The following is a 234517-nucleotide window of genomic DNA, read 5'->3' on the forward strand; positions in this document are numbered from 1 at the left end:
TCTCTCTTTTGCAAAGAGATAGGCATTGGAAAATTCAGGGCTATAACGTGTAGATGAAGCACTAACAGGAGGCTTTAAAATTTTCATTCTAGTGTCCTTCGTTTGGGAGAAAACTGCAAAGGTACAATACAGCTTTTCCTTGCCGATATCTCTCTTTTGCAAAGAGATAGGCATTGGTAAATTCAGGGCTATAACGTGTAGATGAAGCACTAATAGGAGGCTTTAAAATTTTCATTCTAGTGTCCTTCGTTTGGGAGAAAAATGCAAAGGTACAATACAGCTTTTCCTTGCCAATATCTCTCTTTTGCAAAGAGATAGGCATTGGAAAATTCAGGGCTATAACGTGTAGATGAAGCACTAACAGGAGGCTTTAAAATTTTCATTCTAGTGTATTTCGTTTGGGAGAAAAATGCAAAGGTACAATACCGCTTTTCCTTGCCGATATCTCTCTTTTGCAAAGAGCTAGGCATTGGAAAATTCAGGTCTATAACGTGTAGATGTAGCACTAATAGGAGGCTTTAAAATGTTCAATCTAGTGTCCTTCGTTTGGGAGAAAAATGCAAAGGTGCAAGACAGCTTTTCCTTGCCAATATCTCTCTTTTGCAAAGAGCTAGGCATTGGAAAATTCAGGGCTATAACGTGTAGATGAAGCACTAACAGGAGGCTTTAAAATTTTCATTCTAGTGTCTTTCGTTTGGGAGAAAAATGCAAAAGTACAATGCTGCTTTTCCTTGCCAATATCTCTCTTTTGCAAAGAGATAAGCATTGGAAAATTCAGGGCTATAACGTGTAGATGAAGCACTAACAGGAGGCTTTAAAATTTTCATTCTAGTGTCTTTCGTTTGGGAGAAAAATGCAAAGGTACAATACAGCATTTCCTTGCCGATATCTCTCTTTTGCAAAGAGATAGGCATTGGAAAATTCAGGGCTATAACGTGTAGATGAAGCACTAACAGGAGGCTTTAAAATTTTCATTCTAGTGTCTTTCGTTTGGGAGAAAAATGCAAAGGTACAATACAGCTTTTCCTTGCCGATATCTCTCTTTTGCAAAGAGATAGGCATTGGTAAATTCAGGGCTATAACGTGTAGATGAAGCACTAATAGGAGGCTTTAAAATTTTCATTCTAGTGTCTTTCGTTTGGGAGAAAAATGCAAAGGTACAATACAGCTTTTCCTTGCCGATATCTCTCTTTTGCAAAGAGATAGGCATTGGAAAATTCAGGGCTATAACGTGTAGATGAAGCACTAACAGGAGGCTTTAAAATTTTCATTCTAGTGTCCTTCGTTTGGGAGAAAACTGCAAAGGTACAATACAGCTTTTCCTTGCCGATATCTCTCTTTTGCAAAGAGATAGGCATTGGTAAATTCAGGGCTATAACGTGTAGATGAAGCACTAATAGGAGGCTTTAAAATTTTCATTCTAGTGTCCTTCGTTTGGGAGAAAAATGCAAAGGTACAATACAGCTTTTCCTTGCCGATATCTCTCTTTTGCAAAGAGATAGGCATTGGAAAATTCAGGGCTATAACGTGTAGATGAAGCACTAACAGGAGGCTTTAAAATTTTCATTCTAGTGTATTTCGTTTGGGAGAAAAATGCAAAGGTACAATACCGCTTTTCCTTGCCGATATCTCTCTTTTGCAAAGAGCTAGGCATTGGAAAATTCAGGGCTATAACGTGTAGATGAAGCACTAATAGGAGGCTTTAAAATGTTCAATCTAGTGTCCTTCGTTTGGGAGAAAAATGCAAAGGTACAATACAGCTTTTCCTTGCCAATATCTCTCTTTTGCAAAGAGCTAGGCATTGGAAAATTCAGGGCTATAACGTGTAGATGAAGCACTAACAGGAGGCTTTAAAATTTTCATTCTAGTGTCTTTCGTTTGGGAGAAAAATGCAAAAGTACAATGCTGCTTTTCCTTGCCAATATCTCTCTTTTGCAAAGAGATAAGCATTGGAAAATTCAGGGCTATAACGTGTAGATGAAGCACTAACAGGAGGCTTTAAAATTTTCATTCTAGTGTCTTTCGTTTGGGAGAAAAATGCAAAGGTACAATACAGCTTTTCCTTGCCAATATCTCTCTTTTGCAAAGAGCTAGGCATTGGAAAATGCAGGGCTATAACGTGTAGATGAAGCACTAACAGGAGGCTTTACAATTTTCATTCTAGTGTCTTTCGTTTGGGAGAAAAATGCAAAGGTACAATGCTGCTTTTCCTTGCCGATATCTCTCTTTTGCAAAGAGATTGGCATTGGAAAATGCAGGGCTATAACGTGTAGATGAAGCACTAACAGGAGGCTTTAAAATTTTCATTCTAGTGTCTTTCGTTTGGGAGAAAAATGCAAAGGTACAATACAGCTTTTCCTTGCCGATATCTCTCTTTTGCAAAGAGATAGGCATTGGAAAATTCAGGGCTATAACGTGTAGATGAAGCACTAACAGGAGGCTTTAAAATTTTCATTCTAGTGTCTTTCGTTTGGGAGAAAAATGCAAAGGTACAATACAGCTTTTCCTTGCCGATATCTCTCTTTTGCAAAGAGATAGGCATTGGAAAATTCAGGGCTATAACGTGTAGATGAAGCACTAACAGGGGGCTTTAAAATTTTCATTCTAGTGTCCTTCGTTTGGGAGAAAACTGCAAAGGTACAATACAGCTTTTCCTTGCCGATAGCTCTCTTTTGCAAAGAGATAGGCATTGAAAAATTCAGGGCTATAACGTGTAGATGAAGCACTAATAGGAGGCTTTAAAATTTTCATTCTAGTGTCCTTCGTTTGGGAGAAAAATGCAAAGGTACAATACAGCAGGGCCGGCTCGAGGCATGTTCGACTCGAGCGGCCGCGCAGGGCGCCACCCTTAATGGGCGCCGTGCGCTGGCGCCGCCATGTCGGAGCCTGGAGCCGGCCCTGATCTCCCCTGCTGTCCTCCGAGTCCCGGCTGGCACTGTGCGCTATGCGGCGCCGGCGTCTGATGTCAGACACCGGCGCTGCACAGACAGCGGGCGCGCACAGCAGCACTCACCCTCCCTCGGCAGCACAGCAGCACTCACCCTCCCTCGGCCTCGGCACAGCAGGTACTGGGGGCACATGTGGCACTGTGGGGGGCATTTATCTGGCACTGTGGGGGCACTGGGGGGCATTCATTTATCTGGCACTGTGGGGGGGGGGGGACATTTATCTGTGCACTGTGAGGGGGCATTACTGTATCTGGCACTGTGGGGGCATGTATGTATCTGGCACTGTGGGGGCATTTCTGTATCTGGCACTGGGGGGGTATATCTGCACTGTGGGGGCACTTATTTATCTGGCACTGGGGGCATTTATTTATCTGGCACTGGGGGCAATTATTTATCTGGCACTGTGGGGGCATTTATTTATCTGGCACTGGGGGGGCATATCGGCACTGTGGGGGTATTTATGTATCTGGCAGTGCCAGCTACACGCGACATGCTCCCCAGCAGTGCCAGCTACACGCGACATGCTCCCCAGCAGTGCCAGCTACACGCGACATGCTCCCCAGCAGTGCCAGCTACACGTGACATGCCCCCCCCAGCAGTGCCAGCTACACGTGACATGCCCCCCAGCAGTGCCAGCTACATAAATGGCCACACAGTGCCAGATATGCACCCACAGTGCCATATATAAAAATGCCCCCACAGTGCCAGATATGCCCCCAAAGGGCCAGATACATAAATGCCCCCAGTGCCAGATACATAAATGCCCACACATTGCCAGATGCATAAATGCCCCCAGTGCCAGATGCATAAGTGCCCACACAGTGCCAGATGCATTATTGCCCCTCACAGTGTCAGATACATTAATGCCCCCAGTGCCAGATATGCCCCCACAGTGCCAGATACATTAATGCCCCCAGTGCCAGATATGTCCCCACAGTACCAGATAAATAAATGCCCCCCACAGTGCCAGATAAATAAATGCCCCCACAGTGCCAGATAAATAAATGCCCCCAGTGCCAGATAAATAAGTGCCCCCACAGTGCAGATATACCCCCACAGTGCCAGATACATAAATACCCCCACAGTGCCGATATGCCCTCCCAGTGCCAGATACAGAAATGCCCCCACAGTGCCAGATACATACATGCCCCCACAGTGCAGATACATAAATGCCCCCACAGCGCAGATACATAAATGCCCCCACAGCGCAGATATGCCCCCACAGTGCCAGAAATGCCCCCACAGTGCCAGATATATGCCCCCACAGTGCCAGATAAATAAATGCCCCCAGTGCCAGATAAATAAGTGCCCCCACAGTGCCAGATAAATAAATGCCCCCAGTGCCAGATAAATGAATGCCCCCCAGTGCCAGATAAATAAGTGCCCCCACAGTGCAGCACTGAAGATAGAGCAGAATTGAGGACACGTCAACAATTTCTGCCGAAGGTGGTTCATCTTTCCACATGGTGCCTTTGGCCACTGACACCTTCGTTGAGTCAAAGTCTCTGGCTGTGGTCAGAACTTTGAAAATTTATGTCACCAGAACGGTTCAGATTAGGAAAACAGAGGCTCTGTTTGTCCTGTATGCTCCCAACAGGATTGGGTGTCCTGCTTCCATGTAGACCATTATGCGCTGGATCTGTGGTAAGATTCAGCATGCTCATTCCATGGCAGGATTGCCGTTACTGAATTAGGTGAAGACCCATTCTACTAGAAAGGTGGGTTCATCCTGGGCAGCTGGTCGGGGAGTCTCGGCATTGCAACTTTGCCGAGCAGCTATTAAGTAAACACTTTTGCTAAGTTTTACAAGTTTGATACCTTGGCTGATGATAACCTCAAGTTGGGTCATTCGACTGCAGAGTCGTACGCACTCTCCCACCCGTTCAAGAGCTTTGGTATAACCCCATGGTTCTTAATGTGACCCCAGCATCCTCTAGGTCGTATGAGAAAATAGGATTTTAATACCTACCGGTAAATCCTTTTCTCTTAGTCCGTAGAGGTCCATACTGTCCATACCGTCCCAGTCCATACTGTGTCTGCAGTTATTACTTGTGGTTATACACATGTTATTTTATGGTTCTGGTCAGCTTTTTGCTGCAATTGTTCATGCCGTTGGCTTGTGTTCTGTTGAATGCCACGTTCTGCGGCATGCTTAAGGTGTGAGCTGGTAAGATGCTCACCTTAGTTTAACAATAAATCCTTTCCTCGAAATGTCCGTCTCCCTGGGCACAGTTCCTATAACTGGAGTCTGGAGGAGGGGCATAGAGGGAGGAGCCAGTTCACACCCTTTGAAAGTCTTAAAGTGCCCATGTCTCTTGCGGATCCCGTCTATACCCCATGGTTCTTAATGTGACCCCAGCATCCTCTACGGACTAAGAGAAAAGGATGCCCTTGCGCACTATCCTGACTTCTCCTCCCGTCTGCTTACTTTGTGCCTTCCAACGCACAATGCGAACTACAGGTGGTGCTGCAGGGCCCACACCCTTTTACTTGCCTTACAGAACAGCTCTGGAGCTGTTACAGTGCCCAGCTGCTGCAAGAAATCAGCTTGAATGCTTCAGGGGATGGGGCATGGCCAACATGAGCCCCACACCAAAGGAGGGTGGGGGTGTTTAATGCGAACTAGGGGTCATCCAAGCACCGCAAAAGGCCGCCATGCCCTGCATGCCCCTTTTCTCTTTTCATATGCAGATGAGGGTTCCAGCCAACTTTGGCCCACATCTTGGATGACATCACCGTATGCAAATCCGTCTTCTGCAGACCTTCCCCCAGGAATGCTTGTACTAGTTGTTGCATATGGTTTGATATTTGATGGTGCTTCAATATTAGGCAGCCTTCCACCCTCCCATGTTCATCTGAACAGATGTGGTCTCCCTGCAGTTGTTGTCCCCAGACGAGAGTTCCCTTGTGCGTCCTCAGTTGAATCTCCTTAACTTGACGGGGGAGGGGCTGCCCGAGCAGCCACCCTCCCCAGCCCTATCCCAACTCATACTTATTTTGCATATGAGATCTCTTGATCATGAAGATTGTTCTCACAGGGTGAGGTTCATCCATTATATTTTAAAATAGGAAGGTACAAATTACATATTTGAATTGCATCTATGTGCTGGATTCAAATGTCCCCCCCCCCTTCCTTTCTCAATTGTGCCCGTCAGCAGCTATTCTAAGGTTGCTGCCAATGGGTGTGACACATTAATTTCTTCTGTGGGGTACACTGGACTCCACAAGGATTCACATTGGGGTGTAGAGTAGGATCTTGATCTGAGGCACCAACCGGCTCAAAGCTTTTGACTGTTCCCAAGATGCTCAGCGCATCCTCCTCTATAACCCCGCTTCCATGAACAGGGAGCTCAGTTTGTAGTTGGTGCCTTCAGTAGCAGGCCACTTAACAGGGGCCTGCCTCAGGCAGCCTATTCTTAGCTATTAATTTTGACAAGAAAAGAAGAACTTGTTTTATGAGAATCTACAAGGGCTGCAGCAGGCTAGGTCTAATAGACATCTTTACTGCAGCTTCATCACTCCCAGCGGCGCTGTATACTCCCGTGCCCTGGTTGCTGGGTCACTGCAGCGGAGGCTCCAGTTTCTTCCTAAGGTCAGTCACACACACACCGCCCTTCCGGATCACGAGGCCGCTGATGAAGGGGAGCGTGGCCGTAGGGGGTGGACCGTGTGCGCACTGGCGTGGACACTGATTACTGGGCAGCCGCTCCACTAGCCACCAGGTACAGTTAAGGAGCACAGGTCTGGGAGTTTTACTCCTATATTAACCCAATTTTGTACTGCCCGCAGCGCATTGTGATAGGTAATAGGGCCTGATTCAGGTTGGAATGCAATCACAATAAGCGATCCAACTGCAAAAATTGCTAACAGCATACGCATGTGCCTGCATTTTCTGCGGCACCCCGCAGAGAATGCGATCGCCTCTGCCTGTCAATCGGGGCGGGGGGGGGGGAGAGGGGGGTCAGCAACACTCCATTTCCAAGTCAGGGATGGAGCGGTGCGGGGGCAAGGCTTCAAAATGGGGTCTGCAACGGAGGAGACACAGGGGGCGTGGTCACAGCGGCTGTATGACATCACATTCAGCCGCTGTGATCACAAAAATGGTGGCGGCTTCCTGCGCGCACATACAGTTTGCACCAGCAGGAGGCTACACCATTTTTTATGATCACGCTGAACTGCAGTGCGACTGCAATTACAGCATGGTCAAGAATGGAGGCGTCATGCTGGGTGGCCATGCCCTGTCACTGTGCAGGAGCCAGCACCGCACACACACTAGTCCCCGGGTGCAGCCCCCAACCCCCGGGACACCCGGAGCAACAAAATGTAGATTCAGGCCACCAGGCCACGCCCCTACCTATGAAACCATGCCTCCTTTTTACCATTGCGCTGCTTATCTGCGCGCACTGCATTACAATCTCCTTCGCCACCTCTCTGGGTGTCACCAGTGATAGTGACACCTCTGCCATGCTTGTAGCAGCTGGTCCTAAGATCTACGCCTCAAGCCCTGAGTGTTTGCCCTTGTGACTTGTTGATCATCATAGCGAAGCAGATGCTTACAGAAAACTGCAGGGGCTTAGATTGAAAATAAAAAAATTGATGGGTATAAGGTAGAGAGGAGCGGGTTCGGTTCTCCGAGAACCGAATTCCCGACGAACTCCATGTGGTTTACACTGGTCCGAGGCAGGCTCGGTTGTTCCCGCCTGACTCGGAAAACCTGAACAAGGGAAAATGTCATCATCCCGCTGTCGGATTCTCTCGAGATTCGGATTCCATATAAAGAGCTGCGCGTTGCCGCCATTTTTACTCGTGCATTGAAGAAAGAGCGGAGAGGACGTGGCTATGTTCTCTCAGTGGAAATCTCAATATCAGTGCTCAGTATCAGTGGTTACTTATTGCTGCTCAGTAATACTAGTAGTGTGTCTCTCCTGCTCAGTGTCAGTTCTCAGTAGTATCCTCATCAGTGCTCAGTATCACTGCTCATTGTCTTGTGCTGCATTGTGGTGCTCAGCATACTACAGTACATTACTAATAGTCCAGTGCTGCATCTTGCTGCTCAGTGTCAGTTCTAGTATCCTCATCAGTGCTCACTATCACTGCTCATTACATTGTGGTGTTCTGTATACTACAGTAACATAGTAATATAGTAACATATAGTAACATAGTTTTTGAGGTTGAATAGAGGCAAATTGCCCATCGTGTTCAACCTGTTTTAAGTTGTGATGATTCTACATACTTGCTGAATAATGTTTTATGACTAGTTAGCTACTATAACTCATGTTACCCCCGGATTAACCATGTTGATATTTTAAGTATTATAACCTTGGATAGCTTTTTCATTCAGAAATGTATCCATTCCTTTTTTAAATCCAATTACAGAGTCCGCCATTACCACCTTCCCTGGCAGGGAATTCCACATCCTGATTGCCCTAACAGTGAACATCATAGTATCTCACCTGGCAGGTAAGTAGGAGTTGGGCTAGAGCTGTGGAGGATTGCTGCTCGGGCACCCCCTGTCAAGTGAAGGAGATCCAACTGAGGCAGCACAAGGGAACTCTCGAAAGAAGAACAAGGCTAGAGGAAGATCTGAGACAAAGAAATCTGACTTTTACCAGAGCTGACCAGAGGAAAGCACAAACGCAGTCCCCCACTACCACAAATAATGCAGTCGAGTTCCCCACATTTGGGGAAATCACAGGGGTCAGCATACCCAGAGTGCAATGAATGAACCTCACCCTGGGAGAACAATCTTCATGACCATGGTATCTCCTATGCAAAATAAGTATGATTTGGGATAGGGCTGGGGAGGGCAGCTGCTCAGGCACATCTCTGTCAAGTAAAGGAGATTCAACTGAGGCAACACAAGGGAACTCTCATCTGGGGACAACAACTGCAGGGAGAACACATATTTTCAGATGAACATGGGAGGGCAGAAGGCTGCCTAACACTGAAGCACCCCCAAACAACAAACCAAATGCAACTACTAGTGCAAGCATTCCTGGGGGAAGGCCTGCAGCAGATGGATTTGCATATGGTGATGTCATCCAAGCAGTGGGTCAAAGTTGGCTTCAACCCTCGTCTGCATATGAAAATAAAAAAGGGGTGTGCAGGGCATGGCGGCCTTTTGCGGCGCTTGGATGACCCCTAGTTTGCATTAAACACCTCCACCTTCCTTCGGTGTGGGGCTCATGTTGGCTATGCCCCAGCCCCTGAAGCATTCAAGCTGATTTCTTGCAGCAGCTGGGCACTGTAACAGCTCCAGAGCTGCTCTGTAAAGCAAGTAAAAGGGTGTGGGCCCTGCAGCACTACCTGTAGTTTGCATTGTGCGTTGGAAGGCACAAAGTAAGCAGACGGGAGAAGTCAGGATAGTGCACAAGGGCATAGAAGGGAGCGGCTCAAGAAAAGAGAAGTGGAAACAGACAGCAAACTAGGCTGGAGAGAGACCTGAGACAAAGAGATCTGAATTATACGAGAGCCGACCAGAGGAAACACAAATTATGTAATCAAGTGTCCCACATTTGGGGAAATCGTAGGAGCAGCACACCCAGAGTGCATTGGGTGAGCCTTGCCCTGGGAGAAGCACCTTCCTGATCATAGTATCTCACCTGGCAGGTAAGTAGGAGTTGGGCTAGAGCTGGGGAGGGTCGCTGTTCGGGCACCCCCCTGTCAAGTGAAGGAGATCCAACTGAGGCAGCACAAGGAAACTCTCGAAAAAAGAACAAGGCTAGAGGAAGATCTGAGACAAAGAAATCTGACTTTTACCAGAGCTGACCAGAGGAAAGCACAAACACAGTCCCCCACTACCACAAATAATGCAGTCGAGTTTCCCACATTTGGGGAAATGACAGGGGTCAGCATACCCAGAATGCAATGAATGAACCTCACCCTGGGAGAACAATCTTCATGACAATGGTATCTCCTATGCAAAATAAGTATGATTTGGGATAGGGCTGGGGAGGGCCGCTGCTCAGGCACATCTCTGTCAAGTAAAGGAGATTCAACTGAGGCAGCACAAGGGAACTCTCATCTGGGGACAACAACTGCAGGGAGAACACATATTTTCAGATGAACATGGGAGAGCAGAAGGCTGCCTAATACTGAAGCACCCCCAAACAACAAACCAAATGCAACAACTAGTACAAGCATTCCTGGGAAAAGGTCTGCAGAAGACGGATTTGCATACGGTGATGTCATCCAAGCAGTGGGCCAAAGTTGGCTGGAACCCTCATCTGCATATGAAAAGAGAAAAGGGGTATGCAGGGCATGGCGGCCTTTTGCGGCGCTTGGATGACCCTTAGTTCGCATTAAACACCTCCACCCTCCGTCGGTGTGGGGCTCATGTTGGCTATGCCCCAGCCCCTGAAGCATTCAAGCTGATTTCTTGCAGCAGCTGGGCACTGTAACAGCTCCAGAGCTGCTCTGTAAGGCAAGTAAAAGGGTGTTGGCCCTGCAGCACTACCTGTAATTTGCATTGTGCGTTGGAAGGCACAAAGTAAGCAGACAGGAGAAGTCAGGAGAGTGCACAAGGGCAAGGGCAGGGGCTCAAGAAAAGAGAAGTGGAAACAGACAGCAAACTAGGCTGGAGAGAGACCTGAGACAAAGAGATCTGAATTATACGAGTAGCCGACCAGAGGAAACACAAATTATGTAGTCAAGTGTCCCACATTTGGGGAAATCGTAGGAGCAGCACACCCAGAGTGCAATGGGTGAGCCTTGCCCTGGGAGAAGCACCTTCCTGATCATAGTATCTCACCTGGCAGGTAAGTAGGAGTTGGGCTAGAGCTGGGGAGGGTCGCTGCTCGGGCACCCCCCTGTCAAGTGAAGGAAATCCAACTGAGGCAGCACAAGGAAACTCTCAAAAAAAGAACAAGGCTAGAGGAAGATCTGAGACAAAGAAATCTGACTTTTACCAGAGCTGACCAGAGGAAAGCACAAACACAGTCCCCCACTACCACAAATAATGCAGTCGAGTTTCCCACATTTGGGGAAATCACAGGGGTCAGCATACCCAGAATGCAATGAATGAACCTCACCCTGGAAGAACAATCTTCATGACCATGGTATCTCCTATGCAAAATAAGTATGATTTGGGATAGGGCTGGGGAGGGCCGCTGCTCAGGCACATCTCTGTCAAGTAAAGGAGATTCAACTGAGGCAGCACAAGAGAACTCTCATCTGGGGACAACAACTGCAGGGAGAACACATATTTTCAGATGAACATGGGAGAGCAGAAGGCTGCCTAATACTGAAGCACCCCAAACAACAAACCAAATGCAACAACTAGTACAAGCATTCCTGGGGGAAGGTCTGCAGAAGACGTATTTGCATACGGTGATGTCATCCAAGCAGTGGGCCAAAGTTGGCTGGAACCCTCATCTGCATATGAAAAGAGAAAAGGGGTATGCAGGGCATGGCGGCCTTTTGCGGCGCTTGGATGACCCTTAGTTCGCATTAAACACCTCCACCCTCCGTCGGTGTGGGGCTCATGTTGGCTATGCCCCAGCCCCTGAAGCATTCAAGCTGATTTCTTGCAGCAGCTGGGCACTGTAACAGCTCCAGAGCTGCTCTGAAAGGCAAGTAAAAGGGTGTGGGCCCTGCAGCACTACCTGTAGTTTGCATTGTGCGTTGGAAGGCACAAAGTAAGCAGACAGGAGAAGTCAGGAGAGTGCACAAGGGCATAGAAGGCAGCGGCTCAAGAAAAGAGAAGTGGAAACAGACAGCAAACTAGGCTGGAGAGAGACCTGAGACAAAGAGATCTGAATTATACGAGAGCCGACCAGGGGAAACGCAAATTATGCAGTCAAGTTTCCCACATTTGGGGAAATCGCAGGAGCAGCACACCCAGAGTGCAATGGGTGAGCCTTGCCCTGGGAGAAGCACCTTCATGATCATAGTATCTCACCTGGCAGTTATGTAGGAGTTGGGCTAGAGCTGGGGAGGGTCGCTGCTCGGGTACCCCCCTGTCAAGTGAAGGAGATCAAACTGAGGCAGCACAATGGAACTCTCGAAAGAAGAACAAGGCTAGAGGAAGATCTGAGACAAAGAAATCTGACTTTTACCAGAGCTGACCAGAGGAAAACACAAACACAGTCCCCCACTACCACAAATAATGCAGTTGAGTTTCCCACATTTGGGGAAATCACAGGGGTCAGCATACACAGAATGCAATGAATGAACCTCACCCTGGGAGAACAATCTTTATGACCATGGTATCTCCTATGCAAAATAAGTATGATTTGGGATAGGGCTGGGGAGGGCCGCTGCTCAGGCACATCTCTGTCAAGTAAAGGAGATTCAAATGAGGCAGCACAAGGGAACTCTCATCTGGGGACAACAACTGCCGGGAGAACACATATTTTCAGATGAACATGGGAGGGCAGAAGGCTGCCTAATACTGAAGCACCCCCAAACAACAAACCAAATGCAACAACTAGTACAAGCATTCCTGGGGGAAGGTCTGCAGAAGACGGATTTGCATACAGTGATGTCATCCAAGCAGTGGGCCAAAGTTGGCTGGAACCCTCATCTGCATATGAAAAGAGAAAAGGGGTATGCAGGGCATGGCGGCCTTTTGCGGCGCTTGGATGACCCTTAGTTCGCATTAAACACCTCCACCCTCCGTCGGTGTGGGGCTCATGTTGGCTATGCCCCAGCCCCTGAAGCATTCAAGCTGATTTCTTGCAGCAGCTGGGCACTGTAACAGCTCCAGAGCTGCTCTGTAAGGCAAGTAAAAGGGTGTGGGCCCTGCAGCACTACCTGTAGTTTGCATTGTGCATCGGAAGGCACAAAGTAAGCAGACAGGAGGAGAAGTCAGGATAGTGCACAAGGGTATAGAAGGGAGGGGCTCAAGAAAAAAGAAGTGGAAACAGACAGCAAACTAGGCTGGAGAGAGACCTGAGACAAAGAGATCTGAATTATATGAGAGCCGACTAGGGGAAACACAAATTATGCAATCAAGTTTCCCATATTTGGGGAAATCGCAGGGGCAGCACACCCAGAGTGCAATGGGTGAGCCTTGCCCTGGGAGAAGCAACTTCATGATCATAGTATCTCACCTGGCAGGTAAGTAGGAGTTGGGCTAGAGCTGGGGAGGGTCGCTGCTCGGGCACCCCCCTGTCAAGTGAAGGAGATCCAACTGAGGCAGCACAAGGGAACTCTGGAAAGAAGAACAAGGCTAGAGGAAGATCTGAGACAAAGAAATCTGACTTTTACCAGAGCTGACCAGAGGAAAGCACAAACACAGTCCCCCACTACCACAAATAATGCAGTTGAGTTTCCCACATTTGGGGAAATCACAGAGGTCAGCATACCCAGAACGCAATGAATGAACCTAACCCTGGGAGAACAATCTTCATGACCATGGTATCTCCTATGCAAAATAAGTATGATTTGGGATAGGGCTGGGGAGGGCCGCTGCTCAGGCACATCTCTGTCAAGTAAAGGAGATTCAACTGAGGCAGCACAAGGGAACTCTCATCTGGGGACAACAACTGCAGGGAGAACACATATTTTCAGATGAACATGGGAGGGCAGAAGGCTGCCTAATACTGAAGCACCCCCAAACAACAAACCAAATGCAACAACTAGTACAAGCATTCCTGGGGGAAGGTCTGCAGAAGACGGATTTGCATACAGTGATGTCATCCAAGCAGTGGGCCAAAGTTGGCTGGAACCCTCATCTGCATATGAAAAGAGAAAAGGGGTATGCAGGGCATGGCGGCCTTTTGCGGCGCTTGGATGACCCTTAGTTCGCATTAAACACCTCCACCCTCCGTCGGTGTGGGGCTCATGTTGGCTATGCCCCAGCCCCTGAAGCATTCAAGCTGATTTCTTGCAGCAGCTGGGCACTGTAACAGCTCCAGAGCTGCTCTGTAAGGCAAGTAAAAGGGTGTGGGCCCTGCAGCACTACCTGTAGTTTGCATTGTGCATCGGAAGGCACAAAGTAAGCAGACAGGAGGAGAAGTCAGGATAGTGCACAAGGGTATAGAAGGGAGGGGCTCAAGAAAAAAGAAGTGGAAACAGACAGCAAACTAGGCTGGAGAGAGACCTGAGACAAAGAGATCTGAATTATATGAGAGCCGACTAGGGGAAACACAAATTATGCAATCAAGTTTCCCATATTTGGGGAAATCGCAGGGGCAGCACACCCAGAGTGCAATGGGTGAGCCTTGCCCTGGGAGAAGCAACTTCATGATCATAGTATCTCACCTGGCAGGTAAGTAGGAGTTGGGCTAGAGCTGGGGAGGGTCGCTGCTCGGGCACCCCCCTGTCAAGTGAAGGAGATCCAACTGAGGCAGCACAAGGGAACTCTTGAAAGAAGAACAAGGCTAGAGGAAGATCTGAGACAAAGAAATCTGACTTTTACCAGAGCTGACCAGAGGAAAGCACAAACACAGTCCCCCACTACCACAAATAATGCAGTTGAGTTTCCCACATTTGGGGAAATCACAGAGGTCAGCATACCCAGAACGCAATGAATGAACCTAACCCTGGGAGAACAATCTTCATGACCATGGTATCTCCTATGCAAAATAAGTATGATTTGGGATAGGGCTGGGGAGGGCCGCTGCTCAGGCACATCTCTGTCAAGTAAAGGAGATTCAACTGAGGCAGCACAAGGGAACTCTCATCTGGGGACAACAACTGCAGGGAGAACACATATTTTCAGATGAACATGGGAGGGCAGAAGGCTGCCTAATACTGAAGCACCCCCAAACAACAAACCAAATGCAACAACTAGTGCAAGCATTCCTGGGGGAAGGCCTGCCGCAGATGGATTTGCATATGGTGATGTCATCCAAGCAGTGGGTCAAAGTTGGCTTCAACCCTCGTCTGCATATGAAAAGAGAAAAGGGGCATGCAGGGCATGGCGGCCTTTTGCGGCGCTTGGCTGACCCCTAGTTTGCATTAAACACCTCCACCCTCCGTCGGTGTGGGGCTCATGTTGGCTATGCCCCAGCCCCTGAAGCATTCAAGCTGATTTCTTGCTGCAGCTGGGCACTGTAACAGCTCCAGAGCTGCTCTGTAAGGCAAGTAAAAGGGTGTGGGCCCTGCAGCACTACCTGTAGTTTGCATTGTGCGTTGGAAGGCACAAAGTAAGCAGACAGGAGAAGTCTGGAGAGTGCACAAGGGCATAGAAGGCAGCGGCTCAAGAAAAGAGAAGTGGAAACAGACAGCAAACTAGGCTGGAGAGAGACCTGAGACAAAGAGATCTGAATTATACGAGAGCCGACCAGGGGAAACACAAATTATGCAGTCAAGTTTCCCACAGGAGTATATAGGATACGACCCAGTGGTACCTGACGACATAGATACTAACAGCTATTTAATAACATTACGCTAGAAAGTGATTATTAGCAACATATATATCTATATAAACAACCCCGCCAGGGTTGTGCCTTCAAAAATAATCACACACGGACACGCTTTTTAAACCTTTTTTTCACATCTCTTTATTCTTCTTATGCACATGTATGTTAGTTCTGTGATTTTAACCTTTATGTTTCACTGCAGTTTGGGATAATAATATTAATATTTATCCAATTTTAATACATACTTAATAAAGGTTATATTTTATGATTCATTCATTCTGTCCAGTGCGTCAACAGTGCAGATTTCTTCTTGTTTTTTCTCCCAAATTCTATAACAATGACAGTAAATGTTGTTTCTTTTCAAACAGAACTTTCTTGACCATGCTTCTTGCTTGAAAGATCTGGGAGCACATGGAAAACAGTACAAACCATGCAGTATCACAAGAGCCTTTATTTGATATTTCATGAAGATAGAGCAGAATTGAGGACACGTCAACTATTTCTGCCGAAGGTGGTTCATCTTTCCACATGGTGCCTTTGGCCACTGACACCTTCGTTGAGTCAAAGTCTCTGGCTGTGGTCAGAACTTTGAAAATTTATGTCACCAGAACGGTTCAGATTAGGAAAACAGAGGCTCTCTTTGTCCTGTATGCTCCCAACAGGATTGGGTGTCCTGCTTCCATGTAGACAATTATGCGCTGGATCTGTGGTAAGATTCAGCATGCTCATTCCACGGCAGGATTGCCGTTACTGAATTAGGTGAAGACCCATTCTACTAGAAAGGTGGGTTCATCCTGGGCAGCTGGTCGGGGAGTCTCGGCATTGCAACTTTGCCGAGCAGCTATTTAGTAAACACTTTTGCTAAGTTTTACAAGTTTTAGAGTAAAGGAGATTCAACTGAGGCAGCACAAGGGAACTCTCATCTGGGGACAACAACTGCAGTGAGAACACATATTTTCAGATGAACATGGGAGGGCAGAAGGCTGCCTAATACTGAAGCACCCCCAAACAACAAACCAAATGCAACAACTAGTACAAGCATTCCTGGGGGAAGGTCTGCAGAAGACGGATATGCATATAGTGATGTCATCCAAGCAGTGGGCCAAAGTTGGCTGGAACCCTCATCTGCATATGAAAAGAGAAAAGGGGTATGCAGGGCATGGCGGCCTTTTGCGGCGCTTGGATGACCCTTAGTTCGCATTAAACACCCCCACCCTCCTTCGGTGTGGGGCTCATGTTGGCCATGCCCCAGCCCCTGAAGCATTCAAGCTGATTTCTTGCAGCAGCTTGTCACTGTAACAGCTCCAGAGCTGCTCTGTAAGGCAAGTAAAAGGGTGTGGGCCCTGCAGCACTACCTGTAGTTTGCATTGTGCATTGGAAGGCACAAAGTAAGCAGACAGGAGGAGAAGTCAGGATAGTCCACAAGGGTATAGAAGGGAGGGGCTCAAGAAAAAAGAAGTGGAAACAGACAGCAAACTAGGCTGGAGAGAGACCTGAGACAAAGAGATCTGAATTATATGAGAGCCGACCAGGGGAAACATAAATTATGCAGTCTAGTTTCCCACATTTGGGGAAATCGCAGGGGCAGCACACCCAGGTGAGATACTATAATCAGGAAGGTGCTTCTCCCAGGGCAAGGCTCACCCATTGCACACTGGGTGTGCTGCTCCTACGATTTCCCCAAATGTGGGACACTTGACTGCATAATTTGTGTTTCCTCTGGTCGGCTCTCGTATAATTCAGATCTCTTTGTCTCAGGTCTCTCTCCAGCCTAGTTTGCTCTCTGTTTCCACTTCTTTTTTCTTGAGCCCCTCCCTTCTATACCCTTGTGCACTATCCTGACTTCTCCTCCCGTCTGCTTACTTTGTGCCTTCCAATGCACAATGCAAACTACAGGTAGTGCTGCAGGGCCCACACCCTTTTACTTGCCTTACAGAGCAGCTCTGGAGCTGTTACAGTGCCCAGCTGCTGCAAGAAATCAGCTTGAATGCTTCATGGGATGGGGCATGGCCAACATGAGCCCCACACCAAAGGAGGGTGGGGGTGTTTAATGCGATCTAGGGGTCATCCAAGCACCGCAAAAGGCCGCCATGCCCTGCACGCCCCTTTTCTCTTTTCATATGCAGATGAGGGTTGAAGCCAACTTTGACCCACTGCTTGGATAACATCACCATATGCAAATCCATCTGCTGCAGGCCTTCCCCCAGGAATGCTTGCACTAGTTGTTGCATTTGGTTTGTTGTTTGGGGGTGCTTCAGTATTAGGCAGCCTTCTGCCCTCCCATGTTCATCTGAAAATATGTGTTCTCCCTGCAGTTGTTGTCCCCATATGAGAGTTCCCTTGTGCTGCCTCAGTTGAATCTCCTTTACTTGACAGAGATGTGCCTGAGCAGCGGCCCTCCCCAGCCCTATCCCAAATCATACTTATTTTGCATAGGAGACACCATGGTCATGAAAATTGTTCACCCAGGGTGAGGTTCATTCATTGCATTCTGGGTATGCTGACCCCTGTGATTTACCCAAATGTGGGAAACCCGCCTGCATTATTTGTGGTAGTTGGGGACTGTGTTTGTGTTTTCCGCTGGTCAGCTCTGGTAAAAGTCAGATTTCTTTGTCTCAGATCTTCCTCTAGCCTTGTTCTTCTTTCGAGAGTTCCATTGTGCTGCCTCAGTTGGATCTCCTTCACTTGACAGGGGGGTGCCCGAGCAGCGACCCTCCCCAGCTCTAGCCCAACTCCTACTTACCTGCCAGGTGAGATACTATGATCTTGAAGGTGCTTCTCCCAGGGCAAGGCTCAACCATTGCACTCTGGGTGTGCTGCCCCTGCGATTTCCCCAAATATGGGAAACTTGACTGCATAATTTGTGTTTCCCCTGGTCGGCTCTCGTATAATTCAGATCTCTTTGTCTCAGGTCTCTCTCCAGCCTAGTTTGCTGTCTGTTTCCACTTCTCTTTTCTTGAGCCGCTCCCTTCTATGCCCTTGCGCACTATCCTGACTTCTCCCGTCTGCTTACTTTGTGCCTTCCAACGCACAATGCGAACTACAGGTAGTGCTGCAGGGCCCACACCCTTTTATTTGCCTTACAGAGCAGCTCTGGAGCTGTTACAGTGCCCAGCTGCTGCAAGAAATCAGCTTGAATGCTTCAGGGGCTGGGGCATAGCCAACATGAGCCCCACACCGAAGGAGGGTGGAGGTGTTTAATGCGAACTAGGGGTCATCCAAGCGCCGCAAAAGGCTGCCATGCCCTGCATAACCCTTTTCTCTTTTCATATGCAGATGAGGGTTCCAGCCAACTTTGGCCCACTGCTTGGATGACATCACCGTATGCAAATTCGTCTCCTGCAGACCTTCCCCCAGGAATGCTTGTACTAGTTATTGCATATGGTTTGATATTTGATGGTGCTTCAGTATTAGGCAGCCTTCCGCCCTCCCATGTTCATCTGAAAAAATGTGGTCTCCCTGCAGTTGTTGTCCCCAGACGAGAGTTCCCTTGTGCTTCCTCAGTTGAATCTCCTTAACTTGACGGGGGAGGGGCTTGCCCGAGCAGCCACCCTCCCCAGCCCTATCCCAACTCATACTTATTTTGCATATGAGATCTCTATATCATGAAGATTGTTATCACAGGGTGAAGTTCATCCATTATATTTTAAAATAGGAAGGTTCAAATTACATATTTGAATTGCATCTATGTGCTGGATTCAAATGTCCCCCCCCCTTCCTTTCTCAATTGTGCCCGTCAGCAGCTATTCTAAGGTTGCTGCCAATGGGTGTGACACATTAATTTCTTCTGTGGGGTACACTGGACTCCACAAGGATTCACATTGGGGTGTAGAGTAGGATCTTGATCTGAGGCACCAACCGGCTCAAAGCTTTTGACTGTTCCCAAGATGCTCAGCGCATTCTCCTCTATAACCCCGCTTCCATGAACAGGGAGCTCAGTTTGTAGTTGGTGCCTTCAGTAGCAGGCCACTTAACAGGGGCCTGCCTCAGGCAGCCTATTCTTAGCTATTAATTTTGACAAGAAAATAAGAACTTTTTTTATGAGAATCTACAAGGGCTGCAGCAGGCTAGGTCTAATAGACATCTTTACTGCAGCTTCATCACTCCCAGCGGCGCTGTATACTCCCGTGCCCTGGTTGCTGGGTCACTGCAGCGGAGGCTCCGGTTTCTTCCTAAGGTCAGTCACACACGCACCGCCCTTCCGGATCACGAGGCCGCTGATGAAGGGGAGCGTGGCCGTAGGGGGTGGACCGTGTGCGCACTGGCGTGGACACTGATTACTGGGCAGCCGCTCCACGAGCCACCAGGTACAGTTAAGGAGCACAGGTCTGGGGTTTTTTCTCCCATATTAAACCAATTTTGTACTGCCCGCAGCGCATTGTGATAGGTAATAGGGCCTGATTCAGGTTGGATTGCAATCACAGTAAGCGATCCAACTGCAAAAATTGCTAAGAGCATACGCATGTGCCTGCATTTTCTGCGGCACCCCGCAGAGAATGCGATCGCCTCTGCCTGTCAATCGGGGCAGGGGGGGAGAGGGGGGTCAGCAACACTCCATTTCCAAGTCAGGGATGGAGCGGTGCGGGGGCAAGGCTTCAAAATGGGGTCTGCAACGGAGGAGACACAGGGGGCGTGGTCACAGCGGCTGTATGACATCACATTCAGCCGCTGTGATCACAAAAATGGTGGCGGCTTCCTGCGCGCACATACAGTCTGCACCAGCAGGAGGCTACACCATTTTTTATGATCACGCTGAACTGCAGTGCGACTGCAATTACAGATTGGTCAAGAAGGGAGGCGTCATGCTGGGTGGCCATGTCCTGTCACTGTGCAGGAGCCAGCACCGCTCACACACTAGTCCCCGGGTGCAGCCCCCAACCCCCGGGACACCCGGAGCAACAAAATGTAGATTCAGGCCACCAGGCCACGCCCCTACCTATGAAACCATGCCTCCTTTTTACCATTGCGCTGCTTATCTGCGCGCACTGCATTACAATCTCCTTCGCCACCTCTCTGGGTGTCACCAGTGATAGTGACACCTCTGCCATGCTTGTAGCAGCTGGTCCTAAGATCTACGCCTCAAGCCCTGAGTGTTTGCCCTTGTGACTTGTTGATCATCATAGCGAAGCAGATGCTTACAGAAAACTGCAGGGGCTTAGATTGAAAATAAAAAAATATATGGGTATAAGGTAGAGAGGAGCGGGTTCGGTTCTCCGAGAACCGAATTCCCCACGAACTCCACGTGGTTTACACTGGTCCGAGGCAGGCTCGGTTGTTCCCGCCTGACTCGGAAAACCTGAACAAGGGAAAATGTCATCATCCCGCTGTCGGATTCTCGCGAGATTCGGATTTCATATAAAGAGCTGCGCGTTGCCGCCATTTTTACTCGTGCATTGAAGAGGGAGCGGAGAGGACGTGGCTATGTTCTCTCAGTGGAAATCTCAATATCAGTGCTCAGTATCAGTGGTTACTTATTGCTGCTCAGTAATACTAGTAGTGTGTCTCTCCTGCTCAGTGTCAGTTCTCAGTAGTATCCTCATCAGTGCTCAGTATCACTGCTCATTGTCTTGTGCTGCATTGTGGTGCTCAGCATACTACAGTACATTACTAATAGTCCAGTGCTGCATCTTGCTGCTCAGTGTCAGTTCTAGTATCCTCATCAGTGCTCACTATCACTGCTCATTACATTGTGGTGTTCTGTATACTACAGTAACATAGTAATATAGTAACATATAGTAATATAGTTTTTGAGGTTGAAAAGAGGCAAATTGCCCATCGTGTTCAACCTGTTTTAAGTTGTGATGATTCTACATACTTGCTGAATAATGTTTTATGACTAGTTAACTACTACAACTCATGTTACCCCCGGATTAACCATGTTGATATTTTAAGTATTATAACCTTGGATAGCTTTTTCATTCAGAAATGTATCCATTCCTTTTTTAAATCCAATTACAGAGTCCGCCATTACCACCTTCCCCGGCAGGGAATTCCACATCCTGATTGCCCTAACAGTGAAGATCATAGTATCTCACCTGGCAGGTAAGTAGGAGTTGGGCTAGAGCTGTGGAGGATTGCTGCTTGGGCACCCCCTGTCAAGTGAAGGAGATCCAACTGAGGCAGCACAAGGGAACTCTCGAAAGAAGAACAAGGCTAGAGGAAGATCTGAGACAAAGAAATCTGACTTTTACCAGAGCTGACCAGAGGAAAGCACAAACACAGTCCCCCACTACCACAAATAATGCAGTCGAGTTTCCCACATTTGGGGAAATCACAGGGGTCAGCATACCCAGAATGCAATGAATGAACCTCACCCTGGGAGAACAATCTTCATGACCAAGGTATCTCCTATGCAAAATAAGTATGATTTGGGATAGGGCTGGGGAGGGCCGCTGCTCAGGCACATCTCTGTCAAGTAAAGGAGATTCAACTGAGGCAGCACAAGGGAACTCTCTTCTGGGGACAACAACTGCAGGGAGAACACATATTTTCAGATGAACATGGGAGGGCAGAAGGCTGCCTAAAACTGAAGCACCCCCAAACAACGAACCAAATGCAACTACTAGTGCAAGCATTCCTGGGGGAAGGCCTGCAGCAGATGGATTTGCATATGGTGATGTCATCCAAGCAGTGGGTCAAAGTTGGCTTCAACCCTCGTCTGCATATGAAAAGAAAAAAGGGGTGTGCAGGGCATGGCAGCCTTTTGCGGCGCTTGGATGACCCCTAGTTCGCATTAAACACCTCCACCCTCCTTCGGTGTGGGGCTCATGTTGGCTATGCCCCAGCCCCTGAAGCATTCAAGCTGATTTCTTGCAGCAGCTGGGCACTGTAACAGCTCCAGAGCTGCTCTGTAAAGCAAGTAAAAGGGTGTGGGCCCTGCAGCACTACCTGTAGTTTGCATTGTGCGTTGGAAGGCACAAAATAAGCAGATGGGAGAAGTCAGGATAGTGCACAAGGGTATAGAAGGGAGGGGCTCAAGAAAAAAGAAGTGGAAACAGACAGCAAACTAGGCTGGAGAGAGACCTGAGACAAAGAGATCTGAATTATATGAGAGCCGACCAGGGGAAACACAAATTATGCAGTCAAGTTTCCCACATTTGGGGAAATCGCAGGGGCAGCACAGCCAGAGTGCAATGGGTGAGCCTTGCCCTGGGAGAAGCATCTTCATGATCATAGTATCTCACCTGGCAGGTAAGTAGGAGTTGGGCTAGAGCTGGGGAGGGTCGCTGCTCGGGCACCCCCCTGTCAAGTGAAGGAGATCCAACTGAGGCAGCACAAGGGAACTCTCGAAAGAAGAACAAGGCTAGAGGAAGATCTGAGACAAAGAAATCTGACTTTTACCAGAGCTGACCAGAGGAAAGCACAAACACAGTCCCCCACTACCACAAATAATGCAGTTGAGTTTCCCACATTTGGGGAAATCACAGGGGTCAGCATACCCAGAATGCAATGAATGAACCTAACCCTGGGAGAACAATCTTCATGACCATGGTATCTCCTATGCAAAATAAGTATGATTTGGGATAGGGCTGGGGAGGGCCGCTGCTCAGGCACATCTCTGTCAAGTAAAGGAGATTCAACTGAGGCAGCACAAGGGAACTCTCATCTGGGGACAACAACTGCAGGGAGAACACATATTTTCAGATGAACATGGGAGGGCAGAAGGCTGCCTAATACTGAAGCACCCCCAAACAACAAACCAAATGCAACAACTAGTGCAAGCATTCCTGGGGGAAGGCCTGCAGCAGATGGATTTGAATATGGTGATGTCATCCAAGCAGTGGGTCAAAGTTGGCTTCAACCCTCGTCTGCATATGAAAAGAATAAAGGGGTGTGCAGGGCATGGCGGCCTTTTGCGGCGCTTGGATGACCCCTAGTTCGCATTAAACACCTCCACCCTCCTTCGGTGTGGGGCTCATGTTGGCTATGCCCCAGCCCCTGAAGCATTCAAGCTGATTTCTTGCAGCAGCTGGGCACTGTAACAGCTCCAGAGCTGCTCTGTAAAGCAAGTAAAAGGGTGTGGGCCCTGCAGCACTACCTGTAGTTTGTATTGTGCGTTGGAAGGCACAAAGTAAGCAGACGGGAGAAGTCAGGATAGTGCACAAGGGTATAGAAGGGAGGGGCTCAAGAAAAAAGAAGTGGAAACAGACAGCAAACTAGGCTGGAGAGAGACCTGAGACAAAGAGATCTGAATTATATGAGAGCCGACCAGGGGAAACACAAATTATGCAGTCAAGTTTCCCACATTTGGGGAAATCGCAGGGGCAGCACACCCAGAGTGCAATGGGTGAGCCTTGCCCTGGGAGAAGCATCTTCATGATCATAGTATCTCACCTGGCAGGTAAGTAGGAGTTGGGCTAGAGCTGGGGAGGGTCGCTGCTCGGGCACCCCCCTGTCAAGTGAAGGAGATCCAACTGAGGCAGCACAAGGGAACTCTCGAAAGAAGAACAAGGCTAGAGGAAGATCTGAGACAAAGAAATCTGACTTTTACCAGAGCTGACCAGAGGAAAGCACAAACACAGTCCCCCACTACCACAAATAATGCAGTTGAGTTTCCCACATTTGGGGAAATCACAGGGGTCAGCATACCCAGAATGCAATGAATTAACCTAACCCTGGGAGAACAATCTTCATGACCATGGTATCTCCTATGCAAAATAAGTATGATTTGGGATAGGGCTGGGGAGGGCCGCTGCTCAGGCACATCTCTGTCAAGTAAAGGAGATTCAACTGAGGCAGCACAAGGGAACTCTCATCTGGGGACAACAACTGCAGGGAGAACACATATTTTCAGATGAACATGGGAGGGCAGAAGGCTGCCTAATACTGAAGCACCCCCAAACAACAAACCAAATGCAACAACTAGTGCAAGCATTCCTGGGGGAAGGCCTGCCGCAGATGGATTTGCATATGGTGATGTCATCCAAGCAGTGGGTCAAAGTTGGTTCAAACACCTTTGCAAAGTTCTATAAGTTTGATACCCTGGCTGAGGAGGACCTCCTGTTTGCTCAATCGGTGCTGCAAAGTCATCCGCACTCTCCTGCCCGTTTGGGAGCTTTGGTATAATCCCCATGGTCCTTACGGAGTCCCCAGCATCCTCTAGGACGTAAGAGAAAATAAGATTTTAAACCTACCGGTAAATCTTTTTCTCGTAGTCCGTAGAGGATGCTGGGTGCCCGTCCCAAGTGCGGTCTACTTCTGCAAGACTTGTATATAGTTATTGCTTACATAAGGGTTATATGTTAGTTTTCATCGGTCTTGGACTGATGCTATGTTGTTTTCATACTGTTAACTGGGTAGTATATCACAAGTTATACGGTGTGATTGGTGTGGCTGGTATGAATCTTGACCTTGGATTAACAAAAATCCTTTCCTCGTACTGTCCGTCTCCTCTGGGCACAGTTTCTCTAACTGAGGTATGGAGGAGGGGCATAGAGGGAGGAGCCAGTGCACACCCAGATCTAAAGTCTTTCTTAAAGTGCCCATGTCTGCTGCGGAGCCCGTCTATCCCCCATGGTCCTTACGGAGTCCCCATCATCCTCTACGGACTACGAGAAAAAAAAATTACCGGTAGGTTTAAAATGTTATTTTTTTCTCTGCAACCCACTGCTAAATTGTGCTTCCTAGCTGTTTTTTATAAAATCACTTAATTAAATCTAACTCTGATTACGTCAGAGAAGGCCAGGTACCCTACACCATAAGAGGGGGTTTGAAATTTTGACTTGTCTACTTAAAGATCACCAAAATCTGATGACAAGGTCAATTACATCCCTGGGTGGGATTGAACCACCAACCTTTTGGTTAATAGCCCATGTAAGTGCAAGAAATCCTGAAGCACTCACTCATCATGGGAAAGTACCAATGTGTTTCTTACAAAAATTCTCCAGATTATTGACTTTTTAAAGTTTTTCTAGGAAACGTTCTAGATGAATGCTTATTAGCCTTTGTCAGTATTGACTTTCGCAAGGTGTCTCTGTGGCGCAATCGGTTAGCATGTTTGGCTATTAACCAAAAGGTTGGTGGTTCAATCCCACCCAGGGATGTAATTGACCTTGTAATCAGATTTTGGTGATCTTTAAGTAGACAAGTCAAAATTTCAAAAACCCCCCTTATGGTGTAGGGTACCTGGCCTTCTCTGATGTAATCAGAGTTAGATTTGATTAAGTGATTTTATAAAAAAACAGCTAGGAAGCACAATTTAGCAGTGAGTTGCAGAGAAAAAAAATTATGCTGGCAGAAAAGTCCAATTGAGTGATTAAACAGCTCTTCATTTTCTGATTTTATGTTTATGCTAACAAATTTGCTCTCTGAAAAGTGTCCACAAAGCCAAGTCTCTGATTAACACCTTTGTAGGAATGGTTTTTCACCTATTACTGAATTAAACTTGCTTCATTGGAAAGGCATCAAAGATGCATCCTCATTTCAATGTCTACTGAAATAATACAGGTTGACACCAGGAAACGTCACTGCATCCTTGCTGCTTCCTCATGGGGAAGTCTGTTTAATGTGAAAACAAGGTGATATCTAATCAGCACACAGGTAAGGAATTAAGAAAATCTTTCTTTATGGGTGAAGATGTTTCTCACAAATTGTTGTCCCAATGCATCATTGAAATTCAAGATGGAAGATGATTTTCATATATCACTTGTACATTTTGCATTGCTCTTCTGGTGACAATGTAGTTTGTTTTTGTCAATTACCATTTCAGTAATAGGGTAAAGAAAATTAAGTGGATTTTTTAAAGAAAACAATGCTGTCAATATACTATTAAAACAAATTAAAATGATAAAAGTTATTGTACTTTAAGTAAAAATAAAAGTGCCAAAATATCAATCCCAGTTTTTGATTACTTTAATTATAAAAAAAAAAATGCACATAGCAGAGGATAGTTTCGATCAATCGACCTCTGGGTTATGGGCCCAGCATGCTTCCATTGCACTACTCTGCTGCTCATGGAAGTGTCAGAGATCCTGAAGACTAAATTGATTAAAGGCCTTAAAGTACTGGACTATAAGGAAAGACTTACTAGGCTGAATATTTATACACTAGAAAAGAGGTGCCTAAGAGGAGATATTATTAATATCTTCAAATATGTAAAGATACATAACAAAGAGTTATCAGAGGAATTATTTATTAAAAGAACACGTGGTCACTCGCTGCGACTGGAGGAAAGTTCAGAACGCAATGGAGGAAAGGTTTCTTCACTGTTAGGGCAATCAGGATGTGGAATTCCCTGCCAGGGAAGGTGGTAATGGCGGACTCTGTAATTGGATTTAAAAAAGGAATGGATACATTTCTGAATGAAAAAGCTATCCAAGGTTATAATACTTAAAATATCAACATGGTTAATCCGGGGGTAACATGAGTTATAGTAGCTAACTAGTCATAAAACATTATTCAGCAAGTATGTAGAATCATCACAACTTAAAACAGGTTGAACACGATGGGCAATTTGCCTCTATTCAACCTCAAAAACTATGTTACTATATTACTATGTTATTGTAGTATACAGAACACCACAATGCAATGAGCAGTGATAGTGAGCACTGATGAGGATACTAGAACTGACACTGAGCAGCAAGATGCAGCACTGGACTATTAGTAATGTACTGTATTATGCTGAGCAACACAATGCAGCACAAGACAATGAACAGTGATACTGAGCACTGATGAGGATACTACTGAGAACTGACACTGAGCAGGAGAGACACACTACTAGTATTACTGAGCAGCAATAAGTAACCACTGATACTGAGCACTGATATTGAGATTTCCACTGAGAGAACATAGCCACGTCCTCTCCGCTCTCTCTTCAATGCACGAGTAAAAATGGCAGCAACGCGCAGCTCTTTATATGGAATCCGAATCTCGCGAGAATCCGACAGCGGGATGATGACATTTTCCCTTGTTCAGGTTTTCCGAGTCAGGCGGGAACAACCGAGCCTGCCTCGGACCAGTGTAAACCACGTGGAGTTCGTGGGGAATTCGGTTCTCGGAGAACCGAACCCGCTCCTCTCTACCTTATACCCTATCAATTTTTTTATTTTCAATCTAAGCCCCTGCAGTTTTCTGTAAGCATCTGCTTCGCTATGATGATCAACAAGTCACAAGGGCAAACACTCAGGGTTTGAGGCGTAGATCTTAGGACCAGCTGCTACAAGCATGGCAGAGGTGTCACTATCACTGGTGACACCCAGAGAGGTGGCGAGGGAGATTGTAATGCAGTGCGCGCAGATAAGCAGTGCAATGGTAAAAAGGAGGCATGGTTTCATAGGTAGGGGCGTGGCCTGGTGGCCTGAATCTACATTTTGTTGCTCCGGGTGTCCCGGGGGTTGGGGGCTGCACCCGGGGACTAGTGTGTGAGCGGTGCTGGCTCCTGCAAAGTGACAGGGCATGGCCACCCAGCATGACGCCTCCCTTCTTGACCATGCTGTAATTGCAGTCGCACTGCAGTTCAGCGTGATCATAAAAAATGGTGTAGGCTCCTGCTGGTGCAGACTGTATGTGCGCGCAGGAAGCCGCCACCATTTTTGTGATCACAGCGGCTGAATGTGATGTCATACAGTCGCTGTGACCACGCCCCCTGTGTCTCCTCCGTTGCAGACCCCATTTTGAAGCCTTGCCCCCGCACCGCTCCATCCCTGACTTGGAAATGGAGTGTTGCTGACCCACCTCTCCCCCCCTTCCCCGCCCCGATTGACAGGCAGAGGCGATCACATTCTCTGCGGGGTGCCGCAGAAAATGCAGGCACATGCGTATGCTCTTAGCAATTTTTGCAGTTGGATCGCTTATTGTGATTGCAATCCAACCTGAATCAGGCCCTATTACCTATCACAATGCGCTGCGGGCAGTACAAAATTGGGTTAATATAGGAGAAAAACCCCCAGACCTGTGCTCCTTAACTGTACCTGGTGGCTAGTGGAGCGGCTGCCCAGTAATCAGTGTCCACCGCAGTGCGCACACGGCCCACCCCCTACGGCCTCGCTCCCCTTCAGCAGCGGCCTCGTGATCCGGAAGGGTGGTGTGTGTGTGACTGACCTTAGGATGAAACCGGAGCCTCCGCTGCAGTGACCCAGCAACCAGGGCACGGGAGTATACAGCGCCGCTGGGAGTGATGAAGCTGCAGTAAAGATGTCTATTAGACCTAGCCTGCTGCAGCCCTTGTAGATTCTCATAAAACAAGTTCTTCTTTTCTTGTCAAAATTAATAGCTAAGAATAGGCTGCCTGAGGCAGGCCCCTGTTAATTGGCCTGCTACTGAAGGCACCAACTACAAACTGAGCTCCCTGTTCATGGAAGCGGGGTTATAGAGGAGAATGCACTGAGCTTCTTGGGAACAGTCAAAAGCTTTGAGCCGGTTGGTGCCTCAGATCAAGATCCTACTCTACACCCCAATGTGAATCCTTGTGGAGTCCAGTGTACCCCACAGAAGAAATTAATGTGTCACACCCATTGGCAGCAACCTTAGAATAGCTGCTGACGGGCACAATTGAGAAAGGAAGGGGGGGGGGGGGGACATTTGAATCCAGCACATAGATGCAATTCAAATATGTAATTCGTACCTTCCTATTTTAAAATATAATGGATGAACCTCACCCTGTGAGAACAATCTTCATGATCAAGAGATCTCATATGCAAAATAAATATGAGTTGGGATAGGGCTGGGGAGGGCTGCTCGGGCAGCACCTCCCCCGTCAAGTTAAGGAGATTCAACTGAGGAAGCACAAGGGAACTCTCGTCTGGGGACAACAACTGCAGGGAGACCACATCTTTTCAGATGAACATGGGAGGGCGGAAGGCTGCCTAATACTGAAGCACCATATGCAACAACTAGTACAAGCATTCCTGGGGGAAGGTCTGCAGCAGACGGATTTGCATACGGTGATGTTATCCAAGCAGTGGGCCAAAGTTGACTGGAACCCTCATCTGCATATGAAAAGAGAAAAGGGGCATGCAGGGCATGGCGGCCTTTTGCAGTGCTTGGATGACCCCTAGTTCACATTAAACACCCCCACCCTCCTTTGGTGTGGGGCTCATGTTGGCCATGCCCCATCCCCTGAAGCATTCAAGCTGATTTCTTGCAGCAGCTGGGCACTGTAACAGCTCCAGAGCTGTTCTGTAAGGCAAGTAAAAGGGTGTGGGCCCTGCAGCACCACCTGTAGTTCGCATTGTGCGTTGGAAGGCACAAAGTAAGCAGACGGGAGGAGAAGTCAGGATAGTGCGCAAGGGCATTCTTTTCTCTTAGTCCGTAGAGGATGCTGGGGTCACATTAAGAACCATGGGGTATAGACGGGATCCGCAAGAGACATGGGCACTTTAAGACTTTCAAAGGGTGTGAACTGGCTCCTCCCTCTATGCCCCTCCTCCAGACTCCAGTTATAGGAACTGTGCCCAGGGAGACGGACATTTCGAGGAAAGGATTTATTGTTAAACTAAGGTGAGCATCTTACCAGCTCACACCTTAAACATGCCGCAGAACGTGGCATTCAACAGAACACAAGCCAACGGCATGAACAATTGCAGCAAAAAGCTGACCAGAACCATAACACAACATGTGTATAACCACAAGTAATAACTGCAGACACAGTATGGACTGGGACGGGTGCCCAGCATCCTCTACAGACTAAGAGAAAAGGATTTACCGGTAGGTATTAAAATCCTATTTTCTCATACGACCTAGAGGATGCTGGGGTCACATTAAGAACCATGGGGTTATACCAAAGCTCTTGAACGGGTGGGAGAGTGCGTACGACTCTGCAGCACCGAATGACCCAACTTAAGGTTATCATCAGCCAAGGTATCAAACTTGTAAAACTTAGCAAAAGTGTTTACTAAATAGCTGCTCGGCAAAGTTGCAATGCCGAGACTCCCCGACCAGCTGCCAAGGATGAACCCACCTTTCTAGTAGAATGGGTCTTCACCTACTTCAGTAACGGCAATCCTGCCGTGGAACGAGCATGCTGAATCTTACCACAGATCCAGCGCATAATGGTCTGCATGGAAGCAGGACACCAAATCCTGTTGGGAGCATACAGGACAAACAGAGCCTCTGTTTTCCTAATCTGAACCGTTCTGGTGACATACATTTTCAAAGTTCTGACCACAGCCAGAGACTTTGACTCAACGAAGGTGTCAGTGGCCAAAGGCACCATGTGGAAAGATGAACCACCTTCGGCAGAAATTGTTGACGTGTCCTCAATTCTGCTCTATCTTCATGAAAGATCAAATAAAGGCTCTTGTGATACTGCATGGTTTGTACTGTTTTCCATGTGCTCCCAGACCTTTAAGCAAGTAGCATGGTCAAGAAAGTTCTGTTTGAAAAGAAACAACATTTACTGTCATTGTTATGCAAATAAACTTACATTAAAGCTAACAAGAAAGCACACTCGTTCTGTCTTTAAACTGATAAAAGAAACCCCAATAATATGGGGCATGCAAAAATTGAGATAAAACTCAGTTTTGCTCCTCTCCACGGAAATCTTTAATAAAAGGCGAAATATTTGTTAGTTCTGAAGAGAAACCAGAGCATGACCAAGATTCCACCTGTCGCCTGAGTGCCATGCCAGCAGTTCTCATTCAGCTGAAAGTGAGCACCCAATTTGAATGAAAGAAAGCAGATTTCTCACCAGGCTTCCCCTTGCTATAAACATGGTTTGTACTCTTTTCCATGTGCTCCCAGATCTTTCAAGCAATTAGTGTGGTCAAGAAAGTTCTGTTTGAAAAGAAACAAACATTTACTGTCATTTCTATGCAAATGAGCTTACATTAAAGCACACTCGTTCTATCTTTAAACCGATAAAATAAAACCCCAATAAGATGGGGCATGCAAAAATTGAGATAAAACTCAGTTTTGCTCCTCTCCACGGAAATCTTTAGTAAAAGGTGAAAGATTTGTTCGTTCTGAAGAGAAACCAGAACATGACCAAGATTCCACCTGTCGCCTGAGTGCCATGCCATCAGTCCTCATTCAGCTCAAAGTGAGCACCCAATTTGAAAGAAAGAAAGCAGATTTCTCACCAGGCTTCCCCTTGCTATAAACATGGTTTGTACTCTTTTCCATGTGCTCCCAGATCTTTCAAGCAATTAGTATAGTCAAGAAAGTTCTGTTTGAAAAGAAACAAACATTTACTGTCATTTCTATGCAAATGAGCTTACATTAAAGCACACTCGTTCTATCTTTAAACCGATAAAAGAAACCCCAATAAGACGGAGCATGCAAAAATTGAGATAAAACTCAGTTTTGCTCCTCTCCACGGAAATCTTTAGTAAAAGGCGAAAGATCTGTTCGTTTTGAAGAGAAACCAGAGTATGACTAAGATTCCACCTGTCGCCTGAGTGCCATGCCAGCAGTCCTCATTCAGCGCAAAGTGAGCACCCAATTTGAAAGAAAGAAAGCAGATTTCTCACCAGGCTTCCCCTTGCTATAAGCATGGTTTGTACTCTTTTCCATGTGCTCCCAGATCTTTCAAGCAATTAGAATGGTCAAGAAAGTTCTGCTTGAAAAGAAACAGACATTTATAGTCATTGTTATGCAAATAAACTTACATTAAAGCTAACAAGAAACTGATAAAAGAAACCCCAATAATATGGGGCATGCAAAAATTGAGATAAAACTCAGTTTTGCTCCTCTCCACAGAAATCTTTAATAAAAGGCGAAAGATTTGTTCGTTCTGAAGAGAAACCAGAGCATGACCAAGATTCCACCTGTCGCCTAAATGCTGTGCCAGCAGTCCTCATTCAGATCAAAGTGAGCGCCCAACTTGAAAGTAAGCAGATTTCTCACCTGGCTTCTCCTTGCTATAAGCATGGTTTGTACTGTATTCCATGTGCTCCCAGATCTTTCAAGCAAGTAGCATGGTCAAGAAAGTTCTGTTTGAAAAGAAACAAACATTTACTGTCATTTCTATGCAAATGAGCTTACATTAAAGCACACTCATTCTATCTTTAAACCGATAAAAGAAACCCCAAAAAGATGGGGCATGCAAAAATTGAGATAAAACTCGGTTTTGCTCCTCTCCACGGAAATCTTTAATAAAAGGCGAAAGATTTGTTCATTCTGAAGAGAAACCAGAGCATGACCAAGATTTTTATCTGAAAATATGTGTTCTCCCTGCAGTTGTTGTCCCCAGATGAGAGTTCCCTTGTGCTGCCTCAGTTGAATCTCCTTTACTTGACAGAGATGTGCCTGAGCAGCGGCCCTCCCCAGCCCTATCCCAAATCATACTTATTTTGCATAGGAGATACCATGGTCATGAAGATTGTTCTCCCAGGGTGAGGTTCATTCATTGCATTCTGGGTATGCTGACCCCTGTGATTTTCCCAAATGTGGGAAACTCGCTTTTATACCCTTGTGCACTATCCTGACTTCTCCTCCTGTCTGCTTACTTTGTGCCTTCCAATGCACAATGCAAACTACAGGTAGTGCTGCAGGGCCCACACCCTTTTACTTGCCTTACAGAGCAGCTCTGGAGCTGATACAGTGCCAAGCTGCTGCAAGAAATCAGCTTGAATGCTTCAGGGGATGGGGCATGGCCAACATGAGCCCCACACCGAAGGAGGGTGGGGGTGTTTAATGCGAACTAAGGGTCATCCAAGCGCCGCAAAAGGCCGCCATGCCCTGCATACCCCTTTTCTCTTTTCATATGCAGATGAGGGTTCCAGCCAACTTTGGCCCACTGCTTGGATGACATCACCGTATGCAAATCCGTCTTCTGCAGAACTTCCCCCAGGAATGCTTGCACTAGTTGTTGCATTTGGTTTGTTGTTTGGGGGTGCTTCAGTATTAGGCAGCCTTCTGCCCTCCCATGTTCATCTGAAAATATGTGTTCTCCCTGCAGTTGTTGTCCCCAGATGAGAGTTCCCTTGTGCTGCCTCAGTTGAATCTCCTTTACTTGACAGAGATGTGCATGAGCAGCGGCCCTCCCCAGCCCTATCCCAAATCATACTTATTTTGCATAGGAGATACCATGGTCATGAAGATTGTTCTCCCAGGGTGAGGTTCATTCATTGCATTTTGGGTATGCTGACCCCTGTGATTTACCCAAATGTGGGAAACTCGACTGCATTATTTGTGGTAGTGGGGGACTGTGTTTGTGCTTTCCTCTGGTCAGCTCTGTTAAAACTCAGATTTCTTTGTCTCAGATTTTCCTCTAGCCTTGTTCTTCTTTCGAGAGTTCCCTTGTGCTGCCTCAGGTGGATCTCCTTCACTTGACAGGGGGGTGCCCGAGCAGCGACCCTCCCCAGCTCTAGCCCAACTCCTACTTACCTGCCAGGTGAGATACTATGATCAGGAAGGTGCTTCTCCCAGGGCAAGGCTCACCCATTGCACTCTGGGTGTGCTGCTCCTACGATTTCCCCAAATGTGGGACACTTGACTGCATAATTTGTGTTTCCTCTGGTCGGCTCTCGTATAATTCAGATCTCTTTGTCTCAGGTCTTTCTCCAGCCTAGTTTGCTGTCTGTTTCCACTTCTTTTATCTTGAGCCCCTCCCTTCTATACCCTTGTGCACTATCCTGACTTCTCCTCCCGTCTGCTTACTTTGTGCCTTCCAATGCACAATGCAAACTACAGGTAGTGCTGCAGGGCCCACACAATCTTTTACTTGCCTTAAAGAGCAGCTCTGGAGCTGTTACAGTGCCCAGCTGCTGCAAGAAATCAGCTTGAATGCTTCAGGGGATGGGGCATGGCCAACATGAGCCCCACACCAAAGGTGGGTGGGGGTGTTTAATGCGAACTAGGGGTAATCCAAGCACCGCAAAAGGCCGCCATGCCCTGCACGCCCCTTTTCTCTTTTCATATGCAGATGAGGGTTGAAGCCAACTTTGACCCACTGCTTGGATGACATCACCATATGCAAATCCATCTGCTGCAGGCCTTGCCCCAGGAATGCTTGCACTAGTTGTTGCATTTGGTTTGTTGTTTGGGGGTGCTTCAGTATTAGGCAGCCTTCTGCCCTCCCATGTTCATCTGAAAATATGTGTTCTCCCTGCAGTTGTTGTCCCCAGATGAGAGTTCCCTTGTGCTGCCTCAGTTGAATCTCCTTTACTTGACAGAGATGTGCCTGAGCAGCGGCCCTCCCAGCCCTATCCCAAATCATACTTATTTTGCATAGGAGACACCATGGTCATGAAGATTGTTCACCCAGGGTGAGGTTCATTCATTGCATTCTGGGTATGCTGACCCCTGTGATTTCCCCAAATGTGGGAAACTCGCCTGCATTTTTTGTGGTAGTGGGGGACTGTGTTTGTGTTTTCCTCTGGTCAGCTCTGGTAAAAGTCAGATTTCTTTGTCTCATATATTCCTCTAGCCTTGTTCTTCTTTCGAGAGTTCCCTTGTGCTGCCTCAGTTGGATCTCCTTCACTTGACAGGGGGGTGCCCGAGCAGTGACCCTCCCCAGCTCTAGCCCAACTCCTACTTACCTGCCAGGTGAGATACTATGATCATGAAGGTGCTTCTCCCAGGGCAAGGCTCACCCATTGCACTCTGGGTGTGCTGCTCCTGTGATTTCCCCAAATGTGGGAAACTTGATTGCATAATTTGTGTTTCCCCTGGTCGGCTCTCGTATAATTCAGATCTCTTTGTCTCAGGTCTCTCTCCAGCCTAGTTTGCTGTCTGTTTCCACTTCTCTTTTCTGGAGCCACTCCCTTCTATGCCCTTGCGCACTATCCTGACTTCTCCCGTCTGCTTACTTTGTGCCTTCCAACGCACAATGCGAACTACAGGTAGTGCTGCAGGGCCCACACCCTTTTAGTTGCCTTACAGAGCAGCTCTGGAGCTGTTACAGTGCCCAGCTGCTGCAAGAAATCAGCTTGAATGCTTCAGGGGCTGGGGCATAGCCAACATGAGCCCCACACCAAAGGAGGGTGGGGGTGTTTAATGCGAACTAGGGGTCATCCAAGCACCGCAAAAGGCCGCCATGCCCTGCATGCCCCTTTTCTCTTTTCATATGCAGATGAGGGTTCCAGCCAACTTTGGCCCACTGCTTGGATGACATCACCGTATGCAAATCCGTCTGCTGCAGACCTTCCCCCAGGAATGCTTGTACTAGTTGTTGCATATGGTTTGATATTTGATGGTGCTTCAGTATTAGGCAGCCTTCCGCCCTCCCATGTTCATCTGAAAAGATGTGGTCTCCCTGCAGTTGTTGTCCCCAGACGAGAGTTCCCTTGTGCTTCCTCAGTTGAATCTCCTTAACTTGATGGGGGAGGGGCTGCCCGAGCAGCCACCCTCCCCAGCCCTATCCCAACTCATACTTATTTTGCATATGAGATCTCTTGATCATGAAGATTGTTCTCACAGGGTGAAGTTCATCCATTATATTTTAAAATAGGAAGGTACAAATTACATATTTGAATTGCATCTATGTGCTGGATTCAAATGTCCCCCCCCCCTTCCTTTCTCAATTGTGCCCATCAGCAGCTATTCTAAGGTTGCTGCCAATGGGTGTGACACATTAATTTCTTCTGTGGGGTACACAGGACTCCACAAGGATTCACATTGGGGTGTAGAGTAGGATCTTGATCTGAGGCACCAACCGACTCAAAGCTTTTGACTGTTCCCAAGATGCTCAGCGCATCCTCCTCTATAACCCCGCTTCCATGAACAGGGAGCTCAGTTTGTAGTTGGTGCCTTCAGTAGCAGGCCACTTAACAGGGGCCTGCCTCAGGAAGCCAATTCTTAGCTATTCATTTTGACAAGAAAAGAAGAACTTGTTTTATGAGAATCTACAAGGGCTGCAGCAGGCTAGGTCTAATAGACATCTTTACTGCAGCTTCATCACTCCCAGCGGCGCTGTATACTCCCGTGCCCTGGTTGCTGGGTCACTGCAGCGGAGGCTCCGGTTTCTTCCTAAGGTCAGTCACACACACACCGCCCTTCCGGATCACGAGGCCGCTGATGAAGGGGAGCGTGGCCGTAGGGGGTGGACCGTGTGCGCACTGGCGTGGACACTGATTACTGGGCAGCCGCTCCACTAGCCACCAGGTACAGTTAAGGAGCACAGGTCTGGGGGTTTTTCTCCTATATTAAACCAATTTTGTACTGCCCGCAGCGCATTGTGATAGGTAATAGGGCCTGATTCAGGTTGGATTGCAATCACAATAAGTGATCCAACTGCAAAAATTGCTAAGAGCATACGCATGTGCCTGCATTTTCTGCGGCACCCCGCAGAGAATGCGATCGCCTCTGCCTGTCAATCGGGGCAGGGGGGGAGAGGGGGGTCAGCAACACTCCATTTCCAAGTCAGGGATGGAGCGGTGCGGGGGCAAGGCTTCAAAATGGGGTCTGCAATGGAGGAGACACAGGGGGCGTGGTCACAGCAGCTGTATGACATCACATTCAGCCGCTGTGATCACAAAAATGGTGGCGGCTTCCTGCGCGCACATACAGTCTGCACCAGCAGGAGGCTACACCATTTTTTATGATCACGCTGAACTGCAGTGCGACTGCAATTACAGCATGGTCAAGAAGGGAGGCGTCATGCTGGGTGGCCATAAGAGATGAGCGGGTTCGGTTCCTCGGAATCCGAACCCGCCCGAACTTCACCCTTTTTTGCTCGGGTCCGAGCAGACTCGGATCCTCTCGCCTTGCTCGGTTAACCCGAGCGCGCCCGAACGTCATCATCCCGCTGTCGGATTCTCACGAGACTTGGATTCTATATAAGGAGCCGCGCGTCGCCGCCATTTTCACACGTGCATTGAGATTGATAGGGAGAGGACGTGGCTGGCGTCCTCTCCGTTTAGATTAGAAGATAGAGACGAGTGACATTTGATTTACTACTAATTTGGGGAGCAGTTGAACTTGTCAGGAGTACTCAGTAGTGCAGAGTTTTGCTGATAGTGACCACCAGTTATATTATTTATAATCCGTTCTCTGCCTGAAAAAAAACGATACACATACCATATCTGTGCTCAGCCTCAGTGTGCTGCATGATATATCATCTATGTATATCTGACTGTGCTGAGTGCTCACTGCTCACACAGCTTAATTGTGGGGGAGACTGGGGAGCAGTTATAGCAGGAGTACAGTGCACACTTTTGCTGCCAGTGTGACCACCAGTATATTGTCTGCCTGAAAAAGTTAAACACTCCTGTGGTGTTTTTTTTTTATTCTATAAATGCATTCTGCTGACAGTGTCCAGCAGGTCCGTCATACATATATTATATAAATATTTACCTGCAGTAGTGTTATATTTTTTTTTTCATCTTTATCATCTCTATATTAGCAGACGCAGTACGGTAGTCCACGGCTGTGGCTATCTCTGTGTCGTCAGTGCTCGTCCATAATTGTATACCTACCTACCTGTGGTGGGTTTTTTTTTTCTATCTTCTTCATACTAGTAGTTTAGGAGTCTACTGACAGTGTCCACCAGGTCCATCATTATATTATATACCTACAGTAGTAATATATTTATTATATTATCTATACTAGCAGACGCAGTACGGTAGTCCACGGCTGTGGCTATCTCTGTGTCGTCAGTGCTCGTCCATAATTGTATACCTACCTACCTGTGGTGGGGTTTTTTTTTTATCTTCTTCATACTAGTAGTTTAGCAGTCTGCTGACAGTGTCCACCAGGTCCGTCATTATATTATATACCTACAGTAGTAATATATTTATTATATTATCTATACTAGCAGATGCAGTACGGTAGTCCACGGCTGTACCTACCTCTGTGTCGTCAGTGCTCCTCCATAATTGTATACCTACCTGTGGTGGGGTTTTTTTTTCTATCTTCTTCATACTAGTAGTTTAGGAGTCTGCTGACAGTGTCCACCAGGTCCGTCATTATATTATATACCTACAGTAGTAATATATTTAGTATATTATCTATACTAGCAGACGCAGTACGGTAGTCCACGGCTGTACCTACCTCTGTGTCGTCACTCGTCCATAATTGTATACCTAACTGTGGTGGTTTTTTTTTTCTATCTTCTTCATACTAGTAGTTTAGCAGTCTGCTGACAGTGTCCACCAGGTCCGTCATTATATTATATATACCTACAGTAGTTATATCTATTTTTTTTTATATCATTAATTATCATCTCTATACTAGCAGACGCAGTACGGTAGGCCACGGCTGTGGCTATCTCTGTGTCGTCAGTGCTCGTCCATAATTGTATACCTACCTACCTGTGGTGGAAGTTTTTTTCTATCTTCTTCATACTAGTAGTTTAGCAGTCTGCTGACAGTGTCCACCAGGTCCGTCATTATATTATATATACCTACAGTAGTTATATATATATTTTTTTTTATATCATTAATTATCATCTCTATACTAGCAGACGCAGTACGGTAGTCCACGGCTGTAGCTACCTCTGTGTCGTCAGTCACTCGTCATCCATAAGTATACTAGTATCCATCCATCTCCATTGTTTACCTGAGGTGCCTTTTAGTTGTGCCTATTAAAATATGGAGAACAAAAATGTTGAGGTTCCAAAAATAGGGAAAGATCAAGATCCACTTCCACCTCGTGCTGAAGCTGCTGCCACTAGTCATGGCCGAGACGATGAAATTCCATCAACGTCGTCTGCCAAGGCCGATGCCCAATGTCATAGTACAGAGCATGTAAAATCCAAAACACAAAAGATCAGTAAAAAAATGACTCAAAAATCTAAATAAAAATCGTCGGAGGAGAAGCGTAAACTTGCCAATATGCCATTTACCACACGGAGTGGCAAGGAACGGCTGAGGCCCTGGCCTATCTTCATGGCTAGTGGTTCAGCTTCACATGAGGATGGAAGCACTCAGCCTCTCGCTAGAAAAATGAAAAGACTTAAGCTGGCAAAAGCACAGCAAAGAACTGTGCGTTCTTCAAAATCACAAATCCACAAGGAGAGTCCAATTGTGTCGGTTGCGATGCCTGACCTTCCCAACACTGGACGTGAAGAGCATGCACCTTCCACCATTTGCACGCCCCCTGCAAGTGCTGGAAGGAGCACCCGCAGTCCAGTTCCTGATAGTCAGATTGAAGATGTCAGTGTTGAAGTACACCAGGATGAGGAGAATATGGGTGTTGCTGGCGCTGGGGAGGAAATTGACAAGGAGGATTCTGATGGTGAGGTGGTTTGTTTAAGTCAGGCACCCGGCGAGACACCTGTTGTCCGTGGGAGGAATATGGCCATTGACATGCCTGGTGAAAATACCAAAAAAATCAGCTCTTCGGTGTGGAAGTATTTCAACAGAAATGCGGACAACAGGTGTCAAGCCGTGTGTTGCCTTTGTCAAGCTGTAATAAGTAGGGGTAAGGACGTTAACCACCTCGGAACATCCTCCCTTATACGTCACCTGCAGCGCATTCATCATAAGTCAGTGACAAGTTCAAAAACTTTGGGCGACAGCGGAAGCAGTCCACTGACCAGTAAATCCCTTCCTCTTGTAACCAAGCTCACGCAAACCACCCCACCAACTCCCTCAGTGTCAATTTCCTCCTTCCCCAGGAATGCCAATAGTCCTGCAGGCCATGTCACTGGCAATTCTGACGAGTTCTCTCCTGCCTGGGATTCCTCCGATGCATCCTTGAGTGTAACGCCTACTGCTGCTGGCGCTGCTGTTGTTGCTGCTGGGAGTCGATGGTCATCCCAGAGGGGAAGTCGTAAGACCACTTTTACTACTTCCACCAAGCAATTGACTGTCCAACAGTCCTTTGCGAGGAAGATGAAATATCACAGCAGTCATCCTGCTGCAAAGCGGATAACTGAGGCCTTGGCATCCTGGGCAGTGAGAAACGTGGTTCCGGTATCCATCATTACTTCAGAGCCAACTATAGACTTGATTGAGGTACTGTGTCCCCGGTACCAAATACTATCTAGGTTCCATTTCTCTAGGCAGGCGATACCGAAAATGTACACAGACCTCAGAAAAAGACTCACCAGTGTCCTAAAAAATGCAGTTGTACCCAATGTCCACTTAACCACGGACATGTGGACAAGTGGAGCAGGGCAGACTCAGGACTATATGACTGTGACAGCCCACTGGGTAGATGTATTGACTCCCGCCGCAAGAACAGCAGCGGCGGCACCAGTAGCAGCATCTCGCAAACGCCAACTCTTTCCTAGGCAGGCTACGCTTTGTATCACCGCTTTCCAGAATACGCACACAGATGAAAACCTCTTACGGCAACTGAGGAAGATCATCACAGAATGGCTTACCCCAATTGGACTCTCCTGTGGATTTGTGGCATCGGACAACGCCAGCAATATTGTGCGTGCATTATATCTGGGCAAATTCCAGCACGTCCCATGTTTTGCACATACCTTGAATTTGGTGGTGCAGAATTATTTAAAAAACGACAGGGGCGTGCAAGAGATGCTGTCGGTGGCCACAAGAATTGCGGGACACTTTCGGCGTACAGGCACCACGTACAGAAGACTGGAGCAACACCAAAAACGCCTGAACCTGCCCTGCCATCATCTGAAGCAAGAAGTGGAAACGAGGTGGAATTCAACCCTCTATATGCTTCAGAGGATGGAGGAGCAGCAAAAGGCCATTCAAGCCTATACATCTGACCACGATATAGGAGGTGGAATGCACCTGTCTCAAGCGCAGTGGAGAATGATTTCAACGTTGTGCAAGGTTCTGCAACCTTTTGAACTTGCCACACGTGAAGTCAGTTCAGACACTGCCAGCCTGAGTCAGGTCATTCCCGTCATCAGGCTTTTGCAGAAGAAGCTGGAGACATTGAAGGAGGAGCTAAGACAGAGCGATTCCGCTAGGCATGTGGGACTTGTGGATGGAGCCCTTCATTCGCTTAACCAGGATTCACGGGTGGTCAATCTGTTGAAATCAGAGCACTACATTTTGGCCACCGTGCTCGATCCTAGATTTAAAACCTACGTTGTATCTCTCTTTCCGGCAGACACAAGTCTGCAGGGGTTCAAAGACCTGCTGGTGAGAAAATTATCAAGTCAAGCGGAACTTGATCGGTCAACAGCTCCTCCTTCACAGTCTCCCGCAATTGGGGGTGCGAGGAAAAGGCTCAGAATTCCGAGCCCACCCGCTGGCGGTGATGCAGGGCAGTCTGGAGCGACTGCTGATGCTGACATCTGGTCCGGACTGAAGGACCTGCCAACGATTACGGACATGTCGTCTACTGTCACTGCATATGATTCTCTCACCATTGAAAGAATGGTGGAGGATTATATGAGTGACCGCATCCAAGTAGGCACGTCAGACAGTCCGTACGTATACTGGCAGGAAAAAGAGGCAATTTGGAGGCCCTTGCACAAACTGGCTTTATTCTACCTAAGTTGCCCTCCCACAAGTGTGTACTCCGAAAGAGTGTTTAGTGCCGCCGCTCACCTTGTCAGCAATCGGCGTACGAGGTTACTTCCAGAAAATGTGGAGAAGATGATGTTCATTAAAATGAATTATAATCAATTGCTCCGTGGAGACATTGACCAGCAGCAATTGCCTCCACAAAGTATACAGGGAGCTGAGATGGTGGATTCCAGTGGGGACGAATTGATAATCTGTGAGGAGGGGGATGTACACGGTGATGAATCGGAGGATGATGATGAGGTGGACATCTTGCCTCTATAGAGCCAGTTTGTGCAAGGAGAGATTTATTGCTTCTTTTTTGGTGGGGGTCCAAACCAACCCGTCATTTCAGTCACAGTCGTGTGGCAGACCCTGTCACTGAAATGATGGGTTGGTTAAAGTGTGCATGTCCTGTTTATACAACATAAGGGTGGGTGGGAGGGCCCAAGGCAATTCCACCTTGCACCTCTTTTTTCTTTTATTTTTCTTTGCGTCATGTGCTGTTTGGGGAGTGTTTTTTGGAAGGGCCATCCTGCGTGACACTGCAGTGCCACTCCTAGATGGGCCAGGTGTTTGTGTCGGCCACTTGGGTCGCTGAGCTTAGTCACACAGCTACCTCATTGCGCCTCTTTTTTTCTTTGCGTCATGTGCTGTTTGGGGAGTGTTTTTTGGAAGGGCCATCCTGCGTGACACTGCAGTGACACTCCTAGATGGGCCAGGTGTTTGTGTCGTCCACTTGGGTCGCTGAGCTTAGTCACACAGCTACCTCATTGCGCCACTTTTTTTCTTTGCGTCATGTGCTGTTTGGGGAGTGTTTTTTGGAAGGGCCATCCTGCGTGACACTGCAGTGCCACTCCTAGATGGGCCAGGTGTTTGTGTCGGCCACTTGGGTCGCTGAGCTTAGTCACACAGCTACCTCATTGCGCCTCTTTTTTTCTTTGCGTCATGTGCTGTTTGGGGAGTGTTTTTGGAAGGGCCATCCTGCGTGACACTGCAGTGCCACTCCTAGATGGGCCAGGTGTTTGTGTCGGCCACTTGGGTCGCTGAGCTTAGTCACACAGCTACCTCATTGCGCCTCTTTTTTTCTTTGCGTCATGTGCTGTTTGGGGAGTGTTTTTTGGAAGGGCCATCCTGCGTGACATTGCAGTGCCACTCCTAGATGGGCCAGGTGTTTGTGTCGGCCACTTGGGTCGCTGAGCTTAGTCACACAGCTACCTCATTGCGCCTCTTTTTTTCTTTGCGTCATGTGCTGTTTGGGGAGTGTTTTTTGGAAGGGCCATCATGCGTGACACTGCAGTGCCACTCCTAGATGGGCCAGGTGTTTGTGTCGGCCACTTGGGTCACTGAGCTTAGTCATCCAGCGACCTCGGTGCAAATTTTAGGACTAAAAATAATATTGTGAGGTGTGAGGTGTTAAGAATAGACTGAAAATTAGTGGAAATTATGGTTATTGAGGTTAATAATACTTTGGGATCAAAATGACTCCCAAATTCTATGATTTAAGCTGTTTTTTAGGGTTTTTTGAAAAAAACACCCGAATCCAAAAAACACCCGAATCCGACAAAAAAAATTCGGTGAGGTTTAGCCAAAACGCGTTCGAACCCAAAACACGGCCGCGGAACCGAACCCAAAACCAAAACACAAAACCCGAAAAATTTCCGGTGCACATCTCTAGTGGCCATGCCATGTCACTGTGCAGGAGCCAGCACCGCTCACACACTAGTCCCCGGTGCAGCCCCCAACCCCCGGGACACCCGGAGCAACAAAATGTAGATTCAGGCCACCAGGCCACGCCCCTACCTATGAAACCATGCCTCCTTTTTACCATTGCGCTGCTTATCTGCGCGCACTGCATTACAATCTCCCTCGCCACCTCTCTGGGTGTCACCAGTGATAGTGACACCTCTGCCATGCTTGTAGCAGCTGGTCCTAAGATCTACACCTCAAGCCCTGAGTGTTTGCCCTTGTGACTTGTTGATCATCATAGCAAAGCAGATGCTTACAGAAAACTGCAGGGGCTTAGATTGAAAATAAAAAAAATTGATGGGTATAAGGTAGAGAGGAGCGGGTTCGGTTCTCCGAGAACCGAATTCCCCACGAACCCCACGAACTCCTCCTCCGAGGCAGGCTCGGTTGTTCCCGCCTGACTCGGAAAACCTGAACAAGGGAAAATGTCATCATCCCGCTGTCGGATTCTCGCGAGATTCGGATTTCATATAAAGAGTGCAAGCATTCCTGGGGGAAGGCCTGCAGCAGATGGATTTGCATATGGTGATGTCATCCAAGCAGTGGGTCAAAGTTGGCTTCAGAAACAAACAGGAATGCTTGCACTAGTTGTTGCATTTGGTTTGTTGTTTGGGGGTGCTTCAGTATTAGGCAGCCTTCTGCCCTCCCATGTTCATCTGAAAATATGTGTTCTCCCTGCAGTTGTTGTCCCCAGATGAGAGTTCCCTTGTGCTGCCTCAGTTGAATCTCCTTTACTTGACAGAGATGTGCCTGAGCAGCGGCCCTCCCCAGCCCTATCCCAAATCATACTTATTTTGCATATGAGATACCATGGTCATGAAGATTATTCTCCCAGGGTGAGGTTCATTCATTGCATTCTGGGTATGCTGACCCCTGTGATTTCCCCAAATGTGGGTAACTCGACTGCATTATTTGTGGTAGTGGGGGACTGTGTTTGTGTTTTCCTCTGGTCAGCTCTGGTAAAAGTCAGATTTCTTTGTTTCAGATCTTCCTCTAGCCTTGTTCTTCTTTCGAGAGTTCCCTTGTGCTGCCTCAGTTGGATCTCCTTCACTTGACAGGGGGGTGCCCGAGCAGCGACCCTCCCCAGCTCAAGCCCAACTCCTACTTACCTGCCAGGTGAGATACTATGATCATGAAGGTGCTTCTTCCAGGGCAAGGCTCACCCATTGCACTCTGGGTGTGCTGCCCCTGCGATTTCCCCAAATGTGGGAAACTTGACTGCATAATTTGTGTTTCCCCTGGTCGGCTCTCGTATAATTCAGATCTCTTTGTCTCAGGTCTCTCTCCAGCCTAGTTTGCTGTCTGTTTCCACTTTTTTTTTCTTGAGCCCCTCCCTTTTATACCCTTGTGCACTATCCTGACTTCTCCTCCTGTCTGCTTACTTTGTGCCTTCCAATGCACAATGCAAACTACACACCCTTTTACTTGCCTTACAGAGCAGCTCTGGAGCTGTTACAGTGCCAAGCTGCTGTAAGAAATCAGCTTGAATGCTTCAGGGGCTGGGGCATTGTCAACATGAGCCCCACACCGAAGGAGGGTGGGGGTGTTTAATGCGAACTAAGGGTCATCCAAGCGCCGCAAAAGGCCGCCATGCCCTGCATACCCCTTTTCTCTTTTCATATGCAGATGAGGGATCCAGCCAACTTTGGCCCACTGCTTGGATGACATCACCGTATGCAAATCCGTCTTCTGCAGAACTTCCCCCAGGAATGCTTGTACTAGTTGTTGCATTTGGTTTGTTGTTTGGGGGTGCTTCAGTATTAGGCAGCCTTCTGCCCTCCCATGTTCATCTGAAAATATGTGTTCTCCCTGCAGTTGTTGTCCCCAGATGAGAGTTCCCTTGTGCTGCCTCAGTTGAATCTCCTTTACTTGACAGAGATGTGCCTGAGCAGCGGCCCTCCCCAGCCCTATCCCAAATCATACTTATTTTGCATAGGCGATACCATGGTCATGAAGATTGTTCTCCCAGGGTGAGGTTCATTCATTGCATTCTGGGTATGCTGACCCCTGTGATTTCCCCAAATGTGGGAAACTCGACTGCATTATTTGTGGTAGTGGGGGACTGTGTTTGTGCTTTCCTCTGGTCAGCTCTGGTAAAAGTCAGATTTCTTTGTCTCAGATCTTCCTCTAGCCTTGTTTTTCTTTCGAGAGTTCCCTTGTGCTGCCTCAGTTGGACTCCTTCATTTGACAGGGGGTGCCCGAGCAGCAATCCTCCACAGCTCTGGCCCAACTCCTACTTACCTGCCAGGTGAGATACTATGATCTTCACTGTTAGGGCAATCAGGATGTGGAATTCCCTGCCAGGGAAGGTGGTAATGGCGGACTCTGTAATTGGATTTAAAAAAGGAATGGATACATTTCTGAATGAAAAAGCTATCCAAGGTTATAATACTTAAAATATCAACATGGTTAATCCGGGGGTAACATGAGTTGTAGTAGCTAACTAGTCATAAAACATTATTCAGCAAGTATGTAGAATCATCACAACTTAAAACAGGTTGAACACGATGGGCAATTTGCCTCTATTCAACCTCAAAAACTATGTTACTATATGTTACTATATTACTATGTTACTGTAGTATACAGAACACCACAATGCAATGAGCAGTGATAGTGAGCACTGATGAGGATACTAGAACTGACACTGAGCAGCAAGATGCAGCACTGGACTATTAGTAATGTACTGTAGTATGCTGAGCACAACAATGCAGCACAAGACAATGAGCAGTGATACTGAGCACTGATGAGGATACTACTGAGAACTGACACTGAGCAGGAGAGACACACTACTAGTATTACTGAGCAGCAATAAGTATCCACTGATACTGAGCACTGATATTGAGATTTCCACTGAGAGAACATAACCACGTCCTCTCCGCTCTCTCTTCAATGCACGAGTAAAAATGGCGGCAACGCGCAGCTCTTTATATGGAATCCGAATCTCGCGAGAATCCGACAGCGGGATGATGACATTTTCCCTTGTTCAGGTTTTCCGAGTCAGGCGGGAACAACCGAGCCTGCCTCGGAGGAGGAGTTCGTGGGGTTCGTGGGGAATTCGGTTCTCGGAGAACCGAACCCGCTCCTCTCTACCTTATACCCATCAATTTTTTTTATTTTCAATCTAAGCCCCTGCAGTTTTCTGTAAGCATCTGCTTTGCTATGATGATCAACAAGTCACAAGGGCAAACACTCAGGGCTTGAGGTGTAGATCTTAGGACCAGCTGCTACAAGCATGGCAGAGGTGTCACTATCACTGGTGACACCCAGAGAGGTGGCGAGGGAGATTGTAATGCAGTGCGCGCAGATAAGCAGCGCAATGGTAAAAAGGAGGCATGGTTTCATAGGTAGGGGCGTGGCCTGGTGGCCTGAATCTACATTTTGTTGCTCCGGGTGTCCCGGGGGTTGGGGGCTGCACCGGGGACTAGTGTGTGAGCGGTGCTGGCTCCTGCACAGTGACATGGCATGGCCACTAGAGATGTGCACCGGAAATTTTTCGGGTTTTGTGTTTTGGTTTTGGGTTCGGTTCCGCGGCCGTGTTTTGGGTACGAACGCGTTTTGGCTAAACCTCACCGAATTTTTTTTGTCGGATTCGGGTGTGTTTTGGATTCGGGTGTTTTTTTCAAAAAACCCTAAAAAACAGCTTAAATCATAGAATTTGGGAGTCATTTTGATCCCAAAGTATTATTAACCTCAATAACCATAATTTCCACTAATTTTCAGTCTATTCTTAACACCTCACACCTCACAATATTATTTTTAGTCCTAAAATTTGCAACGAGGTCGCTGGATGACTAAGCTCAGTGACCCAAGTGGCCGACACAAACACCTGGCCCATCTAGGAGTGGCACTGCAGTGTCACGCATGATGGCCCTTCCAAAAAACACTCCCCAAACAGCACATGACGCAAAGAAAAAAAGAGGCGCAATGAGGTAGCTGTGTGACTAAGCTCAGCGACCCAAGTGGCCGACACAAACACCTGGCCCATCTAGGAGTGGCACTGCAGTGTCACGCAGGATGGCCCTTCCAAAAAACACTCCCCAAACAGCACATGACGCAAAGAAAAAAAGAGGCGCAATGAGGTAGCTGTGTGACTAAGCTCAGCGACCCAAGTGGCCGACACAAACACCTGGCCCATCTAGGAGTGGCACTGCAGTGTCACGCAGGATGGCCCTTCCAGAAACACTCCCCAAACAGCACATGACGCAAAGAAAAAAAGAGGCGCAATGAGGTAGCTGTGTGACTAAGCTCAGCGACCCAAGTGGCCGACACAAACACCTGGCCCATCTAGGAGTGGCACTGCAGTGTCACGCAGGATGGCCCTTCCAAAAAACACTCCCCAAACAGCACATGACGCAAAGAAAAAAAGTGGCGCAATGAGGTAGCTGTGTGACTAAGCTCAGCGACCCAAGTGGACGACACAAACACCTGGCCCATCTAGGAGTGTCACTGCAGTGTCACGCAGGATGGCCCTTCCAAAAAACACTCCCCAAACAGCACATGACGCAAAGAAAAAAAGAGGCGCAATGAGGTAGCTGTGTGACTAAGCTCAGCGACCCAAGTGGCCGACACAAACACCTGGCCCATCTAGGAGTGGCACTGCAGTGTCACGCAGGATGGCCCTTCCAAAAAACACTCCCCAAACAGCACATGACGCAAAGAAAAATAAAAGAAAAAAGAGGTGCAAGGTGGAATTGCCTTGGGCCCTCCCACCCACCCTTATGTTGTATAAACAGGACATGCACACTTTAACCAACCCATCATTTCAGTGACAGGGTCTGCCACACGACTGTGACTGAAATGACGGGTTGGTTTGGACCCCCACCAAAAAAGAAGCAATAAATCTCTCCTTGCACAAACTGGCTCTATAGAGGCAAGATGTCCACCTCATCATCATCCTCCGATTCATCACCGTGTACATCCCCCTCCTCACAGATTATCAATTCGTCCCCACTGGAATCCACCATCTCAGCTCCCTGTATACTTTGTGGAGGCAATTGCTGCTGGTCAATGTCTCCACGGAGCAATTGATTATAATTCATTTTAATGAACATCATCTTCTCCACATTTTCTGGAAGTAACCTCGTACGCCGATTGCTGACAAGGTGAGCGGCGGCACTAAACACTCTTTCGGAGTACACACTTGTGGGAGGGCAACTTAGGTAGAATAAAGCCAGTTTGTGCAAGGGCCTCCAAATTGCCTCTTTTTCCTGCCAGTATACGTACGGACTGTCTGACGTGCCTACTTGGATGCGGTCACTCATATAATCCTCCACCATTCTTTCAATGGTGAGAGAATCATATGCAGTGACAGTAGACGACATGTCCGTAATCGTTGGCAGGTCCTTCAGTCCGGACCAGATGTCAGCATCAGCAGTCGCTCCAGACTGCCCTGCATCACCGCCAGCGGGTGGGCTCGGAATTCTGAGCCTTTTCCTCGCACCCCCAATTGCGGGAGACTGTGAAGGAGGAGCTGTTGACCGATCAAGTTCCGCTTGACTTGATAATTTTCTCACCAGCAGGTCTTTGAACCCCTGCAGACTTGTGTCTGCCGGAAAGAGAGATACAACGTAGGTTTTAAATCTAGGATCGAGCACGGTGGCCAAAATGTAGTGCTCTGATTTCAACAGATTGACCACCCGTGAATCCTGGTTAAGCGAATGAAGGGCTCCATCCACAAGTCCCACATGCCTAGCGGAATCGCTCTGTCTTAGCTCCTCCTTCAATGTCTCCAGCTTCTTCTGCAAAAGCCTGATGACGGGAATGACCTGACTCAGGCTGGCAGTGTCTGAACTGACTTCACGTGTGGCAAGTTCAAAAGGTTGCAGAACCTTGCACAACGTTGAAATCATTCTCCACTGCGCTTGAGACAGGTGCATTCCACCTCCTATATCGTGGTCAGATGTATAGGCTTGAATGGCCTTTTGCTGCTCCTCCATCCTCTGAAGCATATAGAGGGTTGAATTCCACCTCGTTTCCACTTCTTGCTTCAGATGATGGCAGGGCAGGTTCAGGCGTTTTTGGTGTTGCTCCAGTCTTCTGTACGTGGTGCCTGTACGCCGAAAGTGTCCCGCAATTCTTGTGGCCACCGACAGCATCTCTTGCACGCCCCTGTCGTTTTTTAAATAATTCTGCACCACCAAATTCAAGGTATGTGCAAAACATGGGACGTGCTGGAATTTGCCCAGATATAATGCACGCACAATATTGCTGGCGTTGTCCGATGCCACAAATCCACAGGAGAGTCCAATTGGGGTAAGCCATTCTGTGATGATCTTCCTCAGTTGCCGTAAGAGGTTTTCATCTGTGTGCGTATTCTGGAAAGCGGTGATACAAAGCGTAGCCTGCCTAGGAAAGAGTTGGCGTTTGCGAGATGCTGCTACTGGTGCCGCCGCTGCTGTTCTTGCGGCGGGAGTCAATACATCTACCCAGTGGGCTGTCACAGTCATATAGTCCTGAGTCTGCCCTGCTCCACTTGTCCACATGTCCGTGGTTAAGTGGACATTGGGTACAACTGCATTTTTTAGGACACTGGTGAGTCTTTTTCTGAGGTCTGTGTACATTTTCGGTATCGCCTGCCTAGAGAAATGGAACCTAGATAGTATTTGGTACCGGGGACACAGTACCTCAATCAAGTCTATAGTTGGCTCTGAAGTAATGATGGATACCGGAACCACGTTTCTCACTGCCCAGGATGCCAAGGCCTCAGTTATCCGCTTTGCAGCAGGATGACTGCTGTGATATTTCATCTTCCTCGCAAAGGACTGTTGGACAGTCAATTGCTTGGTGGAAGTAGTAAAAGTGGTCTTACGACTTCCCCTCTGGGATGACCATCGACTCCCAGCAGCAACAACAGCAGCGCCAGCAGCAGTAGGCGTTACACTCAAGGATGCATCGGAGGAATCCCAGGCAGGAGAGAACTCGTCAGAATTGCCAGTGACATGGCCTGCAGGACTATTGGCATTCCTGGGGAAGGAGGAAATTGACACTGAGGGAGTTGGTGGGGTGGTTTGCATGAGCTTGGTTACAAGAGGAAGGGATTTACTGGTCAGTGGACTGCTTCCGCTGTCGCCCAAAGTTTTTGAACTTGTCACTGACTTATGATGAATGCGCTGCAGGTGACGTATAAGGGAGGATGTTCCGAGGTGGTTAACGTCCTTACCCCTACTTATTACAGCTTGACAAAGGCAACACACGGCTTGACACCTGTTGTCCGCATTTCTGTTGAAATACTTCCACACCGAAGAGCTGATTTTTTTGGTATTTTCACCAGGCATGTCAATGGCCATATTCCTCCCACGGACAACAGGTGTCTCGCCGGGTGCCTGACTTAAACAAACCACCTCACCATCAGAATCCTCCTTGTCAATTTCCTCCCCAGCGCCAGCAACACCCATATTCTCCTCATCCTGGTGTACTTCAACACTGACATCTTCAATCTGACTATCAGGAACTGGACTGCGGGTGCTCCTTCCAGCACTTGCAGGGGGCGTGCAAATGGTGGAAGGTGCATGCTCTTCACGTCCAGTGTTGGGAAGGTCAGGCATCGCAACCGACACAATTGGACTCTCCTTGTGGATTTGTGATTTTGAAGAACGCACAGTTCTTTGCTGTGCTTTTGCCAGCTTAAGTCTTTTCATTTTTCTAGCGAGAGGCTGAGTGCTTCCATCCTCATGTGAAGCTGAACCACTAGCCATGAAGATAGGCCAGGGCCTCAGCCGTTCCTTGCCACTCCGTGTGGTAAATGGCATATTGGCAAGTTTACGCTTCTCCTCCGACGATTTTTATTTAGATTTTTGAGTCATTTTTTTACTGATCTTTTGTGTTTTGGATTTTACATGCTCTGTACTATGACATTGGGCATCGGCCTTGGCAGACGACGTTGATGGAATTTCATCGTCTCGGCCATGACTAGTGGCAGCAGCTTCAGCACGAGGTGGAAGTGGATCTTGATCTTTCCCTATTTTTGGAACCTCAACATTTTTGTTCTCCATATTTTAATAGGCACAACTAAAAGGCACCTCAGGTAAACAATGGAGATGGATGGATACTAGTATACTTATGGATGACGAGTGACTGACGACACAGAGGTAGCTACAGCCGTGGACTACCGTACTGCGTCTGCTAGTATAGAGATGATAATTAATGATATAAAAAAAAATATATATATAACTACTGTAGGTATATATAATATAATGACGGACCTGGTGGACACTGTCAGCAGACTGCTAAACTACTAGTATGAAGAAGATAGAAAAAAACTTCCACCACAGGTAGGTAGGTATACAATTATGGACGAGCACTGACGACACAGAGATAGCCACAGCCGTGGCCTACCGTACTGCGTCTGCTAGTATAGAGATGATAATTAATGATATAAAAAAAAATAGATATAACTACTGTAGGTATATATAATATAATGACGGACCTGGTGGACACTGTCAGCAGACTGCTAAACTACTAGTATGAAGAAGATAGAAAAAAAAAACACCACAGTTAGGTATACAATTATGGACGAGTGACGACACAGAGGTAGGTACAGCCGTGGACTACCGTACTGCGTCTGCTAGTATAGATAATATACTAAATATATTACTACTGTAGGTATATAATATAATGACGGACCTGGTGGACACTGTCAGCAGACTCCTAAACTACTAGTATGAAGAAGATAGAAAAAAAAACCCCACCACAGGTAGGTATACAATTATGGACGAGCACTGACGACACAGAGGTAGGTACAGCCGTGGACTACCGTACTGCATCTGCTAGTATAGATAATATAATAAATATATTACTACTGTAGGTATATAATATAATGACGGACCTGGTGGACACTGTCAGCAGACTGCTAAACTACTAGTATGAAGAAGATAAAAAAAAAAACCCACCACAGGTAGGTAGGTATACAATTATGGACGAGCACTGACGACACAGAGATAGCCACAGCCGTGGACTACCGTACTGCGTCTGCTAGTATAGATAATATAATAAATATATTACTACTGTAGGTATATAATATAATGATGGACCTGGTGGACACTGTCAGTAGACTCCTAAACTACTAGTATGAAGAAGATAGAAAAAAAAAAACCACCACAGGTAGGTAGGTATACAATTATGGACGAGCACTGACGACACAGAGATAGCCACAGCCGTGGACTACCGTACTGCGTCTGCTAATATAGAGATGATAAAGATGAAAAAAAAAATATAACACTACTGCAGGTAAATATTTATATAATATATGTATGACGGACCTGCTGGACACTGTCAGCAGAATGCATTTATAGAATAAAAAAAAAACACCACAGGAGTGTTTAACTTTTTCAGGCAGACAATATACTGGTGGTCACACTGGCAGCAAAAGTGTGCACTGTACTCCTGCTATAACTGCTCCCCAGTCTCCCCCACAATTAAGCTGTGTGAGCAGTGAGCACTCAGCACAGTCAGATATACATAGATGATATATCATGCAGCACACTGAGGCTGAGCACAGATATGGTATGTGTATCGTTTTTTTTCAGGCAGAGAACGGATTATAAATAATAAAACTGGTGGTCACTATCAGCAAAACTCTGCACTACTGAGTACTCCTGACAAGTTCAACTGCTCCCCAAATTAGTAGTAAATCAAATGTCACTCGTCTCTATCTTCTAATCTAAACGGAGAGGACGCCAGCCACGTCCTCTCCCTATCAATCTCAATGCACGTGTGAAAATGGCGGCGACGCGCGGCTCCTTATATAGAATCCAAGTCTCGTGAGAATCCGACAGCGGGATGATGACGTTCGGGCGCGCTCGGGTTAACCGAGCAAGGCGAGAGGATCCGAGTCTGCTCGGACCCGAGCAAAAAAGGGTGAAGTTCGGGCGGGTTCGGATTCCGAGGAACCGAACCCGCTCATCTCTTATGGCCACCCAGCATGACGCCTCCCTTCTTGACCATGCTGTAATTGCAGTCGCACTGCAGTTCAGCGTGATCATAAAAAATGGTGTAGCCTCCTGCTGGTGCAGACTGTATGTGCGCGCAGGAAGCCGCCACCATTTTTGTGATCACAGCGGCTGAATGTGATGTCATACAGCTGCTGTGACCACGCCCCCTGTGTCTCCTCCATTGCAGACCCCATTTTGAAGCCTTGCCCCCGCACCGCTCCATCCCTGACTTGGAAATGGAGTGTTGCTGACCCCCCTCTCCCCCCCTGCCCCGATTGACAGGCAGAGGCGATCGCATTCTCTGCGGGGTGCCGCAGAAAATGCAGGCACATGCGTATGCTCTTAGCAATTTTTGCAGTTGGATCACTTATTGTGATTGCAATCCAACCTGAATCAGGCCCTATTACCTATCACAATGCGCTGCGGGCAGTACAAAATTGGTTTAATATAGGAGAAAAACCCCCAGACCTGTGCTCCTTAACTGTACCTGGTGGCTCGTGGAGCGGCTGCCCAGTAATCAGTGTCCACGCCAGTGCGCACACGGTCCACCCCCTACGGCCACGCTCCCCTTCATCAGCGGCCTCGTGATCCGGAAGGGCGGTGTGTGTGTGACTGACCTTAGGAAGAAACCGGAGACTCCGCTGCAGTGACCCAGCAACCAGGGCACGGGAGTATACAGCGCCGCTGGGAGTGATGAAGCTGCAGTAAAGATGTCTATTAGACCTAGCCTGCTGCAGCCCTTGTAGATTCTCATAAAACAAGTTCTTCTTTTCTTGTCAGAATGAATAGCTAAGAATTGGCTTCCTGAGGCAGGCCCCTGTTAAGTGGCCTGCTACTGAAGGCACCAACTACAAACTGAGCTCCCTGTTCATGGAAGCGGGGTTATAGAGGAGGATGCGCTGAGCATCTTGGGAACAGTCAAAAGCTTTGAGTCGGTTGGTGCCTCAGATCAAGTTCCTACTCTACACCCCAATGTGAATCCTTGTGGAGTCCTGTGTACCCCACAGAAGAAATTAATGTGTCACACCCATTGGCAGCAACCTTAGAATAGCTGCTGATGGGCACAATTGAGAAAGGAAGGGGGGGGGGGGACATTTGAATCCAGCACATAGATGCAATTCAAATATGTAATTTGTACCTTCCTATTTTAAAATATAATGGATGAACTTCACCCTGTGAGAACAATCTTCATGATCAAGAGATCTCATATGCAAAATAAGTATGAGTTGGGATAGGGCTGGGGAGGGTGGCTGCTCGGGCAGCCCCTCCCCCATCAAGTTAAGGAGATTCAACTGAGGAAGCACAAGGGAACTCTCGTCTGGGGACAACAACTGCAGGGAGACCACATCTTTTCAGATGAACATGGGAGGGCGGAAGGCTGCCTAATACTGAAGCACCATCAAATATCAAACCATATGCAACAACTAGTACAAGCATTCCTGGGGGAAGGTCTGCAGCAGACGGATTTGCATACGGTGATGTCATCCAAGCAGTGGGCCAAAGTTGGCTGGAACCCTCATCTGCATATGAAAAGAGAAAAGGGGCATGCAGGGCATGGCGGCCTTTTGCGGTGCTTGGATGACCCCTAGTTCGCATTAAACACCCCCACCCTCCTTTGGTGTGGGGCTCATGTTGGCTATGCCCCAGCCCCTGAAGCATTCAAGCTGATTTCTTGCAGCAGCTGGGCACTGTAACAGCTCCAGAGCTGCTCTGTAAGGCAACTAAAAGGGTGTGGGCCCTGCAGCACTACCTGTAGTTCGCATTGTGCGTTGGAAGGCACAAAGTAAGCAGACGGGAGAAGTCAGGATAGTGCGCAAGGGCATAGAAGGGAGTGGCTCCAGAAAAGAGAAGTGGAAACAGACAGCAAACTAGGCTGGAGAGAGACCTGAGACAGAGAGATCTGAATTATACGAGAGCCGACCAGGGGAAACACAAATTATGCAATCAAGTTTCCCACATTTGGGGAAATCACAGGAGCAGCACACCCAGAGTGCAATGGGTGAGCCTTGCCCTGGGAGAAGCACCTTCATGATCATAGTATCTCACCTGGCAGGTAAGTAGGAGTTGGGCTAGAGCTGGGGAGGGTCACTGCTCGGGCACCCCCCTGTCAAGTGAAGGAGATCCAACTGAGGCAGCACAAGGGAACTCTCGAAAGAAGAACAAGGCTAGAGGAATATATGAGACAAAGAAATCTGACTTTTACCAGAGCTGACCAGAGGAAAACACAAACACAGTCCCCCACTACCACAAAAAATGCAGGCGAGTTTCCCACATTTGGGGAAATCACAGGGGTCAGCATACCCAGAATGCAATGAATGAACCTCACCCTGGGTGAACAATCTTCATGACCATGGTGTCTCCTATGCAAAATAAGTATGATTTGGGATAGGGCTGGGAGGGCCGCTGCTCAGGCACATCTCTGTCAAGTAAAGGAGATTCAACTGAGGCAGCACAAGGGAACTCTCATCTGGGGACAACAACTGCAGGGAGAACACATATTTTCAGATGAACATGGGAGGGCAGAAGGCTGCCTAATACTGAAGCACCCCCAAACAACAAACCAAATGCAACAACTAGTGCAAGCATTCCTGGGGCAAGGCCTGCAGGAGATGGATTTGCATATGGTGATGTCATCCAAGCAGTGGGTCAAAGTTGGCTTCAACCCTCATCTGCATATGAAAAGAGAAAAGGGGCGTGCAGGGCATGGCGGCCTTTTGCGGTGCTTGGATTACCCCTAGTTCGCATTAAACACCCCCACCCACCTTTGGTGTGGGGCTCATGTTGGCCATGCCCCATCCCCTGAAGCATTCAAGCTGATTTCTTGCAGCAGCTGGGCACTGTAACAGCTCCAGAGCTGCTCTTTAAGGCAAGTAAAAGATTGTGTGGGCCCTGCAGCACTACCTGTAGTTTGCATTGTGCATTGGAAGGCACAAAGTAAGCAGACGGGAGGAGAAGTCAGGATAGTGCACAAGGGTATAGAAGGGAGGGGCTCAAGATAAAAGAAGTGGAAACAGACAGCAAACTAGGCTGGAGAAAGACCTGAGACAAAGAGATCTGAATTATACGAGAGCCGACCAGAGGAAACACAAATTATGCAGTCAAGTGTCCCACATTTGGGGAAATCGTAGGAGCAGCACACCCAGAGTGCAATGGGTGAGCCTTGCCCTGGGAGAAGCACCTTCCTGATCATAGTATCTCACCTGGCAGGTAAGTAGGAGTTGGGCTAGAGCTGGGGAGGGTCGCTGCTCGGGCACCCCCCTGTCAAGTGAAGGAGATCCACCTGAGGCAGCACAAGGGAACTCTCGAAAGAAGAACAAGGCTAGAGGAAAATCTGAGACAAAGAAATCTGAGTTTTAACAGAGCTGACCAGAGGAAAGCACAAACACAGTCCCCCACTACCACAAATAATGCAGTCGAGTTTCCCACATTTGGGTAAATCACAGGGGTCAGCATACCCAAAATGCAATGAATGAACCTCACCCTGGGAGAACAATCTTCATGACCATGGTATCTCCTATGCAAAATAAGTATGATTTGGGATAGGGCTGGGGAGGGCCGCTGCTCATGCACATCTCTGTCAAGTAAAGGAGATTCAACTGAGGCAGCACAAGGGAACTCTCATCTGGGGACAACAACTGCAGGGAGAACACATATTTTCAGATAAAAATCTTGGTCATGCTCTGGTTTCTCTTCAGAACGAACAAATCTTTCGCCTTTTATTAAAGATTTCCGTGGAGAGGAGCAAAACCGAGTTTTATCTCAATTTTTGCATGCCCCATCTTTTTGAGGTTTCTTTTATCGGTTTAAAGATAGAATGAGTGTGCTTTAATGTAAGCTCATTTGCATAGAAATGACAGTAAATGTTTGTTTCTTTTCAAACAGAACTTTCTTGACCATGCTACTTGCTTGAAAGATCTGGGAGCACATGGAATACAGTACAAACCATGCTTATAGCAAGGAGAAGCCAGGTGAGAAATCTGCTTACTTTCAAGTTGGGCGCTCACTTTGATCTGAATGAGGACTGCTGGCACAGCATTTAGGCGACAGGTGGAATCTTGGTCATGCTCTGGTTTCTCTTCAGAACGAACAAATCTTTCGCCTTTTATTAAAGATTTCTGTGGAGAGGAGCAAAACTGAGTTTTATCTCAATTTTTGCATGCCCCATATTATTGGGGTTTCTTTTATCAGTTTCTTGTTAGCTTTAATGTAAGTTTATTTGCATAACAATGACTATAAATGTCTGTTTCTTTTCAAGCAGAACTTTCTTGACCATTCTAATTGCTTGAAAGATCTGGGAGCACATGGAAAAGAGTACAAACCATGCTTATAGCAAGGGGAAGCCTGGTGAGAAATCTGCTTTCTTTCTTTCAAATTGGGTGCTCACTTTGCGCTGAATGAGGACTGCTGGCATGGCACTCAGGCGACAGGTGGAATCTTAGTCATACTCTGGTTTCTCTTCAAAACGAACAGATCTTTCGCCTTTTACTAAAGATTTCCGTGGAGAGGAGCAAAACTGAGTTTTATCTCAATTTTTGCATGCTCCGTCTTATTGGGGTTTCTTTTATCGGTTTAAAGATAGAACGAGTGTGCTTTAATGTAAGCTCATTTGCATAGAAATGACAGTAAATGTTTGTTTCTTTTCAAACAGAACTTTCTTGACTATACTAAATGCTTGAAAGATCTGGGAGCACATGGAAAAGAGTACAAACCATGTTTATAGCAAGGGGAAGCCTGGTGAGAAATCTGCTTTCTTTCTTTCAAATTGGGTGCTCACTTTGAGCTGAATGAGGACTGCTGGCATGGCACTCAGGCGACAGGTGGAATCTTGGTCATGTTCTGGTTTCTCTTCAGAACGAACAAATCTTTCGCCTTTTACTAAAGATTTCCGTGGAGAGGAGCAAAACTGAGTTTTATCTCAATTTTTGCATGCCCCATCTTATTGGGATTTTATTTTATCGGTTTAAAGATAGAACGAGTGTGCTTTAATGTAAGCTCATTTGCATAGAAATGACAGTAAATGTTTGTTTCTTTTGAAACAGAACTTTCTTGACCACACTAATTGCTTGAAAGATCTGGGAGCACATGGAAAAGAGTACAAACCATGTTTATAGCAAGGGGAAGCCTGGTGAGAAATCTGCTTTCTTTCTTTCAAATTGGGTGCTCACTTTGAGCTGAATGAGGATTGCTGGCATGGCACTCAGGCGACAGGTGGAATCTTGGTCATGCTCTGGTTTCTCTTCAAAACGAACAGATCTTTCGCCTTTTACTAAAGATTTCCGTGGAGAGGAGCAAAACTGAGTTTTATCTCAATTTTTGCATGCTCCGTCTTATTGGGGTTTCATTTATCGGTTTAAAGATAGAACGAGTGTGCTTTAATGTAAGCTCATTTGCATAGAAATGACAGTAAATGTTTGTTTCTTTTCAAACAGAACTTTCTTGACTATACTAATTGCTTGAAAGATCTGGGAGCACATGGAAAAGAGTACAAACCATGTTTATAGCAAGGGGAAGCCTGGTGAGAAATCTGCTTTCTTTCTTTCAAATTGGGTGCTCACTTTGAGCTGAATGAGGACTGCTGGCATGGCACTCAGGCGACAGGTGGAATCTTGGTCATGTTCTGGTTTCTCTTCAGAACGAACAAATCTTTCGCCTTTTACTAAAGATTTCCGTGGAGAGGAGCAAAACTGAGTTTTATCTCAATTTTTGCATGCCCCATCTTATTGGGGTTTTATTTTATCGGTTTAAAGATAGAACGAGTGTGCTTTAATGTAAGCTCATTTGCATAGAAATGACAGTAAATGTTTGTTTCTTTTCAAACAGAACTTTCTTGACCACACTAATTGCTTGAAAGATCTGGGAGCACATGGAAAAGAGTACAAACCATGTTTATAGCAAGGGGAAGCCTGGTGAGAAATCTGCTTTCTTTCTTTCAAATTGGGTGCTCACTTTCAGCTGAATGAGAACTGCTGGCATGGCACTCAGGCGACAGGTGGAATCTTGGTCATGCTCTGGTTTCTCTTCAGAACTAACAAATATTTCGCCTTTTATTAAAGATTTCCGTGGAGAGGAGCAAAACTGAGTTTTATCTCAATTTTTGCATGCCCCATATTATTGGGGTTTCTTTTATCAGTTTAAAGACAGAACGAGTGTGCTTTCTTGTTAGCTTTAATGTAAGTTTATTTGCATAACAATGACAGTAAATGTTGTTTCTTTTCAAACAGAACTTTCTTGACCATGCTACTTGCTTAAAGGTCTGGGAGCACATGGAAAACAGTACAAACCATGCAGTATCACAAGAGCCTTTATTTGATCTTTCATGAAGATAGAGCAGAATTGAGGACACGTCAACAATTTCTGCCGAAGGTGGTTCATCTTTCCACATGGTGCTTTTGGCCACTGACACCTTCGTTGAGTCAAAGTCTCTGGCTGTGGTCAGAACTTTGAAAATGTATGTCACCAGAACGGTTCAGATTAGGAAAACAGAGGCTCTGTTTGTCCTGTATGCTCCCAACAGGATTTGGTGTCCTGCTTCCATGCAGACCATTATGCGCTGGATCTGTGGTAAGATTCAGCATGCTCGTTCCACGGCAGGATTGCCGTTACTGAAGTAGGTGAAGACCCATTCTACTAGAAAGGTGGGTTCATCCTTGGCAGCTGGTCGGGGAGTCTCGGCATTGCAACTTTGCCGAGCAGCTATTTAGTAAACACTTTTGCTAAGTTTTACAAGTTTGATACCTTGGCTGATGATAACCTTAAGTTGGGTCATTCGGTGCTGCAGAGTCGTACGCACTCTCCCACCCGTTCAAGAGCTTTGGTATAACCCCATGGTTCTTAATGTGACCCCAGCATCCTCTAGGTCGTATGAGAAAATAGGATTTTAATACCTACCGGTAAATCCTTTTCTCTTAGTCTGTAGAGGATGCTGGGCACCCGTCCCAGTCCATACTGTGTCTGCAGTTATTACTTGTGGTTATACACATGTTGTGTTATGGTTCTGGTCAGCTTTTTGCTGCAATTGTTCATGCCGTTGGCTTGTGTTCTGTTGAATGCCACGTTCTGCGGCATGTTTAAGGTGTGAGCTGGTAAGATGCTCACCTTAGTTTAACAATAAATCCTTTCCTCGAAATGTCCGTCTCCCTGGGCACAGTTCCTATAACTGGAGTCTGGAGGAGGGGCATAGAGGGAGGAGCCAGTTCACACCCTTTGAAAGTCTTAAAGTGCCCATGTCTCTTGCGGATCCCGTCTATACCCCATGGTTCTTAATGTGACCCCAGCATCCTCTACGGACTAAGAGAAAAGAATGCCCTTGCGCACTATCCTGACTTCTCCTCCCGTCTGCTTACTTTGTGCCTTCCAACGCACAATGCGAACTACAGGTGGTGCTGCAGGGCCCACACCCTTTTACTTGCCTTACAGAACAGCTCTGGAGCTGTTACAGTGCCCAGCTGCTGCAAGAAATCAGCTTGAATGCTTCAGGGGATGGGGCATGGCCAACATGAGCCCCACACCAAAGGAGGGTGGGGGTGTTTAATGTGAACTAGGGGTCATCCAAGCACTGCAAAAGGCCGCCATGCCCTGCATGCCCCTTTTCTCTTTTCATATGCAGATGAGGGTTCCAGTCAACTTTGGCCCACTGCTTGGATAACATCACCGTATGCAAATCCGTCTGCTGCAGACCTTCCCCCAGGAATGCTTGTACTAGTTGTTGCATATGGTGCTTCAGTATTAGGCAGCCTTCCGCCCTCCCATGTTCATCTGAAAAGATGTGGTCTCCCTGCAGTTGTTGTCCCCAGACGAGAGTTCCCTTGTGCTTCCTCAGTTGAATCTCCTTAACTTGACGGGGGAGGTGCTGCCCGAGCAGCCCTCCCCAGCCCTATCCCAACTCATATTTATTTTGCATATGAGATCTCTTGATCATGAAGATTGTTCTCACAGGGTGAGGTTCATCCATTATATTTTAAAATAGGAAGGTACGAATTACATATTTGAATTGCATCTATGTGCTGGATTCAAATGTCCCCCCCCCCCCCCCCTTCCTTTCTCAATTGTGCCCGTCAGCAGCTATTCTAAGGTTGCTGCCAATGGGTGTGACACATTAATTTCTTCTGTGGGGTACACTGGACTCCACAAGGATTCACATTGGGGTGTAGAGTAGAATCTTGATCTGAGGCACCAACCGGCTCAAAGCTTTTGACTGTTCCCAAGAAGCTCAGTGCATTCTCCTCTATAACCCCGCTTCCATGAACAGGGAGCTCAGTTTGTAGTTGGTGCCTTCAGTAGCAGGCCAATTAACAGGGGCCTGCCTCAGGCAGCCTATTCTTAGCTATTAATTTTGACAAGAAAAGAAGAACTTGTTTTATGAGAATCTACAAGGGCTGCAGCAGGCTAGGTCTAATAGACATCTTTACTGCAGCTTCATCACTCCCAGCGGCGCTGTATACTCCCGTGCCCTGGTTGCTGGGTCACTGCAGCGGAGGCTCCGGTTTCATCCTAAGGTCAGTCACACACACACCACCCTTCTGGATCACGAGGCCGCTGCTGAAGGGGAGCGAGGCCGTAGGGGGTGGGCCGTGTGCGCACTGCGGTGGACACTGATTACTGGGCAGCCGCTCCACTAGCCACCAGGTACAGTTAAGGAGCACAGGTCTGGGGGTTTTTCTCCTATATTAACCCAATTTTGTACTGCCCGCAGCGCATTGTGATAGGTAATAGGGCCTGATTCAGGTTGGATTGCAATCACAATAAGCGATCCAACTGCAAAAATTGCTAAGAGCATACGCATGTGCCTGCATTTTCTGCGGCACCCCGCAGAGAATGTGATCGCCTCTGCCTGTCAATCGGGGCGGGGAAGGGGGGGAGAGGTGGGTCAGCAACACTCCATTTCCAAGTCAGGGATGGAGCGGTGCGGGGGCAAGGCTTCAAAATGGGGTCTGCAACGGAGGAGACACAGGGGGCGTGGTCACAGCGACTGTATGACATCACATTCAGCCGCTGTGATCACAAAAATGGTGGCGGCTTCCTGCGCGCACATACAGTCTGCACCAGCAGGAGCCTACACCATTTTTTATGATCACGCTGAACTGCAGTGCGACTGCAATTACAGCATGGTCAAGAAGGGAGGCGTCATGCTGGGTGGCCATGCCCTGTCACTTTGCAGGAGCCAGCACCGCTCACACACTAGTCCCCGGGTGCAGCCCCCAACCCCCGGGACACCCGGAGCAACAAAATGTAGATTCAGGCCACCAGGCCACGCCCCTACCTATGAAACCATGCCTCCTTTTTACCATTGCACTGCTTATCTCATCGCACTGCATTACAATCTCCCTCGCCACCTCTCTGGGTGTCACCAGTGATAGTGACACCTCTGCCATGCTGGTCCTAAGATCTACGCCTCAAACCCTGAGTGTTTGCCCTTGTGACTTGTTGATCATCATAGCGAAGCAGATGCTTACAGAAAACTGCAGGGGCTTAGATTGAAAATAAAAAAATTGATAGGGTATAAGGTAGAGAGGAGCGGGTTCGGTTCTCCGAGAACCGAATTCCCCACGAACTCCACGTGGTTTACACTGGTCCGAGGCAGGCTCGGTTGTTCCCGCCTGACTCGGAAAACCTGAACAAGGGAAAATGTCATCATCCCGCTGTCGGATTCTCGCGAGATTCGGATTCCATATAAAGAGCTGCGCGTTGCTGCCATTTTTACTCGTGCATTGAAGAGAGAGCGGAGAGGACGTGGCTATGTTCTCTCAGTGGAAATCTCAATATCAGTGCTCAGTATCAGTGGTTACTTATTGCTGCTCAGTAATACTAGTAGTGTGTCTCTCCTGCTCAGTGTCAGTTCTCAGTAGTATCCTCATCAGTGCTCAGTATCACTGTTCATTGTCTTGTGCTGCATTGTGTTGCTCAGCATAATACAGTACATTACTAATAGTCCAGTGCTGCATCTTGCTGCTCAGTGTCAGTTCTAGTATCCTCATCAGTGCTCACTATCACTGCTCATTGCATTGTGGTGTTCTGTATACTACAATAACATAGTAATATAGTAACATAGTTTTTGAGGTTGAATAGAGGCAAATTGCCCATCGTGTTCAACCTGTTTTAAGTTGTGATGATTCTACATACTTGCTGAATAATGTTTTATGACTAGTTAGCTACTATAACTCATGTTACCCCCGGATTAACCATGTTGATATTTTAAGTATTATAACCTTGGATAGCTTTTTCATTCAGAAATGTATCCATTCCTTTTTTAAATCCAATTACAGAGTCCGCCATTACCACCTTCCCTGGCAGGGAATTCCACATCCTGATTGCCCTAACAGTGAAGAAACCTTTCCTCCATTGCGTTCTGAACTTTCCTCCAGTCGCAGCGAGTGACCACGTGTTCTTTTAATAAATAATTCCTCTGATAACTCTTTGTTATGTATCTTTACATATTTGAAGATATTAATAATATCTCCTCTTAGGCACCTCTTTTCTAGTGTATAAATATTCAGCCTAGTAAGTCTTTCCTTATAGTCCAGTACTTTAAGGCCTTTAATCAATTTAGTCTTCAGGATCTCTGACACTTCCATGAGCAGCAGAGTAGTGCAATGGAAGCATGCTGGGCCCATAACCCAGAGGTCGATTGATCGAAACTATCCTCTGCTATGTGCATTTTTTTTTTTATAATTAAAGTAATCAAAAACTGGGATTGATATTTTGGCACTTTTATTTTTACTTAAAGTACAATAACTTTTATCATTTTAATTTGTTTTAATAGTATATTGACAGCATTGTTTTCTTTAAAAAATCCACTTAATTTTCTTTACCCTATTACTGAAATGGTAATTGACAAAAACAAACTACATTGTCACCAGAAGAGCAATGCAAAATGTACAAGTGATATATGAAAATCATCTTCCATCTTGAATTTCAATGATGCATTGGGACAACAATTTGTGAGAAACATCTTCACCCATAAAGAAAGATTTTCTTAATTCCTTACCTGTGTGCTGATTAGATATCACCTTGTTTTCACATTAAACAGACTTCCCCATGAGGAAGCAGCAAGGATGCAGTGACGTTTCCTGGTGTCAACCTGTATTATTTCAGTAGACATTGAAATGAGGATGCATCTTTGATGCCTTTCCAATGAAGCAAGTTTAATTCAGTAATAGGTGAAAAACCATTCCTACAAAGGTGTTAATCAGAGACTTGGCTTTGTGGACACTTTTCAGAGAGCAAATTTGTTAGCATAAACATAAAATCAGAAAATGAAGAGCTGTTTAATCACTCAATTGGACTTTTCTGCCAGCATAATTTTTTTTCTCTGCAACTCACTGCTAAATTGTGCTTCCTAGCTGTTTTTTTATAAAATCACTTAATCAAATCTAACTCTGATTACATCAGAGAAGGCCAGGTACCCTACACCATAAGGGGGGTTTTTGAAATTTTGACTTGTCTACTTAAAGATCACCAAAATCTGATTACAAGGTCAATTACATCCCTGGGTGGGATTGAACCACCAACCTTTTGGTTAATAGCCAAACATGCTAACCGATTGCGCCACAGAGACACCTTGCGAAAGTCAATACTGACAAAGGCTAATAAGCATTCATCTAGAACGTTTCCTAGAAAAACTTTAAAAAGTCAATAATCTGGAGAATTTTTGTAAGAAACACATTGGTACTTTCCCATGATGAGTGAGTGCTTCAGGATTTCTTGCACTTACATGGGCTATTAACCAAAAGGTTGGTGGTTCAATCCCACCCAGGGATGTAATTGACCTTGTCATCAGATTTTGGTGATCTTTAAGTAGACAAGTCAAAATTTCAAACCCCCTCTTATGGTGTAGGGTACCTGGCCTTCTCTGACGTAATCAGAGTTAGATTTAATTAAGTGATTTTATAAAAAACAGCTAGGAAGCACAATTTAGCAGTGGGTTGCAGAGAAAAAAATAACATTTTAAACCTACCGGTAATTTTTTTTTCTCGTAGTCCGTAGAGGATGATGGGGACTCCGTAAGGACCATGGGGGATAGACGGGCTCCGCAGCAGACATGGGCACTTTAAGAAAGACTTTAGATCTGGGTGTGCACTGGCTCCTCCCTCTATGCCCCTCCTCCATACCTCAGTTAGAGAAACTGTGCCCAGAGGAGACGGACAGTACGAGGAAAGGATTTTTGTTAATCCAAGGTCAAGATTCATACCAGCCACACCAATCACACCGTATAACTTGTGATATACTACCCAGTTAACAGTATGAAAACAACATAGCATCAGTCCAAGACCGATGAAAACTAACATATAACCCTTATGTAAGCAATAACTATATACAAGTCTTGCAGAAGTAGACCGCACTTGGGACGGGCACCCAGCATCCTCTACGGACTACGAGAAAAAGATTTACCGGTAGGTTTAAAATCTTATTTTCTCTTACGTCCTAGAGGATGCTGGGGACTCCGTAAGGACCATGGGGATTATACCAAAGCTCCCAAACGGGCAGGAGAGTGCGGATGACTTTGCAGCACCGATTGAGCAAACAGGAGGTCCTCCTCAGCCAGGGTATCAAACTTATAGAACTTTGCAAAGGTGTTTGAACCAACTTTGACCCACTGCTTGGATGACATCACCATATGCAAATCCATCTGCGGCAGGCCTTCCCCCAGGAATGCTTGCACTAGTTGTTGCATTTGGTTTGTTGTTTGGGGGTGCTTCAGTATTAGGCAGCCTTCTGCCCTCCCATGTTCATCTGAAAATATGTGTTCTCCCTGCAGTTGTTGTCCCCAGATGAGAGTTCCCTTGTGCTGCCTCAGTTGAATCTCCTTTACTTGACAGAGATGTGCCTGAGCAGCGGCCCTCCCCAGCCCTATCCCAAATCATACTTATTTTGCATAGGAGATACCATGGTCATGAAGATTGTTCTCCCAGGGTTAGGTTCATTCATTGCATTCTGGGTATGCTGACCCCTGTGATTTCCCCAAATGTGGGAAACTCAACTGCATTATTTGTGGTAGTGGGGGACTGTGTTTGTGCTTTCCTCTGGTCAGCTCTGGTAAAAGTCAGATTTCTTTGTCTCAGATCTTCCTCTAGCCTTGTTCTTCTTTCGAGAGTTCCCTTGTGCTGCCTCAGTTGGATCTCCTTCACTTGACAGGGGGGTGCCCGAGCAGCGACCCTCCCCAGCTCTAGCCCAACTCCTACTTACCTGCCAGGTGAGATACTATGATCATGAAGATGCTTCTCCCAGGGCAAGGCTCACCCATTGCACTCTGGGTGTGCTGCCCCTGCGATTTCCCCAAATGTGGGAAACTTGACTGCATAATTTGTGTTTCCCCTGGTCGGCTCTCATATAATTCAGATCTCTTTGTCTCAGGTCTCTCTCCAGCCTAGTTTGCTGTCTGTTTCCACTTCTTTTTTCTTGAGCCCCTCCCTTCTATACCCTTGTGCACTATCCTGACTTCTCCCATCTGCTTACTTTGTGCCTTCCAACGCACAATGCAAACTACAGGTAGTGCTGCAGGGCCCACACCCTTTTACTTGCTTTACAGAGCAGCTCTGGAGCTGTTACAGTGCCCAGCTGCTGCAAGAAATCAGCTTGAATGCTTCAGGGGCTGGGGCATAGCCAACATGAGCCCCACACCGAAGGAGGGTGGAGGTGTTTAATGCGAACTAGGGGTCATCCAAGCGCCGCAAAAGGCCGCCATGCCCTGCACACCCCTTTTTTCTTTTCATATGCAGACGAGGGTTGAAGCCAACTTTGACCCACTGCTTGGATGACATCACCATATGCAAATCCATCTGCTGCAGGCCTTCCCCCAGGAATGCTTGCACTAGTAGTTGCATTTGGTTCGTTGTTTGGGGGTGCTTCAGTTTTAGGCAGCCTTCTGCCCTCCCATGTTCATCTGAAAATATGTGTTCTCCCTGCAGTTGTTGTCCCCAGATGAGAGTTCCCTTGTGCTGCCTCAGTTGAATCTCCTTTACTTGACAGAGATGTGCCTGAGCAGCGGCCCTCCCCAGCCCTATCCCAAATCATACTTATTTTGCATAGGAGATACCTTGGTCATGAAGATTGTTCTCCCAGGGTGAGGTTCATTCATTGCATTCTGGGTATGCTGACCCCTGTGATTTCCCCAAATGTGGGAAACTCGACTGCATTATTTGTGGTAGTGGGGGACTGTGTTTGTGCTTTCCTCTGGTCAGCTCTGGTAAAAGTCAGATTTCTTTGTCTCAGATCTTCCTCTAGCCTTGTTCTTCTTTCGAGAGTTCCCTTGTGCTGCCTCAGTTGGATCTCCTTCACTTGACAGGGGGTGCCCAAGCAGCAATCCTCCACAGCTCTAGCCCAACTCCTACTTACCTGCCAGGTGAGATACTATGATCTTCACTGTTAGGGCAATCAGGATGTGGAATTCCCTGCCAGGGAAGGTGGTAATGGCGGACTCTGTAATTGGATTTAAAAAAGGAATGGATACATTTCTGAATGAAAAAGCTATCCAAGGTTATAATACTTAAAATATCAACATGGTTAATCCGGGGGTAACATGAGTTGTAGTAGTTAACTAGTCATAAAACATTATTCAGCAAGTATGTAGAATCATCACAACTTAAAACAGGTTGAACACGATGGGCAATTTGCCTCTTTTCAACCTCAAAAACTATATTACTATATGTTACTATATTACTATGTTACTGTAGTATACAGAACACCACAATGTAATGAGCAGTGAAAGTGAGCACTGATGAGGATACTAGAACTGACACTGAGCAGCAAGATGCAGCACTGGACTATTAGTAATGTACTGTAGTATGCTGAGCACCACAATGCAGCACAAGACAATGAGCAGTGATACTGAGCACTGATGAGGATACTACTGAGAACTGACACTGAGCAGGAGAGACACACTACTAGTATTACTGAGCAGCAATAAGTAACCACTGATACTGAGCACTGATATTGAGATTTCCACTGAGAGAACATAGCCACGTCCTCTCCGCTCCCTCTTCAATGCACGAGTAAAAATGGCGGCAACGCGCAGCTCTTTATATGAAATCCGAATCTCGCGAGAATCCGACAGCGGGATGATGACATTTTCCCTTGTTCAGGTTTTCCGAGTCAGGCGGGAACAACCGAGCCTGCCTCGGACCAGTGTAAACCACGTGGAGTTCGTGGGGAATTCGGTTCTCGGAGAACCGAACCCGCTCCTCTCTACCTTATACCCATATATTTTTTTATTTTCAATCTAAGCCCCTGCAGTTTTCTGTAAGCATCTGCTTCGCTATGATGATCAACAAGTCACAAGGGCAAACACTCAGGGCTTGAGGCGTAGATCTTAGGACCAGCTGCTACAAGCATGGCAGAGGTGTCACTATCACTGGTGACACCCAGAGAGGTGGCGAAGGAGATTGTAATGCAGTGCGCGCAGATAAGCAGCGCAATGGTAAAAAGGAGGCATGGTTTCATAGGTAGGGGCGTGGCCTGGTGGCCTGAATCTACATTTTGTTGCTCCGGGTGTCCCGGGGGTTGGGGGCTGCACCCGGGGACTAGTGTGTGAGCGGTGCTGGCTCCTGCACAGTGACAGGACATGGCCACCCAGCATGACGCCTCCCTTCTTGACCAATCTGTAATTGCAGTCGCACTGCAGTTCAGCGTGATCATAAAAAATGGTGTAGCCTCCTGCTGGTGCAGACTGTATGTGCGCGCAGGAAGCCGCCACCATTTTTGTGATCACAGCGGCTGAATGTGATGTCATACAGCCGCTGTGACCACGCCCCCTGTGTCTCCTCCGTTGCAGACCCCATTTTGAAGCCTTGCCCCCGCACCGCTCCATCCCTGACTTGGAAATGGAGTGTTGCTGACCCCCCTCTCCCCCCCTGCCCCGATTGACAGGCAGAGGCGATCGCATTCTCTGCGGGGTGCCGCAGAAAATGCAGGCACATGCGTATGCTCTTAGCAATTTTTGCAGTAGGATCGCTTACTGTGATTGCAATCCAACCTGAATCAGGCCCTATTACCTATCACAATGCGCTGCGGGCAGTACAAAATTGGTTTAATATGGGAGAAAAAACCCCAGACCTGTGCTCCTTAACTGTACCTGGTGGCTCGTGGAGCGGCTGCCCAGTAATCAGTGTCCACGCCAGTGCGCACACGGTCCACCCCCTACGGCCACGCTCCCCTTCATCAGCGGCCTCGTGATCCGGAAGGGCGGTGCGTGTGTGACTGACCTTAGGAAGAAACCGGAGCCTCCGCTGCAGTGACCCAGCAACCAGGGCACGGGAGTATACAGCGCCGCTGGGAGTGATGAAGCTGCAGTAAAGATGTCTATTAGACCTAGCCTGCTGCAGCCCTTGTAGATTCTCATAAAAAAAGTTCTTATTTTCTTGTCAAAATTAATAGCTAAGAATAGGCTGCCTGAGGCAGGCCCCTGTTAAGTGGCCTGCTACTGAAGGCACCAACTACAAACTGAGCTCCCTGTTCATGGAAGCGGGGTTATAGAGGAGAATGCGCTGAGCATCTTGGGAACAGTCAAAAGCTTTGAGCCGGTTGGTGCCTCAGATCAAGATCCTACTCTACACCCCAATGTGAATCCTTGTGGAGTCCAGTGTACCCCACAGAAGAAATTAATGTGTCACACCCATTGGCAGCAACCTTAGAATAGCTGCTGACGGGCACAATTGAGAAAGGAAGGGGGGGGGGACATTTGAATCCAGCACATAGATGCAATTCAAATATGTAATTTGAACCTTCCTATTTTAAAATATAATGGATGAACTTCACCCTGTGATAACAATCTTCATGATATAGAGATCTCATATGCAAAATAAGTATGAGTTGGGATAGGGCTGGGGAGGGTGGCTGCTCGGGCAAGCCCCTCCCCCGTCAAGTTAAGGAGATTCAACTGAGGAAGCACAAGGGAACTCTCGTCTGGGGACAACAACTGCAGGGAGACCACATTTTTTCAGATGAACATGGGAGGGCGGAAGGCTGCCTAATACTGAAGCACCATCAAATATCAAACCATATGCAATAACTAGTACAAGCATTCCTGGGGGAAGGTCTGCAGGAGACGAATTTGCATACGGTGATGTCATCCAAGCAGTGGGCCAAAGTTGGCTGGAACCCTCATCTGCATATGAAAAGAGAAAAGGGTTATGCAGGGCATGGCGGCCTTTTGCGGCGCTTGGATGACCCCTAGTTCGCATTAAACACCTCCACCCTCCTTCGGTGTGGGGCTCATGTTGGCTATGCCCCAGCCCCTGAAGCATTCAAGCTGATTTCTTGCAGCAGCTGGGCACTGTAACAGCTCCAGAGCTGCTCTGTAAGGCAAATAAAAGGGTGTGGGCCCTGCAGCACTACCTGTAGTTTGCATTGTGCGTTGGAAGGCACAAAGTAAGCAGACGGGAGAAGTCAGGATAGTGCGCAAGGGCATAGAAGGGAGCGGCTCAAGAAAAGAGAAGTGGAAACAGACAGCAAACTAGGCTGGAGAGAGACCTGAGACAAAGAGATCTGAATTATACGAGAGCCGACCAGGGGAAACACAAATTATGCAGTCAAGTTTCCCATATTTGGGGAAATCGCAGGGGCAGCACACCCAGAGTGCAATGGTTGAGCCTTGCCCTGGGAGAAGCACCTTCAAGATCATAGTATCTCACCTGGCAGGTAAGTAGGAGTTGGGCTAGAGCTGGGGAGGGTCGCTGCTCGGGCACCCCCCTGTCAAGTGAAGGAGATCCAACTGAGGCAGCACAATGGAACTCTCGAAAGAAGAACAAGGCTAGAGGAAGATCTGAGACAAAGAAATCTGACTTTTACCAGAGCTGACCAGCGGAAAACACAAACACAGTCCCCAACTACCACAAATAATGCAGGCGAGTTTCCCACATTTGGGTAAATCACAGGGGTCAGCATACCCAGAATGCAATGAATGAACCTCACCCTGGGTGAACAATTTTCATGACCATGGTGTCTCCTATGCAAAATAAGTATGATTTGGGATAGGGCTGGGGAGGGCCGCTGCTCAGGCACATCTCTGTCAAGTAAAGGAGATTCAACTGAGGCAGCACAAGGGAACTCTCATATGGGGACAACAACTGCAGGGAGAACACATATTTTCAGATGAACATGGGAGGGCAGAAGGCTGCCTAATACTGAAGCACCCCCAAACAACAAACCAAATGCAACAACTAGTGCAAGCATTCCTGGGGGAAGGCCTGCAGCAGATGGATTTGCATATGGTGATGTTATCCAAGCAGTGGGTCAAAGTTGGCTTCAACCCTCATCTGCATATGAAAAGAGAAAAGGGGCGTGCAGGGCATGGCGGCCTTTTGCGGTGCTTGGATGACCCCTAGATCGCATTAAACACCCCCACCCTCCTTTGGTGTGGGGCTCATGTTGGCCATGCCCCATCCCATGAAGCATTCAAGCTGATTTCTTGCAGCAGCTGGGCACTGTAACAGCTCCAGAGCTGCTCTGTAAGGCAAGTAAAAGGGTGTGGGCCCTGCAGCACTACCTGTAGTTTGCATTGTGCATTGGAAGGCACAAAGTAAGCAGACGGGAGGAGAAGTCAGGATAGTCCACAAGGGTATAGAAGGGAGGGGCTCAAGAAAAAAGAAGTGGAAACAGAGAGCAAACTAGGCTGGAGAGAGACCTGAGACAAAGAGATCTGAATTATACGAGAGCCGACCAGAGGAAACACAAATTATGCAGTCAAGTGTCCCACATTTGGGGAAATCGTAGGAGCAGCACACCCAGTGTGCAATGGGTGAGCCTTGCCCTGGGAGAAGCACCTTCCTGATTATAGTATCTCACCTGGGTGTGCTGCCCCTGCGATTTCCCCAAATGTGGGAAACTTGACTGCATAATTTGTGTTTCCCCTGGTCGGCTCTCATATAATTCAGATCTCTTTGTCTCAGGTCTCTCTCCAGCCTAGTTTGCTGTCTGTTTCCACTTCTTTTTTCTTGAGCCCCTCCCTTCTATACCCTTGTGGACTATCCTGACTTCTCCTCCTGTCTGCTTACTTTGTGCCTTCCAATGCACAATGCAAACTACAGGTAGTGCTGCAGGGCCCACACCCTTTTACTTGCCTTACAGAGCAGCTCTGGAGCTGTTACAGTGCCAAGCTGCTGCAAGAAATCAGCTTGAATGCTTCAGGGGCTGGGGCATGGCCAACATGAGCCCCACACCGAAGGAGGGTGGGGGTGTTTAATGCGAACTAAGGGTCATCCAAGCGCCGCAAAAGGCCGCCATGCCCTGCATACCCCTTTTCTCTTTTCATATGCAGATGAGGGTTCCAGCCAACTTTGGCCCACTGCTTGGATGACATCACTATATGCATATCCGTCTTCTGCAGACCTTCCCCCAGGAATGCTTGTACTAGTTGTTGCATTTGGTTTGTTGTTTGGGGGTGCTTCAGTATTAGGCAGCCTTCTGCCCTCCCATGTTCATCTGAAAATATGTGTTCTCACTGCAGTTGTTGTCCCCAGATGAGAGTTCCCTTGTGCTGCCTCAGTTGAATCTCCTTTACTCTAAAACTTGTAAAACTTAGCAAAAGTGTTTACTAAATAGCTGCTCGGCAAAGTTGCAATGCCGAGACTCCCCGACCAGCTGCCCAGGATGAACCCACCTTTCTAGTAGAATGGGTCTTCACCTAATTCAGTAACGGCAATCCTGCCGTGGAATGAGCATGCTGAATCTTACCACAGATCCAGCGCATAATTGTCTACATGGAAGCAGGACACCCAATCCTGTTGGGAGCATACAGGACAAACAGAGCCTCTGTTTTCCTAATCTGAACCGTTCTGGTGACATAAATTTTCAAAGTTCTGACCACAGCCAGAGACTTTGACTCAACGAAGGTGTCAGTGGCCAAAGGCACCATGTGGAAAGATGAACCACCTTCGGCAGAAATAGTTGACATGTCCTCAATTCTGCTCTATCTTCATGAAATATCAAATAAAGGCTCTTGTGATACTGCATGGTTTGTACTGTTTTCCATGTGCTCCCAGATCTTTCAAGCAAGAAGCATGGTCAAGAAAGTTCTGTTTGAAAAGAAACAACATTTACTGTCATTGTTATAGAATTTGGGAGAAAAAACAAGAAGAAATCTGCACTGTTGACGCACTGGACAGAATGAATGAATCATAAAATATAACCTTTATTAAGTATGTATTAAAATTGGATAAATATTAATATTATTATCCCAAACTGCAGTGAAACATAAAGGTTAAAATCACAGAACTAACATACATGTGCATAAGAAGAATAAAGAGATGTGAAAAAAAGGTTTAAAAAGCGTGTCCGTGTGTGATTATTTTTGAAGGCACAACCCTGGCGGGGTTGTTTATATAGATATATATGTTGCTAATAATCACTTTCTAGCGTAATGTTATTAAATAGCTGTTAGTATCTATGTCGTCAGGTACCACTGGGTCGTATCCTATATACTCCTGTGGGAAACTTGACTGCATAATTTGTGTTTCCCCTGGTCGGCTCTCGTATAATTCAGATCTCTTTGTCTCAGGTCTCGCTCCAGCCTAGTTTGCTGTCTGTTTCCACTTCTCTTTTCTTGAGCCGCTGCCTTCTATGCCCTTGTGCACTCTCCAGACTTCTCCTGTCTGCTTACTTTGTGCCTTCCAACGCACAATGCAAACTACAGGTAGTGCTGCAGGGCCCACACCCTTTTACTTGCCTTACAGAGCAGCTCTGGAGCTGTTACAGTGCCCAGCTGCAGCAAGAAATCAGCTTGAATGCTTCAGGGGCTGGGGCATAGCCAACATGAGCCCCACACCGACGGAGGGTGGAGGTGTTTAATGCAAACTAGGGGTCAGCCAAGCGCAGCAAAAGGCCGCCATGCCCTGCATGCCCCTTTTCTCTTTTCATATGCAGACGAGGGTTGAAGCCAACTTTGACCCACTGCTTGGATGACATCACCATATGCAAATCCATCTGCGGCAGGCCTTCCCCCAGAAATGCTTGCACTAGTTGTTGCATTTGGTTTGTTGTTTGGGGGTGCTTCAGTATTAGGCAGCCTTCTGCCCTCCCATGTTCATCTGAAAATATGTGTTCTCCCTGCAGTTGTTGTCCCCAGATGAGAGTTCCCTTGTGCTGCCTCAGTTGAATCTCCTTTACTTGACAGAGATGTGCCTGAGCAGCGGCCCTCCCCAGCCCTATCCCAAATCATACTTATTTTGCATAGGAGATACCATGGTCATGAAGATTGTTCTCCCAGGGTTAGGTTCATTCATTGCGTTCTGGGTATGCTGACCTCTGTGATTTCCCCAAATGTGGGAAACTCAACTGCATTATTTGTGGTAGTGGGGGACTGTGTTTGTGCTTTCCTCTGGTCAGCTCTGGTAAAAGTCAGATTTCTTTGTCTCAGATCTTCCTCTAGCCTTGTTCTTCTTTCAAGAGTTCCCTTGTGCTGCCTCAGTTGGATCTCCTTCACTTGACAGGGGGGTGCCCGAGCAGCGACCCTCCCCAGCTCTAGCCCAACTCCTACTTACCTGCCAGGTGAGATACTATGATCATGAAGTTGCTTCTCCCAGGGCAAGGCTCACCCATTGCACTCTGGGTGTGCTGCCCCTGCGATTTCCCCAAATATGGGAAACTTGATTGCATAATTTGTGTTTCCCCTAGTCGGCTCTCATATAATTCAGATCTCTTTGTCTCAGGTCTCTCTCCAGCCTAGTTTGCTGTCTGTTTCCACTTCTTTTTTCTTGAGCCCCTCCCTTCTATACCCTTGTGCACTATCCTGACTTCTCCTCCTGTCTGCTTACTTTGTGCCTTCCGATGCACAATGCAAACTACAGGTAGTGCTGCAGGGCCCACACCCATTTACTTGCCTTACAGAGCAGCTCTGGAGCTGTTACAGTGCCAAGCTGCTGCAAGAAATCAGCTTGAATGCTTCAGGGGCTGGGGCATGGCCAACATGAGCCCCACACCGAAGTAGGGTGGGGGTGTTTAATGCGAACTAAGGGTCATCCAAGCGCCGCAAAAGGCCGCCATGCCCTGCATACCCCTTTTCTCTTTTCATATGCAGATGAGGGTTCCAGCCAACTTTGGCCCACTGCTTGGATGACATCACTGTATGCAAATCCGTCTTCTGCAGACCTTCCCCCAGGAATGCTTGTACTAGTTGTTGCATTTGGTTTGTTGTTTGGGGGTGCTTCAGTATTAGGCAGCCTTCTGCCCTCCCATGTTCATCTGAAAATATGTGTTCTCCCGGCAGTTGTTGTCCCCAGATGAGAGTTCCCTTGTGCTGCCTCAGTTGAATCTCCTTTACTTGACAGAGATGTGCCTGAGCAGCGGCCCTCCCCAGCCCTATCCCAAATCATACTTATTTTGCATAGGAGATACCATGGTCATAAAGATTGTTCTCCCAGGGTGAGGTTCATTCATTGCATTCTGGGTATGCTGACCCCTGTGATTTCCCCAAATGTGGGAAACTCAACTGCATTATTTGTGGTAGTGGGGGACTGTGTTTGTGTTTTCCTCTGGTCAGCTCTGGTAAAAGTCAGATTTCTTTGTCTCAGATCTTCCTCTAGCCTTGTTCTTCTTTCGAGAGTTCCATTGTGCTGCCTCAGTTTGATCTCCTTCACTTGACAGGGGGGTACCCGAGCAGCGACCCTCCCCAGCTCTAGCCCAACTCCTACATAACTGCCAGGTGAGATACTATGATCATGAAGGTGCTTCTCCCAGGGCAAGGCTCACCCATTGCACTCTGGGTGTGCTGCTCCTGCGATTTCCCCAAATGTGGGAAACTTGACTACATAATTTGTGTTTCCCCTGGTCGGCTCTCGTATAATTCAGATCTCTTTGTCTCAGGTCTCTCTCCAGCCTAGTTTGCTGTCTGTTTCCACTTCTCTTTTCTTGAGCCGCTGCCTTCTATGCCCTTGTGCACTCTCCTGACTTCTCCTGTCTGCTTACTTTGTGCCTTCCAACGCACAATGCAAACTACAGGTAGTGCTGCAGGGCCCACACCCTTTTACTTGCCTTTCAGAGCAGCTCTGGAGCTGTTACAGTGCCCAGCTGCTGCAAGAAATCAGCTTGAATGCTTCAGGGGCTGGGGCATAGCCAACATGAGCCCCACACCGACGGAGGGTGGAGGTGTTTAATGCGAACTAAGGGTCATCCAAGCGCCGCAAAAGGCCGCCATGCCCTGCATACCCCTTTTCTCTTTTCATATGCAGATGAGGGTTCCAGCCAACTTTGGCCCACTGCTTGGATGACATCACCGTATGCAAATACGTCTTCTGCAGACCTTCCCCCAGGAATGCTTGTACTAGTTGTTGCATTTGGTTTGTTGTTTGGGGTGCTTCAGTATTAGGCAGCCTTCTGCTCTCCCATGTTCATCTGAAAATATGTGTTCTCCCTGCAGTTGTTGTCCCCAGATGAGAGTTCTCTTGTGCTGCCTCAGTTGAATCTCCTTTACTTGACAGAGATGTGCCTGAGCAGCGGCCCTCCCCAGCCCTATCCCAAATCATACTTATTTTGCATAGGAGATACCATGGTCATGAAGATTGTTCTTCCAGGGTGAGGTTCATTCATTGCATTCTGGGTATGCTGACCCCTGTGATTTCCCCAAATGTGGGAAACTCGACTGCATTATTTGTGGTAGTGGGGGACTGTGTTTGTGCTTTCCTCTGGTCAGCTCTGGTAAAAGTCAGATTTCTTTGTCTCAGATCTTCCTCTAGCCTTGTTCTTTTTTTGAGAGTTTCCTTGTGCTGCCTCAGTTGGATTTCCTTCACTTGACAGGGGGGTGCCCGAGCAGCGACCCTCCCCAGCTCTAGCCCAACTCCTACTTACCTGCCAGGTGAGATACTATGATCAGGAAGGTGCTTCTCCCAGGGCAAGGCTCACCCATTGCACTCTGGGTGTGCTGCTCCTACGATTTCCCCAAATGTGGGACACTTGACTACATAATTTGTGTTTCCTCTGGTCGGCTACTCGTATAATTCAGATCTCTTTGTCTCAGGTCTCTCTCCAGCCTAGTTTGCTGTCTGTTTCCACTTCTCTTTTCTTGAGCCCCTGCCCTTGCCCTTGTGCACTCTCCTGACTTCTCCTGTCTGCTTACTTTGTGCCTTCCAACGCACAATGCAAACTACAGGTAGTGCTGCAGGGCCAACACCCTTTTACTTGCCTTACAGAGCAGCTCTGGAGCTGTTACAGTGCCCAGCTGCTGCAAGAAATCAGCTTGAATGCTTCAGGGGCTGGGGCATAGCCAACATGAGCCCCACACCGACGGAGGGTGGAGGTGTTTAATGCGAACTAAGGGTCATCCAAGCGCCGCAAAAGGCCGCCATGCCCTGCATACCCCTTTTCTCTTTTCATATGCAGATGAGGGTTCCAGCCAACTTTGGCCCACTGCTTGGATGACATCACCGTATGCAAATCCGTCTTCTGCAGACCTTTTCCCAGGAATGCTTGTACTAGTTGTTGCATTTGGTTTGTTGTTTGGGGGTGCTTCAGTATTAGGCAGCCTTCTGCTCTCCCATGTTCATCTGAAAATATGTGTTCTCCCTGCAGTTGTTGTCCCCAGATGAGAGTTCCCTTGTGCTGCCTCAGTTGAATCTCCTTTACTTGACAGAGATGTGCCTGAGCAGCGGCCCTCCCCAGCCCTATCCCAAATCATACTTATTTTGCATAGGAGATACCATTGTCATGAAGATTGTTCTCCCAGGGTGAGGTTCATTCATTGCATTCTGGGTATGCTGACCCCTGTCATTTCCCCAAATGTGGGAAACTCGACTGCATTATTTGTGGTAGTGGGGGACTGTGTTTGTGCTTTCCTCTGGTCAGCTCTGGTAAAAGTCAGATTTCTTTGTCTCAGATCTTCCTCTAGCCTTGTTCTTTTTTCGAGAGTTTCCTTGTGCTGCCTCAGTTGGATCTCCTTCACTTGACAGGGGGGTGCCCGAACAGCGACCCTCCCCAGCTCTAGCCCAACTCCTACTTACCTGCCAGGTGAGATACTATGATCAGGAAGGTGCTTCTCCCAGGGCAAGGCTCACCCAATGCACTCTGGGTGTGCTGCTCCTACGATTTCCCCAAATGTGGGACACTTGATTACATAATTTGTGTTTCCTCTGGTCGGCTCTCGTATAATTCAGATCTCTTTGTCTCAGGTCTCTCTCCAGCCTAGTTTGCTGTCTGTTTCCACTTCTCTTTTCTTGAGCCGCTCCCTTCTATGCCCTTGTGCACTATCCTGACTTCTCCCGTCTGCTTACTTTGTGCCTTCCAACGCACAATGCAAACTACAGGTAGTGCTGCAGGGCCCACACCCTTTTACTTGCTTTACAGAGCAGCTCTGGAGCTGTTACAGTGCCCAGCTGCTGCAAGAAATCAGCTTGAATGCTTCAGGGGCTGGGGCATAGCCAACATGAGCCCCACACCGAAGGAAGGTGGAGGTGTTTAATGCAAACTAGAGGTCATCCAAGCGCCGCAAAAGGCCGCCATGCCCTGCACACCCCTTTTTTATTTTCATATGCAGACGAGGGTTGAAGCCAACTTTGACCCACTGCTTGGATGACATCACCATATGCAAATCCATCTGCTGCAGGCCTTCCCCCAGGAATGCTTGCACTAGTAGTTGCATTTGGTTTGTTGTTTGGGGGTGCTTCAGTGTTAGGCAGCCTTCTGCCCTCCCATGTTCATCTGAAAATATGTGTTCTCCCTGCAGTTGTTGTCCCCAGATGAGAGTTCCCTTGTGTTGCCTCAGTTGAATCTCCTTTACTTGACAGAGATGTGCCTGAGCAGCGGCCCTCCCCAGCCCTATCCCAAATCATACTTATTTTGCATAGGAGATACCATGGTCATGAAGATTGTTCTCCCAGGGTGAGGTTCATTCATTGCACTCTGGGTATGCTGACCCCTGTGATTTCCCCAAATGTGGGAAACTCGACTGCATTATTTGTGGTAGTGGGGGACTGCGTTTGTGCTTTCCTCTGGTCAGCTCTGGTAAAAGTCAGATTTCTTTGTCTCAGATCTTCCTCTAGCCTTGTTCTTCTTTCGAGAGTTCCCTTGTGCTGCCTCAGTTGGATCTCCTTCACTTGACAGGGGGTGCCCGAGCAGCAATCCTCCACAGCTCTAGCCCAACTCCTACTTACCTGCCAGGTGAGATACTATGATGTTCACTGTTAGGGCAATCAGGATGTGGAATTCCCTGCCAGGGAAGGTGGTAATGGCGGACTCTGTAATTGGATTTAAAAAAGGAATGGATACATTTCTGAATGAAAAAGCTATCCAAGGTTATAATACTTAAAATATCAACATGGTTAATCCGGGGGTAACATGAGTTATAGTAGCTAACTAGTCATAAAACATTATTCAGCAAGTATGTAGAATCATCACAACTTAAAACAGGTTGAACACGATGGGCAATTTGCCTCTATTCAACCTCAAAAACTATGTTACTATATGTTACTATATTACTATGTTACTGTAGTATACAGAACACCACAATGTAATGAGCAGTGATAGTGAGCACTGATGAGGATACTAGAACTGACACTGAGCAGCAAGATGCAGCACTGGACTATTAGTAATGTACTGTAGTATGCTGAGCACCACAATGCAGCACAAGACAATGAGCAGTGATACTGAGCACTGATGAGGATACTACTGAGAACTGACACTGAGCAGGAGAGACACACTACTAGTATTACTGAGCAGCAATAAGTAACCACTGATACTGAGCACTGATATTGAGATTTCCACTGAGAGAACATAGCCACGTCCTCTCCGCTCTCTCTTCAATGCACGAGTAAAAATGGCGGCAACGCGCAGCTCTTTATATGGAATCCGAATCTCGAGAGAATCCGACAGCGGGATGATGACATTTTCCCTTGTTCAGGTTTTCCGAGTCAGGCGGGAACAACCGAGCCTGCCTCGGACCAGTGTAAACCACGTGGAGTTCGTCGGGAATTCGGTTCTCGGAGAACCGAACCCGCTCCTCTCTACCTTATACCCATCAATTTTTTTATTTTCAATCTAAGCCCCTGCAGTTTTCTGTAAGCATCTGCTTCGCTATGATGATCAACAAGTCACAAGGGCAAACACTCAGGGCTTGAGGCGTAGATCTTAGGACCAGCTGCTACAAGCATGGCAGAGGTGTCACTATCACTGGTGACACCCAGAGAGGTGGCGAAGGAGATTGTAATGCAGTGCGCGCAGATAAGCAGCGCAATGGTAAAAAGGAGGCATGGTTTCATAGGTAGGGGCGTGGCCTGGTGGCCTGAATCTACATTTTGTTGCTCCGGGTGTCCCGGGGGTTGGGGGCTGCACCCGGGGACTAGTGTGTGTGCGGTGCTGGCTCCTGCACAGTGACAGGGCATGGCCACCCAGCATGACGCCTCCATTCTTGACCATGCTGTAATTGCAGTCGCACTGCAGTTCAGCGTGATCATAAAAAATGGTGTAGCCTCCTGCTGGTGCAGACTGTATGTGCGCGCAGGAAGCCGCCACCATTTTTGTGATCACAGCGGCTGAATGTGATGTCATACAGCCGCTGTGACCACGCCCCCTGTGTCTCCTCCGTTGCAGACCCCATTTTGAAGCCTTGCCCCCGCACCGCTCCATCCCTGACTTGGAAATGGAGTGTTGCTGACCCCCCTCTCCCCCCCCGCCCCGATTGACAGGCAGAGGCGATCGCATTCTCTGCGGGGTGCCGCAGAAAATGCAGGCACATGCGTATGCTGTTAGCAATTTTTGCAGTTGGATCGCTTATTGTGATTGCATTCCAACCTGAATCAGGCCCTATTACCTATCACAATGCGCTGCGGGCAGTACAAAATTGGGTTAATATAGGAGTAAAACTCCCAGACCTGTGCTCCTTAACTGTACCTGGTGGCTAGTGGAGCGGCTGCCCAGTAATCAGTGTCCACGCCAGTGCGCACACGGTCCACCCCCTACGGCCACGCTCCCCTTCATCAGCGGCCTCGTGATCCGGAAGGGCGGTGTGTGTGTGACTGACCTTAGGAAGAAACTGGAGCCTCCGCTGCAGTGACCCAGCAACCAGGGCACGGGAGTATACAGCGCCGCTGGGAGTGATGAAGCTGCAGTAAAGATGTCTATTAGACCTAGCCTGCTGCAGCCCTTGTAGATTCTCATAAAACAAGTTCTTCTTTTCTTGTCAAAATTAATAGCTAAGAATAGGCTGCCTGAGGCAGGCCCCTGTTAAGTGGCCTGCTACTGAAGGCACCAACTACAAACTGAGCTCCCTGTTCATGGAAGCGGGGTTATAGAGGAGGATGCGCTGAGCATCTTGGGAACAGTCAAAAGCTTTGAGCCGGTTGGTGCCTCAGATCAAGATCCTACTCTACACCCCAATGTGAATCCTTGTGGAGTCCAGTGTACCCCACAGAAGAAATTAATGTGTCACACCCATTGGCAGCAACCTTAGAATAGCTGCTGACGGGCACAATTGAGAAAGGAAGGGGGGGGGGGGGGGACATTTGAATCCAGCACATAGATGCAATTCAAATATGTAATTTGTACCTTCCTATTTTAAAATATAATGGATGAACCTCACCCTGTGAGAACAATCTTCATGATCAAGAGATCTCATATGCAAAATAAGTATGAGTTGGGATAGGGCTGGGGAGGGTGGCTGCTCGGGCAGCCCTCCCCCGTCAAGTTAAGGAGATTCAACTGAGGACGCACAAGGGAACTCTCGTCTGGGGACAACAACTGCAGGGAGACCACATCTGTTCAGATGAACATGGGAGGGTGGAAGGCTGCCTAATATTGAAGCACCATCAAATATCAAACCATATGCAACAACTAGTACAAGCATTCCTGGGGGAAGGTCTGCAGAAGACGGATTTGCATACGGTGATGTCATCCAAGATGTGGGCCAAAGTTGGCTGGAACCCTCATCTGCATATGAAAAGAGAAAAGGGGCATGCAGGGCATGGCGGCCTTTTGCGGTGCTTGGATGACCCCTAGTTCGCATTAAACACCCCCACCCTCCTTTGGTGTGGGGCTCATGTTGGCCATGCCCCATCCCCTGAAGCATTCAAGCTGATTTCTTGCAGCAGCTGGGCACTGTAACAGCTCCAGAGCTGTTCTGTAAGGCAAGTAAAAGGGTGTGGGCCCTGCAGCACCACCTGTAGTTCGCATTGTGCGTTGGAAGGCACAAAGTAAGCAGACGGGAGGAGAAGTCAGGATAGTGCGCAAGGGCATCCTTTTCTCTTAGTCCGTAGAGGATGCTGGGGTCACATTAAGAACCATGGGGTATAGACGGGATCCGCAAGAGACATGGGCACTTTAAGACTTTCAAAGGGTGTGAACTGGCTCCTCCCTCTATGCCCCTCCTCCAGACTCCAGTTATAGGAACTGTGCCCAGGGAGACGGACATTTCGAGGAAAGGATTTATTGTTAAACTAAGGTGAGCATCTTACCAGCTCACACCTTAAGCATGCCGCAGAACGTGGCATTCAACAGAACACAAGCCAACGGCATGAACAATTGCAGCAAAAAGCTGACCAGAACCATAACATAACATGTGTATAACCACAAGTAATAACTGCAGACACAGTATGGACTGGGACGGGTGCCCAGCATCCTCTACGGACTAAGAGAAAAGGATTTACCGGTAGGTATTAAAATCCTATTTTCTCATACGACCTAGAGGATGCTGGGGTCACATTAAGAACCATGGGGTTATACCAAAGCTCTTGAACGGGTGGGAGAGTGCGTACGACTCTGCAGCACCGAATGACCCAACTTGAGGTTATCATCAGCCAAGGTATCAAACTTGTAAAACTTAGCAAAAGTGTTTACTAAATAGCTGCTCGGCAAAGTTGCAATGCCGAGACTCCCCGACCAGCTGCCCAGGATGAACCCACCTTTCTAGTAGAATGGGTCTTCACCTAATTCAGTAACGGCAATCCTGCCATGGAATGAGCATGCTGAATCTTACCACAGATCCAGCGCATAATGGTCTACATGGAAGCAGGACACCCAATCCTGTTGGGAGCATACAGGACAAACAGAGCCTCTGTTTTCCTAATCTGAACCGTTCTGGTGACATAAATTTTCAAAGTTCTGACCACAGCCAGAGACTTTGACTCAACGAAGGTGTCAGTGGCCAAAGGCACCATGTGGAAAGATGAACCACCTTCGGCAGAAATTGTTGACGTGTCCTCAATTCTGCTCTATCTTCATGAAAGATCAAATAAAGGCTCTTGTGATACTGCATGGTTTGTACTGTTTTCCATGTGCTCCCAGATCTTTCAAGCAAGTAGCATGGTCAAGAAAGTTCTGTTTGAAAAGAAACAACATTTACTGTCATTGTTATAGAATTTGGGAGAAAAAACAAGAAGAAATCTGCACTGTTGACGCACTGGACAGAATGAATGAATCATAAAATATAACCTTTATTAAGTATGTATTAAAATTGGATAAATATTAATATTATTATCCCAAACTGCAGTGAAACATAAAGGTTAAAATCACAGAACTAACATACATGTACATAAGAAGAATAAAGAGATGTGAAAAAAAGGTTTAAAAAGCGTGTCCGTGTGTGATTATTTTTGAAGGCACAACCCTGGCGGGGTTGTTTATATAGATATATATGTTGCTAATAATCACTTTCTAGCGTAATGTTATTAAATAGCTGTTAGTATCTATGTCGTCAGGTACCACTGGGTCGTATCCTATATACTCCCTTCACTCAATAGGGGTTACCTCCCGGGAAGCCATCCCCATTGGCGAATTTGTGGGGGTGATTGAGTATAACCGGTAAGCTAACCTCCAATTTGTGGGGTGCTTAGGTAGATGGGGATCACTTATTTCTCTGTGTCCCCTAAGACTATATTCCTAAATTCAATACCACAGGGGGATAGCTTTCTATATCGGATAAGGAATCACTTGATAGGGAAATCTCTATGCATCATGGAAAGATCATATTTATTAATATCCAAACTAAAAAAATGATGAATAGCTTTAATTTAGCTGTTTAGATATAGTTAATTGGCGAGATATACCAACAGGTGCGGTTGCCTTAAGGAATATGGCAATTCCAATATAAATAGCAGCCCTCCTTCATATAATCAGCCAGATCTTATTAAATCTGGTCCAGATATAGCCGTTCAGATATACTTAATTGACAACATATATCAATCGGTGGGGTTGCCTTAAGGAATATAGCAATTCCAATTCTCATATAAATAGCAACCTTCCTTCATATATTCAGCCAGATCTTATTTAATCTGATCTAGGCGTAGGCAATAATGCTTTCCTTAGAGGTATAGCCACCTCAATTCTTATTAGGAAGCAAAGTGTCTGTCATAATGGTTTATCCAATTCATCTAAGAAATAATATATTCCATGTGTCAGAGATTCATTACTCTCTATTTACACTGTTAAAGAGTTAATTCTTATTATGTTACAGTGTAATGAAATTATCATATAGGGAGATGTGGCAATTCCATGTGCTATATATATAATAACCCTTAGTGGTCCAGATTCCACAATGAGGAATTTTCTTATAAACCGCTGAAACACACAGCTGTTTGACTGACTTCCAAATATATCTATCTCACTTTGTAACAGTCTTATGATAGAGAAACTGTTACATATTCGGTCACTTAGTTATCTAAAGGTAAACAGACTCAGTGTGAGGGTAATATAATATATCAAATGCGCTGTCAATAATCGTGGTAACTGGTGTAATAATGTGGTATATTGAGTATGCTAGTAAGGCATATAACTGCTCTCCAGCCTTTAAGTGTTACCAATCAATTTGTTACACTGTAAAGGATTTATGGTGTCCTGTTAGGACATGCAGCTGCTAGGCTGACTCAAAGATTTATCCATTTGTAACAATTATGTAACAGTTATATACATGTTACTGGTATTACATAGAAATAGTATGACACAGGCCAGCAGTCCCATGTGTCTAGATTCCACAATAGGAGATTTTCTTTGTCTTATAAACTGCTGGAACACACAGCTGCTAGACTGACTTCAAATATATATATTACTTTGTAACAGTCTTATAGTAAAGAGACTGTTACACACTGTCATTTAGTTATCTCAAGGTTAGCAGATTCTGTGTGAGGATAGTGTTCTGTTAGAACATGCAGCTGCTAGGCTGACTCATAGAAAATGTATTCATTTGTAACAAATGACACATACAGCATTAAATTAATATCTATAGCAGCCCATGTGACATCTCTACTCTTATCATAATTGTCTGGTTATTGCCAATCTGGACAGCAGGAGTGATATATATTCACTAGTCCCAATATCCCATCATATAAATATACCCACACTGATATACTTTCTTATCAAGAGTTATTAGTAGCTATCTGTATGCACTTTAGACATTGTATATGCTAAGTGACATCATATCTAGTGTATTCCTTTCTTATAGCTCAGCTTCTATTCCCTATTAGTGGAGACTAACAGCTAACATCATAATCATATATTTTTGTTTTATAACATTTCACATGAGTCAAATACACGCGGACACGCCGTGCCCTACACGTGTGTTTCACTGCATCTATGGCAACTTACATTAAAGCTAACAAGAAAGCACACTCGTTCTGTCTTTAAACTGATAAAAGAAACCCCAATAATATGGGGCATGCAAAAATTGAGATAAAACTCAGTTTTGCTCCTCTCCACGGAAATCTTTAATAAAAGGCGAAATATTTGTTAGTTCTGAAGAGAAACCAGAGCATGACCAAGATTCCACCTGTCGCCTGAGTGCCATGCCAGCAGTTCTCATTGAGCTCAAAGTGAGCACCCAATTTGAAAGAAAGATAGCAGATTTCTCACCAGGCTTCCCCTAGCTATAAACATGGTTTGTACTCTTTTCCATGTGTTCCCAGATCTTTCAAGCAATTAGTATAGTCAAGAAAGTTATGTTTGAAAAGAAACAAACATTTACTGTCATTTCTATGCAAATGAGCTTACATTAAAGCACACTCGTTCTATCTTTAAACAGATAAAATAAAACCCCAATAAGATGGGGAATGCAAAATTTGAGATAAAACTCAGTTTTGCTCCTCTCCACGGAAATCTTTAGTAAAAGGCGAAAGATTTGTTCGTTCTGAAGAGAAACCAGAGCATGACCAAGATTCCACCTGTCGCCTGAGTGCCATGCCAGCAGTCCTCATTCAGCTCAAAGTGAGCACCCAATTTGAAAGAAAGAAAGCAGATTTCTCACCAGGCTTCCCCTTGCTATAAGCATGGTTTGTACTCTTTTCCATGTGCTCCCAGATCTTTCAAGCAAGTAGCATGGTCAAGAAAGTTCTGTTTGAAAAGAAACAGACATTTACTGTCATTGTTATACAAATAAACTTACATTAAAGCCAACAAGAAAGCACACTCATTCTGTCCTTAAACTGATAAAAGAAACCCCAATAATATGGGGCATGCAAAAATTGAGATAAAACTCAGTTTTGCTCCTCTCCACGGAAATCTTTAATAAATGGCGAAAGATTTGTTCATTCTGAAGAGAAACCAGAGCATGACCAAGATTCCACCTGTCGCCTGAGTGCCATGCCAGCAGTCCTCATTCAGATCAAAGTGAGCGCCCAATTTGAAAGAAAGCAGATTTCTCACCTGGCTTCTCCTTGCTATAAGCATGGTTTGTACTGTATTCCATGTGCTCCCAGATCTTTCAAGCAAGTAGCATGGTCAAGAAAGTTCTGTTTGAAAAGAAACAAACATTTACTGTAATTTCTATGCAAATGAGCTTTCATTAAAGCACACTCATTCTATCTTTAAACCGATAAAAGAAAATCCAAAAAGATGGGGCATGCAAAAATTGAGGTAAAACTCAGTTTTGCTCCTCTCCACGGAAATCTTTAGTAAAAGGCGAAAGATTTGTTCGTTCTGAAGAGAAGCCAGAGCATGACCAAGATTTTCATCTGAAAATATGTGTTCTCCCTGCAGTTGTTGTCCCCAGATGAGAGTTCCCTTGTGCTGCCTCAGTTGAATCTCCTTTACTTGACAGAGATGTGCCTGAGCAGCGGCCCTCCCCAGCCCTATCCCAAATCATACTTATTTTGCATAGGAGATACCATGGTCATGAAGATTGTTCTCCCAGGGTGAGGTTCATTCATTGCATTCTGGGTATGCTGACCCCTGTGATTTCCCCAATGTGGGAAACTCGACTGCATTATTTGTGGTAGTGGGGGACTGTGTTTGTGCTTTCCTCTGGTCAGCTCTGGTAAAAGTCAGATTTCTTTGTCTCAGATCTTCTTCTAGCCTTGTTCTTCTTTCGAGAGTTCCCTTGTGCTGCCTCAGTTGGATCTCCTTCACTTGACAGGGGGTGCCCGAGCAGCAATCCTCCACAGCTCTAGCCCAACTCCTACTTACCTGCCAGGTGAGATACTATGATCTTCACTGTTAGGGCAATCAGGATGTGGAATTCCCTGCCAGGGAAGGTGGTAATGGCGGACTCTGTAATTGGATTTAAAAAAGGAATGGATACATTTCTGAATGAAAAAGCTATCTAAGGTTATAATACTTAAAATATCAACATGGTTAATCCGGGGGTAACATGAGTTATAGTAGCTAACTAGTCATAAAACATTATTCAGCAAGTATGTAGAATCATCACAACTTAAAACAGGTTGAACACGATGGGCAATTTGCCTCTATTCAACCTCAAAAACTATGTTACTATATGTTACTATATTACTATGTTACTGTAGTATACAGAACACCACAATGTAATGAGCAGTGATAGTGAGCACTGATGAGGATACTAGAACTGACACTGAGCAGCAAGATGCAGCACTGGACTATTAGTAATGTACTGTAGTATGCTGAGCACCACAATGCAGCACAAGACAATGAGCAGTGATACTGAGCACTGATGAGGATACTACTGAGAACTGACACTGAGCAGGAGAGACACACTACTAGTATTACTGAGCAGCAATAAGTAACCACTGATACTGAGCACTGATATTGAGATTTCCACTGAGAGAACATAGCCACGTCCTCTCCGCTCTCTCTTCAATGCACGAGTAAAAATGGCGGCAACGCGCAGCTCTTTATATGGAATCCGAATCTCGAGAGAATCCGACAGCGGGATGATGACATTTTCCCTTGTTCAGGTTTTCCGAGTCAGGCGGGAACAACCGAGCCTGCCTCGGACCAGTGTAAACCACGTGGAGTTCGTCGGGAATTCGGTTCTCGGAGAACCGAACCCGCTCCTCTCTACCTTATACCCATCAATTTTTTTATTTTCAATCTAAGCCCCTGCAGTTTTCTGTAAGCATCTGCTTCGCTATGATGATCAACAAGTCACAAGGGCAAACACTCAGGGCTTGAGGCGTAGATCTTAGGACCAGCTGCTACAAGCATGGCAGAGGTGTCACTATCACTGGTGACACCCAGAGAGGTGGCGAAGGAGATTGTAATGCAGTGCGCGCAGATAAGCAGCGCAATGGTAAAAAGGAGGCATGGTTTCATAGGTAGGGGCGTGGCCTGGTGGCCTGAATCTACATTTTGTTGCTCCGGGTGTCCCGGGGGTTGGGGGCTGCACCCGGGGACTAGTGTGTGTGCGGTGCTGGCTCCTGCACAGTGACAGGGCATGGCCACCCAGCATGACGCCTCCATTCTTGACCATGCTGTAATTGCAGTCGCACTGCAGTTCAGCGTGATCATAAAAAATGGTGTAGCCTCCTGCTGGTGCAGACTGTATGTGCGCGCAGGAAGCCGCCACCATTTTTGTGATCACAGCGGCTGAATGTGATGTCATACAGCCGCTGTGACCACGCCCCCTGTGTCTCCTCCGTTGCAGACCCCATTTTGAAGCCTTGCCCCCGCACCGCTCCATCCCTGACTTGGAAATGGAGTGTTGCTGACCCCCCTCTCCCCCCCCCGCCCCGATTGACAGGCAGAGGCGATCGCATTCTCTGCGGGGTGCCGCAGAAAATGCAGGCACATGCGTATGCTGTTAGCAATTTTTGCAGTTGGATCGCTTATTGTGATTGCATTCCAACCTGAATCAGGCCCTATTACCTATCACAATGCGCTGCGGGCAGTACAAAATTGGGTTAATATAGGAGTAAAACTCCCAGACCTGTGCTCCTTAACTGTACCTGGTGGCTAGTGGAGCGGCTGCCCAGTAATCAGTGTCCACGCCAGTGCGCACACGGTCCACCCCCTACGGCCACGCTCCCCTTCATCAGCGGCCTCGTGATCCGGAAGGGCGGTGTGTGTGTGACTGACCTTAGGAAGAAACTGGAGCCTCCGCTGCAGTGACCCAGCAACCAGGGCACGGGAGTATACAGCGCCGCTGGGAGTGATGAAGCTGCAGTAAAGATGTCTATTAGACCTAGCCTGCTGCAGCCCTTGTAGATTCTCATAAAACAAGTTCTTCTTTTCTTGTCAAAATTAATAGCTAAGAATAGGCTGCCTGAGGCAGGCCCCTGTTAAGTGGCCTGCTACTGAAGGCACCAACTACAAACTGAGCTCCCTGTTCATGGAAGCGGGGTTATAGAGGAGGATGCGCTGAGCATCTTGGGAACAGTCAAAAGCTTTGAGCCGGTTGGTGCCTCAGATCAAGATCCTACTCTACACCCCAATGTGAATCCTTGTGGAGTCCAGTGTACCCCACAGAAGAAATTAATGTGTCACACCCATTGGCAGCAACCTTAGAATAGCTGCTGACGGGCACAATTGAGAAAGGAAGGGGGGGGGGGACATTTGAATCCAGCACATAGATGCAATTCAAATATGTAATTTGTACCTTCCTATTTTAAAATATAATGGATGAACCTCACCCTGTGAGAACAATCTTCATGATCAAGAGATCTCATATGCAAAATAAGTATGAGTTGGGATAGGGCTGGGGAGGGTGGCTGCTCGGGCAGCCCTCCCCCGTCAAGTTAAGGAGATTCAACTGAGGACGCACAAGGGAACTCTCGTCTGGGGACAACAACTGCAGGGAGACCACATCTGTTCAGATGAACATGGGAGGGTGGAAGGCTGCCTAATATTGAAGCACCATCAAATATCAAACCATATGCAACAACTAGTACAAGCATTCCTGGGGGAAGGTCTGCAGAAGACGGATTTGCATACGGTGATGTCATCCAAGATGTGGGCCAAAGTTGGCTGGAACCCTCATCTGCATATGAAAAGAGAAAAGGGGCATGCAGGGCATGGCGGCCTTTTGCGGTGCTTGGATGACCCCTAGTTCGCATTAAACACCCCCACCCTCCTTTGGTGTGGGGCTCATGTTGGCCATGCCCCATCCCCTGAAGCATTCAAGCTGATTTCTTGCAGCAGCTGGGCACTGTAACAGCTCCAGAGCTGTTCTGTAAGGCAAGTAAAAGGGTGTGGGCCCTGCAGCACCACCTGTAGTTCGCATTGTGCGTTGGAAGGCACAAAGTAAGCAGACGGGAGGAGAAGTCAGGATAGTGCGCAAGGGCATCCTTTTCTCTTAGTCCGTAGAGGATGCTGGGGTCACATTAAGAACCATGGGGTATAGACGGGATCCGCAAGAGACATGGGCACTTTAAGACTTTCAAAGGGTGTGAACTGGCTCCTCCCTCTATGCCCCTCCTCCAGACTCCAGTTATAGGAACTGTGCCCAGGGAGACGGACATTTCGAGGAAAGGATTTATTGTTAAACTAAGGTGAGCATCTTACCAGCTCACACCTTAAGCATGCCGCAGAACGTGGCATTCAACAGAACACAAGCCAACGGCATGAACAATTGCAGCAAAAAGCTGACCAGAACCATAACATAACATGTGTATAACCACAAGTAATAACTGCAGACACAGTATGGACTGGGACGGGTGCCCAGCATCCTCTACGGACTAAGAGAAAAGGATTTACCGGTAGGTATTAAAATCCTATTTTCTCATACGACCTAGAGGATGCTGGGGTCACATTAAGAACCATGGGGTTATACCAAAGCTCTTGAACGGGTGGGAGAGTGCGTACGACTCTGCAGCACCGAATGACCCAACTTGAGGTTATCATCAGCCAAGGTATCAAACTTGTAAAACTTAGCAAAAGTGTTTACTAAATAGCTGCTCGGCAAAGTTGCAATGCCGAGACTCCCCGACCAGCTGCCCAGGATGAACCCACCTTTCTAGTAGAATGGGTCTTCACCTAATTCAGTAACGGCAATCCTGCCATGGAATGAGCATGCTGAATCTTACCACAGATCCAGCGCATAATGGTCTACATGGAAGCAGGACACCCAATCCTGTTGGGAGCATACAGGACAAACAGAGCCTCTGTTTTCCTAATCTGAACCGTTCTGGTGACATAAATTTTCAAAGTTCTGACCACAGCCAGAGACTTTGACTCAACGAAGGTGTCAGTGGCCAAAGGCACCATGTGGAAAGATGAACCACCTTCGGCAGAAATTGTTGACGTGTCCTCAATTCTGCTCTATCTTCATGAAAGATCAAATAAAGGCTCTTGTGATACTGCATGGTTTGTACTGTTTTCCATGTGCTCCCAGATCTTTCAAGCAAGTAGCATGGTCAAGAAAGTTCTGTTTGAAAAGAAACAACATTTACTGTCATTGTTATAGAATTTGGGAGAAAAAACAAGAAGAAATCTGCACTGTTGACGCACTGGACAGAATGAATGAATCATAAAATATAACCTTTATTAAGTATGTATTAAAATTGGATAAATATTAATATTATTATCCCAAACTGTAGTGAAACATAAAGGTTAAAATCACAGAACTAACATACATGTGCATAAGAAGAATAAAGAGATGTGAAAAAAAGGTTTAAAAAGCGTGTCCGTGTGTGATTATTTTTGAAGGCACAACCCTGGCGGGGTTGTTTATATAGATATATATGTTGCTAATAATCACTTTCTAGCGTAATGTTATTAAATAGCTGTTAGTATCTATGTCGTCAGGTACCACTGGGTCGTATCCTATATACTCCCTTCACTCAATAGGGGTTACCTCCCGGGAAGCCATCCCCATTGGCGAATTTGTGGGGGTGATTGAGTATAACCGGTAAGCTAACCTCCAATTTGTGGGGTGCTTAGGTAGATGGGGATCACTTATTTCTCTGTGTCCCCTAAGACTATATTCCTAAATTCAATACCACAGGGGGATAGCTTTCTATATCGGATAAGGAATCACTTGATAGGGAAATCTCTATGCATCATGGAAAGATCATATTTATTAATATCCAAACTAAAAAAATGATGAATAGCTTTAATTTAGCTGTTTAGATATAGTTAATTGGCGAGATATACCAACAGGTGCGGTTGCCTTAAGGAATATGGCAATTCCAATATAAATAGCAGCCCTCCTTCATATAATCAGCCAGATCTTATTAAATCTGGTCCAGATATAGCCGTTCAGATATACTTAATTGACAACATATATCAATCGGTGGGGTTGCCTTAAGGAATATAGCAATTCCAATTCTCATATAAATAGCAACCTTCCTTCATATATTCAGCCAGATCTTATTTAATCTGATCTAGGCGTAGGCAATAATGCTTTCCTTAGAGGTATAGCCACCTCAATTCTTATTAGGAAGCAAAGTGTCTGTCATAATGGTTTATCCAATTCATCTAAGAAATAATATATTCCATGTGTCAGAGATTCATTACTCTCTATTTACACTGTTAAAGAGTTAATTCTTATTATGTTACAGTGTAATGAAATTATCATATAGGGAGATGTGGCAATTCCATGTGCTATATATATAATAACCCTTAGTGGTCCAGATTCCACAATGAGGAATTTTCTTATAAACCGCTGAAACACACAGCTGTTTGACTGACTTCCAAATATATCTATCTCACTTTGTAACAGTCTTATGATAGAGAAACTGTTACATATTCGGTCACTTAGTTATCTAAAGGTAAACAGACTCAGTGTGAGGGTAATATAATATATCAAATGCGCTGTCAATAATCGTGGTAACTGGTGTAATAATGTGGTATATTGAGTATGCTAGTAAGGCATATAACTGCTCTCCAGCCTTTAAGTGTTACCAATCAATTTGTTACACTGTAAAGGATTTATGGTGTCCTGTTAGGACATGCAGCTGCTAGGCTGACTCAAAGATTTATCCATTTGTAACAATTATGTAACAGTTATATACATGTTACTGGTATTACATAGAAATAGTATGACACAGGCCAGCAGTCCCATGTGTCTAGATTCCACAATAGGAGATTTTCTTTGTCTTATAAACTGCTGGAACACACAGCTGCTAGACTGACTTCAAATATATATATTACTTTGTAACAGTCTTATAGTAAAGAGACTGTTACACACTGTCATTTAGTTATCTCAAGGTTAGCAGATTCTGTGTGAGGATAGTGTTCTGTTAGAACATGCAGCTGCTAGGCTGACTCATAGAAAATGTATCCATTTGTAACAAATGACACATACAGCATTAAATTAATATCTATAGCAGCCCATGTGACATCTCTACTCTTATCATAATTGTCTGGTTATTGCCAATCTGGACAGCAGGAGTGATATATATTCACTAGTCCCAATATCCCATCATATAAATATACCCACACTGATATACTTTCTTATCAAGAGTTATTAGTAGCTATCTGTATGCACTTAGACATTGTATCTGCTAAGTGACATCATATCTAGTGTATTCCTTTCTTATAGCTCAGCTTCTATTCCCTATTAGTGGAGACTAACAGCTAACATCATAATCATATATTTTTGTTTTATAACATTTCACATGAGTCAAATACACGCGGACACGCCGTGCCCTACACGTGTGTTTCACTGCATCTATGGCAACTTACATTAAAGCTAACAAGAAAGCACACTCGTTCTGTCTTTAAACTGATAAAAGAAACCCCAATAATATGGGGCATGCAAAAATTGAGATAAAACTCAGTTTTGCTCCTCTCCACGGAAATCTTTAATAAAAGGCGAAATATTTGTTAGTTCTGAAGAGAAACCAGAGCATGACCAAGATTCCACCTGTCGCCTGAGTGCCATGCCAGCAGTTCTCATTGAGCTCAAAGTGAGCACCCAATTTGAAAGAAAGATAGCAGATTTCTCACCAGGCTTCCCCTAGCTATAAACATGGTTTGTACTCTTTTCCATGTGTTCCCAGATCTTTCAAGCAATTAGTATAGTCAAGAAAGTTCTGTTTGAAAAGAAACAAACATTTACTGTCATTTCTATTCAAATGAGCTTACATTAAAGCACACTCGTTCTATCTTTAAACAGATAAAATAAAACCCCAATAAGATGGGGAATGCAAAATTTGAGATAAAACTCAGTTTTGCTCCTCTCCACGGAAATCTTTAGTAAAAGGCGAAAGATTTGTTCGTTCTGAAGAGAAACCAGAGCATGACCAAGATTCCACCTGTCGCCTGAGTGCCATGCCAGCAGTCCTCATTCAGCTCAAAGTGAGCACCCAATTTGAAAGAAAGAAAGCAGATTTCTCACCAGGCTTCCCCTTGCTATAAGCATGGTTTGTACTCTTTTCCATGTGCTCCCAGATCTTTCAAGCAAGTAGCATGGTCAAGAAAGTTCTGTTTGAAAAGAAACAGACATTTACTGTCATTGTTATACAAATAAACTTACATTAAAGCCAACAAGAAAGCACACTCATTCTGTCCTTAAACTGATAAAAGAAACCCCAATAATATGGGGCATGCAAAAATTGAGATAAAACTCAGTTTTGCTCCTCTCCACGGAAATCTTTAATAAATGGCGAAAGATTTGTTCATTCTGAAGAGAAACCAGAGCATGACCAAGATTCCACCTGTCGCCTGAGTGCCATGCCAGCAGTCCTCATTCAGATCAAAGTGAGCGCCCAATTTGAAAGAAAGCAGATTTCTCACCTGGCTTCTCCTTGCTATAAGCATGGTTTGTACTGTATTCCATGTGCTCCCAGATCTTTCAAGCAAGTAGCATGGTCAAGAAAGTTCTGTTTGAAAAGAAACAAACATTTACTGTAATTTCTATGCAAATGAGCTTTCATTAAAGCACACTCATTCTATCTTTAAACCGATAAAAGAAAATCCAAAAAGATGGGGCATGCAAAAATTGAGGTAAAACTCAGTTTTGCTCCTCTCCACGGAAATCTTTAGTAAAAGGCGAAAGATTTGTTCGTTCTGAAGAGAAGCCAGAGCATGACCAAGATTTTCATCTGAAAATATGTGTTCTCCCTGCAGTTGTTGTCCCCAGATGAGAGTTCCCTTGTGCTGCCTCAGTTGAATCTCCTTTACTTGACAGAGATGTGCCTGAGCAGCGGCCCTCCCCAGCCCTATCCCAAATCATACTTATTTTGCATAGGAGATACCATGGTCATGAAGATTGTTCTCCCAGGGTGAGGTTCATTCATTGCATTCTGGGTATGCTGACCCCTGTGATTTCCCCAATGTGGGAAACTCGACTGCATTATTTGTGGTAGTGGGGGACTGTGTTTGTGCTTTCCTCTGGTCAGCTCTGGTAAAAGTCAGATTTCTTTGTCTCAGATCTTCCTCTAGCCTTGTTCTTCTTTCGAGAGTTCCCTTGTGCTGCCTCAGTTGGATCTCCTTCACTTGACAGGGGGTGCCCGAGCAGCAATCCTCCACAGCTCTAGCCCAACTCCTACTTACCTGCCAGGTGAGATACTATGATCTTCACTGTTAGGGCAATCAGGATGTGGAATTCCCTGCCAGGGAAGGTGGTAATGGCGGACTCTGTAATTGGATTTAAAAAAGGAATGGATACATTTCTGAATGAAAAAGCTATCTAAGGTTATAATACTTAAAATATCAACATGGTTAATCCGGGGGTAACATGAGTTATAGTAGCTAACTAGTCATAAAACATTATTCAGCAAGTATGTAGAATCATCACAACTTAAAACAGGTTGAACACGATGGGCAATTTGCCTCTATTCAACCTCAAAAACTATGTTACTATATGTTACTATATTACTATGTTACTGTAGTATACAGAACACCACAATGTAATGAGCAGTGATAGTGAGCACTGATGAGGATACTAGAACTGACACTGAGCAGCAAGATGCAGCACTGGACTATTAGTAATGTACTGTAGTATGCTGAGCACCACAATGCAGCACAAGACAATGAGCAGTGATACTGAGCACTGATGAGGATACTACTGAGAACTGACACTGAGCAGGAGAGACACACTACTAGTATTACTGAGCAGCAATAAGTAACCACTGATACTGAGCACTGATATTGAGATTTCCACTGAGAGAACATAGCCACGTCCTCTCCGCTCTCTCTTCAATGCACGAGTAAAAATGGCGGCAACGCGCAGCTCTTTATATGGAATCCGAATCTCGAGAGAATCCGACAGCGGGATGATGACATTTTCCCTTGTTCAGGTTTTCCGAGTCAGGCGGGAACAACCGAGCCTGCCTCGGACCAGTGTAAACCACGTGGAGTTCGTCGGGAATTCGGTTCTCGGAGAACCGAACCCGCTCCTCTCTACCTTATACCCATCAATTTTTTTATTTTCAATCTAAGCCCCTGCAGTTTTCTGTAAGCATCTGCTTCGCTATGATGATCAACAAGTCACAAGGGCAAACACTCAGGGCTTGAGGCGTAGATCTTAGGACCAGCTGCTACAAGCATGGCAGAGGTGTCACTATCACTGGTGACACCCAGAGAGGTGGCGAAGGAGATTGTAATGCAGTGCGCGCAGATAAGCAGCGCAATGGTAAAAAGGAGGCATGGTTTCATAGGTAGGGGCGTGGCCTGGTGGCCTGAATCTACATTTTGTTGCTCCGGGTGTCCCGGGGGTTGGGGGCTGCACCCGGGGACTAGTGTGTGTGCGGTGCTGGCTCCTGCACAGTGACAGGGCATGGCCACCCAGCATGACGCCTCCATTCTTGACCATGCTGTAATTGCAGTCGCACTGCAGTTCAGCGTGATCATAAAAAATGGTGTAGCCTCCTGCTGGTGCAGACTGTATGTGCGCGCAGGAAGCCGCCACCATTTTTGTGATCACAGCGGCTGAATGTGATGTCATACAGCCGCTGTGACCACGCCCCCTGTGTCTCCTCCGTTGCAGACCCCATTTTGAAGCCTTGCCCCCGCACTGCTCCATCCCTGACTTGGAAATGGAGTGTTGCTGACCCCCCTCTCCCCCCCCCGCCCCGATTGACAGGCAGAGGCGATCGCATTCTCTGCGGGGTGCCGCAGAAAATGCAGGCACATGCGTATGCTGTTAGCAATTTTTGCAGTTGGATCGCTTATTGTGATTGCATTCCAACCTGAATCAGGCCCTATTACCTATCACAATGCGCTGCGGGCAGTACAAAATTGGGTTAATATAGGAGTAAAACTCCCAGACCTGTGCTCCTTAACTGTACCTGGTGGCTAGTGGAGCGGCTGCCCAGTAATCAGTGTCCACGCCAGTGCGCACACGGTCCACCCCCTACGGCCACGCTCCCCTTCATCAGCGGCCTCGTGATCCGGAAGGGCGGTGTGTGTGTGACTGACCTTAGGAAGAAACTGGAGCCTCCGCTGCAGTGACCCAGCAACCAGGGCACGGGAGTATACAGCGCCGCTGGGAGTGATGAAGCTGCAGTAAAGATGTCTATTAGACCTAGCCTGCTGCAGCCCTTGTAGATTCTCATAAAACAAGTTCTTCTTTTCTTGTCAAAATTAATAGCTAAGAATAGGCTGCCTGAGGCAGGCCCCTGTTAAGTGGCCTGCTACTGAAGGCACCAACTACAAACTGAGCTCCCTGTTCATGGAAGCGGGGTTATAGAGGAGGATGCGCTGAGCATCTTGGGAACAGTCAAAAGCTTTGAGCCGGTTGGTGCCTCAGATCAAGATCCTACTCTACACCCCAATGTGAATCCTTGTGGAGTCCAGTGTACCCCACAGAAGAAATTAATGTGTCACACCCATTGGCAGCAACCTTAGAATAGCTGCTGACGGGCACAATTGAGAAAGGAAGGGGGGGGGGGGGGGACATTTGAATCCAGCACATAGATGCAATTCAAATATGTAATTTGTACCTTCCTATTTTAAAATATAATGGATGAACCTCACCCTGTGAGAACAATCTTCGTGATCAAGAGATCTCATATGCAAAATAAGTATGAGTTGGGATAGGGCTGGGGAGGGTGGCTGCTCGGGCAGCCCCTCCCCCGTCAAGTTAAGGAGATTCAACTGAGGACGCACAAGGGAACTCTCGTCTGGGGACAACAACTGCAGGGAGACCACATCTGTTCAGATGAACATGGGAGGGTGGAAGGCTGCCTAATATTGAAGCACCATCAAATATCAAACCATATGCAACAACTAGTACAAGCATTCCTGGGGGAAGGTCTGCAGAAGACGGATTTGCATACGGTGATGTCATCCAAGATGTGGGCCAAAGTTGGCTGGAACCCTCATCTGCATATGAAAAGAGAAAAGGGGCATGCAGGGCATGGCGGCCTTTTGCGGTGCTTGGATGACCCCTAGTTCGCATTAAACACCCCCACCCTCCTTTGGTGTGGGGCTCATGTTGGCCATGCCCCATCCCCTGAAGCATTCAAGCTGATTTCTTGCAGCAGCTGGGCACTGTAACAGCTCCAGAGCTGTTCTGTAAGGCAAGTAAAAGGGTGTGGGCCCTGCAGCACCACCTGTAGTTCGCATTGTGCGTTGGAAGGCACAAAGTAAGCAGACGGGAGGAGAAGTCAGGATAGTGCGCAAGGGCATCCTTTTCTCTTAGTCCGTAGAGGATGCTGGGGTCACATTAAGAACCATGGGGTATAGACGGGATCCGCAAGAGACATGGGCACTTTAAGACTTTCAAAGGGTGTGAACTGGCTCCTCCCTCTATGCCCCTCCTCCAGACTCCAGTTATAGGAACTGTGCCCAGGGAGACGGACATTTCGAGGAAAGGATTTATTGTTAAACTAAGGTGAGCATCTTACCAGCTCACACCTTAAGCATGCCGCAGAACGTGGCATTCAACAGAACACAAGCCAACGGCATGAACAATTGCAGCAAAAAGCTGACCAGAACCATAACATAACATGTGTATAACCACAAGTAATAACTGCAGACACAGTATGGACTGGGACGGGTGCCCAGCATCCTCTACGGACTAAGAGAAAAGGATTTACCGGTAGGTATTAAAATCCTATTTTCTCATACGACCTAGAGGATGCTGGGGTCACATTAAGAACCATGGGGTTATACCAAAGCTCTTGAACGGGTGGGAGAGTGCGTACGACTCTGCAGCACCGAATGACCCAACTTGAGGTTATCATCAGCCAAGGTATCAAACTTGTAAAACTTAGCAAAAGTGTTTACTAAATAGCTGCTCGGCAAAGTTGCAATGCCGAGACTCCCCGACCAGCTGCCCAGGATGAACCCACCTTTCTAGTAGAATGGGTCTTCACCTAATTCAGTAACGGCAATCCTGCCATGGAATGAGCATGCTGAATCTTACCACAGATCCAGCGCATAATGGTCTACATGGAAGCAGGACACCCAATCCTGTTGGGAGCATACAGGACAAACAGAGCCTCTGTTTTCCTAATCTGAACCGTTCTGGTGACATAAATTTTCAAAGTTCTGACCACAGCCAGAGACTTTGACTCAACGAAGGTGTCAGTGGCCAAAGGCACCATGTGGAAAGATGAACCACCTTCGGCAGAAATTGTTGACGTGTCCTCAATTCTGCTCTATCTTCATGAAAGATCAAATAAAGGCTCTTGTGATACTGCATGGTTTGTACTGTTTTCCATGTGCTCCCAGATCTTTCAAGCAAGTAGCATGGTCAAGAAAGTTCTGTTTGAAAAGAAACAACATTTACTGTCATTGTTATAGAATTTGGGAGAAAAAACAAGAAGAAATCTGCACTGTTGACGCACTGGACAGAATGAATGAATCATAAAATATAACCTTTATTAAGTATGTATTAAAATTGGATAAATATTAATATTATTATCCCAAACTGCAGTGAAACATAAAGGTTAAAATCACAGAACTAACATACATGTGCATAAGAAGAATAAAGAGATGTGAAAAAAAGGTTTAAAAAGCGTGTCCGTGTGTGATTATTTTTGAAGGCACAACCCTGGCGGGGTTGTTTATATAGATATATATGTTGCTAATAATCACTTTCTAGCGTAATGTTATTAAATAGCTGTTAGTATCTATGTCGTCAGGTACCACTGGGTCGTATCCTATATACTCCCTTCACTCAATAGGGGTTACCTCCCGGGAAGCCATCCCCATTGGCGAATTTGTGGGGGTGATTGAGTATAACCGGTAAGCTAACCTCCAATTTGTGGGGTGCTTAGGTAGATGGGGATCACTTATTTCTCTGTGTCCCCTAAGACTATATTCCTAAATTCAATACCACAGGGGGATAGCTTTCTATATCGGATAAGGAATCACTTGATAGGGAAATCTCTATGCATCATGGAAAGATCATATTTATTAATATCCAAACTAAAAAAATGATGAATAGCTTTAATTTAGCTGTTTAGATATAGTTAATTGGCGAGATATACCAACAGGTGCGGTTGCCTTAAGGAATATGGCAATTCCAATATAAATAGCAGCCCTCCTTCATATAATCAGCCAGATCTTATTAAATCTGGTCCAGATATAGCCGTTCAGATATACTTAATTGACAACATATATCAATCGGTGGGGTTGCCTTAAGGAATATAGCAATTCCAATTCTCATATAAATAGCAACCTTCCTTCATATATTCAGCCAGATCTTATTTAATCTGATCTAGGCGTAGGCAATAATGCTTTCCTTAGAGGTATAGCCACCTCAATTCTTATTAGGAAGCAAAGTGTCTGTCATAATGGTTTATCCAATTCATCTAAGAAATAATATATTCCATGTGTCAGAGATTCATTACTCTCTATTTACACTGTTAAAGAGTTAATTCTTATTATGTTACAGTGTAATGAAATTATCATATAGGGAGATGTGGCAATTCCATGTGCTATATATATAATAACCCTTAGTGGTCCAGATTCCACAATGAGGAATTTTCTTATAAACCGCTGAAACACACAGCTGTTTGACTGACTTCCAAATATATCTATCTCACTTTGTAACAGTCTTATGATAGAGAAACTGTTACATATTCGGTCACTTAGTTATCTAAAGGTAAACAGACTCAGTGTGAGGGTAATATAATATATCAAATGCGCTGTCAATAATCGTGGTAACTGGTGTAATAATGTGGTATATTGAGTATGCTAGTAAGGCATATAACTGCTCTCCAGCCTTTAAGTGTTACCAATCAATTTGTTACACTGTAAAGGATTTATGGTGTCCTGTTAGGACATGCAGCTGCTAGGCTGACTCAAAGATTTATCCATTTGTAACAATTATGTAACAGTTATATACATGTTACTGGTATTACATAGAAATAGTATGACACAGGCCAGCAGTCCCATGTGTCTAGATTCCACAATAGGAGATTTTCTTTGTCTTATAAACTGCTGGAACACACAGCTGCTAGACTGACTTCAAATATATATATTACTTTGTAACAGTCTTATAGTAAAGAGACTGTTACACACTGTCATTTAGTTATCTCAAGGTTAGCAGATTCTGTGTGAGGATAGTGTTCTGTTAGAACATGCAGCTGCTAGGCTGACTCATAGAAAATGTATCCATTTGTAACAAATGACACATACAGCATTAAATTAATATCTATAGCAGCCCATGTGACATCTCTACTCTTATCATAATTGTCTGGTTATTGCCAATCTGGACAGCAGGAGTGATATATATTCACTAGTCCCAATATCCCATCATATAAATATACCCACACTGATATACTTTCTTATCAAGAGTTATTAGTAGCTATCTGTATGCACTTTAGACATTGTATCTGCTAAGTGACATCATATCTAGTGTATTCCTTTCTTATAGCTCAGCTTCTATTCCCTATTAGTGGAGACTAACAGCTAACATCATAATCATATATTTTTGTTTTATAACATTTCACATGAGTCAAATACACGCGGACACGCCGTGCCCTACACGTGTGTTTCACTGCATCTATGGCAACTTACATTAAAGCTAACAAGAAAGCACACTCGTTCTGTCTTTAAACTGATAAAAGAAACCCCAATAATATGGGGCATGCAAAAATTGAGATAAAACTCAGTTTTGCTCCTCTCCACGGAAATCTTTAATAAAAGGCGAAATATTTGTTAGTTCTGAAGAGAAACCAGAGCATGACCAAGATTCCACCTGTCGCCTGAGTGCCATGCCAGCAGTTCTCATTGAGCTCAAAGTGAGCACCCAATTTGAAAGAAAGATAGCAGATTTCTCACCAGGCTTCCCCTAGCTATAAACATGGTTTGTACTCTTTTCCATGTGTTCCCAGATCTTTCAAGCAATTTGTATAGTCAAGAAAGTTCTGTTTGAAAAGAAACAAACATTTACTGTCATTTCTATGCAAATGAGCTTACATTAAAGCACACTCGTTCTATCTTTAAACAGATAAAATAAAACCCCAATAAGATGGGGAATGCAAAATTTGAGATAAAACTCAGTTTTGCTCCTCTCCACGGAAATCTTTAGTAAAAGGCGAAAGATTTGTTCGTTCTGAAGAGAAACCAGAGCATGACCAAGATTCCACCTGTCGCCTGAGTGCCATGCCAGCAGTCCTCATTCAGCTCAAAGTGAGCACCCAATTTGAAAGAAAGAAAGCAGATTTCTCACCAGGCTTCCCCTTGCTATAAGCATGGTTTGTACTCTTTTCCATGTGCTCCCAGATCTTTCAAGCAAGTAGCATGGTCAAGAAAGTTCTGTTTGAAAAGAAACAGACATTTACTGTCATTGTTATACAAATAAACTTACATTAAAGCCAACAAGAAAGCACACTCATTCTGTCCTTAAACTGATAAAAGAAACCCCAATAATATGGGGCATGCAAAAATTGAGATAAAACTCAGTTTTGCTCCTCTCCACGGAAATCTTTAATAAATGGCGAAAGATTTGTTCATTCTGAAGAGAAACCAGAGCATGACCAAGATTCCACCTGTCGCCTGAGTGCCATGCCAGCAGTCCTCATTCAGATCAAAGTGAGCGCCCAATTTGAAAGAAAGCAGATTTCTCACCTGGCTTCTCCTTGCTATAAGCATGGTTTGTACTGTATTCCATGTGCTCCCAGATCTTTCAAGCAAGTAGCATGGTCAAGAAAGTTCTGTTTGAAAAGAAACAAACATTTACTGTAATTTCTATGCAAATGAGCTTTCATTAAAGCACACTCATTCTATCTTTAAACCGATAAAAGAAAATCCAAAAAGATGGGGCATGCAAAAATTGAGGTAAAACTCAGTTTTGCTCCTCTCCACGGAAATCTTTAGTAAAAGGCGAAAGATTTGTTCGTTCTGAAGAGAAGCCAGAGCATGACCAAGATTTTCATCTGAAAATATGTGTTCTCCCTGCAGTTGTTGTCCCCAGATGAGAGTTCCCTTGTGCTGCCTCAGTTGAATCTCCTTTACTTGACAGAGATGTGCCTGAGCAGCGGCCCTCCCCAGCCCTATCCCAAATCATACTTATTTTGCATAGGAGATACCATGGTCATGAAGATTGTTCTCCCAGGGTGAGGTTCATTCATTGCATTCTGGGTATGCTGACCCCTGTGATTTCCCCAATGTGGGAAACTCGACTGCATTATTTGTGGTAGTGGGGGACTGTGTTTGTGCTTTCCTCTGGTCAGCTCTGGTAAAAGTCAGATTTCTTTGTCTCAGATCTTCCTCTAGCCTTGTTCTTCTTTCGAGAGTTCCCTTGTGCTGCCTCAGTTGGATCTCCTTCACTTGACAGGGGGTGCCCGAGCAGCAATCCTCCACAGCTCTAGCCCAACTCCTACTTACCTGCCAGGTGAGATACTATGATCTTCACTGTTAGGGCAATCAGGATGTGGAATTCCCTGCCAGGGAAGGTGGTAATGGCGGACTCTGTAATTGGATTTAAAAAAGGAATGGATACATTTCTGAATGAAAAAGCTATCTAAGGTTATAATACTTAAAATATCAACATGGTTAATCCGGGGGTAACATGAGTTATAGTAGCTAACTAGTCATAAAACATTATTCAGCAAGTATGTAGAATCATCACAACTTAAAACAGGTTGAACACGATGGGCAATTTGCCTCTATTCAACCTCAAAAACTATGTTACTATATGTTACTATATTACTATGTTACTGTAGTATACAGAAAACCAAAATGCAATGAACAGTGATAGTGAGCACTGATGAGGATACTAGAACTGACACTGAGCAGCAAGATGCAGCACTGGACTATTAGTAATGTACTGTAGTATGCTGAGCACCACAATGCAGCACAAGACAATGAGCAGTGATACTGAGCACTGATGAGGATACTACTGAGAACTGACACTGAGCAGGAGAGACACACTACTAGTATTACTGAGCAGCAATAAGTAACCACTGATACTGAGCACTGATATTGAGATTTCCACTGAGAGAACATAGCCACGTCCATTCCGCTCTCTCTTCAATGCACGAGTAAAAATGGCGGCAACGCGCAGCTCTTTATATGGAATCCGAATCTCGCGAGAATCCGACAGCGGGATGATGACATTTTCCCTTGTTCAGGTTTTGCGAGTCAGGCGGGAACAACCGAGCCTGCCTCGGACCAGTGTAAACAACGTGGAGTTCGTGGGGAATTCGGTTCTCGGAGAACCGAACCCGCTCCTCTCTACCTTATACCCATATATTTTTTTATTTTCAATCTAAGCCCCTGCAGTTTTCTGTAAGCATCTGCTTCGCTATGATGATCAACAAGTCACAAGGGCAAACACTCAGGGCTTGAGGCGTAGATCTTAGGACCAGCTGCTACAAGCATGGCAGAGGTGTCACTATCACTGGTGACACCCAGAGAGGTGGCGAGGGAGATTGTAATGCAGTGCGCGCAGATAAGCAGCGCAATGGTAAAAAGGAGGCATGGTTTCATAGGTAGGGGCGTGGCCTGGTGGCCTGAATCTACATTTTGTTGCTCCGGGTGTCCCGGGGGTTGGGGGCTGCACCCGGGGACTAGTGTGTGAGCGGTGCTGGCTCCTGCACAGTGAAAGGGCATGGCCACCCAGCATGACGCCTCCCTTCTTGACCATGCTGTAATTGCAGTCGCACTGCAGTTCAGCGTGATCATAAAAAATGGTGTAGCCTCCTGCTGGTGCAGACTGTATGTGCGCGCAGGAAGCCGCCACCATTTTTGTGATCACAGCGGCTGAATGTGATGTCATACAGCCGCTGTGACCACGCCCCCTGTGTCTACTCCGTTGCAGACCCCATTTTGAAGCCTTGCCCCCGCACCGCTCCATCCCTGACTTGGAAATGGAGTGTTGCTGACCCACCTATCCCCCCCCGCCCCGATTGACAGGCAGAGGCGATCGCATTCTCTGCGGGGTGCCGCAGAAAATGCAGGCACATGCGTATGCTCTTAGCAATTTTTGCAGTTGGATCGCTTATTGTGATTGCAATCCAACCTGAATCAGGCCCTATTACCTATCACAATGCGCTGCGGGCAGTACAAAATTGGGTTAATATAGGAGAAAAACCCCCAGACCTGTGCTCCTTAACTGTACCTGGTGGCTAGTGGAGCGGCTGCCCAGTAATCAGTGTCCACGCCAGTGCGCACACGGTCCACCCCCTATGGCCACGCTCCCCTTCATCAGCGGCCTCGTGATCCGGAAGGGTGGTGTGTGTGTGACTGACCTTAGGATGAAACCGGACCCTCCGCTGCAGTGACCCAGCAACCAGGGCACGGGAGTATACAGCGCCGCTGGGAGTGATGAAGCTGCAGTAAAGATGTCTATTAGACCTAGCCTGCTGCAGCCCTTGTAGATTCTCATAAAACAAGTTCTTCTTTTCTTGTCAAAATTTATAGCTAAGAATAGGCTGCCTGAGGCAGGCCCCTGTTAAGTGGCCTGCTACTGAAGGCACCAACTACAAACTAAGCTCCCTGTTCATGGAAGCGGGGTTATAGAGGAGAATGCACTGAGCATCTTGGGAACAGTCAAAAGCTTTGAGCCGGTTGGTGCCTCAGATCAAGATCCTACTCTACACCCCAATGTGAATCCTTGTGGAGTCCAGTGTACCCCACAGAAGAAATTAATGTGTCACACCCATTGGCAGCAACCTTAGAATAGCTGCTGACGGGCACAATTGAGAAAGGAAGGGGGGGGGGGACATTTGAATCCAGCACATAAATGCAATTCAAATATGTAATTTGTACCTTCCTATTTTAAAATATAATGGATGAACCTCACCCTGTGAGAACAATCTTCATGATCAAGAGATCTCATATGCAAAATAAGTATGAGTTGGGATAGGGCTGGGGAGGGTGGCTGCTCGGGCAGCCCCTCCCCCGTCAAGTTAAGGAGATTCAACTGAGGAAGCACAAGGGAACTCTCGTCTGGGGACAACAACTGCAGGGAGACCACATCTTTTCAGATGAACATGGGAGGGCGGAAGGCTGCCTAATACTGAAGCACCATCAAATATCAAACCATATGCAACATCTAGTACAAGCCTTCCTGGGGGAAGGTCTGCAGCAGACGGATTTGCATACAGTGATGTTATTCAAGCAGTGGGCCAAAGTTGGCTGGAACCCTCATCTGCATATGAAAAGAGAAAAGGGGCGTGCAGGGCATGGCGGCCTTTTGCAGTGCTTGGATGACCCCTAGTTCTCATTAAACACCCCCACCCTCCTTTGGTGTGGGGCTCATGTTGGCCATGCCCCATCCCCTGAAGCATTCAAGCTGATTTCTTGCAGCAGCTGGGCACTGTAACAGCTCCAGAGCTGTTCTGTAAGGCAAGTAAAAGGGTGTGGGCCCTGCAGCACCTCCTGTAGTTTGCATTGTGCGTTGGAAGGCACAAAGTAAGCAGACGGGAGTAGAAGTCAGGATAGTGCGCAAGGGCATCCTTTTCTCTTAGTCCGTAGAGGATGCTGGGGTCACATTAAGAACCATGGGGTATAGACGGGATCCGCAAGAGACATGGGCACTTTAAGACTGTCAAAGGGTGTGAACTGGCTCCTCCCTCTATGCCCCTCCTCCAGACTCCAGTTATAGGAACTGTGCCCATGGAGACGGACATTTCGAGGAAAGGATTTATTGTTAAACTAAGGTGAGCATCTTACCAGCTCACACCTTAAGCATGCCGCAGAACGTGGCATTCAACAGAACACAAGCCAACGGCATGAATAATTGCAGCAAAAAGCTGACCAGAACCATAACACAACATGTGTATAACCACAAGTAATAACTGCAGACACAGTATGGACTGGGACGGGTGCCCAGCATCCTCTACAGACTAAGAGAAAAGGATTTACCGGTAGGTATTAAAATCCTATTTTCTCATACGACCTAGAGGATGCTGGGGTCACATTAAGAACCATGGGGTTATACCAAAGCTCTTGAACGGGTGGAAGAGTGCGTACGACTCTGCAGCACCGAATGACCCAACTTGAAGTTATCATCGGCCAAGGTATCAAACTTGTAAAACTTAGCAAAAGTGTTTACTAAATAGCTGCTCGGCAAAGTTGCAATGCCGAGACTCCCCGACCAGCTGCCCAGGATGAACCCACCTTTCTAGTAGAATGGGTCTTCACCTAATTCAGTAACGGCAATCCTGCCATGGAATGAGCATGCTGAATCTTACCACAGATCCAGCGCATAATGGTCTACATGGAAGCAGGACACCCAATCCTGTTGGGAGCATACAGGACAAACAGAGCCTCTGTTTTCCTAATCTGAACCGTTCTGGTGACATAAATTTTCAAAGTTCTGACCACAGCCAGAGACTTTGACTCAACGAAGGTGTCAGTGGCCAAAGGCACCATGTGGAAAGATGAACCACCTTCGGCAGAAATTGTTGACGTGTCCTCAATTCTGCTCTATCTTCATGAAAGATCAAATAAAGGCTCTTGTGATACTGCATGGTTTGTACTGTTTTCCATGTGCTCCCAGATCTTTCAAGCAAGTAGCATGGTCAAGAAAGTTCTGTTTGAAAAGAAACAAACATTTACTGTCATTGTTATGCAAATAAACTTACATTAAAGCTAACCAGAAAGCACACTCGTTCTGTCTTTAAACTGATAAAAGAAACCCCAATAATATGGGCATGCCTCCCAACTTTGTCGGCTCGCAAAGAGGGACACACGCGCGGCGAAGTCGCACGCGCTCCCAAAAAGGGCGTGGCCTAAGTAAAAAGGGGCATGGCTTCGCGGGAGGACCCGCGATCGCGAGTCACGCCCCCGTTTTCGGCACTGAGGGGGCATGCCCAGCGCTCTGTGAGCCGCTGGCATGCCACCTCTCCCTCTGACTTCAGTGAATAGACGCTGTGCGCACAGCGACTATTCACCGCTGCTCTGCTAAGCAGGGCAGCGACAGACAGAGCCTCCCAACTGTCCTCCCCACCGCGGGACACTGCGGCCCGCAGGTGGGACAGCGGGACAGTCCCCAAAAAACGGGACTGTCCCGCGAAAATCGGGACAGTTGGGAGGTATGATATGGGGCATGCAAAAATTGAGATAAAACTCAGTTTTGCTCCTCTCCACGGAAATCTTTAGTAAAAGGCGAAAGATTTGTTCGTTCTGAAGAGAAACCAGAGCATGACCAAGATTCCACCTGTCGCCTGAGTGCCATGCCAGCAGTCCTCATTCAGCTCAAAGTGAGCACCCAATTTGAAAGAAAGAAAGCAGATTTCTCACCAGGCTTCCCCTTGCTATAAACATGGTTTGTACTCTTTTCCATGTGCTCCCAGATCTTTCAAGCAATTAGTATGGTCAAGAAAGTTCTGCTTGAAAAGAAACAGACATTTATTGTCATTGTTATGCAAATAAACTTACATTAAAGCTAACAAGAAAGCACACTCGTTCTGTCTTTAAACTGATAAAAGAAACCCCAATAATATGGGGCATGCAAAAATTGAGATAAAACTCAGTTTTGCTCCTCTCCACGGATAATCTTTAATAAAAGGCGAAAGATTTGTTCATTCTGAAGAGAAACCAGAGCATGACCAAGATTCCACCTGTCGCCTGAGTGCTGTGCCAGCAGTCCTCATTCAGATCAAAGTGAGCGCCCAATTTGAAAGAAAGCAGATTTCTCACCTGGCTTCTCCTTGCTATAAGCATGGTTTGTACTGTATTCCATGTGCTCCCAGATCTTTAAAGCAAGTAGCATGGTCAAGAAAGTTCTGTTTGAACATAAATAAACATTTACTGTCATTTCTATGCAAATGAGCTTACATTAAAGCACACTCATTCTATCTTTAAACCGGTAAAAGAAACCCCAAAAAGATGGGGCATGCAAAAATTGAGATAAAACTCGGTTTTGCTCCTCTCCACGGAAATCTTTAGTAAGAGGCGAAAGATTTGTTCGTTCTGAAGAGAAACCAGAGCATGACCAAGATTTTTATCTGAAAATATGTGTTCTCCCTGCAGTTGTTGTCCCCAGATGAGAGTTCCCTTGTGCTGCCTCAGCTGAATCTCCTTTACTTGACAGAGATGTGCCTGAGCAGCGGCCCTCCCAGCCCTATCCCAAATCATACTTATTTTGCATAGGCGATACCATGGTCATGAAGATTGTTCTCCCAGGGTGAGGTTCATTCATTGCATTCTGGGTATGCTGACCCCTGTGATTTCCCCAAATGTGGGAAACTCGACTGCATTATTTGTGGTAGTGGGGGACTGTGTTTGTGCTTTCCTCTAGTCAGCTCTGGTAAAAGTCAGATTTATTTGTCTCAGATCTTCCTCTAGCCTTGTTCTTCTTTCGAGAGTTCCCTTGTGCTGCCTAAGTTGGATCTCTTTCACTTGACAGGGGGGTGCCCGAGTAGCGACCCTCCCCAGCTCTAACCCAACTCCTACTTACCTGCCAGGTGAGATACTATGATCATGAAGGTGCTTCTCCCAGGGCAAGGCTCACCCATTGCACTCTGGGTGTGGTGCCCCTGCGATTTCCCCAAATGTGGGAAGCTTGACTGCATAATTTGTGTTTCCCCTGGTCGGCTCTCGTATAATTCAGATCTCTTTGTCTCAGGTCTCTCTCCAGCCTAGTTTGCTGTCTGTTTCCACTTCTTTTTTCATGAGCCCCTCCCTTTTATACCCTTGTGCACTATCCTGACTTCTCCTCTTGTCTGCTTATTTTGTGCCTTCCAATGCACAATGCAAACTACAGGTAGTGCTGCAGGGCCCACACCCTTTTACTTGCCGTACAGAGCAGCTCTGGAGCTGTTACAGTGCCCAGCTGCTGCAAGAAATCAGCTTGAATGCTTCAGGGGCTGGGGCATAGCCAACATGAGCCCCACACCGAAGGAGGGTGGAGGTGTTTAATGCGAACTAGGGGTCATCCAAGCGCCGCAAAAGGCCGCTATGCCCTGCACGCCCCTTTTCTCTTTTCATATGCAGACGAGGGTTGAAGCCAACTTTGACCCACTGCTTGGATGACATCACCGTATGCAAATCCATCTGCTGCAGGCCTTCCCCCAGGAATGCTTGCACTAGTTGTTGCATTTGGTTTGTTGTTTGGGGGTGCTTCATTATTAGGCAGCCTTCTGCCCTCCCATGTTCATCTGAAAATATGTGTTCTCCCTGCAGTTGTTGTCCCCAGATGAGAGTTCCCTTGTGCTGCCTCAGTTGAATCTCCTTTACTTGACAGAGATGTGCCTGAGCAGTGGCCCTCCCCAGCCCTATCCCAAATCATACTTATTTTGCATAGGAGATACCATGGTCATGAAGATTGTTCTCCCAGGGTGAGGTTCATTCATTGCATTCTGGGTATGCTGACCCCTGTGATTTCCCCAAATGTGGGAAACTCGACTGCATTATTTGTGGTAGTGGGGGACTGTGTTTGTGCTTTCCTCTGGTCAGCTCTGGTAAAAGTCAGATTTATTTGTCTCAGATCTTCCTCTAGCCTTGTTCTTCTTTCGAGAGTTCCCTTGTGCTGCCTCAGTTGAATCTCCTTCACTTGACAGGGGGGTACCCGAGCAGCGACCCTCCCCAGCTCTAGCCCAACTTCTACTTACCTGGCAGGTGAGATACTATGATCATGTAGGTGCTTCTCCCAGGGCAAGGCTCACCCATTGCACTCTGGGTGTGCTGCTCCTGCGATTTCCCCAAATGTGGGAAACTTGACTGCATAATTTGTGTTTCCCCTGGTCGGCTCTCGTATAATTCAGATCTCTTTGTCTCAGGTCTCTCTCCAGCCTAGTTTGCTGTCTGTTTCAACTTCTCTTTTCTTGAGCCGCTCCCTTCTATGCCCTTGCGCACTATCCTGACTTCTCCCGTCTGCTTACTTTGTGCCTTCCAATGCACAATGCAAACTACAGGTAGTGCTGCAGGGCCCACACCCTTTTACTTGCCGTTCAGAGCAGCTCTGGAGCTGTTACAGTGCCCAGCTGCTGCAAGAAATCAGCTTGAATGCTTCAGGGGCTGGGGCATAGCCAACATGAGCCCCACACCGAAGGAGGGTGGAGGTGTTTAATGCGAACTAGGGGTCATCCAAGCGCCGCAAAAGGCCGCCATGCCCTGCACGCCCCTTTTCTCTTTTCATATGCAGACGAGGGTTGAAGCCAACTTTGACCCACTGCTTGGATGACATCACTATATGCAAATCCATCTGCTGCAGGCCTTCCCCCAGGAATGCTTGTACTAGTTGTTGCATTTGGTTTGTTGTTTGGGGGTGCTTCAGTATTAGGCAGCCTTCTGCCCTCCCATGTTTATCTGAAAATATGTGTTCTCCCTGCAGTTGTTGTCCCCAGATGAGAGTTCCCTTGTGCTGCCTCAGTTGAATCTCCTTTACTTGACAGAGATGTGCCTGAGCAGCGGCCCTCCCCAACCCTATCCCAAATCATACTTATTTTGCATAGGCGATACCATGGTCATGAAGATTGTTCTCCCAGGGTGAGGTTCATTCATTGCATTCTGGGTATGCTGACCCCTGTGATTTCCCCAAATGTGGGAAACTCGACTGCATTATTTGTGGTAGTGGGGGACTGTGTTTGTGCTTTCCTCTGGACAGCTCTGGTAAAAGTCAGATTTCTTTGTCTCAGATCTTCCTCTAGCCTTGTTCTTCTTTCGAGAGTTCCCTTGTGCTGCCTCAGTTGGATCTCTTTAACTTGACAGGGGGGTGCCCGAGCAGCGACCCTCCCCAGCTCTAGCCCAACTCCTACTTACTTGCCAGGTGAGATACTATGATCATGAAGGATCTTCTCCCAGGGCAAGGCTCACCCATTGCACTCTGGGTGTGGTGCCCCTGCGATTTCCCCAAATGTGGGAAGCTTGACTGCATAATTTGTGTTTCCCCTGGTCGGCTCTCGTATAATTCAGATCTCTTTGTCTCAGGTCTCTCTCCAGCCTAGTTTGCTGTCTGTTTCCACTTCTTTTTTCATGAGCCCCTCCCTTTTATACCCTTGTGCACTATCCTGACTTCTCCTCCTGTCTGCTTACTTTGTGCCTTCCAATGCACAATACAAACTACAGGTAGTGCTGTAGGGCCCACACCCTTTTACTTGCCGTACAGAGCAGCTCTGGAGCTGTTACAGTGCCCAGCTACTGCAAGAAATCAGCTTGAATGCTTCAGGGGCTGGGGCACAGCCAACATGAGCCCCACACCGAAGGAGGGTGGAGGTGTTTAATGTGAACTAGGGGTCATCCAAGCACCGCAAAAGGCCGCCATGCCCTGCACGCCCCTTTTCTCTTTTCATATGCAGACGAGGGTTGAAGCCAACTTTGACCCACTGCTTGGATGACATCACCGTATGCAAATCCATCTGCTGCAGGCCTTCCCCCAGGAATGCTTGCACTAGTTGTTGCATTTGGTTTGTTGTTTGGGGGTGCTTCAGTATTAGGCAGCCTTCTGCCCTCCCATGTTCATCTGAAAATATGTGTTCTCCCTGCAGTTGTTGTCCCCAGATGAGAGTTCCCTTGTGCTGCCTCAGTTGAATCTCCTTTACTTGACAGAGATGTGCCTGAGCAGCGGCCCTCCCCAGCCCTATCCCAAATCATACTTATTTTGCATAGGAGATACCATGGTCATGAAGATTGTTCTCCCAGGGTGAGGTTCATTCATTGCATTCTGGGTATGCTGACCCCTGTGATTTCCCCAAATGTGGGAAACTCGACTGCATTATTTGTGGTAGTGGGGGACTGTGTTTGTGCTTTCCTCTGGTCAGCTCTGGTAAAAGTCAGATTTATTTGTCTCAGATCTTCCTCTAGCCTTGTTCTTCTTTCGAGAGTTTCCTTGTGCTGCCTCAGTTGGATCTCTTTCACTTGACAGGGGGGTGCCCGAGCAGCGACCCTCCCCAGCTCTAGCCCAACTCCTACTTACCTGCCAGGTGAGATACTATTATCATGAAGGTGCTTCTCCCAGGGCAAGGCTCACCCATTGCACTCTGATTTCCCCAAATGTGGGAAGCTTGACTGCATAATTTGTGTTTCCCCTGGTCGGCTCTCGTATAATTCAGATCTCTTTGTCTCAGGTCTCTCTCCAGCCTAGTTTGCTGTCTGTTTCCACTTCTTTTTTCATGAGCCCCTCCCTTTTATACCCTTGTGCACTATCCTGACTTCTCCTCCTGTCTGCTTACTTTGTGCCTTCCAATGCACAATGCAAACTACAGGTAGTGCTGCAGGTCCCACACCCTTTTACTTGCCGTACAGAGCAGCTCTGGAGCTGTTACAGTGCCCAGCTGCTGCAAGAAATCAGCTTGAATGCTTCAGGGGCTGGGGCATAGCCAACATGAGCCCCACACCGAAGGAGGGTGGAGGTGTTTAATGCGAACTAGGGGTCATCCAAGCGCCGCAAAAGGCCGCCATGCCCTGCATGCCCCTTTTCTCTTTTCATATGCAGACGAGGGTTGAAGCCAACTTTGACCCACTGCTTGGATGACATCACCGTATGCAAATCCATCTGCTGCAGGCCTTCCCCCAGGAATGCTTGCACTAGTTGATGCATTTGGTTTGTTGTTTGGGGGTGCTTCAGTATTAGGCAGCCTTCTGCCCTCCCATGTTCATCTGAAAATATGTGTTCTCCCTGCAGTTGTTGTCCCCAGATGAGAGTTCCCTTGTGCTGCCTCAGTTGAATCTCCTTTACTTGACAGAGATGTGCCTGAGCAGCGGCCCTCCCCAGCCCTATCCCAAATCATACTTATTTTGCATAGGAGATACCATGGTCATGAAGATTGTTCTCCCACGGTGAGGTTCATTCATTGCATTCTGGGTATGCTGACCCCTGTGATTTCCCCAAATGTGGGAAACTCGACTGCTTTATTTGTGGTAGTGGGGGACTGTGTTTGTGCTTTCCTCTGGTCAGCTCTGGTAAAAGTCAGATTTCTTTGTCTCAGATCTTCCTTTAGCCTTGTTCTTCTTTCGAGAGTTCCCTTGTGCTGCCTCAGTTGGATCTCCTTCACTTGACAGGGGGGTACCCGAGCAGCGACCCTCCCCAGCTCTAGCCCAACTTCTACTTACCTGGCAGGTGAGATACTATGATCATGTAGGTGCTTCTCCCAGGGCAAGGCTCACCCATTGCACTCTGGGTGTGCTGCTCCTGCGATTTCCCCAAATGTGGGAAACTTGACTGCATAATTTGTGTTTCCCCTGGTCGGCTCTCGTATAATTCAGATCTCTTTGTCTCAGGTCTCTCTCCAGCCTAGTTTGCTGTCTGTTTCAACTTCTCTTTTCTTGAGCCGCTCCCTTCTATGCCCTTGCGCACTATCCTGACTTCTCCCGTCTGCTTACTTTGTGCCTTCCAATGCACAATGCAAACTACAGGTAGTGCTGCAGGGCCCACACCCTTTTACTTGCCGTTCAGAGCTGCTCTGGAGCTGTTACAGTGCCCAGCTGCTGCAATAAATCAGCTTGAATGCTTCAGGGGATGGGGCATGGCCAACATGAGCCCCACACCAAAGGAGGGTGGGGTGTTTAATGCGAACTAGGGGTCATCCAAGCACCGCAAAAGGCCGCCATGCCCTGCACGCCCCTTTTCTCTTTTCATATGCAGATGAGGGTTGAAGCCAACTTTGACCAACTGCTTGGATGACATCACCGTATGCAAATCCGTCTTCTGCAGAACTTCCCCCAGGAATGCTTGCACTAGTTGTTGCATTTGGTTTGTTGTTTGGGGGTGCTTCAGTATTAGGCAGCCTTCTGCCCTCCCATGTTCATCTGAAAATATGTGTTCTCCCTGCAGTTGTTGTCCCCAGATGAGAGTTCCCTTGTGCTGCCTCAGTTGAATCTCCTTTACTTGACAGAGATGTGCATGAGCAGCGGCCCTCCCCAGCCCTATCCCAAATCATACTTATTTTGCATAGGAGATACCATGGTCATGAAGATTACTCTCCCAGGGTGAGGTTCATTCATTGCATTCTGGGTATGCTGACCCCTGTGATTTCCCCAAATGTGGGAAACGTGACTGCTTTATTTGTTGGCAGTGGGGGACTGTGTTTGTGTTTTCCTCTGATCTCTGGTAAAAGTCAGATTTCTTTGTTTCAGATCTTCCTCTAGCCTTGTTCTTCTTTCGAGAGTTTCCTTGTGCTGCCTCAGTTGGATCTCCTTCACTTGACAGGGGGGTGCCCGAGCAGCGACCCTCCCCAGCTCTAGCCCAACTCCTACTTACCTGCCAGGTGAGATACTATGATCATGAAGGTGCTTCTCCCAGGGCAAGGCTCACCCATTGCACTCTGGGTGTGCTGCCCCTGCGATTTCCCCAAATGTGGGAAACTTGACTGCATAATTTGTGTTTCCCCTGGTCAGGTCTCGTATAATTCAGATCTCTTTGTCTCAGGTCTCTCTCCTGCCTAGTTTGCTGTCTGTTTCCACTTCTCTTTTCTTGAGCCGCTCCCTTCTATGCCCTTGCGCACTATCCTGACTTCTCCTCCTTTCTGCTTACTTTGTGCCTTCCAACGCACAATGCGAACTACAGGTAGTGCTGCAGGGCCCACACCCTTTTACTTGCCTTACAGAGCAGCTCTGGAGCTGTTACAGTGCCCAGCTGCTGCAAGAAATCAGCTTGAATGCTTCAGGGGCTGGGGCATAGCCAACATGAGCCCCACACCGAAGGAGGGTGGAGGTGTTTAATGCAAACTAGGGGTCAGCCAAGTGCTGCAAAAGGCCACCATGCCCTGCACGCCCCTTTTCTCTTTTCATATGCAGACGAGGGTTGAAGCCAACTTTGACCCACTGCTTGGATGACATCACCATATGCAAATCTATCTGCTGCAGGCCTTCCCCCAGGAATGCTTGCACTAGTTGTTGCATTTGGTTTGTTGTTTGGGGGTGCTTCAGTATTAGGCAGCCTTCTGCCCTCCCATGTTCATCTGAAAATATGTGTTCTCCCTGCAGTTGTTGTCCCCAGATGAGAGTTCCCTTGTGCTGCCTCAGTTGAATCTCCTTTACTTGACAGAGATGTGCCTGAGCAGCGGCCCTCCGCAGCCATATCCCAAATCATACTTATTTTGCATAGGAGATACCATTGTTATGAAGATTGTTCTCCCAGGGTGCGGTTCATTCATTGCACTCTGGGTATGCTGAACCCTGTGATTTCCCCAAATGTGGGAAACTCGACTGCATTATTTGTGGTAGTGGTGGACTGTGTTTGTGCTTTCCTCTGGTCAGCTCTGGTTAAAGTCAGATTTCTTTGTCTCAGATCTTCCTCTAGCCTTGTTCTTCTTTCGAGAGTTCCTTTGTGCTGCCTCAGTTGGATCTCCTTCACTTGACAGGGGGGTGCCCGAGCAGCGACCCTCCCCAGCTCTAGCCCAACTCCTACTTACCTGCCAGGTGAGATACTATGATCATGAAGGTGCTTCTCCAAGGGCAAGGCTCACCCATTGCACTCTGGGTGTGCTGCTCCTGCGATTTCCCCAAATGTGGGAAACTTGACTGCATAATTTGTGTTTCCCCTGGTCAGGTCTCGTATAATTCAGATATCTTTGTCTCAGGTCTCTCTCCAGCCTAGTTTGCTGTCTGTTTCCACTTCTCTTTTCTTGAGCCGCTCCCTTCTATGCCCTTGCGCACTATCCTGACTTCTCCTCCTTTCTGCTTACTTTGTGCCTTCCAACGCACAATGCGAACTACAGGTAGTGCTGCAGGGCCCACACCCTTTTACTTGCCTTACAGAGCAGCTCTGGAGCTGTTACAGTGCCCAGCTGCTGCAAGAAATCAGCTTGAATGCTTCAGGGGCTGGGGCATAGCCAACATGAGCCCCACACCGAAGGAGGGTGGAGGTGTTTAATGCAAACTAGGGGTCAGCCAAGTGCCGCAAAAGGCCACCATGCCCTGCACGCCCCTTTTCTCTTTTCATATGCAGACGAGGGTTGAAGCCAACTTTGACCCACTGCTTGGATGACATCACCATATGCAAATCTATCTGCTGCAGGCCTTCCCCCAGGAATGCTTGCACTAGTTGTTGCATTTGGTTTGTTGTTTGGGGGTGCTTCAGTATTAGGCAGCCTTCTGCTCTCCCATGTTCATCTGAAAATATGTGTTCTCCCTGCAGTTGTTGTCCCCAGATGAGAGTTCCCTTGTGCTGCCTCAGTTGAATCTCCTTTACTTGACAGAGATGTGCCTGAGCAGCGGCCCTCCCCAGCCCTATCCCAAATCATACTTATTTTGCATAGGAGATACCATGGTCATAAAGATTGTTCTCCCAGGGTGAGGTTCATTCATTGCATTCTGGGTATGCTGACCCCTGTGATTTCCCCAAATGTGGGAAACTCAACTGCATTATTTGTGGTAGTGGGGGACTGTGTTTGTGTTTTCCTCTGGTCAGCTCTGGTAAAAGTCAGATTTCTTTGTCTCAGATCTTCCTCTAGCCTTGTTCTTCTTTCGAGAGTTCCATTGTGCTGCCTCAGTTTGATCTCCTTCACTTGACAGGGGGGTACCCGAGCAGCGACCCTCCCCAGCTCTAGCCCAACTCCTACATACCTGCCAGGTGAGATACTATGATCATGAAGGTGCTTCTCCCAGGGCAAGGCTCACCCATTGCACTCTGGGTGTGCTGCTCCTGTGATTTCCCCAAATGTGGGAAACTTGACTGCATAATTTGTGTTTCCCCTGGTCGGCTCTCGTATAATTCAGATCTCTTTGTCTCAGGTCTCTCTCCAGCCTAGTTTGCTGTCTGTTTCCACTTCTCTTTTCTTGAGCCGCTGCCTTCTATGCCCTTGTGCACTCTCCTGACTTCACCTGTCTGCTTACTTTGTGCCTTCCAACGCACAATGCAAACTACAGGTAGTGCTGCAGGGCCAACACCCTTTTACTTGCCTTACAGAGCAGCTCTGGAGCTGTTACAGTGCCCAGCTGCTGCAAGAAATCAGCTTGAATGCTTCAGGGGCTGGGGCATAGCCAACATGAGCCCCACACCGACGGAGGGTGGAGGTGTTTAATGCTAACTAAGGGTCATCCAAGCGCCGCAAAAGGCCGCCATGCCCTGCATACCCCTTTTCTCTTTTCATATGCAGATGAGGGTTCCAGCCAACTTTGGCCCACTGCTTGGATGACATCACCGTATGCAAATCCGTCTTCTGCAGACCTTTTCCCAGGAATGCTTGTACTAGTTGTTGCATTTGGTTTGTTGTTTGGGGGTGCTTCAGTATTAGGCAGCCTTCTGCTCTCCCATGTTCATCTGAAAATATGTGTTCTCCCTGCAGTTGTTGTCCCCAGATGAGAGTTCCCTTGTGCTGCCTCAGTTGAATCTCCTTTACTTGACAGAGATGTGCCTGAGCAGCGGCCCTCCCCAGCCCTATCCCAAATCATACTTATTTTGCATAGGAGATACAATTGTCATGAAGATTGTTCTCCCAGGGTGAAGTTCATTCATTGCATTCTGGGTATGCTGACCCCTGTGATTTCCCCAAATGTGGGAAACTCGACTGCATTATTTGTGGTAGTGGGGGACTGTGTTTGTGCTTTCCTCTGGTCAGCTCTGGTAAAAGTCAGATTTCTTTGTCTCAGATCTTCCTCTAGCCTTGTTCTTTTTTCGAGAGTTTCCTTGTGCTGCCTCAGTTGGATCTCCTTCACTTGACAGGGGGGTGCCCGAACAGCGACCCTCCCCAGCTCTAGCCCAACTCCTACTTACCTGCCAGGTGAGATACTATGATCAGGAAGGTGCTTCTCCCAGGGCAAGGCTCACCCAATGCACTCTGGGTGTGCTGCTCCTACAATTTCCCCAAATGTGGGACACTTGATTACATAATTTGTGTTTCCTCTGGTCGGCTCTCGTATAATTCAGATCTCTTTGTCTCAGGTCTCTCTCCAGCCTAGTTTGCTGTCTGTTTCCACTTCTCTTTTCTTGAGCCGCTCCCTTCTATGCCCTTGTGCACTATCCTGACTTCTCCCGTCTGCTTACTTTGTGCCTTCCAACGCACAATGCAAACTACAGGTAGTGCTGCAGGGCCCACACCCTTTTACTTGCTTTACAGAGCAGCTCTGGAGCTGTTACAGTGCCCAGCTGCTGCAAGAAATCAGCTTGAATGCTTCAGGGGCTGGGGCATAGCCAACATGAGCCCCACACCGAAGGAAGGTGGAGGTGTTTAATGCGAACTAGGGGTCATCCAAGCGCCGCAAAAGGCCGCCATGCCCTGCACACCCCTTTTTTATTTTCATATGCAGACGAGGGTTGAAGCCAACTTTGACCCACTGCTTGGATGACATCACCATATGCAAATCCATCTGCTGCAGGCCTTCCCCCAGGAATGCTTGCACTAGTAGTTGCATTTGATTTGTTGTTTGGGGGTGCTTCAGTATTAGGCAGCCTTCTGCCCTCCCATGTTCATCTGAAAATATGTGTTCTCCCTGCAGTTGTTGTCCCCAGATGAGAGTTCCCTTGTGTTGCCTCAGTTGAATCTCCTTTACTTGACAGAGATGTGCCTGAGCAGCGGCCCTCCCCAGCCCTATCCCAAATCATACTTATTTTGCATAGGAGATACCATGGTCATGAAGATTGTTCTCCCAGGGTGAGGTTCATTCATTGCACTCTGGGTATGCTGACCCCTGTGATTTCCCCAAATGTGGGAAACTCGACTGCATTATTTGTGGTAGTGGGGGACTGCGTTTGTGCTTTCCTCTGGTCAGCTCTGGTAAAAGTCAGATTTCTTTGTCTCAGATCTTCCTCTAGCCTTGTTCTTCTTTCGAGAGTTCCCTTGTGCTGCCTCAGTTGGATCTCCTTCACTTGACAGGGGGTGCCCGAGCAGCAATCCTCCACAGCTCTAGCCCAACTCCTACTTACCTGCCAGGTGAGATACTATGATCTTCACTGTTAGGGCAATCAGGATGTGGAATTCCCTGCCAGGGAAGGTGGTAATGGCGGACTCTGTAATTGGATTTAAAAAAGGAATGGATACATTTCTGAATGAAAAAGCTATCCAAGGTTATAATACTTAAAATATCAACATGGTTAATCCGGGGGTAACATGAGTTATAGTAGCTAACTAGTCATAAAACATTATTCAGCAAGTATGTAGAATCATCACAACTTAAAACAGGTTGAACACGATGGGCAATTTGCCTCTATTCAACCTCAAAAACTATGTTACTATATGTTACTATATTACTATGTTACTGTAGTATACAGAACACCACAATGTAATGAGCAGTGATAGTGAGCACTGATGAGGATACTAGAACTGACACTGAGCAGCAAGATGCAGCACTGGACTATTAGTAATGTACTGTAGTATGCTGAGCACCACAATGCAGCACAAGACAATGAGCAGTGATACTGAGCACTGATGAGGATACTACTGAGAACTGACACTGAGCAGGAGAGACACACTACTAGTATTACTGAGCAGCAATAAGTAACCACTGATACTGAGCACTGATATTGAGATTTCCACTGAGAGAACATAGCCACGTCCTCTCCGCTCTCTCTTCAATGCACGAGTAAAAATGGCGGCAACGCGCTGCTCTTTATATGGAATCCGAATCTCGCGAGAATCCGACAGCGGGATGATGACATTTTCCCTTGTTCAGGTTTTCCGAGTCAGGCGGGAACAACCGAGCCTGCCTCGGACCAGTGTAAACCACGTGGAGTTCGTCGGGAATTCGGTTCTCGGAGAACCGAACCCGCTCCTCTCTACCTTATACCCATCAATTTTTTTATTTTCAATCTAAGCCCCTGCAGTTTTCTGTAAGCATCTGCTTCGCTATGATGATCAACAAGTCACAAGGGCAAACACTCAGGGCTTGAGGCGTAGATCTTAGGACCAGCTGCTACAAGCATGGCAGAGGTGTTACTATCACTGGTGACACCCAGAGAGGTGGCGAGGGAGATTGTAATGCAGTGCGCGCAGATAAGCAGTGCAATGGTAAAAAGGAGGCATGGTTTCATAGGTAGGGGCGTGGCCTGGTGGCCTGAATCTACATTTTGTTGCTCCGGGTGTCCCGGGGGTTGGGGGCTGCACCCGGGGACTAGTGTGTGTGCGGTGCTGGCTCCTGCACAGTGACAGGGCATGGCCACCCAGCATGACGCCTCCATTCTTGACCATGCTGTAATTGCAGTCGCACTGCAGTTCAGCGTGATCATAAAAAATGGTGTAGCCTCCTGCTGGTGCAGACTGTATGTGCGCGCAGGAAGCCGCCACCATTTTTGTGATCACAGCGGCTGAATGTGATGTCATACAGCCGCTGTGACCACGCCCCCTGTGTCTCCTCCGTTGCAGACCCCATTTTGAAGCCTTGCCCCCGCACCGCTCCATCCCTGACTTGGAAATGGAGTGTTGCTGACCCCCCTCTCCCCCCCCCGCCCCGATTGACAGGCAGAGGCGATCGCATTCTCTGCGGGGTGCCGCAGAAAATGCAGGCACATGCGTATGCTGTTAGCAAATTTTGCAGTTGGATCGCTTATTGTGATTGCATTCCAACCTGAATCAGGCCCTATTACCTATCACAATGCGCTGCGGGCAGTACAAAATTGGGTTAATATAGGAGTAAAACTCCCAGACCTGTGCTCCTTATCTGTACCTGGTGGCTAGTGGAGCGGCTGCCCAGTAATCAGTGTCCACGCCAGTGCGCACACGGTCCACCCCCTACGGCCACGCTCCCCTTCATCAGCGGCCTCGTGATCCGGAAGGGCGGTGTGTGTGTGACTGACCTTAGGAAGAAACTGGAGCCTCCGCTGCAGTGACCCAGCAACCAGGGCACGGGAGTATACAGCGCCGCTGGGAGTGATGAAGCTGCAGTAAAGATGTCTATTAGACCTAGCCTGCTGCAGCCCTTGTAGATTCTCATAAAACAAGTTCTTCTTTTCTTGTCAAAATTAATAGCTAAGAATAGGCTGCCTGAGGCAGGCCCCTGTTAAGTGGCCTGCTACTGAAGGCACCAACTACAAACTGAGCTCCCTGTTCATGGAAGCGGGGTTATAGAGGAGGATGCGCTGAGCATCTTGGGAACAGTCAAAAGCTTTGAGCCGGTTGGTGCCTCAGATCAAGATCCTACTCTACACCCCAATGTGAATCCTTGTGGAGTCCAGTGTACCCCACAGAAGAAATTAATGTGTCACACCCATTGGCAGCAACCTTAGAATAGCTGCTGACGGGCACAATTGAGAAAGGAAGGGGGGGGGGGGTACATTTGAATCCAGCACATAGATGCAATTCAAATATGTAATTTGTACCTTCCTATTTTAAAATATAATGGATGAACCTCACCCTGTGAGAACAATCTTCATGATCAAGAGATCTCATATGCAAAATAAGTATGAGTTGGGATAGGGCTGGGGAGGGTGGCTGCTCGGGCAGCCCCTCCCCCGTCAAGTTAAGGAGATTCAACTGAGGACGCACAAGGGAACTCTCGTCTGGGGACACCAACTGCAGGGAGACCACATCTGTTCAGATGAACATGGGAGGGTGGAAGGCTGCCTAATATTGAAGCACCATCAAATATCAAACCATATGCAACAACTAGTACAAGCATTCCTGGGGGAAGGTCTGCAGAAGACGGATTTGCATACGGTGATGTCATCCAAGATGTGGGCCAAAGTTGGCTGGAACCCTCATCTGCATATGAAAAGAGAAAAGGGGCATGCAGGGCATGGCGGCCTTTTGCGGTGCTTGGATGACCCCTAGTTCGCATTAAACACCCCCACCCTCCTTTGGTGTGGGGCTCATGTTGGCCATGCCCCATCCCCTGAAGCATTCAAGCTGATTTCTTGCAGCAGCTGGGCACTGTAACAGCTCCAGAGCTGTTCTGTAAGGCAAGTAAAAGGGTGTGGGCCCTGCAGCACCACCTGTAGTTCGCATTGTGCGTTGGAAGGCACAAAGTAAGCAGACGGGAGGAGAAGTCAGGATAGTGCGCAAGGGCATCCTTTTCTCTTAGTCCGTAGAGGATGCTGGGGTCACATTAAGAACCATGGGGTATAGACGGGATCCGCAAGAGACATGGGCACTTTAAGACTTTCAAAGGGTGTGAACTGGCTCCTCCCTCTATGCCCCTCCTCCAGACTCCAGTTATAGGAACTGTGCCCAGGGAGACGGACATTTCGAGGAAAGGATTTATTGTTAAACTAAGGTGAGCATCTTACCAGCTCACACCTTAAGCATGCCGCAGAACGTGGCATTCAACAGAACACAAGCCAACGGCATGAACAATTGCAGCAAAAAGCTGACCAGAACCATAACATAACATGTGTATAACCACAAGTAATAACTGCAGACACAGTATGGACTGGGACGGGTGCCCAGCATCCTCTACGGACTAAGAGAAAAGGATTTACCAGTAGGTATTAAAATCCTATTTTCTCATACGACCTAGAGGATGCTGGGGTCACATTAAGAACCATGGGGTTATACCAAAGCTCTTGAACGGGTGGGAGAGTGCGTACGACTCTGCAGCACCGAATGACCCAACTTGAGGTTATCATCAGCCAAGGTATCAAACTTGTAAAACTTAGCAAAAGTGTTTACTAAATAGCTGCTCGGCAAAGTTGCAATGCCGAGACTCCCCGACCAGCTGCCCAGGATGAACCCACCTTTCTAGTAGAATGGGTCTTCACCTAATTCAGTAATGGCAATCCTGCCATGGAATGAGCATGCTGAATCTTACCACAGATCCAGCGCATAATGGTCTACATGGAAGCAGGACACCCAATCCTGTTGGGAGCATACAGGACAAACAGAGCCTCTGTTTTCCTAATCTGAACCGTTCTGGTGACATAAATTTTCAAAGTTCTGACCACAGCCAGAGACTTTGACTCAACGAAGGTGTCAGTGGCCAAAGGCACCATGTGGAAAGATGAACCACCTTCGGCAGAAATTGTTGACGTGTCCTCAATTCTGCTCTATCTTCATGAAAGATCAAATAAAGGCTCTTGTGATACTGCATGGTTTGTACTGTTTTCCATGTGCTCCCAGATCTTTCAAGCAAGTAGCATGGTCAAGAAAGTTCTGTTTGAAAAGAAACAACATTTACTGTCATTGTTATAGAATTTGGGAGAAAAAACAAGAAGAAATCTGCACTGTTGACGCACTGGACAGAATGAATGAATCATAAAATATAACCTTTATTAAGTATGTATTAAAATTGGATAAATATTAATATTATTATCCCAAACTGCAGTGAAACATAAATGTTAAAATCACAGAACTAACATACATGTGCATAAGAAGAATAAAGAGATGTGAAAAAAAGGTTTAAAAAGCGTGTCCGTGTGTGATTATTTTTGAAGGCACAACCCTGGCGGGGTTGTTTATATAGATATATATGTTGCTAATAATCACTTTCTAGCGTAATGTTATTAAATAGCTGTTAGTATCTATGTCGTCAGGTACCACTGGGTCGTATCCTATATACTCCCTTCACTCAATAGGGGTTACCTCCCGGGAAGCCATCCCCATTGGCGAATTTGTGGGGGTGATTGAGTATAACCGGTAAGCTAACCTCCAATTTGTGGGGTGCTTAGGTAGATGGGGATCACTTATTTCTCTGTGTCCCCTAAGACTATATTCCTAAATTCAATACCACAGGGGGATAGCTTTCTATATCGGATAAGGAATCACTTGATAGGGAAATCTCTATGGATCATGGAAAGATCATATTTATTAATATCCAAACTAAAAAAATGATGAATAGCTTTAATTTAGCTGTTTAGATATAGTTAATTGGCGAGATATACCAACAGGTGCGGTTGCCTTAAGGAATATGGCAATTCCAATATAAATAGCAGCCCTCCTTCATATAATCAGCCAGATCTTATTAAATCTGGTCCAGATATAGCCGTTCAGATATACTTAATTGACAACATATATCAATCGGTGGGGTTGCCTTAAGGAATATAGCAATTCCAATTCTCATATAAATAGCAACCTTCCTTCATATATTCAGCCAGATCTTATTTAATCTGATCTAGGCGTAGGCAATAATGCTTTCCTTAGAGGTATAGCCACCTCAATTCTTATTAAGAAGCAAAGTGTCTGTCATAATGGTTTATCCAATTCATCTAAGAAATAATATATTCCATGTGTCAGAGATTCATTACTCTCTATTTACACTGTTAAAGAGTTAATTCTTATTATGTTACAGTGTAATGAAATTATCATATAGGGAGATGTGGCAATTCCATGTGCTATATATATAATAACCCTTAGTGGTCCAGATTCCACAATGAGGAATTTTCTTATAAACCGCTGAAACACACAGCTGTTTGACTGACTTCCAAATATATCTATCTCACTTTGTAACAGTCTTATGATAGAGAAACTGTTACATATTCGGTCACTTAGTTATCTAAAGGTAAACAGACTCAGTGTGAGGGTAATATAATATATCAAATGCGCTGTCAATAATCGTGGTAACTGGTGTAATAATGTGGTATATTGAGTATGCTAGTAAGGCATATAACTGCTCTCCAGCCTTTAAGTGTTACCAATCAATTTGTTACACTGTAAAGGATTTATGGTGTCCTGTTAGGACATGCAGCTGCTAGGCTGACTCAAAGATTTATCCATTTGTAACAATTATGTAACAGTTATATACATGTTACTGGTATTACATAGAAATAGTATGACACAGGCCAGCAGTCCCATGTGTCTAGATTCCACAATAGGAGATTTTCTTTGTCTTATAAACTGCTGGAACACACAGCTGCTAGACTGACTTCAAATATATATATTACTTTGTAACAGTCTTATAGTAAAGAGACTGTTACACACTGTCATTTAGTTATCTCAAGGTTAGCAGATTCTGTGTGAGGATAGTGTTCTGTTAGAACATGCAGCTGCTAGGCTGACTCATAGAAAATGTATCCATTTGTAACAAATGACACATACAGCATTAAATTAATATCTATAGCAGCCCATGTGACATCTCTACTCTTATCATAATTGTCTGGTTATTGCCAATCTGGACAGCAGGAGTGATATATATTCACTAGTCCCAATATCCCATCATATAAATATACCCACACTGATATACTTTCTTATCAAGAGTTATTAGTAGCTATCTGTATGCACTTTAGACATTGTAATTGCTAAGTGACATCATATCTAGTGTATTCCTTTCTTATAGCTCAGCTTCTATTCCCTATTAGTGGAGACTAACAGCTAACATCATAATCATATATTTTTGTTTTATAACATTTCACATGAGTCAAATACACGCGGACACGCCGTGCCCTACACATGTGTTTCACTGCATCTATGGCAACTTACATTAAAGCTAACAAGAAAGCACACTCGTTCTGTCTTTAAACTGATAAAAGAAACCCCAATAATATGGGGCATGCAAAAATTGAGATAAAACTCAGTTTTGCTCCTCTCCACGGAAATCTTTAATAAAAGGCGAAATATTTGTTAGTTCTGAAGAGAAACCAGAGCATGACCAAGATTCCACCTGTCGCCTGAGTGCCATGCCAGCAGTTCTCATTGAGCTCAAAGTGAGCACCCAATTTGAAAGAAAGAAAGCAGATTTCTCACCAGGCTTCCCTTAGCTATAAACATGGTTTGTACTCTTTTCCATGTGTTCCCAGATCTTTCAAGCAATTAGTATAGTCAAGAAAGTTCTGTTTGAAAAGAAACAAACATTTACTGTCATTTCTATGCAAATGAGCTTACATTAAAGCACACTCGTTCTATCTTTAAACAGATAAAATAAAACCCCAATAAGATGGGGCATGCAAAATTTGAGATAAAACTCAGTTTTGCTCCTCTCCACGGAAATCTTTAGTAAAAGGCGAAAGATTTGTTCGTTCTGAAGAGAAACCAGAGCATGACCAAGATTCCACCTGTCGCCTGAGTGCCATGCCAGCAGTCCTCATTCAGCTCAAAGTGAGCACCCAATTTGAAAGAAAGAAAGCAGATTTCTCACCAGGCTTCCCCTTGCTATAAGCATGGTTTGTACTCTTTTCCATGTGCTCCCAGATCTTTCAAGCAAGTAGCATGGTCAAGAAAGTTCTGTTTGAAAAGAAACAGACATTTACTATCATTGTTATACAAATAAACTTACATTAAAGCCAACAAGAAAGCACACTCGTTCTGTCTTTAAACTGATAAAAGAAACCCCAATAATATGGGGCATGCAAAAATTGAGATAAAACTCAGTTTTGCTCCTCTCCACGGAAATCTTTAATAAAAGGCGAAAGATTTGTTCATTCTGAAGAGAAACCAGAGCATGACCAAGATTCCACCTGTCGCCTGAGTGCCATGCCAGCAGTCCTCATTCAGATCAAAGTGAGCGCCCAATTTGAAAGAAAGCAGATTTCTCACCTGGCTTCTCCTTGCTATAAGCATGGTTTGTACTGTATTCCATGTGCTCCCAGATCTTTCAAGCAAGTAGCATGGTCAAGAAAGTTCTGTTTGAAAAGAAACAAACATTTACTGTAATTTCTATGCAAATGAGCTTTCATTAAAGCACACTCATTCTATCTTTAAACCGATAAAAGAAAATCCAAAAAGATGGGGCATGCAAAAATTGAGGTAAAACTCAGTTTTGCTCCTCTCCACGGAAATCTTTAGTAAAAGGCGAAAGATTTGTTCGTTCTGAAGAGAAACCAGAGCATGACCAAGATTTTCATCTGAAAATATGTGTTCTCCCTGCAGTTGTTGTCCCCAGATGAGAGTTCCCTTGTGCTGCCTCAGTTGAATCTCCTTTACTTGACAGAGATGTGCCTGAGCAGCGGCCCTCCCCAGCCCTATCCCAAATCATACTTATTTTGCATAGGAGATACCATGGTCATGAAGATTGTTCTCCCAGGGTGAGGTTCATTCATTGCATTCTGGGTATGCTGACCCCTGTGATTTCCCCAAATGTGGGAAACTCGACTGCATTATTTGTGGTAGTGGGGGACTGTGTTTGTGCTTTCCTCTGGTCAGCTCTGGTAAAAGTCAGATTTCTTTGTCTCAGATCTTCCTCTAGCCTTGTTCTTCTTTCGAGAGTTCCCTTGTGCTGCCTCAGTTGGATCTCCTTCACTTGACAGGGGGTGCCCGAGCAGCAATCCTCCACAGCTCTAGCCCAACTCCTACTTACCTGCCAGGTGAGATACTATGATCTTCACTGTTAGGGCAATCAGGATGTGGAATTCCCTGCCAGGGAAGGTGGTAATGGCGGACTCTGTAATTGGATTTAAAAAAGGAATGGATACATTTCTGAATGAAAAAGCTATCTAAGGTTATAATACTTAAAATATCAACATGGTTAATCCGGGGGTAACATGAGTTATAGTAGCTAACTAGTCATAAAACATTATTCAGCAAGTATGTAGAATCATCACAACTTAAAACAGGTTGAACACGATGGGCAATTTGCCTCTATTCAACCTCAAAAACTATGTTACTATATGTTACTATATTACTATGTTACTGTAGTATACAGAAAACCAAAATGCAATGAACAGTGATAGTGAGCACTGATGAGGATACTAGAACTGACACTGAGCAGCAAGATGCAGCACTGGACTATTAGTAATGTACTGTAGTATGCTGAGCACCACAATGCAGCACAAGACAATGAGCAGTGATACTGAGCACTGATGAGGATACTACTGAGAACTGACACTGAGCAGGAGAGACACACTACTAGTATTACTGAGCAGCAATAAGTAACCACTGATACTGAGCACTGATATTGAGATTTCCACTGAGAGAACATAGCCACGTCCATTCCGCTCTCTCTTCAAAGCACGAGTAAAAATGGCGGCAACAAGCAGCTCTTTATATGGAATCCGAATCTCGCGAGAATCCGACAGCGGGATGATGACATTTTCCCTTGTTCAGGTTTTCCGAGTCAGGCGGGAACAACCGAGCCTGCCTCGGACCAGTGTAAACAACGTGGAGTTCGTGGGGAATTCGGTTCTCGGAGAACCGAACCCGCTCCTCTCTACCTTATACCCATCAATTTTTTTATTTTCAATCTAAGCCCCTGCAGTTTTCTGTAAGCATCTGCTTCGCTATGATGATCAACAAGTCACAAGGGCAAACACTCAGGGCTTGAGGCGTAGATCTTAGGACCAGCTGCTACAAGCATGGCAGAGGTGTCACTATCACTGGTGACACCCAGAGAGGTGGCGAGGGAGATTGTAATGCAGTGCGCGCAGATAAGCAGCGCAATGGTAAAAAGGAGGCATGGTTTCATAGGTAGGGGCGTGGCCTGGTGGCCTGAATCTACATTTTGTTGCTCCGGGTGTCCCGGGGGTTGGGGGCTGCACCCGGGGACTAGTGTGTGAGCAGTGCTGGCTCCTGCACAGTGAAAGGGCATGGCCACCCAGCATGACGCCTCCCTTCTTGACCATGCTGTAATTGCAGTCGCACTGCAGTTCAGCGTGATCATAAAAAATGGTGTAGCCTCCTGCTGGTGCAGACTGTATGTGCGCGCAGGAAGCCGCCACCATTTTTGTGATCACAGCGGCTGAATGTGATGTCATACAGCCGCTGTGACCACGCCCCCTGTGTCTCCTCCGTTGCAGACCCCATTTTGAAGCCTTGCCCCCGCACCGCTCCATCCCTGACTTGGAAATGGAGTGTTGCTGACCCACCTATCCCCCCCCCGCCCCGATTGACAGGCAGAGGCGATCGCATTCTCTGCGGGGTGCCGCAGAAAATGCAGGCACATGCGTATGCTCTTAGCAATTTTTGCAGTTGGATCGCTTATTGTGATTGCAATCCAACCTGAATCAGGCCCTATTACCTATCACAATGCGCTGCGGGCAGTACAAAATTGGGTTAATATAGGAGAAAAACCCCCAGACCTGTGCTCCTTAACTGTACCTGGTGGCTAGTGGAGCGGCTGCCCAGTAATCAGTGTCCACGCCAGTGCGCACACGGTCCACCCCCTACGGCCACGCTCCCCTTCATCAGCGGCCTCGTGATCCGGAAGGGTGGTGTGTGTGTGACTGACCTTAGGATGAAACCGGACCCTCCGCTGCAGTGACCCAGCAACCAGGGCACGGGAGTATACAGCGCCGCTGGGAGTGATGAAGCTGCAGTAAAGATGTCTATTAGACCTAGCCTGCTGCAGCCCTTGTAGATTCTCATAAAACAAGTTCTTCTTTTCTTGTCAAAATTTATAGCTAAGAATAGGCTGCCTGAGGCAGGCCCCTGTTAAGTGGCCTGCTACTGAAGGCACCAACTACAAACTGAGCTCCCTGTTCATGGAAGCGGGGTTATAGAGGAGAATGCACTGAGCATCTTGGGAACAGTCAAAAGCTTTGAGCCGGTTGGTGCCTCAGATCAAGATCCTACTCTACACCCCAATGTGAATCCTTGTGGAGTCCAGTGTACCCCACAGAAGAAATTAACGTGTCACACCCATTGGCAGCAACCTTAGAATAGCTGCTGACGGGCACAATTGAGAAAGGAAGGGGGGGGGGACATTTGAATCCAGCACATAAATGCAATTCAAATATGTAATTTGTACCTTCCTATTTTAAAATATAATGGATGAACCTCACCCTGTGATAACAATCTTCATGATCAAGAGATCTCATATGCAAAATAAGTATGAGTTGGGATAGGGCTGGGGAGGGTGGCTGCTCGGGCAGCCCCTCCCCCGTCAAGTTAAGGAGATTCAACTGAGGAAGCACAAGGGAACTCTCGTCTGGGGACAACAACTGCAGGGAGACCACATCTTTTCAGATGAACATGGGAGGGCGGAAGGCTGCCTAATACTGAAGCACCATCAAATATCAAACCATATGCAACATCTAGTACAAGCCTTCCTGGGGGAAGGTCTGCAGCAGACGGATTTGCATACAGTGATGTTATTCAAGCAGTGGGCCAAAGTTGGCTGGAACCCTCATCTGCATATGAAAAGAGAAAAGGGGCGTGCAGGGCATGGCGGCCTTTTGCAGTGCTTGGATGACCCCTAGTTCTCATTAAACACCCCCACCCTCCTTTGGTGTGGGGCTCATGTTGGCCATGCCCCATCCCCTGAAGCATTCAAGCTGATTTCTTGCAGCAGCTGGGCACTGTAACAGCTCCAGAGCTGTTCTGTAAGGCAAGTAAAAGGGTGTGGGCCCTGCAGCACCACCTGTAGTTTGCATTGTGCGTTGGAAGGCACAAAGTAAGCAGACGGGAGGAGAAGTCAGGATAGTGCGCAAGGGCATCCTTTTCTCTTAGTCCGTAGAGGATGCTGGGGTCACATTAAGAACCATGGGGTATAGACGGGATCCGCAAGAGACATGGGCACTTTAAGACTATCAAAGGGTGTGAACTGGCTCCTCCCTCTATGCCCCTCCTCCAGACTCCAGTTATAGGAACTGTGCCCATGGAGACGGACATTTCGAGGAAAGGATTTATTGTTAAACTAAGGTGAGCATCTTACCAGCTCACACCTTAAGCATGCCGCAGAACGTGGCATTCAACAGAACACAAGCCAACGGCATGAACAATTGCAGCAAAAAGCTGACCAGAACCATAACACAACATGTGTATAACCACAAGTAATAACTGCAGACACAGTATGGACTGGGACGGGTGCCCAGCATCCTCTACAGACTAAGAGAAAAGGATTTACCGGTAGGTATTAAAATCCTATTTTCTCATACGACCTAGAGGATGCTGGGGTCACATTAAGAACCATGGGGTTATACCAAAGCTCTTGAACGGGTGGAAGAGTGCGTACGACTCTGCAGCACCGAATGACCCAACTTGAAGTTATCATCGGCCAAGGTATCAAACTTGTAAAACTTAGCAAAAGTGTTTACTAAATAGCTGCTCGGCAAAGTTGCAATGCCGAGACTCCCCGACCAGCTGCCCAGGATGAACCCACCTTTCTAGTAGAATGGGTCTTCACCTAATTCAGTAACGGCAATCCTGCCATGGAATGAGCATGCTGAATCTTACCACAGATCCAGCGCATAATGGTCTACATGGAAGCAGGACACCCAATCCTTTTGGGAGCATACAGGACAAACAGAGCCTCTGTTTTCCTAATCTGAACCGTTCTGGTGACATAAATTTTCAAAGTTCTGACCACAGCCAGAGACTTTGACTCAACGAAGGTGTCAGTGGCCAAAGGCACCATGTGGAAAGATGAACCACCTTCGGCAGAAATTGTTGACGTGTCCTCAATTCTGCTCTATCTTCATGAAAGATCAAATAAAGGCTCTTGTGATACTGCATGGTTTGTACTGTTTTCCATGTGCTCCCAGATCTTTCAAGCAAGTAGCATGGTCAAGAAAGTTCTGTTTGAAAAGAAACAAACATTTACTGTCATTGTTATGCAAATAAACTTACATTAAAGCTAACAAGAAAGCAAACTCGTTCTGTCTTTAAACTGATAAAAGAAACCCCAATAATATGGGCATACCTCCCAACTTTGTCGGCTCGCAAAAAGGGACACACGCGCGGCGAAGTCGCGCGCGCTCCCAAAAAGGGTGTGGCCTAAGTAAAAGGGGGCGTGGCTTCGCGGGAGGACCCGCGATCGCGAGTCACGCCCCCGTTTTCGGCACTGAGCGGGCATGCCCAGCGCTCTGTGAGCCGCTGGCATGCCACCTCTCCCTCTGACTTCAGTGAATAGACGCTGTGCGCATGCGCACAGCGTCTATTCACCGCTGCTCTGCTAAGCAGGGCAGCGACAGACAGAGCCTCCCAATTGTCCTCCCCACCGCGGGACACTGCGGCCCGCAGGTGGGACAGCGGGACAGTCCCCAAAAAAACGGGACTGTCCCGCGAAAATCGGGACAGTTGGGAGGTATGATATGGGGCATGCAAAAATTGAGATAAAACTCAGTTTTGCTCCTCTCCACGGAAATCTTTAGTAAAAGGCGAAAGATTTGTTCGTTCTGAAGAGAAACCAGAGCATGACCAAGATTCCACCTGTCGCCTGAGTGCCATGCCAGCAGTCCTCATTCAGCTCAAAGTGAGCACCCAATTTGAAAGAAAGAAAGCAGATTTCTCACCAGGCTTCCCCTTGCTATAAACATGGTTTGTACTCTTTTCCATGTGCTCCCAGATCTTTCAAGCAATTAGTATGGTCAAGAAAGTTCTGCTTGAAAAGAAACAGACATTTATTGTCATTGTTATGCAAATAAACTTACATTAAAGCTAACAAGAAAGCACACTCGTTCTGTCTTTAAACTGATAAAAGAAACCCCAATAATATGGGGCATGCAAAAATTGAGATAAAATTCAGTTTTGCTCCTCTCCACGGATAATCTTTAATAAAAGGCGAAAGATTTGTTCGTTCTGAAGAGAAACCAGAGCATGACCAAGATTCCACCTGTCGCCTGAGTGCTGTGCCAGCAGTCCTCATTCAGATCAAAGTGAGTGCCCAATTTGAAAGAAAGCAGATTTCTCACCTGGCTTCTCCTTGCTATAAGCATGGTTTGTACTGTATTCCATGTGCTCCCAGATCTTTAAAGCAAGTAGCATGGTCAAGAAAGTTCTGTTTGAACATAAATAAACATTTACTGTCATTTCTATGCAAATGAGCTTACATTAAAGCACACTCATTCTATCTTTAAACCGGTAAAAGAAACCCCAAAAAGATGGGGCATGCAAAAATTGAGATAAAACTCGGTTTTGCTCCTCTCCACGGAAATCTTTAGTAAGAGGCGAAAGATTTGTTCGTTCTGAAGAGAAACCAGAGCATGACCAAGATTTTTATATGAAAATATGTGTTCTCCCTGCAGTTGTTGTCCCCAGATGAGAGTTCCCTTGTGCTGCCTCAGCTGAATCTCCTTTACTTGACAGAGATGTGCCTGAGCAGCGGCCCTCCCCAGCCCTATCCCAAATCATACTTATTTTGCATAGGCGATACCATGGTCATGAAGATTGTTCTCCCAGGGTGAGGTTCATTCATTGCATTCTGGGTATGCTGACCCCTGTGATTTCCCCAAATGTGGGAAACTCGACTGCATTATTTGTGGTAGTGGGGGACTGTGTTTGTGCTTTCCTCTGGTCAGCTCTGGTAAAAGTCAGATTTATTTGTCTCAGATCTTCCTCTAGCCTTGTTCTTCTTTCGAGAGTTCCCTTGTGCTGCCTCAGTTGGATCTCTTTCACTTGACAGGGGGGTGCCCGAGTAGCGACCCTCCCCAGCTCTAGCCCAACTCCTACTTACCTGCCAGGTGAGATACTATGATCATGAAGGTGCTTCTCCCAGGGCAAGGCTCACCCATTGCACTCTGGGTGTGGTGCCCCTGCGATTTCCCCAAATGTGGGAAGCTTGACTGCATAATTTGTGTTTCCCCTGGTCGGCTCTCGTATAATTCAGATCTCTTTGTCTCAGGTCTCTCTCCAGCCTAGTTTGCTGTCTGTTTCCACTTCTTTTTTCATGAGCCCCTCCCTTTTATACCCTTGTGCACTATCCTGACTTCTCCTCTTGTCTGCTTACTTTGTGCCTTCCAATGCACAATGCAAACTACTGGTAGTGCTGCAGGGCCCACACCCTTTTACTTGCCGTACAGAGCAGCTCTGGAGCTGTTACAGTGCCCAGCTGCTGCAAGAAATCAGCTTGAATGCTTCAGGGGCTGGGGCATAGCCAACATGAGCCCCACACCGAAGGAGGGTGGAGGTGTTTAATGCGAACTAGGGGTCATCCAAGCGCCGCAAAAGGCCGCTATGCCCTGCATGCCCCTTTTCTCTTTTCATATGCAGACGAGGGTTGAAGCCAACTTTGACCCACTGCTTGGATGACATCACCGTATGCAAATCCATCTGCTGCAGGCCTTCCCCCAGGAATGCTTGCACTAGTTGTTGCATTTGGTTTGTTGTTTGGGGGTGCTTCATTATTAGGCAGCCTTCTGCCCTCCCATGTTCATCTGAAAATATGTGTTCTCCCTGCAGTTGTTGTCCCCAGATGAGAGTTCCCTTGTGCTGCCTCAGTTGAATCTCCTTTACTTGACAGAGATGTGCCTGAGCAGCGGCCCTCCCCAGCCCTATCCCAAATCATACTTATTTTGCATAGGAGATACCATGGTCATGAAGATTGTTCTCCCAGGGTGAGGTTCATTCATTGCATTCTGGGTATGCTGACCCCTGTGATTTCCCCAAATGTGGGAAACTCGACTGTATTATTTGTGGTAGTGGGGGACTGTGTTTGTGCTTTCCTCTGGTCAGCTCTGGTAAAAGTCAGATTTATTTGTCTCAGATCTTCCTCTAGCCTTGTTCTTCTTTCGAGAGTTCCCTTGTGCTGCCTCAGTTGAATCTCCTTCACTTGACAGGGGGGTACCCGAGCAGCGACCCTCCCCAGCTCTAGCCCAACTTCTACTTACCTGGCAGGTGAGATACTATGATCATGTAGGTGCTTTTCCCAGGGCAAGGCTCACCCATTGCACTCTGGGTGTGCTGCTCCTGCGATTTCCCCAAATGTGGGAAACTTGACTGCATAATTTGTGTTTCCCCTGGTCGGCTCTCGTATAATTCAGATCTCTTTGTCTCAGGTCTCTCTCCAGCCTAGTTTGCTGTCTGTTTCAACTTCTCTTTTCTTGAGCCGCTCCCTTCTATGCCCTTGCGCACTATCCTGACTTCTCCCGTCTGCTTACTTTGTGCCTTCCAATGCACAATGCAAACTACAGGTAGTGCTGCAGGGCCCACACCCTTTTACTTGCCGTTCAGAGCAGCTCTGGAGCTGTTACAGTGCCCAGCTGCTGCAAGAAATCAGCTTGAATGCTTCAGGGGCTGGGGCATAGCCAACATGAGCCCCACACCGAAGGAGGGTGGAGGTGTTTAATGCGAACTAGGGGTCATCCAAGCGCCGCAAAAGGCCGCCATGCCCTGCACGCCCCTTTTCTCTTTTCATATGCAGACGAGGGTTGAAGCCAACTTTGACCCACTGCTTGGATGACATCACCATATGCAAATCCATCTGCTGCAGGCCTTCCCCCAGGAATGCTTGTACTAGTTGTTGCATTTGGTTTGTTGTTTGGGGGTGCTTCAGTATTAGGCTGCCTTCTGCCCTCCCATGTTTATCTGAAAATATGTGTTCTCCCTGCAGTTGTTGTCCCCAGATGAGAGTTCCCTTGTGCTGCCTCAGTTGAATCTCCTTTACTTGACAGAGATGTGCCTGAGCAGCGGCCCTCCCCAGCCCTATCCCAAATCATACTTATTTTGCATAGGCGATACCATGGTCATGAAGATTGTTCTCCCAGGGTGAGGTTCATTCATTGCATTCTGGGTATGCTGACCCCTGTGATTTCCCCAAATGTGGGAAACTCAACTGCATTATTTGTGGTAGTGGGGGACTGTGTTTGTGCTTTCCTCTGGACAGCTCTGGTAAAAGTCAGATTTATTTGTCTCAGATCTTCCTCTAGCCTTGTTCTTCTTTCGAGAGTTCCCTTGTGCTGCCTCAGTTGGATCTCTTTCACTTGACAGGGGGGTGCCCGAGCAGCGACCCTCCCCAGCTCTAGCCCAACTCCTACTTACTTGCCAGGTGAGATACTATGATCATGAAGGTGCTTCTCCCAGGGCAAGGCTCACCCATTGCACTCTGGGTGTGGTGCCCCTGCGATTTCCCCAAATGTGGGAAGCTTGACTGCATAATTTGTGTTTCCCCTGGTCGGCTCTCGTATAATTCAGATCTCTTTGTCTCAGGTCTCTCTCCAGCCTAGTTTGCTGTCTGTTTCCACTTCTTTTTTCATGAGCCCCTCCCTTTTATACCCTTGTGCACTATCCTGACTTCTCCTCCTGTCTGCTTACTTTGTGCCTTCCAATGCACAATGCAAACTACAGGTAGTGCTGTAGGGCCCACACCCTTTTACTTGCCGTACAGAGCAGCTCTGGAGCTGTTACAGTGCCCAGCTACTGCAAGAAATCAGCTTGAATGCTTCAGGGGCTGGGGCACAGCCAACATGAGCCCCACACCGAAGGAGGGTGGAGGTGTTTAATGTGAACTAGGGGTCATCCAAGCGCCGCAAAAGGCCGCCATGCCCTGCACGCCCCTTTTCTCTTTTCATATGCAGACGAGGGTTGAAGCCAACTTTGACCCACTGCTTGGATGACATCACCGTATGCAAATCCATCTGCTGCAGGCCTTCCCCCAGGAATGCTTGCACTAGTTGTTGCATTTGGTTTGTTGTTTGGGGGTGCTTCAGTATTAGGCAGCCTTCTGCCCTCCCATGTTCATCTGAAAATATGTGTTCTCCCTGCAGTTGTTGTCCCCAGATGAGAGTTCCCTTGTGCTGCCTCAGTTGAATCTCCTTTACTTGACAGAGATGTGCCTGAGCAGCGGCCCTCCCCAGCCCTATCCCAAATCATACTTATTTTGCATAGGAGATACCATGGTCATGAAGATTGTTCTCCCAGGGTGAGGTTCATTCATTGCATTCTGGGTATGCTGACCCCTGTGATTTCCAAAATGTGGGAAACTCGACTGCATTATTTGTGGTAGTGGGGGACTGTGTTTGTGCTTTCCTCTGGTCAGCTCTGGTAAAAGTCAGATTTATTTGTCTCAGATCTTCCTCTAGCCTTGTTCTTCTTTCGAGAGTTTCCTTGTGCTGCCTCAGTTGGATCTCTTTCACTTGACAGAGGGGTGCCCGAGCAGCGACCCTCCCCAGCTCTAGCCCAACTCCTACTTACCTGCCAGGTGAGATACTATGATCATGAAGGTGCTTCTCCCAGGGCAAGGCTCACCCATTGCACTCTGATTTCCCCAAATGTGGGAAGCTTGACTGCATAATTTGTGTTTCCCCTGGTCGGCTCTCGTATAATTCAGATCTCTTTGTCTCAGGTCTCTCTCCAGCCTAGTTTGCTGTCTGTTTCCACTTCTTTTTTCATGAGCCCCTCCCTTTTATACCCTTGTGCACTATCCTGACTTCTCCTCCTGTCTGCTTACTTTGTGCCTTCCAATGCACAATGCAAACTACAGGTAGTGCTGCAGGGCCCACACCCTTTTACTTGCCGTACAGAGCAGCTCTGGAGCTGTTACAGTGCCCAGCTGCTGCAAGAAATCAGCTTGAATGCTTCAGGGGCTGGGGCATAGCCAACATGAGCCCCACACCGAAGGAGGGTGGAGGTGTTTAATGCGAACTAGGGGTCATCCAAGCGCCGCAAAAGGCCGCCATGCCCTGCACGCCCCTTTTCTCTTTTCATATGCAGACGAGGGTTGAAGCCAACTTTGACCCACTGCTTGGATGACATCACCGTATGCAAATCCATCTGCTGCAGGCCTTCCCCCAGGAATGCTTGCACTAGTTGTTGCATTTGGTTTGTTGTTTGGGGGTGCTTCAGTATTAGGCAGCCTTCTGCCCTCCCATGTTCATCTGAAAATATGTGTTCTCCCTGCAGTTGTTGTCCCCAGATGAGAGTTCCCTTGTGCTGCCTCAGTTGAATCTCCTTTACTTGACAGAGATGTGCCTGAGCAGCGGCCCTCCCCAGCCCTATCCCAAATCATACTTATTTTGCATAGGAGATACCATGGTCATGAAGATTGTTCTCCCACGGTGAGGTTCATTCATTGCATTCTGGGTATGCTGACCCCTGTGATTTCCCCAAATGTGGGAAACTCGACTGCTTTATTTGTGGTAGTGGGGGACTGTGTTTGTGCTTTCCTCTGGTCAGCTCTGGTAAAAGTCAGATTTCTTTGTCTCAGATCTTCCTTTAGCCTTGTTCTTCTTTCGAGAGTTCCCTTGTGCTGCCTCAGTTGGATCTCCTTCACTTGACAGGGGGGTACCCGAGCAGCGACCCTCCCCAGCTCTAGCCCAACTTCTACTTACCTGGCAGGTGAGATACTATGATCATGTAGGTGCTTCTCCCAGGGCAAGGCTCACCCATTGCACTCTGGGTGTGCTGCTCCTGCGATTTCCCCAAATGTGGGAAACTTGACTGCATAATTTGTGTTTCCCCTGGTCGGCTCTCGTATAATTCAGATCTCTTTGTCTCAGGTCTCTCTCCAGCCTAGTTTGCTGTCTGTTTCAACTTCTCTTTTCTTGAGCCGCTCCCTTCTATGCCCTTGCGCACTATCCTGACTTCTCCCGTCTGCTTACTTTGTGCCTTCCAATGCACAATGCAAACTACAGGTAGTGCTGCAGGGCCCACACCCTTTTACTTGCCGTTCAGAGCAGCTCTGGAGCTGTTACAGTGCCCAGCTGCTGCAATAAATCAGCTTGAATGCTTCAGGGGATGGGGCATGGCCAACATGAGCCCCACACCAAAGGAGGGTGGGGTGTTTAATGCGAACTAGGGGTCATCCAAGCACCGCAAAAGGCCGCCATGCCCTGCACGCCCAATTTCTCTTTTCATATGCAGATGAGGGTTGAAGCCAACTTTGACCCACTGCTTGGATGACATCACCGTATGCAAATCCGTCTTCTGCAGAACTTCCCCCAGGAATGCTTGCACTAGTTGTTGCATTTGGTTTGTTGTTTGGGGGTGCTTCAGTATTAGGCAGCCTTCTGCCCTCCCATGTTCATCTGAAAATATGTGTTCTCCCTGCAGTTGTTGTCCCCAGATGAGAGTTCCCTTGTGCTGCCTCAGTTGAATCTCCTTTACTTGACAGAGATGTGCATGAGCAGCGGCCCTCCCCAGCCCTATCCCAAATCATACTTATTTTGCATAGGAGATACCATGGTCATGAAGATTACTCTCCCAGGGTGAGGTTCATTCATTGCATTCTGGGTATGCTGACCCCTGTGATTTCCCCAAATGTGGGAAACGCGACTGCTTTATTTGTTGGTAGTGGGGGACTGTGTTTGTGTTTTCCTCTGATCTCTGGTAAAAGTCAGATTTCTTTGTTTCAGATCTTCCTCTAGCCTTGTTCTTCTTTCGAGAGTTTCCTTGTGCTGCCTCAGTTGGATCTCCTTCACTTGACAGGGGGGTGCCCGAGCAGCGACCCTCCCCAGCTCTAGCCCAACTCCTACTTACCTGCCAGGTGAGATACTATGATCATGAAGGTGCTTCTCCCAGGGCAAGGCTCACCCATTGCACTCTGGGTGTGCTGCCCCTGCGATTTCCCCAAATGTGGGAAACTTGACTGCATAATTTGTGTTTCCCCTGGTCAGGTCTCGTATAATTCAGATCTCTTTGTCTCAGGTCTCTCTCCAGCCTAGTTTGCTGTCTGTTTCCACTTCTCTTTTCTTGAGCCGCTCCCTTCTATGCCCTTGCGCACTATCCTGACTTCTCCTCCTTTCTGCTTACTTTGTGCCTTCCAACGCACAATGCGAACTACAGGTAGTGCTGCAGGGCCCACACCCTTTTACTTGCCTTACAGAGCAGCTCTGGAGCTGTTACAGTGCCCAGCTGCTGCAAGAAATCAGCTTGAATGCTTCAGGGGCTGGGGCATAGCCAACATGAGCCCTACACCGAAGGAGGGTGGAGGTGTTTAATGCAAACTAGGGGTCAGCCAAGTGCCGCAAAAGGCCACCATGCCCTGCACGCCCCTTTTCTCTTTTCATATGCAGACGAGGGTTGAAGCCAACTTTGACCCACTGCTTGGATGACATCACCATATGCAAATCTATCTGCTGCAGGCCTTCCCCCAGGAATGCTTGCACTAGTTGTTGCATTTGGTTTGTTGTTTGGGGGTGCTTCAGTATTAGGCAGCCTTCTGCCCTCCCATGTTCATCTGAAAATATGTGTTCTCCCTGCAGTTGTTGTCCCCAGATGAGAGTTCCCTTGTGCTGCCTCAGTTGAATCTCCTTTACTTGACAGAGATGTGCCTGAGCAGCGGCCCTCCCCAGCCATATCCCAAATCATACTTATTTTGCATAGGAGATACCATTGTTATGAAGATTGTTCTCCCAGGGTGCGGTTCATTCATTGCACTCTGGGTATGCTGACCCCTGTGATTTCCCCAAATGTGGGAAACTCGACTGCATTATTTGTGGTAGTGGTGGACTGTGTTTGTGCTTTCCTCTGGTCAGCTCTGGTAAAAGTCAGATTTCTTTGTCTCAGATCTTCCTCTAGCCTTGTTCTTCTTTCGAGAGTTCCTTTGTGCTGCCTCAGTTGGATCTCCTTCACTTGACAGGGGGGTGCCCGAGCAGCGACCCTCCCCAGCTCTAGCCCAACTCCTACTTACCTGCCAGGTGAGATACTATGATCATGAAGGTGCTTCTCCCAGGGCAAGGCTCACCCATTGCACTCTGGGTGTGCTGCTCCTGCGATTTCCCCAAATGTGGGAAACTTGACTGCATAATTTGTGTTTCCCCTGGTCAGGTCTCGTATAATTCAGATCTCTTTGTCTCAGGTCTCTCTCCAGCCTAGTTTGCTGTCTGTTTCCACTTCTCTTTTCTTCAGCAGCTCCCTTCTATGCCCTTGCGCACTATCCTGACTTCTCCTCCTTTCTGCTTACTTTGTGCCTTCCAACGCACAATGCGAACTACAGGTAGTGCTGCAGGGCCCACAACCTTTTACTTGCCTTACAGAGCAGCTCTGGAGCTGTTACAGTGCCCAGCTGCTGCAAGAAATCAGCTTGAATGCTTCAGGGGCTGGGGCATAGCCAACATGAGCCCCACACCGAAGGAGGGTGGAGGTGTTTAATGCAAACTAGGGGTCAGCCAAGTGCCACAAAAGGCCACCATGCCCTGCACGCCCCTTTTCTCTTTTCATATGCAGACGAGGGTTGAAGCCAACTTTGACCCACTGCTTGGATGACATCACCATATGCAAATCTATCTGCTGCAGGCCTTCCCCCAGGAATGCTTGCACTAGTTGTTGCATTTGGTTTGTTGTTTGGGGGTGCTTCAGTATTAGGCAGCCTTCTGCCCTCCCATGTTCATCTGAAAATATGTGTTCTCCCTGCAGTTGTTGTCCCCAGATGAGAGTTCCCTTGTGCTGCCTCAGTTGAATCTCCTTTACTTGACAGAGATGTGCCTGAGCAGCGGCCCTCCGCAGCCATATCCCAAATCATACTTATTTTGCATAGGAGATACCATTGTTATGAAGATTGTTCTCCCAGGGTGCGGTTCATTCATTGCACTCTGGGTATGCTGACCCCTGTGATTTCCCCAAATGTGGGAAACTCGACTGCATTATTTGTGGTAGTGGTGGACTGTGTTTGTGCTTTCCTCTGGTCAGCTCTGGTAAAAGTCAAATTTCTTTGTCTCAGATCTTCCTCTAGCCTTGTTCTTCTTTCGAGAGTTCCTTTGTGCTGCCTCAGTTGGATCTCCTTCACTTGACAGGGGGGTGTCCGAGCAGCGACCCTCCCCAGCTCTAGCCCAACTCCTACTTACCTGCCAGGTGAGATACTATGATCATGAAGGTGCTTCTCCCAGGGCAAGGCTCACCCATTGCACTCTGGGTGTGCTGCCCCTGCAATTTCCCCAAATGTGGGAAACTTGACTGCATAATTTGTGTTTCCCCTGGTCGGCTCTCGTATAATTCAGATCTCTTTGTCTCAGGTCTCTCTCCAGCCTAGTTTGCTGTCTGTTTCCACTTCTCTTTTCTTGAGCCCCTCCCTTCTATACCCTTGTGCACTATCCTGACTTCTCCTCCCGTCTGCTTACTTTGTGCCTTCCAATGCACAATGCAAACTACAGGTAGTGCTGCAGGGCCCACACCCTTTTACTTGCCTTACAGAGCAGCTCTGGAGCTGTTACAGTGCCCAGCTGCTGCAAGAAATCAGCTTGAATGCTTCATGGGATGGGGCATGGCCAACATGAGCCCCACACCAAAGGAGGGTGGGGGTGTTTAATGCGATCTAGGGGTCATCCAAGCAGCGCAAAAGGCCGCCATGCCCTGCACGCCCCTTTTCTCTTTTCATATGCAGATGAGGGTTGAAGCCAACTTTGACCCACTGCTTGGATAACATCACCATATGCAAATCCATCTGCTGCAGGCCTTCCCCCAGGAATGCTTGCACTAGTTGTTGCATTTGGTTTGTTGTTTGGGGGTGCTTCAGTATTAGGCAGCCTTCTGCCCTCCCATGTTCATCTGAAAATATGTGTTCTCCCTGCAGTTGTTGTCCCCAGATGAGAGTTCCCTTGTGCTGCCTCAGTTGAATTAACTTTACTTGACAGAGATGTGCCTGAGCAGCGGCCCTCCCCAGCCCTATCCCAAATCATACTTATTTTGCATAGGAGACACCATGGTCATGAAGATTGTTCACCCAGGGTGAGGTTCATTCATTGCATTCTGGGTATGCTGACCCCTGTGATTTCCCCAAATGTGGGAAACTCGCCTGCATTATTTGTGGTAGTGGGGGACTGTGTTTGTGTTTTCCGCTGGTCAGCTCTGGTAAAAGTCAGATTTCTTTGTCTCAGATCTTCCTCTAGCCTTGTTCTTCTTTCGAGAGTTCCATTGTGCTGCCTCAGTTGGATCTCCTTCACTTGACAGGGGGGTGCCCGAGCAGCGACCCTCCCCAGCTCTAGCCCAACTCCTACTTACCTGCCAGGTGAGATACTATGATCTTGAAGGTGCTTCTCCCAGGGCAAGGCTCACCCATTGCACTCTGGCTGTGCTGCCCCTGCGATTTCCCCAAATGTGGGAAACTTGACTGCATAATTTGTGTTTCCCCTGGTCGGCTCTCGTATAATTCAGATCTCTTTGTCTCAGGTCTCTCTCCAGCCTAGTTTGCTGTCTGTTTCCACTTCTCTTTTCTTGAGCCGCTCCCTTCTATGCCCTTGCGCACTATCCTGACTTCTCCCGTCTGATTACTTTGTGCCTTCCAACGCACAATGCGAACTACAGGTAGTGCTGCAGGGCCCACACCCTTTTATTTGCCTTACAGAGCAGCTCTGGAGCTGTTACAGTGCCCAGCTGCTGCAAGAAATCAGCTTGAATGCTTCAGGGGCTGGGGCATAGTCAACATGAGCCCCACACCGAAGGAGGGTGGAGGTGTTTAATGCGAACTAGGGGTCATCCAAGCGCCGCAAAAGGCCGCCATGCCCTGCATAACCCTTTTCTCTTTTCATATGCAGATGAGGGTTCCAGCCAACTTTGGCCCACTGCTTGGATGACATCACCGTATGCAAATTCGTCTCCTGCAGACCTTCCCCCAGGAATGCTTGTACTAGTTATTGCATATGGTTTGATATTTGATGGTGCTTCAGTATTAGGCAGCCTTCCGCCCTCCCATGTTCATCTGAAAAGATGTGGTCTCCCTGCAGTTGTTGTCCCCAGACGAGAGTTCCCTTGTGCTTCCTCAGTTGAATCTCCTTAACTTGACGGGGGAGGGGCTGCCCGAGCAGCCACCCTCCCCAGCCCTATCCCAACTCATACTTATTTTGCATATGAGATCTCTATATCATGAAGATTGTTCTCACAGGGTGAGGTTCATCCATTATATTTTAAAATAGGAAGGTTCAAATTACATATTTGAATTGATCTATGTGCTGGATTCAAATGTCCCCCCCCCCTTCCTTTCTCAATTGTGCCCGTCAGCAGCTATTCTAAGGTTGCTGCCAATGGGTGTGACACATTAATTTCTTCTGTGGGGTACACTGGACTCCACAAGGATTCACATTGGGGTGTAGAGTAGGATCTTGATCTGAGGCACCAACCGGCTCAAAGCTTTTGACTGTTCCCAAGATGCTCAGCGCATTCTCCTCTATAACCCCGCTTCCATGAACAGGGAGCTCAGTTTGTAGTTGTTGCCTTCAGTAGCAGGCCACTTAACAGGGGCCTGCCTCAAGCAGCCTATTCTTAGCTATTAATTTTGACAAGAAAAGAAGAACTTTTTTTATGAGAATCTACAAGGGCTGCAGCAGGCTAGGTCTAATAGACATCTTTACTGCAGCTTCATCACTCCCAGCGGCACTGTATACTCCCGTGCCCTGGTTGCTGGGTCACTGCAGCGGAGGCTCCGGTTTCTTCCTAAGGTCAGTCACACACAATGTAACACCCCGGTATAACAAGTGTGTAAACTATGTGGAACAGGTCAGGGATACCTTGATGGACTATTCCTCCTTCAGCAGCAGCTCTTCTCTATTCCTGGCAGAGAGGCAAGGTTTCCCCAGACACAAAGAAAGGCAGGCAGGGCTTTGTATGAAAGAATAAATGGTTTACCACATAACTCAGAAAAGGAACTGATTACAGTAGGGAAGGGAAAGATTTGATTCAAGCAACTTAAACACAGACACCATATACACTTTAAGTCATTACACAAATGGTAATATAACTAAATCTGAGATTAATACTATGTTGCTTAGTAATAGAAATCAACTTATGCAGACAATATTTAAGTCCCAGATAACATTGGTGTCACTGCAGGGAGTCTCTATGTGCACGTTGGGGCCCGGTTATGTTGTTACATAGTTATATGCAGCTATTGTCTCCTTTAGCTGTGAACAAAATATTGTAGCTCTGTGTAGTAAAGATGATTGTTTAAAACAAACTGGAGCTGCTTCCCATGTAAATCGCTGCATAGGTATAGTAAATATAGGATAATGTCCTTTGCAGTGGAGTAGGTTTCAGTATAAATATGGATTTATCTCACCCAGTCAATAGATGTTTCTGAGGCAGTTTCCCCTCAGATGTAGGCCAGTCAGCATTGGTATAAAGGCTTTATACTCTCCTGTCTCTGACACTTGCTGTGCACTCTCTTGGCTGAGAGTGTCATGGCGTTCTTACTTGTTAATTGCTGCACTTCCACTGCTGTATTTTGCACTACTGCTTACTCTCTCATGCAATTTTCAGCTTATTTGTCTCCCCTCTCTCAGCTGCTCATCTCTGCGTAATGGCGTCGCCAGCTCTTTCCTCACCATGGCTCCAACTGACTTCTCAAACTGCTGTTCAATTTTCTTTTAAATAAACTTTATTTAAAATGGCACAGGCAACTACACTGTTGTCAAAAATGTCCTTGTTGTTATGGGATATCACACGTGCCCCCCCCCCAAAACATGCGTGTCCTCACGCATTTTGGTTTTATCCCTATATAAACTTCTCACTATATCCAGTCACATTCATTAGTGAACACAGATTATGTCTGAAACATTAACATTTATCAACATTTTTAACATCAGTATCTGATAGGTATAATTCCTTTTGTGCTATAGTACATTAACACATGCTCCTGGAGCAATCGGTTGAAATCTGGACAGTATATGGTCTTGAAAAGTTTGTCTAGGAAACCTCAACCCCCCTGCCATGGATGAGTATTGAACTCTTTCTAAACTGTCTTTGGGACATGCTGTACAAAACTGCAGCTGACTATGGTGGTTTTCTGTTTTGCAAGCCCTAGTCTTCTTGCCTCCTTGTCGGTGACAAACCACCTTAGTCTGCTGTAAATACATTTTATGAGCCTCTTCCATTCCATCTTGGGATTCAGTATCACAGCTGGTTTGGGACAATGGATTCTGGAGAGAAAGAGGCAGCAAGGTTCTTCTTACAGAACAGGTTGGACAGTTTCGGCACCATCTCTTGATGTCTTCCCTCATTTCAACCCAAAAGAACTTTTTCCAGATGCTTGTTTCCATCCTTTTGCACCCAGGGTGACCTGACTTGTCGTGATATTCTTCAAGCACATAACAAGCACTTTGTCTTGGAATTACAAGTTGACTGATCCTATAATGAGTATTAGGATCCACACTACATCGAACCAACTGTCCTTTCTCTTCAAACAGCCTTTCTCGCTGTCTCAACAACTTCAGGAGTTCTGGCGAGGATTCTTGCCTTTGTCGCTTGGTCAGGTATTTCCCAATCTTCAGTAAGGCTTTGAGGTGTCTTATCATCTGACTTTTATCTTGCAGGTGGTCAAAACTGGTTCCTTGAATAGGTTGCTCACAGTTTCTAGAACTGGATGCTATATTATTCATGCCTAACATTGAAGCATTCTTTCGGATAATCTGGACACTGGAGATGGGCATTTCTATCATTATTTGGCTAGCCTTATTTTTTTCATGTTCCTCTCTTACAGATAATTCTGTTATCATTCTTCCCTTTTGTTTGGCTATCCCAGGTTGAAGGCCTTGTTTCTCCTGGAGCTTGTCAGTTTGAAACTCTCCTTGGAGTGCTGCTACGAGCTCCTCACAGCAGTTCCGCAACACATTCATGCCCACTATCACTGGAGGCAATCCATCATCTTGGGCAGTGGTGATGATGAAGCCTTGCTGTGGTAGCACTGTTCGTCCGATTTGAATTTCAGCTTCCGAGTATCCTTTGCAAGGGATGCAGTGCCCATTGCTTGCAATCGGGTTTATCAATGTGGAAGTTGACGGAAACATCTGTTCCTCAGTCCAATGCTGCTCAAACTGTGTTGCTTGTATTGTGGTCACTTGTGATCCAGTGTCTAAGAGAGCGGGCATTGAGACTCCATTGATGCAAACTTGAACCACCGGGCTTTGGCTAACATAACGGGTTAACCACATGAATTTGGAGTTTAAATGATCTGGCTGCTCAAATTCTCTCTTAATTTGTCCGCTTCCTTCACAGCTTTGAAAAATGGGTCGCCTTTGGGAGGCAAAGTGGTTGGAAAAAAGTGTCTCCCTGTTTCTATGTAGGTCCCATTGGGAACTGTTCAGTGGTCTCCTCTCCTGGCACCATTCCATTTCTTCATGGAGCAGTGCCTGCTGTCTCTTCAGAATCTGCAGGTCTCTGCGCATCTCTGTCACACCACGTGTCAGTTCAGCCAGCAGACTTCGTAACTCACTAGAAGAGTCAAATATGCATGTCTTTGAACATGGCACTGTCACTCCTTTTACTGTAGGTGGGTAAGTAGCTCCTTTAAAACTTGACTCCTGGGCATCAGAATTCTCTTGATACCGTGGCATCTCTGGAATAGACTCTTGTGGAACAGCCCCTGAAGTAAGACTGGAGCCTAGAACTTTAATCGCAGCCTCTTTAAAATCCAGGAATGTGCTTCCAGGCTTCTGCAATCTCAATAGTCGCAGCTGAGTTTTACAAATTCGCCCCTTGCACCTTCAGTGAACTGGTCCAATAACATTTTCTCTTTGTCATGCACTTGCTCAGGGTCTGCTTGCTGAACATCTCTGAGTGCTTCCTGCAAGCTGAGGGCATAGCCCCGTAGTGACTCTCCTGGTTGTTGCTTTCGAGCAAAGAAGTGCATTTTAAGTTCTGACACTGTCCTTGTGTCAAATGTGGTAGCAAGCCTGTTGAGGATCTGGTCCACAGTCTTCTTCTCTTCAGTAGGCCAGGAAGTAACCTCTCTAAGTGCAAGCCCTTTCAACTGTCCCATCAAGATCTCCACCTTTTGCTGCTCTTTCAGCGGGTACAGACGAAACAAAGACTGCAGTAGTATCCTCATCAGTTTATTTTTGTCAATTACCATTTTAATAATCGGGTAAAGAAAATTAAGTGGATTTTTGAAAGAAAACAATACTGTCAATATACTATTAAAACAAATTAAAATGGTAAAAGTTATTGTACTTTAAGTAAAAATAAAAGAGCAAAAATATCAATCCCAGTTTTGGATTACTTTAATTAACAAAAAAAAATGCATATAGCAGAGGATAGTTTCAATCTGCCTACCTCTGGGCTATGGACCCAGCATGCTTCCATTACAGTACTCTGCTGCACATGTAATTGCAAGAGATCCTGAAGCACTCACTCATCATGGGAAAGTACCAATGTGTTTCTTCATTGGTTGATGGAAGAAACATCTTACAAAAACTCTCCAGATTATTGACTATTTAAAGTTTTTCTTGGAAACGTTCTAGATGAATGCTTATCAGCCTTTGTCAGTATGTACTTTTGCAAAGTGTCGCTGTGGCGCAATCAGTTAGTGTGTACGGCTATTAACCAAAAGGTTGGTGGTTCAATCCCACCCAGGGACGTAATTGACCTTGTTATCAGATTTTGGTGATCTTTAAGTAGACAAGTCAAAATTTCAAAAACCCCTGTTATGGTGTAGGGTACCTGGCCTTCTCTGATGTAATCAGAGTTAGATTTGATTCAGTGATTTTATAAAAACAGCTAGGAAGCACAATTTAGCAGTGGGTTGCAGAGAAAAAGAAAAATGCTGGCAGAAAAATCCAATTGAGTGATTAAACAGCTCTTCATTTTCTGGCTTTATTTTTATGATAACAAATTTGTTCTCTGAAAAGTGTCCACAAAGCCAAGTATCTGATTAACATCTTTGTAGGGATGGTTTTTCACCTATTACTAAATTAAACTTGCTTCATTGGAAAGGCAGCAAGATGTATCCTCATTTCAATATCTACGGAAATAATACAGGTTGACACCATGAAACATTAACGCCACTGCATCTTTGCTGTTTTCTCATGTGGAAGTCTGTTTAATGTGAAAACAAGGTGATCTCTAATTAGCACACAGGTAAGGAATTAAGAAAATCTTTATTTAAGGGTGAAGATGTTTCTCACAAAATCGTTGCCCCAATGCATCATTGAAATTCAAGCTGGAAAGATGATTTTAATATATCATTTGTACATTTTGTATTGCTCTTCTGGTGACAATGTAGTTTGTTTTTGTCAATTACCATTTTAATAATCGGGTAAAGAAAATTAATTGGATTTTTGAAAGAAAACAATACTGTCAATATACTATTAAAACAAATTAAAATGGTAAAAGTTATTGTACTTTAAGTAAAAATAAAAGAGCAAAAATATCAATCCCAGTTTTGGATTACTTTAATTAACAAAAAAAAATGCATATAGCAGAGGATAGTTTCAATCTGCCTACCTCTGGGTTATGGACCCAGCATGCTTCCATTACAGTACTCTGCTGCACATGTAAGTGCAAGAGATCCTGAAGCACTCACTCATCATGGGAAAGTACCAATGTGTTTCTTCATTGGTTGATGGAAGAAACATCTTACAAAAACTCTCCACATTATTGACTTTTTAAAATGTTTCTAGGAATCGTTCTAGATGAATGCTTATTAGCCTTTGTCAGTAAGGACTTTTGCAAAGTGTTGCTGTGGCGCAATCAGTTACTGTGTAAGGCTAATAACCAAAAGGTTGGTGGTTCAATCCCACCCAGGGACGTAATTGACCTTGTTATCAGATTTTGGTGATCTTTATGTAGACAAGTCAAAATTTCAAACCCCCTCTTATGGTGTAGGGTACCTGGCCTTCTCTGATGTAATCAGAGTTAGATTTGATTCAGTGATTTTATAAAAACAGCTAGGAAGCACAATTTAGCAGTGGGTTGCAGAGAAAAAGAAATATGCTGGCAAAAAAATCCAATTGAGTGATTAAACAGCTCTTCATTTTCTGGCTTTATTTTTATGCTAACAAATTTGTTCTCTGAAAAGTGTCCACAAAGCCAAGTTTCTGATTAACACCTTTGCAGGGATGGTTTTTCACCTATTACTAAATTAAACTTGCTTCATTGGAAAGGCTGCAAGATGCATCCTCATTTGAATATCTACTGAAATAATACAGGTTGACACCAGGAAACATTAACGCCACTGCATCCTTGCTGCTTTCTCATGTGGAAGTCTGTTTAATGTGAAAACAAGGTGATATCTAATTAGCACACAGGTAAGGAATTAAGAAAATCTTTATTTAAGGGTGAAGATGTTTCTCACAAAATCGTTGCCCCAATGCATCATTGAAATTCAAGCTGGAAAGATTATTTTAATATATCACTTGTACATTTTGTATTGCTCTTCTGGTGACAATGTAGTTTGTTTTTGTCAATTACCATTTTAATAATCGGGTAAAGAAAATTAAGTGGATTTTTGAAAGAAAACAATACTGTCAATATACTATTAAAACAAATGAAAATGGTAAAAGTTATTGTACTTTAAGTAAAAATAAAAGAGCAAAAATATCAATCCCAGTTTTGGATTACTTTAATTAACAAAAAAAAACGCATATAGCAGAGGATAGTTTCAATCTGCCTACCTCTGGGCTATGGACCCAGCATGCTTCCATTACAGTACTCTGCTGCACATGTAATTGCAAGAGATCCTGAAGTACTCACTCATCATGGGAAAGTACCAATGTGTTTCTTCATTGGTTGATGGAAGAAACATCTTACAAAAACTCTCCAGATTATTGACTACTTAAAGTTTTTCTAGGAAACGTTCTAGATGAATGCTTATTAGCCTTTGTCAGTATGTACTTTTGCAAAGTGTCGCTGTGGCGCAATCAGTTAGTGTGTACGGCTATTAACCAAAAGGTTGGTGGTTCAATCCCACCCAGGGATGTAATTGACCTTGTTATCAGATTTTGGTGATCTTTAAGTAGACAAGTCAAAATTTCAAAAACCCCTGTTATGGTGTTGGGTACCTGGCCTTCTCTGATGTAATCAGAGTTAGATTTGATTCAGTGATTTTATAAAAACAGCTAGGAAGCACAATTTAGCAGTGGTTTGCAGAGAAAAAGAAATATGCTGGCAAAAAAATCCAATTGAGTGATTAAACAGCTCTTCATTTTCTGGCTTTATTTTTATGCTAACAAATTTGTTCTCTGAAAAGTGTCCACAAAGCCAAGTATCTGATTAACATCTTTGTAGGGATGGTTTTTCACCTATTACTAAATTAAACTTGCTTCATTGGAAAGGCAGCAAGATGCATCCTCATTTCAATATCTACTGAAATAATACAGGTTGACACCAGGAAACATTAACGCCACTGCATCCTTGCTGCTTTCTCATGTGGAAGTCTGTTTAATGTGAAAACAAGGTGATATCTAATTAGCACACAGGTAAGGAATTAAGAAAATCTTTATTTAAGGGTGAAGATGTTTCTCACAAAATCGTTGCCCCAATGCATCATTGAAATTCAAGCTGGAAAGATGATTTTAATATATCACTTGTACATTTTGTATTGCTCTTCTGGTGACAATGTAGTTTGTTTTTGTCAATTACCATTTTAATAATAGGGTAAAGAAAATTAAGTGGATTTTTGAAAGAAAACAATACTGTCAATATACTATTAAAACAAATTAAAATGGTAAAAGTTATTGTACTTTAAGTAAAAATAAAAGAGCAAAAATATCAATCCTAGTTTTGGATTACTTTAATTAACAAAAAAAAATGCATATAGCAGAGGATAGTTTCAATCTGCCTACCTCTGGGTTAAGGGGCCCAGCATGCTTCCATTGCAGTACTCTGCTGCACATGTAAGTGCAAGAGAACCTGAAGCACTCACTCATCATGGGAAAGTACCAATGCGTTTCTTCATTGGTTGATGGAAGAAACATCTTACAAAAACTCTCCAGATTATTGACTTTTTAAAGTTTTCTAGGAAACGTTCTAGATGAATGCTTATTAGCCTTTGTCAGTATGTACTTTTGCAAAGTGTCTCTGTAGTGCAATCGGTTAGTGTGTTTGGTTATTAACCAAAGGGTTGGTGGTTCAATCCCACCCAGGGATGTTATTGACCTTGTCATCAGATTTTGGTGATCTTTAAGTAGACAAGTCAAAATTTCAAACCCCCTCTTATGGTGTAGGGTACCTGGCCTACTCTGATGTAATCAGAGTTAGATTTGATTAAGTGATTTTATCAAAAAACAGCTAGGAAGCACAATTTAGCAGTGGTTTGCAGAGAAAATGAAATATGCTGGCAGAAAAATCCAATTGAGTGATTAAACAGCTCTTCATTTTCTGGCTTTATTTTTATGCTAACTAATTTGTTCTCTGAAAAGTGTCCACAAAGCCAAGTATCGGATTAACATCTTTGTAGGGATGGTTTTTCACCTATTACTAAATTAAACTTGCTTCATTGGAAAGGCAGCAAGATGCATCCTCATTTCAATATCTACTGAAATAATACAGGTTGACACCAGGAAACATTAACGCCACTGCATCCTTGCTGCTTTCTCATGTGGAAGTCTGTTTAATGTGAAAACAAGGTGATATCTAATTAGCACACAGGTAAGGAATTAAGAAAATCTTTATTTAAGGGTAAGATGTTTCTCACAAAATCGTTGCCCCAATGCATCATTGAAATTCAAGCTGGAAAGATGATTTTAATATATCATTTGTACATTTTGTATTGCTCTTCTGGTGACAATGTAGTTTGTTTTTGTCAATTACCATTTTAATAATCGGGTAAAGAAAATTAATTGGATTTTTGAAAGAAAACAATACTGTCAATATACTATTAAAACAAATTAAAATGGTAAAAGTTATTGTACTTTAAGTAAAAATAAAAGAGCAAAAATATCAATCCCAGTTTTGGATTACTTTAATTAACAAAAAAAAATGCATATAGCAGAGGATAGTTTCAATCTGCCTACCTCTGGGTTATGGACCCAGCATGCTTCCATTACAGTACTCTGCTGCACATGTAAGTGCAAGAGATCCTGAAGCACTCACTCATCATGGGAAAGTACCAATGTGTTTCTTCATTGGTTGATGGAAGAAACATCTTACAAAAACTCTCCACATTATTGACTTTTTAAAATGTTTCTAGGAATCGTTCTAGATGAATGCTTATTAGCCTTTGTCAGTATGGACTTTTGCAAAGTGTTGCTGTGGCGCAATCAGTTACTGTGTAAGGCTATTAACCAAAAGGTTGGTGGTTCAATCCCACCCAGGGACGTAATTGACCTTGTTATCAGATTTTGGTGATCTTTATGTAGACAAGTCAAAATTTCAAACCCCCTCTTATGGTGTAGGGTACCTGGCCTTCTCTGATGTAATCAGAGTTAGATTTGATTCAGTGATTTTATAAAAACAGCTAGGAAGCACAATTTAGCAGTGGGTTGCAGAGAAAAAGAAATATGCTGGCAAAAAAATCCAATTGAGTGATTAAACAGCTCTTCATTTTCTGGCTTTATTTTTATGCTAACAAATTTGTTCTCTGAAAAGTGTCCACAAAGCCAAGTTTCTGATTAACACCTTTGTAGGGATGGTTTTTCACCTATTACTAAATTAAACTTGCTTCATTGGAAAGGCAGCAAGATGCATCCTCATTTGAATATCTACTGAAATAATACAGGTTGACACCAGGAAACATTAACGCCACTGCATCCTTGCTGCTTTCTCATGTGGAAGTCTGTTTAATGTGAAAACAAGGTGATATCTAATTAGCACACAGGTAAGGAATTAAGAAAATCTTTATTTAAGGGTGAAGATGTTTCTCACAAAATCGTTGCCCCAATGCATCATTGAAATTCAAGCTGGAAAGATGATTTTAATATATCACTTGTACATATTGTATTGCTCTTCTGGTGACAATGTAGTTTGTTTTTGTCAATTACCATTTTAATAATCGGGTAAAGAAAATTAAGTGGATTTTTGAAAGAAAACAATACTGTCAATATACTATTAAAACAAATGAAAATGGTAAAAGTTATTGTACTTTAAGTAAAAATAAAAGAGCAAAAATATCAATCCCAGTTTTGGATTACTTTAATTAACAAAAAAAAACGCATATAGCAGAGGATAGTTTCAATCTGCCTACCTCTGGGCTATGGACCCAGCATGCTTCCATTACAGTACTCTGCTGCACATGTAATTGCAAGAGATCCTGAAGTACTCACTCATCATGGGAAAGTACCAATGTGTTTCTTCATTGGTTGATGGAAGAAACATCTTACAAAAACTCTCCAGATTATTGACTACTTAAAGTTTTTCTAGGAAACGTTCTAGATGAATGCTTATTAGCCTTTGTCAGTATGTACTTTTGCAAAGTGTCGCTGTGGCGCAATCAGTTAGTGTGTACGGCTATTAACCAAAAGGTTGGTGGTTCAATCCCACCCAGGGATGTAATTGACCTTGTTATCAGATTTTGGTGATCTTTAAGTAGACAAGTCAAAATTTCAAAAACCCCTGTTATGGTGTAGGGTACCTGGCCTTCTCTGATGTAATCAGAGTTAGATTTGATTCAGTGATTTTATAAAAACAGCTAGGAAGCACAATTTAGCAGTGGTTTGCAGAGAAAAAGAAATATGCTGGCAAAAAAATCCAATTGAGTGATTAAACAGCTCTTCATTTTCTGGCTTTATTTTTATGCTAACAAATTTGTTCTCTGAAAAGTGTCCACAAAGCCAAGTATCTGATTAACATCTTTGTAGGGATGGTTTTTCACCTATTACTAAATTAAACTTGCTTCATTGGAAAGGCAGCAAGATGCATCCTCATTTCAATATCTACTGAAATAATACAGGTTGACACCAGGAAACATTAACGCCACTGCATCCTTGCTGCTTTCTCATGTGGAAGTCTGTTTAATGTGAAAACAAGGTGATATCTAATTAGCACACAGGTAAGGAATTAAGAAAATCTTTATTTAAGGGTGAAGATGTTTCTCACAAAATCGTTGCCCCAATGCATCATTGAAATTCAAGCTGGAAAGATGATTTTAATATATCACTTGTACATTTTGTATTGCTCTTCTGGTGACAATGTAGTTTGTTTTTGTCAATTACCATTTTAATAATAGGGTAAAGAAAATTAAGTGGATTTTTGAAAGAAAACAATACTGTCAATATACTATTAAAACAAATTAAAATGGTAAAAGTTATTGTACTTTAAGTAAAAATAAAAGAGCAAAAATATCAATCCCAGTTTTGGATTACTTTAATTAACAAAAAAAAATGCATATAGCAGAGGATAGTTTCAATCTGCCTACCTCTGGGTTAAGGGGCCCAGCATGCTTCCATTGCAGTACTCTGCTGCACATGTAAGTGCAAGAGAACCTGAAGCACTCACTCATCATGGGAAAGTACCAATGCGTTTCTTCATTGGTTGATGGAAGAAACATCTTACAAAAACTCTCCAGATTATTGACTTTTTAAAGTTTTCTAGGAAACGTTCTAGATGAATGCTTATTAGCCTTTGTCAGTATGTACTTTTGCAAAGTGTCTCTGTGGTGCAATCGATTAGTGTGTTTGGTTATTAACCAAAGGGTTGGTGGTTCAATCCCACCCAGGGATGTTATTGACCTTGTCATCAGATTTTGGTGATCTTTAAGTAGACAAGTCAAAATTTCAAACCCCCTCTTATGGTGTAGGGTACCTGGCCTACTCTGATGTAATCAGAGTTAGATTTGATTAAGTGATTTTATCAAAAAACAGCTAGGAAGCACAATTTAGCAGTGGTTTGCAGAGAAAATGAAATATGCTGGCAGAAAAATCCAATTGAGTGATTAAACAGCTCTTCATTTTCTGGCTTTATTTTTATGCTAACTAATTTGTTCTCTGAAAAGTGTCCACAAAGCCAAGTATCGGATTAACATCTTTGTAGGGATGGTTTTTCACCTATTACTAAATTAAACTTGCTTCATTGGAAAGGCAGCAAGATGCATCCTCATTTCAATATCTACTGAAATAATACAGGTTGACACCAGGAAACATTAACGCCACTGCATCCTTGCTGCTTTCTCATGTGGAAGTCTGTTTAATGTGAAAACAAGGTGATATCTAATTAGCACACAGGTAAGGAATTAAGAAAATCTTTATTTAAGGGTGAAGATGTTTCTCACAAAATCGTTGCCCCAATGCATCATTGAAATTCAAGCTGGAAAGATGATTTTAATATATCACTTGTACATTTTGTATTGCTCTTCTGGTGACAATGTAGTTTGTTTTTGTCAATTACCATTTTAATAATAGGGTAAAGAAAATTAAGTGGATTTTTGAAAGAAAACAATACTGTCAATATACTATTAAAACAAATTAAAATGGTAAAAGTTATTGTACTTTAAGTAAAAATAAAAGAGCAAAAATATCAATCCTAGTTTTGGATTACTTTAATTAACAAAAAAAAATGCATATAGCAGAGGATAGTTTCAATCTGCCTACCTCTGGGTTAAGGGGCCCAGCATGCTTCCATTGCAGTACTCTGCTGCACATGTAAGTGCAAGAGAACCTGAAGCACTCACTCATCATGGGAAAGTACCAATGTGTTTCTTCATTGGTTGATGGAAGAAACATCTTACAAAAACTCTCCACATTATTGACTTTTTAAAATGTTTCTAGGAATCGTTCTAGATGAATGCTTATTAGCCTTTGTCAGTATGGACTTTTGCAAAGTGTTGCTGTGGCGCAATCAGTTACTGTGTAAGGCTAATAACCAAAAGGTTGGTGGTTCAATCCCACCCAGGGACGTAATTGACCTTGTTATCAGATTTTGGTGATCTTTATGTAGACAAGTCAAAATTTCAAACCCCCTCTTATGGTGTAGGGTACCTGGCCTTCTCTGATGTAATCAGAGTTAGATTTGATTCAGTGATTTTATAAAAACAGCTAGGAAGCACAATTTAGCAGTGGGTTGCAGAGAAAAAGAAATATGCTGGCAAAAAAATCCAATTGAGTGATTAAACAGCTCTTCATTTTCTGGCTTTATTTTTATGCTAACAAATTTGTTCTCTGAAAAGTGTCCACAAAGCCAAGTTTCTGATTAACACCTTTGCAGGGATGGTTTTTCACCTATTACTAAATTAAACTTGCTTCATTGGAAAGGCTGCAAGATGCATCCTCATTTGAATATCTACTGAAATAATACAGGTTGACACCAGGAAACATTAACGCCACTGCATCCTTGCTGCTTTCTCATGTGGAAGTCTGTTTAATGTGAAAACAAGGTGATATCTAATTAGCACACAGGTAAGGAATTAAGAAAATCTTTATTTAAGGGTGAAGATGTTTCTCACAAAATCGTTGCCCCAATGCATCATTGAAATTCAAGCTGGAAAGATTATTTTAATATATCACTTGTACATTTTGTATTGCTCTTCTGGTGACAATGTAGTTTGTTTTTGTCAATTACCATTTTAATAATCGGGTAAAGAAAATTAAGTGGATTTTTGAAAGAAAACAATACTGTCAATATACTATTAAAACAAATGAAAATGGTAAAAGTTATTGTACTTTAAGTAAAAATAAAAGAGCAAAAATATCAATCCCAGTTTTGGATTACTTTAATTAACAAAAAAAAACGCATATAGCAGAGGATAGTTTCAATCTGCCTACCTCTGGGCTATGGACCCAGCATGCTTCCATTACAGTACTCTGCTGCACATGTAATTGCAAGAGATCCTGAAGTACTCACTCATCATGGGAAAGTACCAATGTGTTTCTTCATTGGTTGATGGAAGAAACATCTTACAAAAACTCTCCAGATTATTGACTACTTAAAGTTTTTCTAGGAAACGTTCTAGATGAATGCTTATTAGCCTTTGTCAGTATGTACTTTTGCAAAGTGTCGCTGTGGCGCAATCAGTTAGTGTGTACGGCTATTAACCAAAAGGTTGGTGGTTCAATCCCACCCAGGGATGTAATTGACCTTGTTATCAGATTTTGGTGATCTTTAAGTAGACAAGTCAAAATTTCAAAAACCCCTGTTATGGTGTTGGGTACCTGGCCTTCTCTGATGTAATCAGAGTTAGATTTGATTCAGTGATTTTATAAAAACAGCTAGGAAGCACAATTTAGCAGTGGTTTGCAGAGAAAAAGAAATATGCTGGCAAAAAAATCCAATTGAGTGATTAAACAGCTCTTCATTTTCTGGCTTTATTTTTATGCTAACAAATTTGTTCTCTGAAAAGTGTCCACAAAGCCAAGTATCTGATTAACATCTTTGTAGGGATGGTTTTTCACCTATTACTAAATTAAACTTGCTTCATTGGAAAGGCAGCAAGATGCATCCTCATTTCAATATCTACTGAAATAATACAGGTTGACACCAGGAAACATTAACGCCACTGCATCCTTGCTGCTTTCTCATGTGGAAGTCTGTTTAATGTGAAAACAAGGTGATATCTAATTAGCACACAGGTAAGGAATTAAGAAAATCTTTATTTAAGGGTGAAGATGTTTCTCACAAAATCGTTGCCCCAATGCATCATTGAAATTCAAGCTGGAAAGATGATTTTAATATATCACTTGTACATTTTGTATTGCTCTTCTGGTGACAATGTAGTTTGTTTTTGTCAATTACCATTTTAATAATAGGGTAAAGAAAATTAAGTGGATTTTTGAAAGAAAACAATACTGTCAATATACTATTAAAACAAATTAAAATGGTAAAAGTTATTGTACTTTAAGTAAAAATAAAAGAGCAAAAATATCAATCCTAGTTTTGGATTACTTTAATTAACAAAAAAAAATGCATATAGCAGAGGATAGTTTCAATCTGCCTACCTCTGGGTTAAGGGGCCCAGCATGCTTCCATTGCAGTACTCTGCTGCACATGTAAGTGCAAGAGAACCTGAAGCACTCACTCATCATGGGAAAGTACCAATGCGTTTCTTCATTGGTTGATGGAAGAAACATCTTACAAAAACTCTCCAGATTATTGACTTTTTAAAGTTTTCTAGGAAACGTTCTAGATGAATGCTTATTAGCCTTTGTCAGTATGTACTTTTGCAAAGTGTCTCTGTAGTGCAATCGGTTAGTGTGTTTGGTTATTAACCAAAGGGTTGGTGGTTCAATCCCACCCAGGGATGTTATTGACCTTGTCATCAGATTTTGGTGATCTTTAAGTAGACAAGTCAAAATTTCAAACCCCCTCTTATGGTGTAGGGTACCTGGCCTACTCTGATGTAATCAGAGTTAGATTTGATTAAGTGATTTTATCAAAAAACAGCTAGGAAGCACAATTTAGCAGTGGTTTGCAGAGAAAATGAAATATGCTGGCAGAAAAATCCAATTGAGTGATTAAACAGCTCTTCATTTTCTGGCTTTATTTTTATGCTAACTAATTTGTTCTCTGAAAAGTGTCCACAAAGCCAAGTATCGGATTAACATCTTTGTAGGGATGGTTTTTCACCTATTACTAAATTAAACTTGCTTCATTGGAAAGGCAGCAAGATGCATCCTCATTTCAATATCTACTGAAATAATACAGGTTGACACCAGGAAACATTAACGCCACTGCATCCTTGCTGCTTTCTCATGTGGAAGTCTGTTTAATGTGAAAACAAGGTGATATCTAATTAGCACACAGGTAAGGAATTAAGAAAATCTTTATTTAAGGGTAAGATGTTTCTCACAAAATCGTTGCCCCAATGCATCATTGAAATTCAAGCTGGAAAGATGATTTTAATATATCATTTGTACATTTTGTATTGCTCTTCTGGTGACAATGTAGTTTGTTTTTGTCAATTACCATTTTAATAATCGGGTAAAGAAAATTAATTGGATTTTTGAAAGAAAACAATACTGTCAATATACTATTAAAACAAATTAAAATGGTAAAAGTTATTGTACTTTAAGTAAAAATAAAAGAGCAAAAATATCAATCCCAGTTTTGGATTACTTTAATTAACAAAAAAAAATGCATATAGCAGAGGATAGTTTCAATCTGCCTACCTCTGGGTTATGGACCCAGCATGCTTCCATTACAGTACTCTGCTGCACATGTAAGTGCAAGAGATCCTGAAGCACTCACTCATCATGGGAAAGTACCAATGTGTTTCTTCATTGGTTGATGGAAGAAACATCTTACAAAAACTCTCCACATTATTGACTTTTTAAAATGTTTCTAGGAATCGTTCTAGATGAATGCTTATTAGCCTTTGTCAGTATGGACTTTTGCAAAGTGTTGCTGTGGCGCAATCAGTTACTGTGTAAGGCTATTAACCAAAAGGTTGGTGGTTCAATCCCACCCAGGGACGTAATTGACCTTGTTATCAGATTTTGGTGATCTTTATGTAGACAAGTCAAAATTTCAAACCCCCTCTTATGGTGTAGGGTACCTGGCCTTCTCTGATGTAATCAGAGTTAGATTTGATTCAGTGATTTTATAAAAACAGCTAGGAAGCACAATTTAGCAGTGGGTTGCAGAGAAAAAGAAATATGCTGGCAAAAAAATCCAATTGAGTGATTAAACAGCTCTTCATTTTCTGGCTTTATTTTTATGCTAACAAATTTGTTCTCTGAAAAGTGTCCACAAAGCCAAGTTTCTGATTAACACCTTTGTAGGGATGGTTTTTCACCTATTACTAAATTAAACTTGCTTCATTGGAAAGGCAGCAAGATGCATCCTCATTTGAATATCTACTGAAATAATACAGGTTGACACCAGGAAACATTAACGCCACTGCATCCTTGCTGCTTTCTCATGTGGAAGTCTGTTTAATGTGAAAACAAGGTGATATCTAATTAGCACACAGGTAAGGAATTAAGAAAATCTTTATTTAAGGGTGAAGATGTTTCTCACAAAATCGTTGCCCCAATGCATCATTGAAATTCAAGCTGGAAAGATGATTTTAATATATCACTTGTACATTTTGTATTGCTCTTCTGGTGACAATGTAGTTTGTTTTTGTCAATTACCATTTTAATAATCGGGTAAAGAAAATTAAGTGGATTTTTGAAAGAAAACAATACTGTCAATATACTATTAAAACAAATGAAAATGGTAAAAGTTATTGTACTTTAAGTAAAAATAAAAGAGCAAAAATATCAATCCCAGTTTTGGATTACTTTAATTAACAAAAAAAAACGCATATAGCAGAGGATAGTTTCAATCTGCCTACCTCTGGGCTATGGACCCAGCATGCTTCCATTACAGTACTCTGCTGCACATGTAATTGCAAGAGATCCTGAAGTACTCACTCATCATGGGAAAGTACCAATGTGTTTCTTCATTGGTTGATGGAAGAAACATCTTACAAAAACTCTCCAGATTATTGACTACTTAAAGTTTTTCTAGGAAACGTTCTAGATGAATGCTTATTAGCCTTTGTCAGTATGTACTTTTGCAAAGTGTCGCTGTGGCGCAATCAGTTAGTGTGTACGGCTATTAACCAAAAGGTTGGTGGTTCAATCCCACCCAGGGATGTAATTGACCTTGTTATCAGATTTTGGTGATCTTTAAGTAGACAAGTCAAAATTTCAAAAACCCCTGTTATGGTGTAGGGTACCTGGCCTTCTCTGATGTAATCAGAGTTAGATTTGATTCAGTGATTTTATAAAAACAGCTAGGAAGCACAATTTAGCAGTGGTTTGCAGAGAAAAAGAAATATGCTGGCAAAAAAATCCAATTGAGTGATTAAACAGCTCTTCATTTTCTGGCTTTATTTTTATGCTAACAAATTTGTTCTCTGAAAAGTGTCCACAAAGCCAAGTATCTGATTAACATCTTTGTAGGGATGGTTTTTCACCTATTACTAAATTAAACTTGCTTCATTGGAAAGGCAGCAAGATGCATCCTCATTTCAATATCTACTGAAATAATACAGGTTGACACCAGGAAACATTAACGCCACTGCATCCTTGCTGCTTTCTCATGTGGAAGTCTGTTTAATGTGAAAACAAGGTGATATCTAATTAGCACACAGGTAAGGAATTAAGAAAATCTTTATTTAAGGGTGAAGATGTTTCTCACAAAATCGTTGCCCCAATGCATCATTGAAATTCAAGCTGGAAAGATGATTTTAATATATCACTTGTACATTTTGTATTGCTCTTCTGGTGACAATGTAGTTTGTTTTTGTCAATTACCATTTTAATAATAGGGTAAAGAAAATTAAGTGGATTTTTGAAAGAAAACAATACTGTCAATATACTATTAAAACAAATTAAAATGGTAAAAGTTATTGTACTTTAAGTAAAAATAAAAGAGCAAAAATATCAATCCCAGTTTTGGATTACTTTAATTAACAAAAAAAAATGCATATAGCAGAGGATAGTTTCAATCTGCCTACCTCTGGGTTAAGGGGCCCAGCATGCTTCCATTGCAGTACTCTGCTGCACATGTAAGTGCAAGAGAACCTGAAGCACTCACTCATCATGGGAAAGTACCAATGCGTTTCTTCATTGGTTGATGGAAGAAACATCTTACAAAAACTCTCCAGATTATTGACTTTTTAAAGTTTTCTAGGAAACGTTCTAGATGAATGCTTATTAGCCTTTGTCAGTATGTACTTTTGCAAAGTGTCTCTGTGGTGCAATCGATTAGTGTGTTTGGTTATTAACCAAAGGGTTGGTGGTTCAATCCCACCCAGGGATGTTATTGACCTTGTCATCAGATTTTGGTGATCTTTAAGTAGACAAGTCAAAATTTCAAACCCCCTCTTATGGTGTAGGGTACCTGGCCTACTCTGATGTAATCAGAGTTAGATTTGATTAAGTGATTTTATCAAAAAACAGCTAGGAAGCACAATTTAGCAGTGGTTTGCAGAGAAAATGAAATATGCTGGCAGAAAAATCCAATTGAGTGATTAAACAGCTCTTCATTTTCTGGCTTTATTTTTATGCTAACTAATTTGTTCTCTGAAAAGTGTCCACAAAGCCAAGTATCGGATTAACATCTTTGTAGGGATGGTTTTTCACCTATTACTAAATTAAACTTGCTTCATTGGAAAGGCAGCAAGATGCATCCTCATTTCAATATCTACTGAAATAATACAGGTTGACACCAGGAAACATTAACGCCACTGCATCCTTGCTGCTTTCTCATGTGGAAGTCTGTTTAATGTGAAAACAAGGTGATATCTAATTAGCACACAGGTAAGGAATTAAGAAAATCTTTATTTAAGGGTAAGATGTTTCTCACAAAATCGTTGCCCCAATGCATCATTGAAATTCAAGCTGGAAAGATGATTTTAATATATCATTTGTACATTTTGTATTGCTCTTCTGGTGACAATGTAGTTTGTTTTTGTCAATTACCATTTTAATAATCGGGTAAAGAAAATTAATTGGATTTTTGAAAGAAAACAATACTGTCAATATACTATTAAAACAAATTAAAATGGTAAAAGTTATTGTACTTTAAGTAAAAATAAAAGAGCAAAAATATCAATCCCAGTTTTGGATTACTTTAATTAACAAAAAAAAATGCATATAGCAGAGGATAGTTTCAATCTGCCTACCTCTGGGTTATGGACCCAGCATGCTTCCATTACAGTACTCTGCTGCACATGTAAGTGCAAGAGATCCTGAAGCACTCACTCATCATGGGAAAGTACCAATGTGTTTCTTCATTGGTTGATGGAAGAAACATCTTACAAAAACTCTCCACATTATTGACTTTTTAAAATGTTTCTAGGAATCGTTCTAGATGAATGCTTATTAGCCTTTGTCAGTATGGACTTTTGCAAAGTGTTGCTGTGGCGCAATCAGTTACTGTGTAAGGCTATTAACCAAAAGGTTGGTGGTTCAATCCCACCCAGGGACGTAATTGACCTTGTTATCAGATTTTGGTGATCTTTATGTAGACAAGTCAAAATTTCAAACCCCCTCTTATGGTGTAGGGTACCTGGCCTTCTCTGATGTAATCAGAGTTAGATTTGATTCAGTGATTTTATAAAAACAGCTAGGAAGCACAATTTAGCAGTGGGTTGCAGAGAAAAAGAAATATGCTGGCAAAAAAATCCAATTGAGTGATTAAACAGCTCTTCATTTTCTGGCTTTATTTTTATGCTAACAAATTTGTTCTCTGAAAAGTGTCCACAAAGCCAAGTTTCTGATTAACACCTTTGTAGGGATGGTTTTTCACCTATTACTAAATTAAACTTGCTTCATTGGAAAGGCAGCAAGATGCATCCTCATTTGAATATCTACTGAAATAATACAGGTTGACACCAGGAAACATTAACGCCACTGCATCCTTGCTGCTTTCTCATGTGGAAGTCTGTTTAATGTGAAAACAAGGTGATATCTAATTAGCACACAGGTAAGGAATTAAGAAAATCTTTATTTAAGGGTGAAGATGTTTCTCACAAAATCGTTGCCCCAATGCATCATTGAAATTCAAGCTGGAAAGATGATTTTAATATATCACTTGTACATTTTGTATTGCTCTTCTGGTGACAATGTAGTTTGTTTTTGTCAATTACCATTTTAATAATCGGGTAAAGAAAATTAAGTGGATTTTTGAAAGAAAACAATACTGTCAATATACTATTAAAACAAATGAAAATGGTAAAAGTTATTGTACTTTAAGTAAAAATAAAAGAGCAAAAATATCAATCCCAGTTTTGGATTACTTTAATTAACAAAAAAAAACGCATATAGCAGAGGATAGTTTCAATCTGCCTACCTCTGGGCTATGGACCCAGCATGCTTCCATTACAGTACTCTGCTGCACATGTAATTGCAAGAGATCCTGAAGTACTCACTCATCATGGGAAAGTACCAATGTGTTTCTTCATTGGTTGATGGAAGAAACATCTTACAAAAACTCTCCAGATTATTGACTACTTAAAGTTTTTCTAGGAAACGTTCTAGATGAATGCTTATTAGCCTTTGTCAGTATGTACTTTTGCAAAGTGTCGCTGTGGCGCAATCAGTTAGTGTGTACGGCTATTAACCAAAAGGTTGGTGGTTCAATCCCACCCAGGGATGTAATTGACCTTGTTATCAGATTTTGGTGATCTTTAAGTAGACAAGTCAAAATTTCAAAAACCCCTGTTATGGTGTAGGGTACCTGGCCTTCTCTGATGTAATCAGAGTTAGATTTGATTCAGTGATTTTATAAAAACAGCTAGGAAGCACAATTTAGCAGTGGTTTGCAGAGAAAAAGAAATATGCTGGCAAAAAAATCCAATTGAGTGATTAAACAGCTCTTCATTTTCTGGCTTTATTTTTATGCTAACAAATTTGTTCTCTGAAAAGTGTCCACAAAGCCAAGTATCTGATTAACATCTTTGTAGGGATGGTTTTTCACCTATTACTAAATTAAACTTGCTTCATTGGAAAGGCAGCAAGATGCATCCTCATTTCAATATCTACTGAAATAATACAGGTTGACACCAGGAAACATTAACGCCACTGCATCCTTGCTGCTTTCTCATGTGGAAGTCTGTTTAATGTGAAAACAAGGTGATATCTAATTAGCACACAGGTAAGGAATTAAGAAAATCTTTATTTAAGGGTGAAGATGTTTCTCACAAAATCGTTGCCCCAATGCATCATTGAAATTCAAGCTGGAAAGATGATTTTAATATATCACTTGTACATTTTGTAATGCTCTTCTGGTGACAATGTAGTTTGTTTTTGTCAATTACCATTTTAATAATAGGGTAAAGAAAATTAAGTGGATTTTTGAAAGAAAACAATACTGTCAATATACTATTAAAACAAATTAAAATGGTAAAAGTTATTGTACTTTAAGTAAAAATAAAAGAGCAAAAATATCAATCCCAGTTTTGGATTACTTTAATTAACAAAAAAAAATGCATATAGCAGAGGATAGTTTCAATCTGCCTACCTCTGGGTTAAGGGGCCCAGCATGCTTCCATTGCAGTACTCTGCTGCACATGTAAGTGCAAGAGAACCTGAAGCACTCACTCATCATGGGAAAGTACCAATGCGTTTCTTCATTGGTTGATGGAAGAAACATCTTACAAAAACTCTCCAGATTATTGACTTTTTAAAGTTTTCTAGGAAACGTTCTAGATGAATGCTTATTAGCCTTTGTCAGTATGTACTTTTGCAAAGTGTCTCTGTGGTGCAATCGATTAGTGTGTTTGGTTATTAACCAAAGGGTTGGTGGTTCAATCCCACCCAGGGATGTTATTGACCTTGTCATCAGATTTTGGTGATCTTTAAGTAGACAAGTCAAAATTTCAAACCCCCTCTTATGGTGTAGGGTACCTGGCCTACTCTGATGTAATCAGAGTTAGATTTGATTAAGTGATTTTATCAAAAAACAGCTAGGAAGCACAATTTAGCAGTGGTTTGCAGAGAAAATGAAATATGCTGGCAGAAAAATCCAATTGAGTGATTAAACAGCTCTTCATTTTCTGGCTTTATTTTTATGCTAACTAATTTGTTCTCTGAAAAGTGTCCACAAAGCCAAGTATCGGATTAACATCTTTGTAGGGATGGTTTTTCACCTATTACTAAATTAAACTTGCTTCATTGGAAAGGCAGCAAGATGCATCCTCATTTCAATATCTACTGAAATAATACAGGTTAACACCAGGAAACATTAACGCCACTGCATCCTTGCTGCTTTCTCATGTGGAAGTCTGTTTAATGTGAAAACAAGGTGATATCTAATTAGCACACAGGTAAGGAATTAAGAAAATCTTTATTTAAGGGTAAGATGTTTCTCACAAAATCGTTGCCCCAATGCATCATTGAAATTCAAGCTGGAAAGATGATTTTAATATATCATTTGTATATTTTGTATTGCTCTTCTGGTGACAATGTAGTTTGTTTTTGTCAATTACCATTTTAATAATCGGGTAAAGAAAATTAATTGGATTTTTGAAAGAAAACAATACTGTCAATATACTATTAAAACAAATTAAAATGGTAAAAGTTATTGTACTTTAAGTAAAAATAAAAGAGCAAAAATATCAATCCCAGTTTTGGATTACTTTAATTAACAAAAAAAAATGCATATAGCAGAGGATAGTTTCAATCTGCCTACCTCTGGGTTATGGACCCAGCATGCTTCCATTACAGTACTCTGCTGCACATGTAAGTGCAAGAGATCCTGAAGCACTCACTCATCATGGGAAAGTATCAATGTGTTTCTTCATTGGTTGATGGAAGAAACATCTTACAAAAACTCTCCACATTATTGACTTTTTAAAATGTTTCTAGGAATCGTTCTAGATGAATGCTTATTAGCCTTTGTCAGTATGGACTTTTGCAAAGTGTTGCTGTGGCGCAATCAGTTACTGTGTAAGGCTATTAACCAAAAGGTTGGTGGTTCAATCCCACCCAGGGACGTAATTGACCTTGTTATCAGATTTTGGTGATCTTTATGTAGACAAGTCAAAATTTCAAACCCCCTCTTATGGTGTAGGGTACCTGGCCTTCTCTGATGTAATCAGAGTTAGATTTGATTCAGTGATTTTATAAAAACAGCTAGGAAGCACAATTTAGCAGTGGGTTGCAGAGAAAAAGAAATATGCTGGCAAAAAAATCCAATTGAGTGATTAAACAGCTCTTCATTTTCTGGCTTTATTTTTATGCTAACAAATTTGTTCTCTGAAAAGTGTCCACAAAGCCAAGTTTCTGATTAACACCTTTGTAGGGATGGTTTTTCACCTATTACTAAATTAAACTTGCTTCATTGGAAAGGCAGCAAGATGCATCCTCATTTGAATATCTACTGAAATAATACAGGTTGACACCAGGAAACATTAACGCCACTGCATCCTTGCTGCTTTCTCATGTGGAAGTCTGTTTAATGTGAAAACAAGGTGATATCTAATTAGCACACAGGTAAGGAATTAAGAAAATCTTTATTTAAGGGTGAAGATGTTTCTCACAAAATCGTTGCCCCAATGCATCATTGAAATTCAAGCTGGAAAGATGATTTTAATATATCACTTGTACATTTTGTATTGCTCTTCTGGTGACAATGTAGTTTGTTTTTGTCAATTACCATTTTAATAATCGGGTAAAGAAAATTAAGTGGATTTTTGAAAGAAAACAATACTGTCAATATACTATTAAAACAAATGAAAATGGTAAAAGTTATTGTACTTTAAGTAAAAATAAAAGAGCAAAAATATCAATCCCAGTTTTGGATTACTTTAATTAACAAAAAAAAAACGCATATAGCAGAGGATAGTTTCAATCTGCCTACCTCTGGGCTATGGACCCAGCATGCTTCCATTACAGTACTCTGCTGCACATGTAATTGCAAGAGATCCTGAAGTACTCACTCATCATGGGAAAGTACCAATGTGTTTCTTCATTGGTTGATGGAAGAAACATCTTACAAAAACTCTCCAGATTATTGACTACTTAAAGTTTTTCTAGGAAACGTTCTAGATGAATGCTTATTAGCCTTTGTCAGTATGTACTTTTGCAAAGTGTCGCTGTGGCGCAATCAGTTAGTGTGTACGGCTATTAACCAAAAGGTTGGTGGTTCAATCCCACCCAGGGATGTAATTGACCTTGTTATCAGATTTTGGTGATCTTTAAGTAGACAAGTCAAAATTTCAAAAACCCCTGTTATGGTGTAGGGTACCTGGCCTTCTCTGATGTAATCAGAGTTAGATTTGATTCAGTGATTTTATAAAAACAGCTAGGAAGCACAATTTAGCAGTGGTTTGCAGAGAAAAAGAAATATGCTGGCAAAAAAATCCAATTGAGTGATTAAACAGCTCTTCATTTTCTGGCTTTATTTTTATGCTAACAAATTTGTTCTCTGAAAAGTGTCCACAAAGCCAAGTATCTGATTAACATCTTTGTAGGGATGGTTTTTCACCTATTACTAAATTAAACTTGCTTCATTGGAAAGGCAGCAAGATGCATCCTCATTTCAATATCTACTGAAATAATACAGGTTGACACCAGGAAACATTAACGCCACTGCATCCTTGCTGCTTTCTCATGTGGAAGTCTGTTTAATGTGAAAACAAGGTGATATCTAATTAGCACACAGGTAAGGAATTAAGAAAATCTTTATTTAAGGGTGAAGATGTTTCTCACAAAATCGTTGCCCCAATGCATCATTGAAATTCAAGCTGGAAAGATGATTTTAATATATCACTTGTACATTTTGTATTGCTCTTCTGGTGACAATGTAGTTTGTTTTTGTCAATTACCATTTTAATAATAGGGTAAAGAAAATTAAGTGGATTTTTGAAAGAAAACAATACTGTCAATATACTATTAAAACAAATTAAAATGGTAAAAGTTATTGTACTTTAAGTAAAAATAAAAGAGCAAAAATATCAATCCCAGTTTTGGATTACTTTAATTAACAAAAAAAAATGCATATAGCAGAGGATAGTTTCAATCTGCCTACCTCTGGGTTAAGGGGCCCAGCATGCTTCCATTGCAGTACTCTGCTGCACATGTAAGTGCAAGAGAACCTGAAGCACTCACTCATCATGGGAAAGTACCAATGCGTTTCTTCATTGGTTGATGGAAGAAACATCTTACAAAAACTCTCCAGATTATTGACTTTTTAAAGTTTTCTAGGAAACGTTCTAGATGAATGCTTATTAGCCTTTGTCAGTATGTACTTTTGCAAAGTGTCTCTGTGGTGCAATCGATTAGTGTGTTTGGTTATTAACCAAAGGGTTGGTGGTTCAATCCCACCCAGGGATGTTATTGACCTTGTCATCAGATTTTGGTGATCTTTAAGTAGACAAGTCAAAATTTCAAACCCCCTCTTATGGTGTAGGGTACCTGGCCTACTCTGATGTAATCAGAGTTAGATTTGATTAAGTGATTTTATCAAAAAACAGCTAGGAAGCACAATTTAGCAGTGGTTTGCAGAGAAAATGAAATATGCTGGCAGAAAAATCCAATTGAGTGATTAAACAGCTCTTCATTTTCTGGCTTTATTTTTATGCTAACTAATTTGTTCTCTGAAAAGTGTCCACAAAGCCAAGTATCGGATTAACATCTTTGTAGGGATGGTTTTTCACCTATTACTAAATTAAACTTGCTTCATTGGAAAGGCAGCAAGATGCATCCTCATTTCAATATCTACTGAAATAATACAGGTTGACACCAGGAAACATTAACGCCACTGCATCCTTGCTGCTTTCTCATGTGGAAGTCTGTTTAATGTGAAAACAAGGTGATATCTAATTAGCACACAGGTAAGGAATTAAGAAAATCTTTATTTAAGGGTAAGATGTTTCTCACAAAATCGTTGCCCCAATGCATCATTGAAATTCAAGCTGGAAAGATGATTTTAATATATCATTTGTACATTTTGTATTGCTCTTCTGGTGACAATGTAGTTTGTTTTTGTCAATTACCATTTTAATAATCGGGTAAAGAAAATTAATTGGATTTTTGAAAGAAAACAATACTGTCAATATACTATTAAAACAAATTAAAATGGTAAAAGTTATTGTACTTTAAGTAAAAATAAAAGAGCAAAAATATCAATCCCAGTTTTGGATTACTTTAATTAACAAAAAAAAATGCATATAGCAGAGGATAGTTTCAATCTGCCTACCTCTGGGTTATGGACCCAGCATGCTTCCATTACAGTACTCTGCTGCACATGTAAGTGCAAGAGATCCTGAAGCACTCACTCATCATGGGAAAGTACCAATGTGTTTCTTCATTGGTTGATGGAAGAAACATCTTACAAAAACTCTCCACATTATTGACTTTTTAAAATGTTTCTAGGAATCGTTCTAGATGAATGCTTATTAGCCTTTGTCAGTATGGACTTTTGCAAAGTGTTGCTGTGGCGCAATCAGTTACTGTGTAAGGCTATTAACCAAAAGGTTGGTGGTTCAATCCCACCCAGGGACGTAATTGACCTTGTTATCAGATTTTGGTGATCTTTATGTAGACAAGTCAAAATTTCAAACCCCCTCTTATGGTGTAGGGTACCTGGCCTTCTCTGATGTAATCAGAGTTAGATTTGATTCAGTGATTTTATAAAAACAGCTAGGAAGCACAATTTAGCAGTGGGTTGCAGAGAAAAAGAAATATGCTGGCAAAAAAATCCAATTGAGTGATTAAACAGCTCTTCATTTTCTGGCTTTATTTTTATGCTAACAAATTTGTTCTCTGAAAAGTGTCCACAAAGCCAAGTTTCTGATTAACACCTTTGTAGGGATGGTTTTTCACCTATTACTAAATTAAACTTGCTTCATTGGAAAGGCAGCAAGATGCATCCTCATTTGAATATCTACTGAAATAATACAGGTTGACACCAGGAAACATTAACGCCACTGCATCCTTGCTGCTTTCTCATGTGGAAGTCTGTTTAATGTGAAAACAAGGTGATATCTAATTAGCACACAGGTAAGGAATTAAGAAAATCTTTATTTAAGGGTGAAGATGTTTCTCACAAAATCGTTGCCCCAATGCATCATTGAAATTCAAGCTGGAAAGATGATTTTAATATATCACTTGTACATTTTGTATTGCTCTTCTGGTGACAATGTAGTTTGTTTTTGTCAATTACCATTTTAATAATCGGGTAAAGAAAATTAAGTGGATTTTTGAAAGAAAACAATACTGTCAATATACTATTAAAACAAATGAAAATGGTAAAAGTTATTGTACTTTAAGTAAAAATAAAAGAGCAAAAATATCAATCCCAGTTTTGGATTACTTTAATTAACAAAAAAAAACGCATATAGCAGAGGATAGTTTCAATCTGCCTACCTCTGGGCTATGGACCCAGCATGCTTCCATTACAGTACTCTGCTGCACATGTAATTGCAAGAGATCCTGAAGTACTCACTCATCATGGGAAAGTACCAATGTGTTTCTTCATTGGTTGATGGAAGAAACATCTTACAAAAACTCTCCAGATTATTGACTACTTAAAGTTTTTCTAGGAAACGTTCTAGATGAATGCTTATTAGCCTTTGTCAGTATGTACTTTTGCAAAGTGTCGCTGTGGCGCAATCAGTTAGTGTGTACGGCTATTAACCAAAAGGTTGGTGGTTCAATCCCACCCAGGGATGTAATTGACCTTGTTATCAGATTTTGGTGATCTTTAAGTAGACAAGTCAAAATTTCAAAAACCCCTGTTATGGTGTAGGGTACCTGGCCTTCTCTGATGTAATCAGAGTTAGATTTGATTCAGTGATTTTATAAAAACAGCTAGGAAGCACAATTTAGCAGTGGTTTGCAGAGAAAAAGAAATATGCTGGCAAAAAAATCCAATTGAGTGATTAAACAGCTCTTCATTTTCTGGCTTTATTTTTATGCTAACAAATTTGTTCTCTGAAAAGTGTCCACAAAGCCAAGTATCTGATTAACATCTTTGTAGGGATGGTTTTTCACCTATTACTAAATTAAACTTGCTTCATTGGAAAGGCAGCAAGATGCATCCTCATTTCAATATCTACTGAAATAATACAGGTTGACACCAGGAAACATTAACGCCACTGCATCCTTGCTGCTTTCTCATGTGGAAGTCTGTTTAATGTGAAAACAAGGTGATATCTAATTAGCACACAGGTAAGGAATTAAGAAAATCTTTATTTAAGGGTGAAGATGTTTCTCACAAAATCGTTGCCCCAATGCATCATTGAAATTCAAGCTGGAAAGATGATTTTAATATATCACTTGTACATTTTGTATTGCTCTTCTGGTGACAATGTAGTTTGTTTTTGTCAATTACCATTTTAATAATAGGGTAAAGAAAATTAAGTGGATTTTTGAAAGAAAACAATACTGTCAATATACTATTAAAACAAATTAAAATGGTAAAAGTTATTGTACTTTAAGTAAAAATAAAAGAGCAAAAATATCAATCCCAGTTTTGGATTACTTTAATTAACAAAAAAAAATGCATATAGCAGAGGATAGTTTCAATCTGCCTACCTCTGGGTTAAGGGGCCCAGCATGCTTCCATTGCAGTACTCTGCTGCACATGTAAGTGCAAGAGAACCTGAAGCACTCACTCATCATGGGAAAGTACCAATGCGTTTCTTCATTGGTTGATGGAAGAAACATCTTACAAAAACTCTCCAGATTATTGACTTTTTAAAGTTTTCTAGGAAACGTTCTAGATGAATGCTTATTAGCCTTTGTCAGTATGTACTTTTGCAAAGTGTCTCTGTGGTGCAATCGATTAGTGTGTTTGGTTATTAACCAAAGGGTTGGTGGTTCAATCCCACCCAGGGATGTTATTGACCTTGTCATCAGATTTTGGTGATCTTTAAGTAGACAAGTCAAAATTTCAAACCCCCTCTTATGGTGTAGGGTACCTGGCCTACTCTGATGTAATCAGAGTTAGATTTGATTAAGTGATTTTATCAAAAAACAGCTAGGAAGCACAATTTAGCAGTGGTTTGCAGAGAAAATGAAATATGCTGGCAGAAAAATCCAATTGAGTGATTAAACAGCTCTTCATTTTCTGGCTTTATTTTTATGCTAACTAATTTGTTCTCTGAAAAGTGTCCACAAAGCCAAGTATCGGATTAACATCTTTGTAGGGATGGTTTTTCACCTATTACTAAATTAAACTTGCTTCATTGGAAAGGCAGCAAGATGCATCCTCATTGCAATATCTACTGAAATAATACAGGTTGACACCAGGAAACATTAACGCCACTGCATCCTTGCTGCTTTCTCATGTGGAAGTCTGTTTAATGTGAAAACAAGGTGATATCTAATTAGCACACAGGTAAGGAATTAAGAAAATCTTTATTTAAGGGTAAGATGTTTCTCACAAAATCGTTGCCCCAATGCATCATTGAAATTCAAGCTGGAAAGATGATTTTAATATATCATTTGTACATTTTGTATTGCTCTTCTGGTGACAATGTAGTTTGTTTTTGTCAATTACCATTTTAATAATCGGGTAAAGAAAATTAATTGGATTTTTGAAAGAAAACAATACTGTCAATATACTATTAAAACAAATTAAAATGGTAAAAGTTATTGTACTTTAAGTAAAAATAAAAGAGCAAAAATATCAATCCCAGTTTTGGATTACTTTAATTAACAAAAAAAAAATGCATATAGCAGAGGATAGTTTCAATCTGCCTACCTCTGGGTTATGGACCCAGCATGCTTCCATTACAGTACTCTGCTGCACATGTAAGTGCAAGAGATCCTGAAGCACTCACTCATCATGGGAAAGTATCAATGTGTTTCTTCATTGGTTGATGGAAGAAACATCTTACAAAAACTCTCCACATTATTGACTTTTTAAAATGTTTCTAGGAATCGTTCTAGATGAATGCTTATTAGCCTTTGTCAGTATGGACTTTTGCAAAGTGTTGCTGTGGCGCAATCAGTTACTGTGTAAGGCTATTAACCAAAAGGTTGGTGGTTCAATCCCACCCAGGGACGTAATTGACCTTGTTATCAGATTTTGGTGATCTTTATGTAGACAAGTCAAAATTTCAAACCCCCTCTTATGGTGTAGGGTACCTGGCCTTCTCTGATGTAATCAGAGTTAGATTTGATTCAGTGATTTTATAAAAACAGCTAGGAAGCACAATTTAGCAGTGGGTTGCAGAGAAAAAGAAATATGCTGGCAAAAAAATCCAATTGAGTGATTAAACAGCTCTTCATTTTCTGGCTTTATTTTTATGCTAACAAATTTGTTCTCTGAAAAGTGTCCACAAAGCCAAGTTTCTGATTAACACCTTTGTAGGGATGGTTTTTCACCTATTACTAAATTAAACTTGCTTCATTGGAAAGGCAGCAAGATGCATCCTCATTTGAATATCTACTGAAATAATACAGGTTGACACCAGGAAACATTAACGCCACTGCATCCTTGCTGCTTTCTCATGTGGAAGTCTGTTTAATGTGAAAACAAGGTGATATCTAATTAGCACACAGGTAAGGAATTAAGAAAATCTTTATTTAAGGGTGAAGATGTTTCTCACAAAATCGTTGCCCCAATGCATCATTGAAATTCAAGCTGGAAAGATGATTTTAATATATCACTTGTACATTTTGTATTGCTCTTCTGGTGACAATGTAGTTTGTTTTTGTCAATTACCATTTTAATAATCGGGTAAAGAAAATTAAGTGGATTTTTGAAAGAAAACAATACTGTCAATATACTATTAAAACAAATGAAAATGGTAAAAGTTATTGTACTTTAAGTAAAAATAAAAGAGCAAAAATATCAATCCCAGTTTTGGATTACTTTAACAAAAAAAAACGCATATAGCAGAGGATAGTTTCAATCTGCCTACCTCTGGGCTATGGACCCAGCATGCTTCCATTACAGTACTCTGCTGCACATGTAATTGCAAGAGATCCTGAAGTACTCACTCATCATGGGAAAGTACCAATGTGTTTCTTCATTGGTTGATGGAAGAAACATCTTACAAAAACTCTCCAGATTATTGACTACTTAAAGTTTTTCTAGGAAACGTTCTAGATGAATGCTTATTAGCCTTTGTCAGTATGTACTTTTGCAAAGTGTCGCTGTGGCGCAATCAGTTAGTGTGTACGGCTATTAACCAAAAGGTTGGTGGTTCAATCCCACCCAGGGATGTAATTGACCTTGTTATCAGATTTTGGTGATCTTTAAGTAGACAAGTCAAAATTTCAAAAACCCCTGTTATGGTGTAGGGTACCTGGCCTTCTCTGATGTAATCAGAGTTAGATTTGATTCAGTGATTTTATAAAAACAGCTAGGAAGCACAATTTAGCAGTGGTTTGCAGAGAAAAAGAAATATGCTGGCAAAAAAATCCAATTGAGTGATTAAACAGCTCTTCATTTTCTGGCTTTATTTTTATGCTAACAAATTTGTTCTCTGAAAAGTGTCCACAAAGCCAAGTATCTGATTAACATCTTTGTAGGGATGGTTTTTCACCTATTACTAAATTAAACTTGCTTCATTGGAAAGGCAGCAAGATGCATCCTCATTTCAATATCTACTGAAATAATACAGGTTGACACCAGGAAACATTAACGCCACTGCATCCTTGCTGCTTTCTCATGTGGAAGTCTGTTTAATGTGAAAACAAGGTGATATCTAATTAGCACACAGGTAAGGAATTAAGAAAATCTTTATTTAAGGGTAAGATGTTTCTCACAAAATCGTTGCCCCAATGCATCATTGAAATTCAAGCTGGAAAGATGATTTTAATATATCACTTGTACATTTTGTATTGCTCTTCTGGTGACAATGTAGTTTGTTTTTGTCAATTACCATTTTAATAATAGGGTAAAGAAAATTAAGTGGATTTTTGAAAGAAAACAATACTGTCAATATACTATTAAAACAAATTAAAATGGTAAAAGTTATTGTACTTTAAGTAAAAATAAAAGAGCAAAAATATCAATCCCAGTTTTGGATTACTTTAATTAACAAAAAAAAAATGCATATAGCAGAGGATAGTTTCAATCTGCCTACCTCTGGGTTAAGGGGCCCAGCATGCTTCCATTGCAGTACTCTGCTGCACATGTAAGTGCAAGAGATCCTGAAGCACTCACTCATCATGGGAAAGTACCAATGCGTTTCTTCATTGGTTGATGGAAGAAACATCTTACAAAAACTCTCCAGATTATTGACTTTTTAAAGTTTTCTAGGAAACGTTCTAGATGAATGCTTATTAGCCTTTGTCAGTATGTACTTTTGCAAAGTGTCTCTGTGGTGCAATCGGTTAGTGTGTTTGGTTATTAACCAAAGGGTTGGTGGTTCAATCCCACCCAGGGATGTTATTGACCTTGTCATCAGATTTTGGTGATCTTTAAGTAGACAAGTCAAAATTTCAAACCCCCTCTTATGGTGTAGGGTACCTGGCCTACTCTGATGTAATCAGAGTTAGATTTGATTAAGTGATTTTATCGAAAAACAGCTAGGAAGCACAATTTAGCAGTGGTTTGCAGAGAAAATGAAATATGCTGGCAGAAAAATCCAATTGAGTGATTAAACAGCTCTTCATTTTCTGGCTTTATTTTTATGCTAACTAATTTGTTCTCTAAAAAGTGTCCACAAAGCCAAGTATCGGATTAACATCTTTGTAGGGATGGTTTTTCACCTATTACTAAATTAAACTTGCTTCATTGGAAAGGCAGCAAGATGCATCCTCATTTCAATATCTACTGAAATAATACAGGTTGACACCAGGAAACATTAACGCCACTGCATCCTTGCTGCTTTCTCATGTGGAAGTCTGTTTAATGTGAAAACAAGGTGATATCTAATTAGCACACAGGTAAGGAATTAAGAAAATCTTTATTTAAGGGTAAGATGTTTCTCACAAAATCGTTGCCCCAATGCATCATTGAAATTCAAGCTGGAAAGATGATTTTAATATATCACTTGTACATTTTGTATTGCTCTTCTGGTGACAATGTAGTTTGTTTTTGTCAATTACCATTTTAATAATCGGGTAAAGAAAATTAAGTGGATTTTTGAAAGAAAACAATACTGTCAATATACTATTAAAACAAATTAAAATGGTAAAAGTTATTGTACTTTAAGTAAAAATAAAAGAGCAAAAATATCAATACCAGTTTTGGATTACTTTAATTAACAAAAAAAAATGCATATAGCAGAGGATAGTTTCAATCTGCCTACCTCTGGGTTATGGACCCAGCATGCTTCCATTACAGTCCTCTGCTGCACATGTAAGTGCAAGAGATCCTGAAGCACTCACTCATCATGGGAAAGTACCAATGTGTTTCTTCATTGGTTGATGGAAGAAACATCTTACAAAAACTCTCCACATTATTGACTTTTTAAAATGTTTCTAGGAATCGTTCTAGATGAATGCTTATTAGCCTTTGTCAGTATGGACTTTTGCAAAGTGTTGCTGTGGCGCAATCAGTTACTGTGTAAGGCTATTAACCAAAAGGTTGGTGGTTCAATCCCACCCAGGGATGTAATTGACCTTGTTATCAGATTTTGGTGATCTTTATGTAGACAAGTCAAAATTTCGAAAACCCCTGTTATGGTGTAGGGTACCTGGCCTTCTCTGATGTAATCAGAGTTAGATTTGATTCAGTGATTTTATAAAAACAGCTAGGAAGCACAATTTAGCAGTGGGTTGCAGAGAAAAAGAAATATGCTGGCAAAAAAATCCAATTGAGTGATTAAACAGCTCTTCATTTTCTGGCTTTATTTTTATGCTAACAAATTTGTTCTCTGAAAAGTGTCCACAAAGCCAAGTTTCTGATTAACACCTTTGTAGGGATGGTTTTTCACCTATTACTAAATTAAACTTGCTTCATTGGAAAGGCAGCAAGATGCATCCTCATTTGAATATCTACTGAAATAATACAGGTTGACACCAGGAAACATTAACGCCACTGCATCCTTGCTGCTTTCTCATGTGGAAGTCTGTTTAATGTGAAAACAAGGTGATATCTAATTAGCACACAGGTAAGGAATTAAGAAAATCTTTATTTAAGGGTGAAGATGTTTCTCACAAAATCGTTGCCCCAATGCATCATTGAAATTCAAGCTGGAAAGATGATTTTAATATAACACTTGTACATTTTGTATTGCTCTTCTGGTGACAATGTAGTTTGTTTTTGTCAATTACCATTTTAATAATCGGGTAAAGAAAATTAAGTGGATTTTTGAAAGAAAACAATACTGTCAATATACTATTAAAACAAATGAAAATGGTAAAAGTTATTGTACTTTAAGTAAAAATAAAAGAGCAAAAATATCAATCCCAGTTTTGGATTACTTTAATTAACAAAAAAAAACGCATATAGCAGAGGATAGTTTCAATCTGCCTACCTCTGGGCTATGGACCCAGCATGCTTCCATTACAGTACTCTGCTGCACATGTAATTGCAAGAGATCCTGAAGTACTTACTCATCATGGGAAAGTACCAATGTGTTTCTTCATTGGTTGATGGAAGAAACATCTTACAAAAACTCTCCAGATTATTGACTATTTAAAGTTTTTCTAGGAAACGTTCTAGATGAATGCTTATTAGCCTTTGTCAGTATGTACTTTTGCAAAGTGTCGCTGTGGCGCAATCAGTTAGTGTGTACGGCTATTAACCAAAAGGTTGGTGGTTCAATCCCACCCAGGGATGTAATTGACCTTGTTATCAGATTTTGGTGATCTTTAAGTAGACAAGTCAAAATTTCAAAAACCCCTGTTATGGTGTAGGGTACCTGGCCTTCTCTGATGTAATCAGAGTTAGATTTGATTCAGTGATTTTATAAAAACAGCTAGGAAGCACAATTTAGCAGTGGTTTGCAGAGAAAAAGAAATATGCTGGCAAAAAAATCCAATTGAGTGATAAAACAGCTCTTCATTTTCTGGCTTTATTTTTATGCTAACAAATTTGTTCTCTGAAAAGTGTCCACAAAGCCAAGTATCTGATTAACATCTTTGTAGGGATGGTTTTTCACCTATTACTAAATTAAACTTGCTTCATTGGAAAGGCAGCAAGATGCATCCTCATTTCAATATCTACTGAAATAATACAGGTTGACACCAGGAAACATTAACGCCACTGCATCCTTGCTGCTTTCTCATGTGGAAGTCTGTTTAATGTGAAAACAAGGTGATATCTAATTAGCACACAGGTAAGGAATTAAGAAAATCTTTATTTAAGGGTAAGATGTTTCTCACAAAATCGTTGCCCCAATGCATCATTGAAATTCAAGCTGGAAAGATGATTTTAATATATCACTTGTACATTTTGTATTGCTCTTCTGGTGACAATGTAGTTTGTTTTTGTCAATTACCATTTTAATAATCGGGTAAAGAAAATTAAGTGGATTTTTGAAAGAAAACAATAATGTCAATATACTATTAAAACAAATTAAAATGGTAAAAGTTATTGTACTTTAAGTAAAAATAAAAGAGCAAAAATATCAATACCAGTTTTGGATTACTTTAATTAACAAAAAAAAAATGCATATAGCAGAGGATAGTTTCAATCTGCCTACCTCTGGGTTATGGACCCAGCATGCTTCCATTACAGTCCTCTGCTGCACATGTAAGTGCAAGAGATCCTGAAGCACTCACTCATCATGGGAAAGTACCAATGTGTTTCTTCATTGGTTGATGGAAGAAACATCTTACAAAAACTCTCCACATTATTGACTTTTTAAAATGTTTCTAGGAATCGTTCTAGATGAATGCTTATTAGCCTTTGTCAGTATGGACTTTTGCAAAGTGTTGCTGTGGCGCAATCAGTTACTGTGTAAGGCTATTAACCAAAATGTTGGTGGTTCAATCCCACCCAGGGATGTAATTGACCTTGTTAACTGATTTTGGTGATCTTTATGTAGACAAGTCAAAATTTCGAAAACCCCTGTTATGGTGTAGGGTACCTGGCCTTCTCTGATGTAATCAGAGTTAGATTTGATTCAGTGATTTTATAAAAACAGCTAGGAAGCACAATTTAGCAGTGGGTTGCAGAGAAAAAGAAATATGCTGGCAAAAAAATCCAATTGAGTGATTAAATAGCTCTTCATTTTCTGGCTTTATTTTTATGCTAACAAATTTGTTCTCTGAAAAGTGTCCACAAAGCCAAGTATCTGATTAACATCTTTGTAGGGATGGTTTTTCACCTATTACTAAATTAAACTTGCTTCATTGGAAAGGCAGCAAGATGCATCCTCATTTCAATATCTACTGAAATAATACAGGTTGACACCAGGAAACATTAACGCCACTGCATCCTTGCTGCTTTCTCATGTGGAAGTCTGTTTAATGTGAAAACAAGGTGATATCTAATTAGCACACAGGTAAGGAATTAAGAAAATCTTTATTTAAGGGTGAAGATGTTTCTCACAAAATCGTTGCCCCAATGCATCATTGAAATTCAAGCTGGAAAGATGATTTTAATATATCATTTGTACATTTTGTATTGCTCTTCTGGTGACAATGTAGTTTGTTTTTGTCAATTACCATTTTAATAATCGGGTAAAGAAAATTAATTGGATTTTTGAAAGAAAACAATACTGTCAATATACTATTAAAACAAATTAAAATGGTAAAAGTTATTGTACTTTAAGTAAAAATAAAAGAGCAAAAATATCAATCCCAGTTTTGGATTACTTTAATTAACAAAAAAAAATGCATATAGCAGAGGATAGTTTCAATCTGCCTACCTCTGGGTTATGGACCCAGCATGCTTCCATTACAGTACTCTGCTGCACATGTAAGTGCAAGAGATCCTGAAGCACTCACTCATCATGGGAAAGTACCAATGTGTTTCTTCATTGGTTGATGGAAGAAACATCTTACAAAATCTCTCCACATTATTGACTTTTTAAAATGTTTCTAGGAATCGTTCTAGATGAATGCTTATTAGCCTTTGTCAGTAAGGACTTTTGCAAAGTGTTGCTGTGGCGCAATCAGTTACTGTGTAAGGCTATTAACCAAAAGGTTGGTGGTTCAATCCCACCCAGGGACGTAATTGACCTTGTTATCAGATTTTGGTGATCTTTATGTAGACAAGTCAAAATTTCAAACCCCCTCTTATGGTGTAGGGTACCTGGCCTTCTCTGATGTAATCAGAGTTAGATTTGATTCAGTGATTTTATAAAAACAGCTAGGAAGCACAATTTAGCAGTGGGTTGCATAGAAAAAGAAATATGCTGGCAAAAAAATCCAATTGAGTGATTAAACAGCTCTTCATTTTCTGGCTTTATTTTTATGCTAACAAATTTGTTCTCTGAAAAGTGTCCACAAAGCCAAGTTTCTGATTAACACCTTTGTAGGGATGGTTTTTCACCTATTACTAAATTAAACTTGCTTCATTGGAAAGGCAGCAAGATGCATCCTCATTTGAATATCTACTGAAATAATACAGGTTGACACCAGGAAACATTAACGCCACTGCATCCTTGCTGCTTTCTCATGTGGAAGTCTGTTTAATGTGAAAACAAGGTGATATCTAATTAGCACACAGGTAAGGAATTAAGAAAATCTTTATTTAAGGGTGAAGATGTTTCTCACAAAATCGTTGCCCCAATGCATCATTGAAATTCAAGCTGGAAAGATGATTTTAATATATCACTTGTACATTTTGTATTGCTCTTCTGGTGACAATGTAGTTTGTTTTTGTCAATTACCATTTTAATAATCGGGTAAAGAAAATTAAGTGGATTTTTGAAAGAAAACAATACTGTCAATATACTATTAAAACAAATGAAAATGGTAAAAGTTATTGTACTTTAAGTAAAAATAAAAGAGCAAAAATATCAATCCCAGTTTTGGATTACTTTAATTAACAAAAAAAAACGCATATAGCAGAGGATAGTTTCAATCTGCCTACCTCTGGGCTATGGACCCAGCATGCTTCCATTACAGTACTCTGCTGCACATGTAATTGCAAGAGATCCTGAAGTACTCACTCATCATGGGAAAGTACCAATGTGTTTCTTCATTGGTTGATGGAAGAAACATCTTACAAAAACTCTCCAGATTATTGACTATTTAAAGTTTTTCTAGGAAACGTTCTAGATGAATGCTTATTAGCCTTTGTCAGTATGTACTTTTGCAAAGTGTCGCTGTGGCGCAATCAGTTAGTGTGTACGGCTATTAACCAAAAGGTTGGTGGTTCAATCCCACCCAGGGATGTAATTGACCTTGTTATCAGATTTTGGTGATCTTTAAGTAGACAAGTCAAAATTTCAAAAACCCCTGTTATGGTGTAGGGTACCTGGCCTTCTCTGATGTAATCAGAGTTAGATTTGATTCAGTGATTTTATAAAAACAGCTAGGAAGCACAATTTAGCAGTGGTTTGCAGAGAAAAAGAAATATGCTGGCAAAAAAATCCAATTGAGTGATTAAACAGCTCTTCATTTTCTGGCTTTATTTTTATGCTAACAAATTTGTTCTCTGAAAAGTGTCCACAAAGCCAAGTATCTGATTAACATCTTTGTAGGGATGGTTTTTCACCTATTACTAAATTAAACTTGCTTCATTGGAAAGGCAGCAAGATGCATCCTCATTTCAATATCTACTGAAATAATACAGGTTGACACCAGGAAACATTAACGCCACTGCATCCTTGCTGCTTTCTCATGTGGAAGTCTGTTTAATGTGAAAACAGGGTGATATCTAATTAGCACACAGGTAAGGAATTAAGAAAATCTTTATTTAAGGGTGAAGATGTTTCTCACAAAATCGTTGCCCCAATGCACCATTGAAATTCAAGCTGGAAAGATGATTTTAATATATCACTTGTACATTTTGTATTGCTCTTCTGGTGACAATGTAGTTTGTTTTTGTCAATTACCATTTTAATAATAGGGTAAAGAAAATTAAGTGGATTTTTGAAAGAAAACAATACTGTCAATATACTATTAAAACAAATTAAAATGGTAAAAGTTATTGTACTTTAAGTAAAAATAAAAGAGCAAAAATATCAATCCCAGTTTTGGATTACTTTAATTAACAAAAAAAAAATGCATATAGCAGAGGATAGTTTCAATCTGCCTACCTCTGGGTTAAGGGGCCCAGCATGCTTCCATTGCAGTACTCTGCTGCACATGTAAGTGCAAGAGATCCTGAAGCACTCACTCATCATGGGAAAGTACCAATGCGTTTCTTCATTGGTTGATGGAAGAAACATCTTACAAAAACTCTCCAGATTATTGACTTTTTAAAGTTTTCTAGGAAACGTTCTAGATGAATGCTTATTAGCCTTTGTCAGTATGTACTTTTGCAAAGTGTCTCTGTGGTGTAATCGGTTAGTGTGTTTGGTTATTAACCAAAGGGTTGGTGGTTCAATCCCACCCAGGGATGTTATTGACCTTGTCATCAGATTTTGGTGATCTTTAAGTAGACAAGTCAAAATTTCAAACCCCCTCTTATGGTGTAGGGTACCTGGCCTACTCTGATGTAATCAGAGTTAGATTTGATTAAGTGATTTTATCAAAAAACAGCTAGGAAGCACAATTTAGCAGTGGTTTGCAGAGAAAATGAAATATGCTGGCAGAAAAATCCAATTGAGTGATTAAACAGCTCTTCATTTTCTGGCTTTATTTTTATGCTAACTAATTTGTTCTCTGAAAAGTGTCCACAAAGCCAAGTATCGGATTAACATCTTTGTAGGGATGGTTTTTCACCTATTACTAAATTAAACTTGCTTCATTGGAAAGGCAGCAAGATGCATCCTCATTTCAATATCTACTGAAATAATACAGGTTGACACCAGGAAACATTAACGCCACTGCATCCTTGCTGCTTTCTCATGTGGAAGTCTGTTTAATGTGAAAACAAGGTGATATCTAATTAGCACACAGGTAAGGAATTAAGAAAATCTTTATTTAAGGGTAAGATGTTTCTCACAAAATCGTTGCCCCAATGCATCATTGAAATTCAAGCTGGAAAGATGATTTTAATATATCACTTGTACATTTTGTATTGCTCTTCTGGTGACAATGTAGTTTGTTTTTGTCAATTACCATTTTAATAATCGGGTAAAGAAAATTAAGTGGATTTTTGAAAGAAAACAATACTGTCTATATACTATTAAAACAAATTAAAAAGGTAAAAGTTATTGTACTTTAAGTAAAATAAAAAGAGCAAAAATATCAATCCCAGTTTTGGATTACTTTAATTAACAAAAAAAATGCATATAGCAGAGGATAATTTCAATCTGCCTACCTCTGGGTTATGGACCCAGCATGCTTCCATTACAGTACTCTGCTGCACATGTAAGTGCAAGAGATCCTGAAGCACTCACTCATCATGGGAAAGTACCAATGTGTTTCTTCATTGGTTGATGGAAGAAACATCTTACAAAAACTCTCCAGATTATTGACTATTTAAAGTTTTTCTAGGAAACGTTCTAGATGAATGCTTATTAGCCTTTGTCAGTATGTACTTTCACAAAGTGTCGCTGTAGCGCAATCAGTTAGTGTGTACGGCTATTAACCAAAAAGTTGGTGGTTCAATCCCACCCAGGGACGTAATTGACCTTGTGATCAGATTTTGGTGATATTTAAGTAGACAAGTCAAAATTTCAAACCCTCTCTTATGGTGTAGGGTACCTGGCCTACTCTGATGTAATCAGTTAGATTTGATTAAGTGATTTTATGAAAAAAAACAGCTAGGAAGCACAATTTAGCAGTGGGTTGCAGAGAAAAAGAAATATGCTGGCAGAAAAATCCAATTGAGTGATTAAACAGCTCTTCATTTTCTGGCTTTATTTTTATGCTAACAAATTTGTTCTCTGAAAAGAGTCCACAAAGCCAAGTATCTGATTAACACCTTTGTAGGGATGGTTTTTCACCTATTACTAAATTAAACATGCTTCATTGGAAAGGCAGCAATATGCATCCTCATTTCAATATCTACTGAAATAATACAGGTTGACACCAGGAAACATTAACGCCACTGCATCCTTGCTGCTTTCTCATGTGGAAGTCTGTTTAATGTGAAAACAAGGTGATATCTAATTAGCACACAGGTAAGGAATTAAGAAAATCTTTATTTAAGGGTGAAGAGGTTTCTCACAAAATCGTTGCCCCAATGCATCATTGAAATTCAAGCTGGAAAGATGATTTTAATATATCACTTGTACATTTTGTATTGCTCTTCTGGTGACAATGTAGTTTGTTTTTGTCAATTACCATTTGAATAATAGGGTAAAGAAAATTAAGTGGATTTTTGAAAGAAAACAATACTGTCAATATACTATTAAAACAAATTAAAATAATAAAAGTTATTGTACTTTAAGTAAAAATAAAAGCAAAAATATCAATCCCAGTTTTGGATTACTTTAATTAACAAAAAAAAAAATGCATATAGCAGAGGATAGTTTCAATCTGCCTACCTCTGGGTTATGGGCCCAGCATGCTTCCATTGCAGTACTCTGCTGCACATGTAAGTGCAAGAGATCCTGAAGCACTCACTCATCATGGGAAAGTACCAATGTGTTTCTTCATTGGTTGATGGAAGAAACATCTTACAAAAACTCTCCAGATTATTGACTTTTTAAAGTTTTTCTAGGAAACGTTCTAGATGAATGCTTATTAGCCTTTGTCAGTATATACTTTCGCAATGTGTCTCTGTGGCGCAATCAGTTAGCGTGTTCGGTTATTAACCAAAAGGTTGGTGGTTCAATCCTACCCAGGGACGTAATTTTCCTTGTTATCAGATTTTGGTGATCTTTAAGTAGACAAGTCAAAATTTCAAACCCCCTCTTATGGTGTAGGGTACCTGGCCTTCTCTGATGTAATCAGAGTTAGATTTGATTAAGTGATTTTATAAAAGAACAGCTAGGAAGCACAACTTAGCAGTGGGTTGCAGAGAAAAAGAAATACGCTTGCAGAAAAATCCAATTGAGTGATTAAACAGCTCTTCATTTTCTGGCTTTATTTTTATGCTAACAAATTTGTTCTCTGAAAAGTGTCCACAAAGCCAAGTATCTGATTAACACCTTTGTAGGGATGGTTTTTCACTTATTACTAAATTAAACTTGCTTCATTGGAAAGGCAGCAAGTGATGTCATCCAAGCAGTGGGTCAAAGTTGGCTTCATCCCTCGTCTGCTTATGAAAAGAGAAAAGGGATATGCAGGGCATGGCGGCCTTTTGCGACGCTTGGATGACCCCTAGTTCGCATTAAACACCCCCACCCTCCTTCGGTGTGGGGCTCATGTTGGCCATGCCCCAGCCCCTAAAGCATTCAAGCTGATTTCTTGCAGCAGCTGGGTACTGTAACAGCTCCAGAGCTGCTCTGTAAGGCAAGTAAAAGGGTGTGGGCCCTGCAGCACTACCTGTAGTTTGCATTGTGCATTGGAAGGCACAAAGTAAGCAGACGGGAGGAGAAGTCAGGATAGTGCACAAGGTTATAGAAGGGATGGGCTCAAGAAAAGAGAAGTGGAAACAGACAGCATACTAGGCTGGAGAGAGACCTGAGACAAAGAGATCTGAATTATACGAGAGCCGTCCAGGGGAAACACAAATTATGCAGTCAAGTTTCCCACATTTGGGGAAATCGCAAGGGGCAGCACACCCAGAGTGCAATGGGTGAGCCTTGCCCTGGGAGAAGCACCTTCATGATCATAGTATCTCACCTGGCAGGTTAGTAGGAGTTGGGCTAGAGCTGGGGAGGGTCGCTGCTCGGGCACTACCTTTCAAGTGAAGGAGATCCAACTGAGGCAGCACAAGGGAACTCTCAAAAGAAGAACAAGGCTAGAGGAAGATCTGAGACAAAGAAATCTGACTTTTACCAGAGCTGACCAGAGGAAAGCACAAACACAGTCCACCACTACCACAAATAATGCAGTCGAGTTTCCCACATTTGGGGAAATCACAGGGGTCAGCATACCCAGAATGCAATGAATGAACCTCACCCTGGGAGAACAATCTTCATGACAATAGTATCTCCTATGCAAAATAAGTATGATTTGGGATAGGGCTGGGGAGGGCCGTTGCTCAGGCACATCTCTGTCAAGTAAAGGAGATTCAACTGAGGCAGCACAAGGGAACTCTCATCTGGGGACAACAACTGCAGGGAGAACACATATTTTCAGATGAACATGGGGTGGCAGAAGGCTGCCTAATACTGAAGCACCCCCAAACAACAAACCAAATGCAACAACTAGTGCAAGCATTCCTGGGGGATGGCCTGCAGCAGATGGATTTGAATATGGTGATGTCATCCAAGCAGTGGGTCAAAGTTGGCTTCAACCCTCGTCTGCATATGAAAAGAGAAAAGGAGCGTGCAGGGCATGGAGGCCTTTTGTGGTGCTTGGATGACCCCTAGTTCGCATTAAGCACCCCCACCCTCCTTCGGTGTGGGGCTCATGTTGGCCATTCCCCAGCCCCTGAAGCATTCAAGCTGATTTCTTGCAGCAGCTGGGCACTGTAACAGCTCCAGAGCTGCTCTGTAAAGCAAGTAAAAGGGTGTGGGCCCTGCAGCACTACCCGTAGTTTGCATTGTGCATTGGGAGGCACAAAGTAAGCAGACGGGAGGAGAAGTCAGGATAGTGCACAAGGGTATAGAAGGGAGGGGCTCAAGAAAAAAGAAGTGGAACCAGACAGCAAACTAGGCTGGAGAGAGACCTGAGACAAAGAGATCTGAATTACATGAGAGCCGACCAGGGAAAACTCAAATTATGCAGTCAAGTTTCCCACATTTGGGGAAATCGCAGGGGCAGCACACCCAGAGTGCAATGGGTGAGCCTTGCCCTGGGAGAAGCAACTTCATGATCATAGTATCTCACCTGGCAGGTAAGTAGGAGTTGGGCTAGAGCTGGGGAGGGTCGCTGCTCGGGCACCCCCCTGTCAAGTGAAGGAGATCCAACTGAGGCAGCACAAGGGAACTCTCGAAAGAAGACAAAGGCTAGAGGAAGATCTGAGACAAAGAAATCTGACTTTTACCAGAGCTGACCAGAGGAAAGCACAAACACAGTCCCCCACTACCACAAATAATGCAGTCGAGTTTCCCACATTTGGGGAAATCACAGGGGTCAGCATACCCAGAATGCAATGAATGAACCTAACCCTGGGAGAACAATCTTCATGACCATGGTATCTCCTATGCAAAATAAGTATGATTTGGGATAGGGCTGGGGAGGGCCGTTGCTCAGGCACATCTCTGTCAAGTAAGTTGCATTTGATTTGTTGTTTGGGGGTGCTTTAGTATTAGGCAGCCTTCTGCCCTACCATGTTCATCTGAAAATATGTGTTCTCCCTGCAGTTGTTGTCCCCAGATGAGAGTTCCCTTGTGCTGCCTCAGTTGAATCTCCTTTTGGAGAAGACCTCAATAAGATTGTAGCTGATCTGGCTACTGCTAAAACAGCTTGCCTACCTAGTATGACTCCTACCACGCAGAAGGCTAAAAGTACTTTTCTTGGCCCTTTCATCCTCCAGGTAAAGCGTACCCAAGGTCAGGCATACCCAAAGCAAGCTCATGTTTCCAGACCTGCCAAGCCCAGACTGAAGCAATCCTGGGCTGCCCATCAGCCTGCTTCCAAAACGGACAAGCCTGCCGCATGACGGTGCAGGCCTCCCTCTGGGGGATCCCAGGGTGGGGGGCCCGACTTCTAGGTTTGGCAAAGAAAGGTATAATTCTAAGCTAGAGAATTCTGTTTGGAGCTCACCTTGTACTTTGTGAAGAAATAATCAGCATTGTGGCTGAGCAGATACATGTAGTGTGTGGCTGCAAACTGCATGGATCTGCTGCGTTGTAATGCTGATTCTTTTTTTTTGCAAAGTACCAATAGCTTCATATAATGTTCACAATTTTTATGCAGGATCAAATAGCTCAATAGGTAGGGTGTTTGATTAGAATTCAACAGGTTATAGGTTTGAATCCTGGGTATGGTAGTTTGAGATGTGTTATTTAATAAAGTATGTTGTTCTGACTGCCGGCATCCTATCACCTGGGATATCATACTAAATAAATGGAGTTGATAAAAATTTTTTTTTTTTTTTTTTAACTAGGGACAATTTCCAGATACTTCTCTTTATAACTGAGATTGCCCCCTGGAACTTCACATCAGTTGACAACTATGCATGAGTGGGCAGTGCTTGTCCTGGATCTGTCCACCCATTTATGTGCCGCCATAAAATAAAGCATGACTAACAGTTATCCTGGGCGTACACTACACAATTATCTGTCAGGCTATCTATCCAGTCTGGATGGATGGAATGAAAATCTGGTAATGTATAGGAGCAAATGTCAATTAACCATTTGCTCCCAAACACTAGAAAAGTGGTCAAAAATGGTCATTACACAAATTGGTTAAACCCAAAATTTAACCAATTTGTTTAGGGGACCATTTTTGTCCATTTTTTAGTGTTTGAGAGTAAATCGTTGATGGTCATTTGCTCACATAGATAACCGGATTTCTATTCCAACCAGCCAGTGTTGGAGAGATGGTCTGCCAGATTACATAATGCATACCAGAGCCATAACTAGACTTTTTGGTGCCCTGTGACAGAGAATTATATGCCCTCCCCCCCATTTTTGCAATATGGACAAAAGGCGCATGCCTTGTGGGGAAGGGGCATAACAAGATTGGTCTCAGAGAAAGCACATGAGATATGAAGATATATCTAGTATACTTGACACTCAATGGTTTGTGGTATTGCAGGGGTGCCCTCCTTAAATGCATATACAGTCACACATGGCATGTTTGTGTAAATGGCATATCAGCAGTCAGCACTAACTGGTGACATGCCATTTGTACAAGTAAGCCATGTGTGACTAATATATAAACATACTTTATTAAATAACACCTCAAACTATCATACCCAGGATTCAAACCTATAACCTGTTAAATTCTAATCAAACACCCTACCCATTGAGCTACTTGATCCTGCATCTATTCTAACCTCCAAAAACAGATTCAGTTGCATTTTCCAGCGTGTTTTGTTTGCGCCTTTGCAAATGTCTTACATCGACAAACTTATTTAGTACTATTTTGCAAATAGGGTTACATTGTCGCAACATTGTGTTCCCTAATTGCTTGATTTTTTAAATGCAAAAATTGATAAAGACACCTGATAATTGCTCTGTGGAGTCTTCTTTTGTGTCTACTTCTTATCTACATTTAATTCCCTACCTATAATCAAGGCATTTTTAAATGCTGGGTGCTGCCAGGACGTGAGGCCTACCTAGTCTTTAGATCTGAATTTGAATGTACTTGTGAACTAACTTAATTTCCTACTTCTAAACTCATTCCTAAATTCACTACTTACATTAATCCTGTAGTTGGGCATTTTGAGCCTTCAATTGTGGGCATTGTTTTGTGTCCAGACCAGCAGCTGGTGGTGTGCATTTGCTGGAAAGGCATCGAAGACCTCCGATATGCTGCATCTCCTGATGTGTGTCTGCCTCAAGTGGCTGTCAGCAAATGCATGCTAGACACCCCATTCCAAGCTGATTGTGACATCACGGAACATGCATCATAGAACAGGCATGCTAGAACATGGGTCTTCAACCTGCGACCCTCCAGCTGCTGTGGAACTACATATCCCAGCATGCCCTGCCTCAGTTTTAGCATACCTTAATAGCAAAACTGTGGCAGGGCATGCTGGGATGTGTAGTTTCACAGCAGCTGGAGGGCCACAGGATGAAGACCCATGTGCTAGAACCAAACCGCAGGTACATTGAATGCTAGCAAGCTGAATGTTTAAATCCTTTTTGTTCCGCAGCATTCCAATGCGGAAGATTCCATGGAACCAGAGATTATTCCATTGAGAAGGACATGCTGCCTGGATGACTGCACTGTGCAAATTAAATCACGGAGCCAGTTGGCTTGTGGGTGGCTCTGGTGACTGGGTGGTTGGGTGGGCGGTGTGTCGGAGGTGGAGCACATGCAAATGAATGTGTATCATCCAGCTAGTGAGAGAGAAAACTCATGCAGGAGTGTGCCTGCTTGTCAGTGAGTTATGCACCTTGCCAGACGTCAAATCTACATGGAGCAACTGGAGGGGACAAGAGCAGGTTTGGAAAATATACACAGAAGAGCATATATGCTGGCGCATTCTCCATGATTGTGTCAGCTTATGTTTTGGTGCACTGCACTTTCCTCCACTAAGTTTTAGCCATTTTGTTTAAACGCAAGTGTAGTTGCTTCTCGCTCTTTTGGCTGTGATATTGTATTGTGGTTGAAGAGTCTGCTGGAGGGATTGTTTTCTTCATTGGCGAGAGACTGAAGATATTCCAGGATGGAAGGCTTGGGAACACTATCCGTTTTTCAGTTGTGGAAGAGTTGAAAGACCGGATTGGACTACATTCTATAGTAAAGGGTATCTTTGTATTTATTAATCCTCCCTTTATATGTGTCTGTCTTTCAATAAAGCTTTGGGCTTGTGATTCCGTCACCCTCTTACACTCCACACCCATAGCCTTATTAACTATTGTATTGTTTAAATGTATAGTGCAGTTCATGATTTATAGTGTAGGCTGACCTGTACTGTAGTTCTTGAACTGTACTATACCGACAGCATTTGTATTGTGTTTTGGCTGTGCTGCAACACAGTACTTATGTGTGTAATGTTTATGTATGTTTTTTTGCTTCTTTATGTCAATAAAGACTGCTTTTTCAATCCAATATCTGAAAACAATCAATGTTTATCTTTGATGGCAATAGAAGTGGTATGATATTTGCTGCTTTTGAAAGGCAATATCTGATATGTCCCCTATCTGGGAACCATATATTAAATGGCTTTTCAGAAAAGGGAGATGGGAGAAGAGCTTTCAGTACTTGTAGGACCGATGCACATTTCCTATTCTAGCCTCCAAAAACAGATTCAGTTGCATTTTCCAGCGTGTTTTGGATGCGCCTTTGCAAATGTCTTACATCGACAAACTTATTTAGTACTATTTTGCAAATAGGGTTACATTGTTGCAACATTGTGTTCCCTAATTGCTTGATTTTTTAAATGCAACAATTGATAAAAACACCTGATAACTGCTCTGCGGAGTCTTATTTTGTGTCTACTTCTTATCTACATTTAATTCCGTACCTCTAATCAAGGCATTTTTAAATGCTGGCGGCTGCCAGGACGTAAGGCCTACCTAGACTTTAGATCTGAATTTGAATGTACTTGTGAACTAACTTAATTTCCTACTTCTAAATTCATTCCTAAATTCACTACTTACATGAATCCTGTAGTTGGGCATTTTGGGACTTCGATTGTGGGCATTGTTTTGTGTCCAGACCAGCAGCAGGTGGTGTGCATTTGCTGGAAAGGCATCAAAGACCTCCGATATGCTGCATCTCCTGATGTGTGTCTCCCTCAAGTGGCTGTCAGCAAATGCCTGCTAGACACCCCATTCCAAGCTGATTGTGACATCACGGAACATGCATCATAGAACAGGCATGCTAAAACATGGGTCTTCAACCTGCGACCCTCCAGCTGCTGTGGAACTACACATCCCAGCATGCCCTGCCTCAGTTTTAGCATACCTTATAGCAAAACTGTGGCAGGGCGTGCTGGGATGTGTAGTTTCACAGCAGCTGGAGGGCCACAGGATGAAGACCCATGTGCTAGAGCCAAGCCGCAGGTACATTGAATGCTAGCAAGCTGAATATTTAAATCCTTTTTGTTCCGCAGCATTCCAATGCGGAAGATTCCATGGAACCAGAGATCCTTCCATTGAGAAGGACATGCTGCCTGGATGACTACACTGTGCAAATTAAATCACGGAGCCAGTTGGTTTGTGGGTGGCTCTGGTGACTGGGTGGTTGGGTGGGTGGTGTGTCGGAGGTGGAGCACATGCAAATGATTGTGTATCATCCAGCTAGTGAGAGTGAAAACTCATGCAGGAGTGTGCCTGCTTGTCAGTGGGTTATGCACCTTGCCAGACGTTAAATCTACATAGAGCAGCTGGAGGGGACAAGAGCATGTTTGCAAAATATAGATAGAAGAGCATATATGCTGGCGCATTCTCCATGATTGTGTCAGCTTATGTTTTGGTGCACTGCACTTTCCTCCACTAAGTTTTAGCCATTTTTGTTAAGCTCAAGTGTAGTTGCTTCTCGGCCTTTTGGCTGTGATCTTGTATTGTGGTTGAAGGGTCTGCTGGAGGGAGGGATTGCTTTCTTCATTGGCGAAAGACCAAAGATATTCCAGGATGGAAGGCTTGGGAACACTATCTGTTTTTCAGTTGTGGAAGAGCACAGAGGTCGGATTGGACTACATTCTATAGTAAAGGATGTCTTTCTATTTATTAAACCTCCCCTTATATGTGTCAGTCTTTCAATAAAGCTTTGGGCTTGTGATTCCCTCACCCTCTTACACTCCACACCCATAGCCTTATTAACTGTTGTATTATTGTACAGTTTAAATGTATAGTGCAGTTCATGATTTATAGTGTAGGCTGGCCTGTGCTGTAGTTCTTGAACTGTACTATACCATCAGCATTTCTATTGTGTTTTGGCTGTGCCGCAACGCGGTACTTATGTGTGTAATGTTTATGTATGTTTTTTTGCTTCTTTATGTGCATCGGTCCTACAAGTAATGAAAGCTCTTCTCCCATCTCCCTTTTCTGAAAAGCCATTTAATATATGGTTCCCAGATAGGGGACATATCAGATATTGGATTTCAAAAGCATCAAATATCATACCACTTTTATTGCCATCAAAGATAAACATTGATTGTTTTCAGATATTGGCTTGAAAAAGCAGTCTTTATTGACATAAAAAAAAAACATACATAAACATTGCACACATAAATACAGTGTTGCAGCACAGCCAAAACACAATACAAATGCTGACGGTATAGTACAGTTCAAGAACTACAGCACAGGCCAGTCTACACTATAAATCATGAACTGCACTATACATTTAAAGTATACAATAATACAACAGTTAATAAGGCTATGGGTGTGGAGTGTAAGAGGGTGAGGGATTCACAAAACCGAAGCTTTATTGTAACACAGACACATATAAGGGGAGGGTCAATAAATAGAAAGATATCCTTTACTATAGAATGTAGTCCAATCCGACCTCTGTGCTCTTCCACAACTGAAAAACAGATAGTGTTCCCAAGCCTTCCATCCTGGAATATCTTTGGTCTTTCGCCAATGAAGAAAACAATCCCTCCCTCCAGCAGACCCTTCAACCACGATACAAGATCACAGCCAAAAGGCCGAGAAGCAACTACACTTGAGCTTAACAAAAATGGCTAAAACTTAGTGGAGGAAAGTGCAGTGCACCAAAACATAAGCTGACACAATCATGGAGAATGCGCCAGCATATATGCTCTTCTATCTATATTTTGCAAACCTGCTCTTGTCCCCTCCAGCTGCTCTATGTAGATTTAACGTCTGGCAAGGTGCATAACCCACTGACAAGCAGGAACACTCCTGCATGAGTTTTCTCTCTCACTAGCTGGATGATACACAATCATTTGCATGCGCTCCACTTCCGACACACCACCCACCCAACCACCCAGTCACCAGAGCCACCCACAAGCCAACTGGCTCCGTGATTTAATTTGCACAGTGTAGTCATCCAGGCAGCATGTCCTTCTCAATGGAAGGATCTCTGGTTCCATGGAATCTTCCGCATTGGAATGCTGCGGAACACAAAGGATTTAAATATTCAGCTTGCTAGCATTCAATGTACCTGCGGCTTGGCTCTAGCACATGGGTCTTCATCCTGTGGCCCTCCAGCTGCTGTGAAACTACACATCCCAGCATGCCCTGCCACAGTTTTGCTATTAAGGTATGCTAAAACTGAGGCAGGGCATGCTGGGATGTGTAGTTCCACAGCAGCTGGAGGGTCGCAGGTTGAAGACCCATGTTTTAGCATGCCTGTTCTATGATGCATGTTCCATGATGTCACAATCAGCTTGGAATGGGGTGTCTAGCAGGCATTTGCTGACAGCCACTTGAGGGAGACACACATCAGGAGATGCAGCATATCGGAGGTCTTCGATGCCTTTCCAGCAAATGCACACCACCTGCTGCTGGTCTGGACACAAAACAATGCCCACAATCGAAGTCCCAAAATGCCCAACTACAGGATTCATGTAAGTAGTGAATTTAGGAATGAATTTAGAAGTAGGAAATTAAGTTAGTTCACAAGTACATTCAAATTCAGATCTAAAGACTAAACACAAAACACAAAATAAGACTCCACAGAGCAATTATCAGGTGTCTTTATCAATTGTTGCATTTAAAAAATCAAGCAATTAGGGAGCACAATGTTGCGACAATGTAACCCTATTTGCAAAATAGTACTAAATAAGTTTGTCGATGTAAGACATTTGCAAAGGCGCAAACAAAACACGCTGGAAAATGCAACTGAATCTGTTTTTGGAGGTTAGAAAAGATGCAGGATCAAGTAGCTCCATGGGTAGGGTGTTTGATTAGAATTCAACAGGTTATAGGTTTGAATCCTGGGTATGATAGTTTGAGGTGTTATTTAATAAAGCATGTTTATATATTAGTCACACATGGCTTACTTGTACAAATGGCATGTCACCAGTTAGTGCTGACTGCTGATATGCCATTTGCACTAAAACAAATTAAAATGGTAAAAGTTATTGTACTTTAAGTAAAAATAAAAGCTAAAATATCAATCCCAGTTTTGGATTACTTTAATGAACAAAAAAAAAATGCATATAGCAAAGGATAGTTTCAATCTGCCTACCTCTGGGTTATGGACCCAGCATGCTTCCATTACAGTACTCTGCTGCACATGTAAGTGCAAGAGATCCTGAAGCACTCACTCATCATGGGAAAGTACCAATGTGTTTCTTCATTGGTTGATGGAAGAAACATCTTACAAAAACTCTCCACATTATTGACTTTTTAAAATGTTTCTAGGAATCGTTCTAGATGAATGCTTATTAGCCTTTGTCAGTATAGACTTTTACAAAGTGTTGCTGTGGCGCAATCAGTTACTGTGTAAGGCTATTAACCAAAAGGTTGGTGGTTCAATCCCACCCAGGGACGTAATTGACCTTGTTATCAGATTTTGGTGATCTTTATGTAGACAAGTGAAAATTTCAAACCCCCTCTTATGGTGTAGGGTACCTGGCCTTCTCTGATGTAATCAGAGTTAGATTTGATTCAGTGATTTTATAAAAACAGCTAGGAAGCACAATTTAGCAGTGGGTTGCAGAGAAAAAGAAATATGCTGGCAAAAAAATCCAATTGAGTGATTAAACAGCTTTTCATTTTCTGGCTTTATTTTTATGCTAACAAATTTGTTCTCTGAAAAGTGTCCACAAAGCCAAGTTTCTGATTAACACATTTGTAGGGATGGTTTTTAACCTATTACTAAATTAAACTTGCTTCATTGGAAAGGCAGCAAGATGCATCCTCATTTCAATATCTACTGAAATAATACAGGTTGACACCAGGAAACATTAACGCCACTGCATCCTTTGTGCTTTCTCATGTGGAAGTCTGTTTAATGTGAAAACAAGGTGATATCTAATTAGCACACAGGTAAGGAATTAAGAAAATATTTATTTAAGGGTGAAGATGTTTCTCACAAAATCGTTGCCCCAATGCATCATTGAAATTCAAGCTGGAAAGATGATTTTAATATATCACTTGTACATTTTGTATTGCTCTTCTGGTGACAATGTAGTTTGTTTTTGTCAATTACCATTTTAATAATCGGGTAAAGAAAATTAAGTGGATTTTTGAAAGAAAACAATACTGTCAATATACTATTAAAACAAATGAAAATGGTAAAAGTTATTGTACTTTAAGTAAAAATAAAAGAGCAAAAATATCAATCCCAGTTTTGGATTACTTTAATTAACAAAAAAAAAACGCATATAGCAGAGGATAGTTTCAATCTGCCTACCTCTGGGCTATGGACCCAGCATGCTTCCATTACAGTACTCTGCTGCACATGTAATTGCAAGAGATCCTGAAGCACTCACTCATCATGGGAAAGTACCAATGTGTTTCTTCATTGGTTGATGGAAGAAACATCTTACAAAAACTCTCCAGATTATTGACTATTTAAAGTTTTTCTAGGAAACGTTCTAGATGAATGCTTATTAGCCTTTGTCAGTATGTACTTTTGCAAAGTGTCGCTGTGGCGCAATCAGTTAGTGTGTACAGCTATTAACCAAAAGGTTGGTGGTTCAATCCCACCCAGGGATGTAATTGACCTTGTTATCAGATTTTGGTGATCTTTAAGTAGACAAGTCAAAATTTCAAAAACCCCTGTTATGGTGTAGGGTACCTGGCCTTCTCTGATGTAATCAGAGTTAGATTTGATTCAGTGATTTTATAAAAACAGCTAGGAAGCACAATTTAGCAGTGGTTTGCAGAGAAAAAGAAATATGCTGGCAAAAAAATCAAATTGAGTGATTAAACAGCTCTTCATTTTCTGGCTTTATTTTTATGCTAACAAATTTGTTCTCTGAAAAGTGTCCACAAAGCCAAGTATCTGATTAACATCTTTGTAGGGATGGTTTTTCACCTATTACTAAATTAAACTTGCTTCATTGGAAAGGCAGCAAGATGCATCCTCATTTCAATATCTACTGAAATAATACAGGTTGACACCAGGAAACATTAACGCCACTGCATCCTTGCTGCTTTCTCATGTGGAAGTCTGTTTAATGTGAAAACAAGGTGATATCTAATTAGCACACAGGTAAGGAATTAAGAAAATCTTTATTTAAGGGTGAAGATGTTTCTCACAAAATCGTTGCCCCAATGCATCATTGAAATTCAAGCTGGAAAGATGATTTTAATATATCACTTGTACATTTTGTATTGCTCTTCTGGTGACAATGTAGTTTGTTTTTGTCAATTACCATTTTAATAATAGGGTAAAGAAAATTAAGTGGATTTTTGAAAGAAAACAATACTGTCAATATACTATTAAAACAAATTAAAATGGTAAAAGTTATTGTACTTTAAGTAAAAATAAAAGAGCAAAAATATCAATCCCAGTTTTGGATTACTTTAATTAACAAAAAAAAATGCATATAGCAGAGGATAGTTTCAATCTGCCTACCTCTGGGTTAAGGGGCCCAGCATGCTTCCATTGCAGTACTCTGCTGCACATGTAAGTGCAAGAGTTCCTGAAGCACTCACTCATCATGGGAAAGTACCAATGCGTTTCTTCATTGGTTGATGGAAGAAACATCTTACAAAAACTCTCCAGATTATTGACTTTTTAAAGTTTTCTAGGAAACGTTCTAGATGAATGCTTATTAACCTTTGTCAGTATGTACTTTTGCAAAGTGTCTCGGTGGTGCAATCGGTTAGTGTGTTTGGTTATTAACCAAAGGGTTGGTGGTTCAATCCCACCCAGGGATGTTATTGACCTTGTCATCAGATTTTGGTGATCTTTAAGTAGACAAGTCAAAATTTCAAACCCCCTCTTATGGTGTAGGGTACCTGGCCTTCTCTGATGTAATCAGAGTTAGATTTGATTAAGTGATTTTATAAAAGAACAGCTAGGAAGCACAACTTAGCAGTGGGTTGCAGAGAAAAAGAAATACGCTTGCAGAAAAATCCAATTGAGTGATTAAACAGCTCTTCATTTTCTGGCTTTATTTTTATGCTAACTAATTTGTTCTCTGAAAAGTGTCCACAAAGCCAAGTATCTGATTAACACCTTTGTAGGGATGGTTTTTCACCTATTACTAAATTAAACTTGCTTCATTGGAAAGGCAGCAAGTGATGTCATCCAAGCAGTGGGTCAAAGTTGGCTTCAACCCTCGTCTGCTTATGAAAAGAGAAAAGGGATATGCAGGGCATGGCGGCCTTTTGCGACGCTTGGATGACCCCTAGTTCGCATTAAACACCCCCACCCTCCTTCGGTGTGGGGCTCATGTTGGCCATGCCCCAGCCCCTGAAGCATTCAAGCTGATTTCTTGCAGCAGCTGGGTACTGTAACAGCTCCAGAGCTGCTCTGTAAGGCAAGTAAAAGGGTGTGGGCCCTGCAGCACTACCTGTAGTTTGCATTGTGCATTGGAAGGCACAAAGTAAGCAGACGGGAGGAGAAGTCAGGATAGTGCACAAGGTTATAGAAGGGAGGGGCTCAAGAAAAGAGAAGTGGAAACAGACAGCATACTAGGCTGGAGAGAGACCTGAGACAAAGAGATCTGAATTATACGAGAGCCGTCCAGGGGAAACACAAATTATGCAGTCAAGTTTCCCACATTTGGGGAAATCGCAAGGGGCAGCACACCCAGAGTGCAATGGGTGAGCCTTGCCCTGGGAGAAGCACCTTCATGATCGTAGTATCTCACCTGGCAGGTTAGTAGGAGTTGGGCTAGAGCTGGGGAGGGTCGCTGCTCGGGCACTACCTTTCAAGTGAAGGAGATCCAACTGAGGCAGCACAAGGGAACTCTCAAAAGAAGAACAAGGCTAGAGGAAGATCTGAGACAAAGAAATCTGACTTTACCAGAGCTGACCAGAGGAAAGCACAAACACAGTCCACCACTACCACAAATAATGCAGTCGAGTTTCCCACATTTGGGGAAATCACAGGGGTCAGCATACCCAGAATGCAATGAATGAACCTCACCCTGGGAAAACAATCTTCATGACAATAGTATCTCCTATGCAAAATAAGTATGATTTGGGATAGGGCTGGGGAGGGCCGCTGCTCAGGCACATCTCTGTCAAGTAAAGGAGATTCAACTGAGGCAGCACAAGGGAACTCTCATCTGGGGACAACAACTGCAGGGAGAACACATATTTTCAGATGAACATGGGGTGGCAGAAGGCTGCCTAATACTGAAGCACCCCCAAACAACAAACCAAATGCAACAACTAGTGCAAGCATTCCTGGGGGATGGCCTGCAGCAGATGGATTTGAATATGGTGATGTCATCCAAGCAGTGGGTCAAAGTTGGCTTCAACCCTTGTCTGCATATGAAAAGAGAAAAGGAGCGTGCAGGGCATGGAGGCCTTTTGTGGTGCTTGGATGACCCCTAGTTCGCATTAAGCACCCCCACCCTCCTTCGGTGTGGGGCTCATGTTGGCCATTCCCCAGCCCCTGAAGCATTCAAGCTGATTTCTTGCAGCAGCTGGGCACTGTAACAGCTCCAGAGCTGCTCTGTAAAGCAAGTAAAAGGGTGTGGGCCCTGCAGCACTACCCGTAGTTTGCATTGTGCATTGGGAGGCACAAAGTAAGCAGACGGGAGGAGAAGTCAGGATAGTGCACAAGGGTATAGAAGGGAGGGGCTCAAGAAAAAAGAAGTGGAACCAGACAGCAAACTAGGCTGGAGAGAGACCTGAGACAAAGAGATCTGAATTACATGAGAGCCGACCAGGGAAAACTCAAATTATGCAGTCAAGTTTCCCACATTTGGGGAAATCGCAGGGGCAGCACACCCAGAGTGCAATGGGTGAGCCTTGCCCTGGGAGAAGCAACTTCATGATCATAGTATCTCACCTGGCAGGTAAGTAGGAGTTGGGCTAGAGCTGGGGAGGGTCGCTGCTCGGGCACCCCCCTGTCAAGTGAAGGAGATCCAACTGAGGCAGCACAAGGGAACTCTCGAAAGAAGAACAAGGCTAGAGGAAGATCTGAGACAAAGAAATCTGAATTTTACCAGAGCTGACCAGAGGAAAGCACAAATACAGTCCCCCACTACCACAAATAATGCAGTCGAGTTTCCCACATTTGGGGAAATCACAGGGGTCAGCATACCCAGAATGCAATGAATGAACCTAACCCTGGGAGAACAATCTTCATGACCATGGTATCTCCTATGCAAAATAAGTATGATTTGGGATAGGGCTGGGGAGGGCCGTTGCTCAGGCACATCTCTGTCAAGTAAGTTGCATTTGATTTGTTGTTTGGGGGTGCTTCAGTATTAGGCAGCCTTCTGCCCTACCATGTTCATCTGAAAATATGTGTTCTCCCTGCAGTTGTTGTCCCCAGATGAGAGTTCCCTTGTGCTGCCTCAGTTGAATCTCCTTTTGGAGAAGACCTCAATAAGATTGTAGCTGATCTGGCTACTGCTAAAACAGCTTGCCTACCTAGTATGACTCCTACCACGCAGAAGGCTAAAAGTACTTTTCTTGGCCCTTTCATCCTCCAGGTAAAGCGTACCCAAGGTCAGGCATACCCAAAGCAAGCTCATGTTTCCAGACCTGCCAAGCCCAGACTGAAGCAATCCTGGGCTGCCCATCAACCTGCTTCCAAAATGGACAAGCCTGCCGCATGACGGTGCAGGCCTCCCTCTGGGGGATCCCAGGGTGGGGGGCCCGACTTCTAGGTTTGGCAAAGAAAGGTATAATTCTAAGCTAGAGAATTCTGTTTGGAGCTCACCTTGTACTTTGTGAAGAAATAATCAGCATTGTGGCTGAGCAGATACATGTAGTGTGTGGCTGCAAACTGCATGGATCTGCTGCGTTGTAATGCTGATTCTTTTTTTTTGCAAAGTACCAATAGCTTCATATAATGTTCACAATTTTTATGCAGGATCAAATAGCTCAATAGGTAGGGTGTTTGATTAGAATTCAACAGGTTATAGGTTTGAATCCTGGGTATGGTAGTTTGAGATGTGTTATTTAATAAAGTATGTTGTTCTGACTGCCGGCATCCTATCACCTGGGATATCATACTAAATAAATGGAGTTGATCAAATTTTTTTTTTTTTTTTAACTAGGGACAATTTCCAGATACTTCCCTTTATAACTGAGATTGCCCCCTGGAACTTCACATCAGTTGACAACTATGCATGAGTGGGCAGTGCTTGCCCTGGATCTGTCCACCCATTTATGTGCCGCCATAAAATAAAGCATGACTAACAGTTATCCTGGGCGTACACTACACAATTATCTGTCAGGCTATCTATCCAGTCTGGATGGTTGGAATGAAAATCTGGTAATGTATAGGAGCAAATGTCAATTAACCATTTGCTCCCAAACACTAGAAAAGTGGTCAAAAATGGTCATTACACAAATTGGTTAAACCCAAAATTTAACCAATTTGTTTAGGGGACCATTTTTGTCCATTTTTTAGTGTTTGAGAGTAAATCGTTGATGGTCATTTGCTCACATAGATAACCGGATTTCTATTCCAACCAGCCAGTGTTGGAGAGATGGTCTGCCAGATTACATAATGCATACCAGAGCCATAACTAGACTTTTTGGTGCCCTGTGACAGAGAATTATATGCCCTCCCCCCCATTTTTGCAATATGGACAAAAGGCGCATGCCTTGTGGGGAAGGGGCATAACAAGATTGGTCTCAGAGAAAGCACATGAGATATGAAGATATATCTAGTATACTTGACACTCAATGGTTTGTGGTATTGCAGGGGTGCCCTCCTTAAATGCATATACAGTCACACATGGCATGTTTGTGTAAATGGCATATCAGCAGTCAGCACTAACTGGTGACATGCCATTTGTACAAGTAAGCCATGTGTGACTAATATATAAACATACTTTATTAAATAACACCTCAAACTATCATACCCAGGATTCAAACCTAAAACCTGTTAAATTCTAATCAAACACCCTACCCATTGAGCTACTTGATCCTGCATCTATTCTAACCTCCAAAAACAGATTCAGTTGCATTTTCCAGCATGTTTTGTTTGCGCCTTTGCAAATGTCTTACATCGACAAACTTATTTAGTACTATTTTGCAAATAGGGTTACATTGTCGCAACATTGTGTTCCCTAATTGCTTGATTTTTTAAATGCAAAAATTGATAAAGACACCTGATAATTGCTCTGTGGAGTCTTCTTTTGTGTCTACTTCTTATCTACATTTAATTCCCTACCTATAATCAAGGCATTTTTAAATGCTGGGTGCTGCCAGGACGTGAGGCCTACCTAGTCTTTAGATCTGAATTTGAATGTACTTGTGAACTAACTTAATTTCCTACTTCTAAATTCATTCCTAAATTCACTACTTACATTAATCCTGTAGTTGGGCATTTTGAGCCTTCAATTGTGGGCATTGTTTTGTGTCCAGACCAGCAGCTGGTGGTGTGCATTTGCTGGAAAGGCATCGAAGACCTCCGATATGCTGCATCTCCTGATGTGTGTCTGCCTCAAGTGGCTGTCAGCAAATGCATGCTAGACACCCCATTCCAAGCTGATTGTGACATCACGGAACATGCATCATAGAACAGGCATGCTAGAACATGGGTCTTCAACCTGCGACCCTCCAGCTGCTGTGGAACTACATATCCCAGCATGCCCTGCCTCAGTTTTAGCATACCTTAAAAGCAAAACTGTGGCAGGGCATGCTGGGATGTGTAGTTTCACAGCAGCTGGAGGGCCACAGGATGAAGACCCATGTGCTAGAACCAAACCGCAGGTACATTGAATGCTAGCAAGCTGAATGTTTAAATCCTTTTTGTTCCGCAGCATTCCAATGCGGAAGATTCCATGGAACCAGAGATTATTCCATTGAGAAGGACATGCTGCCTGGATGACTGCACTGTGCAAATTAAATCACGGAGCCAGTTGGCTTGTGGGTGGCTCTGGTGACTGGGTGGTTGGGTGGGCGGTGTGTCGGAGGTGGAGCACATGCAAATGAATGTGTATCATCCAGCTAGTGAGAGAGAAAACTCATGTAGGAGTGTGCCTGCTTGTCAGTGAGTTATGCACCTTGCCAGACGTCAAATCTACATGGAGCAACTGGAGGGGACAAGAGCAGGTTTGGAAAATATAGACAGAAGAGCATATATGCTGGCGCATTCTCCATGATTGTGTCAGCTTATGTTTTGGTGCACTGCACTTTCCTCCACTAAGTTTTAGCCATTTTGTTTAAACGCAAGTGTAGTTGCTTCTCGCTCTTTTGGCTGTGATATTGTATTGTGGTTGAAGAGTCTGCTGGAGGGATTGTTTTCTTCATTGGCGAGAGACTGAAGATATTCCAGGATGGAAGGCTTGGGAACACTATCCGTTTTTCAGTTGTGGAAGAGTTGAAAGACCGGATTGGACTACATTCTATAGTAAAGGGTATCTTTGTATTTATTAATCCTCCCTTTATATGTGTCTGTCTTTCAATAAAGCTTTGGGCTTGTGATTCCGTCACCCTCTTACACTCCACACCCATAGCCTTATTAACTATTGTATTGTTTAAATGTATAGTGCAGTTCATGATTTATAGTGTAGGCTGACCTGTGCTGTAGTTCTTGAACTGTACTATACCGACAGCATTTGTATTGTGTTTTGGCTGTGCTGCAACACAGTACTTATGTGTGTAATGTTTATGTATGTTTTTTTGCTTCTTTATGTCAATAAAGACTGCTTTTTCAATCCAATATCTGAAAACAATCAATGTTTATCTTTGATGGCAATAGAAGTGGTATGATATTTGCTGCTTTTGAAAGGCAATATCTGATATGTCCCCTATCTGGTAACCATATATTAAATGGCTTTTCAGAAAAGGGAGATGGGAGAAGAGCTTTCAGTACTTGTAGGACCGATGCACATTTCCTATTCTAGCCTCCAAAAACAGATTCAGTTGCATTTTCCAGCGTGTTTTGGATGCGCCTTTGCAAATGTCTTACATCGACAAACTTATTTAGTACTATTTTGCAAATAGGGTTACATTGTTGCAACATTGTGTTCCCTAATTGCTTGATTTTTTAAATGCAACAATTGATAAAAACACCTGATAACTGCTCTGCGGAGTCTTATTTTGTGTCTACTTCTTATCTACATTTAATTCCGTACCTCTAATCAAGGCATTTTTAAATGCTGGCGGCTGCCAGGACGTGAGGCCTACCTAGACTTTAGATCTGAATTTGAATGTACTTGTGAACTAACTTAATTTCCTACTTCTAAATTCATTCCTAAATTCACTACTTACATGAATCCTGTAGTTGGGCATTTTGGGACTTCGATTGTGGGCATTGTTTTGTGTCCAGACCAGCAGCAGGTGGTGTGCATTTGCTGGAAAGGCATCGAAGACCTCCGATATGCTGCATCTCCTGATGTGTGTCTCCCTCAAGTGGCTGTCAGCAAATGCCTGCTAGACACCCCATTCCAAGCTGATTGTGACATCACGGAACATGCATCATAGAACAGGCATGCTAAAACATGGGTCTTCAACCTGCGACCCTCCAGCTGCTGTGGAACTACACATCCCAGCATGCCCTGCCTCAGTTTTAGCATACCTTATAGCAAAACTGTGGCAGGGCATGCTGGGATGTGTAGTTTCACAGCAGCTGGAGGGCCACAGGATGAAGACCCATGTGCTAGAGCCAAGCCGCAGGTACATTGAATGCTAGCAAGCTGAATATTTAAATCCTTTTTGTTCCGCAGCATTCCAATGCGGAAGATTCCATGGAACCAGAGATCCTTCCATTGAGAAGGACATGCTGCCTGGATGACTACACTGTGCAAATTAAATCACGGAGCCAGTTGGTTTGTGGGTGGCTCTGGTGACTGGGTGGTTGGGTGGGTGGTGTGTCGGAGGTGGAGCACATGCAAATGATTGTGTATCATCCAGCTAGTGAGAGTGAAAACTCATGCAGGAGTGTGCCTGCTTGTCAGTGGGTTATGCACCTTGCCAGACGTTAAATCTACATAGAGCAGCTGGAGGGGACAAGAGCAGGTTTGCAAAATATAGATAGAAGAGCATATATGCTGGCGCATTCTCCATGATTGTGTCAGCTTATGTTTTGGTGCACTGCACTTTCCTCCACTAAGTTTTAGCCATTTTTGTTAAGCTCAAGTGTAGTTGCTTCTCGGCCTTTTGGCTGTGATCTTGTATTGTGGTTGAAGGGTCTGCTGGAGGGAGGGATTGCTTTCTTCATTGGCGAAAGACCAAAGATATTCCAGGATGGAAGGCTTGGGAACACTATCCGTTTTTCAATTGTGGAAGAGTTGAAAGACCGGATTGGACTACATTCTATAGTAAAGGATGTCTTTCTATTTATTAATCCTCCCCTTATATGTGTCAGTCTTTCAATAAAGCTTCGGGCTTGTGATTCCCTCACCCTCTTACACTCCACACCCATAGCCTTATTAACTGTTGTATTATTGTACAGTTTAAATGTATAGTGCAGTTCATGATTTATAGTGTAGGCTGGCCTGTGCTGTAGTTCTTGAACTGTACTATACCGTCAGCATTTCTATTGTGTTTTGGCATTGCCGCAACGCGGTACTTATGTGTGTAATGTTTATGTATGTTTTTTTGCTTCTTTATGTGCATCGGTCCTACAAGTACTGAAAGCTCTTCTCCCATCTCCCTTTTCTGAAAAGCCATTTAATATATGGTTCCCAGATAGGGGACATATCAGATATTGCCTTTCAAAAGCATCAAATATCATACCACTTTTATTGCCATCAAAGATAAACATTGATTGTTTTCAGATATTGGCTTGAAAAAGCAGTTTTTATTGACATTAAAAAAACATACATAAACATTACACACATAAGTACAGTGTTGCAGCACAGCCAAAACACAATACAAATGCTGACGGTATAGTACAGTTCCAGAACTACAGCACAGGCCAGCCTACACTATAAATCATGAACTGCACTATACATTTAAACTATACAATAATAGAACAGTTAATAAGGCTATGGGTGTGGAGTGTAAGAGGGTGAGGGATTCACAAAACCGAAGCTTTATTGTAACACAGACACATATAAGGGGAGGGTCAATAAATAGAAAGATATCCTTTACTATAGAATGTAGTCCAATCCGACCTCTGTGCTCTTCCACAACTGAAAAACAGATAGTGTTCCCAAGCCTTCCATCCTGGAATATCTTTGGTCTTTCGCCAATGAAGAAAACAATCCCTCCCTCCAGCAGACCCTTCAACCACGATACAAGATCACAGCCAAAAGGCCGAGAAGCAACTACACTTGAGCTTAACAAAAATGGCTAAAACTTAGTGGAGGAAAGTGCAGTGCACCAAAACATAAGCTGACACAATCATGGAGAATGCGCCAGCATATATGCTCTTCTATCTATATTTTGCAAACCTGCTCTTGTCCCCTCCAGCTGCTCTATGTAGATTTAACGTCTGGCAAGGTGCATAACCCACTGACAAGCAGGCACACTCCTGCATGAGTTTTCTCTCTCACTAGCTGGATGATACACAATCATTTGCATGCGCTCCACTTCCGACACACCACCCACCCAACCACCCAGTCACCAGAGCCACCCACAAGCCAACTGGCTCCGTGATTTAATTTGCACAGTGTAGTCATCCAGGCAGCATGTCCTTCTCAATGGAAGGATCTCTGGTTCCATGGAATCTTCCGCATTGGAATGCTGCGGAACAAAAAGGATTTAAATATTCAGCTTGCTAGCATTCAATGTACCTGCGGCTTGGCTCTAGCACATGGGTCTTCATCCTGTGGCCCTCCAGCTGCTGTGAAACTACACATCCCAGCATGCCCTGCCACAGTTTTGCTATTAAGGTATGCTAAAACTGAGGCAGGGCATGCTGGGATGTGTAGTTCCACAGCAGCTGGAGGGTCGCAGGTTGAAGACCCATGTTTTAGCATGCCTGTTCTATGATGCATGTTCCATGATGTCACAATCAGCTTGGAATGGGGTGTCTAGCAGGCATTTGCTGACAGCCACTTGAGGGAGACACACATCAGGAGATGCAGCATATCGGAGGTCTTCGATGCCTTTCCAGCAAATGCACACCACCTGCTGCTGGTCTGGACACAAAACAATGCCCACAATCGAAGTCCCAAAATGCCCAACTACAGGATTCATGTAAGTAGTGAATTTAGGAATGAATTTAGAAGTAGGAAATTAAGTTAGTTCACAAGTACATTCAAATTCAGATCTAAAGACTAAACACAAAACACAAAATAAGACTCCACAGAGCAATTATCAGGTGTCTTTATCAATTGTTGCATTTAAAAAATCAAGCAATTAGGGAACACAATGTTGCGACAATGTAACCCTATTTGCAAAATAGTACTAAATAAGTTTGTCGATGTAAGACATTTGCAAAGGCGCAAACAAAACACGCTGGAAAATGCAACTGAATCTGTTTTTGGAGGTTAGAAAAGATGCAGGATCAAGTAGCTCCATGGGTAGGGTGTTTGATTAGAATTCAACAGGTTATAGGTTTGAATCCAGGGTATGATAGTTTGAGGTGTTATTTAATAAAGTATGTTTATATATTAGTCACACATGGCTTACTTGTACAAATGGCATGTCACCAGTTAGTGCTGACTGCTGATATGCCTTTTGCACTAAAACAAATTAAAATGGTAAAAGTTATTGTACTTTAAGTAAAAATAAAAGCTAAAATATCAATCCCAGTTTTGGATTACTTTAATGAACAAAAAAAAAATGCATATAGCAAAGGATAGTTTCAATCTGCCTACCTCTGGGTTATGGGCCCAGCATGCTTCCATTGCAGTACTCTGCTGCACATGTAAGTGCAAGAGATCCTGAAGCACTCACTCATCATGCGAAAGTACCAATGTGTTTCTTCATTGGTTGCTGGAAGAAACATCTTACAAAAACTCTCCAGATTATTGACTTTTTAAAGTTTTTCTAGGAAACGTTCTAGATGAATGCTTATTAATCTTTGTCAGTATGTACTTTTTGCAAAGTGTCTCTGTGGCGCAATCGGTTAGTGTGTTCAGCTATTAATCAAAAGGTTGGTGGTTCAATCCCACCCAGGGACGTAATTGACCTTGTAATCAGATTTTGGTGATATTTAAGTAGACAAGTCAAAATTGCAAACCCCCTCTTATGGTGTAGGGTACCTGGCCTTCTCTGATGTAATCAGAGTTAGATTTGATTAAGTGATTTTATAAAAAAAACAGCTAGGAAGCACAATTTAGCAGTGGGTTGCAGAGAAAAAGAAAAATGCTGGCAGAAAAATCCAATTGAGTGATTAAACAGCTCTTCATTTTCTGGGTTTATTTTTATGATAACAAATTTGTTCTCTGAAAAGTGTCCACAAAGCCAAGTATCTGATTAACATCTTTGTAGGGATGTTTTTTCACCTATTACTAAATTAAACTTGCTTCATTGGAAAGGCAGCAAGATGCATCCTCATTTCAATATCTACGGAAATAATACAGGTTGACACCAGGAAACATTAACGCCACTGCATCTTTGCTGTTTTCTCATGTGGAAGTCTGTTTAATGTGAAAACAAGGTGATATCTAATTAGCACACAGGTAAGGAATTAAGAAAATCTTTATTTAAGGGTGAAGATGTTTCTCACAAAATCGTTGCCCCAATGCATCATTGAAATTCAAGCTGGAAAGATGATTTTAATATATCACTTGTACATTTTGTATTGCTCTTCTGGTGACAATGTAGTTTGTTTTTGTCAATTACCATTTTAATAATCGGGTAAAGAAAATTAATTGGATTTTTGAAAGAAAACAATACTGTCAATATACTATTAAAACAAATTAAAATGGTAAAAGTTATTGTACTTTAAGTAAAAATAAAAGAGCAAAAATATCAATCCCAGTTTTGGATTAATTTAATTAACAAAACAAAATGCATATAGCAGAGGATAGTTTCAATCTGCCTACCTCTGGGTTATGGACCCAGCATGCTTCCATTACAGTACTCTGCTGCACATGTAAGTGCAAGAGATCCTGAAGCACTCACTCGTCATGGGAAAGTACCAATGTGTTTCTTCATTGGTTGATGGAAGAAACATCTTACAAAAACTCTCCACATTATTGACTTTTTAAAATGTTTCTAGGAATCGTTCTAGATGAATGCTAATTAGCCTTTGTCAGTATGTACTTTTGCAAAGTGTCGCTGTGGCGCAATCAGTTAGTGTGTAAGGCTATTAACCAAAAGGTTGGTGGTTCAATCCCACCCAGGGACGTAATTGACCTTGTGATCAGATTTTGGTGATATTTAAGTAGACAAGTCAAAATTGCAAACCCCCTCTTATGGTGTAGGGTACCTGGCCTTCTCTGATGTAATCAGAGTTAGATTTGTTTAAGTGATTTTATAAAAAATCAGCTAGGAAGCACAATTTAGCAGTGGGTTGCAGAGAAAAAGAAAAATGCTGGCAGAAAAATCCAATTGAGTGATTAAACAGCTCTTCATTTTCTGGCTTTATTTTTATGATAACAAATTTGTTCTCTGAAAAGTGTCCACAAAGCCAAGTATCTGATTAACATCTTTGTAGGGATGGTTTTTCACCTATTACTAAATTAAACTTGCTTCATTGGAAAGGCAGCAAGATGCATCCTCATTTCAATATCTACGGAAATAATACAGGTTGACACCAGGAAACATTAACGCCACTGCATCTTTGCTGTTTTCTCATGTGGAAGTCTGTTTAATGTGAAAACAAGGTGATATCTAATTAGCACACAGGTAAGGAATTAAGAAAATCTTTATTTAAGGGTGAAGATGTTTCTCACAAAATCGTTGCCCCAATGCATCATTGAAATTCAAGCTGGAAAGATGATTTTAATATATCACTTGTACATTTTGTATTGCTCTTCTGGTGACAATGTAGTTTGTTTTTGTCAATTACCATTTTAATAATCGGGTAAAGAAAATTAATTGGATTTTTGAAAGAAAACAATACTGTCAATATACTATTAAAACAAATTAAAATGGTAAAAGTTATTGTACTTTAAGTAAAAATAAAAGAGCAAAAATATCAATCCCAGTTTTGGATTACTTTAATTAACAAAAAAAATGCATATAGCAGAGGATAGTTTCAATCTGCCTACCTCTGGGTTATGGACCCAGCATGCTTCCATTACAGTACTCTGCTGCACATGTAAGTGCAAGAGATCCTGAAGCACTCACTCATCAGGGGAAAGTACCAATGTGTTTCTTCATTGGTTGATGGAAGAAACATCTTACAAAAACTCTCCACATTATTGACTTTTTAAAATGTTTCTAGGAATCGTTCTAGATGAATGCTTATTAGCCTTTGTCAGTATATAGTTTTGCAAAGTGTCGCTGTGGCGCAATCAGTTAGTGTGTAAGGCTATTAACCAAAAGGTTGGTGGTTCAATCCTACCCAGGGACTTAATTGACCTTGTTATCAGATTTTGGTGATATTTAAGTAGACAAGTCAAAATTTCAAACCCCCTGTTATGGTGTAGGGTACCTGGCCTTCTCTGATGTAATCAGAGTTAGATTTGATTCAGTGATTTTATAAAAACAGCTAGGAAGCACAATTTAGCAGTGGGTTGCAGAGAAAAAGAAATATGCTGGCAGAAAAATCCAATTGAGTGATTAAACAGCTCTTCATTTTCTGGCTTTATTTTTATGCTAACTAATTTGTTCTCTGAAAAGTGTCCACAAAGCCAAGTATCTGATTAACATATTTGTAGTGATGGTTTTTCACCTATTACTAAATTAAACTTGCTTCATTGGAAAGGCAGCAAGATGCATCCTCATTTCAATATCTACTGAAATAATACAGGTTGACACCAGGAAACATTAACGCCACTGCATCCTTGCTGCTTTCTCATGTGGAAGTCTGTTTAATGTGAAAACAAGGTGATATCTAATTAGCACACAGGTAAGGAATTAAGAAAATCTTTATTTAAGGGTGAAGATGTTTCTCACAAAATCGTTGCCCCAATGCATCATTGAAATTCAAGCTGGAAAGATGATTTTAATATATCACTTGTACATTTTGTATTGCTCTTCTGGTGACAATGTAGTTTGTTTTTGTCAATTACCATTTTAATAATCGGGTAAAGAAAATTAATTGGATTTTTGAAAGAAAACAATACTGTCAATATACTATTAAAACAAATTAAAATGGTAAAAGTTATTGTACTTTAAGTAAAAATAAAAGCTAAAATATCAATCCCAGTTTTGGATTACTTTAATGAACAAAAAAAAAATGCATATAGCAAAGGATAGTTTCAATCTGCCTACCTCTGGGTTATGGGCCCAGCATGCTTCCAGTGCAGTACTCTGCTGCACATGTAAGTGCAAGAGATCCTGAAGCACTCACTCATCATGCGAAAGTACCAATGTGTTTCTTCATTGGTTGCTGGAAGAAACATCTTACAAAAACTCTCCAGATTATTGACTTTTTAAAGTTTTTCTAGGAAACGTTCTAGATGAATGCTTATTAGTCTTTGTCAGTATGTACTTTTTGCAAAGTGTCTCTGTGGCGCAATCGGTTAGTGTGTTCAGCTATTAATCAAAAGGTTGGTGGTTCAATCCCACCCAGGGACGTAATTGACCTTGTGATCAGATTTTGGTGATATTTAAGTAGACAAGTCAAAATTTCGAAAACCCCTGTTATGGTGTAGGGTACCTGGCCTTCTCTGATGTAATCAGAGTTAGATTTGATTCAGTGATTTTATAAAAACAGCTAGGAAGCACAATTTAGCAGTGGGTTGCAGAGTAAAAGAAATATGCTGGCAAAAAAATCCAATTGACTGATTAAACAGCTCTTCATTTTCTGGCTTTATTTTTATGCTAACAAATTTGTTCTCTGAAAAGTGTCCACAAAGCCAAGTATCTGATTAACATCTTTGTAGGGATGGTTTTTCACCTATTACTAAATTAAACTTGCTTCATTGGAAAGGCAGCAAGATGCATCCTCATTTCAATATCTACTGAAATAATACAGGTTGACACCAGGAAACATTAACGCCACTGCATCCTTGCTGCTTTCTCATGTGGAAGTCTGTTTAATGTGAAAACAAGGTGATATCTAATTAGCACACAGGTAAGGAATTAAGAAAATCTTTATTTAAGGGTGAAGATGTTTCTCACAAAATCGTTGCCCCAATGCATCATTGAAATTCAAGCTGGAAAGATGATTTTAATATATCACTTGTACATTTTGTATTGCTCTTCTGGTGACAATGTAGTTTGTTTTTGTCAATTACCATTTTAATAATCGGGTAAAGAAAATTAATTGGATTTTTGAAAGAAAACAATACTGTCAATATACTATTAAAACAAATTAAAATGGTAAAAGTTATTGTACTTTAAGTAAAAATAAAAGAGCAAAAATATCAATCCCAGTTTTGGATTACTTTAATTAACAAAAAAAAAATGCATATAGCAGAGGATAGTTTCAATCTGCCTACCTCTGGGTTATGGACCCAGCATGCTTCCATTACAGTACTCTGCTGCACATGTAAGTGCAAGAGATCCTGAAGCACTCACTCATCATGGGAAAGTACCAATGTGTTTCTTCATTGGTTGCTGGAAGAAACATCTTACAAAAACTCTCCAGATTATTGACTTTTTAAAGTTTTTCTAGGAAACGTTCTAGATGAATGCTTATTAGTCTTTGTCAGTATGGACTTTTTGCAAAGTGTCTCTGTGGCGCAATCGGTTAGTGTGTTCAGCTATTAGTCAAAAGGTTGGTGGTTCAATCCCACCCAGGGACGTAATTGACCTTGTTATCAGATTTTGGTGATATTTAAGTAGACAAGTCAAAATTGCAAACCCCCTCTTATGGTGTAGGGTACCTGGCCTTCTCTGATGTAATCAGAGTTAGATTTGTTTAAGTGATTTTATAAAAAATCAGCTAGGAAGCACAATTTAGCAGTGGGTTGCAGAGAAAAAGAAAAATGCTGGCAGAAAAATCCAATTGAGTGATTAAACAGCTCTTCATTTTCTGGCTTTAATTTTATGATAACAAATTTGTTCTCTGAAAAGTGTCCACAAAGCCAAGTATCTGATTAACATCTTTGTAGGGATGGTTTTTCACCTATTACTAAATTAAACTTGCTTCATTGGAAAGGCAGCAAGATGCATCCTCATTTCAATATCTACGGAAATAATACAGGTTGACACCAGGAAACATTAACGCCACTGCATCTTTGCTGTTTTCTCATGTGGAAGTCTGTTTAATGTGAAAACAAGGTGATATCTAATTAGCACACAGGTAAGGAATTAAGAAAATCTTTATTTAAGGGTGAAGATGTTTCTCACAAAATCGTTGCCCCAATGCATCATTGAAATTCAAGCTGGAAAGATGATTTTAATATATCACTTGTACATTTTGTATTGCTCTTCTGGTGACAATGTAGTTTGTTTTTGTCAATTACCATTTTAATAATCGGGTAAAGAAAATTAATTGGATTTTTGAAAGAAAACAATACTGTCAATATACTATTAAAACAAATTAAAATGGTAAAAGTTATTGTACTTTAAGTAAAAATAAAAGAGCAAAAATATCAATCCCAGTTTTGGATTACTTTAATTAACAAAAAAAATGCATATAGCAGAGGATAGTTTCAATCTGCCTACCTCTGGGTTATGGACCCAGCATGCTTCCATTACAGTACTCTGCTGCACATGTAAGTGCAAGAGATCCTGAAGCACTCACTCATCATGGGAAAGTACCAATGTGTTTCTTCATTGGTTGATGGAAGAAACATCTTACAAAAACTCTCCACATTATTGACTTTTTAAAATGTTTCTAGGAATTGTTCTAGATGAATGCTTATTAGCCTTTGTCAGTATATAGTTTTGCAAAGTGTCGCTGTGGCGCAATCAGTTAGTGTGTAAGGCTATTAACCAAAAGGTTGGTGGTTCAATCCCACCCAGGGACTTAATTGACCTTGTTATCAGATTTTGGTGATCTTTAAGTAGACAAGTCAAAATTTCAAACCCCCTGTTATGGTGTAGGGTACCTGGCCTTCTCTGATGTAATCAGAGTTAGATTTGATTCAGTGATTTTATAAAAACAGCTAGGAAGCACAATTTAGCAGTGGGTTGCAGAGAAAAAGAAATATGCTGGCAGAAAAATCCAATTGAGTGATTAAACAGCTCTTCATTTTCTGGCTTTATTTTTATGCTAACTAATTTGTTCTCTGAAAAGTGTCCACAAAGCCAAGTATCTGATTAACATATTTGTAGTGATGGTTTTTCACCTATTACTAAATTAAACTTGCTTCATTGGAAAGGCAGCAAGATGCATCCTCATTTCAATATCTACTGAAATAATACAGGTTGACACCAGGAAACATTAACGCCACTGCATCCTTGCTGCTTTCTCATGTGGAAGTCTGTTTAATGTGAAAACAAGGTGATATCTAATTAGCACACAGGTAAGGAATTAAGAAAATCTTTATTTAAGGGTGAAGATGTTTCTCACAAAATCGTTGCCCCAATGCATCATTGAAATTCAAGCTGGAAAGATGATTTTAATATATCACTTGTACATTTTGTATTGCTCTTCTGGTGACAATGTAGTTTGTTTTTGTCAATTACCATTTTAATAATCGGGTAAAGAAAATTAATTGGATTTTTGAAAGAAAACAATACTGTCAATATACTATTAAAACAAATTAAAATGGTAAAAGTTATTGTACTTTAAGTAAAAATAAAAGCTAAAATATCAATCCCAGTTTTGGATTACTTTAATGAACAAAAAAAAAATGCATATAGCAAAGGATAGTTTCAATCTGCCTACCTCTGGGTTATGGGCCCAGCATGCTTCCAGTGCAGTACTCTGCTGCACATGTAAGTGCAAGAGATCCTGAAGCACTCACTCATCATGCGAAAGTACCAATGTGTTTCTTCATTGGTTGCTGGAAGAAACATCTTACAAAAACTCTCCAGATTATTGACTTTTTAAAGTTTTTCTAGGAAACGTTCTAGATGAATGCTTATTAGTCTTTGTCAGTATGTACTTTTTGCAAAGTGTCTCTGTGGCGCAATCGGTTAGTGTGTTCAGCTATTAATCAAAAGGTTGGTGGTTCAATCCCACCCAGGGACGTAATTGACCTTGTGATCAGATTTTGGTGATATTTAAGTAGACAAGTCAAAATTTCGAAAACCCCTGTTATGGTGTAGGGTACCTGGCCTTCTCTGATGTAATCAGAGTTAGATTTGATTCAGTGATTTTATAAAAACAGCTAGGAAGCACAATTTAGCAGTGGGTTGCAGAGTAAAAGAAATATGCTGGCAAAAAAATCCAATTGACTGATTAAACAGCTCTTCATTTTCTGGCTTTATTTTTATGCTAACAAATTTGTTCTCTGAAAAGTGTCCACAAAGCCAAGTATCTGATTAACATCTTTGTAGGGATGGTTTTTCACCTATTACTAAATTAAACTTGCTTCATTGGAAAGGCAGCAAGATGCATCCTCATTTCAATATCTACTGAAATAATACAGGTTGACACCAGGAAACATTAACGCCACTGCATCCTTGCTGCTTTCTCATGTGGAAGTCTGTTTAATGTGAAAACAAGGTGATATCTAATTAGCACACAGGTAAGGAATTAAGAAAATCTTTATTTAAGGGTGAAGATGTTTCTCACAAAATCGTTGCCCCAATGCATCATTGAAATTCAAGCTGGAAAGATGATTTTAATATATCACTTGTACATTTTGTATTGCTCTTCTGGTGACAATGTAGTTTGTTTTTGTCAATTACCATTTTAATAATCGGGTAAAGAAAATTAATTGGATTTTTGAAAGAAAACAATACTGTCAATATACTATTAAAACAAATTAAAATGGTAAAAGTTATTGTACTTTAAGTAAAAATAAAAGAGCAAAAATATCAATCCCAGTTTTGGATTACTTTAATTAACAAAAAAAATGCATATAGCAGAGGATAGTTTCAATCTGCCTACCTCTGGGTTATGGACCCAGCATGCTTCCATTACAGTACTCTGCTGCACATGTAAGTGCAAGAGATCCTGAAGCACTCACTCATCAGGGGAAAGTACCAATGTGTTTCTTCATTGGTTGATGGAAGAAACATCTTACAAAAACTCTCCACATTATTGACTTTTTAAAATGTTTCTAGGAATCGTTCTAGATGAATGCTTATTAGCCTTTGTCAGTATATAGTTTTGCAAAGTGTCGCTGTGGCGCAATCAGTTAGTGTGTAAGGCTATTAACCAAAAGGTTGGTGGTTCAATCCTACCCAGGGACTTAATTGACCTTGTTATCAGATTTTGGTGATATTTAAGTAGACAAGTCAAAATTTCAAACCCCCTGTTATGGTGTAGGGTACCTGGCCTTCTCTGATGTAATCAGAGTTAGATTTGATTCAGTGATTTTATAAAAACAGCTAGGAAGCACAATTTAGCAGTGGGTTGCAGAGAAAAAGAAATATGCTGGCAGAAAAATCCAATTGAGTGATTAAACAGCTCTTCATTTTCTGGCTTTATTTTTATGCTAACTAATTTGTTCTCTGAAAAGTGTCCACAAAGCCAAGTATCTGATTAACATATTTGTAGTGATGGTTTTTCACCTATTACTAAATTAAACTTGCTTCATTGGAAAGGCAGCAAGATGCATCCTCATTTCAATATCTACTGAAATAATACAGGTTGACACCAGGAAACATTAACGCCACTGCATCCTTGCTGCTTTCTCATGTGGAAGTCTGTTTAATGTGAAAACAAGGTGATATCTAATTAGCACACAGGTAAGGAATTAAGAAAATCTTTATTTAAGGGTGAAGATGTTTCTCACAAAATCGTTGCCCCAATGCATCATTGAAATTCAAGCTGGAAAGATGATTTTAATATATCACTTGTACATTTTGTATTGCTCTTCTGGTGACAATGTAGTTTGTTTTTGTCAATTACCATTTTAATAATCGGGTAAAGAAAATTAATTGGATTTTTGAAAGAAAACAATACTGTCAATATACTATTAAAACAAATTAAAATGGTAAAAGTTATTGTACTTTAAGTAAAAATAAAAGCTAAAATATCAATCCCAGTTTTGGATTACTTTAATGAACAAAAAAAAAATGCATATAGCAAAGGATAGTTTCAATCTGCCTACCTCTGGGTTATGGGCCCAGCATGCTTCCAGTGCAGTACTCTGCTGCACATGTAAGTGCAAGAGATCCTGAAGCACTCACTCATCATGCGAAAGTACCAATGTGTTTCTTCATTGGTTGCTGGAAGAAACATCTTACAAAAACTCTCCAGATTATTGACTTTTTAAAGTTTTTCTAGGAAACGTTCTAGATGAATGCTTATTAGTCTTTGTCAGTATGTACTTTTTGCAAAGTGTCTCTGTGGCGCAATCGGTTAGTGTGTTCAGCTATTAATCAAAAGGTTGGTGGTTCAATCCCACCCAGGGACGTAATTGACCTTGTGATCAGATTTTGGTGATATTTAAGTAGACAAGTCAAAATTTCGAAAACCCCTGTTATGGTGTAGGGTACCTGGCCTTCTCTGATGTAATCAGAGTTAGATTTGATTCAGTGATTTTATAAAAACAGCTAGGAAGCACAATTTAGCAGTGGGTTGCAGAGTAAAAGAAAAATGCTGGCAGAAAAATCCAATTGAGTGATTAAACAGCTCTTCATTTTCTGGCTTTAATTTTATGATAACAAATTTGTTCTCTGAAAAGTGTCCACAAAGCCAAGTATCTGATTAACATCTTTGTAGGGATGGTTTTTCACCTATTACTAAATTAAACTTGCTTCATTGGAAAGGCAGCAAGATGCATCCTCATTTCAATATCTACGGAAATAATACAGGTTGACACCAGGAAACATTAACGCCACTGCATCTTTGCTGTTTTCTCATGTGGAAGTCTGTTTAATGTGAAAACAAGGTGATATCTAATTAGCACACAGGTAAGGAATTAAGAAAATCTTTATTTAAGGGTGAAGATGTTTCTCACAAAATCGTTGCCCCAATGCATCATTGAAATTCAAGCTGGAAAGATGATTTTAATATATCACTTGTACATTTTGTATTGCTCTTCTGGTGACAATGTAGTTTGTTTTTGTCAATTACCATTTTAATAATCGGGTAAAGAAAATTAATTGGATTTTTGAAAGAAAACAATACTGTCAATATACTATTAAAACAAATTAAAATGGTAAAAGTTATTGTACTTTAAGTAAAAATAAAAGAGCAAAAATATCAATCCCAGTTTTAGATTACTTTAATTAACAAAAAAAATGCATATAGCAGAGGATAGTTTCAATCTGCCTACCTCTGGGTTATGGACCCAGCATGCTTCCATTACAGTACTCTGCTGCACATGTAAGTGCAAGAGATCCTGAAGCACTCACTCATCATGGGAAAGTACCAATGTGTTTCTTCATTGGTTGATGGAAGAAACATCTTACAAAAACTCTCCACATTATTGACTTTTTAAAATGTTTCTAGGAATCGTTCTAGATGAATGCTTATTAGCCTTTGTCAGTATATAGTTTTGCAAAGTGTCGCTGTGGCGCAATCAGTTAGTGTGTAAGGCTATTAACCAAAAGGTTGGTGGTTCAATCCCACCCAGGGACTTAATTGACCTTGTTATCAGATTTTGGTGATCTTTAAGTAGACAAGTCAAAATTTCAAACCCCCTGTTATGGTGTAGGGTACCTGGCCTTCTCTGATGTAATCAGAGTTAGATTTGATTCAGTGATTTTATAAAAACAGCTAGGAAGCACAATTTAGCAGTGGGTTGCAGAGAAAAAGAAATTTGCTGGCAGAAAAATCCAATTGAGTGATTAAACAGCTCTTCATTTTCTGGCTTTATTTTTATGCTAACTAATTTGTTCTCTGAAAAGTGTCCACAAAGCCAAGTATCTGATTAACATATTTGTAGTGATGGTTTTTCACCTATTACTAAATTAAACTTGCTTCATTGGAAAGGCAGCAAGATGCATCCTCATTTCAATATCTACTGAAATAATACAGGTTGACACCAGGAAACATTAACGCCACTGCATCCTTGCTGCTTTCTCATGTGGAAGTCTGTTTAATGTGAAAACAAGGTGATATCTAATTAGCACACAGGTAAGGAATTAAGAAAATCTTTATTTAAGGGTGAAGATGTTTCTCACAAAATCGTTGCCCCAATGCATCATTGAAATTCAAGCTGGAAAGATGATTTTAATATATCACTTGTACATTTTGTATTGCTCTTCTGGTGACAATGTAGTTTGTTTTTGTCAATTACCATTTTAATAATCGGGTAAAGAAAATTAATTGGATTTTTGAAAGAAAACAATACTGTCAATATACTATTAAAACAAATTAAAATGGTAAAAGTTATTGTACTTTAAGTAAAAATAAAAGCTAAAATATCAATCCCAGTTTTGGATTACTTTAATGAACAAAAAAAAATGCATATAGCAAAGGATAGTTTCAATCTGCCTACCTCTGGGTTATGGGCCCAGCATGCTTCCAGTGCAGTACTCTGCTGCACATGTAAGTGCAAGAGATCCTGAAGCACTCACTCATCATGCGAAAGTACCAATGTGTTTCTTCATTGGTTGCTGGAAGAAACATCTTACAAAAACTCTCCAGATTATTGACTTTTTAAAGTTTTTCTAGGAAACGTTCTAGATGAATGCTTATTAGTCTTTGTCAGTATGTACTTTTTGCAAAGTGTCTCTGTGGCGCAATCGGTTAGTGTGTTCAGCTATTAATCAAAAGGTTGGTGGTTCAATCCCACCCAGGGACGTAATTGACCTTGTGATCAGATTTTGGTGATATTTAAGTAGACAAGTCAAAATTTCGAAAACCCCTGTTATGGTGTAGGGTACCTGGCCTTCTCTGATGTAATCAGAGTTAGATTTGATTCAGTGATTTTATAAAAACAGCTAGGAAGCACAATTTAGCAGTGGGTTGCAGAGTAAAAGAAATATGCTGGCAAAAAAATCCAATTGACTGATTAAACAGCTCTTCATTTTCTGGCTTTATTTTTATGCTAACAAATTTGTTCTCTGAAAAGTGTCCACAAAGCCAAGTATCTGATTAACATCTTTGTAGGGATGGTTTTTCACCTATTACTAAATTAAACTTGCTTCATTGGAAAGGCAGCAAGATGCATCCTCATTTCAATATCTACTGAAATAATACAGGTTGACACCAGGAAACATTAACGCCACTGCATCCTTGCTGCTTTCTCATGTGGAAGTCTGTTTAATGTGAAAACAAGGTGATATCTAATTAGCACACAGGTAAGGAATTAAGAAAATCTTTATTTAAGGGTGAAGATGTTTCTCACAAAATCGTTGCCCCAATGCATCATTGAAATTCAAGCTGGAAAGATGATTTTAATATATCACTTGTACATTTTGTATTGCTCTTCTGGTGACAATGTAGTTTGTTTTTGTCAATTACCATTTTAATAATCGGGTAAAGAAAATTAATTGGATTTTTGAAAGAAAACAATACTGTCAATATACTATTAAAACAAATTAAAATGGTAAAAGTTATTGTACTTTAAGTAAAAATAAAAGAGCAAAAATATCAATCCCAGTTTTGGATTACTTTAATTAACAAAAAAAAAATGCATATAGCAGAGGATAGTTTCAATCTGCCTACCTCTGGGTTATGGACCCAGCATGCTTCCATTACAGTACTCTGCTGCACATGTAAGTGCAAGAGATCCTGAAGCACTCACTCATCATGGGAAAGTACCAATGTGTTTCTTCATTGGTTGATGGAAGAAACATCATACAAAAACTCTCCACATTATTGACTTTTTAAAATGTTTCTAGGAATCGTTCTAGATGAATGCTTATTAGCCTTTGTCAGTATGTACTTTTGCAAAGTGTCGCGGTGGCGCAATCAGTTAGTGTGTAAGGCTATTAACCAAAAGGTTGGTGGTTCAATCCCACCCAGGGACTTAATTGACCTTGTTATCAGATTTTGGTGATCTTTAAGTAGACAAGTCAAAATTTCAAACCCCCTGTTATGGTGTAGGGTACCTGGCCTTCTCTGATGTAATCAGAGTTAGATTTGATTCAGTGATTTTATAAAAACAGCTAGGAAGCACAATTTAGCAGTGGGTTGCAGAGAAAAAGAAATATGCTGGCAGAAAAATCCAATTGAGTGATTAAACAGCTCTTCATTTTCTGGCTTTATTTTTATGCTAACTAATTTGTTCTCTGAAAAGTGTCCACAAAGCCAAGTATCTGATTAACATATTTGTAGTGATGGTTTTTCACCTATTACTAAATTAAACTTGCTTCATTGGAAAGGCAGCAAGATGCATCCTCATTTCAATATCTACTGAAATAATACAGGTTGACACCAGGAAACATTAACGCCACTGCATCCTTGCTGCTTTCTCATGTGGAAGTCTGTTTAATGTGAAAACAAGGTGATATCTAATTAGCACACAGGTAAGGAATTAAGAAAATCTTTATTTAAGGGTGAAGATGTTTCTCACAAAATCGTTGCCCCAATGCATCATTGAAATTCAAGCTGGAAAGATGATTTTAATATATCACTTGTACATTTTGTATTGCTCTTCTGGTGACAATGTAGTTTGTTTTTGTCAATTACCATTTTAATAATCGGGTAAAGAAAATTAATTGGATTTTTGAAAGAAAACAATACTGTCAATATACTATTAAAACAAATTAAAATGGTAAAAGTTATTGTACTTTAAGTAAAAATAAAAGCTAAAATATCAATCCCAGTTTTGGATTACTTTAATGAACAAAAAAAAAATGCATATAGCAAAGGATAGTTTCAATCTGCCTACCTCTGGGTTATGGGCCCAGCATGCTTCCAGTGCAGTACTCTGCTGCACATGTAAGTGCAAGAGATCCTGAAGCACTCACTCATCATGCGAAAGTACCAATGTGTTTCTTCATTGGTTGCTGGAAGAAACATCTTACAAAAACTCTCCAGATTATTGACTTTTTAAAGTTTTTCTAGGAAACGTTCTAGATGAATGCTTATTAGTCTTTGTCAGTATGTACTTTTTGCAAAGTGTCTCTGTGGCGCAATCGGTTAGTGTGTTCAGCTATTAATCAAAAGGTTGGTGGTTCAATCCCACCCAGGGACGTAATTGACCTTGTGATCAGATTTTGGTGATATTTAAGTAGACAAGTCAAAATTTCGAAAACCCCTGTTATGGTGTAGGGTACCTGGCCTTCTCTGATGTAATCAGAGTTAGATTTGATTCAGTGATTTTATAAAAACAGCTAGGAAGCACAATTTAGCAGTGGGTTGCAGAGTAAAAGAAATATGCTGGCAAAAAAATCCAATTGACTGATTAAACAGCTCTTCATTTTCTGGCTTTATTTTTATGCTAACAAATTTGTTCTCTGAAAAGTGTCCACAAAGCCAAGTATCTGATTAACATCTTTGTAGGGATGGTTTTTCACCTATTACTAAATTAAACTTGCTTCATTGGAAAGGCAGCAAGATGCATCCTCATTTCAATATCTACTGAAATAATACAGGTTGACACCAGGAAACATTAACGCCACTGCATCCTTGCTGCTTTCTCATGTGGAAGTCTGTTTAATGTGAAAACAAGGTGATATCTAATTAGCACACAGGTAAGGAATTAAGAAAATCTTTATTTAAGGGTGAAGATGTTTCTCACAAAATCGTTGCCCCAATGCATCATTGAAATTCAAGCTGGAAAGATGATTTTAATATATCACTTGTACATTTTGTATTGCTCTTCTGGTGACAATGTAGTTTGTTTTTGTCAATTACCATTTTAATAATCGGGTAAAGAAAATTAATTGGATTTTTGAAAGAAAACAATACTGTCAATATACTATTAAAACAAATTAAAATGGTAAAAGTTATTGTACTTTAAGTAAAAATAAAAGCTAAAATATCAATCCCAGTTTTGGATTACTTTAATGAACAAAAAAAAATGCATATAGCAAAGGATAGTTTCAATCTGCCTACCTCTGGGTTATGGGCCCAGCATGCTTCCAGTGCAGTACTCTGCTGCACATGTAAGTGCAAGAGATCCTGAAGCACTCACTCATCATGCGAAAGTACCAATGTGTTTCTTCATTGGTTGCTGGAAGAAACATCTTACAAAAACTCTCCAGATTATTGACTTTTTAAAGTTTTTCTAGGAAACGTTCTAGATGAATGCTTATTAGTCTTTGTCAGTATGTACTTTTTGCAAAGTGTCTCTGTGGCGCAATCGGTTAGTGTGTTCAGCTATTAATCAAAAGGTTGGTGGTTCAATCCCACCCAGGGACGTAATTGACCTTGTGATCAGATTTTGGTGATATTTAAGTAGACAAGTCAAAATTTCGAAAACCCCTGTTATGGTGTAGGGTACCTGGCCTTCTCTGATGTAATCAGAGTTAGATTTGATTCAGTGATTTTATAAAAACAGCTAGGAAGCACAATTTAGCAGTGGGTTGCAGAGTAAAAGAAATATGCTGGCAAAAAAATCCAATTGACTGATTAAACAGCTCTTCATTTTCTGGCTTTATTTTTATGCTAACAAATTTGTTCTCTGAAAAGTGTCCACAAAGCCAAGTATCTGATTAACATCTTTGTAGGGATGGTTTTTCACCTATTACTAAATTAAACTTGCTTCATTGGAAAGGCAGCAAGATGCATCCTCATTTCAATATCTACTGAAATAATACAGGTTGACACCAGGAAACATTAACGCCACTGCATCCTTGCTGCTTTCTCATGTGGAAGTCTGTTTAATGTGAAAACAAGGTGATATCTAATTAGCACACAGGTAAGGAATTAAGAAAATCTTTATTTAAGGGTGAAGATGTTTCTCACAAAATCGTTGCCCCAATGCATCATTGAAATTCAAGCTGGAAAGATGATTTTAATATATCACTTGTACATTTTGTATTGCTCTTCTGGTGACAATGTAGTTTGTTTTTGTCAATTACCATTTTAATAATCGGGTAAAGAAAATTAATTGGATTTTTGAAAGAAAACAATACTGTCAATATACTATTAAAACAAATTAAAATGGTAAAAGTTATTGTACTTTAAGTAAAAATAAAAGAGCAAAAATATCAATCCCAGTTTTGGATTACTTTAATTAACAAAAAAAAAATGCATATAGCAGAGGATAGTTTCAATCTGCCTACCTCTGGGTTATGGACCCAGCATGCTTCCATTACAGTACTCTGCTGCACATGTAAGTGCAAGAGATCCTGAAGCACTCACTCATCATGGGAAAGTACCAATGTGTTTCTTCATTGGTTGATGGAAGAAACATCATACAAAAACTCTCCACATTATTGACTTTTTAAAATGTTTCTAGGAATCGTTCTAGATGAATGCTTATTAGCCTTTGTCAGTATGTACTTTTGCAAAGTGTCGCGGTGGCGCAATCAGTTAGTGTGTAAGGCTATTAACCAAAAGGTTGGTGGTTCAATCCCACCCAGGGACTTAATTGACCTTGTTATCAGATTTTGGTGATCTTTAAGTAGACAAGTCAAAATTTCAAACCCCCTGTTATGGTGTAGGGTACCTGGCCTTCTCTGATGTAATCAGAGTTAGATTTGATTCAGTGATTTTATAAAAACAGCTAGGAAGCACAATTTAGCAGTGGGTTGCAGAGAAAAAGAAATATGCTGGCAGAAAAATCCAATTGAGTGATTAAACAGCTCTTCATTTTCTGGCTTTATTTTTATGCTAACTAATTTGTTCTCTGAAAAGTGTCCACAAAGCCAAGTATCTGATTAACATATTTGTAGTGATGGTTTTTCACCTATTACTAAATTAAACTTGCTTCATTGGAAAGGCAGCAAGATGCATCCTCATTTCAATATCTACTGAAATAATACAGGTTGACACCAGGAAACATTAACGCCACTGCATCCTTGCTGCTTTCTCATGTGGAAGTCTGTTTAATGTGAAAACAAGGTGATATCTAATTAGCACACAGGTAAGGAATTAAGAAAATCTTTATTTAAGGGTGAAGATGTTTCTCACAAAATCGTTGCCCCAATGCATCATTGAAATTCAAGCTGGAAAGATGATTTTAATATATCACTTGTACATTTTGTATTGCTCTTCTGGTGACAATGTAGTTTGTTTTTGTCAATTACCATTTTAATAATCGGGTAAAGAAAATTAATTGGATTTTTGAAAGAAAACAATACTGTCAATATACTATTAAAACAAATTAAAATGGTAAAAGTTATTGTACTTTAAGTAAAAATAAAAGCTAAAATATCAATCCCAGTTTTGGATTACTTTAATGAACAAAAAAAAAATGCATATAGCAAAGGATAGTTTCAATCTGCCTACCTCTGGGTTATGGGCCCAGCATGCTTCCAGTGCAGTACTCTGCTGCACATGTAAGTGCAAGAGATCCTGAAGCACTCACTCATCATGCGAAAGTACCAATGTGTTTCTTCATTGGTTGCTGGAAGAAACATCTTACAAAAACTCTCCAGATTATTGACTTTTTAAAGTTTTTCTAGGAAACGTTCTAGATGAATGCTTATTAGTCTTTGTCAGTATGTACTTTTTGCAAAGTGTCTCTGTGGCGCAATCGGTTAGTGTGTTCAGCTATTAATCAAAAGGTTGGTGGTTCAATCCCACCCAGGGACGTAATTGACCTTGTGATCAGATTTTGGTGATATTTAAGTAGACAAGTCAAAATTTCGAAAACCCCTGTTATGGTGTAGGGTACCTGGCCTTCTCTGATGTAATCAGAGTTAGATTTGATTCAGTGATTTTATAAAAACAGCTAGGAAGCACAATTTAGCAGTGGGTTGCAGAGTAAAAGAAATATGCTGGCAAAAAAATCCAATTGACTGATTAAACAGCTCTTCATTTTCTGGCTTTATTTTTATGCTAACAAATTTGTTCTCTGAAAAGTGTCCACAAAGCCAAGTATCTGATTAACATCTTTGTAGGGATGGTTTTTCACCTATTACTAAATTAAACTTGCTTCATTGGAAAGGCAGCAAGATGCATCCTCATTTCAATATCTACTGAAATAATACAGGTTGACACCAGGAAACATTAACGCCACTGCATCCTTGCTGCTTTCTCATGTGGAAGTCTGTTTAATGTGAAAACAAGGTGATATCTAATTAGCACACAGGTAAGGAATTAAGAAAATCTTTATTTAAGGGTGAAGATGTTTCTCACAAAATCGTTGCCCCAATGCATCATTGAAATTCAAGCTGGAAAGATGATTTTAATATATCACTTGTACATTTTGTATTGCTCTTCTGGTGACAATGTAGTTTGTTTTTGTCAATTACCATTTTAATAATCGGGTAAAGAAAATTAATTGGATTTTTGAAAGAAAACAATACTGTCAATATACTATTAAAACAAATTAAAATGGTAAAAGTTATTGTACTTTAAGTAAAAATAAAAGAGCAAAAATATCAATCCCAGTTTTGGATTACTTTAATTAACAAAAAAAAAATGCATATAGCAGAGGATAGTTTCAATCTGCCTACCTCTGGGTTATGGACCCAGCATGCTTCCATTACAGTACTCTGCTGCACGTGTAAGTGCAAGAGATCCTGAAGCACTCACTCATCATGGGAAAGTACCAATGTGTTTCTTCATTGGTTGATGGAAGAAACATCATACAAAAACTCTCCACATTATTGACTTTTTAAAATGTTTCTAGGAATCGTTCTAGATGAATGCTTATTAGCCTTTGTCAGTATGTACTTTTGCAAAGTGTCGCGGTGGCGCAATCAGTTAGTGTGTAAGGCTATTAACCAAAAGGTTGGTGGTTCAATCCCACCCAGGGACTTAATTGACCTTGTTATCAGATTTTGGTGATCTTTAAGTAGACAAGTCAAAATTTCAAACCCCCTGTTATGGTGTAGGGTACCTGGCCTTCTCTGATGTAATCAGAGTTAGATTTGATTCAGTGATTTTATAAAAACAGCTAGGAAGCACAATTTAGCAGTGGGTTGCAGAGAAAAAGAAAAATGCTGGCAGAAAAATCCAATTGAGTGATTAAACAGCTCTTAATTTTCTGGCTTTATTTTTATGCTAACTAATTTGTTCTCTGAAAAGTGTCCACAAAGCCAAGTATCTGATTAACATATTTGTAGGGATGGTTTTTCACCTATTACTAAATTAAACTTGCTTCATTGGAAAGGCAGCAAGATGCATCCTCATTTCAATATCTACTGAAATAATACAGGTTGACACCAGGAAACATTAACGCCACTGCATCCTTGCTGCTTTCTCATGTGGAAGTCTGTTTAATGTGAAAACAAGGTGATATCTAATTAGCACACAGGTAAGGAATTAAGAAAATCTTTATTTAAGGGTGAAGATGTTTCTCACAAAATCGTTGCCCCAATGCATCATTGAAATTCAAGCTGGAAAGATGATTTTAATATATCACTTGTACATTTTGTATTGCTCTTCTGGTGACAATGTAGTTTGTTTTTGTCAATTACCATTTTAATAATAGGGTAAAGAAAATTAAGTGGATTTTTGAAAGAAAACAATACTGTCAATATACTATTAAAACAAATTAAAATGGTAAAAGTTATTGTACTTTAAGTAAAAATAAAAGCTAAAATATCAATCCCAGTTTTGGATTACTTTAATGAACAAAAAAAAATGCATATAGCAAAGGATAGTTTCAATCTGCCTACCTCTGGGTTATGGACCCAGCATGCTTCCATTGCAGTACTCTGCTGCACATGTAAGTGCAAGAGATCCTGAAGCACTCACTCATCATGCGAAAGTACCAATGTGTTTCTTCATTGGTTGCTGGAAGAAACATCTTACAAACACTCTCCAGATTATTGACTTTTTAAAGTTTTTCTAGGAAACGTTCTAGATGAATGCTTATTAGTCTTTGTCAGTATATACTTTTTGCAAAGTGTCTCTGTGGCGCAATCGGTTAGTGTGTTCAGCTATTAATCAAAAGGTTGGTGGTTCAATCCCACCCAGGGACGTAATTGACCTTGTGATCAGATTTTGGTGATATTTAAGTAGACAAGTCAAAATTGCAAACCCCCTCTTATGGTGTAGGGTACCTGGCCTTCTCTGATGTAATCAGAGTTAGATTTGATTCAGTGATTTTATAAAAACAGCTAGGAAGCACAATTTAGCAGTGGGTTGCAGAGAAAAAGAAATATGCTGGCAGAAAAATCCAATTGAGTGATTAAACAGCTCTTCATTTTCTGGCTTTATTTTTATGCTAACTAATTTGTTCTCTGAAAAGTGTCCACAAAGCCAAGTATCTGATTAACATATTTGTAGTGATGGTTTTTCACCTATTACTAAATTAAACTTGCTTCATTGGAAAGGCAGCAAGATGCATCCTCATTTCAATATCTACTGAAATAATACAGGTTGACACCAGGAAACATTAACGCCACTGCATCCTTGCTGCTTTCTCATGTGGAAGTCTGTTTAATGTGAAAACAAGGTGATATCTAATTAGCACACAGGTAAGGAATTAAGAAAATCTTTATTTAAGGGTGAAGATGTTTCTCACAAAATCGTTGCCCCAATGCATCATTGAAATTCAAGCTGGAAAGATGATTTTAATATATCACTTGTACATTTTGTATTGCTCTTCTGGTGACAATGTAGTTTGTTTTTGTCAATTACCATTTTAATAATCGGGTAAAGAAAATTAATTGGATTTTTGAAAGAAAACAATACTGTCAATATACTATTAAAAAAAATTAAAATGGTAAAAGTTATTGTACTTTAAGTAAAAATAAAAGCTAAAATATCAATCCCAGTTTTGGATTACTTTAATGAACAAAAAAAAATGCATATAGCAAAGGATAGTTTCAATCTGCCTACCTCTGGGTTATGGGCCCAGCATGCTTCCAGTGCAGTACTCTGCTGCACATGTAAGTGCAAGAGATCCTGAAGCACTCACTCATCATGCGAAAGTACCAATGTGTTTCTTCATTGGTTGCTGGAAGAAACATCTTACAAAAACTCTCCAGATTATTGACTTTTTAAAGTTTTTCTAGGAAACGTTCTAGATGAATGCTTATTAGTCTTTGTCAGTATGTACTTTTTGCAAAGTGTCTCTGTGGCGCAATCGGTTAGTGTGTTCAGCTATTAATCAAAAGGTTGGTGGTTCAATCCCACCCAGGGACGTAATTGACCTTGTGATCAGATTTTGGTGATATTTAAGTAGACAAGTCAAAATTTCGAAAACCCCTGTTATGGTGTAGGGTACCTGGCCTTCTCTGATGTAATCAGAGTTAGATTTGATTCAGTGATTTTATAAAAACAGCTAGGAAGCACAATTTAGCAGTGGGTTGCAGAGAAAAAGAAATATGCTGGCAAAAAAATCCAATTGACTGATTAAACAGCTCTTCATTTTCTGGCTTTATTTTTATGCTAACAAATTTGTTCTCTGAAAAGTGTCCACAAAGCCAAGTATCTGATTAACATCTTTGAAGGGATGGTTTTTCACCTATTACTAAATTAAACTTGCTTCATTGGAAAGGCAGCAAGATGCATCCTCATTTCAATATCTACTGAAATAATACAGGTTGACACCAGGAAACATTAACGCCACTGCATCCTTGCTGCTTTCTCATGTGGAAGTCTGTTTAATGTGAAAACAAGGTGATATCTAATTAGCACACAGGTAAGGAATTAAGAAAATCTTTATTTAAGGGTGAAGATGTTTCTCACAAAATCGTTGCCCCAATGCATCATTGAAATTCAAGCTGGAAAGATGATTTTAATATATCACTTGTACATTTTGTATTGCTCTTCTGATGACAATGTAGTTTGCTTTTGTCAATTACCATTTTAATAATCGGGTAAAGAAAATTAATTGGATTTTTGAAAGAAAACAATACTGTCAATATACTATTAAAACAAATTAAAATGGTAAAAGTTATTGTACTTTAAGTAAAAATAAAAGAGCAAAAATATCAATCCCAGTTTTGGATTACTTTAATTAACAAAAAAAAAATGCATATAGCAGAGGATAGTTTCAATCTGCCTACCTCTGGGTTATGGACCCAGCATGCTTCCATTACAGTACTCTGCTGCACATGTAAGTGCAAGAGATCCTGAAGCACTCACTCATCATGGGAAAGTACCAATGTGTTTCTTCATTGGTTGCTGGAAGAAACATCTTACAAAAACTCTCCAGCTTAATGACTTTTTAAAGTTTTTCTAGGAAACGTTCTAGATGAATGCTTATTAGTCTTTGTCAGTATGGACTTTTTGCAAAGTGTCTCTGTGGCGCAATCGGTTAGTGTGTTCAGCTATTAGTCAAAAGGTTGGTGGTTCAATCCCACCCAGGGACGTAATTGACCTTGTGATCAGATTTTGGTGATATTTAAGTAGACAAGTCAAAATTGCAAACCCCCTCTTATGGTGTAGGGTACCTGGCCTTCTCTGATGTAATCAGAGTTAGATTTGATTAAGTGATTTTATAAAAAATCAGCTAGGAAGCACAATTTAGCAGTGGGTTGCAGAGAAAAAGAAAAATGCTGGCAGAAAAATCCAATTGAGTGATTAAACAGCTCTTCATTTTCTGGCTTTATTTTTATGATAACAAATTTGTTCTCTGAAAAGTGTCCACAAAGCCAAGTATCTGATTAACATCTTTGTAGGGATGGTTTTTCACCTATTACTAAATTAAACTTGCTTCATTGGAAAGGCAGCAAGATGCATCCTCATTTCAATATCTACGGAAATAATACAGGTTGACACCAGGAAACATTAACGCCACTGCATCTTTGCTGTTTTCTCATGTGGAAGTCTGTTTAATGTGAAAACAAGGTGATATCTAATTAGCACACAGGTAAGGAATTAAGAAAATCTTTATTTAAGGGTGAAGATGTTTCTCACAAAATCGTTGCCCCAATGCATCATTGAAATTCAAGCTGGAAAGATGATTTTAATATATCACTTGTACATTTTGTATTGCTCTTCTGGTGACAATGTAGTTTGTTTTTGTCAATTACCATTTTAATAATCGGGTAAAGAAAATTAATTGGATTTTTGAAAGAAAACAATACTGTCAATATACTATTAAAACAAATTAAAATGGTAAAAGTTATTGTACTTTAAGTAAAAATAAAAGAGCAAAAATATTAATCCCAGTTTTGGATTACTTTAATTAACAAAAAAAATGCATATAGCAGAGGATAGTTTCAATCTGCCTACCTCTGGGTTATGGACCCAGCATGCTTCCATTACAGTACTCTGCTGCACATGTAAGTGCAAGAGATCCTGAAGCACTCACTCATCATGGGAAAGTACCAATGTGTTTCTTCATTGGTTGATGGAAGAAACATCTTACAAAAACTCTCCACATTATTGACTTTTTAAAATGTTTCTAGGAATCGTTCTAGATGAATGCTTATTAGCCTTTGTCAGTATATAGTTTTGCAAAGTGTCGCTGTGGCGCAATCAGTTAGTGTGTAAGGCTATTAACCAAAAGGTTGGTGGTTCAATCCCACCCAGGGACTTAATTGACCTTGTTATCAGATTTTGGTGATCTTTAAGTAGACAAGTCAAAATTTCAAACCCCCTGTTATGGTGTAGGGTACCTGGCCTTCTCTGATGTAATCAGAGTTAGATTTGATTCAGTGATTTTATAAAAACAGCTAGGAAGCACAATTTAGCAGTGGGTTGCAGAGAAAAAGAAATATGCTGGCAGAAAAATCCAATTGAGTGATTAAACAGCTCTTCATTTTCTGGCTTTATTTTTATGCTAACTAATTTGTTCTCTGAAAAGTGTCCACAAAGCCAAGTATCTGATTAACATATTTGTAGTGATGGTTTTTCACCTATTACTAAATTAAACTTGCTTCATTGGAAAGGCAGCAAGATGCATCCTCATTTCAATATCTACTGAAATAATACAGGTTGACACCAGGAAACATTAACGCCACTGCATCCTTGCTGCTTTCTCATGTGGAAGTCTGTTTAATGTGAAAACAAGGTGATATCTAATTAGCACACAGGTAAGGAATTAAGAAAATCTTTATTTAAGGGTGAAGATGTTTCTCACAAAATCGTTGCCCCAATGCATCATTGAAATTCAAGCTGGAAAGATGATTTTAATATATCACTTGTACATTTTGTATTGCTCTTCTGGTGACAATGTAGTTTGTTTTTGTCAATTACCATTTTAATAATCGGGTAAAGAAAATTAATTGGATTTTTGAAAGAAAACAATACTGTCAATATACTATTAAAACAAATTAAAATGGTAAAAGTTATTGTACTTTAAGTAAAAATAAAAGCTAAAATATCAATCCAAGTTTTGGATTACTTTAATGAACAAAAAAAAATGCATATAGCAAAGGATAGTTTCAATCTGCCTACCTCTGGGTTATGGGCCCAGCATGCTTCCAGTGCAGTACTCTGCTGCACATGTAAGTGCAAGAGATCCTGAAGCACTCACTCATCATGCGAAAGTACCAATGTGTTTCTTCATTGGTTGCTGGAAGAAACATCTTACAAAAACTCTCCAGATTATTGACTTTTTAAAGTTTTTCTAGGAAACGTTCTAGATGAATGCTTATTAGTCTTTGTCAGTATGTACTTTTTGCAAAGTGTCTCTGTGGCGCAATCGGTTAGTGTGTTCAGCTATTAATCAAAAGGTTGGTGGTTCAATCCCACCCAGGGACGTAATTGACCTTGTGATCAGATTTTGGTGATATTTAAGTAGACAAGTCAAAATTTCGAAAACCCCTGTTATGGTGTAGGGTACCTGGCCTTCTCTGATGTAATCAGAGTTAGATTTGATTCAGTGATTTTATAAAAACAGCTAGGAAGCACAATTTAGCAGTGGGTTGCAGAGAAAAAGAAATATGCTGGCAAAAAAATCCAATTGACTGATTAAACAGCTCTTCATTTTCTGGCTTTATTTTTATGCTAACAAATTTGTTCTCTGAAAAGTGTCCACAAAGCCAAGTATCTGATTAACATCTTTGTAGGGATGGTTTTTCACCTATTACTAAATTAAACTTGCTTCATTGGAAAGGCAGCAAGATGCATCCTCATTTCAATATCTACTGAAATAATACAGGTTGACACCAGGAAACATTAACGCCACTGCATCCTTGCTGCTTTCTCATGTGGAAGTCTGTTTAATGTGAAAACAAGGTGATATCTAATTAGCACACAGGTAAGG

The 234517-nt window shown here is 43.1% G+C and overlaps 120 non-coding genes and 7 pseudogenes across 120 annotated transcripts; 69 read left to right on the forward strand and 58 right to left on the reverse strand.

The window, feature by feature from the left end:
* Window positions 1-8567: 8567 nt before the first annotated feature.
* LOC134996057 (U1 spliceosomal RNA) lies at window positions 8568-8731 on the reverse strand. The gene has a single exon (XR_010198766.1). It is a non-coding gene; the product is annotated as a U1 spliceosomal RNA (small nuclear RNA).
* Window positions 8732-9402: 671 nt separating this feature from the next.
* Window positions 9403-9565, reverse strand: LOC134995898 (U1 spliceosomal RNA). Its single transcript, XR_010198620.1, has one exon. It is a non-coding gene; the product is annotated as a U1 spliceosomal RNA (small nuclear RNA).
* A 152-nt stretch (window positions 9566-9717) lies between these two features.
* LOC134996279 (U1 spliceosomal RNA) lies at window positions 9718-9881 on the reverse strand. Its single transcript, XR_010198982.1, has one exon. It is a non-coding gene; the product is annotated as a U1 spliceosomal RNA (small nuclear RNA).
* A 668-nt stretch (window positions 9882-10549) lies between these two features.
* On the reverse strand, window positions 10550-10713 carry LOC134996535 (U1 spliceosomal RNA). Its single transcript, XR_010199210.1, has one exon. It is a non-coding gene; the product is annotated as a U1 spliceosomal RNA (small nuclear RNA).
* A 152-nt stretch (window positions 10714-10865) lies between these two features.
* Window positions 10866-11029, reverse strand: LOC134996159 (U1 spliceosomal RNA). The gene has a single exon (XR_010198866.1). It is a non-coding gene; the product is annotated as a U1 spliceosomal RNA (small nuclear RNA).
* A 670-nt stretch (window positions 11030-11699) lies between these two features.
* Window positions 11700-11862, reverse strand: LOC134996601 (U1 spliceosomal RNA). The gene has a single exon (XR_010199259.1). It is a non-coding gene; the product is annotated as a U1 spliceosomal RNA (small nuclear RNA).
* A 152-nt stretch (window positions 11863-12014) lies between these two features.
* Window positions 12015-12178, reverse strand: LOC134996181 (U1 spliceosomal RNA). The gene has a single exon (XR_010198887.1). It is a non-coding gene; the product is annotated as a U1 spliceosomal RNA (small nuclear RNA).
* A 702-nt stretch (window positions 12179-12880) lies between these two features.
* Window positions 12881-13015, reverse strand: LOC134996589 (U1 spliceosomal RNA; annotated as a pseudogene).
* Window positions 13016-13167: 152 nt separating this feature from the next.
* On the reverse strand, window positions 13168-13331 carry LOC134996243 (U1 spliceosomal RNA). Its single transcript, XR_010198948.1, has one exon. It is a non-coding gene; the product is annotated as a U1 spliceosomal RNA (small nuclear RNA).
* A 702-nt stretch (window positions 13332-14033) lies between these two features.
* LOC134996591 (U1 spliceosomal RNA) lies at window positions 14034-14168 on the reverse strand (annotated as a pseudogene).
* Window positions 14169-14320: 152 nt separating this feature from the next.
* Window positions 14321-14484, reverse strand: LOC134996244 (U1 spliceosomal RNA). Its single transcript, XR_010198949.1, has one exon. It is a non-coding gene; the product is annotated as a U1 spliceosomal RNA (small nuclear RNA).
* Window positions 14485-16845: 2361 nt separating this feature from the next.
* Window positions 16846-17001, forward strand: LOC134995929 (U1 spliceosomal RNA). The gene has a single exon (XR_010198638.1). It is a non-coding gene; the product is annotated as a U1 spliceosomal RNA (small nuclear RNA).
* A 674-nt stretch (window positions 17002-17675) lies between these two features.
* Window positions 17676-17839, forward strand: LOC134996370 (U1 spliceosomal RNA). The gene has a single exon (XR_010199070.1). It is a non-coding gene; the product is annotated as a U1 spliceosomal RNA (small nuclear RNA).
* Window positions 17840-17991: 152 nt separating this feature from the next.
* On the forward strand, window positions 17992-18154 carry LOC134996578 (U1 spliceosomal RNA). Its single transcript, XR_010199249.1, has one exon. It is a non-coding gene; the product is annotated as a U1 spliceosomal RNA (small nuclear RNA).
* Window positions 18155-21457: 3303 nt separating this feature from the next.
* On the reverse strand, window positions 21458-21621 carry LOC134996176 (U1 spliceosomal RNA). The gene has a single exon (XR_010198882.1). It is a non-coding gene; the product is annotated as a U1 spliceosomal RNA (small nuclear RNA).
* A 692-nt stretch (window positions 21622-22313) lies between these two features.
* On the reverse strand, window positions 22314-22455 carry LOC134996548 (U1 spliceosomal RNA; annotated as a pseudogene).
* A 152-nt stretch (window positions 22456-22607) lies between these two features.
* On the reverse strand, window positions 22608-22771 carry LOC134995905 (U1 spliceosomal RNA). The gene has a single exon (XR_010198626.1). It is a non-coding gene; the product is annotated as a U1 spliceosomal RNA (small nuclear RNA).
* Window positions 22772-23463: 692 nt separating this feature from the next.
* On the reverse strand, window positions 23464-23605 carry LOC134996432 (U1 spliceosomal RNA; annotated as a pseudogene).
* A 152-nt stretch (window positions 23606-23757) lies between these two features.
* LOC134996075 (U1 spliceosomal RNA) lies at window positions 23758-23921 on the reverse strand. Its single transcript, XR_010198783.1, has one exon. It is a non-coding gene; the product is annotated as a U1 spliceosomal RNA (small nuclear RNA).
* Window positions 23922-30668: 6747 nt separating this feature from the next.
* On the reverse strand, window positions 30669-30784 carry LOC134996050 (U5 spliceosomal RNA). The gene has a single exon (XR_010198758.1). It is a non-coding gene; the product is annotated as a U5 spliceosomal RNA (small nuclear RNA).
* Window positions 30785-31059: 275 nt separating this feature from the next.
* LOC134996025 (U5 spliceosomal RNA) lies at window positions 31060-31175 on the reverse strand. Its single transcript, XR_010198733.1, has one exon. It is a non-coding gene; the product is annotated as a U5 spliceosomal RNA (small nuclear RNA).
* A 274-nt stretch (window positions 31176-31449) lies between these two features.
* On the reverse strand, window positions 31450-31565 carry LOC134995985 (U5 spliceosomal RNA). The gene has a single exon (XR_010198695.1). It is a non-coding gene; the product is annotated as a U5 spliceosomal RNA (small nuclear RNA).
* A 264-nt stretch (window positions 31566-31829) lies between these two features.
* LOC134996033 (U5 spliceosomal RNA) lies at window positions 31830-31945 on the reverse strand. The gene has a single exon (XR_010198741.1). It is a non-coding gene; the product is annotated as a U5 spliceosomal RNA (small nuclear RNA).
* A 270-nt stretch (window positions 31946-32215) lies between these two features.
* On the reverse strand, window positions 32216-32331 carry LOC134996030 (U5 spliceosomal RNA). Its single transcript, XR_010198738.1, has one exon. It is a non-coding gene; the product is annotated as a U5 spliceosomal RNA (small nuclear RNA).
* A 144-nt stretch (window positions 32332-32475) lies between these two features.
* Window positions 32476-32603, forward strand: LOC134995926 (U1 spliceosomal RNA; annotated as a pseudogene).
* A 593-nt stretch (window positions 32604-33196) lies between these two features.
* Window positions 33197-33360, forward strand: LOC134996207 (U1 spliceosomal RNA). Its single transcript, XR_010198912.1, has one exon. It is a non-coding gene; the product is annotated as a U1 spliceosomal RNA (small nuclear RNA).
* Window positions 33361-33512: 152 nt separating this feature from the next.
* Window positions 33513-33675, forward strand: LOC134996416 (U1 spliceosomal RNA). The gene has a single exon (XR_010199115.1). It is a non-coding gene; the product is annotated as a U1 spliceosomal RNA (small nuclear RNA).
* A 675-nt stretch (window positions 33676-34350) lies between these two features.
* On the forward strand, window positions 34351-34514 carry LOC134996306 (U1 spliceosomal RNA). Its single transcript, XR_010199008.1, has one exon. It is a non-coding gene; the product is annotated as a U1 spliceosomal RNA (small nuclear RNA).
* A 152-nt stretch (window positions 34515-34666) lies between these two features.
* Window positions 34667-34829, forward strand: LOC134996538 (U1 spliceosomal RNA). The gene has a single exon (XR_010199213.1). It is a non-coding gene; the product is annotated as a U1 spliceosomal RNA (small nuclear RNA).
* Window positions 34830-44042: 9213 nt separating this feature from the next.
* Window positions 44043-44206, forward strand: LOC134996331 (U1 spliceosomal RNA). The gene has a single exon (XR_010199032.1). It is a non-coding gene; the product is annotated as a U1 spliceosomal RNA (small nuclear RNA).
* A 152-nt stretch (window positions 44207-44358) lies between these two features.
* LOC134996459 (U1 spliceosomal RNA) lies at window positions 44359-44521 on the forward strand. The gene has a single exon (XR_010199149.1). It is a non-coding gene; the product is annotated as a U1 spliceosomal RNA (small nuclear RNA).
* Window positions 44522-45176: 655 nt separating this feature from the next.
* Window positions 45177-45340, forward strand: LOC134996186 (U1 spliceosomal RNA). The gene has a single exon (XR_010198892.1). It is a non-coding gene; the product is annotated as a U1 spliceosomal RNA (small nuclear RNA).
* A 9744-nt stretch (window positions 45341-55084) lies between these two features.
* LOC134996539 (U1 spliceosomal RNA) lies at window positions 55085-55247 on the reverse strand. Its single transcript, XR_010199214.1, has one exon. It is a non-coding gene; the product is annotated as a U1 spliceosomal RNA (small nuclear RNA).
* A 152-nt stretch (window positions 55248-55399) lies between these two features.
* Window positions 55400-55563, reverse strand: LOC134996307 (U1 spliceosomal RNA). Its single transcript, XR_010199009.1, has one exon. It is a non-coding gene; the product is annotated as a U1 spliceosomal RNA (small nuclear RNA).
* Window positions 55564-56238: 675 nt separating this feature from the next.
* On the reverse strand, window positions 56239-56401 carry LOC134996418 (U1 spliceosomal RNA). Its single transcript, XR_010199116.1, has one exon. It is a non-coding gene; the product is annotated as a U1 spliceosomal RNA (small nuclear RNA).
* A 152-nt stretch (window positions 56402-56553) lies between these two features.
* Window positions 56554-56717, reverse strand: LOC134996218 (U1 spliceosomal RNA). The gene has a single exon (XR_010198924.1). It is a non-coding gene; the product is annotated as a U1 spliceosomal RNA (small nuclear RNA).
* A 144-nt stretch (window positions 56718-56861) lies between these two features.
* On the forward strand, window positions 56862-56977 carry LOC134996037 (U5 spliceosomal RNA). Its single transcript, XR_010198745.1, has one exon. It is a non-coding gene; the product is annotated as a U5 spliceosomal RNA (small nuclear RNA).
* Window positions 56978-57247: 270 nt separating this feature from the next.
* Window positions 57248-57363, forward strand: LOC134996034 (U5 spliceosomal RNA). The gene has a single exon (XR_010198742.1). It is a non-coding gene; the product is annotated as a U5 spliceosomal RNA (small nuclear RNA).
* Window positions 57364-57627: 264 nt separating this feature from the next.
* Window positions 57628-57743, forward strand: LOC134995986 (U5 spliceosomal RNA). Its single transcript, XR_010198696.1, has one exon. It is a non-coding gene; the product is annotated as a U5 spliceosomal RNA (small nuclear RNA).
* Window positions 57744-58017: 274 nt separating this feature from the next.
* On the forward strand, window positions 58018-58133 carry LOC134995989 (U5 spliceosomal RNA). Its single transcript, XR_010198699.1, has one exon. It is a non-coding gene; the product is annotated as a U5 spliceosomal RNA (small nuclear RNA).
* Window positions 58134-58408: 275 nt separating this feature from the next.
* Window positions 58409-58524, forward strand: LOC134996016 (U5 spliceosomal RNA). Its single transcript, XR_010198724.1, has one exon. It is a non-coding gene; the product is annotated as a U5 spliceosomal RNA (small nuclear RNA).
* A 274-nt stretch (window positions 58525-58798) lies between these two features.
* On the forward strand, window positions 58799-58914 carry LOC134995964 (U5 spliceosomal RNA). Its single transcript, XR_010198674.1, has one exon. It is a non-coding gene; the product is annotated as a U5 spliceosomal RNA (small nuclear RNA).
* A 275-nt stretch (window positions 58915-59189) lies between these two features.
* LOC134996052 (U5 spliceosomal RNA) lies at window positions 59190-59305 on the forward strand. The gene has a single exon (XR_010198760.1). It is a non-coding gene; the product is annotated as a U5 spliceosomal RNA (small nuclear RNA).
* A 6739-nt stretch (window positions 59306-66044) lies between these two features.
* On the forward strand, window positions 66045-66208 carry LOC134995916 (U1 spliceosomal RNA). The gene has a single exon (XR_010198630.1). It is a non-coding gene; the product is annotated as a U1 spliceosomal RNA (small nuclear RNA).
* A 152-nt stretch (window positions 66209-66360) lies between these two features.
* Window positions 66361-66502, forward strand: LOC134996433 (U1 spliceosomal RNA; annotated as a pseudogene).
* Window positions 66503-67194: 692 nt separating this feature from the next.
* On the forward strand, window positions 67195-67358 carry LOC134996177 (U1 spliceosomal RNA). Its single transcript, XR_010198883.1, has one exon. It is a non-coding gene; the product is annotated as a U1 spliceosomal RNA (small nuclear RNA).
* A 3304-nt stretch (window positions 67359-70662) lies between these two features.
* Window positions 70663-70825, reverse strand: LOC134996579 (U1 spliceosomal RNA). Its single transcript, XR_010199250.1, has one exon. It is a non-coding gene; the product is annotated as a U1 spliceosomal RNA (small nuclear RNA).
* Window positions 70826-70977: 152 nt separating this feature from the next.
* Window positions 70978-71141, reverse strand: LOC134996342 (U1 spliceosomal RNA). The gene has a single exon (XR_010199043.1). It is a non-coding gene; the product is annotated as a U1 spliceosomal RNA (small nuclear RNA).
* A 674-nt stretch (window positions 71142-71815) lies between these two features.
* LOC134995930 (U1 spliceosomal RNA) lies at window positions 71816-71971 on the reverse strand. Its single transcript, XR_010198639.1, has one exon. It is a non-coding gene; the product is annotated as a U1 spliceosomal RNA (small nuclear RNA).
* Window positions 71972-74332: 2361 nt separating this feature from the next.
* On the forward strand, window positions 74333-74496 carry LOC134996245 (U1 spliceosomal RNA). Its single transcript, XR_010198950.1, has one exon. It is a non-coding gene; the product is annotated as a U1 spliceosomal RNA (small nuclear RNA).
* A 152-nt stretch (window positions 74497-74648) lies between these two features.
* On the forward strand, window positions 74649-74783 carry LOC134996592 (U1 spliceosomal RNA; annotated as a pseudogene).
* A 702-nt stretch (window positions 74784-75485) lies between these two features.
* On the forward strand, window positions 75486-75649 carry LOC134996151 (U1 spliceosomal RNA). Its single transcript, XR_010198857.1, has one exon. It is a non-coding gene; the product is annotated as a U1 spliceosomal RNA (small nuclear RNA).
* Window positions 75650-75801: 152 nt separating this feature from the next.
* LOC134995894 (U1 spliceosomal RNA) lies at window positions 75802-75964 on the forward strand. Its single transcript, XR_010198617.1, has one exon. It is a non-coding gene; the product is annotated as a U1 spliceosomal RNA (small nuclear RNA).
* Window positions 75965-76634: 670 nt separating this feature from the next.
* Window positions 76635-76798, forward strand: LOC134996161 (U1 spliceosomal RNA). Its single transcript, XR_010198868.1, has one exon. It is a non-coding gene; the product is annotated as a U1 spliceosomal RNA (small nuclear RNA).
* A 152-nt stretch (window positions 76799-76950) lies between these two features.
* On the forward strand, window positions 76951-77114 carry LOC134996536 (U1 spliceosomal RNA). Its single transcript, XR_010199211.1, has one exon. It is a non-coding gene; the product is annotated as a U1 spliceosomal RNA (small nuclear RNA).
* A 668-nt stretch (window positions 77115-77782) lies between these two features.
* LOC134996280 (U1 spliceosomal RNA) lies at window positions 77783-77946 on the forward strand. The gene has a single exon (XR_010198983.1). It is a non-coding gene; the product is annotated as a U1 spliceosomal RNA (small nuclear RNA).
* A 152-nt stretch (window positions 77947-78098) lies between these two features.
* LOC134995899 (U1 spliceosomal RNA) lies at window positions 78099-78261 on the forward strand. The gene has a single exon (XR_010198621.1). It is a non-coding gene; the product is annotated as a U1 spliceosomal RNA (small nuclear RNA).
* A 671-nt stretch (window positions 78262-78932) lies between these two features.
* LOC134995886 (U1 spliceosomal RNA) lies at window positions 78933-79096 on the forward strand. The gene has a single exon (XR_010198614.1). It is a non-coding gene; the product is annotated as a U1 spliceosomal RNA (small nuclear RNA).
* A 6628-nt stretch (window positions 79097-85724) lies between these two features.
* Window positions 85725-85840, reverse strand: LOC134996053 (U5 spliceosomal RNA). Its single transcript, XR_010198761.1, has one exon. It is a non-coding gene; the product is annotated as a U5 spliceosomal RNA (small nuclear RNA).
* Window positions 85841-86115: 275 nt separating this feature from the next.
* Window positions 86116-86231, reverse strand: LOC134995975 (U5 spliceosomal RNA). Its single transcript, XR_010198685.1, has one exon. It is a non-coding gene; the product is annotated as a U5 spliceosomal RNA (small nuclear RNA).
* Window positions 86232-86517: 286 nt separating this feature from the next.
* Window positions 86518-86633, reverse strand: LOC134996041 (U5 spliceosomal RNA). Its single transcript, XR_010198749.1, has one exon. It is a non-coding gene; the product is annotated as a U5 spliceosomal RNA (small nuclear RNA).
* Window positions 86634-86903: 270 nt separating this feature from the next.
* LOC134995996 (U5 spliceosomal RNA) lies at window positions 86904-87019 on the reverse strand. The gene has a single exon (XR_010198706.1). It is a non-coding gene; the product is annotated as a U5 spliceosomal RNA (small nuclear RNA).
* A 144-nt stretch (window positions 87020-87163) lies between these two features.
* Window positions 87164-87326, forward strand: LOC134996114 (U1 spliceosomal RNA). The gene has a single exon (XR_010198821.1). It is a non-coding gene; the product is annotated as a U1 spliceosomal RNA (small nuclear RNA).
* A 6624-nt stretch (window positions 87327-93950) lies between these two features.
* On the reverse strand, window positions 93951-94066 carry LOC134996054 (U5 spliceosomal RNA). The gene has a single exon (XR_010198762.1). It is a non-coding gene; the product is annotated as a U5 spliceosomal RNA (small nuclear RNA).
* Window positions 94067-94341: 275 nt separating this feature from the next.
* Window positions 94342-94457, reverse strand: LOC134995976 (U5 spliceosomal RNA). The gene has a single exon (XR_010198686.1). It is a non-coding gene; the product is annotated as a U5 spliceosomal RNA (small nuclear RNA).
* A 286-nt stretch (window positions 94458-94743) lies between these two features.
* Window positions 94744-94859, reverse strand: LOC134996042 (U5 spliceosomal RNA). Its single transcript, XR_010198750.1, has one exon. It is a non-coding gene; the product is annotated as a U5 spliceosomal RNA (small nuclear RNA).
* Window positions 94860-95129: 270 nt separating this feature from the next.
* Window positions 95130-95245, reverse strand: LOC134995997 (U5 spliceosomal RNA). The gene has a single exon (XR_010198707.1). It is a non-coding gene; the product is annotated as a U5 spliceosomal RNA (small nuclear RNA).
* A 144-nt stretch (window positions 95246-95389) lies between these two features.
* LOC134996116 (U1 spliceosomal RNA) lies at window positions 95390-95552 on the forward strand. Its single transcript, XR_010198823.1, has one exon. It is a non-coding gene; the product is annotated as a U1 spliceosomal RNA (small nuclear RNA).
* Window positions 95553-102182: 6630 nt separating this feature from the next.
* LOC134996055 (U5 spliceosomal RNA) lies at window positions 102183-102298 on the reverse strand. The gene has a single exon (XR_010198763.1). It is a non-coding gene; the product is annotated as a U5 spliceosomal RNA (small nuclear RNA).
* Window positions 102299-102573: 275 nt separating this feature from the next.
* Window positions 102574-102689, reverse strand: LOC134995977 (U5 spliceosomal RNA). Its single transcript, XR_010198687.1, has one exon. It is a non-coding gene; the product is annotated as a U5 spliceosomal RNA (small nuclear RNA).
* Window positions 102690-102975: 286 nt separating this feature from the next.
* LOC134996043 (U5 spliceosomal RNA) lies at window positions 102976-103091 on the reverse strand. The gene has a single exon (XR_010198751.1). It is a non-coding gene; the product is annotated as a U5 spliceosomal RNA (small nuclear RNA).
* Window positions 103092-103361: 270 nt separating this feature from the next.
* On the reverse strand, window positions 103362-103477 carry LOC134995998 (U5 spliceosomal RNA). The gene has a single exon (XR_010198708.1). It is a non-coding gene; the product is annotated as a U5 spliceosomal RNA (small nuclear RNA).
* Window positions 103478-103621: 144 nt separating this feature from the next.
* On the forward strand, window positions 103622-103784 carry LOC134996117 (U1 spliceosomal RNA). Its single transcript, XR_010198824.1, has one exon. It is a non-coding gene; the product is annotated as a U1 spliceosomal RNA (small nuclear RNA).
* Window positions 103785-108596: 4812 nt separating this feature from the next.
* LOC134996078 (U5 spliceosomal RNA) lies at window positions 108597-108709 on the reverse strand. The gene has a single exon (XR_010198786.1). It is a non-coding gene; the product is annotated as a U5 spliceosomal RNA (small nuclear RNA).
* Window positions 108710-108995: 286 nt separating this feature from the next.
* On the reverse strand, window positions 108996-109112 carry LOC134996084 (U5 spliceosomal RNA). Its single transcript, XR_010198792.1, has one exon. It is a non-coding gene; the product is annotated as a U5 spliceosomal RNA (small nuclear RNA).
* Window positions 109113-109382: 270 nt separating this feature from the next.
* On the reverse strand, window positions 109383-109498 carry LOC134996008 (U5 spliceosomal RNA). The gene has a single exon (XR_010198717.1). It is a non-coding gene; the product is annotated as a U5 spliceosomal RNA (small nuclear RNA).
* Window positions 109499-109641: 143 nt separating this feature from the next.
* Window positions 109642-109805, forward strand: LOC134996182 (U1 spliceosomal RNA). The gene has a single exon (XR_010198888.1). It is a non-coding gene; the product is annotated as a U1 spliceosomal RNA (small nuclear RNA).
* A 152-nt stretch (window positions 109806-109957) lies between these two features.
* On the forward strand, window positions 109958-110120 carry LOC134996567 (U1 spliceosomal RNA). The gene has a single exon (XR_010199239.1). It is a non-coding gene; the product is annotated as a U1 spliceosomal RNA (small nuclear RNA).
* Window positions 110121-110794: 674 nt separating this feature from the next.
* On the forward strand, window positions 110795-110958 carry LOC134996252 (U1 spliceosomal RNA). The gene has a single exon (XR_010198957.1). It is a non-coding gene; the product is annotated as a U1 spliceosomal RNA (small nuclear RNA).
* A 152-nt stretch (window positions 110959-111110) lies between these two features.
* LOC134996344 (U1 spliceosomal RNA) lies at window positions 111111-111273 on the forward strand. Its single transcript, XR_010199045.1, has one exon. It is a non-coding gene; the product is annotated as a U1 spliceosomal RNA (small nuclear RNA).
* A 671-nt stretch (window positions 111274-111944) lies between these two features.
* Window positions 111945-112108, forward strand: LOC134996187 (U1 spliceosomal RNA). Its single transcript, XR_010198893.1, has one exon. It is a non-coding gene; the product is annotated as a U1 spliceosomal RNA (small nuclear RNA).
* A 152-nt stretch (window positions 112109-112260) lies between these two features.
* LOC134995915 (U1 spliceosomal RNA) lies at window positions 112261-112423 on the forward strand. Its single transcript, XR_010198629.1, has one exon. It is a non-coding gene; the product is annotated as a U1 spliceosomal RNA (small nuclear RNA).
* Window positions 112424-113097: 674 nt separating this feature from the next.
* LOC134996265 (U1 spliceosomal RNA) lies at window positions 113098-113261 on the forward strand. Its single transcript, XR_010198968.1, has one exon. It is a non-coding gene; the product is annotated as a U1 spliceosomal RNA (small nuclear RNA).
* A 972-nt stretch (window positions 113262-114233) lies between these two features.
* Window positions 114234-114397, forward strand: LOC134996259 (U1 spliceosomal RNA). The gene has a single exon (XR_010198963.1). It is a non-coding gene; the product is annotated as a U1 spliceosomal RNA (small nuclear RNA).
* Window positions 114398-114549: 152 nt separating this feature from the next.
* LOC134996346 (U1 spliceosomal RNA) lies at window positions 114550-114712 on the forward strand. Its single transcript, XR_010199047.1, has one exon. It is a non-coding gene; the product is annotated as a U1 spliceosomal RNA (small nuclear RNA).
* Window positions 114713-115382: 670 nt separating this feature from the next.
* On the forward strand, window positions 115383-115547 carry LOC134996532 (U1 spliceosomal RNA). The gene has a single exon (XR_010199207.1). It is a non-coding gene; the product is annotated as a U1 spliceosomal RNA (small nuclear RNA).
* Window positions 115548-115696: 149 nt separating this feature from the next.
* On the forward strand, window positions 115697-115859 carry LOC134996397 (U1 spliceosomal RNA). The gene has a single exon (XR_010199097.1). It is a non-coding gene; the product is annotated as a U1 spliceosomal RNA (small nuclear RNA).
* Window positions 115860-116533: 674 nt separating this feature from the next.
* Window positions 116534-116697, forward strand: LOC134996283 (U1 spliceosomal RNA). Its single transcript, XR_010198986.1, has one exon. It is a non-coding gene; the product is annotated as a U1 spliceosomal RNA (small nuclear RNA).
* Window positions 116698-116849: 152 nt separating this feature from the next.
* LOC134996500 (U1 spliceosomal RNA) lies at window positions 116850-117012 on the forward strand. The gene has a single exon (XR_010199190.1). It is a non-coding gene; the product is annotated as a U1 spliceosomal RNA (small nuclear RNA).
* A 674-nt stretch (window positions 117013-117686) lies between these two features.
* On the forward strand, window positions 117687-117850 carry LOC134996152 (U1 spliceosomal RNA). Its single transcript, XR_010198858.1, has one exon. It is a non-coding gene; the product is annotated as a U1 spliceosomal RNA (small nuclear RNA).
* Window positions 117851-118002: 152 nt separating this feature from the next.
* Window positions 118003-118165, forward strand: LOC134996550 (U1 spliceosomal RNA). Its single transcript, XR_010199223.1, has one exon. It is a non-coding gene; the product is annotated as a U1 spliceosomal RNA (small nuclear RNA).
* Window positions 118166-118836: 671 nt separating this feature from the next.
* LOC134996160 (U1 spliceosomal RNA) lies at window positions 118837-119000 on the forward strand. Its single transcript, XR_010198867.1, has one exon. It is a non-coding gene; the product is annotated as a U1 spliceosomal RNA (small nuclear RNA).
* Window positions 119001-119152: 152 nt separating this feature from the next.
* On the forward strand, window positions 119153-119315 carry LOC134996602 (U1 spliceosomal RNA). Its single transcript, XR_010199260.1, has one exon. It is a non-coding gene; the product is annotated as a U1 spliceosomal RNA (small nuclear RNA).
* Window positions 119316-119986: 671 nt separating this feature from the next.
* On the forward strand, window positions 119987-120150 carry LOC134996201 (U1 spliceosomal RNA). The gene has a single exon (XR_010198906.1). It is a non-coding gene; the product is annotated as a U1 spliceosomal RNA (small nuclear RNA).
* Window positions 120151-126778: 6628 nt separating this feature from the next.
* LOC134996056 (U5 spliceosomal RNA) lies at window positions 126779-126894 on the reverse strand. Its single transcript, XR_010198765.1, has one exon. It is a non-coding gene; the product is annotated as a U5 spliceosomal RNA (small nuclear RNA).
* Window positions 126895-127169: 275 nt separating this feature from the next.
* LOC134995967 (U5 spliceosomal RNA) lies at window positions 127170-127285 on the reverse strand. Its single transcript, XR_010198677.1, has one exon. It is a non-coding gene; the product is annotated as a U5 spliceosomal RNA (small nuclear RNA).
* A 286-nt stretch (window positions 127286-127571) lies between these two features.
* Window positions 127572-127687, reverse strand: LOC134996026 (U5 spliceosomal RNA). Its single transcript, XR_010198734.1, has one exon. It is a non-coding gene; the product is annotated as a U5 spliceosomal RNA (small nuclear RNA).
* Window positions 127688-127957: 270 nt separating this feature from the next.
* Window positions 127958-128073, reverse strand: LOC134996021 (U5 spliceosomal RNA). The gene has a single exon (XR_010198729.1). It is a non-coding gene; the product is annotated as a U5 spliceosomal RNA (small nuclear RNA).
* A 144-nt stretch (window positions 128074-128217) lies between these two features.
* LOC134996276 (U1 spliceosomal RNA) lies at window positions 128218-128381 on the forward strand. Its single transcript, XR_010198979.1, has one exon. It is a non-coding gene; the product is annotated as a U1 spliceosomal RNA (small nuclear RNA).
* Window positions 128382-133200: 4819 nt separating this feature from the next.
* Window positions 133201-133313, reverse strand: LOC134996079 (U5 spliceosomal RNA). The gene has a single exon (XR_010198787.1). It is a non-coding gene; the product is annotated as a U5 spliceosomal RNA (small nuclear RNA).
* A 286-nt stretch (window positions 133314-133599) lies between these two features.
* Window positions 133600-133716, reverse strand: LOC134996100 (U5 spliceosomal RNA). Its single transcript, XR_010198808.1, has one exon. It is a non-coding gene; the product is annotated as a U5 spliceosomal RNA (small nuclear RNA).
* Window positions 133717-133986: 270 nt separating this feature from the next.
* On the reverse strand, window positions 133987-134102 carry LOC134996009 (U5 spliceosomal RNA). Its single transcript, XR_010198718.1, has one exon. It is a non-coding gene; the product is annotated as a U5 spliceosomal RNA (small nuclear RNA).
* Window positions 134103-134246: 144 nt separating this feature from the next.
* On the forward strand, window positions 134247-134410 carry LOC134996188 (U1 spliceosomal RNA). The gene has a single exon (XR_010198894.1). It is a non-coding gene; the product is annotated as a U1 spliceosomal RNA (small nuclear RNA).
* A 152-nt stretch (window positions 134411-134562) lies between these two features.
* Window positions 134563-134725, forward strand: LOC134996568 (U1 spliceosomal RNA). Its single transcript, XR_010199240.1, has one exon. It is a non-coding gene; the product is annotated as a U1 spliceosomal RNA (small nuclear RNA).
* Window positions 134726-135399: 674 nt separating this feature from the next.
* On the forward strand, window positions 135400-135563 carry LOC134996143 (U1 spliceosomal RNA). The gene has a single exon (XR_010198849.1). It is a non-coding gene; the product is annotated as a U1 spliceosomal RNA (small nuclear RNA).
* A 152-nt stretch (window positions 135564-135715) lies between these two features.
* LOC134996352 (U1 spliceosomal RNA) lies at window positions 135716-135878 on the forward strand. The gene has a single exon (XR_010199053.1). It is a non-coding gene; the product is annotated as a U1 spliceosomal RNA (small nuclear RNA).
* A 671-nt stretch (window positions 135879-136549) lies between these two features.
* On the forward strand, window positions 136550-136713 carry LOC134996145 (U1 spliceosomal RNA). The gene has a single exon (XR_010198851.1). It is a non-coding gene; the product is annotated as a U1 spliceosomal RNA (small nuclear RNA).
* A 152-nt stretch (window positions 136714-136865) lies between these two features.
* On the forward strand, window positions 136866-137028 carry LOC134996585 (U1 spliceosomal RNA). Its single transcript, XR_010199254.1, has one exon. It is a non-coding gene; the product is annotated as a U1 spliceosomal RNA (small nuclear RNA).
* A 674-nt stretch (window positions 137029-137702) lies between these two features.
* On the forward strand, window positions 137703-137865 carry LOC134996223 (U1 spliceosomal RNA). Its single transcript, XR_010198928.1, has one exon. It is a non-coding gene; the product is annotated as a U1 spliceosomal RNA (small nuclear RNA).
* Window positions 137866-138837: 972 nt separating this feature from the next.
* On the forward strand, window positions 138838-139001 carry LOC134996260 (U1 spliceosomal RNA). Its single transcript, XR_010198964.1, has one exon. It is a non-coding gene; the product is annotated as a U1 spliceosomal RNA (small nuclear RNA).
* A 152-nt stretch (window positions 139002-139153) lies between these two features.
* LOC134996347 (U1 spliceosomal RNA) lies at window positions 139154-139316 on the forward strand. The gene has a single exon (XR_010199048.1). It is a non-coding gene; the product is annotated as a U1 spliceosomal RNA (small nuclear RNA).
* Window positions 139317-139986: 670 nt separating this feature from the next.
* LOC134996411 (U1 spliceosomal RNA) lies at window positions 139987-140151 on the forward strand. Its single transcript, XR_010199111.1, has one exon. It is a non-coding gene; the product is annotated as a U1 spliceosomal RNA (small nuclear RNA).
* Window positions 140152-140300: 149 nt separating this feature from the next.
* On the forward strand, window positions 140301-140463 carry LOC134996398 (U1 spliceosomal RNA). Its single transcript, XR_010199098.1, has one exon. It is a non-coding gene; the product is annotated as a U1 spliceosomal RNA (small nuclear RNA).
* A 674-nt stretch (window positions 140464-141137) lies between these two features.
* Window positions 141138-141301, forward strand: LOC134996264 (U1 spliceosomal RNA). Its single transcript, XR_010198967.1, has one exon. It is a non-coding gene; the product is annotated as a U1 spliceosomal RNA (small nuclear RNA).
* Window positions 141302-141453: 152 nt separating this feature from the next.
* On the forward strand, window positions 141454-141616 carry LOC134996408 (U1 spliceosomal RNA). The gene has a single exon (XR_010199108.1). It is a non-coding gene; the product is annotated as a U1 spliceosomal RNA (small nuclear RNA).
* A 674-nt stretch (window positions 141617-142290) lies between these two features.
* Window positions 142291-142454, forward strand: LOC134996266 (U1 spliceosomal RNA). Its single transcript, XR_010198969.1, has one exon. It is a non-coding gene; the product is annotated as a U1 spliceosomal RNA (small nuclear RNA).
* Window positions 142455-142606: 152 nt separating this feature from the next.
* On the forward strand, window positions 142607-142769 carry LOC134996366 (U1 spliceosomal RNA). Its single transcript, XR_010199066.1, has one exon. It is a non-coding gene; the product is annotated as a U1 spliceosomal RNA (small nuclear RNA).
* Window positions 142770-143443: 674 nt separating this feature from the next.
* On the forward strand, window positions 143444-143607 carry LOC134996320 (U1 spliceosomal RNA). Its single transcript, XR_010199022.1, has one exon. It is a non-coding gene; the product is annotated as a U1 spliceosomal RNA (small nuclear RNA).
* A 152-nt stretch (window positions 143608-143759) lies between these two features.
* Window positions 143760-143922, forward strand: LOC134996562 (U1 spliceosomal RNA). Its single transcript, XR_010199235.1, has one exon. It is a non-coding gene; the product is annotated as a U1 spliceosomal RNA (small nuclear RNA).
* Window positions 143923-187333: 43411 nt separating this feature from the next.
* On the reverse strand, window positions 187334-187497 carry LOC134996362 (U1 spliceosomal RNA). Its single transcript, XR_010199062.1, has one exon. It is a non-coding gene; the product is annotated as a U1 spliceosomal RNA (small nuclear RNA).
* Window positions 187498-187648: 151 nt separating this feature from the next.
* LOC134996219 (U1 spliceosomal RNA) lies at window positions 187649-187812 on the reverse strand. Its single transcript, XR_010198925.1, has one exon. It is a non-coding gene; the product is annotated as a U1 spliceosomal RNA (small nuclear RNA).
* Window positions 187813-188486: 674 nt separating this feature from the next.
* LOC134996491 (U1 spliceosomal RNA) lies at window positions 188487-188649 on the reverse strand. Its single transcript, XR_010199182.1, has one exon. It is a non-coding gene; the product is annotated as a U1 spliceosomal RNA (small nuclear RNA).
* Window positions 188650-188801: 152 nt separating this feature from the next.
* LOC134996163 (U1 spliceosomal RNA) lies at window positions 188802-188965 on the reverse strand. Its single transcript, XR_010198870.1, has one exon. It is a non-coding gene; the product is annotated as a U1 spliceosomal RNA (small nuclear RNA).
* A 10993-nt stretch (window positions 188966-199958) lies between these two features.
* On the reverse strand, window positions 199959-200122 carry LOC134996359 (U1 spliceosomal RNA). The gene has a single exon (XR_010199059.1). It is a non-coding gene; the product is annotated as a U1 spliceosomal RNA (small nuclear RNA).
* Window positions 200123-200272: 150 nt separating this feature from the next.
* Window positions 200273-200436, reverse strand: LOC134996232 (U1 spliceosomal RNA). Its single transcript, XR_010198937.1, has one exon. It is a non-coding gene; the product is annotated as a U1 spliceosomal RNA (small nuclear RNA).
* A 674-nt stretch (window positions 200437-201110) lies between these two features.
* LOC134996492 (U1 spliceosomal RNA) lies at window positions 201111-201273 on the reverse strand. The gene has a single exon (XR_010199183.1). It is a non-coding gene; the product is annotated as a U1 spliceosomal RNA (small nuclear RNA).
* A 152-nt stretch (window positions 201274-201425) lies between these two features.
* Window positions 201426-201589, reverse strand: LOC134996124 (U1 spliceosomal RNA). The gene has a single exon (XR_010198831.1). It is a non-coding gene; the product is annotated as a U1 spliceosomal RNA (small nuclear RNA).
* Between the last annotated feature and the right edge of the window lie 32928 nt (window positions 201590-234517).

Source organism: Pseudophryne corroboree, unplaced genomic scaffold (assembly GCF_028390025.1).
Source record: "Pseudophryne corroboree isolate aPseCor3 unplaced genomic scaffold, aPseCor3.hap2 scaffold_142, whole genome shotgun sequence".
Classification (NCBI taxonomy): Eukaryota; Metazoa; Chordata; class Amphibia; order Anura; family Myobatrachidae; genus Pseudophryne; species Pseudophryne corroboree.